Source organism: Siphateles boraxobius, unplaced genomic scaffold, assembly GCF_051911475.1.
Source record: "Siphateles boraxobius isolate OS27281-9 unplaced genomic scaffold, OSU_SipBor_1 65, whole genome shotgun sequence".
Taxonomy (NCBI): domain Eukaryota; kingdom Metazoa; phylum Chordata; class Actinopteri; order Cypriniformes; family Leuciscidae; genus Siphateles; species Siphateles boraxobius.
In genome coordinates this window covers 21993575-22280000 of record NW_027509192.1, presented here as the reverse complement: position 1 = coordinate 22280000, position 286426 = coordinate 21993575, and the positions used below count along the sequence as shown (strand labels likewise).

Here is a 286426-nt window from a genome sequence, read left to right as displayed (position 1 = left end):
ACCCCAGTGAGCAGACTGCGAAGAGGAAAGCTGTGTGAGCCGAGAGGAGCGTCCGTCAGTCGGTTAGGATGCCTCTGCTGTTCCTGGAGCGCTTCCCCTGGCCCAGCTTACACACATACACTGCCCTGAGCACTGCTCTGCTGGCTGGGACCATCCTGAGCGCCTACAGCTCGGTCAGAGACTCCTCAGACTCCTCTCATCTGTCTGGAGACTCTCACAGCGGGTCTGATGAGGAGATCAAGTTGGATCCGCTGGAGAGCTTGGGGAACATGGCCACCAGTGTGCTTGTGTATCTCATCACGGACAGCCTCTTTGTCTGGGTATGTGGGACTATCTTCAAAACACACCAGTGCTGAGTGATGATGTTTTTATTTGAAAGAAGCTGTCGTTTTCCCACAGGTGATGGTGAACACGGCGTGCTGCATCCTCATGTTGATCGCTAAAGTGATCCAGTGCATTGTGTTCGGCCCGCTGAGAGTCAGTGAGAAACAGGTATGAATCATTCCCGTCCACATCAACTGTATCAGGCAATACACACACAGCAAGTCTTTGCTGCAACGCTTATGAGGAAGACCTAAATTACAAACATCCTCGACAACTTGAGTTCTTTTGTCTGTTCCATATAGATACATAATATAGAATAAAACTATAGGTCATATCATGGTTTTACTTACTTTAAAGTGTCCATATTATGCTATTTTAAAGTTTCCTAATGCTGTTTTAGAGTCTCCTACAACAGGTTTACATGCATCAAAGGTAAAAAAAAAAAGTTTAATTTTCTCATAAAATACATTTGCACATCATCACATTTTCAATGATTCTCAAACGACTCGTCAGATGAATCAATCTCTGTAAATCCCTCCTTTCCGCAAGCTACTCTGCTCTGATCGGCCAGACAGCTCAGTATGTTGTGATTGTTTTACCGCGTACAGCGCTCGTGTCGAAAACAAAACCGCCCATTGCCATAACAATGTCAGTTCTGAGTGTCCTGAGGCTTCCTACACCATAAAATAAACACAGTAACGAACAATGACGTCGATTTTACCATATCCATGCGAGTGCGAGTCCGATGATGAAACACTGGAAGAACTAGTTATTCAACCCGAACCTCCATCACAACGACTCGATCAGGACTCAGTGTTTCTCAGTGATACAATACTCAGTTTGAGGAACATTATGAGATGTTGCAGCTGTAATTCCTGACCATCAGCATTAACAAGAGTATGTCCATCAACAAACCGATTATTGCACTTGTACTTATTTATTTACTGAGTATTTTTCTAATTTACTGTATCAATAACCGTGCATACATTAGCCGAACTCTAGCATGAATGACTGATGTCACACAAACGTTGGTAAAACAAATCTTGCTCCATGCTTAATCTTTCCTCAAAGTAGTGAGAACGACAGACCATCTGCATTAATAGACAGTTTCGGGGAATAGTGGCCCACAGCTGATCAGCAGAAGTATTTCAGTAAGACAGTAATAATGTGAGTTAACCAGTTAGCAGGAGACCTACACTATATAAAACTCAAAACTAAGTATTTTGAACACCATCTTTCGAGAGCAAGCGGTTTGCTCTGAGATTTGAGAAGCAGCCGTCAATAAAATAAAGGGAACACAGCAAAAGTTTAGGATTACACTGCTGTGGTATCATAGTAAAGATGAATTTTAACCACTGGTTCTTCACATGCTCGTCCTTGGGAAAGAAAACTGGCTTTACCTTCACATTGTAGAGCACAGCATCTTCTGGACATGATGCTATCCAGTATCCACAGGAATCAGCAGAAGTGTTCGAGGGCGTTCAAGTTTTCCCTGGTGTCTGCGCGTGCAATAACTGCGCGGCAATATGCTAATGTTTCTTCTTGACGTCACAACGAAACTGCTTACGACTCTTTTGAAAAACTATTAATTTCATTGACTCGGAGTCGACTCTTACTTTTGAAAGACAATAACTTTATATACGGTGAACTTTCAGATTTAAAACTTTGCAAGATGATTTCATTCACTTAGATCTATGTTACACACTACATGAAAGGTCATTTTCAAAAATCCATAATAGGGGCACTTTAAACAATATGTGACCCTGGATCACAAAACCAATCACTAGTCGCACGGGTATATTTGTGGCAATAGCAAACAATACCGGTACATTAAAAATTATAGATTTTTCTTTTATGCCAAAATTAAGTAAAGTTCATGTTCCATGTAGATATTTTGTAAATTTCCTACCGTAAATATATAAAACATATATTTTTTTGAGTGAATGCAGCACAATCATTAACATAAATGAACAACTTTAAAGACGATTTTCTCAATGTTTCGATTTTTTTTTTGCACCCTCAGATTCCAGATTTTAAAATAGTTGTATCTCGGCCAAATATTGTCCTATCCTAACAAACATTACATTTATTGCTTGTTTATTCAGCTTTCATGTGATGTATAAATCTCAATTTCAAATAATTGACCCATGTGACTGGTCCTGTGGTCCAGGGTCACATATCATATATCATATCACATATCAGTGACCGATGTCAAAACCAATATCTGGAGAGCTGAATGGATCTAATTTTAGTATTTACATATTCAAACAAGTTTATTATTCATAATATGGTAGTAATAAAAAAAAAATGTTGGTAGATTTTAAAAAGGGGAAGATAACTATTCAAAGCACTGGCCTAGTTATTAACTGATGACTATAAAAATGCCGTTCAAATGTTTGAGGTCAGAAATATATATATATATATATATATATATATTTTTTTTTTTTGAAAAGGGACGGTAAAGACTTTGATAATGTTGCAGAAATGTCTTTTTCAAATAAATGCTTTTCTTTTAAACTTTGTATTCATAAAATAATCTGATTCCACAATATATTCCATACAGTTTTCACAAAAAATAAAAACTGTTTTCAACATTGATAAAAAATAATAAATGTTTCTTGTGCATCATTTTATACTGATTTCTGAAGGATCATGTGACACTGAAGACTGGAGTAATGATGCTGAAAACTCACAAGAATATATTACATTTTACATTTTATTCACACAGAAAACAGTCATTTTAAATTGTAGTAATATTTCAAAGTATTACTATTTTTTGCCCTTTGTTTTTGATCAAATAAATCTAGCCTTGGTGATCATAAGAGACCTCAAAAACATAAGAAAAACGTACCTACAACTTTTGAACAGTAGTGTATGTTTTTGTAGGTTCCTGTAAATTGTAAAAGTGTGCAGGTTTATTACATGCGTTGGTGATTTCTGCATTGTTTTCTATTGTAGTTTCTGTGGTTATGTTCTGATGTCGCTCTTCTCTGTTGACCAGCATCTGAAAGATAAGTTCTGGAACTTCATCTTCTACAAGTTCATCTTCATCTTCGGCGTGCTGAACGTGCAGCGGGTGGAGGAGGTGGTGCTGTGGTGTCTGTGGTTCTCCATGCTCATCTTCCTGCATCTGATGGTGCAGCTCTGCAAAGACCGCTTCGAATACGTGAGAGAAACGTCCTCACCACATCAGCACACACTCATGTTCAGAAGGACTGGGTTATATCTATAGTAGTATATCTATAATACGTGAGAAACATCATCACCACATCAGCACACACTCATGTTCAGAAGGACTGGGTTATATCTATAGTAGTATATCTATAATATCTATAATACGTGAGAAACATCATCACCACATCAGCACACACTCATGTTCAGAAGGACTGGGTTATATCTATAGTAGTATATCTATAATATCTATAATACGTGAGAAACATCATCACCACATCAGCACACACTCATGTTCAGAAGGACTGGGTTATATCTATAGTAGTATATCTATAATATCTATAATACGTGAGAAACATCATCACCACATCAGCACACACTCATGTTCAGAAGGACTGGGTTATATCTATAGTAGTATATCTATAATATCTATAATACGTGAGAAACATCATCACCACATCAGCACACACTCATGTTCAGAAGGACTGGGTTATATCTATAGTAATATATCTATAATATCTATAATACGTGAGAAACATCACCACATCAGCACACACTCATGTTCAGAAGGACTGGGTTATATCTATAGTAGTATATCTATAATATCTATAATACGTGAGAAACATCATCACCACATCAGCACACACTCATGTTCAGAAGGACTGGGTTATATCTATAGTAGTATATCTATAATATCTATAATACGTGAGAAACATCATCACCACATCAGCACACACTCATGTTCAGAAGGACTGGGTTATATCTATAGTAGTATATCTATAATACGTGAGAAACATCATCACCACATCAGCACACACTCATGTTCAGAAGGACTGGGTTATATCTATAGTAGTATATCTATAATACGTGAGAAACATCATCACCACATCAGCACACACTCATGTTCAGAAGGACTGGGTTATATCTATAGTAGTATATCTATAATATCTATAATACGTGAGAAACATCATCACCACATCAGCACACACTCATGTTCAGAAGGACTGGGTTATATCTATAGTAATATATCTATAATATCTATAATACGTGAGAAACATCATCACCACATCAGCACACACTCATGTTCAGAAGGACTGGGTTATATCTATAGTAATATATCTATAATATCTATAATACGTGAGAAACATCATCACCACATCAGCACACACTCATGTTCAGAAGGACTGGGTTATATCTATAGTAGTATATCTATAATATCTATAATACGTGAGAAACATCATCACCACATCAGCACACACTCATGTTCAGAAGGACTGGGTTATATCTATAGTAGTATATCTATAATATCTATAATACGTGAGAAACATCATCACCACATCAGCACACACTCATGTTCAGAAGGACTGGGTTATATCTATAGTAGTATATCTATAATATCTATAATACGTGAGAAACATCATCACCACATCAGCACACACTCATGTTCAGAAGGACTGGGTTATATCTATAGTAGTATATCTATAATATCTATAATACGTGAGAAACATCATCACCACATCAGCACACACTCATGTTCAGAAGGACTGGGTTATATCTATAGTAGTATATCTATAATATCTATAATACGTGAGAAACATCATCACCACATCAGCACACACTCATGTTCAGAAGGACTGGGTTATATCTATAGTAATATATCTATAATATCTATAATACGTGAGAAACATCATCACCACATCAGCACACACTCATGTTCAGAAGGACTGGGTTATATCTATAGTAGTATATCTATAATATCTATAATACTTGAGAAACATCATCACCACATCAGCACACACTCATGTTCAGAAGGACTGGGTTATATCTATAGTAGTATATCTATAATATCTATAATACGTGAGAAACATCATCACCACATCAGCACACACTCATGTTCAGAAGGACTGGGTTATATCTATAGTAGTGCTATTAGACACATTTATTCATGTACTCCTTTACTTAACATCATTTGATCAGTTACTATTTTGATAAACATTTGCTTTAACCACCAATATAATTCAAAAGATGTTTCACTCGGAAATTGTAAGATATTTGTTGAAGAATCTGAATATAATTAATACATTTATGTATATTTTTATTGGATGTAAATATTAATTGGGTTAATTATCTACCTACCTTTCCTACTTCCTTTCTTCCTTCCTTACCTCCTTACTTTTATGTGCTAATTTACTCCCTTCCTTCCTTCCTTTCTTCTTTCCTCCCCTCTTATTTACTTTCTTCCTTGCTTCCTTTGTTTCTGTCGTTCCCTACTTTCTTCCTCATTTCCCTTCTTTTCTTGCTGCTTTCCCTCTCCTTGCTCCACTCTTCCTTCTTTCCATTCTTCATTCCTACATGTTTCATTTATTTTACACTCTTATTTACTCCCTACCTTCCTTACTTTCTTCCTTTTTCCTTCCTTCCTATTGTTTGTACTTGCATCTCTTCCACCTTCTCTCATTCCTCCACCATTCCCTACTCCCTCCACCTCTTGGTTTCTGAGTGATTGATGTATTGTGTTGCTCCTGGCAGCTGTCGTTCTCTCCCACCACCCCGATGGGCAGTCACGTGCGCGTGCTGTCTCTGCTGGTGTCTGTGCTGGCGTGCTGTGGCGGTCTCGCTGTGCTCTGCGCTGTCGTCGGGCATCTTCACGGCATGCACACTGTCGCCTTCATGGCAGCTGAGGTGAGAATACTTCACAATCCTCTGTGAAGAGTACATTCCCTCTTTTGTTTCTCCTTCTTTCCCTACATTCTGAAAGTGAGCATGACACAGAAGACGCGATGGTCCCCCCGTTATGACACATATTATATATTTCTATATATACTTTTTTTTTTTCAAACAAGGGTAAAAAAAATGTAGATTTAGCAATGATTGTAGACCTGATTTTGTCAATGGGGAATTGATTGGATGGTTTGCTATTGGTGAATCTCATGTGAGTAACAGGTTGTCCCGCCAATCGATTTGAATAAAGATTAAATATTAAAACGGCACATTAACTTTACAAAACAATAATGATGTGCAATAGTAAATACTACCAGGGCTTGACATTAAATATTTTGCTTACCAGCCACTGTGTGCTAGTGGGTTTCTATAGTTATTTAGCATTTAATAAACGTTTTCACTGGTTACAATTTTGACATCGATACCTTGAGGAAAAACTGCCATATAGATTTTTTTTTTAATATTATCTCATAATTTGGCAGCAGGTATATTAGGCTGCTGTCACTTTAAGACCTATCGCACTGATCCATTATACCGTCACACATGCGCTTTCTTTCTCAACGGTTCACTTAAAACATAACTGAATGTGTTTACGTGAATACTTGCCTAGACCAGCATTTTGACATTTTGTGTGTATTTGACCGTTTCAGCACAATAAGCAGCGAAAAATTACTAAATTTAGTACCGAGAGGCTGCTTTGTGCGCATACTTTGAGCTCAAAATCTGCAGGAATGAGTAAAATTATGCGCAATACTTGCAATCCCACGCCGAAATTCAAGCCCTGTAACCGCAACAATATTCATCCGGAGCAATTGAGTGAGGGGAGGCGGGTTTGTGTGTCACTCGCTGTCGGAGAGATCATGAGAGAGAGAAATCGCTGCTGGTATTGAGTGTCTATTCTGTGGAAAATTTGTATTGGAAGCGCTTCCAAATTTTCAGCAGAATAGACACTCAATACCAGAAGCGATTTCTCCCTCATGATATTTCAGTATCAATATGTATCGATATTTTTTTATTTTTGACGACACTACATTGCACTTAGTTTACATTTAATCAGTTTATTATTGCAGATGCCTTTTTTATAGACTACAATTAAAAAATGTATATATATAAAATTCAAGTCACCAATTTGGCTAGTAGGAGAGACTGCTGAAACGCACACACATTTGGCAGGTTGGCGGGTGTTAATAGGGATGGGAATCGAGAACCGGTTCTTCTTCAGAACCGGTGCCTAGTGAGAATCGATAAGAGAATCGATAAGGAATCGAATCGATAAGCAATATCGATAATGGAATCGGAATCGTTAAATTCTTATCAATTCCCATCCCTAGGTGTTAATGTCAAGCCCTGTTAAAATGGTCTATTTTGATATTATGATGATTTGAAGTAACCCTTGTCTCCTGTCCTGCAGTGTTTGCTGGTGACCGTACGCACAGGACACGTCATCATACGGTGTGTGTGTGTGTGTGCGCTCTGTTAAGAAAGCCATCAGCTTTGCTAAATGTCTGGTAGTAGAAGCATGACTTTGAAGGTTTCGATCTGTTATGTACAGGTACTCCATTCACCTGTGGGACCTGAACCACGAGGGCACCTGGGAGAACAAGAGCTCATACATCTACTACACTGACTTCATCATGGAGTTAGCCATCCTCTGCCTGGACCTGATGCATCACATCCATATGCTGGTGAGACCGGGTTACTGCCTGAATGAGTGATCAGTCATGTGACTGGCTCATAGTGTGATGGACTGTTATTGAAACAGTCTAACATAATGTTCACTGGTCAGTAAGAAGCTGCTTACAATTACGTTCCTGATTTCACATGTGTTTGCGGTCTGTCAGATGTCACAAACTTCCCCAAGTAAATACCAGTGGCGTACATGATTTCTTTCTCTCCTCACGTCTGTGTTTGAGAGTTTTTGAATAAATCCTAGTACCTTTATGATCATGTGTTGTTGTTGTTCACTCCCTCGCAGCTCTTCGGGAACATCTGGTTGTCCATGGCTAGTCTTGTGATCTTTATGCAGCTGCGGTATCTCTTCCACGAGGTGCAGAGAAGGATTCGCCGCCACAAAAACTACTTGCGTGTCATTGACAATATGGAATCCAGGTGAGGAGGAGCATAAAGCTTTTCAGACTTATAAAAAGATGCATTTCTACAGGCTTTGAATTATAAGCACAACATCTAAATAAAGATACTAAAGTATGGCAAAGCTTAGGGCTGCATGAGCTATCAGCATTGTGCCCTTAAAAAGAGATTTGACCTTTAAAGGGGTCCTTCGGTCCAAATGGACCCGACGCATTTAAATATATATATTTTTTAAATCATAGCTTCATCGGAATGGTCTGAAATTTGGTGACTTTTTTGGTACTTGGTATATGAACATCCAAAAAATTTGGGGACAGGATTTGTAAAAAAAATTGTCACACTCAGGACCTTTGGGTCCAAATGGACCCGGATAGGAAATCAATGGCAAATTGGCAAAAATTTGAAAATACCGAGTTTTTTTGTGCGTACAATCTACAAATCGGCCACGATCCAGAAAAAAAGTACACTACAGTGAAGGGGTGAATCTATAAAATATCAAGAGTGCAAAACAGACACACACACACACACACACACACACACACACACACACACACACACACACACACTTTTATACATAAACAAACCAATAAATTCAGATTACCTATGTGTTTTGCATTTTTAAAATGCTCAGTTTGTCCACCAGATGGAATCCATCTCATTTCAAAAATTGCTTTCATGAGGTCTAGGCTTGACTCTAAAATGAAATACAGCTTTAAAAAAAATAAAAATAAAGATTTTTTTTTAAATAATTTTCTATTGTATTCAATGGGGGGCAAACTGGGGGGAAATGGGTCATATTTATTGCATAAATATTAATTATAAATCATAAAATTCTCAAAACACCAAAAAAGAAAAGAAAAAATATTATAAAAAAACAAGTAAAAAAAAAATTATGATTTTCTTTTAATAAATATGAATCCCACCCTTCCGGCCCATTTGGACCCGAAGGTCCTGAGTGTGACTCTGAAATGAAGGACCCCAGAGGGTTAATGAGTTTGTAAAATAACTGCTTATTTACATTATACATATATACATAACTGTGCGAATCTCGCAAAACTCAAAAATCATAAAAATAATCAAATTAGATTTTGCATAAGTAAAGAAAACAAAACCTTTTTGAGGACCATTAACATTATTGTAATTGAATATATAATTATGTGTTAATATGGGTTAAAAATAATATCATCGTTTCTGCAAAAATATTAAGCAGTTTTCAACATTGATTAATATATATATATATATATTATAGTGATTTCTGAAGGATCATGTGACACTGAAGACTGGAGTAATGATGCTGAAAATTCAGCTTTGATCACAGGAATAGATTACATTTTAAAATATATTCACATAGAAAACACTTATTTCATTGTACAATATTACTGTTTTACTGTATTTGTCTGTTTCTTCTGTACTCTTCCCTGACACCTTAACCCACTCTTAAACCATATCCACCTCAATAACAGCACTAGTGTTTTGCAATATATGAACACAATAAATAGTGTTTGTGTGTATCATATGTTTGAATGTGTTATGAATCAGCCTGCCGCATTGGCTGATGTAAACCAGACCCTGTGCTGACATGAAGACGTCTCCTTGTGTGCAGGTTTGCTGTGGCAACGCCTGAAGAGCTGTTGGCTAATAACGATGATTGTGCGATCTGCTGGGATTCAATGACTACTGCACGCAAGCTGCCTTGTGGACATCTCTTCCATAAGTGAGCAAGAACCAGATGTTTCTAGCACTCTCTTCTTCTAATAGTTGAAATATTGTTAATCTGACAATGTATTGTTTGTCCAGTTCGTGTCTGCGCTCCTGGCTGGAGCAGGACACGTCCTGTCCCACGTGCCGGATGTCTCTGAACATCAGTGAAGGCGTGAGAGAGCGAGAGGAGGGCCAGAGGGAGGCGCTGGATGAGAACATGCCGGCTGGGCCAGGAACAGAGGCCCGACCACACATCAACCAGCATAATCACTTCTTCCACTTTGATGGTGAGGCCACTCTTTACATATTCATGCAGAATCCATACATTTACATTAGGGCTGGGTATTGACACAAATTTCACAATTCGATTCGATTTCGATTCACAAGCTTGCAATTCGATTTGATTTCGATTCAATATTGATTATTTTGGATATCAGGTACAATACATGGCAAATTTTCTCAAGGAAAACAAATCTCTTAACCAATGCTGTAAACTATGGGAGTCAGTTGTATCATTAAAATTGTTTCATTAGCCTACTATAGCCTAATATTAAAGGTAAAGATTTACTGATTTGTATACAAACAATTACACTTTTATTTATTTTTCTAATAATAAAGTTATATGAAATTTAAATATTTAAATGGTGGCTGTCATAAAAACTTGCCAGATTTATTCAAACATGCATTAAATATTGAAAAACATAAAATAATTATAAAATAACATAAAATGCATTTGTCATATGGTGCATATATTTAGCAAAATGCTCCTCTGTAGAGGTAATTTTTCTAGCTGACTAACGAGTTCATGGTCACTGGATATGGTTTTTCTGAGGTAAATGTGACGTTACATGACATTGTTTACAAGCTGTTTCACTGACGTCTTTCCACAGTTGAAACAATGATTGAGCGATTCCATGTGACAACAAGGATTTCGATAAGTTATACTCTATCTTTTAACACACTTTCAGATGCTCATTCATGTTTATTTCACGCTGTAACTGGTAATATTAAGGCGGAAGAGAAGATCATGTGTGCTCGGCGCTGCTGCTTCTATTGAGCTGCGCCAGGGCGATCTCACGCCACAGCGCCAAAACGGTATTTATGTTTTTGAATTTCGTAAGAAAATGGACGTAATTTGAAATCTGAGACTTTGTTTCATATCAATAGTAACAAAGCACAAAGATTATTGCGTTTATTGGATGTGATGCGCGCTACAATGTTCCATTCATTCATCAACTGAAAAAAGGATGACTAATCGATTCTTGGGATTTAAGAATCGATATCGGTTCGTAAAAATGAGAATCGATTAAAATCGAGAAATCGATATTTTTTACCCAACCCTAATTTACATTTAGAAATCACTCTTTCACATCTAGATCATATTCCTACCATTAACTTGCATAATGCCTATTTAGCACCAGGGGTGTGCAATATATATATCGTTTACGGTAATATTCTAATTGTTGTGTTAACGAAATGTGATCTGACATTGTGTCCCTCACTTTGCAAAAACAGACCCAGAGAGCGCAAGCATAACCTACGTGATGTAGTCTAGTTGGTTAGACTAGTGCGCGTGAGCATTTAGAGTGCAGGCTTGCAGTGTGTGATTTACTCTATTAAAATGCGTTTATAATGCCCCCAAAATTCAAGAAAATTTTTTATATTTATATAATTTATTATAGTTAATCAATATCCAGTGTTGTGTAACACGTTACAGTAACGCAACTACTTTTTCGGGTAAAAAGTAGTGTAACGCGCTACTACTGAAAATATGGTAACGAAATGTAGTTCCTTTTTCAATTCCGCACAACGTTACTTTTTCCAGGGACAGATTTGACTCCTCAGCTGCGCGCTTGCAATAGTCACAAGCTCAACCCGGTACGTGACAGAGGCTGGTAGCAGAGCAATCAATTCTGTGAATTACACTGTGCAAACCAAAAGTAATACTACCCACCAGATGAAGAAGGGTTGGCTCTCCACTGAACATAAAATATTCATTTTATTGTATTTTTCGTGTTCGCATTTATGAGGAAAGAAACAATGTTATGGACGTAACAGTTCTTCGGACGTGACCGCTCTGAAAGTGGCACTAAAAGACTGCTTTAAAACTTTCACAGAGACCTCAAACAGGCATTTAAAACACCACCAAATATTAAGGATTGGCATATCAAGCAAATTAATATTCGATGATTGCTCAAATCCCACACCTATATAAAATTTCTCCTTATAGGCCTATACGTGTTGTAGCCCAGTCATTAAAGAAAACGATTTCGTTTCATATTTGTTTAAATAAAATAATTTATTTTTTAATTTCATCTATGTTGATTATATGAAAAGTGAAAAGCATGAGTAAGATCATAAGACGTGCAATCGGGAGACAAATGGATTGGGCAGACATGATTTTGACCACTTCATTAAGTTTGTTTTAGTAGAAAGCCTTTCTTTAAAGTCAATTTCGTTTTGTATTAATTGTATCTTAATTTTAATCAATGTTTCATCAACCAATTGTCTGGATTTAATAAATAAGAAGTAAATATAGCAGGCAATATAATCAGGACTTCTCAGGAGCTCCGTGCCGGCGCGTGAACGGAGCTCGTCTCATAAATGAACCGAAACTCTGCGTAAGGGATGCACCCATATCACTCTTTTTTAGAATCGATCCGATCCGATAACAAAAATTCAGAGTGTCGACAGATACCGATGCCAATCCGATACCAGCGCAGTTTTTTTTTAAATCAAGTAGAATTTATATAACTGTGTGTTGAACTGATAATCACTCTTTTGTGTGTTAAACACAATCTACTTAATGCAGACAACTTCATTATAAAGAAAAACAAATCCAAAAAATATATGATCATAATCTATGACAAAAATGCTATTATAAACTTAGATTAGTGGATAATTCAGCAGTAAAATTTAGTCTAGGTAAATCATGAGTCGACAATAATTGTCTAAAATCTGAACATCTAGTGAAAAAAACAAATAAGAGACAATAAGTGTAACACTAAATGAGGAAAACGTTACACATTGCTCTTTGTATTGTTGTAAAATACATTCATGAAATACAAGATAACAAAAATCAAAAAAGATGAATTATTTTATATATAGCTATAGGCTACTATACAATTGAGACATGTTTTAAATGTATAGCACAGCTGTTTAATGAGGCAGCAACATATGATAGATAGGACAGAACAAGAAAGGCTATTAATAATCTTTCATTGCGTCACTGTATTATGATATGAAAGGCAGTGCGGCACAGATCGCTTATGCGGATCCCGAGCGCAGAATGATGCGCTTGAAGCAACACGGAGTCACAGCGCGCCGAGTCCGCATTGAAAAGCTCAAAGCACAAACGAAAGACATATTGATGCGTAGTGTATTATACAGTATCTATCTATGCAATAGTTTATTGAGCCTTTTCTTTTAACAGTTTTAAATTTCAGTTACTGTGCGCGTGAAGAACAATTATAGTGGACTCTACTCTAGTGTTGTTATCTAACAGACCCGGTAGAAAGGAACATGATTAAGTTACAGCAATAAAGTCCAGCAAGATGAAGTTGTTTTATGCGAAACCATAGAGCTTTATCTACAGATCAAGTATAGTAATAGTAACATTGAATCATCTTGGAGAGAGTTTCATCATGTTGACTGTCGTAACCGAACGCAACACGCTGTTTGAATGCTGGATGTTTACGTGATCTTGAATTTAATGACTTAAATGTTCATTTCTATCTCACATTATACTATAATGGCTTCAGAACACTTGTAATATAGTGAACGAAATCTTTATGGTGCTTTGTAATGTTTTTGTGCCTTTTGTGGGGCCTAACAATAACAACAGAATAGTATACGCACAATATCGGATTTGGATCGGCCTCGTCTGACCGATACCTGATCCGGCAAAAATGGCAGTATCGGAGCCGATACCCGATACAAATATCGGTTCGAAGCATCCCTACTCGGCGTATAAGCTACTTGCCTCAAAGATCTGAGAAATATATAGAAAGCTTGAAATATGTACTTTAAAACAAAACCATTCAAAACGAACGAAAACAGACTACTCTCTGCTAATGTAATCCGTATGAAATGTGCATTTCTCTCTGGCGTGTTCACCACTGCGAAGATCGCGAGTCAGCATCGTCAACTTTATCTTTGCAGCCGACACTGACTGACAAAGAAAACACTTGCTTATTAATAAACAATTGAAATGTCTCCTTGCTATATTTGTCAAATTCATAATCATTATTTTTTCCCGGTTCTTTGTAACGTATTTCATGAATGCGTCACCGCCGCTCAATAGTTAATATTGTTATTTGGTGTTCAGTTTATACAGGTTTTTCAAAATATTATTTAAATAAATAAAAAAAAAAATCTATCTCAAAATCTCTTTTTTTCTAGTTTTTGTTTTCTAGTTTTTCAATAAGTAGAGTTGGTAGTAGAATTTTATGTAGGCCTACACATTTAGGAACAGATATTGGGTTCTGCCCAAAGTCAAGCAACATGAAAGTAACGAGTAACGTAAAAAGTTACTTTCCAAAGGGAAAGTAACGGATTACTTTTTTAAGAAGTAACGAGTAACGAGCAAACACTACTTTTTAAAAGTAGCTTCCCCAACACTCAATATCACACGAAGAGTGACATTTTCTTTTCTCTAAATATCAACACGATTACAAATGTGATATTGCTTTTATACAACAATTCAATAAACAAGAAGTTAATATTAAGTGACTTAAATTACATTTTAGACACAATATTGTATTTTTTTATCCATTTCGCCAACGAGAATAGTTCGAAACAAAGCCACATTGAGTGAATGATTCAATGACACTCATTAAGACTGTGAAATGCTTCGTTCCTGAATGAATCGGGCATTTGAATGAATCGGTTGAATCTCAACGACTCGCTCATTTACTGTGATTAATTTCATATTTAAAGTATCTTTTTTTACTTAAAAATAACTTCGAATACCAATATTCAACATTTTATGTTTAAAGCATGAAAAACAAACTATTATTATTATTATGATAAACATTAGTTATGCATTTGTAACTGCATCTGAGCTGCATTAGACTGTAAATGCATCTGAATGTCACTTCAAAATCAGCTTCTGTTTCCTCTGCAGTGCAAAGATGAATTTTGTTGAGACTGATTTTATTTTATTTGTAACAGCCCTATTGTCGTCTTATTCTAATTGAATTCATTGATTAAATCTAAGAATTTTCACTCAAAAGATGATGCATACATTTAATTAAGTTGGATAAAAATGACTTTATAATGGTAAAATGCCCATAAAAGGTAAAAAAAAAAAATCTATTTCAATTTATTGGAAAAGATTATTTCTGTCACTGCTGTGAACTGACCATCGCACAGAATATGAAGAATATTAAAAACTTTAGGTGTCAGTCCTAAGCCTGCCAAGGTTCTAACACAATGACACTCAGTAAAATATTTTCAAATGATCGTTATTGATAACATCCCAGAAAATATTGAGATATAATTTTGTGTCAATATCGCACACCCCTATTCAGTACTGAGCAAGTTGATTCGCCCTGATGAACAACAATGGACAAAGGTTAGCCAATCATAGCAGAAGTGATTTACAAACTGAAGTCTTGTAAATAAATGTAAAAAAGGTTGTTTAAATAGATAGTGCACTCAAAAAAAAAAGTTCACTGATGAATATGGCCAATTTTTATCATATCATTGATGACTTGAAGACGTCTGAAACAAATAGCCTTCTGGTAATGAAATCATCATGTGACTGTATAAATCTCGTTCGCCCTCAGGGTCCCGCATTGCCAGCTGGCTGCCGAGTTTCTCAGTGGAGGTCATGCACACCACCAACATCCTGGGTATCGCACAGGCCAACAACTCCCAGCTCAACGCCATGGTGAGTCCGTCAGCTGGCATCCCACATGTTTTCCCACAGTCTCATCTGTTTTACACAAGTTGCCACGTTATGAACCTGCTTTTCCTTGAATTCCTCAGGCCCATCAGATCCAGGAAATGTTTCCACAAGTCCCTTATCATCTGATCCTGCAGGATTTGCAGCTCACACGTTCTGTAGAGGTCACCACTGATAACATCCTGGAGGGCCGGATACAGGTGCCTTTCCCAACACAGGTGAGGGTCACACCACTAACAGAAGAGGTGTGTTAGGGGCTGAAATGATGTGTTCAGGGTTCGTACGGGTGCTTGAAATCCTTGAAAATGCTTGAATTTTGATGTTGGTGTTTTCAAGGTTTGAAAAGTGCTTACATTTCGGATAAAATGATTGAAATGCTTGAAATTGTAACTGTTCTCTCACAACAAGTACCTATCTGACTGAATAGTTTGTTTATTAAATAAAGAAATAAACTGTAGCCCTTCAGATACAGAGCGATTTGCGCTACGCTGGCCAGAGCAAAAGTAGGCGGAGTTTCATTAGATTTCCGAGCTTGTTTGGATGCCCCGCTTCTATTGGCCGCGTGGGTAATCGTCACAGAGCGCAGTGCCAAAAGTTGAACTATTTTTAAGTTTGACGCTCGCCAATGCTGCGCTCCGCTGTGGTCGACTCGGCAACAAAACGTCCTCGCGCGGCGCATTGAAATAAATGGGTTTCATAGTGCAGCGCATTCCGCGTCCTGTCTGAAAGGGCCGTTAGGGGCTGTTTACACCTGGCCACTTTATGCGTTTTCTCAGATCGGATAGCTATCTGATTTATCAAAACGATTCCATTTACACCTGCTCACATAAATGTGTTTTCGCAAAACGGATATAAATCCAATCTTCAATTCTCGCGCTATATGCAGATTTAACGGAGTTCACATCACTGAAAGCAACAGATATGATCTGCATTTTATTGATCATCAGCTAAAATCAGCAGCAACAGCACTGGTAAGATCATCTCGTTGCTTTACTTTTATTGATGATGATTGTGTAATGAGCGTTTGCGACTTAAACGTACTTTCACTTTGATTTGCGATGCTCGTTGGCTTGATGAATAGAGCTTCTCATCTGCGGTAATGCGTGTTGCAGTAGCGCCGTCATATCTGGCTATAACATTACACATAACCTATAACACGCTCTCACATGTTTATTTTTTAGCGTTTTTGGGAGGAGTAAAATTTACATATGTGGTTTCACCAACCAGATGCATTTACACTTGTCCAGTTTCGTCTGTTAAGCGGTCCAGACCTCCTCTTGAAAGTGGTTTGAGCGATCGGATTCAAATCCGTCTCGAATGCGTTTCGGAGGGCATTTACACCGGGTCTTTTCACAATCAGATAGCTATCCCATCACAGAAAACGCATGAAGTGGTCAGATGTAAACAGCCAGTGACTGAAAGTACTTGATGTGATAATGTAATGTTAGTATTGGATGTCCGTTATGGCACGTTCATTTGTGGAATATGCAGTGAACATAGCCAAAGTTACAGCACAGTATCTGTGATGTTAATTACCCGCAAATTAGCCCAGTGCATTACAACAATCGTTGATTGCTGAACTGAAATCGTGTCAGATGGAGTGTCATACAAGTAGCCTACTGTGGTTGAGGATGGCCTTATGCAATATTTACATTGCTCTATTCCAGTAGATAAATGTATGTTTTGGCAATTACATTTTTTATTATTTTTTATCAATATAGGCTATTTATCAGGCAGGTGCTTGTGCACTGTCAGAGTCTTCTGGGTTAAAATTGAATTACAGGTTGTTGTTGCACTGTCTCAGATTTTGTTCAAACCTTGTCTATATCAAGAATGTGTCCCAAAACCAAGGCCTCTAAAATATTTCTGTTCAAATCCTGTCTTCATATTTTCAGCCCTTGAAATTTCGTCAGTTTTACAGCCTGAAAATCATATTATCTGGGAAGCAATATTTGGACATTAATATAATGAAAATTATGACTTAAATGAATTGACATTTTGAAAAATAAATCTGTGTTTTGCTTAAATGTCTGATCTTTCTGCTATTACGAAACACAATTTTGGCTGTTTATAGCATTATGTCTTTTAATGTGATAAAACACTAAATAATAATTTTGACTAGGCCTATATATTGGTATGTAATTTATGGTGGTGCAAGGTGCTGGAAAAGGCTTTAAAATGGACCTTGAAAGTGCTGGAAAAGTGCTTGAATTTGACCTTGGAAAATGTGTACGAACCCTGTGTGTTGTTTGCATTTTCGTACTTGGTCGCTCCATCAGCGCTTATTGCTGAAGGTGAAGTCGTTTCTGCACCACTAGAATGAATTTCAACAATTTTTCATTGTTTAATGGAAAAAAAAATTCAGTTAACAGAACCATATGCTCACAATGGACCTTATCTGACCTTGTGTCAAATTCGAAGAAATATACTCCAAAAATGTATCTCTTCTAAAAACCCTCCTCCACATTTACAAACGCTTTGTGAACCTCAGATTTGATAGTTAAATGTGTGTATGTTAATGAATTTGAGACATTCATACATTTTCCAGATTCTGAATAATTTTCACATTTAGCTTAATGATTGGTAATTTAATTTTGTTGTTATACATTGTTAAACTGTGTTATCAAGATGCAGTGTAATCTGTTTACCTAAAAGAACTCAAAACATATGTTTGTACTAACTACAAAACTGTACTGTTTGTAACTGTAAAAATACAGACACTTTCATGAATCTGAAAATTCCCGCCAGAACGAACAATTTACTAAAATAATTCTGTTCGGGTTTCATGAACGAAACCCAGTGCGTTGGAGCCGTTCTGCAACATGTCCTGGTTCATTCTCCTTCCAATTTCCTGTTGATCTATGCTGGCCTGTGTAGTAAAAGTGGCAATAAAACGAACAACATAACACTGCTATGTTAAGAGTGTGTTTGTCTTGCCCTGTGCCTCCTCCAGTCTGTGGAGCGCTCCCCCGTGCAGGGAAACACTGGTCCCGAGGAGCCGGCGGGGGCCAGCAGCGGTGCAGAGGGCGCTGCCCCTGAGCCGCAGGACTTCGAGGTTCGCGGGAGCCGCTTTTCCAAGTCTGCAGATGAAAGACAGAGGATGCTCATGCAGAGGAAGGAGGAGCTGCTCCTGAGAGCTCGCCGGTGAGCCCCGTTCCTCCACTCGGCTGAGCTTACACTGCTGTGCTCGAATTTGCATGAAACTGTTAAGCTGCTTTTTCACTATCTCTGACATTCACATAAGATTTGTGCGTTTCGCCCCCTAGTGACAGTCGCACAAAACTATCATATTGATCATGAAGCACCTGTTACCTTCTGCTTTTTCAGCATGATAAAATGAATGAATAATGAATTTAGTAACACACAAAACAAATGGCCACAAGTATGTTTGAAAGACAAACTTTCAGGCTTTCTAGGGCTAATAAGACTAAACAATTATACAATTACTGTTTCGGACATAATAATTCATAAACATTTTGCAGAAATAATTATTGTAGAATGTTTTAGTGGGAAAATATTGGCAATTCTCACCTGTTTAGAATACATCATATCCGGTTGGGTGGTCATATACAGTATAGCCGCACAAAAAGTTATGGTTGCCCTTTATTTGACAGTACATGCACTTTCAATGTACTTACCTGGAAAGTACTGGGTAGTATAATGGCGCTTTTCCACTGCATGGTACGGTTCGGTACGGCTCGCTTCGGCTCGCTTTAAATGGTACCACCTCTGTTGAGGTTCCAAGCGTACCGTACCAATACTACAATGTGACGTGAAAACACTGCAGATCACTGATTGGTCAGACAGACAGAATCGTCACTACCAGCGTCATTGTATTTGCGAGACATCAAACCCGCTAGATTTAAATAGCCAGTAACAGCCACCACTGTAGCACCTGTTTTAAAACTACTTGCTTGAAGAAAAAAACTTCCAAAAAAGAAATGGCTGTATCGTGGTCAGTGGACGAGAAGTGCAGACGTTCCTCTTGTTGGTTGCCGAGGAGCGGATAAACTATAACGATCAGTCATAATCCCACACACTTTGAAGCGTTACTAACTGCAGTGGAAAAGCAACCGAGCTAAAGCGAACTGAGCTGTACCGAGTCGTACCACGCAGTGGAAAAGCGAAGCGAGCCGAACCGTACCGAGCCGTACCATGCAGTGGAAAAGCGCCATTAGGTAACTACATGGGTTAAGGTTAGGTTCAGGACTAGTACCTACTTATTACAGAGTTATTGTAATTACTACTATAATTATGTAGTATGTACATCTGAAACAGGACTGTAAAATAAAGTGCTACCAAAGTTATTTATAATAACACAACTAATGATCAGTTTGGACCCGAAAACTCCGCATGTCCATATGGTCAGAACTTCTCCATTAGAAATGAATGACTTCTGGTCTGTTATTTGTCAGAGATAGTGAAAAGTCAGCTTTACAGTATGCAAACGTGCAAAAATGATAAATGGGAATGCCCCAAGGGTTTGGCTTGGGTCCGATCAAGTTTGAGTTTTTAAAGACACTGTTCTCTCTTTGTTAGACGTTATCTTCACAAAAAGCCAGATGAAGGAGATGTGTTTTCCTCTGCTGATAATGATGATGCCATGCCCTCGATGGAGGACTCGGACTCGGTGACGCTGCGGCGCAGAAGGATGGCGGCCGCTGCGGAGAGACGCATGCAGAGGCACGAGCCTTCCCCGTTTTGAGCCCTGCAGAAACATGCATGATGTGTCTGTGAGACAGCCGTGCCGTCACAGAATTTCTAGCTGATCAATGCACATTTGTGCTAGATGCAACTATACAAGTACCCATCAAACATTTCAATCAATTGTCCATTGGAATAATATAAGGTGTCCTTTTGCGCACCAGTCAAATTTTGGTAAGCGTAAAATAAAAGGCACATGTAACTTTATTCATGTGTCTGCCATAGACAGTATCATTTTAAATATCTCCGTACCTAAACAAGAGTGTGGCATCGACAGATGCTCGTTAAATAGAAGATTTCGCGAGTTTGAATTTCTTTTTACTTTTGGAATGCTGCATTTCTTAAGCATATTTGTACGATTTTAACTAAATTATGTTGCATACTAACAGTTCGACTCAGTCTAGAGCTTAAGCGTCATGCTTAATAGCATCCTGGTTGTGAATTTTGAGTTTCTTTCTTTGGCCAGCAAAGATCCACACGATTTTGCTGCTGGTTAGTGTTTGAATCGGCCTTTCGGTCGATTTGGGACAATCTTGAGAGTTTGCGCTGTCTCGTGTGCTTGCGATGCCATCCCGGCGTTTAGAGTCTCCGAGGGAAGTGGCTTGGATCCTAGTGTCTGCTCCTGTATTGTTGACACAACAAATGGCTCTGTGTGTCATAAGAGGCATTTGTTTAGTCACATGATCTTGTTTCTCTTGTCTTAGTGCTGTCATTCAAAACAGACATGCTTTATATTTAATTTATCTCACATTCTGAACTTGTGGAAATGTTTCCTTGCTCTGCTTTGTTGCTGCAGTAAAGGAGAATCTGATGGACAAAAGCATACGGCCTTCAGTCAGGGTACAGCTGTTTTTAATTCAGGGAAAGCCTGTTCAACATCTCCTATTTTCATGTTCATAAAACAGTTTTCTTTCCATGCAAATGAAATGGCGCTTCTACCCTGAGTAAGGTCCATTTGATTGGGTCATTCAACGTACACAATGGTCAATAGGTCAGTTTTGTAGCTTTGTGTTGTCAGCGTTTTATTCTGTTTGCATTTGAATGGTTTTAAAGACCTTTATTCTTTAGCATACTAATGTCTACAAATGCTTGTCTTTTACTGGCCCACGGAATTTCTGATGTATTTTCACAGGATAATTTGGCACAATCTTGCATGATTAGTTTGAAGTGAACAAGCTTTTCATGTAAATAGCATGTGACTTTTAATACACATTTGCCTTTATTTCAATAACCATAATCCCAAACATCATAACCATGGTCACTTACACATTTTATTTCATATATATATATATATATATATATATATATATATATATATATATATATATATATAGCCCATTTGTCATTCTCAAAAAAAGAAGCATGTCTTCAGAATTGTTTCTGATGTTTTACACTGTGAATCTGCTCTGTCAAATATTTTTATCGTCACATGGACGTTCTGACAAGTTGTATTTTTCTTTTCTTTTTTACCTGCCATGTAGAAGTCTTTTTCTATGCATGAAATCACTGACCGTTTGTGTTCTTATTTGTTTCCTGGTCAATTTTCCCAAAGACTCCTGGTGATTTGCTTTCCTGAAGCTGGTTATTGTGATCGTCATGACCATGTCCATATAGATTATATATGTTTTGGTTGCACAGATGCACCTTTCAACAGTATTTAAAAATAACATGTATTAATGAAATATCCACTGGACTGATTCAGATAATTATACATAATTTGGTGAAGTTTGTGCTGTTCTTGGAAACCAGAGGGAAGCATTGGATTGATTTATGTACACAATTCATTCATTTGTGCCTCAAATCTACAGTGGAATAATAATGATCTGAATTGTGTAAATACTTTTGTAATAAAGACTGTAAAATACATGTGAAATGAACCTGTACAAAATAAAAGTCACAGCTGCTTTAGAAGCTTTTACCCACATTTCCCTGTTTCCCAGTGTGTTTTCTGTTGAGTATGAATAAAACCATATATAAATGTATAAAGAAATGTAGTAGTGCTGTCAACATTAACGCATGCAATACATTTTTGTCCAGTTTAACACTAACGCTATTACCTTTTAGACAGGTAGGAATGGCACTGGTAAATATGACATTTATATAATAAATAATAATTCAAGGGTGGGGGTTTGGAGTGTCATTTTTTCGAGACATTATATAGCATCTGTTAGTATCAGTGATACTGGCCTTCATTCATAAAACTATGCCATTAAATGAGTATTTAAAATATAACTGTCTTTATGTTGTTTCTACGTTAATCTAGAGATTAACTGAAATTATTAAATTTAAAAATGTTAAAAACGTAAGTCTTTTTAATTGCGATTAATCGGAGAAAAACCGTGATTAATCTAGTTGTTTTTGGTATTCGATCGACAGCACTAAAATGCAGCTTTGCGCAAAACTGATTCAAAGCTTCCAAGCGTTGGGCTTAAGATCAAAAGGCTAAGATCGTGGAAGTGTGTCCACACTTTTGGCTAGTAGTGTATTTAAATAGATTTTAAATTGTATTTATTTTATTTAGTCATATGTGTTTATTTAAATTGCAACTTTTGCCATTTTTTCCCAGTTAAGAGCAGTGTGTAAGCGCTGTGTGTTGATTGACACTAGAGGGCGCCACAGATCCACCGGCGATCAAAATATATGACTCCACAAACTAATGTTTGCTGGACACTGGCAGAACATTTGCCGTCTTCTTGAGATACCAATGTTCTTTTACTTCATTTGATAATCTGGGAGTGAATTCAAAGGCAATTAAGAGCACACCTAATTGCAATGATCAATTGATTTGATTAAGTGTTGAGCTCCGTTCACGTATTGACTAACTCAGTCTCTAATGAAGAGTTCATTGATTAACGCTTTAGCTGCCATCGGCTCTGCTCATAAAGGAGGATTTTAGTATCATCACTCTCGAGACTCCGGGACTGTGGGACGGCTCCCTTAGAAAGTCATGTGGGTTTGGATGGAGCGACATGAAAGAGAGTAAATAATGAGGATTTCATATGGAATAGTTCACTGAAGCGAGCTCGTCCCAGCTAGTGTTTAGAGGTGTAGCAGAAACCTCTTTCATTCGCATATTTTTTATTTAGTAGGCCTATATATAATTACACAAAAAATGTATTTTCTCTATCTGCGATAAATCTATGTAGAGGTGTGTAATCAGACTGTGCTGAGTTTCTCCTTCTAGCTACACATTCCCCTGAAATTAGTCTTTCAAATCTAGTGGTCAGTTGTGTTTTAAATGCCATTAGTTACATTTGCACAATGCGTTAAATAAATGGGGTATTTGTCGTTTTTAATGCGTTAACAGTTTTAATTGTTTTGTTTGTTTTTGTTGTGTAGCCTACAATTTGATGTGCTATAGAGGACCAAACCTGCAGAAATTAAAAACGAATAAATAAATGTAATTAATAAATGAATAAATGATAATAGGAAAATAAATAAAGGAATAAACGACTTGATAAAATAATTTTTAAGAGTCATTTTTAATCAAATGTATATTTGTATTGTATTTTTCCCCCTAATTTATTATTTTATGCTTTTAAAAAAAAAAATAAGGTTCCATTTCAACAACTATGAGTCATATTGTCAGATAAAATCAAGGCATTTTAAATATTTTTTCAATGGTGGTCAGGTGTTTTATTTATGTTAAGGTTTATTAATATGCACAGAATAAACCCGTAGCTACTCATTGGAGTAGTCTATTTAAGGGGAAGTGTATTTTAATTGTGTTGGAATTGTGTTCATGAAACAGTGCATATTTAAATGAAAAAAGATAGTGTTCTGTGTTTAACTCTATTTAATTCTTCTGTCATGATTTTTAGATCAGACGACGACTGCTGAAAAATGCGTGTTTGCGTGACGTCAGACTCATCTGTCATAAAGCTTATGATGTTTGAGCTCGTTGGCGGGTTGAAATGTTTCCCCTGAGTGCTTTTACACCGGCAGAAATCAATAGCGGCTCTGCTGTCACCCTCTCAGCTCGGAGACTGCTCTTCAAGCCGGTTTGATGTGTCTCTTCAGCGCTTCTCACGGGGACTATCGAGAGCCGTCACTAAATCATGTCAGCTTTTTCTCTCTGATTTTCGCGGCTTTTCTGTCGCTTTTCCCGCGCAGTGCGGATGGGACGTGAATCAATAGCAACTTTGATTTCGCGCCATGTGAAGTACCAACTCGCAACTTTGAATGCTTCCATTACCTCAATTTAACCTTTTTAGTGCTGAAAGAATAACTTTGAGAGGCTGGTTTTTCTTCTTCTTCTTAGGTTTTAAAAGTTTTAAGAAGTCAGTTAACATCATTTTGTAGTTCAGAAATGATTGACGTTATAAGACAATATATTGTCAAATAAAATAAAAAAAACCTGCATGTTCACCCATAAATGAAATGTCATGATTTATTCAGGTCATTCCAACCATTACTATTTTCTTTCTAATGTGAAACATTATGTGTAAGGATCTATTTTCCAAATAACGACAGTGGGTGGAAGGCCCAAAAGGTCAAAATTACTCGTTTCATTATTATTCTTGTCTTGTATGAATCTTCTGCCATTTTCATGCTCAAAATGGGTGTAAAAAGACCCCAGCAGTCTCACATGCTGGAACTGATCCGTCTTTGTTCCCACCACCTTGCAGTTTATTTAGAAATCTGAAATGTCCTTTATTTTTGCAAAATGCAATCAATCTTTGGGATTGAAAAGCACCCCTGGTTTGACATCACTATAGCAAACACCACATGACCTTGCATGTCATGTGACCAATCTCAACCCAGCTAGTTTGAAAGCTAAAACTTGGGGGCTGTTTACACGACACTATTTTCAACTAAAAATGTAAAACTTTTTACACCCTCTGAAAAAAAGGTACAAAAGCTGTCACTGTGGCTGTACCTTTTCAAAAGGTAGCCTACACCTTTGTGAGTTACACCTAAAGAGTGCATGTTAGTCCCTCGAATGTACATATTGTTACCTAAACTGTACATATTAGTACCTTAAGTGTACATATTAGCACCCTTTTGAAGGGTACTGTCCCAGTGACAGCTTTTGTACCTTTTATCTGAGAGTGTATGCGTTTTGGACGTTCGTTTGTTTTTTTGAAAATGCAAACTTTTGAAATCTAGTTTCAAAGTGCACACTTTTGAAAATAGCAAATTTCTCTATTTTAAGCATATCGTTGCTTAAAATACGATAACTTCTCTGTTTTAATACGATACGATAACTTCTCCGTTTTAAGCATATCGTTGTCGTGTAAATGTACCCCTCAGAGGAAGTTATCATATGACTTTACCAAACCTGGGGTCAGTTGCCTGAACATGGCCATTATATTAAAAATGTCTTAAGAACTATACCAACTAGTAGTTAGTTAGGGTTAATCAGTCTTACTTTTTAGTATCACAATTATATCAATCTACGTTTTAATGTAACTGCCTTAAAGGTGCAGTGTGTGATTTTTAGCGACATCTAGCGGTTCGGTTGCGAGTTGCACTAAGGGCTCAGCCCACCGCTCACCCCTCCCTTTCGAAGAAGCTACGGTGCCTGAAACTGGACAAACATCGTCGTCTGAGACAGCAGAGAATAGCCAGAGCAAACCAAGAGTGTGTAACATTGTCACTGTTTCTGTACCACAGTCCATTATAAACCACATCATGGATAAAGTTTGCAAAGCCATAGTCAGGTGAGGATCAAGGGTCTTAATACGTAATATAATAATAGTAATTAGCTGATTGTCTCACAAACGTAACCAGCACATTTCTCCCCACATAGCAAACCCATAATACAGTGAGGGAGAAGAACCACATGAAACTATGCAACTATATATTTTTTCTAACAGGGTAGTAAAAGTTTAGCTGGCTAATATGAGCTGTTACTGTGGCTGAGCTGGTTAAAGCGTAAAGCCTTGTTTATACTGGACGCGTCCGCATGAGCCAAAGGTGCGTGCGGCAAAAATTACATGATTGTAACAGCGCGCGCGCCTCCGCATCCCCTAGACACCATTTACTACACACAATAGGCTTTTTTTCTCTGATTTTGAAAACTCTTCGCGATCGACAATGCTTCCAAGATCGACGGGTTGGTGATTCCTGTAACTGTTTTACGGTCAATGACAAGAGTACTAATCAGCTGTCTCAGGAACGTAACCAGCACATTTATCCCCACATAGCAAAGCCATAACACAGCGAGGGAGAAGAAGTAAGTTACATGAAACAATCCAACTACATATTTTACACCACTGACAAGGGAAAAGTCACTACTCACGGTGTTTATGGCTAGCTTCTAGCTTTCTGCGGCTTCTCTTTCAAGGTAGTGAGGAAACGCGCTCTGTAACGCTGTTTGTTCGCTGTCGGTTACTGTAGAAACATGACGTCACAATATGTCGACCTTCATAGAAGGGGATTCCCGCGCCTATGTGGATATAAATGCCTCATTCTAAGGTATTAAAAACATTACGGTTTATTAAGTTAGTTCTTTATACATCACTGAACACATAGTTATGGATGTCATATTGCATTTCTGTTAATAGATACTCAAAATTTTTACACATTGCACCTTTACAGTTATGAACAGTCTTAAAGAAAAATGTATAAGACTATAGTCTAATTTGTAAGACTATCTTAGCAGTTTATGCAACCTAAATAGCCAATTACAAATGCTGTCAGTCATTTTGTGTGTTTGGGTTTGCTGACATGTCTTTGCAGGATAGAGTTCTGGATAGAGGGCCTGTTGAAATTAGTGAAGCGGAAGTTGGCAAAATGTCAGAAAGTGCTTCAAAATTGTAATTGTTCATATTTGACTTAATTAGGAACAACACCAATATAAGGGAACAAAATCATCATGAAGGTAGACATGAACAAACTCATTCAGTTCAATTGAATTCAATTCAATTTGGGTAAACCTTGCCGATTATCTATTTTTCCTTATACTGACTGAATATGAGCATCCTCACTATGGGCCAAAGGTTAATAAAATCCTCCTTTTCCCATCCCGTTAAAATCTCCTACTCTGACTGATAACCCCCAGTCCAAACTAAGCCTCTAATCACAATATTATTAGAGAAACCCCATCTGATCAGTATATAAATCTCTCCATCCAATTACAAGATGTAATATTTCTGCAGTGGCGCTGGTAATGAGCTCTAATGCCTGAGCTTCAGTTAATCCCCCTCGGATGCAGCACAGATCACATGTTGCCTCTGTAATTAGACTGGCAGAAAATCATTATTTCATGTTTGAGGAAAGAAGTTAAAAGAGATCTAGTCCCTCTGCCACTCCTTTCTAAAATGTAAATTGCAGTTTAATGTTTTAATCTAAAGTGTTGAGTGTTTGCTTAGTACTCTAGACTGATAACCATAGACTAACAGTACAATTATTTAATATAAGTGAATGTGAAAGAGAGACTTATTTTAAGCCTGGAATTGTACACTTTAACCCCTTAAGTGTCACACATGTGTGCTCCTTTCTTAAAGAGGAACTATTATGCCCATTTACAAAGTCTTGATTTTGTTTTTGTGTCTACTGGAATAGGTTTTCATGCTTGAATGTTAAAAAAACATCTCATGTTTCCTCATATTTGACATTCTTGCAGCTCTCTTCTCTCTGTCAGTAATGCTCTCTCTATGAAGCGCCTCCTTCTCAAATCATGTGCTCTGATTGGTCGGCTGGACTGGTGTGTTGTGATTGGTCAATCGCTTTGAATGTGTTTTGGAAATGTAAAGCCCATTAACATCACTGCACTAGATCCAGGGTCAGGGTGGAAAAACAGCATCTCTTGAGCCCTGTTTAAACCTGGTATTAAGATGCGTTTTGGTTTGATCGGATCACAAGTGGACGAGGTAAACATGGTGTTTGAGCCTGTCCACTTTCGACCACTTCCAGAGGTAGTTGAAAAAACATTCGACCGAATTGCTTTCGTAGTGTAAACGCTCATGTGATCGAATGTGTTCAAACAGCCACAAAAGACTGTCTACTCTCCGCCTACTGACCTCATGTGTAAACATTATGGGAAGCGCACTAGCCAGATGGGATTTAAACTTTATCGGCTGAAGACCAAAGTTTGGTTTGAAGACGAAAACAAGCATAATGTTCTCTCTCCATTCCTGATTTCTAACACACACTCAGTGTTCAGCTGGTCTTGCGGCTCTCAGAGCAGAAACGAAAGCTGATGCTCTCTGTCTGTTCACCCATCATCCGCTTGTAAATTGCACAAGCTTATTTCATCCATAGATCTGAAAAAGTTCATACATTTACCCGCCCATAGGGCCTCCCCTCAAAGAAATCAGCACAGAAGTGGTTGAAAGTGGACAAAAGAGACGGTTTTAAAACACCAGGTGTAAACGGGTATGTGACCGTCGTCTAATTGTGTTTTGGTCGATCGGATCACATCTTAATAAACAGGGCCTTGGACATGGCGACAACACACTACTAACACAACTCAAACAGGCCCCGTCCCTTTATTTTTCGTTTCTCTTAGGTTTAAACTATTTTAATTAAGAGTATTGTGACTTATTTCTTCCCGGAAGAAAGCTCAAAACTGCAATAAAGAAAGACTGTGCTTTGTAACTTTGATCTGTGAAGACCTTTTTCAAGCTCAAACAGCAACATTACACACTAAAGAAAGTTGAAAATGTAGAAAAACATTAAAGGCCCTCTTTAATACTGTAACTGAAATGTACAAGTTAGGCCCAAAACCTTCTGGATAAAAAATACTGTGTGAGCAAATATAACAATTTTATGGGACAAAATATTCGTTAACATTGGTGCAATTAACATCCTGTTTGCTCCAGTAGTTAGAATGTACCTTTAAATGAAACCATATTGGATTTTGACATTAGTATACATGAGCTGATCAAAGCTTTTTCTAAGCGATCGTATCACTTCAGCAACAACTGGAGTTGTATGGATTGGAGCCTGATACTTTTGAACTCTATTAACTATAATTGTATGGACAAAGAAGGTAAATGCTCAGTGATGATTCAAATCTCTTCTTTTGTGTTCCCAAGAAAAAAATTTGATCATGTGATTTTGTAACATTAGGTTGAGGAAATGATGACAGAATGTTTGGGTGAACGATCCCTTAAAGCACATCCATGTCTAAACAAGAAGACTTCAATATGTTACCCTTCAGACGCTCTATAATTTGTACTGTCTCAGAAGACAGGTGCAGCATGTACTCTTGTGTTTGCATCCCAACCGAGGTCATGGTCCCCGCTCATATGGAAGTGGGTTGCGAGACCAGGTTCAATGAGCATTCCAGCGGCTTTCTCTCCCTGCAGAGGACGTAACAGATGTGGATTTACATACACCCCCAGCATCCCACTCTCTGATGAGATTATCCAAGAGTATCGAGAGAGACTCACACTAAATAGACCCCTCGAGTAGGGCCAGGGGAGCCAGGGGACAAAAGCAGAAGGGGGAAATGTCAAGCTTGCCAGACGGGAACAGGACAACAAACTGCTTTTGCCGCTGCTCAAGCTCTGTCCCTGACAAGAGGGTGGCTGGATTAGCATCTCATAAAGGCTGTGGCAATGCTGTTGGCAATTACTACAATATGAACTCTCTTTGTGCGTGTATTCAAGAAACCCTATCTCGGTTTGTAACTGTCATTATGGTCTTCTTTTTTTGTTGATTGGAAAAAGTTTTTGTTGCAGCATGCTTGCATTTTTTAGGCTAAAAGTGTCCAGGGCTGCATTTCTCAAAAACATTGTGAGATAAGTTGATCATAGAGATCATTGTTGCTAATCGTTCTACAATCTACTTAGGTTTAAACTCAGCCCAGACCAGTAAACAGCTCTTTTGTGTCAGGACATTGCTTGAGCTAATGTTATGGCTGGGCCATAAGAACATACAAATTACAATTCTGTTGGGTGCTGATGGCGACAGTAAAATGATACATTTCACCTTCAGGAAACCCTGTTGGACTGGTTAAGGGTCATGTCCCCCAGACACTGATCAAATATATCTAAAATGGCAAGAATAAGATTTTAATACTTTAAAACATTTTTAACTTGCCACATCTTGCTCAAGGTGTAAAATGCTGGAAAACTCTTAGTAGACCTATTAGTTACAATGGTGGTGTATTGGCTATAGTTAGCCATAAAGGAGATGGATCTCTGAGGGAGTTTTATACCATGCAGACTGTCAGTGAAACACAGCATGCTTTAAGTATGCGTAAAGCTTCTTTGAGAGGTCGCCATCCCCTTTAAAGCATCGCCAAGAAATTATCTAGATAAACTTGTCAACCCAGTTGATTGCCTAGTTGACCATCCTGACTCATTCTTAATTATTCCCTTGGGAGGCACAAAAACATTATTTTAATGGCAAACCCACACAAGAGGGCCACCAAACAGTCTGTAAATTCATGTTTTGGAAGCTCTCACCATCTATTGCAGTCTTTAATTATGCAGTAGGCACTGAGTGGGTGCCTGAACTTGTCATGGTCCTGTATGGCTCAAGCTTGTGATTCCTAATTAAACTGTTTGTGAGGCTTGTGTTCGAATATGAAAGCTACGACAGAGTGACCTTGTCCAAAAAGCACATGCGGGTTTCTCTTCCTCAGAGATACTTGGCCTTGACATTTTCCCACATTGTTTTGTAAGTTTTATTTGTTCCGCTATTGTGAGCTTTCTCTCGCCGAGGGCATGCCCTAAATTAATCCCTCTTCTTCTTCAAACTCTGCTTCGATATGTATCCGTGAGTTATGTCTATCTGCAGAGAGTCCAAACTCATCATCTCGAGAGGAGGTAAACGTGGCTTATAATTATGGGCTGTGTTCATTTACATGTGTTAATCACTCAGGTGATGGGCTGCTCATCCTGATACCGGCAGGTCAGGCCCCTGCAGACACAAGAGTCAAAACCCAATTATATGCATGATTAACTTTATCCTAAGCTGTTTCCCCATAGTCAAGACTCTCTCTGGATAAGAGGACAGTGTAGTGATGTGTGTATGTGCTTGTGTACTTGTATAAGGGTTGAGTGGCATATGAATTACAAGTCGTTAAAAGCCTGTTTAAATGCTCTTGAATGTTAACTTGGTCTTGACAGGTCTGACAAAGTTATATGATTGAACAGACTTTTATATTTTGATTATCTCTAAACATTACTCCATTCCAGTTTGACTCTCAAAAAATTACTTTTCTGTCAATTAATGTCATGCAGATCCAGACAGAATTCGGTTCAGTCCACCTTAAAGTTTATCATACCACAAAGGTGGTGGTTTATCAGAGAAAGTTTATTACACAAGTGACCAGCATGGCCTATTACATAAAAAAACATAGCAAAAGTTTTGCTGTATGATTACTGTATGTGAACATACAATATGTCAATAGAAAGAACAGAGCCTCTGCTTTTAACAAATTCAGTCCCAAACAGTTTAACAAGTCTGCCTCTCACCAAGAGATCTACAACTAATAAGGTTATCCCGCACCCACAAATTCAGTCCCAGGTATTTAGGTCCTTTTAACTTCAAAATGAATCATGTTTCATTGGTTACATATCCTGCATTGGTTGTATAATCCTGCGTCTCCTTCTGAAACCTGTGGCTCCATCTGCTCGTGGAGACTTATTTGTTGACCTCTATGGAGACTTGCCCACGTAACCCTTATTTACTCAATGATATCCTAGATCTCAGACATTGTTAGATGATACACCTAGTGGACTTGAAGGGCCACAGTCCTCAGTGTTCCTGAGAGGTTTAGATATCATCCAAAATACTGGATCTCCACTGTAATCCTCTGTATTGCCCATCTGCTGGACCACATCTATAAGCCATGAGGTGGAGGTTAGGGGTTTGTAATCCCACCATAACGCCAGAGGTCACCTTTTCCAAATTTCTCAAATAGTTTTTTTTAGTGTATGACCTTTAATGGTCACACATATAACTGCCCTGGCTATGCCTATCATTGTGACCCTGCTTTGTCCTCGGATCATCGTGATTCAATGTCTCTGCAACTCTTAATCCTACAGGAGTGTCTGAATCTTTACCCCAGATTTAAACCCAGTACAGGGTTCTGGTCAGTTAAGTGATGCTATATTCACAGGGAATCTTCTTGGGAAATATTGTTACAATCTGTATGCTCAAGGCACAATAAAGTCCATGTGAGCCCTCCTTTTGGCAGCTACAAGATTTTGACCGAAGAGCGATATTTTAAACAACATTTAGTGATCTGCTCTGTCTAGTCTCCTTCTTTTGTGGAAATAGAACAAAGAAATCCCCTCTGTAGTGAATTCAGTGGGAAAATGTTTTATTAATTGCCATATGCCTATTGATTCCTCTTTCAAGCCTATTCTTTTGTTCTTCCTTTCTGGTGGCAGCAGAAGGATCTGTAAGTTATGTGGAGTGTCAAAGGTGTCCTTTTGATGTAGATGACAGACCCCATGCTAAGTAACACCTGTGCCGGGTCTGGGCTTGTCTGCTCGGGTCTATTTGCATCTGATCTGCCGGACAGATCAACCCATCAGACAAAACTAATTGAGCCCAGAGAGGCATAGCGTTGGTCATCGCTTCATAGGACATTTCCAGTAGGCGACATGTGACGTAGACACAAAAGACTATTTGTTTCAGGCTTGGTGATTAATCCTCATTCTTAAATGTATTTCAATTATGTACAATAGATGCTTATTTACATTTATCTCTTTATCTTATTTTTAAAAATGCTTTTATGTAGCTTAATGGTATACTGTTCAGTAAAAAGGCACAGCTATCAGCAGGGACGCCAGCATCAGCGTGCAGCAAAAACCACAAATGTCATGTACCTTATAGTGGACCCCCTCAATGCCGCCCATGGCACTTCATACCTGCTGTGTGATCTTCAGTAGAAGAGGGTGGTATATTCACCACCCCATCGTCAGACTAGCAACATGGCACAGCTAGACGCTCAAAATGCCAGGGGTTAGAAGGTACAACACACAATACACAAAAGAGGGCCTCAAATTGAAAAGACGTAGAGGCATACATAAACCGTGACCTATCATTATTTCTCAAAGGACTGCCTTTCAGACAGACTAGAAGTGTTTCCCTGGATATACTAGCACACTTAAAAGTTTCTCCCCCTAAAATCATGATGGTTTGGACAGTAATGCCACATATTCATGATGATAGATGTCTACCTTGCCTCATTCTGAATTTATACGCTTTAAAAACTCCCATGACATTGTGACGCCTCTACTAGAACAGGTGGTACATTATTAAAAACTCCACACTTCTTTGGTTGTCTTTGATATTCCTCATCTCATCAAGGATTCACTTTTTAGATGTAAATACTAGGAGTCAAGGGAACTGTTACTAGGTAACATCCACACGCTCTCGCTGTCACTTTAAATAAAAATAAAAAAACGACAGATGTGAAAGCGGAATAAAAGGTGAGAGCTGTGAACTGTCCGGACTGTGGCAGGTGTCCACTAGCAATACAGATGGATTCAATTGGAGGCCAAATGTATAGACTATGATCAGTTGCAGCTCAAGTAGGTGGTAAACTCCCTACAAAAGTCTACATTTTTGTCATGCTCTTTACATAACAATGCAGGTCATGCATTCAGATAGAGCTGTTACACATTTAATTGTCCTTGCTAGTTAGCACCTGCTTTTATTAGAAAGCCTTTGTTTCCTTGTCTCTCAATATGATGTTTCAGAAAACCTTTAAGGGAACCTATTATCCCCCTTTTTACAAGATGTAATATAAGTTTCTAATTTCTGTATTGCTTAAACTGTCAAATAACTAGTGGTGGGCCGTTATCGGCCTTAACGTGCTGCGTTAACGCGAGACTCTTATCGGGCGATAAAAAAAATATCGCCGTTATCTATTCTCAAAGTTGGGTTGGGATCATAAAATGAATTTTTCGAATATCGTTATATTTTCGCGCAATTCCATATAGCCTATACATACTTGACGCCGCGCCTACTGTCACAGATCGCGCAGCAGGGTATTTTCCTGTCAGGGACACAAGGTGTATACTTTTACTACATGTTACGTTGGGCGACGTTCCTCTCGTTACTTTATTTTAATGCAATACGTTGTTAAATGAGTTTATTCCAAGCGCGCTGTGTCCTTTGTATGGGCATGAGCGATGCTCATTTACAAATGAATCGATCTTTTGAGTCGATTCTGTTCAAAGACTTCATCAAATAAGTTGTCAGATGATCTGTCTAAATCGGTTCGCGAATCAGTTGATCTGTACAGTTCCTCGCGCACTGAATCGTCTGAAGCGCTTTCAATCACACTCGGAGTCGAAACAGGAAGATTTAAGAGCATCCAGAGCGTTGGATGAAGTGTGAAGTGGCCGATCTACACTCTAGTCTAGTGAAAGCAAATCTGCAAATGCATCATATTTTTGCCAGCGATCAAGATATTTATTAGTTGAACATCTTCGTAAGCTGTCTGTGAATGAATGATTCCACAGGACGATACATTCGATTTCATTTCATTCAGGTAATACATTTTACAACCAAATAGATTATTACGCCACGATAGCACTAATAAAAAGTATGACATTATCCGGTTTTTGGACATACATTAATTTACATACATTGATTGAAACTAATTTGTTTAAAAATGAGGCTATTGCAGTAACAAGGCAGGTTCACATAAAATCATTATGACATATGATGACATTATTTTTTGATCTAACAAGCATTGGCGATGCAAAAACGGACTGTCGTGCGTATATATTGTTTTTCTTCTTCTTCCAATTAGCCTACTATGTTAAAAAAGGACGAAAACATGTTACTTGTTCAATTAATAAACAGTTTGTTTGATGACAAATCGCTAAAGATGAAACTGGCCTCCCTTTCTGACATTGCGTTTTTTTTTTTATTATTATTTTTTTTTTTTTACGATTTGCGATTTTTTTTTTTTTTTTTACGTAATTACGATTTTACGTCTTTTGCTCCTCGATTGTCGAATGGCATTTTTGGCAGAAATGCACATCCCTACGCGAGGCGAACTATTCACAAAGACTTACTTTTAGTCATTATTTGGGTAGCACACATATTCTGAATGCCTTCGGGAGAATTCAAATGAGCCATTTTAATCTAGATTAATCTAGATTAATTTCAATATTAATCTAGATTAATCTAGATTTAAAAAATTAATCTACGCCCACCTCTACAAATAACACAAGTTTATGTCAAAAACCCACAACGTTCACATAAGCACAGTTGGTTATATCTGTGAACGTAAACAGCAAATAAAGAAATTGCATGGTACAGTAAATTACATCTGTGTATTAAAATGAATGCAGCATAATATACAGTATCTATTGCTGTATATGCTGTAAATATGAATCAAACAACAAAAGAAAAAACAAAAAGTCACTCACTGCTCTTGACTGAATAATTTTAGTAGCTTTAATAAGGATACATTTCTTGAATGATCTGACGAGGAGATAAACATGGCGGACTGTGTACAGCTCACTCAGGGGCGGAGCTAAGCTAATGAGATAGATTCAGTCGCAGTCGTGGGCGGGGCCTAATGTGACACATTGGAGCACATTCCTGAACGGCTCGTTTTGAGACAAGTTTTACATTTATGGGGGGAAATAACAAATGGAGTGAATACTGCACACACTGTAGACACATAAATATGTTAAAAAACAATTTAAAAGGCAATTTTGTATTATAGGTCCCCTTTAATAATTCAGCTGGAAATTAAAATTCTGTCATGACTTACTCACCCTTATGTCTTTCCAAACCCTTAAGACTTTTTTTCTTCTGGGGAACACAAGAAGATAATTAGGATTTTTTTTATTTTTTATTGATGATGTTAATGATGTTAATTTTATTTGGACCATGATCACATTCAAAAATGTATTTTTTGGCTTTCACTAAGAATTTGTATCATTTCACACATCACACGTGTGTATATTTGACGTTCTATCTATATTATGTGTGATTTATAGTGCATGTTGTTCTTCTCAGTGACTGCAGGGCAAGTATGTATGAGAGGAGCGACTCGCGGGTTACTGGAAAAACAGTGGTGTGATAACATATGTCACTGCCAGATCCAGGAGAGAGATGGATTGAGGGGGAGAGGGGAGGCATCGTAGGGGGTATGTCTGTAATAATGGTGTATGTTTGTGATGTGATGTTGCCAACCAACACAGAAAAACATTCACTGCAGATTGAATCCACGTTTAGTGTGTGGATTGCTGGAGGTAAGACATCAGTCGGTAGATTAGGGGCAGTTGAGGGGGATTATTGGGGTGAAAAATGACTCTGAGAGGGTTGGCTGGCGAAGAACAGATCCTGACAGCTGTTGGTCCTCGAGCTTCTCGCAGCAGGAGATACTCACAGACATGACCACAGCTAACAACAGCCAACAGGCGGAAATATTACCCTATACACACAAACTGTGATGCACAATGCTTTAGAATATATGTGGAGCTATTACAAAATTGGGGCCAATTTTTTTTTTTACGAAACACCAAAACCGAAATTTGAGGGGGAAGGGGGGTCATACTTAGCATGTTTGGTTCGATTAAAACAAACTTTTGTGCGATTGCTCTAATAGTGCGGTTCATTTGAATAAGTGTGCCATCTGAACCCTGGTGCCACCAAACATGCGGGCCGAGACGGTTGAAAAGATGGGTCCCGAGCCGCCTCCAAACAAGTTTCTGATGCTGTTTTGTCTCCTTTACACATTTTATATGCTCTTCACGAGTTGTCAGCTTCATCATATGCACACACATACAGCGAGTGAATTTAGCCCAGCATACAGAATTGTTTTGGATGTTCGACAAGTTCCGTCACAAATGATATGTCATAAAAGCCCTTTTATAATTTTCTTTTTTGGTCCGGACCAAAAGAACCAAGAGAAGTGAACTACAAGTGTAAACACACCTTAAGTTTTAATTTAACTGAAAATACAAACCACAAATAAAGTTGTGGTGTGGTTAAATATTTGGGTAATTAAACTCAGTATGATGTACAGGGTGTAGTTAATAAACCAGCCATAGTAAAGTCCTGTGGCAATGAACTGCCTCTCGATATTTTGCCTGAACAAAATTATTATTAACTTTTTTAATACATTTTAATAAATATTAACTAAATTATTAAGTGTTTACTTTGCTCAGTTAGCGCAGTTGGCTAGCTAAAGAAACTGGTAGCAAGGCAACAATCCCGATTGGAGACGTCACTACACACATTACCAGAACGGTTGGGTCAGCCAGCCACGCTGTGAACTCCAGGCAGAGAGCGGTTTGTAATCGTGCTGTGTTGAACTAAGCCCAAGTGTAAATATAACTGGAACTTTTCTTTAGCGTTCTTAGAACGATTCAACCCAATGGAAGAAAAAGCAAAAGCAAACAACATAAAGTGCTAACCCTGCAAACATTTCTTGATTCCCAGAACGTTTGCTTTTGATTCCCAGAAACTTCTTTTTAAGGTTTGTTTTTGGTTAGCAATGCAGGAAAGTTCTCTTATAATAGAACATTAGTTTTTGGTTTGTTGAACGTTATTCTAACGTTATCGTAACATTACTCTTCATTTGCCAAAAATCATGATTAGGATATCTCCATAGAGAAATCTCATTTGGCAAAAAAGTGCTTCAACTTTAATAAATCGTTAACATATTAAAATGAATCGTTAAAACATTGGTGTATTGGACACAGTGCTTTAAAGGTTTAGCCTAAAGGTGTGCTATGAGTGAATAGTGCTTATAAACAGCTGATGAAACCGTATTCTCACTTGAAACGGAGAGGCTTGGGCCCTGAAACAGTATTGGTTATGTCACAAATTAACAAGCGGATAGCATCATGTTTGGTCATGGTGAAGTGTGTCCACACTGCTGACATATTTACCTATTGTAGCTTATCGACATTGTGTGCATGAAGTAGACACTCATAGTCAAAACTCGTCATTGGAGAAGCGCTAAAGGTTTCGGTCAATGGTTTTGGCTAAAACTATTTTGGCTAAAACGGCTTTTTTCTGGCTTCTGCTATTTTCAGTTGACTAAATGTTGGTGCATCTCTAGAAATTAAGTTATTGAAGTAAAAAGATCATATCATAGAGAGCTATTTTAAGTCAGACCAGTAAGCAACAAGCATATGAATGAGCTAAAATGTGTGTTTGCCATACCTGGTAAACACCCCATGAGGCAGTACTAACTACCTTTTTTTTCTTTCAATTTTAGACATCTACTTCTGTAGTTCTCATTCAGAGTGGCTTTCAGTGAATAAAATACAAAGCAAACGAGGAAAATGATGCCAAACACCTGTGCTGAATAAACGACTCTTCATGTCAACTAATAAGTGGCAGGAAACTAGACAAAGGAGACCAGGAAACCAATGAATACAAACTAAAGGTCCATGAAACAAGGATTGAAAAAAAATATATAATTTAAATATCCGTGACAAATGCATTATGATAAAACACTTTAGGAGTGGTTCTGAATGTCATGTTTTCAGTTGTAGGTGGCATATGTATTTTATCTAAACAAATTTTGTTACAAATATTGTATAGAACTTGTCAAATCTGATTCCTTTATTCAGTTTTTTAGGAGACCTTTCTCTCGAAGCAAAGCCAGTCTTTGAGGTTGTCAGAGGTTCGTAAGGTGACAGGGCTCCTTTCTGCAATTCCTATGTTTTCATGAATGCAGTGTCTGGCAAAGTTGTCACAAGCTGGGTAACATCATTCTGACGGCTTTCATACGCTTTTTGATTATTAATTCATTGCAGTTTCCTGCCTGGTTTGTTTGCTAAGTAGTCTCCCTAGGTGACTATAACTTGAATCAAGATGTTTGGAAAAGGCTGCCTCCATTCAATAATAATTCATCCATCTATTGCCTATAAGTAAAAAAGAAAAATTGCTATAATAAAAACAGCTTGGCTAATATTAAAATGGATGAGCCGCTGCTGGTAATACCTGCAACCTCAAATATATGTAAAACTTTTATCCGCACTATTTACTGTAAATCACCTAAAGCGCTCTCAGAATAGATAAAAATGTAATCATATATTTGTGTCTTTCCATTTGAGATGAAGGAATCCTTTCACTAGCGCAGTCTCGCTTTCCCAGCCATTATTCAACTACAAAGCAAACCATATTCATCATTGTGTTTTAATCACATCAAAAAGAAATATAGTGCTACCCCAGGGTGCTGGCAGGAAAATGGAGTCCTCCATGATGTTATTGTTTCCAGCACTGCCAAACAATCTCAAAAATTGACTTAGAATAAATGTATTTTTAATATGATAACTCAACCCTTGTGAATACAGAGGCACTCTGTCAATTGTTCTTGCTGAATGCGTTGCTTTACAGATGTAATGCGGGAGTGCTTGTGATATAGCGATATTAAACCTGCGAGCGCTGCCTTTCAAACTTTGTTCCGGCTTCCCGGATAACATTCTCTTTCCTTCAGCTTAACTAAATGCTCTAACAGATGAGATGAATGCATTAGTTTACAAAGTCACTGTGTTGCAGCAAATGCTTCGTGTGTTCCTCGCGGTGTAAAGATGCGCGCTAATCTCATCTCGGATGCACTTTTCGTGCACTTTATATTAATGTGATATCAGCTCAGTGCTGTTTAAAGAATATACCTACAGGAAATAATGTAATCAGACAGAAAAGTACATATGAACTGATTATGAGTAGAGAAGACTGGGCTATTTGTCTCACAATGGGATCTTGTCAAAATTTATCTGAGTAGCGTATCACTAAGATTTTGTCAACACCCTGTTCAAAAGTGCATAAACTAGAATTATTTTTGTGAATTCTATACTCCAGACATCATAATATCATACAATTTCAACATCCAACAAATAAGTTGGCAAAACTCAAAACATTTGAGGTAATCAGTTAAATCAATTGTTTTAAGTTAGGAAATTCAAAGGTTAAGTAAGCAGAACTGGCAGAGTTTTATTTTGTTCTTTACTTGAAGCAGAATTGAATTTTGAAGTGAATTTTTATACATCTAAATGGAGGGTAGATGATTAGCTACAGAAACATTTTTTGTTATGCTGCTTAAAAAGTCTCTTTATATCCTGATAACAATCACTAACTTAAGTGGTCTTAATGTATTTATATGTAAATATGTATCATCTGTGGAAGGCATAGGACCATAAAATGTTCATCCAATCATTGCATTCGAACCAAATTAATTATTTTGAGCGTTAGGGTTTACATTTTGGTAATATCTGCTGGGTAAAGAAGTAAACTCACTACACTTGGATATATTACAAAATTTTCAACAGAAAGGCTGAAAAGGATAAGTATTTTTCATAAATATCAGGTTGGTGCACATTTTTATTGGGGCAGATTGTCACATGTTTGATTTTTTTTCCTGCTCTGTTTCTTAATTGCTTTGTTTACATGTTTTCACTTTAAAGTGTATAATAGGCCATTTAATTTCCTTGGAATTCACACATTTACAATGACTTGTTTTTATTGTCAAGACTTACGGTATAGGGCCAAAACCAGCCCTGAACTCCCTTACATGCTTTCATTATATTGTAGACAAACTATATTTCAATTATTAACATGCTACTTTTATTCACAAGGCATTATTATGCTCAATTGAATTCACTCAACACACACAAAACAATCAGAACTGGTATTTCTACCCATTACAAACCGGGCGTATCGTTCCCTGTCTCCAGGTGTACACAATTATTCACAGTCTTTGGTGTAAATAACCAAACACACAAAGACAATGCGAGATGGCATGTCTTAATTAGCCAATCATCCGTCAGCGCAGCATTACCCGCGCGCGAGGCTCTCACTGAATGTGGCACGCGTCACGGCGGGCTCGTGTGTGGTTTGTGGCGTTACTTGCGCGCGAGGACTGCAGTTGCTCAGGGACTCCGAGGCTCCTAATGATGCTTTCAATTAAAGACGAGCCCTGAGGCTGGAGCAGCTGTCTGTTTAAAACGCCTCCTCTCTGAGCCTCCTCGGCGTGCGGGACTGCTTCAGTCAATATTATTTTAGAGACTAGGCTACCTCCCATCTATTATTAAGTAAATTGAGCCATCAGCATAACTGGCCATTTTCAACCCTAAATGAAATCTATTTGCCAAAGGCCTGGAGGACTGTCAGTGTGTAATACAATCATACAGTGGAGGGCGTGCTTGTTAGGAGAATGAATGATAATTCACCCTTAAATGGGGCTTCTCAACTGGTGCTGCTTTGGCACTCAGATTTTACTTTGGACACAATGTGACCAATATTGTATATAATACAAAAATGTCCTTAAAATCAAATAACCATAAACTGCATTCACCCAACAAAATGCAGAATTATTACATGACGTGCTGAATGGGTTCTTTTATAAATTAATACATTTTGCATTATTTGCATTTTGAGGGCTTCATGCCTTCAACGCCTAATAATTCACATAAAATGCATTGTGCTCAACACAAACCTGTTTATATGGTTGCAAGTTACTTACATTAAATATTTTACCATATTTATTTTTTGTTAATGGTTGTCGAAAAAGACACATCACCTGTTTCCATCTTCATAGCTTCATAGCTTCAACCAAATGACAGATGAATTTGCCGCAAATTGCTAATTTGATTGGAAAGTGCATCATTGACAACACATGAAAATATGAGAATCAGTCCTATGCACGATTATGGTTAAGTTGCATTTAAATTCACATTAGCATCTTTTTCCCTGCTGTTCGAGAACATATCTTACTTGGGACCCATTATTGGGCCATGACCCATCAGTTGAGAACCATTCAATGAGACATAATGATGGGGAACGAGTTTAAATAAAAATAAACATTTATCAATGCACCTCCAAAAAAAGTAAAACATTTAATAAATGCCAATCACGGTTTAACTCCAGAAGAGTTGGGTTCATCTGTTAGTATGTTCTCACTGCAGGAAAACAGTCCCTCAGACCCCATCGATCGGCTCCAAATCAATGCTTTTAAAAGCCCTACATAGCCTTTAGTTAAGAGCAAACGCGTGCATGCTTCAAAACGGCCCACCTGTATTGATTACGAGTGGATGAGCTTTTCACAGATCTTCTCTCACTCTATAAGGACTGTCACTATTGACTGATATTTATGACACACTCTTAAAATTAAACCTTCCAAAATGGGTTTTTTGCAGAGGTGCCAAAGAAGAAACATTTCCAGTGAACAGTTCTAAATAGAACCATTTATTTCTTTGTGTGAAGAACATTTCAAAAATCTAAAGAACCTTTTCCACTCTTGTGCAGTGGAAAGATTCCATGTTAAAGGTGGGAACATCAATCTCAATAAAGAACATTTATTTTCTTATGAGTCTAGGAGTATTAGAAGATATTTTCACAAGAAAATTCATCGTTGTCAGTGCAAGTCTATTTTTGGGAGCAAACATTTTTTTGTAATAAAGTTATCAGATTTTTCTTGTCATATCCCTGAACCTCTCCCCCCCCAAAGAAAAAAGGTATTTTACAAAGAAAGAGTAATTAATTTAAAACACATTACATGTTATTAAAACTAGAGATAGTCTCTGTATAAGAGCATGTTAAACAGCTGGCAATAACAGAGCTATGCGAAAAAGATATATTAGAAATAAGTGTATCAGCTGTGCGCTCAGAACCCATTTTACAGCAATTACTGGGATGTGTTGTGTTTACAGGTCTAGAAAAGAGACAGAAAGAAAACTCATCTCTAGCTGCATTAAACCCCTTGTAAAGCAATGAAACGATAAAATGACTGTTGAATGTGACATTGGTCACAAGATGATTGGATAGTTTGGATGGAGCTTCTTCAGTTACAAAGCTTTGAATTCACTGAATTGTGAAATAGCATTGCGCCACGTATAAATATACACCCTAACTTTGAATTTACTGGAGGGATTAGAGAGCTTTTCAAGTCCTTGCTGCCTCTTTTCATGGTTTTGTGTACAAAAGCGTTGTATTGGCCCTGTAAGCCCCGGGGCCTGAGTCGCTTCTCTGATGTTTGTTGATGTCGGACTGCAGGAATGGGGAATCTGTGCTAATCCTGTCATTCTTGCAAAGAGTTTACTAAATTTTGAATTTACACATTTAATACCTTTTAAAATGGTCTTTGAACATTTTTAGCCTCTCGCTCTTTCCGCATCGCAGGAAAAAAGCAACACACTTTTCATGAGAAGATGCTTTATGGAGCATAAATTTAATATCTCCTCCACTTAAGAGTACTGTCCCATAATCCCCCTGCAATAAACGTAGACTTGTGCTATTTAAATGTACAATTTATGCTGTGTTATGCCTGCAGGAGGCGACGGTTACAGTTATTGAGTGTTCTCTTTGAGTCCATGTAGTGTAGCACAGTTGAGAGCAAATCAGGAAGGCACTGCACACCATTCTGTGAAGAACAGATGATAGAATAATCCATATGGGGTCAGAATATGATGATATGAAGAATAGCTTGGCTGCAAAAAAAAAAAAAAAAAAAAAAAATTGAATCTAAATGTTCTTAAATGATATCTTCAGAGAATGTCATGATAATGGACCTGATGCCAAAACCCTGTAGTTCCTCTTCTGTTCCATAAAACACCTCACACATATCTATTTCAAAATCTCTTCATAAAATGGGTGTGATTTGTGTGTTTAAAGTTTCAAGATAACATATGCATAATTTACTAGGCACAAATTAAATACCACTGATGCATTAATATGCATTAGGAAATTTGCTTGAAAAGAGATTTTTTCCCCTCGATATGACAAGTAGATTTAGCAAAATGGCACATGATCAAAGTGTGTAATGTGCACAGATCCGTTAAAACAACAATTGAACTCATTTTAACAGCTGATTGAGATTACAAAAATCTTTTAAATTAGTAGCTTTGGCCTCTTGCACAAATATTTTACAATAGATATGTAAAGAAAAAGAATATTTCAATACCATTTCCTTTTTAAATATTAAAAAAGTTGTATGCTTTATCGGAGATTTTCATTTGTCGTTCGTCACACACTGAAAAGTCCCGTTCGGACCAGAAATAATGTAGCCTGTAATAAATAGCTAAACCAGCACTACATATTGGGCCTCCTGTGCTGAAACGTGAGATCTTTGCTCATGTCCTGAGTCAGTTTGCTGTCTCTCGCTCTGTGTAACACAGTCTGGTTAATCCCGTTCAGAAGCGTTGAGTTTGACGCGGAGCCGAACGCGCCGTAGTTCGTGAATCCCGCGTAGAACGGAGACGTGTAGTAGAAACGTGTGGGGGGGAAGGGGCACTGCGCGGGGGACCCGGCGGGCGGCGACGCGTCGGCTCTCTTATCCGAGGTAGCGATTTCAGCGAGAGACCACAGTTTGGGTTTAGGGGTCGGGTTCGCAGAATGAACGACAGATGTGGCGTTGCAGGTTTCACTGAGGGCCCTCTTGGGTTCACTCAGCTCGGTTTGGGGAGAGGAGGTCGTGGGCCCCGGGGACTCAGAGACTGTCCGATTCTCCTCTTCCTCGCAGTCGATGATGACGCTATCCGTCGCGTCGTCGCGATCTCCCGCGCGCTCGTCGCCAACTGCGATGGCATGACAAAAGGCTTGTTAGAAAGGCGCGTGCGTTAATATTACAAATAACACAAAACAACAACAGATGCCACCCCCTCCCCCCACAAATCAATCGAGTTATTAAAAATAGGTTACAATAAAAAGTATGTTTTAAATATTTTTGTGAGACTTTAAAAGGGAGGTAAAGATTTATGTGAAGGCAAAAAAACAAACAAACAAACAAAAAACATTTAGGCCTAAAACTTGTCAGGAAAAAAAGTGTCATTAAAAGCCTGCAAATCATTTTTTTAAATTTGTTTTGTATTAAAATACTGTGTTATTGTAGCTTATCTGTTATAGGCTACTATGCCTATATTAATATTCAATATGATTTATTACTAAACGAAATCGAAGAATGTGGTTTAACATACAGAGATTATTCTGTCATCGCGTGACAAGAAAAAAAAGAAAGAAGAAGAAATAAAACATGACATTTTACAGAGAACCCCTAGATCCTCATGACTGTTTGTCAAGGTCATTATTATTTTAAATATATATATTGAGATATTTTAAAGTATTAAAACGTATTATTCATGACCCACAAGTTCCAGAAGTGTATTAGGCTATTATAATTCTTGAAAATAATGATTAAGTTGCACTCATATTCATGCATGGTGCAATAATTGTATTTCCTTTTTTACTTGTTAAACCACAAAAAGATTTCACCTTGTCATATAGCTACAACCTTATTTTTCTCTGACATAAGTTCAAACATAATATTTCACTTTTTATACCAAATATAATAACAATACAACCACGCGCACATAATAATGGGGGGAAATGAACACCTGAATCTTTGGTCGTCTGTGCTGTTTCGGCTGTTTTGAGCGGTTCATCGTCTTCATCATTTTTCTCTAAATCAATACTATCCTCCTCATCTTCATCCTCACTCCTGTTCCGTGGCGTCCACGTCATTTTGTTCTCTTTCTTCAGTCTCCTGCGGGCGTTGGCGAACCAGGTGGACACCTGAGTGAGGGTCATTTTAGTGATGATGGCCAGCATGATCTTTTCGCCCTTGGTGGGATACGGGTTTTTCCTGTGTTCGCTGAGCCAGGCCTTCAGGGTGGCGGTGGCGTCGCGCGTCGCGTTCTTCCGGTACGCGGGGTCTCCGAACGGGTACGCGCCCAGGGGACCGGCGTACGGGTGATAGCCGATGGAGCCCGTCATGGCTGGAGAGGACTCATATGGGGAGCCCTGGGCAAGGAATTCATAAAGATTACAATCGAGGAGGAAAGCACAGCAGACTCTCTGTTTTCCATGATGATCTGTCGGTTTAGACTCTTCTTGTTACTGTTAAAATGTGACAGGGTGCTTCTGATATTAACCGAACGTGATGAAAATTGTATCTTAATCTCACAGAAAAGATTATATTCACACAATGATCTGAAGCATATTAATATGAAAGCTCCCCACGAAAAATAAATAAATATATATATATGCCAGTAAGCAAAACGAAATGAAAACAATTAATATTCTGAGGGATAGAATGTAGAAATTCCACAATTAATGCACACTATTCGTTAACTATATTTTGAAGGGTTTTGTTTACTGCGTTCCCAATGAAAGTTTAAAGCGCAAGAACAAATGTAAGCGAATTAAGAGTCAGTTTACTTTGATAAAGGTTAAAAAAAATTTTTGGCGTCGTCAAAAACACTTTATGGCTATATGTTTAAGTGCAGAAACAAGGTGAAATCGACCTACTAATAGTTATAATTAGCCTATAATAAAACGTTTTAACTGTATAGGCACTGGAATGCATAATCATAAAAAATAAACAACACTGATAATAAACTCCAGACTGCTGAAATATAGTCAAACATGGTGTTTATTGAAGTAAACTCACCCCGTATGAAGTGAAGGGGGCGGTGGACTCGGGACTGTACTGGAGGGAGTTGAAGAGTGCAGTGTTTGTGAAGGATGAGGACGCGTACGGGGCGAAAGCAGATCCGCTAGAGGACCGTCCCAGATCATCAGCCCGCGCTCCCGGGACCGCGCCGGGGCCGTACGGGGGACACGAGTACAGAGACAGCGAAGACTGGTACAAGTATCCCTGTGGAAACGCCATGACCAGATCACTGCCAGAGTCTCCTCACGAGCCCGAGAGCCAAGACACTCATCCTATGAGCCATCGAAGGGGAAACAAATCAAAGACGCAAAGCTGACCGAGTCCTGATATGAAGAACTTAAACGAGCAGTGAGAAGTGTCTTCGGTTACCGGTAGAAGAGTCTCGAGGTCCGCGCGCTTCCTCAAGGAGAGGGAAAGAAAAGCTCAAGCTGAGTTTTCCCCTCTCTCTCTCTCTCTCTCTCTCTCTCTCTCTCTCTCTCTCTCTCTCTCTCTCTCTCTCTCTCTGCGTTTCGTCAGTTTTAAATGTCCACTGCCTCAAGCGCAGTTTGGTTGCTATACGCATCTTTTTTCAACATCTCACTAGTATATAAAGTTAAAAACACAAGTTCAATTCAACACAGGACACATTCTTGAAGTCGTTCGCTATTAATCATTTTTAAACATCTATCTAAGAAAAGTAAACTTTCAGTTTTAGCACATGCCATAACAGGATCAAACTCAGCTTGTAAATGTTTCGGGACACTAGATAGGGTGCAGCGGGGCTAAAGATGCACCGGGGTAAAAGGCTCCTTGATTTGATTTTCCTCTAAACCACTAGATGGCACAAAAACTTCCCCAAACACCCGCTTTTCAAGATGCTGATTCTGCGCTAATTGTGATCTAATAATTTGTTGTTGTTTTTTTTAATGTAGATTTAACTAGCAAATTAAATCGCTAAAATTGACTATATTTTGAGACAGATGTCTTGTTAATGATTTTAAGTTTTGTTCAAGCTAATTAAATGAATTTCTTTTTTCCAATATTGGAAGAATCCTAAAGGTATTTTTGGGTAAAAGATGCCCTGCTGTTGGGACGAACAGTTGGGACAGACTGTTGCTGTCATGGTTAGATTCAGATGGTAGGCCTAAATATCATGTATTATAAATAATTTGGTGTCCACCTGATAATATGTATAATGAAACCATGCATCATATTTAAAAATATGATATTAATCATACGATATAATAAAATATGATTTAATGTTACTACAGTAAATCTAAATTAAATTATTAAAGGATATCATTCAATGCTTTCAGAATCGTTACTTTTTAAAATAATGTTGTTTTTGTATTTTTAAAATATATTTGTAGGCTATATTAACATTTTAATGACAATATATTTATTGAATAAAAATGAATTCTTTAATTTATCAAAATAAAGGGAAAATATTGCAATATTTGCTTAAGTGATTGTTTTGAACAAGTAGGCTATTAACTTAGAAGCTAGCGTATTTGTATCAATTGGCTACTCTGTGTCTTTTGGCCCGTGCTGGTTTCACCCAGTGTCTGTAAGATTTTTAAACAAAATAAACCACTTTTATGACTTATTTTCACAAAATCTGTTGCTCAATACATTTTTAATACAAATATATATTTTGTTCAGCAATCATACACAGGTGGTTCATTCTGCTGCGCCAACTGGTTTTGAAATCATTATTGCCTATGTGCACAGTTCAAATTAATAATAATAGTTAAAACGACGGCCTCAAATCTGTTCTGATCCATTTCCGCGCGTTCCGTCGGACTGTTCTCGGACGCGATCACTTTTCCCGTGTGAACGACATGCTTTAGCGACTTAATTATTTTCCATAGTCGTTTACATAGAAAATGGATAGCAAATGGATGATTTGTATTCTAGTTCATTTTTAGATTAAATTACATGTTTTATTCTGTAGTTTACGTATTAAACATAATTATGTGCCCAGAATCTACGTGATCGTGGTAGGCGCTGTCGTCATCATACCCCCAACAGTAACCATAACTATAGGCCACGTAGCGCATGATTGTACGGTCGGTGAGTCACAGATTTCGGTGTAAAACCGGCAATGAGAAAAAAAATGTAAGTCATATTGTGGAGTGCGCAGCGAATGTTTACACTGTGTTTACACTGACTGGAAGCAACGCAATTGAGGCACCGCGGCCAAACAACAGGCTATAGGGCTGCTAATAAACATGTAGCCTATTTTCTGAAGTTAGTTCTGTACCCTGTCGAATGCGCTCACCCTTCTAGTTATATTCGCTACGCAGTGCCGCTGTTATGAACGAATCGTCGCGCGTTCAGCTCGTCGCGTCGCGTCGCGTTCAGTAGAGGACGCAGACAGGTGAGGTAATCCTCTGAGCGCGAGATCCTCTGACATCATGCGCTCAGGAATCCCTGCACTATTAACATGACTTCCACGAACCCGACTGAGAAAGACCGGGAATGTTACGACCTCTCGACCGAAGATGGAGGATCATGATTCTCAAACAACACACGAGCGAGCTGAGACACAGCCTGCTGGAACAGGTAAAGAAGCACCTGAAAGCGCTCTTTATAGCGTGCTGGTCGGCCAGGGTATTATTATAGACATCTTCTCTTATCTAGACACCTCTCAACAAAACATAAAGGTATCGCTTGAATTCATTGAACAATGTAGCTAAACATGCAGAGAGGTGACTAATCTCATTTGCGAGCTCTATTAATAGACTCAAGCGCTTAATACAGCACTGCTCCGTGTCTGAAGTGTAGCCTATAAAGTAGGGTTTCATTAAAGTATAATTCATGCATCAAGCCCTTTATAATGCATTATGTAGTTCCATAAATAACTGTAACCACTAGACAATACCACTTGAAACTGGGTGTTGATGCATTATACTCTTTTATATAACTATGGGTAAGTATTATAATGGATAATGGTTGCAATTATTCATAAGAACATACAACTGATTATAGTGTGTATGAATGCATTCTAGTTACTTACAGGCACACACACACATACATAATCATTTAAATGCCGGATAAAGTAAGACTGAAATAGCTGTAGATCAGTTAACCTGCAAAATACTTTCTCTGTTGGAACATTTAAACATTTTATTATCCACAAATGTGTCTATTTACACTGACACTCAGCAGTTTTAATCTTGTTTTTTAATTATTATTTATTTTTTTTAATAAATTTTGATCTAGATGCCAGTTCCATGAACCAAAAAAGACCAGCTTTTGCAGTCGAGGAAAAGGTAAGCTCAACAGACACAAGAATTGACAAGATAGTTTAAAAAAAACAAAAAACAAATATGTGTTAGTGTGCAGTATGCAGTTATATGCACATTTACACTATATATAGTATTGCACAATACGCTCCTCTTTCCAACACCACAACCTCTGACTTAAGCTTGTTTTGCAGCCCCAAAGCATTCGCCAGCTGATGAACCTGTGAAGTGTTACGCTGACAGTGTTATATATGATTTACCTGCAGAGATCCATGGTTTTCTGAACTTTAAAAATAACGATTTCCTGAAAGTAAATGCACCTACATGAAATGAAACCTACAATGTAAAAAAGGCCAAGAAGGGTTAAAATATGCTTCACTTAGTAACATCCAAATTAATTGTATTATTTAAAAGTGCAAAATATGATTTAATATGATTCAAACGTACTACATCAGGTTAGACCAACAACAGTATAATGGAACAGATCAGGTAGAAATTGCTTTTTACAGTGTATAATCGTTTGCCTCGGAAGATTATACTTTTATTCAGAAGGAGTCAATAACTCCAGTGGCTATAAATTAACATTGATTGAGGATTATGGTGCATGAATAATGCTCTCCTTCCACAAACATTATCAGATTTGATGCATCAGTCAGTTTTATGGTGATATGACTTCATTAAGCAGTTGCTTTGCTCATAAAGATGGATACAGTCTGTTGAATGTTATCTTATATTTTTTTCATGGCTGTGGGTACATTTAGTGTTATCTACACTAAATAAAAATAAGTTTGTCCTAACAATGATATATAGTTGAGTTAAAAAAACAACCAAAGTGTTAAAAAGTCAACCTGTCCCTGTAGTTGTGTGAGTAATAGTGCCTGTTTTAGACAAACTTTGCTCAAGCCGTGTTATAAATATCTGTGTTCACCAATTGCTTGTTAATACTGAATTCCTTTCTCCATTCTTCAGGGAATTCCTCAGCTTACCTGAGCTTTAATACTAGCAACGATTAGCCCTGTCCTGCTTGTTTCTGTATGTTCTGGACGTTTATCCTGTAAGGTAGTTGTTGTTTGTGTCATTTCCTCTTTGTGGTGTCCTTCCTGGCCCTGGATTCTGTGGCTTTGAGCTTCGTAGTATTCAGGCGCTGTTGTGGATATCACGTATCTATAGATGGAAATGAACACTGGATTAACTAAAGTGTCCACAGCAGCTGCAGACTGGACATTGTGACACATTTGTTTCAGAGCCTTGTCAGCATGGTATAACAACGGGTCTAATTTCTCTGTTTATTGCTCACTGCTCGAATAAGCTTTACAGAACTTTAAGAACATTTTTTAAGTACTCTTTAGCTAAAATGTGTTTTTTTGTTTATTCAAGAAATGTTCCAGAGTTTAGTAGAAGTTAAGCTCGTCTGTGACCTGTGTTGGGGAAAGTTCATTTTAAAAGTAATGGTTACAATATTGTTTTTCTAACTAAAAAATGTAACTCATTCCATTACTTAGTTACTTTTTATGGAAAGTAATGCGTTACGTTAAATTTGCTTTACTTTTTATCACCTGGGCTGGGCTTGCTAATAACATAAAAAAGGACACAGGAGAAGAAAGATCAACACATTACTTCAGCAATAAAAAAAAGAAAAAGAAACAAATGTGATGCTTATCTAAGTCATTTTTGCTGATCATCAAAGACATTGGTTAATAAAGTGAGATTAAATGCATAAAGTATGTTTGTATTATTTAACATATTTAATTGTTAAAGGTTTGCGTAATATCCTGAGGTCGCATCTCACTGTTTTTATTAATTTTGAGGAATACTGAATCTGTTTTGTGCAAGTGAGATGAGTAAATGCATGTTCACATTTGGGGCCAGATTTACTAACAGCGAACCAGTGAAAAGACACGCAGTGAAAAATTAGCGCTGTAACGGCGTGGACAGGGTTATTTTTTCAGCTAATCTTATTGCATATGCATTTGTAGGAGTTTCCCTTTCTGACGCAATATTTATGAAAGGAGAATATTCAAATGAATCATGCATGCAATGTGATTTACTAAGCTTTGCGCTAGTTAATTTACTGATATTTGCGCCATTATCTAACATCCCCCAAAAAGCATGTCTTAAACCAGATGCTAATTACGCTTTGTTTGCTCATTTTGCTCTTTGTCATTATGGAAATTATCCGGCTGTGTTCTTTAATATGCGCGTTGTGAGTAGATCACACGCAGAACTTTCCACTTTTATGGAATTCCTTTTATGGAATTGCTCTGACGCTAATTTGCCCTGTTTAGTAAATCTGTCCGTTAGAACTACAATAAGCCTCATGTTTACACACAGCGCACACAACTCCTCTGTACTTGGGGACTGGAGAGCTGTCAGACGATTCATGGAAAAACAAAGTAACATGTTACTTATTTGAAAAAGTAACTCCGATATTATGTTGTAAATTTAAAAGTAATGCTCTTCTCTACTAGCTACTCAAAATAAAGTAATCTGATTACATAGGCTAACTCACATTACTTGTAAAGCTTTACCCCAATACTGTCTGTGATGAGTACTACAAAAAAATAATTTAGTTTTGTACCTCAGTTTGTAAAACAGCCACAACTGCACTTAAAATAGAAGCCTATGTGGCAAGATATTCTGGAGTGTTTAATCGCAGAAATGGGCAGCTTATATTTTTGTTAAAGTGCTTATATTAATTCTTCCATTTAAAATGTGATCTTAAATTGATCTTTTAGCAATGGGACTACTATTCTTGGCAGATGCATATCTAGTCAAGTGTTGCCTGTGTAATTCACATGGACCCCATTCTTCTTCTTTTGCGCATCAAAAGTTAAGGTCCCTTTACCCTGAGTCCGAAATTCGAGTCCGAAATTCGAGTCCGAAATTTTGCACGTTAAAAAATAAATAGCTAGCAATTTTATCACATCATTCTCATGTCAACATGAATAAGTCATGTGGTTATCCTGTGGTCATTTCCTGTTATCCCAACACTGAATCTTCAGATTAATTAGATTCCTGTCAAATTTAACAGTGAAATTACTTCATTGCACAAGTATCAGAAACATCAAATGCTTTACATTTTCTTCAGTCCAAGACAAATCAGTCATTGTCCAGACAGGGCCAAAGTACAAGCGGCCACATGCAAACATTCTTATTTAATTAACATTCTTTAACATTCTTGAATTCATTCATAGTTAATTACAAAAGGCTTGGATTACACATCCGACCATTATGTATAGGAAAACAAGTTCCTAGCCAGTTACCAATCCATGTGTAATGAATACCCATTGGACCTGACTGTTTAAATCCAACTTGAATGGGGGGACATTTTACTGAGACATTCTTGTCTAATGAAAGACATGACATGCCAGTGAAAATGGAGGCAAGAACAGCTGTGACATGTGGGAAGCATGCCGGGATATTGTAATGTGACGTCTCATTGAAGGAAGCTACAGCACTTGTCTGGTTGATTTCCAGTTTTTGGGTTCTGGCATGTGGGAAAGATCTAAAACATTTTGGATAAGGGTTTTGTTTCAGAAAAGGAATGGATGTGCAAATACAAATTGAACTATTTTTTTACAAAAAAAGTAAATAGTCACAAGCCTCAACACCAAGTGTAGCACTGAAATATAAATGGCTACCCCTGAGGTCTTAATGAACATGAACGTTCCTATAAATGACACAAAGTCCACTGGGATTTCTCTTTCCAAATGAAGTGTAGTGGAGGTTGAGTGTGGACTGAAGTCTGACAGATGAACTGTGGTTAATGGCCACTTCCAGAGAGGTCTCATCTCCACTGGGGCGTGTACATGCATCAGCAGGTGACTAAAACAGCCACTGCACTTGTCAAACTGTCACATTACTGGCTAATGAAGAGTAATCATGCCGGCGTTGAGTGAAATGTTATTCCTCAGCTAAAGGGTATTTGTGCTTGTCAACCCGTTTTAGATTAGCACAAAAAACGGCACACGATGCTGTTACGGTGACGATAACAGAAAGTTAGTGCGGTAATGTTTGTTTAATGATGGTTTGGTGTGACTTGAGCAATAAATATGCCAGAATGGGTAACAGGGTTGCATATATAGATTGAATTAAGCTAGAGTAGGTGTGTTTCCATTACAGATTTGCGCAAAACTTTTGCGATTTCTTTCTAAATGACGATGGTGCGACTAAAACGTCATTTTTTCCTCTCGTGATAATTCATTCCAAAAACCATGGCGACGGATGTTGGTGGGTTTACGTATATCCCAGCCACTGCCCTGGCCATTATAATTAATTGAAGGAGATGTGTGTTATCCAAACATTAATGGTAAGGAAAGACCCTTACACTTGGAGCGGCTGGTGTTTCTGGGTGTTTCTCCCTCATATCTGCTTCGAGGTCTTGATTGTGGCATTTCTTTGAGGTTTAGAATCTAGTATTCCTGTAATTCTTTTGTCTTTTATGAATTTAATAAAGAACTCTGTCTCGTATTCTGTACAAACATATTGTGTCATCTACATCAGGTGACCTGTAAATGCGCAAAAACTTTTTCCATTGCAGTTTCGTGAAATATTTATTTTTCAAATTGCCTGAAAAACTTTTTTGCGATTTATGAGAGTTTTTGCAAAATTTACGTGCTTCCATTGGACGTATTTTCAATTCACAATTTCAGTTTGCACAATTTTAATTGTATGGAAACTTCTCGGTTACGTATGTAACATGTCTACTGATTGGGATCACGCTAAGGGAGCCTATCATCTTCGAGTACTGTTAAAACGAGCCGATGCACATTGGCATGCGAGATCTGCATCTCACACTCCGCCCCACGGCGCAGGTATAAAAATGAAAGTGGATGCACGCACCAGTTGTTTTCAAGTCAGCGGTGGTCCAGCAATAGTGGTGACGGGACTACGTCTCTGTTCCCTCCTTCAGGGAACGAGGGTTACATACGTAACCAAGACGTTCCCTTTCATTCTCTCATGTTCGACGTAGTCGACTGATTGGGATCCCAACTAAACCGCCACTATTGCTGCCACCTTCCAGTGCCTAGACAAAAACTTTCTGATCCCCCCGCATTATTTGAGGTGGAGATGGGACAGGGCGTAGGACAGGGAAGACACTGCTGTTCCACAAGACCACTGGGAAAGCGTTCTCTTTTGTTTTAAGGAAATACGTAGGGAGGTAACATGTGGAGAATACACATATGGACTGGGCGGATACTGGGCAGTACAACATATGGAAAATCACTGGGGTGGCTCCAGCCTATAACAGGGAGGAGACTCAACCGGTCAGTGACGGCAGAGCCTGAGGGAAGACACGGGCTTGCCGCAGGGAGCCGTACCGTGGAAGAATACACATATGGGATCGCTGTAGGTATCACAACATATGGACCCATCCTAACACAGGTTCCACCAGAGCATACGAGTGAAAGGCCTGGCTTCGGACGCTCCGCCACGTCCGTAGCCGAAGGGTATGAAGGAACTCGACAGGGTTCGGCTAAAGAGGAACTCACTGGAGCAAGAATTGCGCACGTATCCAGTCCATAGGAGGGGAATGGCGCAACAAGCCAACACTTCGAACCGGGTTTACAGTGAAAACTGGCTTCATGAGAAGGGTGCCCACGGGAAGCAGCGATTTGACACGTAGGCACCAGAGATAAGTCCCAAGAGGGTATAAAGGGGGCAAAAGACGATATAGTTTCCTTGCTCCCCTCAGAAACCTGACGATCAAGTCGTGCTTCCCCATGGATTTGTATCCACTGCATCATGATGTGCAACAAATATAGAGGCAACTAACATTTTGATGGTGGAGGGAGATAGTCCTACTCAACCCATCTTGCAGGAAAGAAAGCACAATAGCAAAGAAGTGCAGAATTAATGATGTCTACGATCATGGCCCGTCCCTGAGAATGTACTCAGAGGAATGATGAGAGTCCATGCGCATGACAGGGCACATTTGCTCAACACCGAAGTGTAACGAACTGTGCTGAACTTGGGCGGACATCAGGCGAACTGAATCGTATAGCCGAGTCTGATAGTACGGAAGAGGAATAGGCACTATTCCTGTTATATTAATAGGCACATTTTTCAGGTCTCCTGACCAAACATTTTCTACAGTTTGTGAGCAGCCCTTACTTAAATGCAAAATGGATTTCTGTGAACTGTAGGCCAGTGATTTATAATATGGAAATAAACTTCATAGTGACATTTAATTAAATGGCATATCATGTAATAATTTGATTAAATTTTTGGAAGAACTGACAGATCTAAAAATGTATGTGTTCTTTTCTGTATTTTTAGGAGTCTGAGTTTTCAACACATGAATTCGCTCCATCATCTTCGCAAAGTTTAGGATCAGAGCAGCGCATTTGTGAGTTAAAACATCTCAACCGAGACGGACTAGAGCCAGACCTCGAGACCTCTGTTCCAGCACCAGCCCTGGCCTTCACAGATGAGTCCACAGCCAGTCAAAGCCACAGTCACGGGCACGATCCTACAGAACAAGAAGCTGACCAGATCCTGAAGAACGAGGGGTTTGATCAGGAAGAACTAAAACAAGATCATGAGGATCGCATTAAACAGAGAAGATGTGATCTAGAGGAAGGAACACCAGCTGTGGTGGTGACCCAACCAGATGAGGTGAGTGGAGACTTCTCAGGAACACTTAATCTTGTGTCCTTGGCCTTGTTTACACCTGGTATCAAGATGTGTTTTGGTCGATCGGATCACAAGTAGACGAGGGAGACACATTCCGTTTATACCTGGTGTTTTAAAACCGTTTCTTTTGTCCACTTTCAACCACTTCTTTCCTGATTTTTTCGAGGGGAGGGTCTATGGGCGGGTAAATGTATGGTTTTTCAGAACTATCGATCTAATGGACAAAATAAGCTCACGCAATTTACATGAACGCGACCAGAAACGACGGGAAACACTTAGAGCATCAGCTTTAGTTTCTGCTCTGAGAGCCAAAAGACCAGCCGAACACTGTGAGTGTGTGTTAGAAATCATGAATGATGAGAGAACATTGTGATTGGCACATTTTTCATCTTTAAACTAAACTTGGGTCTCAAGGCGACACAGTTTAAATCCCGTCTGACTCGAGTGCTTCCCATAATGTTCACGCATTAGGTCAGTAGGCCTATTTGAACACATTCGACCACATGAGCATTTACACTCCGAAAGCAATCTGGTCAAATGTGTTTTTAACTATCTCTGAAAGTGGTCAAAAGTGGACAAGCTCAAAACGTTTTAGACCCCGTTTACACATTTATAACATCGTTCACTTGTGATCCGATCGACCAAAAGGCATCTTAATACCAGGTGTAAACAGGGCTCTTGTCACAGTGCAATTAATCATTTAAGTACTGAGTAATATTAATTAACAGCATGCACTTATTATAGGGTTCGGGTTTGCTTTAGTTTGCTTAATTTAAAGTTATTACTGTGGTAACTACATGTAACTTGTAATAAGGTCACTGTAAAATAAAGTGTTACTGACTTTTCCATGTTTCCTCTGTGGAACACAAACGTAAATGTTTAGAAGATTGTTCAAACTGCTTTTTTACTGTCTAGCAAGATCAAGATTTTCTGTGAAAACAACTTAAATCCTATTTCTCACACAAAAATGCTATATAATAAGTTTTAGGACATAATGCACAAGTTGTAATAAATAAATGAATAAATAAAACCTTATTAAAATCACTGAGACCTTAATTTGCAATTTTAAAGAGAAAATATGTCATCACAGACATTATGCTTATATTATTACCATCCGATAACGGCACCAAAAATGTCCATTAACAACAAATTGAACAAAGGACACATGACTGTACTTAATAGATTACTTTATATTTTGTTTATTTCTGCGATTAGCATTCATATTTAGTGTGAATCTTCTGTGTTTTTCTCCTCAGTCTCTTTGTTCTGCTGTGTACAGTCGAGTCTCGCTCTCACATACAGTGTTTGTTCTTTGTGTAAATGTTATCTCTGATCATGCAGTGCTTTTTATCTCACAAATGAAACAGTTCTCATGATAAGGTCTACATTTCTTTCATTTTATGCATGCAAATTATTAATTTACTTCTTAGATGGGTGCTGGTTTTACAGCTGTGGTTGTACCAAGATTTCACTCAGACAACTGGAAGTTCATGGAATGTCGTACTTACAAGCTTTGAAAATTTTAAAAGAACAAGAAAAAATAAATAAATGTAAGTAATTTCTTCGCCACTAACAAGAACAAACCAAAAATAATAGTTATAACAGGCTTCTGAAACACTTCAGCTCTGCCCCCCGTCCTTCATTGATCAGGGAGCTAAAAGTCAAAATTAAATCAAATTCTGCTTAATTATTTTTCTTTCTTAATATCTAGTGCTATTTAAGTAGCCCAATGGAAATAAGTATTGAAAAAATATATTTTTTTTATTCTGTAAAATAAACTGAATCTGATTTTAATGCACATTCCATATCTTATTTTAAACATTAATTGTCCATATTCTTCCAAATGTTTGTCTCAAAATCCAAACATTTTAATACATTTCCACCGCCTCTCATGTCGTTCCAAACCTATGTGTGTTTCAGTGTGTTTTAGATTGGTTCTTCTGTGCTTGTGTTCTGTATCCTTGTTTTTTTCCTTATCGTTTTGGTTGTTAATTATTTCTACACCTGTTTTGTTTTCCATTGGTTACTCTCCCTATGTATTTTAACCCTTAGTTCTTTATCTTGCGATTACAATAAGTTGTAAGTGTGTAGTTATTCTGCGTTCCTGTTATTATTGTTCCTAGTGTCTGGATTTCACTGCCACAAACCCATGACAGTATGCATTTCTTTTTCTGGTGGAATATAACACAAATTATTTGAAGAACGTTGGGAACCAAACAACATTCAACCCCATTGACTTCCATTATATCTAAAACCCACTGCTCAAAATATCTTCATTCATGTTCTAAAGTCCAACTAAAGTGTCTTTAACTAATATATGTTCTAGTCCACTATGTAATTTAAATTGGTCATTTTATACAATGCACTTACTGGCCCTCATTTATCATTCTTGCGTAGAAACGGTCGTATATGTTGGCGTAAGAATATGCTTACACTCCTCTCACCGCCTGATTTATGAAGCTGTGCGTACCTTTGAAATCCAGGTGTACGCAATACCTGCCCTTGATAAATGCCGCGGCTGAAAACGATCGTCATTAGAATAACACGCCCCTATATATTCAAGTATCCGCTTCCCCCACACCCTCATTTTACGCCATGGACACACGGAAGACGGCAAAGAGGAGACACTTCTCTGGAGATCGAGACCATCACCATCATCAAAAATTATTATTAAATCAAACAACAATATTGTTGATGATAAATTCAAAGTTAATTGTATTTTTTTTCCAAAACGCTATAAATACATCAATTTTTTGTCTAAAAAAACGACAACAAAAACAACAAGAAGAGAACATGCAACATATAATCAGGGACTCATACTATAAATTAATATAAATTAAATAAGTGCAACTGCATGAAAAAAAATAAAAGCCAAACAAAATAAATAGTAAAATAAATTAAATAGTAAAAATAAAATAAATATTTCCAATGTCACGTTCCAATATTGTCCACCACATAAAACAAATAATTTAAAAATAACACACAAATACAGTCCTTAAATACAACAATGTTAAAAATACATTCAAATCATTTAGTAACACATTTAGGCTAATAGTAATTCGTGCCGAACTTGAAAAAAGTAATGATGACAATATTCAGGCCTACTATTAGGCTACGAGTTGTAGCCATTAACTAAGTGCATTTAGTTTCATATTTGTTAAAAAATAATAATGTAATTTTTTCCCCATCTATGTTGATTATGAAAAGTGAACATAGGCTAAGATAGGATGCGCAATATATCGGGAGACATGCTCAGACATGATTTTGGCCACTTAATTAAGTTTTGTTTTGTAGAAAGCCTTTCTTTAAAGTGAATTTCGTTTTGTATAAATTGTATCTTAATTTTAATATTTTTTTCATCAACCAATTGCCTAGATTAAATAAATAAGAAGCAAATAGCAGACAATATAATCATGAGTCATGACATGGAGGCGCGAGCACGGTCCCTTGCATTGCACATGAACTGGGGCGCATCTCATCACAAATTAACCGTAACTCAGTATATTACTCACAGACATGAGAAATATATCTATAAAGAAAGCTTGAAATATCTTTAAACGAAACAATTATAAACGAAAAGAAATAGGCTACTGTCTCTATAGGCGCGTTCACTACCGAGATGGTGATCATCAATTTTATCTTTGCAGATACAACACTAGTTTATTAATAGAAATAAAATACAAATTTATTTTTAAAAATGGTGTTTATCGCGTTTTGGAAAAGAGCTCCTCATATCTTTTAGTTTGTCAGTGCGTTTTGTGGTGTTAGGAATTGTTTTTCTGCGCATTTCCACACTAACTCAAAACGTGCGTACATGTACACCACCTCCTGACCTGGCGTAGGATTTGAGCGTGCCGTACGCCAACGTCCATATTGATAAATATCAAAGTCACCGTGGTTTTGGGTGTACGCCAGGTGTACGCTGGAAATTTGGTGTACGCACTTTTGATAAATGAGGGCCACTGTGTACATACAGGTTTTTACACTGAACTTATATTTAAAAAATACCTGCACGTAAATACAGCTGTAATTACACTGTTGAGTCTTCTTTTACCTTTTAACCCTTTCTTAAACCTATACCGGATCCACCTCAATAGCAGCAATTCAACATCAACACAATAAGAACATCGTATACCTAACAATTATTTTTATTATTATATAAGCACATAATAGTTAAAGACACCTAATATAAAGTGACTGACAATACGGCGAACATGACAGAATTCGTTTAATTTTCACTGATGTTATGAATCCCTCATACTTTCCAACCCCTTGACTCCGCTCTGCTAAGTATAGCCCACTTTGATCCAATCAAATCCCTAATGTATAAAATCCCACTGTTGAATTTTCAGAAATACATCTAGTTACCTAACATAATGTGCCCGTTTGGGTTTATTATTATTTTTGGTTACAGCACAAACGCACACGTGCATTGGCTCACACACACACCTGTTAGTGTAGTGCGCTGGCCTGACTGAGCAGTAATGATATCTACTTTGATGGGTGAGCTGGATGGGCTGCACACTGTAAAGTGCCCCTGGGGGAGCCAATAGATAAATCAGTTTAAGCCCTGGACCCCATTTAAAAAGGCTTTGGCAGGTTAATGTGATATCCACTCCAATACATTATACCAGCCTCTCATTCAGGTAAATAGGCACTTACTCTGGCCTGACCCACACTCTCTGCTATCCAATTGTGTTTATTTCATTAGCTCATCCGTACAGAGTTTCCAATGACACAGGATTTCAATTGATCCTGGGCTGAAAATGATGGCTGGCATCAGGTGGCTCTGATGCGTTTAGGAAATAGAAGGTGTCTGATGTGCAATGACTTATGGGTGACGCTCAAGTGCCTCTGTGGTGATGTGGATGGATTTGGATCAGGTTGGCGGGTAGGTTTCGATTTTCGTGGCATTCCTATAGGTGATTATCAACAGGGTTTGAAATTAACCCCCGCCAACCTGCCAAATGCGGGTAAAAATCAACTGTGACGGGTAACGGTGTCAAATCACTAGCCCATTTGGCGGGTTACATTTACTCACTTTGCTGGGGAAGTTCGTATAAGCCAAATCTGCGCAGATTTAGCGCAAATACTCAACTCGTGATTCATCATGATATATTAAATATATCTGGCAATACACGTGTCGCTTCGCAACAAATAACTGCATGCTTGTTCATTTGCAAGCAAAGATTAAAAAGCATTCGATTAACAGAAAATCAGTGCTTTAAGTGGGCCGGTACGCGCCGGTACTCAGTACCGCCACTTCCAAATATAGCTCTTGAGCGTACCGCCACCTCTCCGTGCGCCCAGAACGTGCTTTTAGCGTACCGGTACGCTCATTTGCACATCTGTTTTTATCATTTGGCTGCGCTGTCGCTTTTCAGAGCGCCCTTCACAATGCACGGCACGCTTCCTAATTCGTCCCACCGAGAGCAGAGACTACATTACCCATACACCCTTGAGTTTTACAAGTGAAAAGAGCATGCGTCTCTTTTGCCGCTGTCAGTTGCTACGTTTACATGGACACAATCGGAATGAAATCAATACGATTGATGAATCCGAACAAGGTGTTTACATGAATGATAAATAAAGTAATCGGGTTGATGTGCGCGTTTATATGTCACAAGTTTCAAATCGGATCTGATTTTTTGACATGCACAAACTGCACGAATATACAGAGTTCCCTTTCGTTGTCACTCCGAGTTACGTCGGATGACGACGAATGGGGTTTCGCTTAGAAAGCCTATCAACTTCGAGTATTACAAAACAAGCCAATGGCAAAGAAATGCCATGGGTCTGCGGAATTTGCATGACGTAACTCCGCCCCACCTCGTGGGTATAAAAGGAGGACGCCGGCAACAGGCAGATATGTTTTCGCTTCGGAGCCAAGTGTAATTCTTCACTCCTTAAGCTACCTCTGATTGTCAGCTTCTTACGAGACGAGCAACTCTCCAGTGTTGGTGTGACGGCGATCTCCCGGCGAGTGCACACTTCCTGCTTATCTGAGCGTGGTTTGCCAGCGAGTGTGTTCTCCGCGGGCGCTTCAGCACTGAGTTTCTCTCACAAAAAGAGCTTGCACGCGGCACGTCTTTTTAAAGATGCCTCGCCCATGCACTTCTGGTTGCGGTCGGCTGGTGTCTGACTCTGATGGACACGAGCGCTGCTTGGTGTGTTTGGGCTTTAATCACGCTAAAGCAGTGCTCGTGGATGAGTCATGTTCTCTCTGTGGGAACATGACCATCGCAACACTTAGATCGAGACTCAATGATCTCGCAAGAGTGAGAGTCCCCTCATCCACACCCCGATCTAGCGCCTCCTCGAGAGGCTCTACTTCGGCTGGTGGCCAGGGTGATCTGAGGGTGACTGTGTGGAACAAAGCGCCGACTATTCGTCCGTGCCCCGCAGCACCTTCTCCAGTGTTGCAACCCGCGAGCGTTCAGGGGATCCTCGCGGGACCGTCCTTTGAGGTCCCGCGGGTGTCCTTTGGCGCTCCAGAGGAAGATGCGATGTCAATCGCAGCATCACAAGGCGGGTCTGATTCGTCTGGAAGTGACGACTCGTCACAGCTGCCACCCTCGGGTGTGAATACGGCTGTGGCTCAGTCCGATCCAGAGATGACGGCCATGTTTTCCCAGGCGGCCGCGAGCATTGGTTTGGAGTGGAACCCTCCACCCTGTCCTGAGCGCTCGCGGCTGGACGATTGGTTTTTGGGTGCAGCTGCGGCTTCCCGTCCTCAGCCTGCCCCAATACCTTTCTTCCCGGACGTGCATGATGAAATCTCGAAGTCCTGGAAGACTCCCATGTCTTCCCGCGACCGCTCGTTGATTTCATCCGCCTTTCCTCCCCTCGATGGGGCAGCCGCCCGTGGGTACACTGGGCTCCCCCCGGTTGAGCGCTCTGTTGCGATGCAGCTGTGTCCTCACAGTGCTTCTTCTCGCGGCGAGCCTAAGCACCCATCCAAAGCCTGTAGGTTCTCGTCTACCCTAGTGGCGAAGTCCTACAGAGCGGCGGGACAGGCGGCTGCCTCTTTGCATGCCATGGCCACTCTGCAGGTCTATCAGGCCCAGATGCTAAGGGACATGCACGAGGGTAGGACGGACCCAGGGCTCTTCGATGAGCTGCGCGCCGCCACCGACCTCGCCCTCCGGGCGACGAAGGTGACCGCACGCTCCCTGGGTCTGGTGATGTCCACAGCTGTGGTCCAGGAGAGACACTTATGGCTGAACCTGGCTGACATGCGGGATGCTGAGCGCTCTCGCCTGCTCGACTCCCCCATGTCCCAGGCCGGCCTATTCGGCGGTGCGGTGGAGGACTTCGCCCAACAGTTCTCCACCGCCCAGAAACAGACTGAGGCCATCAAGCACATTCTGCCCCGACGGCCCGCTGCTGCCTCCACCCAGCCGACCGGGCAGATCCCTCAGTCTGTTCGCCGCCGAGGGCGCCCTCCTGCGGCTCCCGCCCCTCCCGCCCGGCCCAAGCAGCAGCCTCCACCCGGGCCCGGTCGCGGAGGAAGCCGTAAGAAGGCGCCCCAGCCCTCTCCAGCCCCGCCCCCCGCTAAACGCCGGGCCAAGCGGTGCTCCTGAGACGGGCTGCTCAGGGATGTTGAAGATTACTTCTCAGGAGATGGTAGCAGGACCACTCCTTCCCCCGGTGGAGGGCCGGGGGAGAATCTTTTGTTCTCCACTCCCCGCTGCTCACCCACGGGTGGGCAGCACCCTAATGTGGTTAAAGAAAGAAGTAACATTTCCATCCCTGAGCACACAGAGTTCTCGGACGACACGGTGCGCCGCCCCTGAGCCGTGCACCCCTCGTCCCCCTCTGTTCCAGAGCCGGTTGACAGTGCGCGCCGTCCCCGGACCGTGCCGCTCTCTTCCGCCTCTGTCGCCACCCCCCTGGCAGAGCAGACCCCCGTGGAACGTTCTTCCTTCCCTGGTCTCCTCTGCCAGGGCGCGGTTAATGACTGTGCCCCCACACCGGGCCGCTATGCCGTCCACGTCCGGGCCAGTCATTCCGCCCTGCTGCACCATCGGTGGGAAGTCTGTGGTCCGTATGACCCCGCTGGTACAGTTCTTGGGAGCCTGGCTAGAGCTTCCCCTCCTGTCCCGTTGGGTGGCACGGACCATCAGGCTCGGCTACGCGATTCAGTTCGCGCGGTCTCCTCCCCGCTTCTGGGGAGTCCGCTCCACTTTGGTCGGTGGCAACGCCCCTATCATGAGAGCAGAGATCGCCACCCTGCTGGCGAAGGGTGCGATCGAGACCGTCCCTCCGGCCGAGATGAGGACCGGCTTCTACAGCCCGTACTTCATTGTCCCCAAGAAAACCGGTGGGTTACGGCCAATCCTGGACCTGCGTGTGCTGAACCGTTCCCTTCACTGGCTGCCGTTCAAGATGCTCACTGCCAAACGCATTTTCGAATGTGTGCGGCCCCAGGATTGGTTTAAAGCAATCGACCTGAAGGACGCCTACTTTCATGTCTCCATTCTCCCTCGACACAGACCATTCCTTCGGTTTGCCTTCGAGGGGCAGGCATACCAGTACGCGGTTCTCCCTTTCGGGCTAGCCCTGTCTCCTCGCGTCTTCACGAAGGTCGTCGAGGCAGCCCTTGTTCCCCTTCGGGAACACGGGGTTCGCATCCTGAACTACATCGACGACTGTCTGATCCTAGCTCACTCTCGAGACCAGGTATGCGAACACAGGGACCTAGTGCTCCGGCACCTACCTCGTCTGGGCCTTCGGGTCAACTGGGAAAAGAGCAAACTTTGCCCCGTGCAGAGGATCTCTTTTCTCGGTATGGATATCGACTCGGTCGCCATGTCCGCGCAGCTTACGAGCGAGCGCGCGCAGTCACTGCTGACTTGCCTGAGACAGTTCGAGACAGTTCCACTGAAACTCTTTCAGAGGCTCCTGGGGCATATGGCATCTGCAGCCGCGGCAACGCCGCTCGGATTGCTTCATATGAGACCGCTTCAGCTTTGGCTTCGCGACCGAGTCCCGAGGTGGGCATGGCAACACGGCACCTTCCGAGTAACAGTTACTCCGTCCTGCCGTCAGAACTTCACCCCGTGGTCGGACCTCAGTTTTCTACGGGCCGGAGTGCCCCTGGAACGAGCTTCGCGGCACGTCGTTGTAACGACAGATGCCTTCTCCACGGGCTGGGGTGCCATGTGCAATGGACGTGCTGCCGCGGGCTCCTGGACAGGACCCCGCCGCCTCTGGCACATCAATTGCCTCGAGTTGCTGGCCGTACGTCTTGCTTTGCGCCGCTTCCGGGCCGTGCTCAAGAACCAACACGTACTAGTCCGTTCAGACAATACCGCCACTGTAGCGTACATCAACCATCAAGGTGGTCTACGCTCTCGCCGTATGCCGCAACTCGCCCGCCACCTCCTCATATGGAGTCAGAAGCATCTGAGGTCGCTTCATGCCATTTATATCCCTGGAGCCCTGAACTGTGCAGCCGACGAGCTCTCACGGCTTCAGCCCCTCCCGGGAGATTGGCGACTCCATCCCCAGTCGGTTCAGATTTGGGACCAGTTTGGGGACGCACAGATAGATCTGTTTGCCTCTCACGACTCGACCCATTGCGACCTGTATTATTCCCTGACCGAGGGCACGCTCGGCACGGATGCTCTGGCGCACAGCTTTTAGAGCGTCGTACTGTATATATATACAGTATCCAAATTTTGATACCGTCAAACCTCCTTCCTATTTTACCGGGGTATACGGTATTACCGTGACTAATTAAAAATTATGACATAAGGCTCAGACAGCCTCACCAAACTGTTGGCTTGTGCCTACACCGTTCAGAAACTGAATACCAGATCGGGAAAAAAAAATCAAAGCAAAAATCACGGCCAACCCGTGCACGTTGTGTCTGATCCCGGCTGACGGCATTAAATGTAATTATGAGCCGGAGGCGGAGCCCTATTTAGACTCGACTATTTTTAATACGTGGGCCGCTATAATATGGTGGCGCCAAATAATTTTTTAACCCAGGTGCTGAGGGGGTGGTAGATATAAATACTATTTATAAATGAGCAAAAATGGGACACTTAATAATATTTAATTATTTTAACTATGACAATTAAAGTATTCATTTTATTAATTAATTTAAATTAAATTAACAAGCAACAAGCAAGAAGTGCATTTGTAAATCCGGTGACACGCGTCCATTGATTTTTATTAATACAACTTTTCTGTCAGTGCTGCAAAGATTAAGTGGACGATCGCCATCTCCTAGTGAACGCGCATATATAGAGAGAAATGCAAATCATGGATTACATAATCAGAAGGTATAGGCTAGCCTTTTTCCTTTTGTTTTGAATTGTTTCGTTTAAAGAAATTGACGATTGATATCTCCGTAGTGAACGCGCCTATAGAGAGAAATCATGGATTAATCAGAGAGTATGCTGCCTATATTTCTTTTCGTTGTGAATTGTTTCTTTTAAAGAAATTGACGATTGATATCTCCGTAGTGAACGCGCCTATAGAGAGAAATGCATATCATGGATTAATCAGAGAGTATGCTGCCTATATATCTTTTCCTTTTGAATTGTTTCGTTTAGAGAAATTGACGAATCGCCATCTCCAAAGTGAACGATAGAGAGAAATGCACATCATGGATTACATAATCAGAGAGTAGGCTAGCCTATTTCTTATCGTTTTGATTAGTTTCGTTTAATGAATTTGATGATCGCCATTTCCGTATGAACGCGCATAGAGAGAAATGCACATCATAGATTAAATAATCAGCGAGCGGCCTATTTCTTTTCGTTTTGAATTGTTTCGTTTAATGAAATTTCAAGCTCTATTTAGATATAGGCCTATCTGTCATGTCTGTGAGACATACACTAAGTTTCGGTTAATTTATGATGAGATTTCAATGCAAGTGACCGCGGCGCGCCAGCGCACGATCATGTCATGATTATGTTGTCTGCTATATTTGATTGTTGTTTATTAAATCCAGGCAATTGGTTGATAAAAAAATTATTAAAATTAAGATACAATTTATACAAAAACGAAATTCACTTTAAAGAAAGGCCTTTTACAAAATGAAACTTAATTAAGTGGTCAATGTCTGACTCCCGATGCATCCCATCTTACTCGTGCTGTTCAGTTTTCATTATCAAGGTAAAAAAAATAACATTATAATATTTTAACAAATATAAACTAATGCGCTTATTTAATGAACTCGGGGCAAAATGCATCCTAGCAGCAGTGAGTGGGTGGTTGTTTCGGAGATGCGACATTAGGTTAGAGGTGTTTCCATCTCTCGCGGTCACCTTTTTTATTGCAACATTTACAAATTGCCTCGTCAGTATTTACCGCCTCTCCCTTCTCTCTCTCTCTTTCTCCTCCACACTGTCACTTGATGACAACTACATAAGCATTTTTAGGCATTGAATAAATTATATTTATATATTATATATAAGTGCCGGTAATGACGGTATTGAAACTGATACCGTTGCTATTTTAAGACCCCGCGGTATACGATATTACCGTAATACCGCCCCCAATATATATATATATATATATATATATATATATATATATATATACAGATGTAACTCGAAAAATTTGAATATTAACAGTTAATATATAACAAAATATAACAGTTTCAGTAATTAAAATTAAAAGGTGAAACTAATATATTTAGTATATATAATATACATATGCATGATTATACTTTTCAGAGGGCCAACATTTCTGTATTTAAAATCCTTTTTGTTTATTGATTTCATGTAAAATTCAAATTTTCCTGAGATTTTGTATTTGGGGTTTTCATAAGCTTATATTATAATTTTTCGAGTTTCACCTCTGTATATATATATATTTATTTATTTATAAATAGCCAAATTGGCCGGTGAGTGAAAAAGTTAATTTCAAATTCAAATTCATTTCAAACCCTGATTGTCAAGGGTTTCGATGACCGTTTACAGCCTTAATCATTGATACTGTATGTTGGCTGCACACCTAGACAGCATTTTTAGGCATTATGTCTGCCTCCCTGCCTTATACTGTACCTCATTACTGTATACTGTACCTCATTACGGTATACTGTACCTCATTACTGTATACTGTAGCTCATTATGGTATACTGTACCTCATTATTGTATACTGTACCTCATTACGTATACTGTACCTCATTACTGTATACTGTACCTCATTACGGTATACTGTACCTCATTACTGTATGCTGTACCTCATTACAGTATACTGTATCTCATTACTGTATACTGTACCTCATTACGGTACACTGCACCTCATTACTGTATACTGTACCTCATTACGGTATACTGTATCTCATTACTGTATACTGCACCTCATTACGGTATACTGCACCTCATTACTGTATACTATACCTCATTACTGTATACTGCACCTCATTATGGTGTACTGTACCTCATTACTGTATACTGTACCTCATTGCGGTATACTGTACCTCATTACTGTATACTGCTCCTCATTATGGTATACTGTACCTCATTACTGCATACTGTACAGCATTACTGTATACTGTACCTCCTTACGTATTCTGTACCTCATTACTGTATATTGTACCTCCTTACGTATACTAAACCTCATTACTGTATACTGTACCTCATTACTATATATTGTACCTCCTTACGTATACTGTAACTCATTACTGCATACAGTACCGCATTACTGTATACTGTACCTCATTGCGTATACTGCACCTCATTACTGTATACTGTACCTCATTACTGTATACTGTACTGCATTACTGTATACTGTACCTCCTTACGTATACTGTACCTCATTACGGTATACTGTACCCCATTACTGTATACTGTACCTCATTACGGTATACTGCACCTCATTACTGTATACTGCACCTCATTACTGTATACTGGACCTCATTACGGTATACTGTACCTCATTACTGTATACTGTACCTCATTACTGTATACTGTACCCCATTACTGAATACTGTACCTCATTATGGTATACTGTACCTCATTACTGCATACTGTACCTCCTTACGTATACTGTAACTCCTTACTGCATACTCTACCGCATTACTGTATACTGTACCTCAATACTGTATACTGTACCTCATTACTGTATACTGTACCTCCTTACGTATACTCTACCTCATTACTGTATACTGTACCTCATTGCTGTATACTGTACCTCATTAACGTATGCTGTACCTCATTACTGTATACCGTACATCATTACGTATACTGTACCTCATTACTGTATACTGCACCTCATTACTGTATACTGTACCTCATTACCGTATACTGTACCTCATTACTGTATACTGTGCCTCATTACTGTATACTGTACCTCATTACCATATACTGTACCTCATTACTGTATGATGTACCTCATTACTGTATACTGTACATAATTACGTATACTGCACCTCATTACTGTACACTGTACCTCATTACTGTATACTGTACCCCATTACTGTATACTGTACCCCATTACCGTATACTGTACCCCATTACCGTATACTGTACCCCATTACAATATACTGTACCTCATTACGTATACTGTACCTCATTACTGTACACTGTACATCATTACGTATACTGTAGCTCATTACTGTATACTGTACCTCATTACTGTATGCTGTACCTCATTACCGTATGCTGTACCTCATTACTGTATACTGTACCTCATTACTGTATTCTGTACCTCCTTACGTATACTCTACCTCATTACCGTATACTGTACCCCATTACCGTATGCTGTACCTCATTACTGTATACTGTACCTCATTACGGTATACTGTACCTCATTACTGTATACCGTACCTCATTACCGTATGCTGTACCTCATTACTGTATACCGTACCTCATTACTGTATACTGTACCTCATTACTGTATACTGCACATCATTACGTATACTGTACCTCATTACTGTATACTGTACCTCATTACTGTATACTGTACATCATTACGTATACTGTACATCATTACTGTATACTGTGCCCCTTACTGCATACTGTACCTCATTACCGTATACTGTACCTCATTACTGTATACTGTACCCCATTACCGTATACTGTACCTCATTACTGTATACTGTACATAATTACATATACTGCACCTCATTACAGTATTCTGTACCTCATTACCGTATACTGTACCTCATTACTGTATACTGTACCTCATTACTGTATACTGTACCTCATTACCGTATACTGTACCCCATTACCGCATACTGTACCTCATTACCGTATGCTGTACCTCATTACCGTATACTGTACCTCATTACCGTATGCTGTACCTCATTACCGTATACTGTACCTCATTACTGTATACTGTACCTCATTACCGTATACTGTTCCTCATTACCGTATGCTGTACCTCATTACCGTATACTGTACCTCATTACTGTATACTGTACCTCATTACTGTATACTGTACCTCATTAACGAATGCTGTACCTCATTACCGTATACTGTACCTCATTACCGTATGCTGTACCTCATTACTGTATACTGTACCTCATTATGGCCAAATTCAAAGTCAGCATCACATAAATCCTTTGTTCATAAGGCGATCTCACAAATTAATAGACAAACTTGCAAGTGACAACGTTCCTCATTTACTCATTCACCAGTTGGGTAAAAAATATTTAAGGAAATGTATCATCATAAGTCGAATTTTACAAAATGATTGTACCTTTTTGATATAAGTGACCTTTATAGTGATTCAAATCAGAGACATAGAAAACATCTGTCGTTTAAGTGAAACATATCGTCTGAACCCTTTTATTCCAGAACTCCATATGGGAACCCGTATGTGGAATTATAAGAGGAAAAAAATGTTCCGATGCCTTGAGGTTTTTGTGACAGGTGAGAAACTGTTCATCTGCGCGTCACTTTGCCTGCTCTGTCTGTCACTAAAAATGCAAGGCAAAACTGCTAAATAATCGCCCTGTCATAGAGATAAAAATAACGTAAAATAGTTTCCAACTCAATAATATTTGGAACAATTTGATCCTTTCACAGCTTTCCGTAGGTCTGTGTGTTTTTCTGAGTTTGACATTGCTCATTATTTTAAGTTACCGATACCATAATAAACATAAATCACACACATCTGCACTGTACCTTAGAAGTCGGTGGGCTAAACACGGGTGTGAAGCGGATCTGAAGGGGGAGGGTCCGTCAGGCCAGCGCTTTCCCAAGCTCTGAATATATATTGAATATTTGAATATTGTAGGCACTCGTTTGCATCCAAATGAGTTCTGCTTGTCTGGGTGATGGACAATTTCAACTTGACCCCTGTCTCTTTGTATGCAACCTACAGTTTACTGTCAAAAACGTCTCATTGTCTTCAGCTCATTTTTCTGCATACCTCTGGCAACCGCACATTTCTCAGTGTCTTGATAGTATGGATTTCGTCTGTAAACATTGTATTTTATACCCCAGTCACACTATCGTTTGGGTGAAGTCACCTCCGTTCTATTGTTTAAAAGCTTCATTCAGAAGCCCTTCAGGTAAAAAGATATGTGGGAAAATCTGCCTTTGTTAGAAAATCTGTTCCAAATAAGCAATCTGAGAGTCGAGACCATTCATTAGAGCACTGCAAAAAATGACTTTCTTACTCAGTATTATTGTCAGTACAAATATATAAACATTCTTAAATCAAGATATAGTGGAGAAACAAAATGACTTTGATACATTGAGTGATTTTATGCAGAAAAAGAGATGTATGCCAAAGGGGTCAGACAAATAATCTTGTTTTCCCTTTGAATCAAGTTCATTTTACTCACTCCATTGACATATTTTTTCTCTTGTTTTGTTTTTATATATATCTTTTTTTATAAACTATAAACGTCATAAACTCAAAGTGTTCTAGGGTTATACGATAGGGTTTAGTGAAAAACAAACTGAAATTTTATGTAAAATTGTATGTATTATTTAACAAAAATCCTGGCCTTGGCCATTGGCCGTCTTCAGAACACTTGAAATATACGACACGTCGCATCGGATCATTCTGTGATACTTTTGCATCTATTTTAAAGCTTGATGCTGGTTGCTAATCACTGCCATTATATGCATGAGCGCGAGTTTGACGTGTTTTTTTTTTTTTTTTCGTGGTCTGAAAAAGAAATAAGTAAATGATGACTTAATTTTCATTTTAGGGTGAAGGATCCCTTTAACATCCAGACCCAGATCCAACAGGCACAACGATGCAATGCAGTCGGTGGATTCATTTGGTGACTGCTAGTCTATGACAGGCTCTGTAACCTGCTGGTGTGTGTGTGTGTGTGTATGTGTGTGTGTGTGTGTGTGTGTTTGTGTGTGTGTGTGTGTGTGTTTGTGTGTTTGTTCAACTGAAGCCTCTTCAAATGACTTCACCAATCACTTGTGAGAGCAGAGTGTATTTGAAAGCAATTGGCTTCTCAAATGAGAAATATAAAGATACCAATATTATGCATGGAGTTATTTTGGACTCTCAGAGGGCCACTAAAGAAGTAATTCCCCTCGGATGGAGATACCCGGTAACTAATATGAATGCAAATTGGATTAAACGCCTGCATTAGTGTCTGATAAACAATTTACGTTGCCAAGTGATCAGAAGGGATGCGACGTCTCGACTCGAGCTCTCATTTTTGATAGACTGTGTGATGAAATTCACCTCTGTGTAATTTTACTTAAAGACTTAGGACTTAACATTTTCTATGAATGGTTTAGAAATGCTTTCTTCGTGGTTTATAACATTTTGTCTTTTCATGTGATATAGCAACCAAAGTTAAAGTACATTATTTATTCATAATTCATTCCATAAAACCGATAGTTCCGACTCTAAGTTCTAATGAGATGATTCACATTTAAAACCGTTGTAAAATTCCAGTAAACACATCTGTACACACACAACAGTGGAAATCTACGGTGAATGCTCCAAGTTGGTGTGTTATTACCAGAAAATACAACTTTTTCTTAAATCTATTATAAGCCATTATGATATATATATACAGCGCACTAGTTTTTGAAGCTGTTATGAATCATTCTAGTGAGATTGAATGATTGATTTACACGTATTGACATGGGTATTACAACGTAAACATGGTTTTCAAGGACACTTCCTTCCCACTTCCCGTAAACCACACATACAAGTGTGTGTGTGTGTGTGTGTGTGTGTGTGTGTGTGTGTGTGAGGGGTCTAATTAAAGGATAAGAGGCTTGTCTATGGTTTACTGAGAGGCAGCTCATTGTTTGGGCTCTTCTTGAAGCATTACATGCTAAGAGTTGTAGAATTGAGGTCTCTCACACTCCTTAGAAATGTGATTTCCTCTTTCTGTGAATGGTTCAGCATTTTTAAGATTTAATGGGATGTTATTTGAGAATAGTCAGCATATATAAGGAATTTGAGTATGTATAATGTTACTAAGTAACATTTGTCTATTGCACAGCGAGGTTTGCACCTCCTGTGAATTAGTGGATTAATAGTGTTTCGTTTATAATATTAATTGATCTATTTGTTTAGTTGACATTTGTCTTATTATTTTTATTAGTATTATTAAATTAGGTATTGCTATCGCTGCTGTTGTGTAATTTATGTGATCAGATTATTTTATTTTTGTAATTAATTAAAAAACTTCACTGCATTGATATGGAAATGAACAATGAAAGCAAATATGTGTTAAAAATGGTGAAAAACGTTAAATGACACCTAAAAAGCATTCAAATACATATACATTCAAATATTATTTTTTCCTGTTGGAATATACTTTGATATACTATGTAGACAGGTCATGTATAATTCAGTCGATTTGTAAATATCATAATAATAAACAACTATAAGTGATTGTTTGAGTTGGACATACCAAAAAAACCCCCAAAAAAACATTAAATTCACGTGTGAACGGTCCTTAATGGTCAGAGAGAGGGTGGAAACGGTCATGACGACTAAATTATGACTTCATTGGCGGAAGAGACCTTGGGTAACTTTGTAAGTGGACTTCAGGGATAACTAAATGCTGTAAAAGTGTAGAGATTTGAAAGGTTTAGGAGGATTGTGTGTCTCTGTAGGGTGTTTAGCAGTAGTCTACTGGCGGGGTGCAGGCGTCTACAGGACGTGAGCTGCTATTATGACATCCTTTCAGGTGTGATGTGAAAAGCGAGCGGTAACACACGGAACATTTCAGCGGAGCTCGAGGTAAAACTGCTCTCAATGTGCCAGACTCATGCTGCGATGTCATCGCATATTTAGCGTTGCAATTTTAAAAAGTTGAGTTTAGTAACTCGGAGGCTCACCCGGAGTCGTCGCCTGTCAGAAACGCATTCGCGTTCGCTCTCCCCTCGGCCTGTCAAGGTGTGTGAAATCACAGCGTTGTTTATTCTCTTTGATTTGTCACAGATGTATGCAGCGCAGTTGACACAAGATTCTCTTGTTATTTTACATTCAACATCCTCCCCCCAAGTTTATCTCTCCCCTGTTCTCATTTGAGCAATTCAGTTGACTCTTGGATCTTAAAATGTGTGAAGAGTCTTTAGAAGTGTAACGCTACATGATCATCAGAGATAGTCGTTATGACAGTGTTCCAGTTGTCGTTCACACCACTGTTCACTCCATGATAGTGATCAAAACCAGCAAAGTGAAGCTTTAGTTTCCTTCTCGCCAGTAAATTAATACTTGTACAAAGTTAATTAGGCCTCAGACTGAACATGTCCGCAGTGTTTTTAGAGGCTTTTTGACAGGTCTGTTAAAGGACAGCAATAAAGAAGGTGGGAGAGAAATGTTTCTTCGTAACTTTAGATGTACTTTATCTCAACGGTGTGCGTGCGGCTTGGATTAACCAAAATAGTATGAAGATGAAAAGTGTACAGGCAATAAATTTGTATGTTTTAGAGATAAATGCAGTTGCAGTGAAAAGAAACTATTACCCTTTTGTCCCTGTAATCAATGACACATTAATCAGGGCTTTAACTCGTGGGGATCCCAACACACTTTCATTTCACAAACTTTGTATAGACCTAATCCCTATACATATGAACGTGAAATTAAACGTCCCGGGTTACGTATGTAACCCTAGTTCCCCGAAGGGACGGACGCTGCGTGAAATCGCAGTGGGAACGCCCTCAGCGTGACGCGTCTGAAGCATGAATGAAATCAGTCAATGGAGAGAATGAGCGTACGGCGAGTGACGTCATCGACCAGGAAGCTATAAATATCCCCTGAGTACACAATACGCCAGCTTAAAAGTTACTGAAGCAGCGACCCAAGGGGATGCCGAGAGTATGGTAGGACACGCAGCGTCCGTCCCTTCGGGGAACTAGGGTTACATACGTAACCCGGGACGTTCCCCTTCAGGGACTACCGCTGCGTGAAATCGCAGTGGGAACGCAATACCCACATCCCCATACGACCAAATCCCCGTCGTGTGTCATTAGGAGACACAAACCGACGAGAGAACCTGAGCCCCGGGAGTGGAGCTAAGATCGAGGGAATAAAATCTAACGAAAGTGTGCGGTGAGGACCAGCCTGCCGCATCACAAACGTCCTGAAGAGAAGCTCCTGAAAGAAGAGCTGTAGAAGCAGCCATACTCCGGGTGGAATGAGCCCTTATAGCCAAAGGTGAAGGCTGATGGGCCGAACCATAAGCAAGTGGGATGGCCTCGACCACCCACTTGCTCATCCTTTTTCTAGATGCAGGACACCCTTTCTTAGGTGACCCAAACAGACGAACAGTTGTTCCGATCTCCTCCACAGGGCAGCTCTGTGGACGTAAGCATCAAAACCCAAACTGGGCACAGCAAATTAATTTTCTCCTGGTCTGACGTCAGAAAAGGCGGAGGACAGAAAACCTGCAGAACTATAGGTCTAACTGAAACAGTTGGAACCTTAGGAACATAACCTGGTCTCGGAAAGAGAAAGGCCTTAACCAACCACGAGCAAATTCCAGGCACGAGGGAGCCACCGAAAGTACTTGAATATCTCCAATTCTTTTTAGAGATGAGATAGCGATGAGAAGGATAGTCTTTAGAGTAAGAAACTTTTCCGAAACTTCCTCGATGGGCTCGAAAGGAGCAAGGGAGAGACCTTCTAAGATGATGGCCAGATCCCAAGCTGGTACCCTCGTGCGAACTGCAGGCCTCAGCCTCAAGGTGACACGAAGGAAGCGAGACATAAGTGGGTGTTTCCCGAGGGAACCTCCACTTGAAGGGGTGTGGTAAGCAGCTAAGGCCGCCACATACACCTTCAGTGTGGAGTGGGATAACCCTGTGGAGAGACGGTCCTGCAGGAAATCCAGGACTGTACCAACCGGGCAGTTAACTGGGTCCTGCTGGCGCTCTCCACACCAAGAGGTGAAAAGTTTCCACCTCGCGGCATATAACTTCCTCGTGGAGGGAGCTCAGGATCGGAGGATGGTCTCAACGACCTCAGCCGAGAGACCAGAATCTATGAGCTGGGCCCCCTCAGAGGCCAAGCCCACAGCCTCCATAGCTCTAGACGGGGGTGAAGGATCGACCCACTCGCCTGAGATCGCCGATTTCACGCAGCGGTAGTCCCTGAAGGGGAACTATAAACATGCCCAATTACTGATTGTTACTCTCAACTGGTCAAGGTCTGTTTAGTTAGGCCTGATTAGACCTCTGAGTTTGGGTCTGGATCTGTTTGGTCAACTAGCGGAAGACAGGGAGGGTGTTTGGGAAACTATAGGGGACGTTTTGCAATTCCCCAAAAATACTTTTAAGTCAAGTCAACCTCATTTATATAGCGCTTTTAACAATGTAGATTGTTTCAAAGCAGCTTTACAGAGATAAACATATAATTTAAGGTAACAGAGATCGGTTTGGTTTTATAGTGGTTCTTGAAAAATGTTTTTTCCAGCTAAAGTTAGTTTTGATTGATTCACTTCCGTCTAAATGATCATTTGTTATTAAATTAGGGGCCGCTAAGACGACACCGTTCTCTCTAAACAGACTTTAAACGTGAACCTGTGATAGACGCTGATGGCGTTCACATGCGCATTAAGAATTGATTCTATAGTTATGTGCGTTTGAATATATGTGCGCAGGTTTGTAATTCCTTACAAACCATGCCTAAACAAACTACTTGTCTTGTCTTTAAATTTTGATGCAGAATTTTATTTTATCTTATCACTTTGGGTAGGTACGCGAACCGAAAAATTCCACAACGCTTTATCTGTAGAGTGGTATAGGGATCCTCCATAGGGAGAGGCTGGTTGGCACTGCAGCACTTTATTGTCATCGGGTCCAGGCGAAAGTCCTTCGTCAGATCTGGAAACGGCCTGGATCCGGCAGGCTGCGGGAAAACCTCGGGATAAACAAAGACACTAAAATTAGCGTAGATGCCATTCTTCTTATGATGTAACGAGTACATCAGGATTTAAGGGAAGTGTTCCAAGTTTCAGCTGACCTAATCTAAGCAGCCTAATATTGAATTATAGAAGTCTATAGAGTGTTATGTGAATGCTAGGTCAAAGAGATGTGTTTTTAGTCTAGCTTTGAACTGAATGACTGTGTCTGCTTCCCGGACAATGTTAGGAAGATTGTTCCAAAGTTTTGGTGTTAAATAGGAAAAGGATCTACCGCCAGCAGTCGATTTAGATATTCTAGGTATTATCAACTGGCCAGAACTTTGAGATTGCAATAGACGTGAAGGACTATAATGCGTTAAGAGCTCGCTCAAGTACTGGGGAGCTAAACAATTTAGTGCTTTGTAAGTAATCAGCAATATTTAAAAATTTTGACGATGTTTAATAGGGAGCCAATGCAGTGTTGACAGAACCGGGCTAATATGGTCGTACTTCCTGGTTCTGGTAAGAACTCTAGCGGCTGCGTTTTGAACTAGCTGTAGTTTGTTTATTAAGCATGCAGGGCAACCACCCAGTAGAGCATTACAATAATCTAGCCTTGATGTCATGAACGCATGAACTAGTTGTTCCGCATTTGTCAATGAGAGCATATGATGTAATTTAGATATATTTTTAAGATGGAAAAATGTGGTTTTACAGACACTAGACACGTGACTTTCAAATGAAAGATTGGTATCAAAGAGCACACCCAGGTTCCTAACTGATGACGAAGACTTAACAGAGCAGCCATCAAGTGTTAGACGGTATTCTAGGTTATTAGGTGTGGAAGTTTTTTGTCCAATAATTAGAATCTCTGTTTTCTCAGAATTTAGTAGTAGGAAATTACTAGCCATCCAATTTTTGATATCAACTATGCATTCCGATAATTTTGTGAATTGGTGAGTTTCGTTAGGTTTGGAAGAAATAGAGAGCTGAGTATCATCAGCATAACAGTGAAAGCTAATTCCATGTTTCCTAATGATATCTCCTAAAGGTAGCATGTACAGAGTGAACAGCAGCGTTCCTAGTACTGAGCCTTGTGGTACGCCATACTGAACTTGTGATCGATAAGACACTAATAGAGAGATACAACCACGATCGGTTGATAAGAGCAAATCATTTGTGACTCTAATGAGAGCTGTCTCAGTGCTATGGTGCGGTCTAAATCCTGACTGGAAATCCTCGCAGATACCATTTCTTTCAAGAAAGGAACACAGTTGTGAGGATACTGCCTTTTCTAGTATCTTTGACAGAAAAGGTAGATTTGAGATCGGCCTGTAATTGACTAATTCTGTAGGATCAAGTTGCGTTTTTTTAACAAGCGGTTTAATCATAGCCAGCTTAAAGGTTTTTGGTACGTATCCTAGAGACAAAGATGAATTAATGATGTTAAGGAGAGGATCTATGACTTCTGGAAGCATCTCTTTCAGTAGTTTAGTCGGTATAGGGTCTAACATACATGTTGTCGATTTAGATGAATTAACGAGTTTGCAAAATTCTTCCTCTCCTATGGCAACAAATGAATCAAATTTTACCTCAGGTAGACTATAATGCACTCCCTGATGTGATGCTGTAGTAGACGGTTGCATAGTTATAATTTTGTCCCTAATATTATCAAAAACTTCTGGGCTTGAAGCTTTCTTTTTCTTTAGAGTAGCCACCTTTTCAAATACCTTGGATTATGTTTATTTTATTTTAATAGGGTTGAAAAATCAGCAGATCTAGCAGCTTTTAAAGCCTCTCTGCAAGCAATCGAGCTCTCCTTCCATGAAATCTGAAATACCTCTAGTTTTGTTTTCTTCCAGGTGCGCTCCATTTTTCTGGCTGCTCTCTTAAGGGCCCGGGTGTGCTCGTTGTACCACGGCGTTGGACTATTTTCTTTAATCTTCTTTAAGCGCAACGGAGCACCTGTGTCTAAAGCGCTGGAAAGGAGAGAGTTAAAAGTTTCTGTTGCAATATCAAGTTCTTCTAAGCTATCCGGGATGCTGAGACGATGAAACTGATTAGGAAGATTATTAATAAAGCAATCTTTAGTAGCCGAAGTGATAGGTCTTACATACTTGTAACATGGAGTTGGCTTTGCAGCCTTGGCTAAATGTAATTTACATGACACTAGATAATGATCTGAGATGTCGTCGCTCTGCTGCAGAATTTCAACAGCATCAACATTGATTCCATGTGATAATATTAGATCTAGAGTATGATTACGACAATGAGTAGGTCCTGACACGTGTTGTCTAACTCCAATAGAGTTAAGAATGTCTTTAAATGCCAATCCCATTGCATCTTTTCCATTATCTACATGTATATTAAAATCACCAACAATTAGGACTTTATCTGTAGTCAATACTAATTCTGATAGAAAGTCAGCAAATTCTTTGATAAAGTTTTTATGGTGCCCTGGTTGCCTGTATACAGTTGCCAGCAGAATTCTCAAACTTGATTTATTGTTTACATTATATATTTTTACATTAAGCACCAACACTTCAAAAGAAGTATATTTAAAACTAGATTTTTTAGTGGTTTTGAAAATATTACTATAAATTACAGCAACACCTCCCCCTTTGCCTTTCAGGCGAGGTTCATGCTTATAACAGTAATCATGGGGGGTGGACTCATTTAAAGTAATGTAATTGTCTGGTTTTAGCCAGGTTTCTGTCGTACACAGTACATCTAGGTTATAATCTGAAATCATATCATTAACTATGAGCGCTTTTGAAGTAAGGGATCAAATATTCAGCAACCCAAGCTTTATCGTTTGCTCATCTGTATTATATCTATTTTTTTATTTATTGAATATCAATTACATTTTTAACCTTAGATCGGTTTGGACATTTTTTGGATTTCCAAATTCGGGGAACAGACACAGTCTCTATATGATGATATCTAGGTGAAAGCGGCTCTACGTGATGGGATTTATCTGACCTTGGTGACGCGAGGCCGCTAGCAGACGGTCGGTTTAGCCAGTTTGTCTGCTTCCTGACCTGAGCCCCAGATTGTCATGTTTTGTCTCTAAGACTATGAGCCAAATTACTAGAGAGAAGAGCAGCACCATCCCAGGAGGGATGAATACCATCTCTTTTCAACAGGTCAGGTTTGCCCCAAAAACATTCTCCAATGTCTATGAATTCTATATTATTTTGCGGACACCACTTAGACAGCCAGCTATTGAGTGATGACAATCTGCTAACTATCTCATCACTCCTTCGAACAGGAAGGGGGCCAGAGCAAATTACAGTGCCTGACCTCGTACTTCCGAGTTCAAACACCTCTTTAATATTAATTTTGGTGATCTACGACTGGCGGAGTCGAACATCATTAGTGCCGACGTGAATAACAATCTTAGAGAATTTACGATTAGCATTAGCCAGCACTTTTAAATTTCCTTTGATCTCAGGCGCTCTGGCTCCCGGCAAACATGTGACTATGTTGGCTGGTGTACCTATTTTCACGTTCCGTGTAATAGAATCGCCAATTACCAGGGCACAATCAACAGAATTCTCAGTGGGTGTTTCACTGAGTGGGGCAAATCGATTTGTTGTGGTAATCGGAACGGAAGAGTGGTTTTTTGATCCGCGACTAGAGCGATCCCTCACTGTCACCCATTTGCCTGGCTGCACAGGCAATAATTCAGCCGGAACCGAATCATGTATAGAGTTCACTATGCTAGGCGCATCCAAAATAGAATCTAAAGCTCTAGCACACTTACTATCCTCAATTAAAGTTTGGATGCGTGTTTCTAATTCTGAAATCTTCTCCGTCAGCCTGACTGTTTCCTTGCATTTATCACATATAAACCCTATATTGCCGACGGGGAAGGCTATGCTAAACATGTAACATGAAGTGCAGGTGACAATAACAGGACAAGACATTACTCACCGTGTTTGTTGACTGATTCTTACTCACCTGGGCTTTTTATGAACTAGGCGTGGGCGCGCAAGAGAAAAATAAATAAATAACTGAGCGCACGGGTGGCGCGTTAACAGGCTAGCGAGTTACTAGTGTGTTGTGCTAACAATAACGGAAGCTAGCGATGTCAGGTTAATCTGAGATGTTGTCTTAGCTGTATTTAGTAGTATAAACAACTAGAAATGGTAGTAAATGATGGTTCAAAACAGAAAGAAATACAAAGCTAATACGAGGCTTAGACAGAGCTTACAGCCTCGAAGCAAACAAAACACAGCAGGCAGCTAGGCAGACAGGAGCAATCGATCAGGATCAGGATAAAGGTTTTACCATATAGAAAACTAAGCCTATTTTAGAAAAAAAAGAAAAAAAAATTTGCATACTTACCAAGGGTGCATTTATTTTAATTACAGTAATATTATGAATGTAATATTGTATAACTGTAATATTGTAAAATATTATTACAATTTAAAATCACTGTTTTTCGCTTCAATATGTTAAAATTGTAATTAATTCCTGTGATCAAAGCTAAATTTTCTTCAGTGTCACATGATCCTTCAGAAATTTTTGTGTGGAAGTATTTGAGTTTTACAAAAAAAAAAATTTTATCATTGTATCCAGACAATTTTGAAATATATTGAGGTTACATTAAAATTTGGCAGGTATGTGTTTATTTTCATGAAAATAATGTCACAGTGTTTTTTTTTTCTTCAATGTTGAACCCTCTCATAGTTACCTTAAATGTAATTTTCAAACAACTTTATTCTGGTTGCTGTCAGTGAGAGGGTTAGGCTGTTTATAGTGTAAATTGTTTAAATATGTGGCATTATTATGTAAAGATGCGGCAGTAGTGTTTCTCAAGAGTAATTACCTGAATTAAACTGATTGATGTGTCTCTTTTATTGGCTTGAGTGTGTGCTTTACTGGCGGAGGAGAGTGTTTTTAAAAACGGTTTGTGTGATGAGAGTGTTTCAGTAATGAGGTCCCATGGGACTCTCACCGGGTAATTACAGTCTCTATGAGATATTAAACTGTTTCCTGTGTCTTTTTGTTGGGCTTTAATTGCATGCAACAAGTCTTTTTCATTCTTTTCCATGGCACAAACAGATGTAAGTCGCGTTATGTCTGGAAAATAATTGTTTTATATGATAAATAGCTTCACATAAGAGAATTTTAAGAGACTTCATAGAGAGCTGAAAGATTACACATATTATTGAAATTGATCGCTGAAGTGTGTATAATCTTCGGGGACTGTGTTGATGTGTTGGGCAATCACACTGTTTTTGTACTATTCTTGTTTGAATATATAAATTTGAACACCTAAGCTGATAATTCAAAGTAGGCACCTAAGCTGTATAATTCAACGGTATTTTTAATTATTTTAATACAAATTTATTAGCTTAGGTTTACGGACCAACTATAGAGACATGGTAATGGTAAAAAAATTAAATGGGAGGACAAATTATATTTCAATGCTTTTGCCTTTTCTCACAAAACTTTTCTCTTGTGCTTGCAATTATTTTTGTGATGGAAACAATATGAGGTGAGAGTTATAACATCTTGCTTAAGACTGTAATCCTGGTTCCCTGAGAATGGAAGATACTGCATCTGATGATGATGATGCTTTGGGAATGCCTCTGCGTGATTGCGTCTGAAGCAAATGTGTAATCACTCATTGGTGGAAGGTCATCCCTTGACTCATGACTTTGTAACCAGAAAGCTATAAAGGATACCCGGACCAAACATCAACTTTTTGATTGGCTGAATTACCTCACAGGTGTGCAGGAAGTATGGCAAGTCGAAGCAGCATCTTGTTCCCTTCTCAGGGAACCAGTGTTACAGTTGTCACCGAGATTTTTCCTTTCGATGGAACCCTTGCATGATTTACAGGCCTTAGCCTCATAGCACCACGTAGGAAACAAGACACCAACCGGTTTGTCCCGAATGATTCATCACCCAAAGGTGCATGGTAAGCCGCAATGGCCACCACATAAACCTTCAGAGTGGAGGGGGACAGTCCAGCAGAAAAACAATCCTGAAAGAGCTTCAACACTGAACCAACCGGGCAGTTTATAGGGTCCAACCAGTGTGAAGTGAAGACTCTCCACTTCAAGGCGTAGAGTCTCCTCGTGGAGGGAGCTCTAGGGTTTAAGATGGTCTCAGTCGAGAGACCAGAGTACACGAGTTGGTCTCCCTCAGGGGCCAAACCCACAGTTTCCATAACTCTGGCTTGGGGGTGAAAGATCGTACCCCCAGCCTGGGAAAGGAGTTCCTCTCTGATGGGAATCTCCTAAGACATCTGTCTCACTAAGACATCTGCACGTAACCCCTGATGATGTGAAATGGGTTGCCCTTCAGGGAAATCCCATTGGTCTTCAGCCACCACTGTAATGGTCTCATCTACAGAAGCCCAAAAGAGCCATGTTGGATGCAGCTGCCATAAGTCCCAACAGTCTCTGAAACTGTTTCACAGTGATGGCTTGGTCTAGCGTGATCCTGCTTATGGCTGAAAGGACCGGCTCTTTCCGAGCAGGACACGACACCTCGATCCTGAACCACCATTTCCTTGGATTGAGCGAGGGGATCACAGGGGATCTGTCTCTAGGGTGTGTCTAGATGTCATGGTCTCCGCTGACATTCGGAGCTGTTGTGGGCGTCTCTAGGTGCAGGTCCACCATCTGGTCTGGATACACCAGATCTGGCTGACTATGGTAACCTTGGGAAAAGAATAAGACAGATAAGTGTAGGAGCCATTCCTCTTACAATGTAACATGTACATCAGATTTTATGGGAAGTGTTCCCAGTTCCGGTTGACCTACTGCAATTAATGCAGCCTATCAATTCCCAAGGGATTTGAATTCTAGAAGTATTAGTATTTCTTTCACACCATCTCATAGTAACTTGTAACATTGAAGTGTTGTGATTATGCTTATAACGCTGAGATACTGGATTTTGTAAATCTTTCATAGTGCTGCCGACATATCTGAAAGTATTTCATTTCAAATGTTACAATTTGTGGTTGGGAAAGGAAACGTGTTGCGTTAGAGTAACCTAAATTATACCATTGGTGATTTGATGAACCATGAGTTCCCTTTCGAGGGAACTCGCGATGCGTCAACGACGCTTTGGGAACGCTCCCAGCGTGAATGCGTCTGAAGCATCTATGTCAACTAGTCCAATGGAAGGAATGAATGTCACGGGCGGGTGACGTCATGACCAGGAAGTGATAAAAGAGCATCCGGTGCAAACCGGCATTAGCTTCTGTTGCCTCAGCAAGCGATCTGTGTCAAACTGTCTGTTATATTTACTGTTGTCTGTCTGATATATATATTTATGGAAACTAAACAATTGCACAAACTCTGTGTTCTCCCTGCTCGCGCTATTTAACGAGTAGGGACACACACGAGCTTTGTGTGATGTGTTTGGGAGTAGAGCATGCGGTATCAGCCTCCGAGGGGGCTGATTGCCAACATTGTGAGAAGCTTTCGCTTCGCATGCTCCGCTCCCGCCTGTCACTTTTCGAGGAAAGTGGCCGGGCTCGCAATTCTCAGGGTGACAGGTCCCGCGTCTGCCGAGGCAGCGCGGAGAATGCATTCCTGTGGATCGCGAATAGGATCTCTTTACGGGGTTGGAGACGGGTCCGCGGATCTTATCTCCTCCCTTTCCACGAGGGATCCAGTGCTCTCTCGCCGGTCTCGGAAGCCCGCGCTGCGGTCTCTTCCGCCCGGGGAGAGAGAGAAATCAATGCTTCAGTGCTCTACCTCCGAGGAGGTAGATGTGCTGGGCATTGAAAGTGACACAATCATGGGGGAAGTGAATTTGCCATCTCTTTCCCCAGCGTATGAGAAATATATATAGCCTATATATATATATATGATAGTTGATATATTATATAAAAAATAAAGTGAATATATATAAAAAAATATATATAAAAAATAATAAGCTGGTGGAAGTGTTTACTAAGGCTGTAGATAAATTAAATATTTATGGCCAGCAGAAATAAGGGGGCACTCGTCCTAAAAATAAAATAAATTAAACGAGTTCCCTTCCCTCTATTTTTCCACCTCCATCACGGGGCCTTCCATTTTTCCCGATCTGCACAGCGAGCTGTCTAGATCATGGAAAAAGCCTTACTCCTCTTGTCTTTTAGCCCCCACATTCATGTATATTCAGATATTTGGGGGTTAAGAGGGTATGGCTATGGGGCAATACCCCGGGTAGAACAGACGCTTGCGAGCTATCTGTCTCCCGGTTCAGTATCGTACCTGAAGGCGTCGGCTTCTCTCACTAAACCATTAAAGAAAACTATTTTTTAATCTAGTGGGAAAAGCATATATGGCAGTGGGTCTAGCATGGGCCTGCTTGCACACCATAGCAGTGCTACAAGCATATCAGGCTGACCTGCTGCGGTATTTGGACAGAAGTGAGGGAGTTTGGCCCGATGGGGTTTGAGAACTCCGTCGGGCCACAGATTTATCTCTCAGGGATGGCAGCCCTTGTGGTCACTGAGAGACACCTCTGGCTCAATTTGATGGGAATCATAGAGAAAGATACAAGATAATCTCTCCCTCGCTATGTCCAACCCCCTGGGGCTGCTGGGCGTGAGCAGCTCCAGCCGTCTAGTTTCTCATACACAACACAGCAGCCAAAGCCTTCAAAGCAGAAGCCGGATCCGAGGACCGTTCTTCACGCTGAGAAGGCTGCGGCTCAAAAGAAAAGGTCTGGCGTCACATACTAGATCTTCGTCTGTTGGAGTGTTTGGTGCTGGAACTCAAGTCCAAAATGCTGACACTCAAACAGATCGTGACTCAAATCAGATCCGAGGACTGGTTTGTCACGATAGATCTAAAAGACGCATACTTCCATATCTCCATCCTCCCTCAGCACAGGAGGTTCCTGAGGTTTTCTTTGGGGCAAAGAACACCAGTATCAGGCACTTCCTTTCGGTCTAGCTCTATCACCCCGCACATTCACGAAGCGTGTAGAAGCAGCTCTGGCCCCGCCAGGCTGCAGTGCATATGCATTCTGAATTGCATAGATGACTGGCTGATTCTAGCGGAATCAGAACAGTTAGCGGTTCGGCACCGAGGTGTCGTTCTCGCTCCTATGCAGATGTTGGGGTTGAGGCTCAATGCCAAGAAGAGTGTGCTTTCTCCAGTACAGAGAACCACTTTCCTTGGTGTGGTATGGGATTCAGTGACGATGCGGGCCACTCTGTCGCCCGTTCGTGTAGCTGCTATCCTAACAGCCACAAAAGAGCTGAGGCTAGGCCAGTCACGCACTGTAAAACAGTTAGAGAGACTGTTGGGTCTTGTGACAGCAGCGTCCAACGGGATAACTTTTGGCCTGCTGTACATGAGACCTTTACAGTGGTGGCTCAGGACCAGAGGGTTCTCCCCGAGGGGAAACCCACTTCGTATGACCAAGATCACGCGGCGGTGTCTCCGCACCTTGGTTATATGGAGGAAACACTGGTTCTTAACCCAGGGTCCGGTGTTGGGAGCTCTTTGCCATCGAGTTGTGATCTCGACAGATGCTTCCCTCACCGGCTGGGGAGCGGTATTGGAAGGCCGCTCAGCTCAGGGCTTGTGGAGGAGTCATCATCTCTCTTGGCACATGAATTGCCTAGAGATGATGGTCGTCTTCAATGCGTTGAGACATCTCCTCCCAGACCTGAGGGGCCATCATGTGTTGTTCTGGAACAGTGACTGTTAGGCCTCAGGGCAGCAGCGTCCAATGTGATACCCTTTGACCTGCTGTACGTGAGACCTTTACAGAGGTGGCTCAGGACCAGAGGGTTCTCCCTGAGGGGAAACCCACTCCTTACGATCAAGATCACGCGGCAGTATCCCCGCGCCTTGGTTATATTGAGGAAACTCTGGTTCTTGACCCACAGACAACACGTTGGTGGCCTCTTATTTTGGTCCCTCAAGAAATTACGCTGTCTGAGGGCAGTGTATATTCCGGGGGGGGCCAGAATATTGGAGCAGACACCCTGTCGAGGCAGGGGCTGAGGCCAGGGGACTCCACCCCGAGGCGGTGGAGCAAATATGGGAGTTTTACGGCCAGGCAGAAGTGGATTTGTTCTCGTCTCAGCATACGACGCACTGTCCACTCTGGTTATCCCTCACTCAACCAGTCCCCTCGGGGCTGGATGCTATGGTGCAGACGTGGCCGAGGCTACGTCTGTACGCATTTCCCTCCGTTGCTCTGCTCCCAGGAGTTCTGGAGTGAATCCGCCAGGATGGAATAAGCCTATTTAGTAGCACCACCCTGGCCGAGCTGAATTTGGTTTGCGGACCTAATTTTTCTCCTCGACGGACCTCCCTTGGAGGTCCCGATCAGGAGAGACCTTCTGTCTCAGGCAGGGGATGCAATATTGCACCCCCGGCAGGGGATTTGGGAACTGTGGGTTTGGCCTCTGAGGGGGCCCAACTCATAGAGAGTGGTCTCTCAACCGAGGTTGTTTAGACCATTCTAAGCTCCAGAGCTCCCGCTACGAGGAAACTATATTCACTATTTCGAGAGTTTTTCACTTCTATGGTGTTACCAGCGTCAGTGGGATCCGGTTAACTGTTCAGTAAACACAGTATTCGAGTTTCTGCAAGAACGCTTTGTATCAGGTCTATGTCCTTCCACGCTTAAGGTATAATATGTGTGGCGGCCATTGCGGCTTTCCACGCCCTGGTGGGTAGTACATTTTTGGGTCGAGACCCCCTGATCACTCGTTTCCTTCGTGGCACTTTGAGGCTGAGGCATGCAACTTGCACTAAGGTGCTGGCTTGGGACCTTGCAATAGTTCTAGAAGGCCTATCTGGGGCTCCCTTCGAGCCCTTAGATTTGGTCTCAGAGAAGTTCCTTTCTTTTAAGACTATTTTCTGCTAGCTATTTCGTCCCTATAAGAGTCAGACCTTCAGGCCCTTTCGGTCCCCACCTGCCTTGAGTGCACCGGGATGGCCAAGGCAATCTTACCCGAAACATGGATATGTTCCAAAGGTGCCTACCATTATTCCGAGGCCTATTGTGCTGCAGGTTTCTTGTCCTCCCCCATTTTTCGGACCAGGAAAAGCTGAACCTCTTGTGCCAGTGCGAGCACTGGACACTTATGTTCATCGGACTTCTCTGTCGAGAAAATCCAACCTATTGAGCATATAGATAGTCGAGACTATTCTTCTTGCTTGTGAGTCTTCTGGCCAACCATTTGGTGGTCAGGGCTCATTCCACTAGGAGTATGGCTTCTAAGCGTATTATCTGGAGTTCTCTCCAAGACGTTTGTGATGCGGCGGGCTGGTCCTCACCGCTCACATTCATGAGGTTTTACAGCTTGGACCTGGATGCTGCCCCAGGATCCCAGGTGCTTGGTGCAGTGTGACAACAGGCTGACACTCAGGCATTTGAAAGTCTGGCGTTTTGGGTATTCTCGTTCCCAAAGCGTCGTTGACGCATCGCGAGTTCCCTCGAAAGGGAACGTCTCAGGTTACGACTGTAACCATAGTTCCCTGAGAAAGGGAACGAGACGATGCGTCACCCTGCCATACTTCCTGCATCCCTGTGATCGGCTTGCTTCGGCAATTTTTGAAGCTAATGCCGGTTTGCACCGGATGCTCTTTTATCACTTCCTGGTCATGACGTCACCCGCCCGTGACATTCATTCCTTCCATTGGACTAGTTGACATAGATGCTTCAGACGCATTCACGCTGGGAGCGTTCCCAAAGCGTCGTTGACGCATCGCGAGTTCCCTTTCTCAGGGAACTATGGTTACAGTCGTAACCTGAGACGTTACTGCTTGCTAATCAGTGAGAGGTGGTTTGAATAAAATGAGAGGAAAGGTTGTTCTCATTCTAGAGAGCATTTTAATGGATAAGTCATCAATACATGTTGCTCTTTTAGACTTTTCACGATGAGAAGCAGAGACAGATCTTTTCTTCTATATTGAGACGTAAACAGAGTGTTACAGATTATCAAAAAAGAAAAGAAATGTAGGGCGGGGACTTGGTTATATCCACCGCTTTTTGGTTTTGAGATGTGAGCTTTGCACTCAAAAATGAATGCGTGCTTGCAGTCGATTGTGGAGAGGCGGGGTTTAAGCACACTACATGATTGGAGACGTCCTGCATACTTTACCATAGAAAAGAGGAACATCGAGTCATGACATTTTGATTAAAGTTGTCATGAAACGGAAATTGCAATCATCTTTTTTCTCTATTGTAATGTATTTTCAAGTGAAACAGTTTCTCGAATGAGAAAAAAATGTAGGCTGGTACTTGATTTTGTATATTGGGATTGATTGGATCATTGTGGTGATGCATGCATCATCAGAGATGTCCAATCATTTATAATAAACACTGCAATATTCCATTAAATATTCAAATATACCAGGTATAAAAAATATAAATAGATGAATCCTTCCCGATAAGATTTATAACATGAATTTTATAAAATTGGTGAATTTTCATTTTATGCTGACTTGCACCACAACTATAATGGTAGCGTCATAGAGAAACAATATCATCAGAATCACTTTCAGAGCTATTTCTGTTATTTTCTTAGTGTGAACGGGCCATTTAGTGACATAGTTTATTTGAATTGTATTTGTGTATTTCAGGTCTCATCAGACCAGGTCGAGGACATACATTTTTCTGTGAAGTATGAGGACATGGTGCACACCGATTCCAGTCGCAATGCGAGTCCCAGTGAAGGCACTGAACTCAGCAGCAGTGACCGGCTGTCCTTAAAGAGTGACACCCTTTCTCTGATCAGTGACATGGCCATCTCATGCAAAGTTAGCACTACACACACACACACACACACACACACACACACACACACACACACACACACACACACACACACACACACACACACACACACACACACACACACACACACACACACACACACACACACTGTTTTATTTATTTTAAACCAATTACCTCTACTATCCAAATAGCTTCACACTAACAACCAATGCTTCATTTGTTAATGAATAATTGGCAGATCAAAAACAGCAATTAAAAGTGTGACCAACACTGACAATACAACTTAAGTTTGTATACAATGACATCACTAAACGGTGACAGACAACTGTAAGAGCATCGTTCACAAGTTTCTGCACAGCACCGACAACAGCCTAGTGTATTATTCTGTCACTTATTCATATGGCTACATTCATTTGATCATTGATATTCTCTCACTGACGACGTTGTGGCCTTTTCCATAGCATCGATTTCTGATTCTGACTAATCTAACTCCCGTTGCTCGTGTCTCCCGCTATCCTGATTATCATTAGCAGTTAGAGTGATCTCTTTTGATCAGAAACACCATCAGCTTTACTCGTGGATATGGAAAATGAAAATATACTTTTTGACAATTTGGCGATATTAACTTATTTTTATTACAATAATCCATAAGGTATCTCCAAACTTTATGCTTTACTGCATGCAAAACAATAAGCAGCAACAATGAAAGTGATTTTGAACTTAAGAAAGCTGATAAAAAAATAAATAATAATAATAAAAAAAAAAAAAAAAAAAATATATATATATATATATATATATATATATATATATATATATATATATATATATATATATATATATATATATGCTGAGGGCCAATAGCAAAACATAACCTCCAAATACATCTCCATTCACCCGCTCTAGCTCTGTCTCTCACACACAGGCACTGATCGTTTATAAACAAATGCTGGAACGCAAAAATCCCAAATCTTAGCAACATCCTAGCAAACTCCCAGAACACCCTCGTAACTCCCTGGCAAAGTGGCAATCACCCCCAAAATTTTAAATTCTGGTGGTGTTTTTAATGGGTAAGCACATATTCTTCAGAAAATGTAAAAAATCTAGTTCTCTTCAGTGTCACTGTTTTATTTGATCAAACAGCATAGGCTCATCATTACATACTCAAGCGCATCTCTGGCCTTGGCTCATCATGTTTTCTCAGCTTGTCTTTTGTAATCCTCTTAGAGGCTCCTGCTTGCCCTGGCTCAGTGAATGTCTTAACCGTACAGTGAGTATGGTAACCCTACTGATGAGGTCAGCCCGGCCTGCCCTCCTGTGTCAGATCTTAGCACGGTTTTAGATTTGGGTTGATCCCATGGTGCTGGGTTGACACACAGCCGGTTACAGCTTTAAGCATGGTGTGTTTGTTTGTTGCCTTCTATGGTGTCATATACACTCATTAGGGGACAAGCTTGAAGGAATCTTCTGGGTTCAAGTTAAGTTCAGCTCTCTGGATAGCATGTAGCTTAATCTATAGCATTATTTTAGCATAATTTTTAGACTTATAGATTTATTTTATTACTAAATACTATTAAAGTATTTGCTTTTATTTTTACATTATTAGTTTTCATTTTAATTTTAGTTTACATTTTAGTAATTTTGCTTTTGTCATTTTTATTATTGTTTTTATTTAATATTTTTATTTTATTTCAGTTAGTTGGCAAGGTATTGTTTTATTGTCGTAGGGCAAAATCTTGAGTCTTTGATCGTCTAGGTTGACCCGTTCTGTGACGGTGAATTTTTAAGCGAACAGTGTGTGGTGTGTGTGTTAGTACACTCATAAAAACCTGTTTCCGAAATCCATCAGTCATATTAGTTTTTCAGTGCATGCCAGTCATAAGAGCAGTCACATTGTGGGAGTTTTGGGAGATTTCATCGGAGGCTAAAGGCCTGGGTATACTTTACAGTCATGGAGCGCAGGCGGCCGAGGTATAATTTTTGCAGTAAATCTTAAGCCCAATATAATCTTCGGCTGCCCGCATTCGATGACGGATGGATTTCGGAAGCAGTTTTCTATGAGTGTACACACACACACGTCATGAAGTATCATGAAGTAGATTAATGGCACTCATTAACGGCACTTTATTATACATTTTATCACACTTTATATAGTCTCTCTCTTTAAGATCACATTGTTCAATCTGTTTATTATCTTTTTTGTCTTCTAATTGCATTATCTTAAAAGATTGAAAAAAGTGTAGTGGTTTCGTTATTTTGGTTTCGTCTTTATTCTGTTTGCTAGTTAATTTCTATGGCGTCTGATCGGATTATGTTCACCTGTTGTTTATTTAGTTCTGTGTATTTAAGCCCTCAGTTTCCTCTGTTCATTGTTCAGTCTCGTTTTTGTTGTAAGTGGTTTTGTTCAATGTGTTTGATTCTTGTATTTTCCAAGTGAAGACTTTGTTATTGTATTTCCTGTGCCGTGCGATTATTACAGCCACCAGCAACTCATAACAATAGCAGGCTTTACATAGGAAAACATCTTGTAATGCGATGACATCCGCGATGACATCCCCACTAACATCCTGCTGAAAGACAATATTATGACCGCCGTGGTTGTAATCTAGGCTGAAACAACATATATTCTTCCTTTATCCTGTGATTTCATGCTTATCAAAGCCTGACCTCACTGCCACTTCTAGTAGAAAGAAGTTATGTTTTTATTTACCATTCCAGATCAATGGCCTAAACCTGCAACTCCATGAAACTGTTGGTGTCACGTAGAGCCAAGTATATTTCTCTTAACTAAAACATCTGTGTTTTGCCATGCCACCTTCAATACACATAATATGTAAGAGATAACACATTACCAAATGAGAAAATGGCCCTACTTAAATGCCTAGCCAGGAAGCCGTTGTTGCTCGCCTCTTTGAACAAGTGTAGTGAGAGGTTTTCGTGTAATTCCACTGACCTTGCACGCCGTTCTCACTTTGACAATGCCGGGGAACAGTGTGGGGCAAGAGATCTTTCTCTCACAGGCAGACGGGATGTAAATGGGAGTAAATGGGTTTTTCATTTCCAAATGCCGTCTGATAATAGAAGTGGGTGGCATGTCAGATCACACACATATGAGCCTCTGTTGGAGATAAGGCCATTTGTACAAGAGGAGTGTGTGTGTGTGTGTGTGTGTGTGTGTGTGTGTGTGTGTGTGTGTGTGTGTGTGTGTGTGTGTGTGTGTGTGTGTTATCTTCACCCCTCTATTACTGCAATTTCTACTCTGTTCTTGAAAGACTCATTTGAATTTCCTCATCATAACAGCCCTATGCTCGAACCTCAATTAATATGTTAATGTTGCTGTGCAAGCTTTTTAATTAGTATAAGATGAATCACATTGCATTTTGGGGACCTGATTATCGCTTTCAGATGCTTTGGGGATGTTATTTTGTTTTCACGTGACGCTGATGTATTTAATTTTCTAAATAGATATGGTTTATTCCAATAAGTCTTTTTCAGTAGAACCTCTTGGAAGTAAAATAATGACAAATGTTTTTGAAACAAAAAAGCTTGTTGAATTGCACTACTTGAAAAAAATATGCATTGCATTAACCCTGCTTGCATTTTTATGGGCTGAAATTTAACATGGTTGTATATTTAAGCTGTTAATATTTCAATTCAAAACATTTCACACACATTTTCATTAATAAAAAAAATCAATAATCCATATTCACCTTTCAGATTTCACTTCCAAAATATTCATTCTGTTTAAAAAAATACAACCTATAATTTTCGACAGGCAATTTTCGGTCCATTTTATTTTGCTTTACAATATTCGATATTCGCACATTTAGGATCCGTCTCTAAAGTTACATACGGCATTGCTACACATGTTTCTAACTTCAATAGCATATGAAGAGAATGACTTTTAGTCAATGACTTAACTTTTGAGGTTTTTGTAAGGTTTTGTATAGTAATTGCTTCTGACGGATTTTATAACACTCATTACAAGTGGGTTACCATGATCTTCACTTTAGGACACTGTTCCAAATGCCCAGTAATTCCTTTAGAAGGATGTAGTAACACTTGAGTCTTTACTATCCAAAACCTTATGAAAACCTCAAACGCTAACAATGACTTGAGTCATTACTAGGGAGTTATCATGCTTTTCACTTCAACATACTGTAATAAAACTTTAGCATAATTAGTAATTCCTTGTTCTGAAGGATTTGGTAATACTTGAGAAATCGTTGGGTTTTCTCGTTAAATGGGGACATTCCATTGGAATAATGATTGTAATACTGTACCAGCTGTATATTCTATCCCCTAAATGTTCCCATCACAGAAAACGTTCTGCATTCACACAGTGAATCAGTGACATGGCCATCTCATCCAATAGTATCCAGCTGCAGACCCGCAGTACCACCAGTTTCAGAACCCCAGCGCCAGAACCGGAAGTAAGGGGCGGAGCTTACGTTCTAACACCAGCGCCAGGACCCGAAGTGAGGGGCGGAGCTTACGTTCTAAACCGAGTAACGCCACCTAACGTTTTGGAGCGTAATTTGCTTAGACACGAAACGTCATTATTACACACGAAATGTCATACTTTATACTTATTATAATGATACATTAAGGTATAGTACAATAAGCATTTAAAACATTGATTTTGTGTAATATAATTCTATATAGTTATCCGTTTTATTGTATTATGAGAGTTACTTCCTGATCGTGAAAATAAAGCTTGAAACTTATGGTCATTTTATATAAAATATACTTTATTTCACAAGAACATGTGCAGCATGCATTTTTCTTTATGTAAAATAATGTCAAAAATCTAAAAAGAGAGAGAAAATCCGGCATTGTTTTAAAAGAAACCATAAAAATGTACCGTACTTCAAATAATAGCCGAGTCCCAAATAGACGATTGTCTCTTTACAAGCCTGGTGTGGCTGCAGGTCTGGGTAAATATAAGTCCGGTCTCAAATAGAGGTCGGGTCTGTTTTTTAGTTTCAGGTTGTATTAAATCTTCTAAAACCCGTCAGATCGTCCGCTTTTTGGCGGAATAGAATGACTGCTGCGCATGACAGGGCGCTTAACGAGCAGAGAGAGAGAGAGCCCCGGCCGCGCGCGCGCACTCTTACGTCTTCAAACAACACGAGCACTGTCTTGCTCTTTATTTGTCACATACCAGTTATAGTTCATACAACGAGCAGTGACTCACTGTGTAATAAAAACATACCCTAAATATTATTTAAAAGGTGCAACAATTTTTAATATTTTTAAATACTTGCAAAAATAACCATGCTTGTGTCATTGTAAATAATTCCGCCCCTCCCTCACTTCCGGTTCTGGCGCTGGGGTTCTGAAACTGGTGGTGCTGCGGGTCTGCAGCTGGATATATCTCATCTCATGCAAAGTTAGCACTACACACACACACACACACACACACACACACACACACACACACACACACACACACACACACACACACACACACACACACACACACACACACACACACACACACACACACACACACACACACATTCATATCCCTTTATTGGCTTCCCTTCTATCCATCCTCCCATCTTTCTCCCTCCCCCATTCCTCTGTCTGTATTTGTCCACTGCTATTATTTCCATCTCAGTAATCTGTTGAAGTACATTTAGTTTTCCGAGCAAGTTATTGAATCATAAGTGTGATTTTAACAGAGTAATTAAAGTTTAATGTGGCCCTGATGAGCTAATCCTTCAGGAAATGTTGTGATATTAAATTATTTATGACTAGAGGGTCTCTGTACCATATGTAAATCATTTAGATATGTAAATGGCCCGCTAAATCTCATAGATTATGAATAAAAATGTACTATTCCCATGTTTAGCTTTGGGCTTTTAATCATGGAATTACTTTTCTTTTTGTTCATGCCTGAAGACATATTAATCATATGCTATAGAAACACTGTACAAGGTAAGCCACCTTGTATTATATGTGTATACAGTTCAAAAGCCAAAATAAGTACCAGTTTTATATTTTGTGTGTTGACATTGACACTGCACTCTTAGGCCTGCCTAAAACATAGTCTACACAGATACTGTCACGATTAGCCACGCACTTCCTGGGTTTACTTGGACTACATTTCCCATCATACACCTCCCTGGACTGATTACACCAAACACCATACACCTTCACTGCACTGATTGCACACACACCTGCACTTTATTTACACACACATAAAAGCCACTTCACACACCACTTCTCTGCGAAGTCTTGATCTGCCCCGGCCATCATTCCTCGACCCTTTGCCTGTCTACCTGGTTTGTCTCAGCCTTGCCTTCTTTGTTCTGTTTGCTACTGTTTGACCCTGCCTGTTTTGACCATTCTAATAAATGCTGCGAAATGGATTTTCTATCGTCAAAATGAAAACTGTCTCATGTTTTCCGTTAAAGCTGAGTTTACAGTACGTTCCGGAAAGTATTCATAGCGCTTCACTTTTTCCACTTTTTTTTGTTATGTTACAGCCTTATTCCAAAATGGATTAAATTCATTATTTTCCTCAAAATTCTACAAACAATGCTCCAAAATGACAACATGAAATACTTTTGATTGATCTTTGCAAATTTATTTTAAAAAATCACCACATGTACATATATATTCACAGCCTTTGCTCAATACTTTGTAGAAGCACCTTTGCCACCAATTACAGCCTCAAGTGTTTTTGAGTTTGACGCTACAAGCTTGGCACACCTATTTTTGGGCAGTTTCTCCCATTCTTCTTTGCAGGACCTCTCAATCGCTCCATTAGGTTGGATGGGGAGTGTCAGTGCACAGCCATTTTCAAATCTCTCCAGAGATGTCCAATCGGGTTGAAGTCTGGGCTCTGGCTGGGCCACTTAAGGACATTCACAGAGGTTTCTCGTAGCCACTCCTTTGTTATCTTGGCTGTGTCGTTGTCCAGTTGGAAGATGAACCGTCGCCCCAGTCTGAGGCCCAGAGCGCTCTGGAGCAGGTTTTCATCAAGGATGTTTCTGTACATTGCTGCATTAATCTTTCCCTCAATCCTGAATAATCCTGAACATCCCCACAGCGTGATGCTGCCACCACCATGCTTCACTGTAGGGGTGGGATTGGCCAGGTGATGAGCGGTCCCTGGATTCCTCCAGACATGACGCTTGCCATTCAGGCTGAAGGAATACAACTTTGTCAAATGTTTAATTTAGTTTCATATATAAACTGAGAAAGTTCTGTAACTTGAATTTAGCATTAAGCTGTGGAGCACGAAACTCCTGTCTTATTCTGTGTCTCTATATACAGCTGTCAGACGGGTTTTCTTTCTATTGTAAGTTAAATGAAACATGTTAATGAAACTCTTGGAGACTCTCGCTAAGCTTTTGTCTTAGCAAGAGAGAGTCCTGTCACTACTGTTCTGGAGTCTCAGGGTTTGAATAAGTTTTTCCCTCTATCTTTTAATACAGGTTACTAAACTGGTATACAAGTTTCCACCATCACAATGTAATCCCTACCTCTTATAATGTATATATATTACAATGTTTGACTCAAGAAGTTAGACTTGATTGAAATGACTACAGCGAACAATAAAGAACTTATACCTCAACAATCTCCTGGTCTGCAACTCTATCTTTTCTACACTTGAGAAGAAAAAGTTCACAACAAGGCCAAAGAGTTCAATCTTTGTTTCATCAGACCAGATGATTTTGTTTCTCATGGTCTGAGAGTCCTTCAGGAGCCTTTTGGCAAACACCAGGCGGGCTGTCATGTGCCTTTCACTGAGGAGTGGCTTCCGTCAGGCCCCTCTACCATACAGGCCTGATCGCTGCGGCGCTGCAGAGATGGTTGTTCTTCTGGCAGGCTCTCTTCTCTCAACAGGGAAACGCTGGAGCTCTGTCAGAGTGACCATTGGGTTCTTGGTCTCCTCCCTGACTCGCTGACTTCTCCCCCGGTCGCTCAGTTTGGCCGGGCGGCCGACTCTAGGAAGAGTCCTGGTGGATCCAAACCTCTTCCATTTATGGATGATGGAGGCCGCTGTGCTCATTGGGACCTTCAATGCTGCAGAATTTCTGTACCCTTCCCCAGATCTATGCATCGATTCAATCGTGTATTGGAGGTCTACAGACAATTCCTTGTACTTCATGGCTTGGTTTGTGCTCTGACATCCAATAAACTGAATTTACCACAGTTTGACTACAATCAAGTTGTAGAAACATCTAAAGGATTGCCTGTGGAAACAGGACGCACCTGAGCTCAATTTTGAGTGTCATGGCAAAGGCGGTGAATACTTGTTTACATGTAATTATTATTCAAACTAAATATTATTCAAAGATTTCAAACAAACTTCTTTCATGTTGTCATTTTGGAGCATTGTTTGTAGCAATTTGAGGAAAATCCATTTAGGAATAAGGCTGTAACATAACAAATGTGAAAAAATGTAAGCGCTGTGAATACTTTCCGGATGCACTGTATGTTTATGATTACTAAGCAATGTAGTATCAAGGTGTATTAATGTATGTATGGTCACAAGTGTGTTTATTGGCATTTTACAGTAAATTCGCATGTGGTTCATCTAATACATTCTCTCAACAATTTCTTACAAACTTGATTTGTTGCATCTTCGTATGAATTTGTACATCCCCGTTTGTGCATTTTTCATATGATCTGCTCTCACCCCAACGGGGAGCAGGTTTAGGGATGGGGTTGGGCATGAAGCTTCATGCTTAATTCATTTATACAAATCATACATTTTCTTATGAATTACATCAAATGATCTTGTGTGGACTTGCAATTTTCATAAAATAGCTATTTTTTTCTCATGACATTAAATTCTGATGGGATGAGCCCAACTCAGAGTCAGAAATTCAAAGTTCTGTCATGACAATGTAGATGGCTCAGTCTGATTGGTCCTTAACTCAATCTGCATGCAGTCACATCATTTTCAGTAGGGCACAGCTGATTGGTTCCTGCTGGATCAGTAGCCAGTGAGCTCGCTGCTCAACCTTTAAATACTGGTCAGCATTTGCTGTAGCAGTTTCAATGCACTTTCAGAAACTCTCCACCTTCCCCAGCTCCACCTGTGCAGATCTGCTACGGGTAATTCATGTATGATATTGTACAGCAGCAGCACGTCTTACTTGCTCACAGCAATGTGTCGTGTATGTATGGGCAGTATCAAGTCCCTTACTTGATCTGCAGCAGCAATAACAGCCAGAACAAACATATCAAGATTGCCATATCCATCACCAGACCAAACACTCAGAGTTGTCATGACAGAACTATCCTTTTTAGAAGTGCACCTCATACAAACTAAATTAAGATAAACATTTAAAAGAAAAAAAAAAACTATGAATATTGAAAGAGACATTGCTTTCACTTTTACCATTTTTTTTTCTCAAATGAAGTGGAGTCTGTTTTAAATTCATCGAGGACTCTTCTGCCTGACAGTACAGCGGTGTGAAACTGCAGGCCTTTCTAGCTGTCAGAACCCCACATTTCACTGCTGTTTGACAGGAGAAAGAGAGATAGACTGTTTGTTTGTGTGGAAAAAGAGAGAAAGACTTTGTGCTAAAGTATGGCCATTTTGTTCATGGGTATATGCACATTATTTATTGAGAGTTTTTATTATTAATCTGTTGATCTAATTCTCTTACATCCTATAGGAAATGGAGGTATGGATAGATGTGAAATGTATAAATAAAAAACACTTTATATTAGGTGTCTCTTTAACTATGTACTTACATTCATACTAAAATGTTTGAAACAAAGCACTTATTGTGCTGATGTTGTAAACAGAAGACATGTGGTTAGTCATATATTAACTATTAAAATAATAAAAACTATTAACTGTTCAAATCTCTAACATTGAGTATGTACAATAGCATTAGTGTTATTTTACTAACAAACATAAATGTTTGAGTCTTTGTCATAGTGATATTGAATATAATATTGAATACTGAATAAAGAAACTTATTTGTGTGTTTGAGAGAGTGAAATCCCTTGTTTCCACTATCCTCCTGTGACTGCTCATCTGCCATTTAACACATTTCCTGTAGCATCTGAATGTCCATCATAACATAAGGAGGCAGCACATAATGAGACAGAGAGATGAGCACTTGAGTGGCATCATATAAGTTGTATAAGCATGGAACTATATTTACCATTTTTCAGCCTGAAGTCCACTTATAATGTTAGTCAAGGTTCCTCTACCAAACACAGTAACAATTTAATGTTTCATGCCTATTTTCCACCCTGACCTTTACAATCAAACAGATTGTTTTTGGCACTGTATCTTTAAAATGTAAATGTGGATGGTCGTATGAGCACATGGTTTTGATGTCATAATCATGAATATTTCATAATGAGTTATTTCTTACAGTTTACTTTCACTAGATGCACTAAATGGACATTACTGTATGGCACAAAGTACTGTACATCTATATTATTACAATCAAATGAAAAAAAATTGTCTGGCCCATTTAAAGATATTAAATTGATTCTTAGTAATATAGTTTTTCTTAGTTAACTGTAATTTCTTAATATAATTAACTGTGTTTTTATGTGTTGTTCAGAGTGAAGAACAGGGTGGACCTGAGGAAGACACTAGGAGTATCACAGCATCTTCAGTTATGGTCTGTCAATCTCTTCCATCTTTAAAAAACAAATTAATTAAAATAAAATAATGTAATATATATAAAATGTACATCTAGTTCAGTCATAAACTCTAGATGGTACAGGTTGATAGGTCCTTTGCATGCAATTTGCAAACAATCACACTAATACCACATGACACAAGCTGATTGGCTTCTGCTAATTCTACAGCCAATGAGGTTATTTTCTCAAAATTTGAATAGTCGGTTCAGTGTCCGTTGTAAGCTGGTCATTGCTATTCTGAAACTGTCCATCAGATCCATCTGTATAGATCTGCTATTGGATACTTTTATGTCTATTTATTCAGCAGTAGCAAATCTTAAATGCTCACCTTAGCCTGTCTGTGTATCTATTAGCAGTAGCAAGTCCAACAAAAGCAGGAGCAGTGTAGCAGATCTAGTCCGCCATGACCATAAATGTTTATTTATTTATTTAGACAGCTCCATAAATATTAATTATTTAGTAGACACTTTTATCCAACAGTAAAATACAAATGACAAAGAGTATATGTATGTAGAATCATCAAATGTGGTTGTTACACGTATTGCATCATGCTGTATTTTATATAACGCTGCAGGAACTGCTATTATCATAAATCAATAAACCATACCACACAGTGTTTGGAGGAGAGGATTGAGTTCTATTTCAGGCAATTTTGCACATTTCTCAAATCATTTCCTGGCAGAGTATAGAAACAGTCTTCTCCCAGAACCGCATGCAGGCGTTTGAAGGACAGCCCCCTCAGTGAATGCTTGGGTTTTTTAATTATCGTAGAGGTGACACCTCTTCCCCGAGCATCTCTCACCTGAGCTGTAAACAGGGCTGTGAACTTTGCCGTCAGCGGCACGACCCTGAGTGTCATTGATGAAGGGAAAAGCTCATTAATACACACTCAGCGAGAGACAACACAACACGGCCAACAGAGAAACCCTTAAATTTCCCATATAGCTAATTTCCGTTGTGTTTTTACAGCACTTCAGAAAGATAGTGTTTTATGTTAATGTTAGTTAATTTTTATGTTAATGTTAGTGAGTATGACAATCTTACAGAAATGTCAGACATGATATTATTGATTGCTGTACTGTTATTTCCACATTTGTGATGCTATTATGTGTTTACACATTCAAAAATTCTGGCGAGCACAACCTAGGACATGAGGACCTGGGACCTGGTGTTCAAGTCAAGGTCTCGAGTCTAGGTCGTAGAACCTCACAAATGTGTGCAAACCAGCCCACAGCACAACACATTTTTAGGGATATCCCTGACAACAAGGCTTTGGAAGCCACCATACTTCTAGTCAAGTCAAGTCACCTTCATTTATAAAGCGCTTTTAACAGTATGGATTGTTTCAAAGCAGCTTTACAGTTATAATAGAAATGACCGTAACAGATTGTTAAGGCTTTACCACAGCTATAGAATAAAGTTATTGTCTAGCAAAAGTTAGTTTTGATTGATTAATTTCCGTTCTGAAGATCATTAGTTATTAACTTAGGGGCCGCTAACACTACACCGTTCTAACAGTGAGGCGAGCAGGACGAGGCCGAGGGCCGTGAGAGAGTAGAGCGCAGTCTCGTCGGTACCCCCCGGCCTGCAGGGGGCGATGGGGGTATATGGCGAGCAGGACAAGGTCGAGGCCCGTGAGAGAGCGGCACGAAGCCGGTGGCGTGATTACTGATTAGTGCCAACTGCGCAACAAACTGGTCTCGTATCTCTCATGGAGGAGCGGAAGCATAAAAGGAGAAGCAACGACAGTGGAGATCGAGAGAGGAACAGGCCTGAACCTTTCTTTTGTTTCGATTATGTGACAGCAGTCGTCCTTGGGGGCTACTGCCTTTTACTTTCATTTTGTATTTGTTTATATTATTATTAAGTTGTTGGTATGTTCGCCGGTTCCCGCCTCCTTCTTCCCACAACATCTAACCTTGTTACAAACAGAAAAACCCTTAACGCGCTCTGGCCGCCCATCCACATAAAACATTGCCTGGTGTCTCGAGAACGCACTCCCTGAAATAGGTTCGAAGGTGCAAACGATTATCTGTTATCTCTGCGCAAACCTCAAAAACGCAAACCCGTGAAAACGCAGACAGCGCACATGCACATCACGTGTTCAGTTGATTGGTATGCACGTTTGAATACATATGTGCGCAGGCGTCTGGCTTACAAATTTATAATACAGAATTTTTGTCGCGTCTGCGTAGCCACGCGAACCGGAATCATCCCAACAACGTTTTATCTGTACAGAGGTAAAGGGAAGGGAAGGAGGTCTTCACAGGGGAGAGACTAGTTGACACTTCAGGACTGCATTGTCGTTGTGTCTAGGCGCTGGTCCTTCACCAGATCTGGATATGGCCTGGATCCGGCGGACTGCCTCGGGATAAACAGAGAGACTAATATTAGCGTAGACGCCATCCTCCTTATGATGTACCAAGTACATCAGGATTTATGGGATGTGTTCCCGGTTCCGACTGATCTAAACTATGCAGCCTAACATTGAATTATAGAAGTCTATAATGTGTTATGTGTATGCTAGGCCAAAGAGATGTGTTTTTAGTCTAGATTTGAACTGACAGACTGTGTCTGCTTCCCGGACAATGTTAGAAAGATTGTTCCAAAGTTTTGGTGCTAAGTAGGAAAAGGATCTACCGCCAGCAGTCAATTTTGATATTCTAGGTATAATCTACTGGCCGGAATTTTGAGATCGCAATAGACGTGAAGGACTATAATGCGTTGAGCTCGCTCACGTACTGGGGAGCTAAACAATTTAGTGCTTTGTAAGTAATCAGCAATATTTTAAAATGTATACGATGCTTAATATGGAGCCAATGCAGTGTTGACAGAACCGGGCTAATATGGTCATACTTCCTGGTTCTGGTAAGAACTCTAGCTGTTTTGTTTTGGACCAGCTGTAGTTTGTTCCCCTTCAGGGACTACCGCTGCGTGAAATCGCAGTGGGAACGCCCTCAGCGTGACGCGTCTGAAGCATGAATGAAATCAGTCAATGGAGAGAATGAGCGTACGGCGAGTGACGTCATCGACCAGGAAGCTATAAATATCCCCTGAGTACACAACACGCCAGCTTTTAGTTACTTCAGCAGCTCTGTGTGTGTCTGAATCTGTCGATTGTGTTTGTCTGTTTTGTCAGGATTTTTCACTATATATATTTTATATAAAAAAACCAATATGAGCGAGCAGTATAAGAAGTGTGTTCCCCCCTGTACTCGGCACATCACGGGTGGGGATTCACACGAGCTAAGTGTGGCTTGTTTGGGAGTGCAGCAATGCCCAGTCGGCTCTCGAGGGAGTCGATTGTCAGCATTGCGAGCGTTTTCCCTTGAGAACTCTGCGCTCGCGGCGATCGCTCTTCGAGGAGAGTGATTTGCTGCGAGCTCCCCGAGGCTCGGGTCCCGCTTCTGTTGAGGCAGAGCGGCGGCGCTTGTCTTGGGGCTCGCAGATTGATCTCGCTGGCGACGTTGAGACGGGCTCCGCCCTATCTCAGCTATCTCCGACGAGATCTAGTGCCTCTCACCCGGCTCTGGAAGCACGCGCTGCGGCGGTTACTTCTGCCCGGGTGGAGGCACATGATGATGTTGAATTGAGATTTTCCAGTTCTGAGGAGCTGGATGTCGAAAGTTTATTATCAGAGAAAACTAGTTTATCACATTATACTGCAAATGAAGAAGGTTTGATGGATGTATTATCTCGGGCTGTTGAAAAGCTAAAAAATAAAAATAAAAAAAATAACAGTATCGAGTGGCCAGCTGATAGACAGGTTTCTAGAATTAAAAGCAATCTAGATGATAGATTTCTGTCTGCACGACCTCAACCTTCTAGCCGGTGCTTAGCGTTCTTCCCAGATCTTCATGCTGAGGTTTCAAAGACCTGGGTTAGACCGGTTTCAAGCAGAATTTACACAAATCAGTCCAATGCTTATGGTAACATTGTTGGTGCTAAATCTGCTGGTTATGTGACGATACTGTAGGCGGAGGAGACGCTTGCGAGCTATCTCTCTCCTGCTTCATCGTCTTCACTTAAAGCACCGGCTCTTCCACCAAAAAATAAATAAATAAATAAATAAATATATATACCTCTGTGCTGGTGGGGAAGGCTTACTCGGTGGCTCGGCAGGCGGCTGCATGTTTGCATACAATGACTTTTATGCAGGCTTTTCAGGCCGACCTGCTCAAAGGAAATCTGAGGGGGGTCCCCGCCGAGAGAGACTTGCGTTCACCTCCCTTAAGGGTGCCCTGTCTCTCCCGGCGCCCTCAGGGGCCCGTCCTACTAACCCTGCCGAAACAGGGCGTAGAAGGGTCTGGCGAGTGCTTTCCCGAGGGACGCTCGCCGCCTCTAAGGAGGGTTCTAGTGTGTTCAGACCAGTCGTTCCCTGCCGGTGCGCCGTTACAGGGCACTGTGTCTGTCACGCAGAATGTTCAACCAGAGCAAAGTCTTTCGTCGAGTTCGTCTTCAAAAAGAGCACAGCAGAAGCGGAGTGTCACGTCTCGTGCCCCCCTGCAGAGAAACTGGAGGGACGAGGCGGGGTGCTCTCCGGCGCGGCCTTCTCGGGGCAGGACTGATCTGAGGACAGTCATTGTCGCCAGAAAGGCCGCGTCGAAAAAGTCCTGATGGGCTGAACGTCAGGACTCTGAGGGTGGTCCCCATCGGGAAAAACTTGAGTTCACCGCACAAAAACACGGTGCCCTGTCTTTCTCGATGCCCTCAGGGGTCTGTTCTACTAACCCTGCCTATACAGGGCGTAGAGAGACTCGGCGAGCGATTTCCCGAGGGACGCTCGCCCCCTCCAAGGAGGGTTGTGGAGTGCTCAGACCAGCTGTTTCCTGCCAGTATGTTACAGGGCGCTGTGTCTGTCACTCGGGATGTTCATCCGGAGGCCAGCCTCGAGAGGCTGGTTCCCTTAGTAGAGTTCCTGGCGGAATGGGTCCCCCACCCAGCAGGGAGTTAGGATACTACTTCATCGAAAAAAAAAAAAATCCTGACGTGCTGAACGTCAGGGTTCTCTGAGGGTGGTCCCTATCGTGAAAGACCTGAGTTCACTGCACAAGAACACGGTGCCCTGTCTTTTCCGATGCCCTCAGTGGTCTGCTCTACTAACCCTGCCTTCACAGGGCGTAGAGAGACTCGGCGAGCGATTTCCCGAGGGACGCTCGCCCCCTCCGAGGAGGGTTGTGGAGTGCCCAGACCAGCTGTTCCCTGCCAGTACGTTACAGGGCGCTGTGTCTGTCACTGGGGATGTTCAAATCAGATCCGAGGACTGGTTTGTCATGATAGATCTAAAGGACGTTTACTTCCATGTATCTATCCTCCCTCAACACAGGAAGTTCCTGAGGTTCGCTTTCAGGGGCGAAGCGTACCAATATCGGGTTCTTCCGTTCGGCCTAGCACTGTCACCCCGAACATTCACGAAGTGTACGGATGCTGCTATAGCCCCGCTGAGGTTACAGGGCATCCGCTTTCTGTACTATATGGACGATTGCTTGATTCTAGCTCAATCGGAACAACAGGCGGTTCGGCACCGAGATGTCGTTCTTGCTCATATCAAGTGACTGGGGCTGAGGCTCAACGCCAAAAAGAGTGTTCTTTCTCCATTACAGAGAACCACTTTTCTAGGTGTAGTGTGGGATTCAACGACGATGCAGGCTCGATTGTCACCTGCTCGTATTGCTTTGATTCTCGCTGCAGTAGATCAGGTCAAGCTAGGCCAGTCATCCACTGTAAAACAGTTCCAGAGACTGCTAGGTCTCATGGCAGCTGCGTCCAACGTGATACCTCTTGGCCTCTTGCACATGAGACTGTTACAGTGGTGGCTCAGGACCAAGGGATTCTCCCCGAGGGGAAATCCGCTTCGCATGATCGTGAGTTTGCGACGGTGTCATCACGCCCTGATCATGTGGAAAGATCCTTGGTTTCTGTCCCAAGGCCCTGTGTTAGGAGCTCCTTGTCGTCGCGTTATGCTAATGACAGATGCCTCTCTCACGGGTGGGCTCAGGGTCTGTGGGAGGACCATCATCGTCTGTGGCACTTAAACTGCCTAGAGATGTTGGCGGTGTTTCAGGCTCTGAAACACTTCCTCCCAGACCTAAGGGGCCACCATGTTCTTGTCCAGACAGACAACACATCGGTGGTTTCTTATATCAACCATCAGGGGGGTTTGCATTCTCGCCCGCTTTACAAACTGGCACGTCAGATCCTTCTATGGTCCCAGGGGAAAATTCTTTCTCTGAGAGCTTTTATCTCCCGGGGTATTTAAATCAGGGGGCAGACATCCTGTTAAGACAGGGGCCGAGGCCCGGGGAATGGAGTCTTCACCCCGAGGTGGTGGAACTCCTATGGAAACATTTCGGTCTTGCCGAGGTAGACCTATTTGCTTCTCGAGAAACATCACACTGCCCGCTGTGGTTCTCTCTCAGCCATCCAGCCCCGCTGGGGTTGGATGCGATGGTACATCCGTGGCCGAGGTCACGCTTGTACGCTTTTCCCCCGATCGCTCTGCTCCCAGGAGTTCTGGAGAGGGTTCGCCGGGACGGGCTCAGTCTCCTGCTAATAGCCCCGTTCTGGTCGGCCGGGTATGGTTTGCGGACCTAGTGTCTCTCCTCAACGGCTCTCCCCTAGAGATACCGATCAGGAGAGATCTGCTCTCTCAGGCGAGTGGGTCGATCCTTCACCCCCGTCTAGAGCTATGGAGGCTGTGGGCTTGGCCTCTGAGGGGGCCCAGCTCATAGATTCTGGTCTCTCGGCTGAGGTCGTTGAGACCATCCTCCGATCCAGAGCTCCCTCCACGAGGAAGTTATATGCCGCGAGGTGGAAACTTTTCACCTCTTGGTGTGGAGAGCGCCAGCAGGACCCAGTTAACTGCCCAGTTGGTACAGTCCTGGATTTCCTGCAGGACCGTCTCTCCACAGGGTTATCCCACTCCACACTGAAGGTGTATGTGGCGGCCTTAGCTGCTTACCACACCCCTTCAAGTGGAGGTTCCCTCGGGAAACACCCGCTTATGTCTCGCTTCCTTCGTGTCACCTTGAGGCTGAGGCCTGCAGTTCGCACAAGGGTACCAGCTTGGGATCTGGCCGTCATCTTAGAAGGTCTCTCCCTTGCTCCTTTCGAGCCCATCGAGGAAGTTTCGGAAAAGTTTCTTACTCTAAAGACTATCCTTCTTCTCGCTATCTCATCTCTAAAAAGAATTGGAGATATTCAAGCACTTTCGGTGGCTCCCTCGTGCCTGGAATTTGCTCCTGGTTGGTTAAGGCCTTTCTCTTTCCGAGACCAGGTTATGTTCCTAAGGTTCCAACTGTTTCAGTTAGACCTATAGTTCTGCAGGTTTTCTGTCCTCCGCCTTTTCTGACGTCAGACCAGGAGAAAATTAATTTGCTGTGCCCAGTTTGGGTTTTGATGCTTACGTCCACAGAGCTGCCCTGTGGAGGAGATCGGAACAAATGTTCGTCTGTTTGGGTCACCTAAGAAAGGGTGTCCTGCATCTAGAGAAAGGATGAGCAAGTGGGTGGTCGAGGCCATCCCACTTGCTTATGGTTCGGCCCATCAGCCTTCACTTTGGCTGTAAGGGCTCATTCCACCCGGAGTATGGCTGCTTCTACAGCTCTTCTTTCAGGAGCTTCTCTTCAGGACGTTTGTGATGCGGCAGGCTGGTCCTCACCGCACACTTTCGTTAGATTTTATTCCCTCGATTAGCTTAGCCTCCACTCCCGGGGCTCAGGTTCTCTCGTCGGTTTGTGTCTCCTAATGACACACGACGGGGATTTGGTCGTATGGGGATGTGGGTATTGCGTTCCCACTGCGATTTCACGCAGCGGTAGTCCCTGAAGGGGAACGTCCCGGGTTACGTATGTAACCCTAGTTCCCCGAAGGGACGGACGCTGCGTGTCCTGCCATACTCTCGGCATCCCCTTGGGTCGCTGCTTCAGTAACTTTTAAGCTGGCGTGTTGTGTACTCAGGGGATATTTATAGCTTCCTGGTCGATGACGTCACTCGCCGTACGCTCATTCTCTCCATTGACTGATTTCATTCATGCTTCAGACGCGTCACGCTGAGGGCGTTCCCACTGCGATTTCACGCAGCGTCCGTCCCTTCGGGGAACTAGGGTTACATACGTAACCCGGGACGTTTATTAAGCGTGCAGGGCAACCACCCATAATAGCAATACAATAATCTAGCTTTAATGTCATGAACGCTTAAACTAATTGTTCTGCATTTTTCATTGAGAACATATTACGTAATTTAGATATATTTTTAAGATGAAAACATGCGGTTTTAGAGAAACTAGACACGTGACTTTCATATGAAAGATTGGTATCAAAGAGTATCATTGAAAGATTGGTATCAACTGCTAGTTGAATGAGGTCTGACAGCCATAGGTGAAGTCTGTCTACAATCCTCTTATGCAAGAGAAATAGCTTTGATTATCCACTTGCTCTTTCTTTGCTTGGTTGCTGTGGTTTATTGTCTAGGTGACCCAAAGCACTTGAACAATTGATCATAGTTTTGCCACAGGGCAGTTTTTTTGACATAAACATCCAATGCCCTGACTGGGCAAGTTTAGCTTCTCCTGGTATGGCATCCAAAAGGGAGGACATCAAAAGGCCAGATCTATAGTGATTAGATTGCATCACATTAGTGGGGACCCCAGTCTAGGGTGTAGAAAATAGGCATGTGCCTGAAGCCTAAATCCGAATTTGGAAAAGATTCGATGTAAGACAGTGAGAACAATTGAATAAGAATAATAATTAAAAAAAAAACAGAAAATGACTAATGCATTCTATGAAGCCCATTAGGTTTGCTGCAGTAGTCGGTTACATCACAGTACATCAGATTGAACTTATTACATGAAGATAATAAGGAAAGAAGACTGACAGGATCTGAGGATTTGGTGCGCAACAGATCCTGACCGTCATTGACAAATATCTTATCTAGTAAAATGTGTGGTAAATACCACCGTTCCCTATACACAGAGTATATGTGATGGCGAATTTGAAAGTGAAAAGTGAGTGCGCATTTAAAACCGAGCAGCTCCCTGTTATCCACAAATTATATACGATATAATTACCCAACTATATAATTGCGAGAGAACGCAAAAACATTTAAATATATTTTTTCCTCCCTTTAGAGGCTCAGTAGAATGCATAATTTCCCTTACGAACATAGTATTTGGCTTCAGGCACATCACTAATAGAAAAGCTTTCCCCATGCCAAGTGCAAACTCCAAACACGAAGGGGCAAATGACAGGCCCTAAAGGTCTCCTAGGCCCTGTCCCAAATGGTACACTTCATATGCACTTTCGGTCTTCTGGACTTACAAATGTCTCTGTTAAGTCCATGAGACTGTAGGGTGTCCCATATGTCATTTTAGGTTTCAGAGGGGTGATGCGAGCTCAGCAGCAGACTTCTTCCCGACAGTCAAAGCGGCGTTACATCACGAAACTGCAGACTCGTAGGAAGACTGTGAGTGGTTAGGGTGCCATTTGGGATAGGGCCTTATTCTCTTTAGAGACGTAATAACCAGCAGGAAAAAAAACAGTTCCCTTTCGTTGTCACTCCGAGTTACGTCGGATGACGACGAATGGGGTTTCGCTTAGAAAGCCTATCAACTTCGAGTATTACAAAACGAGCCAATGGCAAAGAAATGCCATGGGTCTGCGGAATTTACATAGCGTAACTCCGCACCACCTTGTGGGTATAAAAGGAGGACGCCGCAACATGCAGATATGTTTTTCGCTTCGGAGCCAAGTGTAATTCTTCACTCCCTAAGCTATCTCTGATTGTCAGCATCTTACGAGACGAGCAACTCTCCAGTGTTGGTGTGACGGCGATCTCCCTGCGAGTGCACACTTCCTGCCTATCTGAGCGTGGTTTGCCAGTGAGTGTGTTCTCCGCGGGTGCTTCAGCACTGAGTTTCTCTCACAAAAAGATTTTTAAAGGTCTTTTTAAAGATGCCTCGCCCGTGCACCTCTGGTTGCGGTCGGCTTGTGTCTGACTCTGATGGGCACGAGCGCTGTCTAGTGTGTTTGGGCATTAATCACACTAGAGCAGCGCTCGTGGATGAGCAATGTTCTCTCTGTGGGAACATGACCATCGCAACACTTAGATCCAGACTCAATGATCTCGCAAGAGTGAGAGTCCCCTCATCCACACCCGATCTATCGCCTCCTCGAGAGGCTGTACTTCGGCTGGTGGCCAGGGTGATCTGAGGGTGACTGTGTGGAACAAAGCGCCGACTATTTGTCCATGCCCCACAGTACCTTCACCAGTGTTGCCATCCGCGAGCGTTCAGGGGATTCCCGCAGGACCGTCGTTTGATGTCGATGTTTGATTGCGATGCAGCTGTGTCCTCAGAGTGCTTCTTCTCGCGGCGAGCCTAAGCACCCATCCAAAGCCTGTAGGTTTTCGTCTACCCTAGTGGCTAAGTCCTACAGAGCGACGGGACAGGCGGCTGCCTCTTTGCATGCCATGGCCACCCTGCAGGTCTACCAGGCCCAGATGCTCAGGGACATGCACGAGGGGGGGACGGACCCAGGGCTCTTTGATGAGCTGCGCGCCGCCACCGACCTCGCCCTCCGGGCGACGAAGGTGACCACACGCTCCCTGGGTCTGGTGATGTCCACGGCTGTGGTCCAGGAGAGACATCTGTGGCTGAACTTGGCTGACATGCGGGATGCTGAGCGGTCCCGTCTGCTCGACACACCCATGTCCCAGGTCGGCCTATTCGGCGGTGCGGTGGAGGATTTCGCCCAACAGTTCTCCACCGCCCAGAAACAGACTGAGGCTATTAAACATATTCTGCCCCGACGGCCCGCTGCTGCCTCCACCCAGCCGACCGGGCAGAACCCTCATACCAGTACGCGGTTCTCCCTTTCGGGCTAGCCCTGTCTCCTCGCGTCTTCACGAAGGACGTTGAGGCAGCCCTTGTTCCGCTTCGGGAACACGGGTTTCGCATCCTGAACTATATCAGCGACTGGCTGATCCTAGCTCACTCTCGAGACCAGGTTTGCGAACACAGGTACCTAGTGGTCCGGCACATAGCTCGACTGGGCCTTCGGGTCAACTGGGAAAAGAGCAAACTTTGCCCCGTGCAGAGGATCTCATTTCTCGGTATGGATATCGACTCGGTCGCCATCTCCGCGCAGCTTACGAGCGAGCGCGCGCAGTCACTGCTGACTTGCCTGAGACAGTTCGAGGGCAAGAGTGCGGTTCCACTTAAACTTTTTCAGAGGCTCCTGGGGCATATGGCATCTGCAGCCACGGCAACGGCACTCGGATTGCTTCATATGAGACCGCTTCGGCTTCGCGACCGAGTCCCGAGGTGGACATGGCAACACGGCACCCTCCGAGTACCAGTTACTCCGACCTGCCGTTAGACCTTCACCCCGTGGTCGAACCTCAGTTTTCTACGGGCCGGAGTGCCCCTGGAACGAGCTTCGCGGCATGTTGTTGTAACGACAGATGCCTCCTCCATGGGATTGGGTGCCACGTGCAATGGACGTGCTGCCGCGGGCTCCTGGACAGGACCCCGATGCCTGTGGCACGTCAATTGCCTCGAGTTGCTGGCTGTACGTCTTGCTTTGCGCCGCTTCCGGCCCGTGCTCAAGAACCAACACGTACTAGTCCGTTCAGACAATACCGCCACTGTAGCGTACATCAACCATCAAGGTGGTCTACGCTCTCGCCGTATGTCGCAACTCGCCCGCCACCTCCTCATTTGGAGTCAGAAGCATCTGAGGTCGCTTCATGCCATTTATATCCCCGAAGCCCTGAACTGTTCAGCCGACGAGCTCTTACGGCTTCAGCCCTCCCGGGAGATTGGCGACTCCATCCCCAGTCGGTTCAGCTGATTAGGGACCAGTTCGGGGACGCACAGATAGATCTGTTTGCCTCTCACGACTTGACCCATTGCGCCCTGTTTTATTCCCTGACCGAGGGCACGCTCGGCATGGATGCACTGGCACACAGCTGGCCGCGGGGCCGCAAATATGCGTTTCCCCCAGTGAGCCTTCTTGCGCAGACCCTACGCAAGGTCAGGGAGGACGAGGAGCAGGTCATTCTGGTCTCGCCGTACTGGCCCGCCCGGACCTGGTTCTTCGAACTAGTACTCCTCGCGACAGCACCTCCTTGGCAGATTCCCCTGAGGAAGGACCTCCTTTCTCAGGGACGGGGCACTCTATGGCACCCTCGTCCCGATCTTTGAAACCTCCATGTGTGGCTCCTGGGCGGGACGAGGCAAGTTTGAGTACCCTACCACCAGCGGTGGTGGCTACCATCACTTCCGCTAAAGCGCCGTCCACGAGACACGTCTATGCGTTGAAGTGGAACCTCTTCGCCAACTGTTGCTCTTCTCACCGAGAAGACCCCCGGAGATGTTCGATTAGTGTCGTGCTTTCCTTCCTTCAAGAAGGGTTGGAGCGAAGGCTGTCTCCCTCCACCCTGAAAGTCTATGTTGCCGCTATTGCCGCACTCCATGACCCGGTCGAAGGTAAGTCTGTTGGGAAGCACGACCTGATCGTCAGGTTCCTGAGAGGAGCGAGGAGACTGAATCCTCCTCGCCCTCCTCTCGTTCCCTCTTGGGACCTCTCAGTGGTTCAAACTGCCCTGCAGAGTGCTCCCTTTGAGCCTTTGCAATCAGTGGAGCTTAAGTTCCTGTCAATGAAGACAGTGCTCTTGGTTGCATTGGCATCCATCAAGAGGGTAGGGGAACTGCACGGATTCTCCGTTGACGAAGCGTGCCTGGAATTTGGGCCGGCTTACTCTCACGTGATCCTGAGACCCCGGCTCGGATTTGTGCCCAAGGTTCCTACCACTCCCTTCCGGGACCAGGTGGTGAACCTGCAAGCGCTGCCCCTGGAGGAGGCAGACCCAGCCTTGGCACTGCTCTGTCCAGTACGCGCTCTCCGCGCCTATGTAGACAGGACGCAGTGTTTCAGGACCTCAGACCAGCTCTTTGTCTGTTATGGTAGGAAGCTGAAGGGAAAGGCTCTCTCCAAGCACAGGTTGTCTAACTGGATAGTGGACGCCATTGCTTTGGCATACCAGCAGCAAGGTCGACCGTGCCCCCTTGGTGTGACTGCCCACTCCACCCGGAGTGTGGCGTCCTCTTGGGCTCTAGCGCATGGCGCCTCGCTAACAGACATCTGCAGAGCTGCAGGCTGGGCCACACCGAACACATTCGCCAGATTCTACAATCTCCGAGTGGAGCCAGTGTCCTCTCATGTACTCGCTTCAACCAGCTAGTACTGGACCCGCTCAGGTGTCTTCGCTTGCTCGCCATTCCACTCAGCGGACTGGATACGTGTGATATTCTCCTCAGGTGAGCTTTTCCGAAAGCCCTGAGCTACTCCAGCACTCCTGACGTCGGCGCCAGTGTCTATTGCCTGCGCGTCGGCTAGGTGCCTCCCGTGTGCATGGTCCCTCCTCCAAGCGACCCCCACATGTGTATTTCCACTATAAGCCTCTCTGAGCATGTGTCTTTCCCTTGGCAAGCCACCTTGCCACCCCCTGGGGTTGAAATATTCCACCTGCGGCTGGACACCCCAGTGTTCTCCATATGCATCCCTCCGGGTCATATGTGTATTCTCTAAGTCCCCCCCTCTGGGTTGGCAATAATTGCATATTTCCTCTAAGCTATGGGATATGCTCCCCAGTGTACCTTTGGTATTCCTGTGCTAAATAGCAGTCCTTCATCCGTGTTAGTCTCACGACAGCGATCCCAGATTTACGCAGGGCACCGGAAGACAGCCGAGAAGGTGGCGTGATTGGACTGGTAACCCCATTCGTCGTCATCCGACATAACTCGGAGTGACAACGAAAGGGAATGTCTCGGTTACGTCTGCCTGCCACTTTCCGCTGTACCGCAGGGATCGCCTGAGCTCAGTCTTGGCTCCTCAGCGAAGAAACATATCTGCATGTTGCGGCCTCCTCCTTTTATACCCACGAGGTGGAGCGGAATTACGCTATGCAAATTCCGCAGACCCATGGCATTTCTTTGCCATTGGTTTGTTTTGTAATACTCGAAGTTGATAGGCTTTCTAAGCGAACCCCCATTCGTCGTCATCCGAAGTAACATCTCCGTTCCCTTCTCAGGGAACGAGGGTTACATACGTAACCGAGACATTTTCAAGGTTAGAAATTTCTCTGCAACAATTTCAATGGGTTCAAAGGTGAAAACTCCTAACTTCAAGGCTTGCAGTTTTCCTCGTGGAGGGATAACTACAGTTAAGTATGGTCTTAACAACCACAGTTGAGAGACCAGAGTTTAAGAGATGGGCACCCTCAGAGGCTAAACGCACAGTTTCCACAATTCTGGGTGGGGGCGTAAATTTGTGCTCAATGCCTCAGACAGAAGGTCCCTCCTGATGTAAATCTCCCACAGAGAGCCATTGAGGAAAGAAGTCAGGTCCAAAAACCATAGTCGGGCCGGATAGAAAGAGGCTACTCATATTTGATTGAACCCTATCTGGAACTCCCAGGAGCAGAGAGATCGGGGGAAAGATGTAAAGATGCAGCCATGGCAACGTCTGTACTATGGCATCCAACCCTAGTTAGGGCTGGATCCCAGATAGCACACTTCTATTTGATGTGATATTTACATCTGGAAGACATATTTTTAAGAGTGTTTGCTCATCTGCAATACGTCTATAGGACATTTCCTGTCAGATGTCAAATAGACGTTTAGAAGATGTCAGTTTAACATGCATTCTAAATCATTACATCTTGAAGACATCTTCTAAACGTCTATTTTACATCTGACAGGAAACGTCCTATAGACGTATTGCAGATGAGCAAACACTCTTAAAAATACGTCTTCCAGATGTAAATATCACATCAAATAGAAGTGTGCTATCTGGGATGTGTGAGGGAGTTTGGCCACTTCCCCCTGGCCAAACTCCCTCCAAATCATCTTCACCACCTCGGGGTGGAGTCTCCATTCCCCGGGCCTCAGCCCCTGCTTTCACAGAATGTCTGCTCCCTGATTCATGTTCTCTTGGGTTGTACACTGGCCTAAGTGAGAGCAGTTTGCCCTGTGCCCACTGGAGGACCTGGTATGCCAATTTGCTAATGGGGCATGAGCACAGACCCCCTTGTTGATTTATGCAAGTGACCACAAATGTGTTGTCTGTCCTGTCCTTTGAGGTCTTTAAGGAAATGTTTCAAAGCAGTTTCCAGGCAGTTTATGTGCCATGAGAAATTATGACCCTCTAGAATCACTCCCCAGCCTGTGAGGGCTGTCATAAGCACTCCCCCGTCAGGCAAAAGCGTATTGCGATGACAAGGCACCCCAAACACACAACCCTGGGACAAGAACTATGGCTTCGTCCACATCACCATGGTTCGAAGTCACTTGCGCGTAACCTTGATCATGCAAAACGGGTTGTCCCTCGGGGGAAAACCTCTTGGTCCTGAGCCACAACTGCAAAGGTCTCATGTATAGCAGGCCAAAAAGTGTCACATTGAATGCAGCTGTCATCAGACCTAACAGTCTTTAAAATTGTTTGACAGTGGACTAGCTTTATCTTGTTTAGGGCTGAAAAGATCGATTCAATATGTGCAGGTGACAGACGTGCTGATTGATTTGCTCTGATTGAGCCAAAATCAATCAATCATTGATATAGGTCAGTATGCGAATGCCCTGAAGTCGCAACGGAGCCAGAGCTGCATCCACGCTTTCTGTGAAGTTACGGGTGACAAGACTGGATGGAAAGGAAGATGGTAAGAAATACTGGTAAGCTTTGCCCACAAAAAGCGCCCCAGAGGATCTTCCTGTGTTAAGAAAGGATGGATATATGGAAGCCTGCATCCTTGAGATCTATCATAAAAAAACATTCCTTGGATCTGATATGAGTCACGATTAGTTTCAAAGTTAATATCTTGAACTTGAATGTTTTCAACATGCGATTCAGCTGACACAGATCTAGAATTGGACGTAACCCCCCATCCTTTTTCGGAATGATAAAGAACCAGGTGTAGAACCCGGAATTTTCCCCGGGAGGAGGAACAAATTCTTTGGGTGCATTCCCCAAAAGAGCTATGACTTATTGTTCCATTACCATAGCTTGCCTGGGATCTACCAGTGTGGGCAGGATCCTGTTGAACCGAGGCGGATGAGAACCAAACTAAATTCTGTAGCCTCTTTCTATAGTCTGCAGGTCTTGGAGTAGGACTCTTGGAGTAGTCAGCTTGTCACCCTGAAGTGGAAGACCGGCAGGGAACAACTGAACTGGCTTCTCTAAAGCCCTCCTCGGAGGGGGCGAATCTCCCAGTGCGGCAACATCTTCAGGCGGACACTGAGACCTGAACTCACTGGAAACCGCAGTGTCCCTGAAGCACCAGAGGTGGCGGGGTTGGCAGAACGGTCCCCTGAGGGCAGGAAAAGCAGGCAACGTATGATGACTATAAAAGCCACTACCCTGGAGGGGCCTCCCCTCAGAGTCCTGACACCACTTGCGTCAGGATCTCTTAGCCAAAGCCTTTTTGGAAATAATGACGATATGCTCTACCCCTTGAAGGCTTTGTGTGAGAGTGATGCCCCGACCCCCTTTTTTGGGGGGATGGCGGGTTCAGGGCTATGGAGGCGACACTCTGTTTCTGATGCATCCTATACGAGAAGCTCATAGATGGCAGGGACTGCTCCCTCCCAGCAGCCCCTGAGACCTGAGCTCGGCGAGGGAGATACCTCTGGAATGCCACCGCTTGTTCTTCTTTGCCTCCTGAAACCTCTTGAGACTAAAGTGACAGCTTCATCAAAAAGGCCCAGATAGATTTAACCAAAGATGCCCCTCCGTGGCCACCAGGGCTGCTCAAGATCGACCGATGACTGTGGCTGTCTCCTTGGTGGCCTGGAGAGACAAATCTGTTGCCCGGGTGTTGTACTTTAATAGTGTCTGGCCCCGCCCCCTCACTTTCATCCAAGTCTCTTAGCAGATCAGCCTGATATGCTTGCAAGATGGACATAGTATGAAGACATGCACCAGCCTGACCTGCTGCTGCATACTCTTTACCCACCAAGGCCAATAATGCTCCGCATTTCTTTTTTACTTTTATATTTAAGATCATGTTGGTTTGACATCACATGAAGGTGAGTAAAATAGGACTGAATTTTAATTTTTTGGGGAACTTTGAAGTCCAAAGTATACCTTGCTGTTTACTCGTACTCTAATGTATGCTTACAGTACATGTGATGTAAGTTTCATCATCAGCATTATACGTTTACTGTACTTGCACAGCCAAAAGGTGGTCCAAAAGGTGGCAACACGGTCTGGGCCATTGTTTCACGGTCGAAAGAGCAACAAAAGAAACAGAACTACAACAACGACAAACTACTAGCGACAACAATAGTGAGTGCTTTTGTGAGTGGGTTCAAAGATGCATGCAACTTTATTTTATAAGAATGGAAAGTTTTCATTGGTCACAACAGTGCAGAGAAATGCAGACAATGGAAAAGGATGAAACTTTCTAGTTTGCATGAGTCGACTGCTTGTGTTCACACAAGCTATCAAATGGAGTATACTTAGAAAGGCTATGCATTAAGTTTTATACATACGCTAAGTATTTCTGTCAAAAGGAAGTGTACTTTGAGCTTGAGTTAATGGGCAGATCTCTGTCTTCAGGCTTTCATCATCAGGCAATACAGAAAATCAAATACAGAGCATTTACGATTTATGCCCATGAATTTTGAGACCACATAATAAACTACTCCATAAACTTGCTTCTGGGAGCATTTCTTTTAAAATAGATGTCAGAAGGCAACAGAGCCATAAACAACCAAAGACATTAATTTCAGAATAAACGAGGGGAGTTTGTCTCTTGTAAACTTTCATTTTAACTTTGCTGTAAACTTTATTGGCCGGGTACCAACTGGCCTGCCAATTACGGCTCCTTTCTCTTGTTAATTTTATGTTGGGGTGATAAATTCTCAGCAGGGCTCAAGTCCTGACCTCAACCTTACCTACTTCGTTCATGAAGAAAACCCATAAGTACACCCTGTTTGAGGCAGCAGATTGTTGAAGCCATCGCAAAATACGTCACAGAGAACCAATTTGTTTATGTGGTCTTAAGTTTTTTAATGGTGTAGATACACCCACACTATGCTTCTTTATTGAATATGTAAGAAACAAGGAATTGCTGGCAAAAAATAGATAGTTTCTAATCTTCTAGTTTAGCTAAACTAAGGTAATGAATCAGTAGCTAAATTACATCACTTAGTGTATGTAACATAAGCTACAGCATGTTTCTCCTCCATCCCTGGTGTCCACACAAAGGGCACAAAACTTGCTGATATGGTATCTGCTCTCCCGGCGAGCGGGACACTGACCCAGCTGTCTCATTCTGTCAATGCTAACAGAGTGAGCGTCCCAGCTCGGTCATTTCAACGTTAGCATTCACTGTCGGAACAGGACCTTCAGTGAGATCACGCTGGGATGAGTTCACCAGGCCATTGGGTTTGGTGTGCCAGCACGGTACTTCCCATGTTCAAGAGTAGACCTGACTCACCTCCAGCTCACTTGTGATTTAGCATATTGTTATTGTTAGCACAAAATATTGCATTTTTTAAACAACCCACATAAAGGTGAACTAAAACATTTGCATTTCATGCAGAACATGCACATAATGTTAAATGGCTTGAACCTTTGCTCTAGTCTTGATGTCAAAACATAAATATGTGCACAAGACATGGGCATGTTGAATAATGTAGGGTTTTGTTGACCTTATTAATGACCGTTACTTGTAAAAATACACTATTTAAGAGATTAACATGCAGTTATCTGCTGATGCATGTTAACAGTTAAAGGTTTCTGATATTATGGAAATCTTTTACTTTGCAAATTCACAGTTGTTAAACTGAAAACCAGGTCAAATTGACATATCATTGGTGCGTGGCGATGATGTAATAGGTAGGTGTGGGTCTCAGGCTCCACATTCTTTGACATGGAAATCTTCTCCAATCCATTTCTCAGTTCAGTTCTCCAGTCACTGATATATCTTAAAATATATCACTGCCATTGTTTTGTCTCAAGATACAGATCAGTAATGTTTTTCTTCTAAGGCACGTTTATAAAAGCTTCTTAAATGTGCCTAATTGGACAAAGTGCTAATCCTGGCTAAATCTAAGCCCTGTCTGTGAAACCAGGCCTTAAAGTGATCAGAAGAGGAGGCTTTTGCTTGTTCAAGCATTCACTCCCTGAAAGGATATCAATGTTTAATATGGAATAGTTTATAACTTCAAATTGCATAAAATTATGGTGCTAACAAGAAGGATGCATAATGTGGAGGGACATCTTTTAAATCCTTGTTAATAATAAATGATCAATAAACTGCAAGTGTTGTCATTGGGCGAAATTCTTAGTGAATTCCCCTCTTCATGTTCTAGATTGGATAGGCATAAATTATAAACATATTTATGAAATATTATTGCATTTAATGGCTGTTTTAACATGGTTTTCCAGTAATAATGGCCTCTTTGAAACTTGAGGCATGTAAACCTGAACAAGTTGCTGAAGAAAAAAAACTAAATAAACACCTGGAGCGTGAAGACGTAGCTCTGACATGTGATCTGTCTGAGAGCGAGACTTCTGAGCTTTCATGTGTCCGTAAGGGCTGAGGTAGACAGGCAGTCTTAGAGAGATATCTCGCAATGTCCATCACTGCAGCAGTTTGTCTTCATCAATCATCTCGCTGTTTGTTGACCATAGCAACAGGATGTCACAGTTATTTTTATAGATCTTGTTATTGGGGTCTGCCCTCTCATAGTAGGAGTTTCCTCAGCACAAGGCATCATGGGATGTGTATCTGAGTGTGCTTGTGACGTATTTGCAGGGACCATCTTTGTTCTCTCTTGGCTTGAGTTTCCAGCAATTAATATGATCAAATAAGTAAGTCATAGCATTTTGAGAATGTTAAATAGTCCTATGATGGCCTTTAGTGCACAGCATTTTGATGGCACACTTTAGATTGTGGCGTATCTGGTTGCTTTCTAATGAGCTGTCTTTAATTAGCAGCTTATGTTATCTGGCATTGGGTGTTGCTAGCAAACAAATGAATGGAGCTCACATCAGTGTTTTCTCGTCTGGAGACGCAGCTGAAGTTTAAGAGTCAAGGTCACGCAGACCCCTCGCCTTCATCTGTCAGCTCCTTTTGATCTGCAGACGCTTTCCTCCGTCTTTCTGCACGCTCTGCCTTTAACGCGGGGTCAGAGGTCACAGTGGGGCAAGGCCACAGGATCCTAGCCTCTGCCAAAAACCTCCTTTTCCTCTTCTAGTTTTCCTTTCTTTCTTTCTTTGTTTCTAATATAACCCTGTGAAGTATTTGTTTTTTTAGGGTTCAGATCTATATTCCTTTTATCAGTTACATATGTCAATGTACACGCTCGGCCACTCGCTCTAATCGGCAGCCCCTCAGTTGCCATGTTGAATTAATGTTTTGAACAGAAATGCAATAATGTCAGGACCTTCACGGTGGGGGCTTCAATTTGTCATATCATAAACAGGTGCTAAACAGAAGGATTAGTGGTTTTGCGATCCACGGTCTTCCCTCGGATCCTGTTATCTGAGTATAGGATCCCTGACGCGTCCTGTCAGATTGAACAACGGGGCCCTTGTGCTGGCCACGGGCGTCAGCAGGGCCCCAGACTTGGTCACAGGTCATTGATCAGTGTGACAAGAAACTCTGTCTGGTTCTGTTTAGAGGGAGGCTGCCTGGAACCGGCCTTAGATTAGAAATGGAGAAAGGTCAAAACTAGAAGGAGTATTATAACAGACTTTAAATTCTGTATTATACATTTTTAAGGCCAGACAAGTGGTTTGTTGAGGGTTGATTTGTGAAGAAGGACTACACGCCTGCGCACATATTCAAACGCGCATACCTATCGACTAAACACGTGATGCGCATGTGCATTGTGTGCGCCGTCTGCGTTTTCGCGGGTTTGCGTTTTTGAGGCTTTTTCTGTTAAAACGGTGTCGTTTAAGCGGCCCCTAAGTTAATAACTAATGATCTTCACAACGGAAGTGAATCAATCAAAACTAACTTTAGCTGGACAATAACTTTATTCTAGAGCTGTGGTAAAGCCTAAACAATCTGTTACAGTAATTTCTATTATCACTGTAACCCCCATATCACTGTAAAGTGGCTTTGAAACAATCCATACTGTTAAAAGTGCTTTATAAATGAAGGTGACTTGAGTTGACTATTTTTTAAACTAATATTTAGGAACTTTCCATTTCGTCCCAATTGTATGCCATTTTATAGTACAAAGATTCTGAGAAGTGTATTATTAGCACTTAAAAATTCCAACAAGAAAAAAGTGTCCTTCAAATACCTGTATGATATACTTATTTAGTCAGGGTGAAGAAAAGTTTGGACTCGTCATGCACTCAACTGTCTCAGCTTTTCCTCACAAGCAGAAGGAGCGGGGCCATCAGACTCTGATGGTGGAGGATAAAATAACCTTATAAAATGCATACAATAGATATAATGCATAGTTTAAGTGGACAGGGTATAGTACATCATTTGGGACACAACTATTGTCTGTGAATTAATGTGCAATTATAAACATTTTAAATAGCAGTGTGCTGCATTGTTAACATGAATTCAGCGAGCGATGTCCAGTTTTTTAGAAGTAGGAGACTGCGAGGTAAGTTCTTTAATAAACAGGCTGTGTTTAATAAGCTATCTACAAGGAAAATATAATAAAGAAAAATAGTTATTTACAAGCAATAATTATTTATTTCTGCTTGACCAAATGGTACTCAAACCAATCAATTAATCTTAACTACCAAAAAAGGCATAGTATGTGAATAACACAGATTACTAGATTTCTTCAATAATTTAAGACATTAAGTAAAGTAAACTAAAAAGTGTTAGTTAGAGTCAATGTTGGATTTTACAGCGTGTTAACTAATTTTCTCAGTCTTTATGTCTTGTTTCCATATCTTGTTTGCAGTCCCTGTTTCCCCGGATACAGATGGAGCCCATCGAGAGGGAGTGGCTGCGGTGTGCGGCGCTGGGAAACGCTACGACCCTGTTCCTGCTTCTGCAACAGGACCCCACACTCCTCTCCAAAAAGGTGAGTCTGCACCATTGCGTTTTACTTGTAAAAATGCAAATGTTTCCATAATGTAACTAAAAATCATGATTTAATATTCTGTGCATGGTGCCAGTACTACCATTTCCTGATGACCAGTAATTTGTGTAGCAACTGGAGGGTTGCAGCGGTTGTGTTTCCTCTATTGTAAGGGTCAAGCTAATTAGGATGAGGATTACGTTACTGCATAGAACCAGAGAGTGTCTCTTTTGAAGATTTAGGGCAGGATGAAAAGACTCAGACAGGAACGGATTGTTGTTTGACCAGGAGCGTTTTGCTGCCTGATAGTGTTAGGGGAACAGAGCGGGTCTTCTTTAAAGGTGAAGAAAAAAGAAAAGAAAACACACTGACGACTTCCAGATATTGTTTGTCCCCTGGATGCAAGCGCAGCCTGTACTGGCTTAACTTCAGAAGCCTTTGGCCCCAAGGCTGTGTATTCTGCCACTTACACACACTTCCGAAACAAGGGAGATGGCTGGACACAGAAAATGGAGAAGGGGGAAAAGAAGGAAGGTGGTAGACTTGTGTCTGGTTGTAAATCATCACATATGTGCCTGGCAGCAGCAACGGTTTCGCGGCTCTACGGGAGGGAGGCCCAAAGCAGCAGCACTTATTAAATTTCCATGAAGTTTAGTGAATTTACGCGGCGGAGAGGATGACAGGGAACGGCTGGCGCTGCTAGATGCTTGCAGCGTGCTGTAGAGCAACTGACAAGAACATTTACCACCTCCGTAACTACTGCTAATGCTAATAGATTCTGATTTTACTCTACTTTTACCAGATATTAATGGATCATTCACAGAAAATGGTGTCATTTGTGACCTGAAAATGTATTGGGAAAAAATGTATTACTTTGAAACAGTTGCTCTTGAACTTAACAAAAAAATGCATAAATAGTGTTACTAAACTGCAGTCTAACGCAGTTAACGTTAACGCACTACATTATTTCAATTAATTTTCAACTAATTTTAGCATTTATTTACTTGAATAAATAACGGAGTAAATTCTGGTAGTATCACTCAGTTTGTATAAATCACACAACGGAAAAAAAAAAATATATTATTATTAATATAATTATTTTCAAAAGACATTTTGTCGACCTTGTTAAATTTAAAATGCTCAGGGTTGAAGATCAGTGCAAAAATATCTAATTAGCTAAAAATTATCATCCACATTACAATCAATATTCTTGTCCTTAGGGCCATACAAATATTTTTAATAAACCACTGTTTTTTGTTTTCTTATAACAGGGTTGACTATTGAGCATTGTGTAGTGAATGTCAGATACATAATTCGCCTTCGTTTTTTCAAGCGCAGTTCTATACTGTTGGTTGTAAACGCAGCACTTTGTTCTTCATGACTGTTCAGGGATCGCGGTCCCTTTAAATGCTCTGAATGCATGCTCACGTGGGACGCTTGTCAGCGCCATTTGCTTTTTGTGTGTTTACGTTCTATAAATAAATGACACGCGCATTCGTGTGCTCAAAGTGAGATGTTGTCTCTTGCAATGTACTGCAATTTCCACACTGGTGACCCCAACATTAGTCTGCTGGACGTATCCAGAGACACGACCATGACCACGAACGCTGTCACCCTCAAACTCCCCGAATTTTGGGAATCGTCGGCATCTGCATGGTTCGCCCAGACTGAAGCGCAGTTTGCGTTGCGCGAGATCAACGCGGATACAACGAAATACTACTACGTTGTGTCGGCTCTCGGAAATTCAACAGCATCCAGAGTGGTGAGCCTTATTACAAATCCTCCGGAAAATGAGAAGTATGCAGCACTCAAAGCCCACCTGTTGAAAACGTTTGAACTGTCGGACACTGAGAGAGCCAGCAGGCTTTTCTCACTTCAAGGACTGGGTTACAGCAAACCGTCCGAGGTCATGGACCGTATGCTGGATCTTTTGGGCGAACACAGACCGGATTTTCTATTCATCCAGCTTTTCCTGTGTCAGCTACCTTCCCAAGTGAGAGCTGCATTAGCCAAGACAACAATCACTGACTTTCGGAGACTGGCTGAAGAGGGTGATAAATTTTTCCTGGCGAGTCAAGGACATTGTGCGGCCGCGTTTATTCCCCTGCACATCGCTTCGGTGATGAGGGACGATTCCACACTCACCACTGCAACCACTTCTCGTCGGCAGCAGTCTTCTGGCCCCCAACAGCTTTCAGGCTTGTGTTTCTACCATGCAAAGTTTGGAAGTAAGGCTACCAAATGCCGTTCGCCATGCAGTTTCGGCGGTTCGGGAAACGCCAGGGCCGGCGCTCAATAGTGGCCATGAGTGTCGGCCGCGTAGGCAGGCTGCTTTTCATCCGTGACAGCATCTCCGGACGCCGTTTTCTGTGCGACACGGGAACACAGAGGAGCGTCCTGCCTGCATCCCATTTGGACATGGTGTCCGACAGCCACGGCCCCCCTATGCAAGCTGCCAATGGTAGCCCCATCCGCACATATGGAACGAGGTACGTCGAATTGTGTTTCGAAGGACAGCAGTTTGGCTGGGATTTTGTTACAGCAAAGTTTGCCGTCCCCCTCCTCGGTACTGATTTTTTGTGTGCACATGGATTGTTGGTAGATGTTAAGAACCGCCGTCTGTTTGACGCCATCACATTTTGTTCGTATACGTGCACACTCAGCGAGGCCGACTCCATACAACTGTCTAGCATGCTCTTAGCTTCTGATGATTTCCACCGTCTACTTGCCAGTTTCCCAGCCCTCACTCAGCCTACTTTCTCTGCATCTGCCGTGAAGCATGGTGTGGAGCACCATCTCGCCACTACTGGTCCACCCGTCTACGCACGTGCTCGGCGCCTTGACTCGACCACCCCTCCATATCGTCCTCAAACCGGGTGGCGGCTGGTTACCGTGTGGCGACTCCCGGCGGCTTAATGAGGCAACGACACCCGACCGATACCCTGTCCCGAACATACAGGATTTTTCAGCACACTTGGCTGGCAAGGTGATTTTTTCCAAGCTGGACCTCCTCCGGGGATACCATCAGGTGCCAGTACACCTACTGGACATTCCCAAAATGGCAGTGATCACGCCGTTTGCTCTGTTTGAGTTCCTGCGCATGCCGTACAGCCTTAAAAAAGCCGCCCAATCTTTTCAGCGCCTCATGGACTCTGTTTTGCTGGACCTGACTTTCCTTTTTGTGTACTTGGATGACATCCTGGTAGCGAGCACGTCCAAGTCTCAGCACCTGGCACACCTCCAAACCCTTTTTGAGCGGCTTAGCCAACATGGATTGTTGTCAGCCCCGCCAAGTGCCAGTTCGGTGTCTTCACCATCGACTTCCTGGGACACATAGTCACTAAGGACGGGTCAGTCCCTTTCCCATCAAAGGTGGAGGAAGTAACACAGTTCCCAAGCCCACACACTGTCAAATCCCTGCAGGAGTTCCTTGGCATGGTGAATTTTTAACACCGCTTCATCCCTCGAGCCGCTCAGCTCATGCGGCCCTTGCACGAGGTCTTCAAAGGTAAACCCAAGCAGGATGTGGACTGGACTGATGGCAGGGACAAGGCTTTTGCTGCCACTAAGGCTTGCACACCCTTCTCCTACAGTCCCCATCGCCATCGCCTCGGACGCCTCGGACTACGCCGTCGGTGCTGTCTACGATTAGTGGGAAGCCGGGGCCTGGCAGTTGCTGGCTTTCTTTAGCCGTCAGCTGCGCCCCTGTGAGCGGAAGTACAGCACTTTCGATCGGGAGCTGCTGGGTCTCTACCTCGCCATCAGACACTTTCGTTCAATGCTGGAAGGCCGACACTTTGCTGCTTTTGTGGACCACAAGTCACTAACTTTTGCCATGGCCAAAGTGGCTGAGCCGTGGTCCGCCTGCCAGCAACGGCATCTGTCCTAAATTTCAGAGTTTACCACGGACTTGCAGCACGTTGCCGGTAAGAACAACCGCGTGGCGGACTGCCTATCACGGGCTGTGGCAGGGGCAGTACATCTTGGTTTGGATTACGACCGGCAAATGGGGGCAAATCAGTCCACAGACCCGGACGTGCAACTCCTGAAGACCTTGAATACAGGGGCACTGCGCTCCTGTGTAAATTCTCCTCAGGTAGTCCTCGGCCGGTCGTTCCCTCGGGATGGAGACGACAAGTTTTTGATGCCATCCATTGTCTCTCCCACCCAGGTTCGAAGGCGTCACAGAGACTGGTTGCAGCAAAGTCTGTTTGGCTCGGCCTCAAGAAGGATGTTAGGGACTGGGCTAACACCTGTGTTGAGTGCCACGGGCCAAAGTACTCTCTGCCCTCCTCTCACGGTTTCACATATCTGTTAACTATGGTTGACAGGACCACCCGCTGGCATGAGGCTGTGCCACTGACGTCAGTTACGTCCGTCGAGATGAAACAGGCATTTATTGGCACCTGGGTTGCCCGTTTCGGCACCCCTTTGTATATATCCTCTGACCGAGGCGCGCAGTTTACGTCTGAGCTGTGGGACGCTGTCGCACAGAGCCTCGGAGTGAAACTCCACTGCACGTCCGCATATCATCCGCAGGCTAACGGACTCTGTGAACATTTTCATTGGTCGATGAAGGCTGCCCTGCGTGCCAGCCTCAAAGACAGCAACTGGGTCGACAAGCTCCCGTGGGTGATGCAGGGCATCAGGACTGCGCCAAAGGAGGACCCTCAGTCCTCATCCGCGGAGCTTGTTTATGGCCAGCCATTGCTGGTGCCAGGGGATTTTGTCCCTAGCACCACGGTTCCCTGGTCTGCTACTCTCCAGCGGTCTACTCTACTGGACAATGCGAGGCTTTTCGCACCTGTCCCTACTTCCTGTCACGGCCTCCCTCAGTCGCACATCCCCGCTGGTCTTCAGATGGCTGACTATTTTTTCATTCGCCACCATGCCCACAGGGGACCGCTACGCCCGCCCTACGAGGGCCCATTCCGGGTACTGGAGATGGGGAACAAACATTTTGTGGTGCACAGGGGCAGCAAACCGGAACGACTCTCCATTGACCGTCTTAAACCGGCTCACTTGGACATAGCTAGGCCTATTGACCTGGCTCAGCCCCCACGACGCGGACGGCCTCCTGCTCTGCCCCCACCCCTTGCTCCCCTCCCTCCCAAGCCTCCCACACTCCATGCCTCACACCTGTGTTATGACAGGACACAGGCTGCAGTGGGGTCTCCTCAACCTCCGGCACAGCGCAGCCATTGTGGCCGACTGATACGTCCACCTCCACGTTGACCGTTTGGTTCTTCTTCTGATATGGTGAATTCTGGGGGGACGTGTGTAGTGAATGTCAGATACATAATTCACCTTTGTTGTCAAGCGTTGAACTACACTGTTGGTTGTAAACGCAGCACTTTGTTCTTCATGACTGTTCAGGGATCGCGGTCCCTTTAAATGCTCTGAATGCATGCTCACGTGGGACGCTTGTCAGCGCCATTTGCTTTTTGTGTGTTTACGTTCTATAAATAAATGACACACACACATTTGTGTGCTCAAAGTGAGAAGTTGTCTCTTGCAATTTACTGCAATTTCCACAATTGAATATAAATACTGAGTTTGACAAGGCCAATATACTGTAAGTGTGTAATGAAAAACTAAACTAATTGACACTTGTTTGAACCGTGAGGTTAAAAAAAACATGTGACTCATTTAAATACACTGTAAATATGATCAAAATCTCAAAGAATTATTTTTAAAGTTATAAATACACCACATAATGGGGCTGAGATCGACATGCAAGGACAAAAAAAACACTTCCTTTTCTTGAAAATAAAATACATGATGTATACATGAGTATTAGAAATATTTTTTTGGGAGCAAAAACTAAATTTTACTGTAAATTTACTGAATGCCTGGAAAATTACTTATGCCTGGTTGCATAAAGCACCTTAATTGTAATGGTGTGGCAAAGGGTGTTGCAAAAAATAGCCCTTAAGCGTTTCTTTAGGTGAAACGTCATACACCCTAAGAATTTCCCTTAAATATATATTTTTCCTGAAGTAATATCTTAAAGAAATGATAAGTGTTGCATAAAGCCCCTTAACAGTCATTTTCCTAAGTATAACATAAGGTTTGGAAAACTTCACCTTAAGTGTTACACGGACCGAGCAGGTTCAATACAAGTCTTCTTACGAGACGCGATCGGCCACTTTATATTATAAACAAATAAAAAAATTTGCAGTTTTTTCACAACCCATAAAGCACATTTTATATGGTTAACGGAAGCTTTAAAACATGTGTGCGTCACACGCAAGAACAAACCTCATTGGTTTTTGCACTTGCACGCACGTTTGAGCTTCCGAAACAGCCTGAATCATGGATTACTTTTATGTCTTTCAATAAATTGACAGAAATGATGAGCGAATATTTAAAATATCTTTATTTGTTTCTAAATATGAATGAAAGTCTTATTGGTTTAGACTGACATTAGGGTGAGTATAATGACAGAATTTTCAATTTCTAATAAAATATCAATTTGAGTTTCTGTCTCGTCTGTTCCTTCTCTTTCATATTTGGTTCCTTTTCGAAAGGGAACTCGCACTGCGTCGATTTGATGCTATGAGTAATGCCTTCGCATGAATCGGTGTCTGAAATGCTTATCTAATCACAGCAATCCTATTGGCCGGTGACAGCTCTGACCTATGACATCACTACTAGTGCGACCCAGAAGTGTACAAGGGGAGCCTGGAGAACATGTCAACAACTTTTTCGTCTTCAGGTACTGTCTTGTTTGTACACTTCAGCTTGAAACTTCCAAAAAGGTAATCATGGCTTGTGAAAAACGCTTCAGGAAGTGTGTGCATAGATATTTGATACTTGATGACACGCAACTTTGCGTTTATTGCGTTTATTGTTTGTGCTCAGACCATGCACGATCAGTTCCTGAGGGATCTGCTTGTGCCATTATGAGTTCCCTTTCGAGGTGCTGCGGCCCCGCTTGGCCATCTTCGATGATGATGATCATGCTGGCGTTCCCCGTGCGGCACATATCATGGGGTTCGCAAATGGATCTGACAGCGGATCCTGAGACGGCTGAGGCACTTTCTCAGGAATCCTCTGCCAGTTCCGATGTTCTCCCACCTCGTGCGGAAGCCCGCTCAGCGGCTTCCTCCTCCCAAAGGGATTTTAGAGATGACTTGCCACTCTATGCCCCCTCATATGAGGAGCTGGTAGAGGTTGTTTCTCGTGCCGTGAACCGTTTAAACATCAGTTGGCCACGTGAAAGCCAGGAAGCGCAGACAGTTAGCGAGTTGGACGAGTGCTTCCTGCAGCACAGAGAGCAACCTCATCGCCGGGGTCTACCATTTTTTCCCGGAACAAGCCACACACCTCATGGTTGTCCAACCCCCCTGTTTTAGATCACAGCAACATCTTTTGGGCGAGAGAAAATATTTATGGGATGATTATCGGGTGGAAGAGCCATTGGGTAGTTATTTATCCCCTACGCTGCGTCATCCCTGAAGACCCCGGTGCTGCCCACCTAACCCTGCTGCGATGCATCTGATTTGGTGGGCAGGGCTTATATGGCTGCGGGTCGGGCTGGTGCTAGTCTGCACTTGATGGCCGTTCCATGACGGCTATGGTGGTCTTGGAGAGGCATCTATGGTTGAATCTGTCAGGCATCAAGGAGAAAGACAGGGCTTTCCTCCTTGATGCCCCGATTTTGCCTTCTGGCCTGTTCGACGACGTGGGATAAATACAGTCGTCGACAGGTTTCAGGAGGCGAAAAAGCAGTCTGGAGCCTTCAAGGAGTATCTCCCTCGCCGCTCGAGATCCAAGAAGTCTGCCCTGACCAATCTACAAGTTCCTCAGCATATAGACAAACCTGAGGGCCGTCCTGCAGGCGAAAAAGGCTTCGGGAAAGAGATCCTAGCAAACGTAGGATCTCTTCAGGCTCCCCAACCCGTGGCGGAGCGATCAAGGTCGTCTCCTCCGTGGAGCCCACAGGAAATCGATGTCGGCTTCCCGCCGTCAACTGCGCTTCGGGACGCATTGGTTCCCAGCGAACGCACGCTGCACTGTTTGCCCCACCCCAAGTGACCCAAAGAGGGAGTGTTTTATCTTTGACTTTTTGTAACAGCCATTATTTGGCATGCTCTCCCCTCAGCATGGTGGCGTTGGTATATCATTCCCCATAGCGTTAAATCTCGTGAAACTTGAAACGTGAAACTTATTGACTGATTGTCAGCAATCAAATTTTATAATGGCAAAACCTGGGTCGCTGTCGTGAAACACTTAACGGTTTCCATTACCTAAGAGAACCGTTTAAGGGATTATATGCAACACCCTTAAGTCATTCACTTAGCTGAGGGGAAATCACGTCTCATACTTAAGGGAAAAATTTAAGGTGCTTGCAACCGGGCGAAGATATTTATGGGCCATTCTCAGAGATATGTGCCATTTGTGTACATTTAAAAAAACAATAAGTCTAACTACTAAGTCTAACTTTACTAACCCTAAGTATAACTCGAAATCACAACATTATTTCAACTCTGTTACATTAAGTTTGGCAGTTATATACTTAGAATTTGAATAAAGTAAATTCTGTTAGTATCACTCAGTTTTGGTGTGCCTGTTATAAATCACACATTTAAAAATAAAATATCATTGACAATAAAATGAATTGGACATTTCACACATTAAACAGAGTTAAATCTATAGGAATTTTATAGCATGTTAATTATATCAGTAGCAAATCATGGCCCACAAATGGCATTTTTTTCTGCAAATGTCCCTTTTCATAAAAGCTGTTTAAAATTGTGTTTTTCCTCAAGATATCAACAAAAATCAAAACATTGCTTATTGTTCTTTCCACTTGTTTTCAAAGTCAAGTGGATTTCACAATCTTTAGTTGCATCTTCCATATCTCTTGGTTAGGGTTGATGCGGTCCAGCGGGATTCTGTTTCAGTTCAGTGCAAGTTTGTGCACCTGCTCCCACCAGAGAGGACACTTTAAATCATATGTCCACGAGCATGCATGAGCTGATAACAGCAAAATGTTCTTTTGTGTAAGTGATGCTAACTTAGACAACAACGGGACATTTCCAAAGAGCACGCAAGATTTTCTTCTGTACCCAACAATACATTTTTCAAACAAGGAACTGGTTCAAATGCATCTTCATTGTCTTTGAAGATAAGATGGGACATTCTCATCAGATTGGACTTCAGATGTGGCAGTCAAAGATGGACATTTTCAGTGGACCTTTTTGCTCATCCAGTCCCCCCAGGTCAACAGTAATGGCCAATGCTCTTAACCAGGATCAGATAAAAGCGATAGTGTTGATGGGATAGACTGCATCTTATGTGGCCATCACGATTGAGAGACAAAAACTCATAGGAAAGGTTAATCTCAGGCCCTTATCAATCAATTACATTTGGCTTTGTGGAATTAATGGCATGGCTAGAATTGCTTGGCAGAATTGAAAAGGGTTTGTGGGCTGAACTTGGCATTGGTGTCTCTAGGGGAAATGAAGCTCTTTGTGTTTGAAGCATCACAGCCGAATGGTTCAAACCCCTCTCATAGACGCAGATACTGAGCAAGATAACAGCTTTTCAAATTAATTAGTGCCTCCTCGTTCCCAATCAAATGGTTACCTTGAGTCCCTTGTGAATCTTTGCAGGAAACGCCACTCTATTGAATTGCAATGTGTGACTTTGTGCGATACATCCTTTGACCATGTTTGATTTATGCGTCTGTGATGTCTTCAATCTCATTACATTCATTTCCTACTTCTTTTCACGTCTGCAGGACTTTGTCACCGTAAGTACGACTCTACCTATACCCCTTCATCCCCGTCCCCTTCGCTTCTACGTCATGCCACTAGAAAGAAGTCATGCAAACCAATTCATCTGTGTATCCCTCTTTTCCTGTCATTTTTAGTTTTACTCTGTCTATCTGTTGTCTGTAATTATGCTCAAGTGTTGTTTCAGGAAGATCATCAATTGTAATGAGAGGCTGAAATAAAAATGGCAAAACTTTCAACTAAACTACAAATTTCAGTAGCATGACAGTAATTATTTTCAGAACAGAGTAGATATTCCAGTATTCAAAACAGAGTAGGTATTCCAAAGTAGTGGGGTAACATGACAAAATTGTATTGGGAATGCAGTTGTATGGTCAAGTGAATGCCTAAAATATCCACCCACATATGCCCAGATATTTATAATTTTCAGCTCCAAATAATTCGCTTAAATAGTTGATCTGGGGTGTGTTTCCCATACAACGACATAATTCGCTGCCTAAATACCATAGTACATTGCATCGTTGAAGAAATCAACTAGCTAGTCACAACTGTTTTCCGAAACCGTATTGTCACAAATTTGTCTTTAAAACACGTTGGTTAATGATGTCATGCAGGTGGTGGAGTGAGAACTTCTTTTAATTAATCTTCTTGTGATCTAATAAATGCCAGATTTTTGCCAGATATGGTATCTGAGGACTAATTCTAATTATTTTAATAAAATAAATTTAAATCTTAAATTTACATTTAAATCTTAAAATCTTAAATTTAAATCGGCGCTTTAAATCTCTTGACAAAGATGTAATGTTCGTTGGATATGGTTTCGGGAAACACCAACTCGTTGAACTATGCTGATAACGACAGAACTTGCAACCATAGTTGGCTATCTATGCTTTCGGGAAACGCAACCCTGATCTCACACAATTTTGTTTAGTATTTTTACGAAGTTGCAATTTAATACAAATTTGTTCAATGTGTAAACATACAATTTGTGATAAATACATTTAAACATGAAGTAAGCCTGAATCTAACCCTCAGTGGGGCGTGAGTAGGTTGTGAAAAAACGTACAAATGACATTGAAAGAATTCATAGGAATTTGCCACCAAATTGCCAAACCGTATAATAGTTAGGAAGTGTCATGCAACTGTGTTGAAAATAGTTCATTTAAATGAACCGGTTTATATATCAAAAACAAATTCACAGAGTCTCATTGATCCATGTGTGGAATTTGATATCTTCTTCTTTGGGGGGTGTTTGCATGAATGATATGTGAATGGTATGTATGAGTAGAGATGCCCACTGGTCAGTTGCATCCATCGCAATGCTGTTGTTTACTAGAATATGACACCAGGGAAATCAGATTTGCAAACAATAACATCCAAGGGCTTGCTAATCTTCTTAAGTGAAGTTAATGAAGGGGGGTGGAAATGAGAAGGGGGTGTCCGTAGCCAGGTTGGACACTGATCCTAGGGCGATCGAATAACAAGGGAAGATGAGACCAGGATCTGGGGATTAAGCTGAGGAGATCCCAGAGGAATCAAATGAGAGTTTAGCCTTTTTAGACTCACAATTTCTCAACTTAGAGCCAACAACCCCCAAAACTTCAAAAAAGGCGAGGCTTTGAAATGGGAGTAGGTGTCCATAATCCCCTCTGTGGATGCTAATCTATGTACCTAGATTTGGTCCTTCCCTTAGCCTGAGCTTCACAACAATGCTCCTCTCCTCTTGGGCTGCTCAACTTTAGCCTTGTGATGTGTTGATGAAGGTGGAATGGATTAGTTGAGTAGCTGTTCTCTTTAGAGTAGTTCTTTCATTAGATCTCATTAGCTCTCTTGACTAGAATGTAAAGAAAACTTGCTTAGAGTCCATTGTACAGTATTGCATTAGCATCAGAACAATGTTTGATCCATGTTGTCTTCAATCACTTCAATGACCTCACTGGATTTCCAGGGGGTAAGTATGCTCTCTAAGAGTTGTTTTTGGCTATATATCAAGTTTATTAGTAGTGTTTGCTAAGCCAAGCCTTCCCATAGTAAAGGAGTGACCTTAGTTATATCTAGGGACCAGATAATTACAGAGACTTTCGGGTGGGCTCTTTTGACTTAGGTCAACCGCACAGATTACTCTAGTAACCACATAGCAACATGGCAAAAACTTCTTAGAACACCTTAGTAACCACATAGAGACCACCCGCAAAACCCAAACACAGGGTCAAACTTTGCCAAGGACCCCCAAATATGATGATCTCCTTGCTAAGAAAAACCATTCGTTTAATATTGGGGCAGATATTAAAAAAAGTCTTACTGTTAAAATACATTTAGGTTTTTTTTCCCTCTCACCTTTTCCACAATTTGAAAAAACATTATTGTTGCGATATTTGGATGCACATATTCTTTATCTATTTTTCTTATGCTCTTTTATATTTCAAACAAACAGAATGGATTTCATTCTCACAGCACTGACAAACAGAAATTCTATGTGCATATATCCCTGCTTTTCATTGATCTTTATTAATTCAAGTTACATTAAAAGGGTTTGTCCACATTTTCAAGAGCACACAATCAAATAATGAGAAGAAGTCAGTGTTACTATATGAAAACATGGTCATGGTGGTTTACACCTTTAGGCATCTTCATGCTGGAGTTCAGCACTCTTGTTCAACATTAATAATTGCAATGATGAGGTATTTAATTCATGCTAATGTGTGTTTCTGGTATGCAAATCTCTCTATACGCACAGGCAGCGGAATGATCATTGTGTGTAATTATAGTGTAATGACACGGCAATTATTAGTTTAACAAACAGGCAGCGCTCCAGCCGCCTCAAGGCGGACATGGACCTCTCCGCAGCTCTCAGCCAATAGGAATGGAGGATTGAGCTACTGTGGTATAAAAGGATTAAACTCATGCTTAAGTTTTAGGATAAGGAAGGCTCTTTACATTTTTTCATTGGCCTTTTGTGTGTTTACAAAACAATTTCACAGTGTTGCAGCGTAAATGTGGTTGAAATTTAACAGTTTTGTGAGGTGAGAGGGTAAATAATGTAAAATATAATCTACATTAAAAAGTCAGAAATGTTCACTTTACTTCTAAATTCTCAGCTCATGATTTGTGAGAGCCGACAGAGGACTTGTTCTCATCTGTGTTTTTGATGGAAAAGACCTAACTGAACTGTCTTTCTGTTTACTACACTGTAAAAAGTGATCAGTTGACTTAACTTAAAAAGTGAGGAAACCCGTTGCCTTAAAATTATTAAGTAAATAAACTTGCAATTAATAAAAAATAAGTTATGTGATCTTGACAATTCAGAGTTCCACTGACAAGTAAAAGTTACTGAAACAAAAGATGTGTTGTGATCACTTTTTATTTTAAGTTGGACTAAGCTAAATTTATTTAATTGCAATCACTTAAAAATGTTAATCTACTTAACTTAAAACTAACAGGTTTATCTGAGTTCTGTCTACTTAAATTGAGGAAACCCATTACCTTACAAAAATAAGTAACCAAAATGTATTGTATATGTGTACTAATAATTCACTTGTGACTAATGTGATTCTTTTAAAGTCTACACACAAATTATGAAGGTTAAATACTCCAAGGCACTCATGTGTTGTAGTAAAGAGCGTTTAATTAACTGGGTTAAATCATTAAAAAATAATTTAAAGTTTAGATCGTCCTGGTTGCGTATGCCTGCCCAGTGGATCAGGGGCGGTCTCTGCAGTGCAGTCGCACCAGGGACAAGGCCCAAGAGGATAAAGAGGGACGCAAGGATTTACAAGACCTTGCTCCTCAGGAACCTGACGATCAGAACGTGCTTCTGCACACTTCTGCAACACGATGAGCATCGTTTAAACACCGAGGCAACATCATTTTGAGGGTGAAGGAAAACAGCCTACTCCAACCCATTTTGCAGGAAAGAGAGCACTGAAGTGATCGAGACCTTCCACTTCTAAAGGCGTAAGCACGCTACCCATTTCTAGGAGGTGCTCGCAGAAGTGATGGTAACTATCACATGTCCCTGTGATAGCCACCTGAACCTCCGCGTTCAGATGTAAGACCGCCCGGAATCTCCGGGGGAAGAACGCGGGTGCCATCGTGCCCCGTCCCTGAAAGAGTTTTCAGGGGAAGTCAGGAAGACTGTCGATAGGAACCAGGTCTAGTTGGGCCAATAAGGGGCAACTATGAAGACCTGTTCCTCTCCTGACTTGGCACGTAGGTGCAAGCGACGGGCGCAAAAAGACAGGAGCATTGCTCAACACAACATGTGAAGATCACTGGGCTTCAGGAGCATTTTCTGCTCAGCACTTGAGTGTGATAAGTTCACTGAGCTTCAGGAGCATTCCTGTTCAACACCTGAGTGTGATAAACACACTGAGCTTCAGGAGCATTTCTGCTCAACACTTGAGTGCGAGTTCAGCACTGCGTGTGATGAATTCACTGAGCTACAGGAGCATTTCTGCTCAACACCTGAGTGTGATGAACTCACTGAGATACAGGAGCATTGCTGCTCAACACCTGAGTGCGATGAACTTCACTTAGTTTCAGGAGCATTTCTGCTCAACATGAAGTGTGATGAATTCACTGACTTGAGCAGGCGTAAGGCGACCATGAGTCGCAGTCGCTTTTAGAAGGCTCACTGGGGTTAAACGCATTTCTGCGGGCCCCTGGGGCAGTCGGATTATTGTCCAAGGGTAGTCCGCTCGGTTTGTACAAACACTGGCAGGAAGACGAAACCGGAGGGGCAACTGAGCGGCCCCGGAATGGTCATGACCCAGCTGGACCCAGGGGATGGAGTCTCCACTTGCCCTGGCTATAACTGTCGTGAGGCTCGATGGCGGCACGATTGAGTAGAGCGGGAAGAGTGGAACAAAGCGTCCTCAGAAGCTTCTGACTCCAAGGAGGAGGTGACGGGTGAGTTGTGACATGCAAGGGAAGCTTGCGCAACGGTCGCAATGTCTAACAACTCGAGGCACGAATGCCCGTGCAGTCGAGGGGAGCCCAGGCCCCCGTTAAAACACGCCCTTTGTACATGGCCCCTCTGTTGAAGAGGGTTTGGCAGCAGACCGGGATGAACTATAGTCACACAGGGTGAGCTGCTCTGCCACGGTCACCTCGGGACTCGATCGTGAAGCTAGCGCTGAAGTGGTCACATATGGAGGAAGCCAATGGCTGCAACTACCATATAACCCAGGAGCCTCTGAAAGTTCTTTCAGTGGGACCCTTTCTCACTTCAAACACCAGCTGAACACATCCTCATTGGAGAGACGTGTTAGACCGAGTCCATCTCCAAAACTGAAAAAGAGATACTCAGCCCGTGGGCGAGATTACTCTCTTCCAGTTGACCTGAAGACCCAACGGGCTCTGGAGCACTCGAAGGGAAGGACACTGTACTGGTACTCCACCCTTACACGCAACCCACAGGATGGCCTGCGGTGTGGAAGGTAGAGATCTGTTTTTAAGCACATGTCTTTCAGGTCGGAGCTGCAGACCAATCTTGGGCCAAGATGGTCACGACCCACCACCTAGTAGCACGAAGAACGAGTTTACAACTGGCCTTCGTACCGGCTGGAGGAGCGGCTATATCAAATCCTTCGCCAGCAGGATAAGATAAGCGCGCACAAGTCAGGAGCACTGCTCAACACTCGGTGTGATGAATATCACTGAATTTTCAGGAGCACGTCTGCTCAACACCTAATGTGATGATTATCACTGACTTGAGCGGGGTAGCCGAGCCTGAGGTGGGGCAGCAAAGTAGAGAGAGTGGTGTTAGTGTGCTGTGCAACACTTACCTGTCTCCACTAGCGGCAGGGGGCGCGTGAGAAGGCGGATGACCGGGTCCTCGAACGCACCAACCTGGTTGCTGGCGACCAAGGGGGAGCTGAGGGGTGTAAGGCTATACAGGGTCACACCCGCCAGACTGGCCCTCTTGGGACCCAGGAACAGATGAAATTGCTCTCTCTTTGAAGTGTGGGTACCGCTTGCTCCGCTTTTTTTTTTTTTTTTAGGGAGACAGCGGCGGAACAGACACACACACAAACAAAGGCTCCACCCGGCCCTCACCCGGGGGGAGGGAGGGATCGTGCCACTCCAAGAGCATCTCATCCATTCCTGGGCGGCCCGCTCCGGAAAGCTTCCGCTGTCGCTTGCCACCTGGCTTGGCAGCGCCCGGAGCGGGCTGGGCGTCTCTACTGCGGCCGGCTCCATGCTGAGGCCTGGGTGGAGGCTGCTGCAGAGGGCCAGCAGGAGCGGCGGCCGGGGAACGCCCACGGCGACGAGCAGGCGGAGGAGCTGCCATCGGCGGCGGGTGGAGGCAGCAGCTGGCCACCGGGGCAGGATGTGCCGGATGACCTCCGTCTGCGCTTGAGCGGCAGAGAACTGTTGGATGCAGTTCTCCACCGCTCCGCCGACCAACCCAACCTGGGAAATTGGGGAGACCAGGAACCGAACCTTGTCCGCATCCGCCATAGCAACCAGGCTGAGCCAACGAAGGCGCTACTGGACCACCAAGGTGGACATCGCCAGACCAATCACGCACGCTACGACACTCATGCCCCGGAGGGTGAGGCCGGATGCAGTGCGGTGCTCACCTATGAGCGCAAGGTCTGGATTACCCTCGTGCATGCCATGGGTGCCCTAGCCTGCAGCAACGCCATGGCACGCAAGAGGAAGCGGCTTGCCCACAGGCTTTGTAAGCTCTGCCCGTCGGAACGGACGAAAACTCACAGGCCTTAGGGGGGAGACGAGGATCCCCCCAAAAGGCAGCGGCTGCCGGACACAGGTGCACCTGTGTCGACAGACAGCTCCAATGGAGGTACATCTCGCAACCCTTCACCGTTCCTCCATCAAGGGTAATGAGGGGGAAAAGCTATTCAGGCAGTTTCTGGCAGAGAAAGATGCTGTTCACCACCTGATAAGCTCTCCATGCATTTCGGGAAAGAAAGGCACTGGGGCGGCGAGCTGAGAACCAGCGCGGCCCGCCTCAAGATACCAAACTCCAGATTCCAACCGAGACTGAACGGGACACGGTGGAGGTTCCACTCGAGCCCGGCAGCCTCGGCGGCCCGTTTCAGCATAGCTGATATTTCTGGATCCGGCTTGGGCAACATTGAACTCCCGGAGGGAGACAATGCAGCCGAGTCATCCTCTCTAGAAGTCAGCTCACCCTCCGATGCTGCAATCGGCGTCCTGTCCTCCAGGGGAGCCCCGAGTGAAACCGCTGGCCCACCCATTACAGATGGACCAGCAGACAACACAGGAGGCTCCAGTGGTTGCAGTGGAAGGGAGGAGTGAGGAGCCCACAGGGAATGGTTACCGGGCGGGACATCCAACACTATCCTCCGGTCACCCATTTCACACAGCACCCGAGGGTGGGGCATGGTTATGGGGACTCGCTCTCCGCGAACGAAGGCGAGTCTCGCCCTCAACACTGCGACAGTCATGTTCCCACAGTGAAAACATGAGCTGTCCACAAAAGCTGTCTCAGCGTGCTGTAAGCCCAAACACATGACACAACAGTTGTGACCATCAGAGAGAGACAGGGAACGACCGCACCCAGAAACGCACGGGCGGAATGACATCTTGAAAAAGACGCAAACGCACCCGTGTTGCTCTTTCAGAAAATAGGACCGTCACCACTGCCGGAGCACACAGGGGAATGACCGCGGCAACACTGAACAGAGAACTGAAACAGTGAAGCACTCACTTTTCCGCCCTCTAACCAGCCATCAACACACACAAACTTTTAGAAATTTGTTGCTGTTAAAACAACAGTTGAGAGCTCAAAGCTCGCGATCACCGCTGCACTCGCGCTGTAGAACACCAGCACTGGGAGAGTCTTCCTGAAGAACACCGACACACTCGCTTGTTGTAGACAACAGCACTCTCAGAGACATCAAACGATCGTCTCCGAAGCGAAAGGCAACTAGTGCGTGCATCCACTTCCGTATTTATACCCGCACCGCGGGGAAGGAGTGTGTGATGCGAATCACGCACGCCAATTACATTGGCTCGTTCAATAGTACTCGAAGAGGATAGGCTCTCTAGCGAGATCCCCATTCAGTCGACCGTCGACTACGTCTGACGTTATCGACTGAAAGGGAACTAGGTGTTTCGGTCTTTAAGGCAGCATCTTTACCGAAATTGAAGTTTTTACACACTCATAAAAATAAAGCTCCTATTTCAAAATGCATATTGACTTCAATAGAATTTAGTCTTAGCATGTTTCTAAGCTAAAGACTTGATACACAAATACACAAAATATAATACATAACACACACAAATATTGAGTAAAATATTACAAACACATTTCGGTACTGCTTCGTTGGCTGTCTTGGGTTGGGTTTTCCCACAGAACTTGTCTCAGTGCTTTCTGGGATTTTAGGCATTCAAAACTGTGTCATATCCATTGTGAAAAAGAAGTGCCCTCAAGTATTGAATGCACACTAAATGTACTTAAAATCTTAAAAGTATATATTTTAAAAAACTACTCGGAGATAATATAATATTAATAAAATAACAGGGCACTTAAGTGTTCTTAAAGACTTCCATGACTATGAGCCACAGTTTTTGCACTTGACCACTCGTCTACTTACATGACGTACTGTATCTCTGGAGTTTGGCCAAAATATTCAAGTGGGTGTGAAGACTGCAAGTGTTTTCGAGATTTTTTCTATAACCGATGGGTCACACTTAGCCCCTGTTTACACGAGAACGCTCACGGGTGAAAACATAAAAATATTTTATCAGATGTGCCTTTCGTTTACACGGCGACGGCGTTTTTGGGCCTTAAAACTCATAAAAGTGAAACCACCCTCCAGACTGGAAATCTTAAAAACGCTCCACTGTCGCTTTCCCGTCCAAATGGTAAAAACGCATATCTGCTCACTGGCTCTCGTCTGGTACGCGTTTAAATCACAGGCATGCGCCAGTACAGGAAAATAACAACCAACATGTCGGATTATTTCCATACGTCGGACCTTCAAGTTGCCCTAGCAGCTCTGATAAACATACAAGAGTCTTTTTTTGCTGTTCGCTTCACCATGTTTTGATTTCGCGCTACTAGGGAGAGAAGTAGAAGGAAGGTTGTACGCAGGCGCGCAACTTGGTCTCAGTGCTTCACATTGTCACCTAGCCGCCTGGAGTGCATACTACATCGTATTTCACACACTTTTGCGTCACCATATGCACGCAGATTTCCCCCCATTAACACTCGTCTAAACGCAGAATAAAAAGTGATAACGCAACGCCACTTTTGCGTTTTCTCTTCAGATCGTTTCCGTGTAAACATAGGCTTAATAACTGGGAGATTGTGGTGCTTCTTTTTTAAAACATTTTACAAAGCACAATCTTTGCACCAATAAAATATGCAACACTTTATGTTTTACAAACAAATGATATGTAACATCTAATTAATTTACATTACACTGAAAAGGTTTCCTAGTTATGAAACGTGATGAATGACGAATATACTCTTTGCCACAAAGACCTCTCCGAAGCGTTATTAGAGATAGTATGGATTTAGTGTGTGTTAATGTACTGCGCTGTGGCATTTTACACACCTGGGACAGTCTTGAACACTTACTTCCTGCCGCGTGTCCACGAGTGAGGGTATTTGGACAGGCCCTTTGTTTCTTAACACACTTAAATAGACTTGCAAAATGGCACTTTTTAAAAGTCAAATTAAAACATAGGTTTATACAAACGTTATTATTTATACATCGTTTTTTTTTAAGTATATAATTTCTGGAATAATACCTTAAAGTATGAGAAACTTATTTTTTACTAGGAAATTTGAGTTTGGTGTTAAATTCTGCATTTTGCTATGCTAACATTATGCTACTTATTTGAAGACTGTTCAGTGGATGATTTAAAAATAATGAATAAAACATTTTTTATAATTTATTTTATATTTATATATTTTATATTTATATATATTTATAAACCACTTTTCTCTTGCATTATCTGCCATCTTCGATTGTGCTTTTAATGTGCATTCTGGGATTGCTTTTTCCACAAAGACGTGGCGATATTTGCGATGCCGTCTTAGAATTTTCTTAGAAGGCACCACAGTTTTCATCATGAGATGCTGCCTTAAAATCCTGCTTTCACAGGCATTTTACTGGGTTTTGGAACAAACCATTGGTCTTCTTATTCAGTCGTTCTTGTCGGTCTCGACTCAAAAATCATTTGCTGGTCTCTTCTAGAATGGTTGCCGTCAATAGTGAAAAACTATGCGAAATGCAAATAATAAAATGCGACTAGCTATATTATTTTGCATAGGATAGAAAAAATAAAAAGGGTTGTAAATTGGAGAAAACTCCTATATGTTATCAATCAATTATAACTAAATCTTCATTTATGCATGTACAAAATGTGAATCTTCCTATTTAGTCTACATTACATCAATAAATGGCTGGTAATATAAAAAAGCACATTTTGTTTTGCTTTTCTTTTATACAATAAACCATCTTTATATTGTGTTGGGTCTCCACTTGATGGTTATTGTAATATCTGGGTCCTAAAGCAAAACCCTTTGAGAACAACCCCTTCAATTCCCTTTCTATTCTATCTGAAATTGAAAATATTCAAAGCTTTCAGTATTATCAAACCTCAAATTTGAGTGATAAGGTCATAAAAGATTTGTGTGTGTGTGTGTGTGAGTGTGTGTGTGTGCGTTTGTGTGTCACTGCTCTCCCTGTGCAATAATTCAGTGTTGTCCCAGCAGTCATTGTAAGAGCCTGTTAATGTTGCTCTTTTGTGTGGGGCTATGGCCGTTTTTAAACAGCTCCATATGGTGACAAGCATCAGGCTTTGAGTGAGAGTGTGTGTGTGAGGGTCTGCTCTCACCCTCTCCATTGAGCCCGACCACAGAGGAGCACTATAAGCTGTCCTTTCACACCGCCAATAAAAGACAGAGCCTCCATCTGGCACACACTAAACCTCTCTCTCTCTCACACACACACACACACACACACACACACACACACACACACACACACACACACACACACACACACACACACACACACACACACACACACACACACACACACACACACACACACACACACACACACACACACACACACACACACACACACACACACACACACACACACACACACACACACACACACACACACACACAGACGGGTTTTGCCCCACACATTAGAATTACCCTGCTTCTTATGCTCGGCTTGATCAAATTGCGGGATTACAAATCCTTTTGTTATAGAGTTTTTATGTATGTATTTTTATTTTATTTTATTTTATTTCTGATGTAGTTGATAAACACGTGGATTTGACATATTCAGACCCTTTTATTATTAATTATTATTCAGGGGTTTTTTTTCTCTGTTTTGTTTGAAAAGCTGTATTTAATTCATCGTTTTTTAAATACAGAAAGCACATTTTCATATCCATACGTTTTTACCACATTTTATTGCCCACCAACTGTAAATAACTTTGAAAAGTAACAATGCTCTCCACAAGTCTCATGCTTTAATGTATCATTCATGTGCGTAGAAAAGAAGTGCAGTGCGATTCAGAAATGAATTTTAGCACGTTGGTTAGTTTATTCAAATGTCTTAGCAATCACCTCATTGTATCTGTGTGTCATATCCCTTGTGGAAAAGAAATGCCTTTAATTGTACTGATTGTGCACTTGTAGTGTCTTAAAATCTTAAATGTAAATAAAAAAACTGTACATGCAGATATTAATAATATAAAAGGTCACTTAAGTGCATTTAAAGAGAGTACACCTTCATGACTGTTTCACACTTAAGATGAAATAATGTCAAATTGAAGTTTGACTATAAAATACATTTTAAATCATTATGTTTAATAATCTTTTGTCATGCTTTAAACACTTATTATGATGTGTTGACAAACATACTAAAGCAAACTTGATTATCATTTTTTTACATTTTTATAATTGTAGTGTGTTTTTCGATATTACATTTAAAGTTAATACATTACACACTATTGGATGAGAACTAAGCTGGACGACGACATTGTTTTCTGCAGAACTGCTTTATAGATGAAATGAACTCATTTAATAATTGCTGATCTTTACAGCAGAACTGAATCAAATGACTTCAGCTGAATAAAGACAGTTTTCTTTTAGAGCTGCTGTACTGCAGATTTGAATTCTGATTGAATCGTTGAATCATTATTTTCCTGTTTATCTGCTTTAAAACAATCTGTATTGTATGAAGCACTATAGAAAAAAAGGTGTCTTGACGACATTAAAATGTGTAATTACAAATATATTTTAACACAAAAGTTTCAAATAGATATTGCATCGAAGTATATTTTAATTTACCATTAATGCTTGTCTGTACACTTTAACCATTTTTTAAAGACAACAGAAGTGCTTTTAAAATGACATATAAAGATGTACCTAAGTCCTATTAAAGGGGGTCTAAAAAGCACTTTAATGTCCAACTAACTGCATTTAATATAAATTTAAGCTATAACAGATTAACATTTATTGACAATTAACGTGCAATTAAGTGTCTGAAAACATTACATGCAGTTTGCACTTAAGTATATTCTCTTCGAGTACTGTATATTATTTCTGTAATTAGTACTTTATGTACAGCACAAAAATGAAGTTTCTGTCATTAATTACTCGCCTTAATGTCATTCCAAACCTACAAATGAAGATATTTTTGATGAAGTCCAAGAGCTTTCTGTCCCTCCATAGACAGCAATTTAATTACCACTTTCAAGGTCCAGAAAAGTAGTAAAGACATCGTTAAAATAGTCCAGGTGTCTCCAGTGGTTCAACCTGAATGTTATGAAGCGACGAGAAAACTTTTTGTGCACAAAACTCCCCCAAAAATAGTGACTTTATTCAACCGCTTCTTGCTATTGGCCAGCTCCTGCGTCAGCATCACGTGACCAGTGTCTATTTAGCCAATAATGAGCCAGTGTTCTGCTGTAGAACCAGGAAGTGCTGCACTGCAGTCACTACGTTAACAGCAGAGAATGACGTGGAAGAGAAGAGATTGTTGAATAAAGTCGTTGTTTGGGGAGTTTCAAACTAAAAGTATTCTCATCGCTTCATAACATTAAGGTCACATGGTCACACTATTTTAATGATGTCTTTACTACCTTTCTGGGCCCTGAAAGTGGTAATCAAATTGCTGTCTATGGAGTGACAGAAAGTTCTCGGAGTTCATCAAAAATATCCTAATGCGTGTTCCGAAGATGAACGAAGGTCTTACGGGTTTGGAACGACATGAGGGCGAGTAATTTGGGTGAACTATCTCTTTAAAGTGCACTTCATTCCACAAGGGACTGCCCTGCTATATAGGCATTTGAATGTGATGTTTAAAGGGGTCATATGGCGGTACACTATTTTGTGTACGTTATTATGTTAGAAAAACAGTATTGGGTTGACGGTAGTAGGTTAAAAAAGGTAATTATTTTACACAAACCGTACATTATTGTTGTTCCTCCATGCCCTGCCTTTCTGAAACGCTGAAAACGCATTCTGAAAAACGTGGTGTGCTCTGATTGGCCAGCAATTCAGTGCATTGTGATTGGCCCATTGTGAAAGGTCACGCCCCTCACCATATTTGGAACATCAGCTCCCAAAGCAATAATAACAGGTGATAATGTCGGTACTACAGATATCAATTCGAGCCTGAATCTGATCCGGAAAATGCAGATGACCAAAGCTGATCGATCCAGTGCGACTGGAGCAGAACGTATCAGACTGGTAAGGTTTTATTTAATTGGGGACATAATTACTGATTATAATGACTTATACTGTCTTTATACGTGTCACGTTACGGGTGTGAGAACACTATGTAAACATAAAACCATGTCTGCATTTGTGATCGTAGAAACGACAAAGCGCTACTCTATACGGCTAAAAACTCGCGTTTGAACAGTCAGTAGCAAATTCTGAAGATATGAAAACACACTTACTTTACATACACTTGTGTCTGTGAGTCAGAAGCGCCAGACTGTACTTGCAAAGATCGAATTGCTCCACTTTCTAGAATCAGCCTTTTTGCACAGCCGGCCTTGTACTCTCTGGAAACAGTCCTCAGGAAAATGCGCCGCACACAATCAAATATTGTGGTTTTACTGTTCTCACTGTTTTCTATTTGGAAGGCCAAACAAATTAGTTTAATTTCTCGACGAAATTTCTCACAGCGACAAATGTGCGAAATTTCTCCATGACATGACGGCACTAACAGTTCTGCCATTTATCTTTGCGTAAACATTTGGGCGGAGTTATGCGTACACACACTGACGTAGAGATGTGGAGGCGTGTGTGAACGAAGCGTTTTAGGAAGGTGTGGCTGAGCCTTAACCTTTACAAAGAATATCTCTTTGGGCTTGAGACTTTGAACCTTGTAACTCTGCAGATCTTATACATGCACAAAAAGCGACATAACACACTAAGGAAAAAGGAAAACAAGAAATCACATCATGACCCCTTTAATGCTTCAATAGGTAATGCTAAGATGTTAGCTGCACTAGGTGTTCATTTCCTGTAGGCTGTTCAGTGGATATTGTTTTATTGCATATTGTTTACTAAATGATCCTAGACTTGGGCAGATTGTTGCTCTTCAGGACGGGGCACAGATTGGCCGGAGACCATTTCTCAACGGATTGTATGTGTGTGAATAAAGCGGGGGTCTGTGCGCCCAGCGAGGCTCTGTAAGAGACGGCTTATGGGGTCAAGGTGGGCTGCCAGCTCTTGCGTGACAAGATACATAGGGCTTTTTGATTCGCTCTTTGGCAGATTACAGGTTGCTATAGTTTCTCTAATGCTCAAATCAAGCATTCAGCTAATCGGCTCAGAATAGGTTAAAGGCTGGTGGCGATTTGGAAGAGATAAAACTTGGTGACAGAAAAATGGGGAGGAGAGTTGGACAAAAGCATGGCTGCTCCGGCTTTGATGTGTCCCTGCGAGGGAATGTGGACGGAGACTGGAGAAACACTGAGCTTTTGGCCAAACACGCCGATGTGAAGGAACACAATGGCGACTATGGAGAGCAACAAGGCCCAAAAGAGCTGTGTTATCCTATTACTGATGTTGTTTTCTTGCTTTCTTTCTCTGTCTGGCTCCGGGAATCTCCGACACACGCAATGAATAAAAAAATAACACTTGGAACTCTTCACTCGGACCTGAAGTTTGTAAGTATCCTGTTTAGTAAGTATAGTGTCTGTTTTCATGCTTTATTCAATATTCTGTGCAATCTAGGGGAGAAATCATCTTTTTTAACATTTCTCATTTCATTTCATTTCAACTTTATGTACAAAAATAAAACTAAAATAAAAATTTACAAAAACTATTTAGTCCTAGCAAAAAACAAATGAATGCAAATGACAAAAACACAACAAAATTACTAACTTTAACAAAAATGTAAATGACAACTGAAAATATCCAAATTAAACTATATGTGACCCTGGATCTCAAAACCAGTCACTAGTCGCACGGGTATATTTGTGGCAATAGCAAACAATACATTGTATGGGTCAAAATTATATATTTTTCTTTTATGCCAAAAATCATTAGGACATTAAGTAAAGATCATGTTCCTTGAAGATATTTTGTAAATTTCCTTATCATGAACTTTAAAGGTGATTTTCTCAATGTTTCGATTTTTTGCACCCTCAGATTCCAGATTTTCAAATAGTTGTATCTCGGCCAAATATTGTCCTATCCTAACAAACATTACATTTATTGCTTGTTTATTCAGCTTTCATGTGATGTATAAATCTCGATTTCAAACAATTGACCCATGTGACTTATTTTGTGGTCCAGGGTCACATATAGTATCTCAATAATACTAAAATAAAATTTATTTTGGCTAAATCTGCAGCCCTGTTGCTCACCCTGGTGTGTTTTTTATCTAAATAAATAAATAAAATACATTAAAAATAATAACAATGATTAATAATAAAAAATACATAAATCAATAAATCATGTATAATCACAAAAAAGAAAGAAAATTATACTTCAGATCATCAGCATTATGAAGCTCTAAATGTGAGATGGTGATATGGATTGCGGTTCTGCTGGGACGCAGGCGTCCTTGGGTTTGGCCTCAGTGAGCTAGCATTGCGCTGAATTAGCTGCTATGCTAATGACTCGGCCCTGTTCTCATTCATTCATTCATATGGACCCAAATCTGCTTCTGCAAATTATCCCAAACACAGCTTTGATAGGTGCGGCATGAACGGCTTCAGATACAGTGACCAGTTTTGATATTTGGAGTTTTAAGGCACACTTAAAGTAGCAGTCCGTAATTTTATTTTCGTTAAAACTTTATATAATAAATATAAATCTTGTTTTTGTCTTATCCTAAATCACTACAGTACACCAATAAGTGTTTATATTGGTGCTATTTTAGGCTGGTTTGTGTCTGTACCACTGTGGAGTAGCACAGTACCTGCGTGACTAGTTCTGGTGGAAGAGTGACCCCTGACCCCTGACCCAACCCATTGACAAGCTTAGAGGAAAGAGCAAAACAAAACACCGGTCACAAATTTGTAAGGATAAATGTGTGAGGATCTTGAGTTTGATCCACGAGAGGAGTCGACTCTCACCTAAGCTTACGCTACTCCTACATCATGTGGGGGTCAGAGGTCATGTGTCATGCGTCGGGTCAGAGGTCACTATTTGTCTTACGAAAATGCATGGCTTTGCTTCAGAAGGATCTATGGATGTGTTTTTAGGGCTTAAAAAATGATATCATTAACTCCCATTATAAAGCTCGGAAGAGCCAGGATATTTTTTAGGCTGAAAGAAGAAAGTCATACACACCTAGGATAGCTAAGAGTGAGTAAATAATGGGATCATTTTAGGGTGAACTAACCCAGGTGGGAAGTAGGACATTTCCTATTGGTATATTCTCCTGTGATGCGTATGTTTAGAAATGATTTACGTTACAAATGTTTGTTAACAGAACTGCTGAGACGCTCCACGTATGTAAATGATAACAATGCAACACTTCACTATGAAACACAAAGCGCATCAGACCTATCGGCATTTACTGTGAACGAAGTCGATCTGAGGCACTGGAAGAAACACCTAACCTGCACGCATGTAAATAATTCAAGTGCACTTCACTTTGAAACCCGGAACGCATGTATTTATTTAATAAAATAGTCGCAGTGTTTGTGATTTCACAATAGCACTGTGCTATTAGGATTTTAATATAGGGCTTTATATTGAAATTATATTATGATATATTATGTTTTTAATATATCGTGCAGCCTTAGAAAATGGTCTGATAATGTGGCTCATGGATTCTCGTTTGTGGAATGGGACACTTCCGGTAATCTTTTTTATAATTAAGCCCTCAAATTTAATTGAGGAATCATGACAGCCCTAAAAAAATTATACTATACTCTTGTGGATTTTACATTTTTTTTAAATAATAATAATAATTTTGTCTAAATCTGCATCATGCTCAATCTTGTGTTTTTTTTAAATAAATCAATAAATATATATTATTTATGTTATTATTATACTTTTATTATGGTTGTACTTTTTATTAAAAATAATCCCTTATAAAACAATAAATGATATGTAGTGTCTCAAATATACAAACCAAAATTAAAGCTGTTATTCCTGAAAATTCCATATCTCCCAAACTGACTACACAGTTCACGCGGCTCACAAACACTCGCACCAGGATACAGAGAAGAGTTGCAGTAAATAACTTAAAATCTGTTTTTCCCCTTGTTTTTTGTTCTATAAAAAAATTGTAGCCTAAAGGTTTGAATTCATAATGACAGAATATTCTTTTAAAAGAAATCAGCACCTCAGCCAATCATATGAAGGAAAGCATGCTCGGTCAGTATGATGTGTAAATGCACGCGTGAGCTCAGAGCTTACGGCAGCGCGGGAGCTCATTAAGCCCAGGTGGGACGTGTATCCTGAACGCATCACATGTGTGACTGACAGCTGGTGTGTTGCAGACGGCGCTCCACTGGGCGGTCAAGCAGGGCTGCGAGGAGACGGTGGACATGATGGTGCGCTCCGGAGCGGACGTCAACCAGAGAGCGGTGAGAGCTGACAGGAGCCGGTGTCCCTACTGACACACTCGCATTTACACCTCTGCAGGGCCACACACACCACAACACACACCGCTCTCACCGAGAAATTAACACCCTCTCACGCCAGCGGTCTGTGCTCTTATGAGCCGCTCTGGTTGCCGCTATAATGTGTGTGTTTGTGTATAATTAAACCATATTTCTCTTTGATACGAGCCCTTAGGTCACACACTTCCCCACACACGTATTCCTGCTTTACTGTAGCTTGATGTGGATAATCAGCGGTTTTCTTCTTCTTCTGCTTATCAAACACAAGGTTAAGAGGCTGTTTGTTTAGCTCAGAATTGAAGTTGAATGTATAACCTCCCTCTCTCTTTGCATAGACATGACCGCATGTTTATTTATTCTGGATATCCAACAGTCCAGCAGAGAAAGCTGTGGCCTCACCCCCGCTTCATGCATATTATAATTCACTGTATCTTATCTCGTCACATTGTGGGTTGGAGAAGTGCAACACTGACAGGATCTTTGTGCCTCTGGCAGCCCCCCGTCCCGTCCCGTCCCGTCCCGACCCCCAACCTTTATTTGTAGCTCTATTATTATCACGCACAGCATCATGGTCCCTCTCAGAGGTTATTTCAGTTCAGATCCTGGTGCAGTTTCGAGAGTCCAATTCAACCCGCTGCAAATTGGCCGTTTATGTAAGTGTGAAAACCCAAGAATGTTTGGATAGTCAATGACAAAAAAAGATCAAAGAAAAAGCTTTCAAGTTCTTAAAATACGATCTTTGTATTCATGTTGGTTTTTACATAAAAAAAAGATATTTATACCCTTCACAACAATGGTTTTGATGTAATAACTATAAAACTGAAAGTCGTCTAATCAATAAAAAAATACAATTACGCGTGAATGTACACATCCTAATTATTAATATGAATTGTTATTATTATTATTTCATGGTTAAAATTGTTCATTTAATATTTATTTGTAAATATGTCAAATAAATTTATATTAAAAAAAATCATATATAGGTTATATATCTTTTTTCCTCCACTATACGCTTTCTCATTGTTGCCATTACAGCACCTAGATATTTCTATTCAAAATATCAATTCAGAAATCGAAAACATGTTCATTATAGTAGATGTGTAATAAAAGCATATATGGAAATATTTAAAAATAAACAAAAGAAAAAAGTCTAGTTATAAAATCAGTGGAGTGAAAGAGTTTACTTAATGTTTTCTCTCATTTTTTTACCACTTTAATCTCTCCTCCCTCCGTCTCATTGAAGATAATGTTTAAAGCCTTGACAGGCACAGTCAAGCACACACACACTTCTTATTGCCTTCATAATTACATAATTAACTTTTGCTCTCTAATCGTTATGGGGCTAATGGTGCTCTTCAAGTGCAGTCTCCTCTGGGCAGAAATGGAATAAAAAAATCAATAATCCATGAGCGCCGTCAGGGTCTGGATACGCCTCACTATGAGTCACAAACGCATGAGGAGGAGATTTCTTTTTTCTTTCTGTTTTACTTTCACTTCACCTCTTTTGATGGACTTTTTTATGTTTCATCATGATGTAGTTTTAACTTGCAATGACAGTCTGTGTTTGTTTGTGTGTGTGTGTGTGTGAGAGAGAGAGAGAGAGAGAGAGAGAGAGAGAGAGAGAGAGAGAGAGAGAGAGAGAGAGAGAGAGAGAGATGAGTGCTGCTTTTTTAGTGCCCTTATTATGCTATTTTAAAGGTACCTAATTTGGTTTGGAACAGGTTTACATGCATCAAAGGTAAAAAAGAACAACAAAAAACACTTTAATATTCTCATATTATACATTGCAGCATCACCTAATTTCTCAAAGAGTCGGAAAATGGTTTGTTCGAAAATTCTGTCTCTAAAGTCTCTACTCTGATTGAACAGTCGGCCAGTGATTGATTTACTGTTATAATTGGTCAGATGACTCAGTCTGTTGTGATTGGTCTACTCTGCTCTGATTGGTCAGATGACTCAGTCTGTTGTGTTTGGTCTACTCTGCTCTGATTGGTCAGATGACCCAGTCTGTTGTGGTTGGTCTACTCTGCTCTGATTGGTCAGATGACCCAGTCTGTTGTGGTTGGTCTACTCTGCTCTGATTGGTCAGATGACCCAGTCTGTTGTGGTTGGTCTAGTCCAGTGGTTTTCAAACCCTGGGTTGCGACCCTCGGGTGGGTCGCGAGAATTAAAAATTGGGTCGCCAGTGATTTTAATAAAAAAAAAAAAAATCCGTTTTCTAATAATATTAATATGATTAATAATAGCTTTGATTAGAAGTACACTAAAAAACCACTCAAATTCATGCAAAATAAATAATCCACATGTCACCTGACTGGTTGACCGACCTAACAGTTACTCTTAGCCCTAGGCAACACCAAAACACTACGACCGCTGTTAGGGGGGCCCCAAGCAGGCGCCTACCTATGCCTCTATGTTAAGACCGCCACTGCTGGCGATTCCAGTTCCGAGGAATTGGTATCGTTAGTGTTTTGTTTAAAAAAAAAAAAAGAGAACAAAACAAATAAAGATATTAAGAAAAAGACAGATGTTTGAGTTTTTAATAAATGAATAAATAAGTCAGCTCATAACTCTGTTGAATAAAGAGGAGCTTTAAAAGGAGGTTTATCTAGTGCTGTTGCTAGTTAAATATTTCTGGCCAGCTGAACATCATGAGAGTGAAAAAGAGAGTTTATTAGATGAAATACAGGTCCTTTTCAAAAAATTAGCATATTGTGATAAAGTTCATTATTTTCCATAATGTAATGATAAAAATTAAACTTTCATATATTATAGAATCATTGCACACCAACTGAAACATTTCAGGTCTTTTATTGTTTTAATACTGATGATTTTGGCTCATGAAAACCCAAAATTCCTATCACAAAAAATGAGCATATTTCATCTGACCAATAAAATAAGTGCTTTTAATTTAAAAAAAGTCAACCTTCAAATAATTATGTTCAGTTATGCACTCAATACTTGGTCGGGAATCCTTTTGCAGAAATGACTGCTTCAATGCGGCGTGGCATGGAGGGAATCAGCCTGTGGCACTGCTGAGGTGTTATGGAGGCCCAGGATGCTTCGATAGCGGCCTTAAGCTCATCCAGAGTGTTGTGTCTTGCGTCTCTCAACTTTCTCTTCACAATATCCCACAGATTCTCTATGGGGTTCAGGTCAGGAGAGTTGGCAGGCCAATTGAGCACAGTAATACCATGGTCAGTAAACCATTTACCAGTGGTTTTGGCACTGTGAGCAGGTGCCAGGTCGTGCTGAAAAATTAAATCTTCATCTCCATAAAAGCTTTTCAGCAGATGGAAGCATGAAGTGCTCCAAAATCTCCTGATAGCTAGCTGCATTGACCCTGCCCTTGATAAAACACAGTGGACCAACACCAGCAGCTGACATGGCAACCCAGACCATCACTGACTGTGGGTACTTGACACTGGACTTCAGGCATTTTAGCATTTCCTTCTCCCCAGTCTTCCTCCAGACTCTGGCACCTTGATTTCTGAATGACATGCAAAATTTGCTTTCATCTGAAAAAAGTACTTTGGACCACTGAGCAACAGTCCAGTGCTGCTTCTCTGTAGCCCAGGTCAGGCGCTTCTCCCGCGGTTTCTGGTTCAAAAGTGGCTTGACCTGGGGAATGCGGCACCTGTAGCCCATTTCCTGCACACGCACGGTGGCTCTACTCCATGTTTCTACATGTTTCTACTCCAGACTCAGTCCACTGCTTCCGCAGGTCCCCCAAGGTCTGGAATCGGTCCTTCTCCACAATCTTCCTCAGGGTCCGGTCACCTCTTCTCGTTGTGCAGCATTTTTTGCCACACGTTTTCCTTCCCACAGACTTCCCACGGAGGTGCCTTGATACAGCACTCTGGAAACAGCCTATATGTTCAGAAATTTCTTGTGTCTTACCCTCTTGCTTGAGGATGTCAATGATGGCCTTCTGGACAGCAGTCAGGTCGGCAGTCTTACGCATGATTGCGGTTTTGAGTAATGACACAGGCTGGGAGTTTTTAAAAGCCTCAGGAATCTTTTGCAGGTGTTTAGAGTTAATTAGTTGATTCAGATGATTAGGTTAATAGCTCGTTTAGAGACCCTTTTCATGATATGCTAATTTTTTGAGATAGGAATTTTGGGTTTTCATGAGCTGTATGCCAAAATCATCAGTATTAAAACAATACAAGACCTGACATTTTTCAGTTGGTGTGCAATGAATCTAAAATATATGAAAGTTGATTTTTTATCATTACATTATGGAAAATAATGAACTTTATCCTAATATGCAAATTTTTTGAGAAGGACCTGTATATCTAAAAACAGAAAAACTCTGTATCTCAGCCTCCTAGTCGGGGACTGCCGTTTTTCCCCTATCTCCACACCACACTGAGGTGTCGAGATCGTGGAATAAGCCGGTTTCTATTTTATGTGTTTAATGCCAAAACGTCTAACTATAGTAATGCTATGGGTATTAAGTATTATGGTATGACAGTGCCTCGGGTTAAAGAGACGCTTGCTAGCTTTCTCTCTCCCGAGTCGGTGTCATCATTTTTAACCCCGACGTTACCCACCAGCCATCTTAAATAAATAAAGAACATTTTTATTAGGCAGCGCTGGTAGGTGAATTATAAAGACATGGATGAATGTGGGGTTGTCAGCACTGACGCTATTCGAGAATTGCGTCGTGCAAAAACAGATAAACTATACTGGGGAGGGACGGTTTCGAGAAATCCTTTCTCCTCTTCGTCCTATGGGGGGCGACTCTCTGAGGAGGGAGCACGGCCAGTTCGGTTGTTTTCCTGCTGGTGGCCACGGAGTGATATATATATATATATATATATACGTTTTTCTGATTTAAAAATAAAGAAAAATAAGATAAAATTATGTCTGTTCTTCTGGACGCTCCGAATTTCAAAAAACTAAGAAATAAACCATTCAGCGGCGTTCCAGAGGTTTCTTCCTCACCAATCTAATGTTCCTGAGACTGCTGGGCGGAGCAGTCTCGGTCTACTAAGCTCCACGCAGCACAGAGTGGAAAACGAGCATCGCCATTTGGATCCTCCACAATCGAGGGGGACTTGGGTGGCGGTAGCAGTCTAGCCAGTTAGAGATATGCAAGATCTGAGGACTATTTTATCTCTAAAAAAAGCTTGGACAAATAGGAAGCCCTGACGCCGAGGCTATCAGGCTTCCAAAGGGTGGTCCCCTCCGGGGTAGGGATGGTTTTTGAGAAATCGTTTCTCCTCGGCGCCCTCTGGGGTGTGACTCTCTGAGGAGGGTCGCAGCACTGGCAGTTCGGTTGTTCCCTGCCGGTTGGCCGTTCAGGGCACCGAGGTGTCAGCGTCCCCATACGATCCTCCGAGGAGGGTCGTAGGAACTAAGTTATTTAGAGGTAGGCAAGATCTGAGGACTGTCGTCATCTCTAATAAATCTTAGACAGGAAGTCCTGTCTTAAAAATGAGGCTATCAGGCTTCTGAGGGCTCCTCCGGGGCAGGGACGGTTTTGAATAATCGTTTCTCCTCGGCGCCCTCTGGGGTGCGACTCTCTGAGGAGGGTCGTAGCGCTGCCAGTTCGGTTGTTCCCTGCCGGTTCGCCGTTCAGGGCACCGAGGTGTCAGCGTCCCCATACGATCCTCCGAGGAGGGTCGCAGAACGGTCAGTTCGGTTGTTCCCTCCCGGTTCGCCGCTTCAGGGCACCGTAATGACTGTTCAACCAAATCCAGAGGCCAGTCTTGAGAGATTGGTTCCCCCATTAGAATTTCTGGCAGCGTGGAAACTACTGCCACATATTTCTCGGTGGGTCCTGCACACTATAGAAAAGGGTTCAGAATTCGGTTCTTGTCCGCCCAGATTTCTAGGGGTCCTCCCCACTGTGGTGGACCCCGAGCAGGCTTTGGTTATGGAGCAGGAAGTACTGACACTTCTGCAAAAGGAGCTGTAGAAGGGGTTCCTCCTCCCGGCAGACAGTCAGGGTTTTACTGGCATTACTTCATTGTTCCAAAAGAGGATGAGGGGTTGCGTCCTACTCTAGACCTGCGTCAATTAAACAGCAGGTTTCAGTATCTTAAGTTCAAAGTATGCTTACGCTAAATATGATTGTGTCACAGACTCAGTCCGAGGACTGGTTTGTCACAATAGACTTAAAGGACGCTTACTTATCTATCCATCCTCATCACAGGAGATTCCTGAGGTTTGCTTTCAGGGGCGAAGCATACCAGTATCGGGTTCTTCCTTTCGGCCTAGGTTATCACCCCGCACCTTTTACAATATGCGTGGATGCAGCTCTGGCTCCTCTGAGATTCCAGGGCATTCGCGTATTAAATTATATCGACGATTGGTTGATTTTAGCTCAGTCCGAGCTTTTGGCAGTTCAACATCGAGATGTCGTTCTGTCCCACATAAGGGGGTTGGGGTTGCGGCTCAACACCAAGAAGAGTGTACTCCTCCCAGCTCAGAGGATCACTTTTCTAGGTGTTTTATGGGATTCGACAACAATGCAAGCACGTCTGTCTCCTGCACGTATTTCTGCGATTCTCACAGCCGTAAAGAATGTAAAACTAGGTCAGTCACTCATTGCAAAACAGTCTCTGAGACTGTTGGTGCTCATAGTGTCTGTAAAACCGCATTTTTCCATCTTAAAAATATATCTAAATTATGTCATATGCTCTCACTGACAAATGCGGAAAACTAGTTCATGCGTTCATGACATCAAGGCTAGATTATTGTAATGCTCTACTGGGTGGTTTCCCTGCACGCTTAATAAACAAACTACAGCTAGTTCAAAATGCAGCCGCTAGAGTTCTTACCAGAACCAGGAAGTACGACCATATTAGCCCGGTTCTGTCAACACTGCATTGGCTCCCTATTAAACATCGTATACATTTTAAAATATTGCTGATTACTTACAAAGCACTAAATGGTTTAGCTCCCCAGTACTTGAGCGAGCGCTTTACGCATTATAGTCCTTCTCGTCCATTGCGATCTCAAAGTTCTGGCCAGTTGATAATACCTAGAATGTCTAAATCGACTGCTGGCGGTAGATCCTTTTCCTATTTAGCACCAAAACTTTGGAACAATCTGCCTAACATTGTCCGGGAAGCAGACACAGTCTGTCAGTTCAAAGCTAGACTAAAAACACATCTCTTTGACCTAGCATTCACATAACACTCTATAGACTTCTATAATTCAATATTAGGCTGCTTAGATTAGGTCAGCCGGAACTGGGAAAACACTTCCCTTAAATCCTGATGCACTCGTTACACCATAAGAAGAATGGCATCTACGCTTATTTTAGTGTCTTTGTTTATCCCGAGGTTTTCCCACAGCCTGCTGGATCCAGGCCGTTTCCAGATCTGACGAAGGACTTTCGCCTGGACCTGAGTGATAAGATAAAATACAATTCTGCATCAAAATTTATAGACAAGACAAGTAGTTTGTTTAGGCATGGTTTGTAAGGAATTACAAACCTGCGCGCATATATTCAAACTCACATAACTATAGAATCAATTCTTAATGCGCATGTGAACGCCATCAGCGTCAATCACAGGTTCACGTTTAAAGTCTGTTTAGAGAGAACGGTGTCGTCTTAGCGGCCCCTAATTTAATAACAAATGATCATTTAGACGGAAGTGAATCAATCAAAACTAACTTTAGCTTGAAAAAACATTTTTCAAGAACCACTATAAAACCAAACCAATCTCTGTTACCTTAAATTATATGTTTATCTCTGTAAAGCTGCTTTGAAACAATCTACATTGTTAAAAGCACTATATAAATGATGACTTGACTTGATAGTAGTTGCGTCCAACGTAGTTACTTTTGGCCTTCTATAGATGATACCCCTGCAGTGGTGGCTCGGGACCAAGGGGTTTTCTCCGAGGGGAAATCCGTTTTCGCATGATCAAGGTCACGCGGCTATGCCTTCGTGCCTCGGTCATGTGGAAGAACCTTCTTCCTTCGGCTTCTTGTCGACACATAATGCTATCTCCTGGGGCTAGGTTGCTTGCTTCTTAGTGTGCGCAAGGACTTCACACAGAACGGGCATTTGTCTTTATGGCGTAGTGGGTATGGGGTTCCCACCGCGTCTCAACGCAGCTCGAGTTCCCTTGAAAGGGAACGTCTCAGGTTACGTATGTAACCCTGGTTCCCTGAGAGGGAACGAGACGCTGCGTTTTCCTGCCATACTTCCTGCATGCCCTGATCGACTTGCTTCAGGCTTTTTCAGAAGCTGTCGCGTTCTGTTTTCAGGTGTGCTTTATAGCTTCTTGGTCTATGACCTCACCCGCCTATGACGTCTAGCTCTTCCACTGGACTGATTATACACGTTCTTCACGACGCAATCACGCAGAGCGTTCCCACCGCGTCTCAACGCAGCGTTTTGTTGATATGCAGCCATTTTATTTTTTTCCCATGAGATGATGAAAATATTCGGTACCGTGACATTAGTAGCCCGTAATGAATTTATTTTATGCTGAATAAGCAGGCCCACCCTTCTCATTAATATATAAACACGCTCTCGTTCGCTCCATCCGCAACACACACACGTTCGCTCCATCGGCAGCAACATACAAACACTCGTCGTTCCTTCCGCAACACACTCTCGTTTGCTCCATGTCAGCAACACACACATTTCAGATCAATATATTTGTTTTCCTTAAAATTGTAATTAACACTAACTGTATTCTCATTTGATTTATAAATATGTTTGCTTTTAAACTGTGTGTGATTTTTGTTGGGTGACAGGTGTAAGTTAAGTTTGATAAGAGTTTACAGTTTGACAAAAGCACAATGTTGTGTTTTATTGCGATTGTACACAAATATAAATAAGCGCTTTGCAGTTTGAATGATGTTCTGTATGAACAAAGTGAATGTGAAAAGGATGATTTTTTCCTGTCGATATTGCAACGCAAGTGAAGTTGCTACAAAGCCTATAATAAAGAATAGTTTACCATCAAATACATCGCGAATGTTGAAACATTTTGATTCTACTGAGAGAGTTACGTGAGCATAAGGCCCCTTACTTTTACTTTCGCTTTAAATTATTTAGTTTTGGCTTGTTTAGTTATTTTATTTTTTTTAATTCTTGTTCTGTTCTGAATATTACATTTAAAGAGTTTGTTGTGGAATATGTTTTGTGTTTTTTTTAAGCATGCAGCAAACTATAGGCTATCAATTGGTTAAAATTCCTGTATGTAGGCCTATAGCTTGATCAAATTATTTCAGAATAGACTTTGCGTTGTAATCGCGTCAAGGATCAGAAAGTGCACGTGCATCATCAAAAGTGGTTAAAAAAAGTGCTGAGCTGATTTTTTTTCTGCGCACAAACATATGGGTCACATCAAAAAAAAAAGGAAAAAAAAGGGTCCCTCTTGAAAAAGTTTGAAAACCACTGGTCTACTCTGCTCTGATTGGTCAGATGACCCAGTCTGTTGTGATTGGTCTACTCTGCTCTGATTGGTCAGATGACCCAGTCTGTTGTGATTGGTCTACTCTGCTCTGATTGGTCAGATGACCCAGTCTGTTGTGATTGGACGACCCCATACAGCGCGTGTCATTATCACAGCCAATATCATATCTGAATTTCAGCTCCGGATCTTCCTCATCACTTGATACACAGTGATACGAACAGTAACGATGGTGTCACTTGTAATGTCTGAATTAAAGCCAGAGTCTCATTCTTTTGAAATGCATGTAAAGTGGATTAACCAAACTCTTCCAGGCCTCAGCGACAACCACAGTGTTTGAGGGTCAAAGACGTTGTGCACGAATAGCCAATAAAATAGGCTGGCAAATTATGCATTGTTATGTAGGTATGTAACAGGAAGTGAGACTAGAATTATTGACGACTCATGTCAGTAGTTCATAATAAATACTTTATTTTAGGAGACAATAACTTTTAACAATAACAATTGGTTTTGCAGACCTTTTACATTCACAGACAGCTGCATGAAAGGTAATATCTGAAAAAGCATAATATGCCCTTTTTAAAACCCTTTTGAAGTTAATTCCTTATATGAGCATTTACAGGGGTATGGTCAATTTTATATATCTATAAAAAAATTTAAATAATTTTAATAAGTTGATGTATAATTTCACTGTCTCCTTTTTTTTCTTTTGCATTTCCGATGCCTTCACCTGGTTTTCTAGCATGTAAGTGTACACCTCATTTTATCCAGTTTCACATAATCAGAAAACGCAAGTTCTAATAAGCATTAAAAAAGATTCTGAGATTGCCTTCTTTGTGAAGAATACATGCAATGTTCACATTAAATCTGGCCTAAACATGATATCATAGAAGGTAGTGTAATGTTGTGTTTAGAAGTAAATCCATGATGCTTTAAAATGTTGTAGGCAGCTCAATGGGTTTTGAAACAGAGCTGTAGACTTAGATTTATGCTCTTTATATGAAGGAAATATTTCCAAAGCCAAATTGCCCATCAGTGTGAAATTAGGTTCTTGACCCATCTTGTGCTATGTACTATATGCTTATTCTGTTTCTCTAATCTTCTCTGGCTGTTTCTGGCAAATGGGAGCCCACTCTGGGTCTTAATGACAGCCTTCTTTCTTCATTCTTTCTACAGGGGGTGAGTTTGATTTCAATACACCTGTGAAATGAAGCAGGATTTAGAAGAAATATGCTTTAGATTCTGAGTGCAGTCATTGGCTGTCCACTTATCAGAGGATTGTGGGACTGGTAAGAGCTGGCACACTACTGAGGATCAAATCCCCTTTTCCTTGCCGAGCACTGAACAAATAGGTTTTATTAAACATTCAAAATGCAGATAGAATGAGATTAAGTTACAAACCTTGGAAGTAATGGTGCTTTAATACTGTAGTCATTCGGGGTAGTACAGGAAGTTCAATGCATTTCAGAAGTTGAATATGAAAATGTTCATCTTTTCATTTTGTGAAGCTCATCTCTATTACTGTTTACACAGTTTAAATGTTCTAAATGACATACTATATATACATACACAGGCATAAAACTCATAGTGTTTTATAAAAGGATTTAGTATAAATACTTCACATAGAAAACACAAATATGATTCCTGGATAAAAAAACAATTATTGATCAGAATTAGCAGACCTCCTTAAACCTTATAATGCAAAACATCTTTCTTTTTTGCATTAAAGCATAACATGAAGTCATATAAATAAAATAGAGTTGAGAATGCGTCTAGAAATGTGATTCATTATGCTACTGTTAGTATACTTGCCACTGTATACTATGAAGTGAAGTAAAGTAGCCTAGAACAGTGTATAAGAGTAGGAATGCAGTGCCTTGTGAAAAAGAAGTTCACGTTAGCATACTTTTAAAAAAAGTACTTAAAACAGAAATAATATGGATACTTTAAAAGAATATACTTAAGAATCAAAGGAATGTAATGTTTTTGGACACTTAAATGTATGTTCATTGTGAATAAATGAAAATTCAATAAATTTATAAATTTTATATGAATATTCAATTTATAAATGAAAATATGAAACACAATCAGCTGAACATTAGAAAGCGTTTTTGGACCCACTTATGTAGAATTTATATGTCTTTATATGTAATTTTATAATTACTCTTATTGTCTTTGAAATAGGGTTGGACATATGGAAACTTTGGTTTGGTTTGACATTATTACCGAGTGTGCAAAGAGTACTTAAGTGTGTTTAGAAACATGAAAGTGGACTCACTTGAAGTACAATTGTTTATTTAATTAATATTAAACTATTAATAACTACAAGTACACATTTAATACAATTGAGCACACTTCTTTTTCACAAGCATTATGATTCAGCCGACAAAACTTTGACTAATGTTCTCACAAGGGTCTCTCAAAGTTATGAACAAACATTCTGCCAGTAACGCTACTAAAATATTTGTTCAAAATTATCTGGCCTTCAATAATGTTGTCAAAATGTTTGCACAAATGTTTGTTATATATAAAATACTTGTTTTATAATGTTTCAAAAGTAACTTTCCCATATAGTTTGCAAAATTATCACATGGAATGTTCCCTTAACATTCATATAACAAATAAAGTTTTAAAAACATTTAGTAAACTGGACGTTTTGAACATTCAGAGAACATTCAGAAATAACGTTTTCATAACATAATAGGAACAGTAGCAAACTGTTCTTGGAAGATATTTGTTGTTAGCTGGGATCGCACACATCCGTGTTCTGTGTTAATGTGGCTCTGTCAGTCAGTCTCGTTAAAAACATTCTCAGTGTCTTGCCTTGATCTCCATTGGCTTCTTTGACACCCTGGACAGTCTCTCCAGGGCCTTTATTTATACTGAAGCTGATGTGAAACAGAGCACATGAAAGTGTCTGTGACCTTTCCAAAAATGTCAGTGCTAGGACTAGTGTAGTAATGAGGAGTGGAGCAGAGGGAAGTCTACTTTAACCTTTAAGGGCAGCAGAACTACATGATGATAGTACTGTGCTCTTAGCAACATGGCTACGCTATGCTACACGCTACACACAGCAATTCTGGACTGATTCCTGGCTACATTACCTGGAGAAAAGATTGATGTGTACACCCCTTTACTGACCCTTAACTTTAAGGACTACCCATGATTCAGTCTCAGAACCGGTACGTTTCTCGACTTAAGTAATGTTCCAGCACTGTCTGTTCTTTACATAGGCTACCTCATAAGTGGCTGATTTGGAACAATCTACATAGGCAACAACTAGTCACATTAAACAAATAGTGCTCTTCACGAGAAGTTAAAGGACGACTCAATTCTGTTCGTTCCAGCAGAGTTTAGCTTCTTGCTAAGCTAACAGGTGTGTTTACATGCACTATATTCCATCAGTGTGAATGAATCCAATCCGGTTTCAGATTCTGAATTCTGTTTATTTGATCTTTAAACTTCGCATGCCGATTCAAATATTAATTTACATGTGCTTTACACATATTCCAAACAAATCTTCAGCGAATGCACAGTCGTCATGTTGAGAGATTTTTGAATTTGATTGAGAAAATAGATTTAAGCATTTACATGGCAGGGTTTTTTTTCTATTGATTGGAATATTTAAAGTTGAAACCACTCCATTCAATCGACATTTTATTCAGATCGAGCTCAATTAGATTAAGATGTCTGAATGACCCACAAATCAGATTACAAACAGATTATTTGATTGAAATGTAGCCAATGCGATACTCTAATAAGCATAAAAATACATACAGCATGCATACAACTATTGATTAAAGCATTTCATTTTTATTAAATTATAAAAAAAATGTATTGATACTTTTCAGTTTTGAAATAACTAGGTATATTTATTATACTTCATTATAGTGAATTATACTATAATTATTTAGTTTTAAAAATTCACATGATTTATTTGTACTTTTATTTATAACCGAATTTATTTTTTTGCATATTAAATAATAAAAGAAGATTGCTAGTTCCTTGGCATGTAATCCATTTTTTGGATGTGCAGAAAATTCATTTTAAGTATTGAGTTTTTCGGAAGGACTTTTATTTACTTTGCGAGTTTATAAAGTTTCAAGCTGTTACGTGCATTTTCCTAAATTATTATCCATTTTGGTGTTTGGTTAATGTTCATTATTGTCAAATATTATTGCTCTTGCCACTTTTTTTCCCCTCTAATCACATGGCCCATTAGTGTTGTGAGCAAGGAAATGGTAAGTGTAAAACAAACGGACACCAAAGAGATATCAGGGATAGATGGAGTCAACATGAAACATCCGTTTGCAGAAGTGTCTTTGGATGATAAACTCCCCGTGGAGCGTTAATGTGCCGTCATCCACACTAATCACCGCTTGAGCTCAGATCAGCACTAAACTGCAGTCATATTTCATACATCCATCATCCTCTCGTGTCGTCTTCACTAGCACACTATCTTACTTGTAGAAAAGTAAACCCCATCAGGGCTTCAGCTGTTAAAAACTGCGGTGTGTGACTGACGGTATCCTAGAGAGGGTTAGTCCCGTGTTAATGTGCGGGATGTACTGTAGCGATCGTCTCAGCGGGTCTCGCTGTCTGGTTACCTGCATAAATGTGAAACGTGTACTGGACACAGTGGTGTGTGAAATGACGTCCTGCTGTTTTTAATAGCCTATCACAATCGAGTGACAGACACAACAGGAGAACAAGAAGTGCTGTCATATTACCGTCCTCCCAAACTAATGATATTTAGATATTTGTGTGTGTGTAAGATGCATACAAATGGACATTTCAGGCCTTAATTCGACCAAGTTCACATTATGTGTGTGTGTGTGTGTGTGTGTGTGTGTGTGTGTGTGTGTGTGTGTGTGTGAGTGTGTGTGTGTGTGTGTGTGTGTGTGTGTGTGTGTGTGTATGTGTGTGTGTGTGTGTGTGTGTGTGTGTGTGTGTGTGTGTGTGTGTGTGTGTGTGTGTGTGTGTGTGTGTGTGTGTGTGTGTGTGTTTGCAGGGCTACACACCGCTCCACCTGGCTTCTCTGCACGGACATGGCAAAATCATCCATCTCCTTATCAATAACTACAGTAAGGTCACTTTATTCTGGATTAAATACATCTTAAACGCATACCTCTGGTCTTTAGTGACCCAGGACGCCATTCACTATTCTCCACCTCATTTATATATTTTTTAAAGGTAGACATCAACCTTAGTATTCCTCGATCAATTCATTATAAACAATATAATACGAAAAAAATATAAAACAATGCCTGTTTTCCCATTCATCTTTTGTAAAAACAACCCAAGGTGTGTAACAGTGTAACTACACAATGATCCACAATGATGAAGTGACGTTTCACTCATAGTTACCGCAGGCATTTGATATTTGATCCTGGAACAACATTTTTGTATGAAAATTTTGTCCTAATCATATCCCTACCCCTAAATCTAACCCTACATGCATAATTTATTCCTAAAGTCAGAGGAAAATGATGGGTGAATAACACTAATGTAGAAGCACCTAACCCTGGATGAAGCTTGACACACTTGACATAAACTGTTAACTTGTCCCTCAAATCTGATTGATTGATTGGAAATAAAGAAACTCTGAAGACCACAAGGTCAAAAAATCACTTAAGATATCAGATAATGTGACCAGTTTTTGAAATGACAAGGTCAGTTAAGGTTATGAAATGTCATGTGGTCTAACCTCCAAAAACACTTAATGATAATAATGAACAATAATTAATGATATATATTTAAAAAAAATGACCTGATTTTTATAATGAAAATGTATGTGTTTTTTATTTATTTAATTATTAATTCACCCATTCATTATGAAAAATTACCACTACACTATCTGTGTGATGTCATTAACGACAGATCTATATTGTTGAAACAACTATTTATTCTGATTTTGGGAAACAGTAACTTGTTAACTTCTCCAAAGATGCATCATACTATTGCATGGTTAGGAGAAACACCCCTCGATGTAGCCTGAGACCTGCAGACACGGATTTTAAAACCACCCACGTTAAAACAATGCTCCACAGTGAAACAATGTAATGTGAAGAACAAAGGGGAAGATTAAAAGAAGCATCACAATAAGGAATTTCAAAGCAAAGAGAAAAATAAGTATCACAAAAGAATTTCCCATTAGTATACAGTATAATGTTCCTTAACGCTGTCCCCTACAAAAAGAAAATCCAGCTCACACATATAATCAATGATGCTGAGCTGAAGTTACTGTGCAGTCACAACTGATAATTGGTTTTTAGGGGAGAAAATGGCAGTGATGGCCTTCATACTGTGAGCTAACACTAGCTCTCGCTAATGAAGCTAACTAGGGTGTGTGTCAATAGAGTAATTCAAAAGAAGAGTCCCTTGAGATCTTGGACAGCGTACACACATATATGTGTAGGGGGGTCTTGTTTGTTAAATCCCCTAACAGAGAATAGATGCCCATATGTTGTGTGTTCGGTGTCCACTCGGCCCTTTTGTGTTTGTAATTCACTAAAACACATATGGTCCAGGTCAATATTAGCTCCCACCTCCTCTGTACAAACCACTGAGTTTCCATATGGTGTGTGGAAATGGATACTCCATGGTTTCCCTTCACCACCTACAGCTCACTTGGACCCTACACTGAGAGAGATAGAGAGGATTGTCCTTCATTTTCTCATTTTTTTCAAGTATCACGAATGTTCAGCCAATTTGTAAATTGCTCTCTTCACAAAATGACATCACAGATCAGCAGTCTAGTGAAGTTTAGGTCAGTGATCCTCAATTGGTTTGGAAATTTCACAATGGGCACATTATATCCAGATGTACTCCTTATGAATAAATAAATATAATGATATTTATGGATACTTGAATACACCTTTTCTATTATGAATGAACATGTTTTTATTTTATTTATTTATTTTGTGGTATAAAGTAAAAAATGTTGAGGTGCTAGTATGGAAGCTTGTTTCCGCCACTGAATAAAAAATAAAAAAAGGTAATTGTGACTTTTTATCTCACAATTTTTTGCAATTGCGAGTTTATATCTTACAAATCAAACTTTTTTTCTCTCGCAATTCTGACTTTTTTCTCGCAATAGTGAGTTATAAAGTCCAATTCTGAGGGGGGAAAAAAGACTGGAAAAGACTTTTCTCAGAATTGTAAGAAACTCCGAGTTACGTCGGATGACGACGATTGGGGTTTTGCTTAGAAAGCCTATCGACTTTGAGTATACAAAACGAGCAAATGGCAAAGAAATGCCATGGGTCTGCGGAATTTGCATAGTGTATCTCCGCCTTACCTCGTGGGTATAAAAGGAGGACGGTGGCAACATGCAGATATGTTTTTCGCTTCGGATCCAAGAGTATCTCTTCACACCACAGCTATATCTGACTTCACTCTTCAAGGCGAGCCTCCCTCCGGTGTTTGTGTGAAGGCGATCTGCAGCGAGTTCACATTGCCTGCTGTTGATCTGCCAGTGAGTGTTTTTCTCCCTGCTCGCTTCAACATCGCAGAGTTTTTTCTCATCTCACAAAAGAGCTCCCACGCGGCACGTCTTTTTAAAGATGGCTCGCCCGTGCATTTCTGGTTGCGGTTGACTCATTTCCGATTTTGATGGGCACATTCTCTGCTCTGCGTGCTTGGGCTTGATCGTGCTAGAGCAGCGTTCTCCCCGTGGGAACGTGATCATCGCGTCATTACGGTCGAGACTCAATGATCTTGTTAGAGAGAGAGTCCCCTCATCCACACCCCGATCTAACGCTCTCCACGTGAGGTGCTAGTTCGGCTGGTGGCCAGAGTGACCTGAGGGTGTTGGTGTGAAACAAAGGTGCCGACTATCCGTCCATGCCCCACGCCCCCCTCTTCATTGACGCAATTCTTGAGCCCATCTTCGGTCCCCCTGCGGGTTTCCTTTGACGTTCCAGAATTGGATCTGTTGTCCATCGCAGCATCACAGGGTGGGCAGAATCTTCAGGAAGTGAAGATTTGACAGTGCTGCCACTTTCGGGTGTGCATATGGCATTTGTCGAGTCAGATCCTGAGATGACCATGCTTTCCCGGGCCGCTGCGGGAATCAGACTAGAGTGGAACCTTCCACCCTGTCTGAGCGCTCGCTGCTGGACGAATGGTTTTTGTGATGACACTGTCGGCGTCCACCCCAATACCTTTCTTCCCGGATGTGCATCAGGAGATCTCGAAATCCTTGAAGACCCCCGTGTCTTCCAGCGATCCCTCGTTGATCTCTTCCGCCCTTCCTCCCCTCGACGGGGGTGCACTGGGGTCCCCCGGTTGAACGCTCTGTTGTGATGCTACTGTGTCCTCAGAGTGCTTCTTCTTGGCACGATCCTAAGCTTCCGTCCGAAGCCGAAGTTGTGGCGAAATTCTGTAGCGCCACAGGACAGGCAGTCGCCTCACTGCATTCTATGGCCATTCTGCTGGTCTACCAGACCCAGATGCTCATGGACATGCACGAGGGCGGGACTGACCCAGGGCTCTATAATGAGCTGTGCGCCGCCACTGACCTTGCTCTCCGAGCGACGAAAGTGGCCGTACACGCCCTGGGTCAGGTGATGCCCACCATTCTGGCTGAACCTGTCCGATGTGCAGGATGTCAGGTAGACCCGTCTGCTCGACACCCCCAAATTCCAGGTCGGCCTCTTCGGCGGTGCGGTTGAGGGCTTTGCCCAACATTTCTCAACCGCCCATGAGCAGACTGAGGCTTACTCTGCCGACAGCCCCGCCGTCCGCTCACATCCCTCAATCTGCCCACCGCCGAAGGCGCCCTCCCGTGGCTCCCACCCCGCCCTTTCAACCGGGCTGGCTCTGGAAGCCACAGGGGACGCCACAGCCCTCTCCAGTCCCGGCCCCCGCTATACGCCGGATTAAGCGGCACTCTTGAGACGGTTTGCTCAGAGATGGGACTCGGCTCTTTCCAGGAGCAGGTAGCAGGGCCACTCCTTTCCCCGGTGGAGGGCCAGAGAAGAATCCTTATTCTCAGAAAGAACTGACTCTCCCATCTCTGAGTACACAGAGTTCTCGGACGACACGGTGCACTCCCCTCGAGCCATGCACCCCTCGTCCCCCTCTGTCTCAGAGCCAGATGACAGTGCGTGCCGTCCCCGGACCATACCGCTCCCAACCCTCCCTGTCGTCAGACCCCTGGCAGAGCAGGCCCCTGTGGAACGCTGGTCCTTCCCTGGCCTCCTCTGTCAGGGTGCGGTTTTGACCGTGCCCCCACACCGGGCCGCTATGCCGTCCACGTCCGGGCCAGTCATGCCGCTTCCCTGCACCACCGAGGGGACGTCTGTGGCTCGCATGACTCTGCTGGCACAGTTCTTGGGAGCCTGGCTAGAGCTTCCCAATATGTTCCGCTGGGTCGCGCGAACCATTGGCTCGGCTATGCGAATCAGTTCGCACGGTCTCCTCCCTGCTTCAGGGGAGTCCGCTCCACTATGGTCGGTGGCCATGCCCCTATCATGAGAGCGGAGGTTGCTACCCTACTGGCGAAGGGTACGATCGAGACTGTCCCTCCAGCCGAAATGAGGTCTGGGTTTTACAGCCCCTACCTCATTGTCCTGGAGAATCCGGTGGGTTATGGCCAATCCTGGACCTGCGCATCTGAACTGCCCCCTTCACAGGCTGCCGTTCAAGAAGCTCCTGGCCAAACGCATTTCCGAATGTGTGCAGCCACAGGATTGGTTTGCAGCGATCGACCTGAAGGACGCCCACTTTTATGTCTCCGTTCTCCTTCGACTCAGACCGTACCTACGGTTTACTGTCAGGGGGCGCGCATATCAGTTCGCTGTTTTCCCATTCGGGCTAGCCCTGTCTCCTCGCGCCTTCACAAAGGTTGTCGAGGCAGCCCTTGTTCCTCCATGGGAACACGGGGTTCGCATCCGGGGTTCGCATCTCGGCGACTGGCTATCACTCTCGAAACCAGGTTTGCGAACACAGGGACCCAGTGCTCCGGCACCTAGCTCGTCTTGGCCTTCGGGTCAACTAGGTAAAGAGTAAACTGACTCGGTCACCTTCTCCACTCAGCCACTGCTGACTTAACTGAGACAAGCGCAAGAGGGCAGTTCAACTGAAGTTGTTTCAGAGGCTCCTGGGGCATATGGCGTCCATAGCCGCAACACCGCCGCTCGGATTGCTCATATGAGACCGCTTCAGTTTTGGCTTTGTGACCGAGTCCCGGGGTGGATATGGCAACACGGCGTGCTCTGAGTACCAGTTACTCCGACCTGCCGTCAGACCTTCACCCCGTGGTCGAACCTCAGTTTCTACGGGCTACTGCCCCTGGGACGAGCTTCCAGGCATGCTGTTTCTCAACACATGCCTCCACCACGGGCTGGGGCGCCATGCGCAATGGACATGCTGCCGCCAGCTCCTGGACAGGACCTAGCGCCCTTAGCATGTCTATTGCCTTGAGTTGCTGGCAGTATGCCTTGTTCTGCACCGCTCTTGCGTTGCTCAAGGTCAACGCGTACTAGCCCACTCTGACATAAGTGTACATCAACCATCAGGGTGGTCTGCGCTCCCGCCGTATGTCGCAACTCGCCTGCCACCTCCTCTTATGGAGTCAGAAGCATCTGAGTTCGCTTCGAGACGTTTTTCCTGGAGCCCTGAACTGTGGAGCCTACGAGCTCCCACAGCTTCAGCCCCTCCCTGGAGAATGGTGACTCCATCCCCAGTCGGTTCAGCTGGTTTGGGACCAGTTCAGGGACGCACAAATCTGTTTGTCTCCCACGACTCGACCCATTGCGCTCTGTTTTACTCCCTGTCTGAGGGCACGCTCGGCACGGACGGACTGGCGCACAGCTGGCCGCGGGGCCCCGCAAGTAAGCGTTTTCCCCCAGTGAGCCATCTGGCAATGACCTTTGCGAGATCAGGGAGGACGAGGAGCAGGTCATTCTGGTCACGCCGCACTGGCCCGCCTGGACCTGGTTCTCCGAACTAGTACTCCTCGCGACAGCACCTCCCTGGCCATTCCTATGAGTTAGGAACTCCTTTCTCAGGGATGGGGCACCCTCTGGCACCCTTGTCCCAATCTTGGAGCCTCCACACACGGCTCCTGGACGGGATAAGGCAGGTTTGAGTACCCTACCACCAGCGGTGGTGGCTACCTTCACTTCCGCTAGGCATCGTCCATTAGACACGCCTATGCTTGAAGTGGAACCTCTTCGATCAACTGGTGCTTTTCTCACTGAGAAGACCCCCGGAGATGTTCGATCAGTGTCGTGCTTTCCTTCCTTCAAGAAGGGTTGGAGCGTAGGCTGTCTCCCTCCATCCTCTAAGTATACGTTGCCGCCATTGCCGCACACCGTGATACGGTAGAAGTTAAGTCTGTTGGAAAGCACGACCTGATCGTCAGGTTACTGAGAGGAGCGAGGAGACTGAATCCTCCTCGCCCTCCTCTCGTTCCCTCTTGGGACCTCTCAGTGGTTCTAACTGCCCTGCAGAGTGCTCCCTTTGAGCCTTTGCTATCATTGGAGCTATAAGTATAAGCAGGCCTAACTACATTATATACCCAGAGCAGCTTCAAAGAGCCTCAAAGAGAGCCTACAACTCAGTATATTTTTTATAAAAGCAGTAGCCAAGGAGGCTCAAATGTAGCCTAACAACTTGTAAACACTGCCTACTAGAAAATCTGGAGCCTCACAGGAAAATTCTCATAACGAGAAGCCTAACAACACTCCAAACCTAAGCAATAGCTAAGAGGGCTCAGAGAGCCCAAAAGTAGCTTCCAGAAAAGGCTTGATGGAGCTCAAAAGAGTGGAGGCTAAACCCCAGGATGGAGAACCACGTTTTACGCACTGGCTTCCTACACAAGGGTCTCACTCCCCTCTAGGGTTTCCTAAAGGCAGTGGCCAAGGAGGCTCAAAAGCCTGACAACTCAGCACCACTGCGTGGTGAAGCTCTGCGGACGGAGGCCTCAAAATGACAACTCTCTAAAACGAGAGGAGGCCTAGCAACGTCCTAAGACAAAACGCCACTCATAGCTAGAGGGCTTAACATGCTCCATAGAAAGCAGTAGCTAAGGAGGCTCACTGAGAGTCCACTATTTTGTAAACTGACAACGCATTCACAACCAGCTTCCTTTTGAAAGCAGTGGCCAACAAGGCTTGGAAAGAACCCAAACAGAGCACTACTGCCTGCCAAGCTCTGGGGACGGAGACCTGAATTTGTCTATCGGCGTGCTACGCTCAGAACAGCTTACCAAGGAGGCTTCGCAAATCCTAACTCGGACCTGCTATTCAGGCGGAGCTCTAGGGAGCGGAGGCCTGAAAGAGTGACTTTCTATAAAGAGAGAAGGCCTAACAATACTCCGCTAATGTAAAGTCAGTAGTCGATGAGGCAATCTAGCCTGACCTAACAACCTAGCATACTGCCTAGCTGATCTCTGCGGACAGCATGATGACATCCATCAGGAGAGAGTCAAGGCCAGGTGGAACAATTTGTGATCGCATCGCGAAAAGTGCACATTTAACCCCCTTGAGAGTCAAGCGCAGTAGTTCACGTGTCAGATTCTATCACTTTGAAAGAATCACATGAGAACAGACACGAATGCAGTGCTATGAGTGCCTTAAACTCTCTCGAGAGCTGAACACACTTGTGCGAACACTAACTACTTCTCTCAGTAGAAAGAAGAAAGGATAAAAGCTCCTTGCCTGTCTCAGGTAGTCAGTCTCGTGAATGCATCATACCTAGCGCATACAGCTTCTTTAAGAGAAGACAGCATTCCACACAAATGTGCATCCCTATTGTTAAAATATTATACTGTATTTATAAAAGAAAAGTCATGTGAATCATGCCGAAATCAGCCAAAAATAAAAAGGTTTGTTGAAGTCTTGTAAATTTCCTGATAACTTTGCAAAGCTTGACAAGGCAAGTTTAGTTCTGATTATAAAATGTCATGTGGTAAAATAATTATATTAATTAATAATTCATATATGAAAAAATATGTTTAATGGTTGGATGGTTGGTTGGTTGGTTAAATTATTAGAAATAATGGTTATTCACATGTATGTGAATGACATGTAAGATATTCACATGTATTGATGACGAAATCAAATAAATATTACTTTTTATTTGATAGTTAATAGTTACACCACATTGTGTGATACATTTACATTTTACATTGCAGACACAAAAATGAATATTGTGTACATCGAGGCTTTTACATAGTACTTATATTTAAAAAAATACCTGCATGTAATTACAGCTGTAATTAATTTCTGTAAATACATCTATAATTAACTGTATAACTGTTAAGATTTAATTTTTCCACCTTAACCCACCATTAAACCTACTCATACCACCAAACCTGTCCTAACCTTACCTGTATCACACCTCAATAGCAGCACAGGTGTTTTGCAATACAAAATCAATTCAAGTACATTGTACCTAACAATTATTATTATTATTATTATTCATGTAAGTACTGTACATAGTTGTAACGATGCAGTTGAAACAGGAGGAAGCAGGATCCACGTGCAGCAGTAGTCTTTTATTAAATAAACTCAAAACTTGACAAATTCAGACTCAGACTAGGGAACAGGTCTTGGGAACGTACAACATCAAGAACTCACAAAGACTGAACAAGACACAGGGCTTAAATACACAGGCGAACAAACTAAACAAGATAACAAGGGGGCGTGGTTAATCAGAGACACCTGGGAATACTAATAAACAAGAAAAACTAAAGGACTACAAAACATGGCACAGAACAGGAAATGACAAAAGTGCACACAAGACTAGGGGAACCAAGACAGGAATCATGACAATAGTAGTTGAAGACATCTAATATTAAGTATGAACAAAAATTGTATGAAAGTTTCTCAAAATCATGTCAAATGGCTATGAATGAGTACATTTCTAAGAATTTGGCACATGTATTTTAAACAAAATTTTTAAAGGATTTGTTTTCCATTTCTTTATCTTGAACACTCTAATTAATTTGTTTCTTTATCTCGAACTCTCTTGTTTGTCATTGATCCATCTGCCTTTTCCCAAGTGACAGATGGATTTATCTTTGACTGGATGGCCTTTGACGTGACATCAACAACAAAAGATATGGAAAGTGTTTTCCTATTTATTGATCTATTTGATCCTTTTTAAGAGTTGCGTTATTTTTCCTAGCTGTCAGCAAGAACAAGACCTGCCATTGACACACACTGATTCAGAAGTGTGAAGTTAGACAGATTTGATGGCCTGGAGATAAAAAAGCAGTCCAGACAGACATGTGTCAAGAACAGACAAAACCTCCGGCAGACACTCTTATGAACAGACTTGATTCTTTCACCAAAACACTAAGGCGTTTTACTCGTTAAGCATGGTATATAACGTTTTTCACAGAAACAGCTGATTTAAAGGGACAGTATTCAGTTCAAATTTTAGTTGTGTCATCAACTTTGTAAACACGTATTATAAAATGGTATGGCCTATACACACAGCCTGTTTATCGAGTGTCAGACAGTGTCACTGGTCAGAATGATGAGATCTCTAGTGCCAGACCTTCATCTGGGAACCTCCAAAGCAGTGAGCCATGCCTGGCCAAGCTGGCCGTTCATACCCCTCACCAGGTGACCAGACTGTCTGTCCACACTCACATCTATTGTTTACAGCATCTTGATGCAGTCGACTGACTCTCCATCTAAGTTTATCCACTATATTTTGTAACGTAAATGATCTATTTTCTGTGAATATGCAAGACTTCAGATTCATTAGCTGCTGTAGGGAAAGAACTGGAATAACAAAGGGCAGATGTTTGTCATATCAAGCAGCAGAAAGAGTTTTGTACAGTACAGCTAAAATAACAGGAAGTCAAGACACCTTCATTTATATAGCGCTTTTAACAATATAGATTGTTTCAAAGCAGCTTTACAGTGATAAAGTGGATGACTACAGAGGCCAGACACATTCAGTTACTAATGGCTGATCTGCTCTAACGTTAAACATCGGGTGGATACAGATGATATAAAGATGATCCATCAATTCACTGCAACAATTTACACAAGAATGAATGTTCAAACAATTGACACAGACATTTGTTCTGCTCAGAGTATTATTGATTATCACCATATGTTTATTTAATGTTCATTTTATTATTACAAATTAATGTAACATCTCAATTGTATTTGATTTCTTATGGTGGGAATATAGACAGAAATCAAATGTTTAGGTTTTTGGAAAAAAACGTCCGACTCATGATCTTAAAAAGACGGGTATTTTATGTAATCTTTGATAAAAACTTAAATATTATTCTTCATGGTAAAAAAAAAGTGGTAAAAATGGTAAAATGTTCTTGGTACAAAATGACACCATAACTGTAATCGTTGTAATTTGTGAATAATAATAATAAATATTATACAATTTATTTCACCGTTTGGAATATCAGTTTTATAAATCCATTAAATTAAATTAATTGTAATTAAATTATTTATTTATTTATTTTTAAATGATGATGCATTTTCCTATGTTTGGATTGAAAGTCTGGGTCTAGGACAAGGGTATAAAAATAAAACCTATATAAAATGTATTAGAAAAATAAATGATGAAGGCATGGTACAAAATTCCCAAGACCCAATTGTTTAAATATGTTAGTCTTCCTAAAATTCACGTAATGCACATATGAAACACCCACCATGGTATTACCATCTGATTCCTTACTGCACATTAATATGACCAGAGTATTTTTATGTATCAGCGGATTGAAGTCATTTGAAGTGTTGAAAGCAGCATCTCTCTGCTACACTAATGATTTCTATAGCACTCCGGGTGAATAATGCTTTATCTTATCATAGCGAGATCTGTGCGAGTGGTTAGGGAACTGTAGATAGTTTAACGTAGTTACAAACTGACTGCTTGCAGTGCCTTAAGCAATATAGTTGAACACAGTTATAGGATTACTGCTTTGCGCCTGGAAACATAAGCCTCTCTTAGCGGCGCACAGCTTAAGACCCCCGCGTAACTCTATTAAAGCACATAGAATTTCTCCAGACACAACCATAATCATATAACTCGGTTAAACAGCTCGCCGTTGCTTCAGACATATTCCTGACTGGATTGTTGAAAATCAGAGTTAATGTCCCGCTCTTTATTGAAACTGCAGTTTTATTAGTTTATTGCTATCAATTCATGCCCGTTGCTGATATTTAGGCACTGCGGGAGCTGCACTGTGTGGATACGACATTATAGATCCTGTGTTTTTGTTGGTCAACTTTCCAATCGTCAGTGTTTGAGCTGACAGAATACTTGAACAAGTGTTGATGTTGAAGATCGTCCAGCATCCATAATAGTGAACATGGTGTAAAACATACACACCGCTTTAGGAGCTAATATATAATTTAATAACATTTGTATTGGGGGTTAGAGAGTTCATAGATCTGATAGTGATGTAGGTTTAGCTTGTTGAGCAGAGAAGCAGAGGTCATGTCTCCGAGGTCAGTAAAGTCAGACAAACTTCCTCTAAAACCACAATCCAGCACAGTCTGGTTATAGACTAAAAAATCGCTTTGGGTGAACTTTACAAATACTGCCAAGAAATGTCTAAGTCATATCTCTCATCATTTATTGAAAATAAAAAAACGATTTTAATTCATTGTTCTTTTATATGCTTGATTCTAATTGGTCAGTTGCTGCTAGGTCAAATACTAAACAATATAATTTGTAACTCATTTTCTACAGTACATAGCTGTGCTAGTTTAATGTCTCTCAATCAGGGTTTTTAAAGTTCACTTAAAATAAAACTATAAAAATGACAAAACACAACTAATGGAAAATATTAATAAAAAGTATTATAGTACTGGCAGGATTACACTTTGATTCGGTTTCCTTTCATTGTGCTTTAGGACACGTTTACACAACAACATTGTACAAAAAACAGACCCGTTTTTCCTTTGCAAGATTCCCGTACAGAAGAAAACGTTGTCAAAACGACCCCTATTCACATGAATCCGCAAAAACGACTAAAAATGTTGTATTCTGCTGCCAGGCCAGTAGTTGGCGATGTCACTTTGTAAAGAAACACTACACGGCTATAGACTGAACATGTGAATAACGCCACCGTTAGCACAAATTCACGTTTTGTTTTTGAGATGATAACGGTATTGTATTCAAAAAGTGGAATTTAAAAACCTGTTTTCAAGAGTTTGCGTTTTCAGGTTCCCAAAACGCCGTTGTTGTTTAAATTAACAGCCGAAATGCATAAAGAGTTTTACGTTTTTAGTTGAAAATGGTGTGTAAACGGTCCCTTAGTTTGGTTTTTCATGATTTGTGTTTGTTTAACGTTTCTTATCATGCCCTAGTTTGTTTCCATGGTTTCTGATTAGTACTTCATCTGTTCTCAGTTCTGTTCATTATCTCCCTCATGTATTAAAGTCCCCAGTTCTCTGTTTTGTGTTAATGTGACGTAGCAGCATGTTGTATATTGGTTAGTGTTTGATCTTCCTAGTTCCTGTATTCTCCCGAGTAATTCTGAATTTAAATGAAAGACTTTTTCAGTGAATCTCATTCATCATGTTTTCTGACCAGCAGTTCGTGACAAGTATCTTAATGATACTAAAATAACACCTCTTACATCACCTCACAGCCTTTTTTTGTCCCCAATAATTCAAATAATTTACACTCAAATCAATATTTCATGTCCATTCATTTATTTATTTCCTAAGGAACCATGTAATAAGCGGGATAATGTATGGTCAGCTGGATATTGTACAATTAGTTGGTAATTATTGCTTAATTATCATTTACATATGGACAAAATTATCACTTATATATATATATATATATAGCTCGCATTAGAGTCATGAGAATTTATGCTTAATTACTAAATAAATAAATAAATAAATAAATAATCTTAATGGTCCTAATAGGCTTTATTTTATGAATGAATGAATGAATGAATGAATGAATGAATGAAGGAATGAATGAGGCATTTATATAGCGCTTTTCATATCTACTACAGTACACCCAAAGCGCTTAACAATCATGTCGGGGTCTCTCCTCAACCACCACCACTGGTTATTTACAAATAATTATGTACAAATAATTTTGTTATTTTTACTTTGGAGAGAAATATGACCCAGACCCTTCATGAGAATCACCCTATTGTGTGATACTAAATCAATATTTGCTATTATAGTAAATACTCATAATCATTATATTAGAGTTATAAAGCCTAATAACCGTTTGATTTCAAAGTCGTGCAAAATATGCAACTTTAAATGCTGTTAACAAAGCTTAGACGACTAAAAAGAGCTGGTCAAAGAAACTTGTCATTCACACAGATTCATTTGTCAGGCAAAGCACTGATCTCTAAAGCTGACTCTTTAGCAATAGAATATGTTATTTATGAAAAGCGCCTTCATTTCAAAAAGGCATAACAGGCTGTTGACACTCTACATAAAAATAGGAGTTGTTGACCTTTAGCGCTATCGCCCCATTTCTGCCCTATTCTCGCTTTCCCTCTCTTTATGTTGCCTTGCCTCCTTTCAAATGCACAATCCTCACCTCTTCTTTTCACTGTTATCTCATATAATTACCCAACCCACTTCTCTCCGAGTCCCTGGAGGCCCCAAGCTGCTCTAAAGGCCACTCAGTGTGTCCAGGCACGAAGGGATTCAGATCAGCGTTCAGTCTCTCAGTATTCAGCCTGTAATTAACCACAGCGGTATTCCAGCAGGCCCCAGACCAGCCCGAGTCCATATGGCTCTACAAGGCCAGAGTGATTATCACTGTGCTACAGAGAAAGAGAGGGGATGAGCCGATTGAAACGAGAGTGGTTGTCCGTATTATTTTTAACGACTCTCCGATGGCAGAGATGACGGTGCATTTGTTATTTTTAAGCAGCAGTACCCTAACCTTGACCTCCCACTCACAAACTCACACCTCTGTTTATGTGTTATAAAAAAGTCTTTAATGAGAGTGTTTGTGTGCCATGAGTTAGAGAGAAGGAAAACAAAATCATATTTTATTTATAGCTTCACAAAACAGTCAGTATTGACAGTGAGACAACTGCATTTCAGTCAAGTCAGCTTTATTTCTATAGCACTTTATACAAAACCAATTTTTTTCAAAGCAGCTTGACAGTAATAAACAGGAAAATAACAATCATTAGCTGTGTTTCCATACAAAGTTGCAAATGTGACTGCGAATAAAGCAGTGTTTCCATCCCATGTGTTCAAGAAAACAAAACCATCCGTTGGAAATTGGTGCAAAATATTTGTAATATGTAAGTAAAATGTAAGTTGTGCAATCAGGGAATTCACTGTGGCGCTTTTTTCTTAAATCATAAATACTTCTGTGTCAGACGAAACAATAAACGCTCATGTTCTCTTGTGTTCGGATGCTGGTGTTTGTGAACGCAATCATGTGTGACACTTCTGGAGGGAAATACACCAAATGATTCTGATGAAAGACTGCGCCTCAGGCATTTCAGAATGACTAAACCAACATTTAAGATGCTGCGATGCGATTGGTCCGCTGGTTAGTCCAGTTATCCAATCACATCCTCTGCTGAGGCAAAGCCGCATGTTTTTTCCCCTTGCATATCGAGGAATTTATTTGATAAATGTGTTTCTATCTATCTCTTCTTATCGAGCAAAAAATGGATATCATCGCAATTAAGCGCAAACTTTTTTTTGCGCATCTTGGTGTTTCCATCTAGCATTTTTTATGTATATCCCAAAATGCACATAGGTGGATGGAAACAGCTATCGATGCAAACTTAATAAAATTTGTGCCAAGTTCAAATTCAGCTATAAGCAGTTTTACAGAAGACAATAGTGTCATCATTCAGCTTGAATTAAGTTAAATGTTGATTCAGTTCAGTTCAATAACAGTGTCAATGTTGTTGTCAATTATGAAACAATCAAATAAGCTATAAAGAAGCTCTGGTGTCATCATTGTTCAAGTTTTGTTTTTGCCCGATAGTTTCAGTCCATTGAAATCAATAATTTCACTTTTTAATTTTTAAACCTCAACTAAGCAAACCAGAGGCGACAGTGGCAAGGAACCCAAACTCCCCATGAAGGGCCAGTTCTCATCTAGTCAAATGAACCAACACGCTGTGATATAAAACATTTGGTCACATTCACTGTTGTTCAGCATTTTTTATTTATTTATTGTGTGACCTAAATCCAGTCATTTCAATAGGGATCTACGCAATCTGGGGATGTCATATAAGGTTTACAGATTTTGAAACGAATTGGTCATCATGTTGAAAGGTACTCTTACCGAATTATTTTCAGGACGTTTTGTTCCATTGACGTTCTGCATTTTTGTAAGTTAATTGGGAGTGAAGCTTTTCAGCATAACTAACTTAGCATAAAGCATAAAAGTAGTTCATATCCCAGACAACAACATAGTGTCCGCCCAGATCCGGCCCACATCTGGTACGTGTGGATGCTGACACTATGTTGAGTCTGGGATGTCTTCTAAAGCCATGTGATAGCTTTTTGTGAGGACCAGGCTGAAATTTAATTTAGTACTCTCTGAAAATCATGCCCATCACCATACTTATTTTTGTGTGTTAACTGTGCCTTTAAAAGAACTGTTATGCCTTGAATGTCTGTGTGTGTTGTTTGTATATTTATGGAAGTGCAGCACAGTGTAACAGGTATCATACTGACATGGTGTGAAAAGAGTTATTAATAACACGAAGTTTATTTTGAAAGTGTTGCTGTATGATCGGAAACAGCTTTTTCTCTCTGCAGATGCTAAAGTCAATATAAGGGACTACCATGGGAAGATGGCAGCTCATTACTGGAATGGCAGCAAGGATCTTTTTACAGAACACAGATCTCATTCTGGTACGTAAAAGTTCTAGTTACTTTTCAATGTATCACATTTGCAGATTTGTGTTTATAACAATGACTAACAAAATCATTTAGTGTATTGTGTCAACAATGTTGTGCTCTGTTGGTTGTTTGAGGTGATTGACAGCTGTTTTCCTCCACTCAGCGGGCAGCTTGTCGAGGGGGAGGCGGGTTCAGTGCTACACACAGCTGTCTGCCCTCCTGTCTCGCTCTCATAGTAACAGGATCACCAATGCAGAGGCGTCTGGCCGTCCACTAGAGCCCACTCCCTTAAACCGGTCATCCTCATCCTGATACCCACATCCCACATTAACCACGGCTCAGTATTTGTGTGGAAAACTATTATCTACATGCTTTGATATGACCTCTTACAATATTGAATAAAATAATACAATGTCACCGTTTAAAGGAAAATACATTTGCTGTCATCATTATCACTTATGTCATTCAGCTTGTATGCTTTATATATATATATGTATATATATATATATATATATATATATATATATATATATATATATATATATATATATATATATATATATATATATATGTGTGTGTATTTAGGGTGATATATGATATATACACTCACCTAAAGGATTATTAGGAACAAGTCAAGTCAAGTCATCCTCATTTATATAGTGCTTTTAACAATGTAGATTGTTTCAAAGCAGCTTTACAGAGATAAACATATAATTTAAGGTAACAGAGATTGGTTTAATTTTATAGTGGTTCTTGAAAAATGTTTTTTCCAGCTAAAGTTAGTTTTGATTGATTCACTTCCGTCATTGGTTATTAAATTAGGGGCCGCTAAGACGACACCGTTCTCTCTAAACAGACTTTAAACGTGAACCTGTGATAGACGCTGATGGCGTTCACATGCACATTAAGAATTGATTCTATTGTTATGTGTGTTTGAATATATGTGCGCAGGTTTGTAATTCCTTACAAACCATGCCTAAACAAACTACTTGTCTTGTCTATAAATTTTGATGCAGAATTTTTATTTTATCTTATCACTTTGGGTAGGTATGTGAACCGAAAAATTCCACAACGCTTTATCTGTAGAGTGGTATAGGGATCCTCCATAGGGAGAGGCTAGTTGGCACTTCAGCACTGCATTGTCATCAGGTCCAGGCGAAAGTCCTTCGTCAGATCTGGAAAACGGCCTGAATCCGGCAGGCTGCGGGAAAACCTCGGGAAAAACAAAGACACTAAAATTAGCGTAGATGCCATTCTTCTTATGATGTAACGAGTACATCAGGATTTAAGGGAAGTGTTCCAAGTTTCAGCTGACCTAATCTATGCAGCCTAATATTGAATTATAGAAGTCTATAGAGTGTTATGTGAATGCTAGGTCAAAGAGATGTGTTTTTAGTCTAGCTTTGAACTGACAGACTGTGTCTGCTTCCCTGACAATGTTAGGAAGATTGTTCCAAAGTTTTGGTACTAAATAGGAAAAGGATCTACCGCCAGCAGTCGATTTAGATATTCTAGGTATTATCAACTGGCCAGAACTTTGAGATCGCAATAGACGTGAAGGACTATAATGCGTTAAGAGCTCGCTCAAGTACTGGGGAGCTAAACCATTTAGTGCTTTGTAAGTAATCAGCAATATTTTAAAATGTATACGATGTTTAATAGGGAGCCAATGCAGTGTTGACAGAACCGGGCTAATATGGTCGTACTTCCTGGTTCTGGTAAGAACTCTAGCGGGTGCGTTTTAAACTAGCTGTAGTTTGTTTATTAAGCGTGCAGGGCAACCACCCAGTAGAGCATTACAATAATCTAGCCTTGATGTCATGAACGTATGAACTAGTTGTTCCGCATTTGTCGATAAGAGCATATGACGTAATTTAGATATATTTTTAAGATGGAAAAATGCGGTTTTACAGACACTAGACACGTGACTTTCAAATGAAAGATTGGTATCAAAGAGCACACCCAGGTTCCTAACTGACGACGAAGACTTAACAGAGCAGCCATCAAGTGTTAGACGGTATTCTAGGTTATTACGTGTGGAAGTTTTTTGTCCAATAATTAGAATCTCTGTTTTTTCAGAATTTAGTAGTAGGAAATTACTAGTCATCCAATTTTTTATATCAACTATGCATTCCGATAATTTTGTGAATTGGTGAGTTTCGTAAGGTTTGGAAGAAATATAGAGCTGAGTATCATCAGTATAACAGTGAAAGTTAATTCCATGTTTCCTAATGATATCTCCTAAAGGTAGCCATACTAAATACTGTGTTTGACCCCCTTTCGCCTTCAGAACTGCCTTAATTCTGCGTGGCATTGATTCAACAAGGTGCTGAAAACATTCTTTAGAAATGTTGGCCCATATTGATAGGATAGCATCTTGCAGTTGATGGAGATTTGTGGGATGCACATCCAGGGCACGAAGCTCCCGTTCCACCACATCCCAAAGATGCTCTATTGGGTTGAGATCTGGTGACCAATTTGAACCAATTTGACCAAAAAAAAACAATTTGAAATGATTCGAGCTTTGTGACATGGTGCATTATCCTGCTGGAAGTAGCCATCAGAGGATGGGTACATGGTGGCCATAAAGGGATGGACATGGTCAGAAACAATGCTCAGGCAGGCCGAGGCATTTAAACGATGCCCAATTGGCACTAAGGGGCCTAAAGTGTGCCAAGAAAACATCCCCCACACCATTACACCAACACCACCAGCCTGCACAGTGGTAACAAGGCATGATGGATCCATGTTCTCATTCTGTTTACGCCAAATTCTGACTCTACCATCTGAATGTCTCAACAGAAATCAAGATTCATCAGACCAGGCAACATTTTTCCAGTCTTCAACTGTCCAATTTTGGTGAGCTCTTGCAATTTGTAGCCTCTTTTTCCTATTTGTAGTTGAGATGAGTGGTACCCGGTGGGGTCTTCTGCTGTTGTAGCCCATCCGCCTCAAGGTTGTGCGTGTTGTGGCTTCACAAATGCTTTGCTGCATACCTTGGTTGTAACGAGTGGTTAGTTCAGTCAAAGTTGCTCTTCTATCAGCTTCAATCAGTCGGCCCATTCTCCTCTGACCTCTAGCATCAACAAGGCATTTTCGCCCACAGGACTGCCGCTTACTATATGTTGTTCAATTTTCACACCATTCTTTGTAAACCCTACAAATGGTTGTGCGTAAAAATCCCAGTAGCCTAACTGAGCAGATTGTGAATACTCAGACCGGCCCGTCTGGCACCAACAACCATGCCACGCTCAAAATTGCTTACATCACCTTTCTTTCCCATTTTGACATTCAGTTTGGAGTTCAGGAGATTGTCTTGACCAGGACCATACCCCTAAATGCATTGAAGCAACTTCCATGTGATTAGTTGATTAGATAATTGCATTAATGAGAAATTGAACAGGTGTTCCTAATAATCCTTTAGGTGAGTGTATATATAGGGTGAATCCAGGTTGATTGGGACACATTTTCTAACCTATATATTTAAGGTTTAAAGGGTTCAGAAGACTTCTAAGTGAAAAAGAAGAGCACTTAATTGTAGTGTACTTCAAATCATAATACTTGAAGTAGTAAAAATACTTGCAGATAATGCAGATAATATTATTAATGAAATAAAAGTCACTTAAGTGCACTAAAGCGAGTACACTTTCATGACTGTTTCTTAACACACTTAAGTACACTTTTAAATGCTCTTATGTCAATGTAATAATGTAATAAGTAGATTTTAAATCATTATGCTTTAATAATCTATTGTCAAGTGTGTTTATTTTAATGTGTTTATTTTAACTAAAATAAGGCACATGTAAAGTATTTGATTTTAATTTGAACTGTAGTGTGTTATTTGATATTAAATTACTTATGTGTAAATTAATATATTTGAAATGTACAAAATTGCAAATTCATCATTACAAATGAGTAATTACAAATGTATTTAAATGCAGGATGAAACAACAAAATATTTCAATGCACTCGCATGGGTAAGCATAAAAAAGCTTTTAAAGGTAGTGTAGGCAAATTTCGGAGAGCCTAGCAATAGCAAATTAGCTTTGAAAGCATTCGATCTCACCCTCGCTTCAGAACGTCTCCAAAGCCACGCCTCCTTCAAAACACATGAACGCTCACATGGCGTGAACACAGCATGAGCTGTTTGCTTTAGTTAAGAAGGAACTGTAAAAGGCAGCTGCTGTTTCGTTTGTGGTGCTCGGTGACTGTCTGTCTACAACTCTGCATAGCACAATGTGTGATGTCTGTGGTGCCACTAGGTCAGCAGCAGGGTCGTCAGCTGGAGGCCGCCGTTCAGTGATGTTTCGACCCCTATACCAGTACATTTCCCGGCAAGGGGACAGTGGCATATAGTGCCCCCTGCAGCTACCTTTGCAGGGTTGTTGGCCCCCAAACGTTGTGTTTCCTCCGGAGCCACAGCCAGCAGCTTGCTTTCTCAGCCTCCTCTCCCAGCTCCTTTATAGCTTTCCACAGGTTTGACCCCACCACTCCTGCGCCATGGAGCAGTTGGGCTGCTGTTTTTCCCACAAACCCCGGCACCCTTCACTGGGTAGTGCCTGGCTCTCCAGCCCACCTCTTGGCACTCCGCTGCTAGCTCGGAGTACTTGGGCTGCTGTCATGCCCAATCTCTCTTGGAAAAACCAACTGCTTACTGAGGTCTGCCAACGACTGCCACTCTTTGCCGGGTGTGAGCATGGTGTTCCTCTTCTGAGTAGAAAGTCGGAGCATGCTACCAGAATTGACAAACCCTGCCAGGAAAGGCTTTGCTGCTGCTAGTGTGTGATTTGCTGCTACCCTTCAGGTCTCCAGAACCTCTGTCAGCTTGGCTAGGACTTGATCATGGTGCCACCTGAAGCGTCCCTGGGCCAGCGCCACTTTGCACCCTGATAAGATATGCTGGAGGCTTACAGACCCCACAGGGGACAGCCTAACTCATCTCCAAACCACTGGGTGAGGTTCCCGGGGGCATGGGTGGGTGTCATAGGTTGCCCTTAACAGGAAGCTGAGCCTGGATTGTGGAGTCCTCCAGATGTATACCCAGGTGATGTGCCTATTCACAGTCACGTCCCATCGCGTCCAGGCTCCTTTGACTGTCCTGGGATATTGCCTTTACGTGAAAGCGCTACTTGTCCAACCTGGTAACTTTATCCACCACCATGGTCTTCTGCTGCCTCTTGGTGGCTTTAGACCAGAGCTGCTGAGGTGCTCCCCAGCTAAGGCCAGCTAGACTGGTCTGGACTAACCCCATCACCTCTTAACGTTGCTGGAGATAGCATGGCTCTACTTTACCTTGCATCTTCCATTTAGGGCCTGTGCGGATGGGGACTTTCGCACTCCATATAAGTGGGTCCGCTGAGTCCTTTAGCTCCAATACAAGGCGTACCTTTTCTTGCTTGTACCCTAGGCTGATGGATTTGATGTGGAGCTCCAGCATTTTCCGGCCGAAGAGACCTGCGTCCGAAAAGCAGTGGGGCAAGCCCAACCACTTTCGAATATAGCTATTGGCGAGGCTGTCCATCCTGCTAACCTCAGATATGGGAATTTCACAGACATTTACAGGCCATAGTACGCGTTGATATAGCGTGTGCTGGTAGCACCACACTTTGTGCTCCCCAGGCAGGTGGCTTCGCTCAATTCTAACCATGCACTCTGCAAGTTGTTGCCTGGTTAGCTTCCCCATCTGACTACCTGCCTGGCCCCTCTGAGGATTACCTCGAAGGCTGAAACAAATAGGATGGGGACGATGGCACACCCCATGGCAATCCCACATTCCAGCTGTTACCATCCTGTCATGAAATCCTCCAGAGTGAAGCACATGTGGAGGTTGCTGAAGTATCCGTTGATGATGTTCTGCACACCACCTGGGACACACACACACACACACATACATACATATATATATATATATATATATATATATATATATATATATATATATATATATATATATATATATATATATATATATATTTATATATATATATACACTATATATATAGGTGATGCTCAAAACATTTATTATTATATAGACTTATTACATACAAAGTGAGATATTTCAAGCCTTTATTTTATATAATTTCGATGATTATGGCTTACAGCTTATGAAAACCCCAGATTCAAAATCTCAGAAAATTAGAATATTGTGAAAAGGTTCAGTATTGTAGGCTCAAAGTGTGACACTCTAATCAGCTAGTTAATCCAAAACACTTACAAAGTGTTCTGGAGCCTTTGATTGGTCTCTCCGTGTGGTTTAGTGGAATTCACAATCATGGGGAAGACAGCTGACCTGACTGTTGTGTAGAAAACCATCATTGACACACTCCACAAGGAGGGAAAGCCTCAATTGCAAAAGAAGTTGGATGTTCTCAAAGTGCTGTTTCAAGGCACATTAATAGAAAGTTAAGTGGAAGGGAAAAGTGAGGAAGAAAAAGGTGCACAAGCAGCAGGAATGACCGTAGCCTGGAGAGGATTGTCAGGAAAAGGCCATTTAAATGTGTGGCGGAGCTTCACAAGGAGTGGACTGAGGCTGGAGTTACTGCATCAAGAGCCACCACACACAGACGGATCCTGGACATGGGCTTCAAATGTTGTACCCAAGTACTGAGTACATATGCATTATTGCACTTTTCAGAGGGCCGACATAATATTCTAATTTTTGGAGATTTTGAATTTGGGGTTTTCATAAGCTGTAAGCCATAATCATCGAAATAATATCAAATAAAGGCTTGGCATATCTCACTTTCCATGTAATGAGTCTATATAATATATTAGTTTCACATTTTAAGTTGAACTACTGAAATAAAATAACTTTTGCCCGATATTCTAATTTTTCGAGTTTCACCTGTGTATATATATATATATAGTACAACCAGCATAAGAAAAAAATGTTTCTGGAACAAAATGCCCACCCTGCCTTGAATAAACTGGGCTAAATCATTAAAACATTGAAAGCATTGATTAATGCATTTCAGCTTGACCTCTTCAGGATGCAAATACCTGACATACAAAGTTAATAGAAATAACATAAAACATATTTTAGAATGCTTGTCAGTACATTTGGCAGTACATATTTATTAGTACTTACAAAACACATATTAATGCCTTATTCTGCATGACTTTATTCTACTTTCCTAATCCTACCCAATACCTAAACTTAACAATTACCTTACTAACTATTAATAAGCAGTAATTAGTTTAATGAGGGTTTAATGAGGCAAAAGTTGTAGGTAATAGTTAGTCAATAGTGAGAATTGGACCCTAATCTAAAGTGTGATCATTTGACACATACAAGGTAAGAAGTCGGTGACAAACATATACAATACAGAAGAGAGAAAGAGCACAATAATAAATCAAAAACAACGAAATATAACGCAGCCCAACACAGTCATCGACAAAGTGGTGTATGAAGCCACACGAGATCCTTTCTGTGACGCAAGTATAGATTGTGGCATTCCGGTAGTATCAGTATAGATCTATTTAAGGTAAACATAATAAACATCCCAACAATTACAACAACAACAACAACAATATTTTAATATTAGGTGTGATAATATCAATGATAACATTCACAATGATAATATTCATGACAATAATAGTAGCATTAGCTCTAGTGACTTGCAACTATAGTAACCATATTACTAAAAACAATATATGAAAAAAAAATCAATATATATTATATTTTATTTATAAAATATAAATGTTTATATAATTTTTTATAAATTAGATATTTACAAAATATAAATTTATAAAATATAATTTTTATAAATTTACATTTTATTTATATTGAAGTATTTGGAGATCGATTCGATTACGCCATTCGCAGTGCTTCATAGGAGTGGGCGGAGCTAAAGAGCTCTTTTGGTGCAATCTGCTTGCTGCGACTCTGATTGGTGGAATTTTCTGAACAGCATCTGGGTAATGTAGTCACCACAAATCCTACTTTTAAACATATTTTTATTTTAAAGAAGCTGCAATGGAAAACGGAGCGAAAAGCAAGCCGAGTCGAGGCGAGCCGAGGCGAGTCGAGCCGAGTCGAGCTGGTACTGGTAATGGAAAAGCGTCATAAGTGTTACTTTTTTTTCCACCAGAGGATTCTATTCATGGTTGTAGTTTTTTTTTTTCTTTAATTACTTAATATAACTCTTTGTGTGTATGAATAATTAATGAAACCGTTTAATGAATTGTTAATTTTTTTTACTTATTACTTTAATAGAAAGATGCATGTCACTTTATTTTTTGATAGATTGTCTATTGTTAATAGCGATGTATGGAGCACAAATCAGCTTTCTGTAAACCAATACCACAAATTTACATGACCAACTGAACCTGATGCAAAATCTGCTTGTAAACTTTAATATCAAACTCAAATAATTATTTTAAAATTCATTGGCTGTTTGCAATAAAATACTTATAGTAACACTAATGGAATTGTTGTCAAACTGCTCTGAGACCTGAAGGTCTCCTAACATTGTTAGAGAAGTCCAGGAGGAAGGTGGAATGGAGGTAGACCAGGGGGCGAGATGGAGGACCAGGTCCATGTAGAGGAAGACTGGAGACTGAGGCAGAGCAGGTGACGACCAAGGCGGTGCAGGCAGAGCTGGTGGCCAGTGCGGCGCAGACTGGACCGTAAGGGCTGAAAATCCCCAAGGCGGGGCAGAAGACCACTTTAGCAGAGTAGACTGGCTTGAAGACCCCCACGGCAGATCTGGTAGAACTAGAGCCCAACACGGCTGATCAGGCAAAACTGAAACACAAAGCCCAGAGAGGTTAGCGTTGTCCACAGGGGCCATGTCAACCTCTGTGGTCGCATCAATACAAGACAGCCAGTTCAGATACTACCTCTGCAGTCGTGTCGAGGCAAACAGGAAGTTCATAGGTCACGAGGCTGGACTCTGGGACAGGAGCAAACTCTGGAGTGGACTCTTGAACTGGAGCACAGTGGACGGCCCAAACACACCAAATGGTCATTGCAGTGATGGGGAGTACAGAACACAAGGGGACACAAGCGCAGGCGGCAGCAGGCTTTAGACCACTGAGGCCAGTTGGCTCGATGGCGCTGTTCCAGGGATGCGGTCTGCACGCACCGACATCAGCGGTGTCCTCCTAGCTGGATGGCAGTCTCACTCGCCAAGGAACTACCTTAATGGCTTCATGTGCGCCATTTATATCGACCCGAAACTCTGGTGTGGCAACCGTGGCGGCTGGAGACTCGGGTGTGGCGGCCATCTTGTGAACAGGCTCTGGTATGATAACCACAAAACTGGGAGGCACTAAAAACACAGCGCTAGCGACCATTAAAACTGGTCATGCTGGTGACTGTTGGGCTAAGCTCAGTGGCCATCGGAACCAGGATACAAGTCTCAGGGATGCAATACCACAAGACATGCAAGATCTAGTGAGGAGTGATTGATAAACTGGCTTTATATAGGGTGAGAAAATGAGACTAATGAGACACAGCTGAAAACAATAATGGAATATGAGTCAGGGCAAAGGATGATGGGAAATGAAGCATTTGATGGAATGGCAAAAGTCTGTGATGGAGTGCCCCCTGGTGGCTCTCAAAGGCACTCCAGCTGGAGATTGTGACAGGAATGTGTACTGCAAACAAATTAAAAATATAGTTCTGAAAAGTATTTCAAACAGTCTTTTGCTCCATTAGCTACATACAGTATTAGATTGTCCAAAAATGGGTGTTGTGCAGTTTTGTGTACAAATAGTCTTAACTCTTGCTAGTCTGTTGAAATATTGAATAAACTGAAGTTCTGAAAGAGAGATTATGTTGCTTTTGCTACAAGTGAAAACAAACACCAAAAAAAAAACAAAAAAAAATCCCCTGATCTGATACTTGAACTGAAATTACAAACCTTCGCCAAACATCATTGCTGTTAATATTGCATTTACCTGTCAGAAATACCAAAACTGTCTTCCCCCTTTCTCTTTATATACACCCCAATTAACACAACACCTAGAGGAACACAACATGGCGTAATGCCTCTGTCCGGGTTGTAGTTTCTCAGGCCTTTGTCTTTTTTTGGACACTAGCTGCAGTATTTCTCACTATCAGACCAACTCTTGCAGTCGAGGTCCAGCTAGTGGATGTCATGTGAGAAAGCTATGTGTGTGTAGCTGCCACTCAGAACGGTCCAAAGGTTTGCTTGAGTGATGCACAGCTATGAAAACTCTCTCTGGAACGAGAAAATGGCAGAAATTAGTGAGTGTGGTAAAATTTATTTTGTAGAAATGTGTTGGCTAAAGACAGAAGTCTAACAGGCTTTAGTAATGTATGCAGTCCGGAGTTCCTGCTCTGGTGTGACATTCCCAGATCCGCTCGGGAGAACTTGGCGGCATGTCCTGTGTGTACATTCATTATGTCTCTGAATGGCACTGAGGATTCAATTATAAATGTAAAAAATTCTGTGCAAGAGGATTGAACCTCCCTTTTGAACCAATTAATTTTCATCTGGTGAATACAAAAATAATATCACAAAATAACATTATGCTAACACTGCTTGTGACATCATCACATCAGTTGCTGTCGTCGAGGTTTGGAATTAGCATCTGGTGTCAGAATGTGTCCTAAGGTGTTCAGATGTAGAAAAGACAGCAGACAATGTTTAGAAAAGGTAAAGGAATATCTTTTCGGCTGGAACTGCTTAAAATAGAACTGAGGCGATGCGTTTCCTGTTTCATTATTGACAATGGCAATGTTCTCTAATGACCATAATTTAAAACAGCAATTTTTATATTTCATCACCATTCTCAGTGAAAAGAAGTTCAATTTAACATACTTTGAACTTATTACGAAAATAATATACTTTTAAAAGTACAATTAAATAAAATTATAATTTAAATTTATAGTTGATGTATTCATAGTTTAAATTAAATTCAATACAAATGACCTAACTTTGTTTATTTTTTCTTTAAAATAGATCTTTAATGAAAAGATCTTTATGAAATGTTATTCTATTTGAAATAGGGTAAAAGTGTACTGTTGACACATTTATGGTGCAACTAACATAAACAATGTAATTTCTATTGAAACTTGTATGTCATGTATTTAAATATATTTTTAATTAAACATTTGCAATGAAGTTATGATTTAGTATATTTGAAGTAAATTAATTTTAAATTATAATCAAGAACTTTACATGTGCTCTAGACAACATTAAAATAAGTGCACTTCTTTGAAGCACAAGAAAAGATTATTAAAACAATGATTTTAAATGTGCTTTAAAGTAAAAATTTTATTTGACAAAACAAAGTGGACTTTTAAAAGTGTTCTTAAGTGTGTTAAGAGAGTAAAAGGGTACTATCTCTTTACAATGGACACTTTAGTGCCCTTTCGATTGATTATCTATAATCTGGGAGTAATTTTTTAATTATGCTTTTAAGATTTGAGATACACTATAAGTGCACATTGGACTCGGTGCACAAGATGATGCTTGTGAGCGTCGCCGATGTGAGTGTGTGCATGATTACTTCCGCTCATACTCTTCCAGTCTTAGCAACGTTCACATTTACTGCAAAGAAACTTATATATGAAACTTGACATGATATAATGAATGTTTTTTGAATTTAAAGAGAAGGTGGTGGTCTATCACAGACGAAAGAAAATGGTTTTTCAGAGACATCATGGCCGCCATGCAAGGGCCCCGTCATGTCATGGCCCCACGCCAGAGTTCACTGACATCATGGATGTTTCCCTTTGATATTGTTTGGAGAGGGTCTATATGCCCGTTCTGGTTTTGTATCGTGTTTAAAGGGGACATATCATGAAAATCTGACTTTTTCCGTGTTTAAGTGAAAACCCAGTAACTTTGTTTTGATAAGTCTTTTTCTGCAAGCATGTAAACAAATAAGCTGATCAGAGTTCGCTCTTCATACTGACATAGGAAGGGGATCTTATTATAATATTACCGCCGCTTAATCTGCATGTTTCCACCCACGGCGCCGCCATTTGGTTTACACAAGCGACAACAGTGTAACCAGTTCTAACGCAATGGCAAAAGTTCCAGCAAAGCATGCAAACTGTTCTATTGCACAAACGAGCACTGAACACTATTTGACCAAAAAATCTCACAGCTGTCTTATAAAGACCTCAGGGAACTTGTCTAAAAGTTAAACATTGATGGTAAATGCAAGTCAATGAGTGTGAATAATTGCAACTCCACAACAACTACATAAATGTATCCACTTACCATTCAGAAACGTCCAGGTGAAGTCTAAAAGTTGAACCTATTCCTGAGTCTCTATGTGACTGTACGTTCACACCGCCGCCGGCGAGAGCGGCAAAATTCGCTCTCGCCACCCTGCCAGCGACGCCGTGGAAAGATTCGTGGACGCTCTGATGCTCTGACGTAGATCGAACGCGTGGTCATTTTTACAACTGTATTTAAAGGGGCCACAAAGCAAACAAGCATGTCGATTTTTATTTTTGCAGAAAATTGACAATTATAGTGACATGTTTGCTAATGAAATAAACAAACTAAAAGCCATTTGTGTGGTGTGGCTTTTGTGTTCATGGTTAAGTGCTATTATAATTTGCATTCCGGCTGAAAAACAAGCGTTCTAGCGCGAAAATATTGCCTATAAATACTAGTGTTGCGCGCCTTATCAAATTCAAATGATCAACCTCCTCAATTTTGCTTGGGAACTAATGTGGTCGGAACCAAAGTTTACAGGACTGCGTTCTCTGGACTCCTCTCAAACGGAGCACTTCTATATTCCGATTGGTTGCCGCCGGTTGCCGCCGAACCGCGTCATTGCTTATTACCATAAAGTTGACCTGACTTCAACTCTCCTCGCCGCTCTCACCTTCCAAGACGCGCCGTGCCGCTCTCGCCGGAGCTCGCCGCCGGCTCTCATTGACAATGAATGACTTCCGGCCACTTTGACGCTCTCGTCGGCGGCGGTGTGAACGCACAGTAAGGCTGCACTCCGCTACTGATGCAATGATTGAGATTGTTGTTATTGTATCTGAAGCTCGTGTAAAGGCAGGGACACACCAAGCCGACGCCGACGAACTAGCGCCGATGAAAGCCGACTGTGTTGTCGCCTCTCGTCGGGGTAAAAAGCTGCACTTGAACACACCGAGAGAACTACAGCCGACTGTCAGCTAGAAGGCGCGCTCTGCGCCTGCGTGTAAATGAGACAACTGTCTATTTCTGCAGATATATTAGTCTATATTCGTCATTCAAAAAAGGAAACCGACGCTGCAGGCTGCAGATACACATACTGTAAACAAAGCAGTGCGTGCTTACCGTTTTGAATATCAATCCTGCAGAACACTTTCTTTATTCCACTCCGCTCATGTTAATATTAAAATATTCGCCAAGGAACACTCAGGTAAGATGACGATCATGACATAACATAAGAACAGCCTTCTATCTGTACCGTTTTGACTTCTTTGCTCGCTGTTTTGCTTTTATTCTCGTGCACTGACTCTTTCACTAAGCTGAACAGCCAATCAGAGTTCTCTCTTTCCCAGACGGCCCGACGCCGATTCAACATGTCGAATCGGCCGAAACAAAGCCGACGAGGTCCAATTTCAGCCGAAGGTGCGGAACACACTGAGGAAACTTAGTCGGCGGACGCACAAAAACTGCCCGACGGCCGGCCGTCGGCTTGGTGTGTTCCTGCCTTAAAGGATCGTCTCTCTTCTGAACGGAGGCGGGGAGCAGCAGCTCATATGCATTTAAAGGGACATACACAAAAATGGCAAAAAGTTTTTGCTCACACCCACAAAGGGGCAAATTTGACAAGCTATAATAAATGATCTGGGTGGTATTCTGAGCTGAAATTTCAGACACATTCTGGGGATACCATAGATTTATATTACTTCTTGTGAAAAGGGGCACAATATTGGTTCTTTTGGTCATGTGTTTCTCAGTTCCTTTTCTCATTGTTTCATCTTCTTGATTGATTTTTGGTGTGTCTTATTTAGTGATTAGTCCTTGTGTATTTAACCCCACTTGTTTGCCTAGTTACCTTGTTGTGTATTGTCGGTGTAACCTAATGTTTGGTGGGTCTATTATAGTCAAGTCTTTGTTTTGTTTTTTTGGTTCACTTTGGATTATCTTCAATAAAGCTGCACATGCGTTCGTCAATCTTGCCTTCAGTTGACTGATTTTTACATGCATAATGTCTTTCCTTGTTTTTACATAAATTGTTTTGCTACATTTTATTTGAAAATTTAGTGATATTTACAGTAGGCATACTTGGTTGGGGAATAAGACATTGTGTATGTGTATGCACCATGACTCCAAGTCAATTTTCTCTTTGTGGATTGTAAAGTCTATTTCAGTCATTCATCTGACTCAAACATGTGTGATATAACAGATTCTATAAACAACTATATAAGATCATCTTCGGCTTTCTCCGCTCTCAGCACTGGCGCCAGACGAAGCCTGAAGTGTAAATGCAAACACTTGCTATCGGAAATATGTACAACATGGCGGCCATACGTACCTATCCCAATTCAATTAATCACTTATTTTTTTCACAACAAGAGTTTTAACAAGAGTTTAACACATCATCTGTGGTGAATTTACTTAGGAGCCATGGCCCCTGTGAGGTCCTTTGTGTCAATTAAAAGATCAGGAATGCTAGGAGGTCAAGTATCTACCACTCCATTTTCCAGCAATAACATTCCCTCACACCTCAAGCTGTTTGTTTAGGTCAAGATTCAGATCCTGCATCTGTGCCACCTCTGGCAAAGTACACAGGCAAAGAGGCTCTTGGGTAATCCTTAAAAAGAAATGGAAACACACACACACACACACACACCCACACACACACACACACACACACACAGTGTGTGTGCCGACACCTTTTATCTGAAGCAAACTTTACATGTAAAGACATGTAAAGTTAAAATCCAAATAAATAAATGACCAAATAATGACCCTTAGATGCACTGGATTGTAAGGTGGTGTCTCACAAAATCAGCATTAAACTAATTAAGCATAAGAACCATGTCATGTCTGTCACATTTAATGTCCATAATGATGGTATAGTATTATTTTGGTATTTTGATGGTGCCCTTTAGACATTCTGTTGAATATAAGTAACTTTGCACCTACATGTCAAAAAACTGTCGATAGAGTATCAGTATAATATTAGTAGACTAGTAGGGTTAGGGTTAGAAGAATAAGTTGACATGTATTTGCAATGTTACATATAAGTCTACAGAATATTTAAAGAGAACCATCAAAATAAGGTGAAATCATTTTTTCCACCCTTCAGAACATAATATCAAAGTCTCATTAAATCAAGATCACGTGGAGGCCGTAATGTTGCAGAAAGCTTTCTCTAGTCATGGAAGTACAGCTTTTATTGATTAAAATGGGGAAAGAAAGGAATCTACAACATTCAAATTGTTTCAATATCCCAAATCAAAAAAAAAAATCTTTACTGTAATTGGCAAATATTCAAGAGATCCACACATTTCAATTGGAATCTATGTGATCGTGAATTTGGTTTGAGGGTGAACAGAAAGCGTCCAGTGTGAGCTGTGCTTCATACATCGCCACACTACTGATAAAAGAGAAAACTGACCTTTTTTGCCCTCAATTTAGCTGGAATTTCGCTATATGATTGCATACTAATAAAATGAATGTATAAGCAAAAATTTTTTTTGAGCAAGTAAATAGGGACAATTTTGTCAAAAATTTGGGCAAAATAATGACTTTTTATAATGCAAGAGAAAAGCCCTTTAAAGTTCTCTCGCGGTGCGAGCAGTTTCATTCACACACCAACCCCCCATCGCTTTCTTTCTCTCTAAAGTTACACACTTTCTTTGTGTCATCAGACAGACATCAATAACGGATTCAGTTTTGGTGTCCAATTTCATGTCTGGCGCGTTGTGCGTCACTAAGAGTCTGTTTTTATCACCAAATCCTCTGTGGAGCCGAGAGGACAGCGACAATGGAGTCATCCAGGTTAACTTTTCTTTTGTGTTCCCGTCTGCAAAGCACAACACAATACATGACTATATATCAGGGCTTAACCTGTCAGAGCCCTCCTTCTGTCCCTGCGACACGGCAAAGATGGATCACCCCTGGCCAGAGAAAAGATCTGCTGCTGCTCAATGGCAGCTGGATTGTTTTACAGGACAATTAGGCCTGGCCTTTGTTCGGATAATTACAGTGGATTTGAAGCAGACCAGCCCCTTTCAGGTCACGAGGACAACCTTGACACAGTCATTACAGGAACGCCCAGTGATGATCTGACGCTTAGATCAAGAACTGCAAGTCTTTTAATCCAACATGTGGCGCTGCAGAATGTTTCCTCAAGCACCGAGATAAGAGTGAATCTCACAAAAAATTTCCGGTCACAGGTAAATAAATAAACAAACAAACAAATATATAAATACTGTCTGGCCAGGTTCATTTATTCATAAATCATACAATTTTATAATTGTAAATCATTTGTATTCATTATATTTAAAAAAAATGTATAACACAATATGAAAATATAAAACGAGCAATCGTGTATTCAAGTTTAATCGTTAAATCGTCATCAAACTCAAATACTACAGTTATCTAAAAATATTTACAACTTAAATAATATATAATTTTTTCGTATAAAAGTAATGATGAGTTTATTTTACTTTATTTTATTATTATTTATGAAAGCTGAGGGAGGAAATGTTACAATAAAGAAATCTAAACCTGCTTCTTTTAAGTATAATATACTGTACATATGTATTCATTCTTCTGGCTTTGGGGTGAAATGTGATCCAGACATTTTTTAGAGTCACTAAAGTAACTACACTGTAAAAAAAATATTTTCGAAAAAGTTGTACTTTAAACAAAGTATTTTCTTGTAAAACACACTCCAATAATCTATTTCAGTTTTTCTACTTCAATGATTCACATTTAATTCAATGTTACTGGGCATTTCTATGTAATTGTTTATGAAATGTATCATTTTTGAGTGAAAATTGTTTCAAAGTAAATCCTACACATTTTTTCCAGTGTCTAGAAAGTGCATTTTAAATCTGTGTAATCTTATTGTAATGTAATTAATAATTAAATTTTTGCGATCTGTTAAATGTCTTGTATTGCATTTTTTTGTATTACCCACCGTTTTCGTTTAGCGCATAAAAAAAAATGTATTGTAAAAAATAAATAATATAATCTCCTGAAAATACCAAATAAAATTACAAACAAAATATTTTTAATATCTCCAATGTGCTAGATAGAGAGTAAAGCAGACCCGCTTTTCGGATGTTTCCAAAAAGATCTCAATAATTAATGTCTGATCATTAAAGAAATCTTTCAGGGCTGCGTTTTTCAATAACACCGTAAGCTTAAGTGGATCGTAGAAGCATTGGCACCAGTGATCTCTCAGCTCATGATGCTTTCACTTATGGACATGCAATCATTTACAAATAATATGTCATAAAGTCAATTTTCATCAAAAGAAAAGGTCTCCACAGTAACCAGGAAACTGTTATTGTCATTAGTAGCGAACAAACATAGTATAAAAAACTTCAGACCCACACAAAAGAATAAAAGCAAGAGTTTATCAATTCAAAGAGTCATATTCTACCTGAGTCATGCCATCAATAAGCACTTAATCCTCCGTCTGTCAAGCAAACCCAAGCCACTCGAGACTGACAAACATATCTCAAGTCCTTCTGTATGTTTGAGCCGAGCCTTGTTTGGGTGGTGTACCTAACTACACCAACAGCATTATCACACATCTCCAAACACATACGATAAGTCATAATTACCTCTACTTTGAAGCTCTATCAAAGGCCCAAGCAGGTGAGTCAACATTGTTATTCCTCTATAATATAGATATTAGCGGTGTGAACATGATCAATGATTGATCTAGGCTTTGTAGTGCTTGCAGCACTGACTCACAAGAGTAACATAACACCAGCACACTCCATATTTACCTGCACATCAGATAAAGCAGACGGAAAGTGTAAATTGTATGTGGGAGTGTTGCCCTAGATTTGCAGGTGTGCTTTTGTACAAGAACGCAGAGAAAATCACACAACGTGTAATTAAAATCCAATTCTCCCTGTGTATGTGGTTTGCAGAAGCAGGCATGGTAAGGTAAGTATCACTTTTACTAATGCTCATACCCCTTGCCCTTCTTTCAACTTGCCCCAATTACATTACAATTCAAATCATGTGGTTGTTGAAGATAGTTGTGCTATCACTTGATCAGACTCAACTTCATCAAATGGCCCTAGCCACCACATACGTCCTGGAAACTACACAGAACACCCTAATTGAAACACATTAATTCACCCAAAAAATGAAAATTCTGTCATTAATTCCTCAACCTCAAGTTGTTCAAAACCCATAAGACTTTCGTTCATCTTCAGAAATGGAGATCTTTTTGATGAAACCCCCCCAAAAAACACGCATGCATCGTGGTGCTCTAGTGAACGCTCGTCGGAGATTAATATTTTGTAAATAAATCTGTAAATTCATGTTTTTTTGCATAGTTGCGTAGACTGTCAATGTAGGGTAATAAATCTCTCAGATTTCATCAAAAAGATCATTTGTGAAGATGAACGAAAGTCTTATGGGTTTGGAACGACTTGAGGGTGAGGAATTAATGACAGAATTTTCATTTTTGGGTGAATTAATGTGTTTCAATTAGGGTGTTCTGTGGGTAGGTTTAGGAGTAGGGTTAGTTTAAGGGGACAGAATACATACAGTTTATACAGTATAAAAACCATTACATCTATGGAGAGTCCCCACAAAGATAGCGAACCAGACATCTGTGTGTGTAAGTGTGCACAGATAAATCTTTTGTAACAAATAGTGCAATGTTCCATAAATTTTTTTTTTTTTTTTAATTTGATGCTGATTTTAACATTTGGTTACGATCCACAACATACAATCGTAATTACATACAAAGTGGCACCAACGCCAAAAATTCTCACACAGAATGTTCCTTTCTGATAAAAAACTTGATGGGTCAAAGCTGATCGGTAATTAATTCCTCTGGCCTTTATCAAAGAGATTAATCAGATCTACATAATAAAACTTCACATAGGCTGATAACACTATTTTTGATTAATGTGTATAGATGAAGTGATATCTTCTCTAGGTTCATTTAATTGATTTTTTTCAAAGAGGTGAGAGACGAGTAGCGAGAGAGTGTGGAAACAGATACTGCCTCTGTCAGCTCATAATGGTAAAAACAAAGCTGTTTCATTGTGATTAATATGTCGTTTTGGGTGCAGGGGCAGAGGTTAGACCCTTTGCACCACAGCTAGTTTTTCAAGCCCACCTGGTGCAGGGCTTAGAACCAGTGAAAGAGAGAGAGATGCATGAAAGGGAAACTGGAAGAGCGAGGGCCAATACACATACTTGAACACATTTGATTCGTGCTGATTGGAGTGTAGTTATGTAGTTGCAACCCTGTTGTATCAATTACACCCATGCTAAATGACTTGTTTCGCTCTGAAAATGTTTGTTTTCTGGCTGGTGCAGATGTGGGAGTGAATTTGATGATAAGCAAGAACAATATGCCTCACAGGCAGCTGTACAGAGAGATCATATTCTTCTGGACAGAAAAACACAAAGAGAGAAAAGAGAAAAGAACATGGAAAGGTGGAGAAGAGTGAAATATGGATCCTTGTGGAAAAGAAGTCTGCTTAATTGAACTGAATGTGCACTTGTAGTGTATCCTTCAAATATTAAAAGTATATTGTAGGGGAATTACAGTTAAACCACATAAAGAGACCAGTATGCTCAATGAAGACCAGGTGTCAAAGTTGAAGTTCAATCAGTTGACAGAGATTTACTCAAGACAAAGCTCTTCACACTTCAAAGACCATAGAAAATGTGTAAGAGGATCCAGCCTCAAACTGACTAAGGATACATAAACACTAGTACTTACAGTCATATGGAAAATCAGTTGATGTCATTCCTACAGGTTCAATATAAAGCAGCAGCATCCGAACATGGTATACCAACCCGATCTCACGGCAATACGTACGTATTTTACCTCGCGGCTAATTCGTATGAATTCATACGACCTCACTCGTACGAATTCGTACGATTTTTGTTAAATCATACATATTTTACAAGTTGCCAAATTCATATAAATTCATACGAATGACCTACCCCTGACCCCACCCCTAAACCTACCTGTCCCTGGGGTTTAGACAAATCGTTCAAACTTGTATGAATTAGGCACCTCATACTCACTCGTACGAATTTGTATGAATTGGTAGTGAGATAGTGTTGGGTGTTCTGTTCTTTACACCAATGAGACACTATCTTTGACACACTTTGTCCTATATACACGTAAGAAACTTGTAAGGGTCAAGGGTGAGTCATAACTTCCGTAAGGACTTTTCTCATCTGGGATGCTGTTGAACTCTCCTGGACACTATTCCTATGGCATGGTCACATGCCTCTAATAATAATTGTATAAAGCATAGGCTGAGTTTTTTTCCGGACTGGAACAGAACATGAAAACTACATCCATACTGAGCACTGATATAAACTTCTACACATGATTCACTGTCATAGTTTAACATATAGTGACAAATTGTGGTTTAAATCCTAAAAAGAATATAAAAGATATACTACGGCATTTACAAGTACAATGCTACAAGTACCATTACTGAACCAATGGTACTGCCACTTTTTTGTTGGAAAAGTCTCCTAAGGAATGGTGATTTCTCAGTCTTGGGTTGTCTTTTGACTTTGAATCTACTGTGCAGTGAACAAAATTCAAGTTCGCAACACTTTTAAAATTATAAGCGCAACACTTTTGTTTTTGCCCCCTTTTTTCATGAGCTGAAATCAAAGATCTAAGAAGGCCAATACACAAAATGCCAATTTCTCTCAAATATTATTAACAAATCTGTCTAAATCTTTGTTAGCGAGCACTTTTCCTTTGCCGAGATAATCCATCCACCTCACAGGTGTGGCATATCAAGATGCTGATTAGACGGCATGAGTATTGCACAGGTGTGCCTTAGGCTGGCCACAATAAAAGGCCAATCTAAAATGTGCAGTTTTATCACACAGCACAATGCCACAGATGTCGCAAGTTTTGAGGGAGTGTGCAATTGGCATGCTGACTGCAGTAATGTCCACCAGAGCCGTTGCCCGTGATTTGACTGTTCATTTCTCTTCCATAAGTCTTCTCCAAAGGCGTTTCAGATAATTTGGCAGTACATCCAACCAGCCTCACAACCAGAGACCACGTGTAACCACACCAGGCCAGGACCTCCACATCCAGCATCTTCACCTCCAAGATCCTCTGAGACCAGCCACCCGGACCGCTGCTGCAACAATTGGTTTGCATAACCAAAGAATTTCTGCACAAACTGTCAGGAACTGTCTCAGGGAAGCTCATCTGCATGCTCGTCGTCCTCATCGGGGTCTCGACCCGTCGTCATAACCGACTTGAGTGGGCAAATGCTCACATTCGATGGCGCCTGGCACTTTGGAGAGGTGTTGTCTTCTCGGATGAATCCCAGTTTTCACTGTACAGGGCAGATGGCAGACAGCGTGTATGGCGCCGTGTGGGTGAGATATTCGCTGATGTCAACGTTGTGGATCGAGTGACCCATGGTGGCGGTGGGGTTATGGTATGGGCAGGTGTATGTTACCATGACCATCACCTCATGTTGCAGCATGATAATGCACGGCCCCATGTTGCCAGGATCTGTACACAATTCCTGGAAGCTGAGAACATCCCAGTTCTTGCATGGCCAGCAAACTCACCGGACATGTCACCCATTGAGCATGTTTGGGATGCTTTGGATCGGCGTATACGACAGCGTGTTCCAGGTCCTGCTAATATCCAGCAACTTTGCACAGCCATTGAAGAGGAGTGGACCAACATTCCATCCAAATAGGCCTTTTGTGTACACACAAAACGTATTTGATCTTTGATTTAAGCTCATGAAAAATGGGAGCAAAAACAAAAGTGTTGCGTTTATAATTTAGTTCAGTGTATTTAGAATCATGCATATAGTTGAGTCATCACTGTGGACAAAGCAATCAGCAAGTATTATTAATAAAATAATTAAATAACGTTTTTCTGAAATATACAATATACTATAATGCTGCTTGAATCATAATCTAAATGAATTACTAAATTTAAACTAAATTTAAACTAAAATTAAAATTTAAACATCACTGTGGCTGGACTGTGACGCTATTTTCTTCTGGAAACAAACTTTGTTGCATTAACAAAACATCATACGATAAACATCGTATACATTCTAAAATTATGCTGATTACTTACGAAGCACTAAATGGTTTAGCTCCCCAGTACTTGAGCGAGCTCTTAACGCATTATAGTCCTTCACGTCTATTACGATCTCAAAGTTCTGGCCAGTTGATAATACCTAGAATGTCTAAATCGACTGCTGGCGGTAGATCCTTTTCCTATTTAGCACCAAAACTTTGGAACAATCTTCCTAACATTGTCCGGGAAGCAGACACAGTCTGTCAGTTCAAAGCTAGACTAAAAACACATCTCTTTGACCTAGCATTCACATAACACTCTATAGACTTCTATAATTCAATATTAGGCTGCTTAGATTAGGTCAGCCGGAACTGGGAACACTTCCCTCAAATCCTGATGTACTCGTTACATCATAAGAAGAATGGCATCTACGCTAATTTTAGTGTCTTTGTTTATCCCGAGGTTTTCCCGCAGCCTGCCGGATCCAGGCCGTTTCCAGATCTGACGAAGGACTTTCGCCTGGACCCGATGACAATGCAGTGCTGAAGTGCCAACTAGCCTCTCCCTATGGAGGATCCCTATACCACTCTTCAGATAAAGCGTTGTGGAATTTTTCGGTTCGTGTACCTACCCAAAGTGATAAGATAAAATAAAAATTCTGCATCAAAATTTATAGACAAGACAAGTAGTTTGTTTAGGCATGGTTTGTAAGGAATTACAAACCTGCGCACATATATTCAAACGCACATAACTATAGAATCAATTCTTAATGTGCAAGTGAACGCCATCAGCGTCTATCACAGGTTCACGTTTAAAGTCTGTTTAGAGAGAACGGTGTCGTCTTAGCGGCCCCTAATCTAATAACAAATGATCATTTAGACGGAAGTGAATCAATCAAAACTAACTTTAGCTGGAAAAAACATTTTTCAAGAACCACTATAAAACCAAACCAATCTCTGTTACCTTAAATTATATGTTTATCTCTGTAAAGCTGCTTTGAAACAATCTACATTGTTAAAAGCGCTATATAAAATGAGGATGACTTGACTTGACTTGACATTATTTTCCTCTTTTCACTGTAAAGCTGCTTTGAAACAATCTGTATTGTAAAAAGTGCTATATAAATAAAGGTGACTTGACTTGACTTGAAAATTCTTACCCTGCAGAGAGAAGCAATAATGTGTTTGTGTCTTTTTTCAGTTCATTATGCCAATGTCTTCTAGCCTCCACGAACTGAAGGTCAGGCCTGCATTGGTTTCATTCATTTGTGCTTTGACAATGGCCTCATGAGAAGGGCCGTTATGTCTTTCTTCATTCACAGGGCACTTTCTCCAAACCCCAAACAGCTTTACAACCTTTAATGATCATCAATTACTGGCCCATTTTGCCTATCAAGCAACTCTTAGCCACAAAGCAGACTAAAAATTAACTCTATTGAGGAGCCCTGAGTGTAATTGGCTACCTGAATGCCCCGGCACAAAAGACTAGTGGGGACGGCTACTTAGCCAAATGAGCTGAATACTGTTTATGGGCTCTTAAATACACTTCTCACTGGCAGCACAACAATGCATTGACCTCTCAACTTTAGCATGACCTCTCTCAGTCTGTGTTAACTTCAAACCCTGAGCGTCCCCTCCCACAGCTGGGAGTTGTTATGATAGCCAATAAAAAGACAGCCAGCCAATGAAGGCCCAGCCTACGGGCCCCTCAGAACAGTCTGTAAGAAAACATAGAATGGACCAGAGGCGTTAACTCATTAACAGCCTTTGTTGTGCCAAAATGGGTATCATGCAGGCTCTTGGTGAATGGGAAATGGGCTAATGACCTGAAAAGCGACTTCAAAAGGCGTTACAAACCAGATGAATGCATCCTTCCATTACAGAGTCACCATTTCAATAAAGCAGTTGCTCTAAGAATGTTGACGTCTTTCAAACCGTTTAATATGATAATTCTCTTTTGCTAAAGAGAGTAAATGTGAGTTTGAATGGACATTGTGCTTTGAGAGGTTTGGGTATTGAGTTTTAACCTTGTTCTTTTTTCTCTATATAGCTCTTTATTAGCTTGACCAACTATTAAGAAAGCAAATGTATAGATTTCTCTTTCACTTGCATATGAGAAACATGATGTTTCTCAAGCCAGAAGTCTGAAATTGTTTAGTATCCAGTGACCCAAAGCCATCCTGAACCACTCACTGTCTCCCAGATTCTCAAATAATTTTCAAAATGCTTAGGCATTATGTTAGTGTTGATTGAACAGCAAAGTGGTATTACTTGTTCTTTCAACTTGTAATGGGTCCATTGAGTTATTTTTCTTTGTTTAACACACACACATACGCACGCACGCACGCACACACACACACACACACACACACACACACACACACACACACACACACACACACACACACACACACACACACACACATATATATATATATATAGATATATATAGATATATATATTCCAAAAAATCAACAGCTGTCAAACCATATGGATGTAAAAATGGCCATTTGCACCCACAGCTGAATGGTGAAGCAGAATTAGTCACAGTCTACTCTGTAGCTCTTCTGTAGTCATTAGGCTAATGGCAGCAGCAGATGATGCTGTGGAGGAGGTAGGACACCATATAGTCTGGGTAGAGGCGTGAAGCCCTTTTCTGACCCTCTGTGGGTGGGTATGAGCCACTGGAGCAAGAACCCCCCCCAAGTACCATCCAAATGAGGAACCCTGAGGGTGTTTGTGTGCATCTTGTACCCTATGCAGGGGGTCTTGGGTTTCTCATGTTAGTGAAGGACTCAACATTGGGTTAAGTCACTTTCTGGAAACCAGTAATGGGAAACTAGATAGAGTGGGGGTACCTATTGGACTCACAGCCAATAGGAGAGCCTTTCCTTTACCCTGAGTGGGCGGACAGCATGATGCAGTTGGGTGCCTTCATGTAAATCCCGACCCCCGGGACTTTTGGGGCAACAAGGTTTGAGCATAACAATTGAGACGGCCTGTCAAAAGAATGGCTTTTGCATGTATAGTGTGCGTGTAGGTGTGTGAATCTGGTTGACTGTATGTTCAGGAGAAAGGGCTTTTTTTGAGGAACACTGTTGGGAAGCCTCAGCTGTCACATGTTTGGACGTCCCGTAGTGCTGGGCTGCTCCCATCTCGGCTGGAACTTTGATGAATGGATCAGCTTGCTGATTTAGCCCCGGGTCAAATGTAGAGTGATTAGTACAGCACAGCTGAGAACTACCTGCACCACACGCACCCTGCTCCTCCAATTCTTTATGCTTCGAATCAGTGAAACAAAACACAGTGCCAGGAAACACTTTCAACTTTTCACTGGGAACACACCGAGCCTATAACACAGACAGTGTGGGTAATTACAGGGTGCATAAAGTTGAGCGTGTTTGCCGCAAGGTTTCGCCATGGGCTGTTAGCTCACAGGAGACCATCTTGATTTAATCCCGCCCCTCCACAGTCACGCCTCTCCATCTTCATAATCTCCAACTAGTCCATGCTGCCATGCTGTTCTGAGCCTTAGGCCAAGGCCCAACGCTGTGTTTCCTCCCCCTTGTTGTCTTTTTAAGGGGCAACAAAAGAGCCGTTCTCTAATCACAACCCTCCCACTTCAATTTGAGCACCCTGGGTAACAGGCCATCGATACACACTCAGTGTGGGCACCTGTGCTCCAAAACACAATTTATGTACACCGCCGCTGGCGAGACAGGACCAATTCAAAGGACGGCTCTGTTAGTCTCAGTCTCTCCCGCCGTGCCCACGCTGACCGGAGGAGGTGGTTTGAACAACAGAAAAAAAACACTCTTGATAAGGGATGAGGTATCGCTGTCATAGCGACTCTTTAGCTTAAGGGCAAAAACACAAGCCCGACATCTCACTAATCAGCTTTAATTTGTCCAACCTGGGACCGCAGAGGGTTAGACAGATTCCGTACTTGAGTGAGACTGCTGAGAGGAGGTGACAAGACTCATGTGTGTGTGTGATGTTACCAGGCATATGAGTTACATCCTGTCCGGTGACTGAAAACCTAAAAAAGTATTTGGCATTGAACTAAAAGACTGACTGTTAAACATTAGTTTAGAAGTCTTGTCTACTGCAAATAACGTTGTCATATAGGCTACTATTATAGGATCAAAGCACATAAATATATTTAAGCCTAACTTAAGCGCATATTACATATATTTAAAAATATATTAAGAATATTAAAAATAACTACATTGATTAATAATTTAAGATAATGACTAATTAAGACTAAATAATATACAGTTTACTAAATATTTAATACTGACCTCCTCTGTACTTCTATAAGAAACTACATTGAGAATTTATGATATCCAGAGTTGATCCAGCAAAACGATGCAAATTAAGTGTCATTGATCTGAAGTAATGTGCTGCGGCATGAAGACTAAAAATGAAAAATCCATCATTTGCATCAGATTCATCGCAGATGTAATATTGAAATTTGATCCGAGTGGAAATATGTCAAGCAGATTTACACAGTAACAGTGACATACACGGCCATGCACACACTGTCAGTTACAGTCCTCCGTCATTCATTTCTAACACAATATAATTGCAATAACAAATCCTCAAAGGATTTAATAAACTGTAGAACTCAGAGACAAGTCTTTGTGTGGTAAGTAGACACAGGATATGGGCAGGATTCCACTGTGGCATTGAAAATCTGATACGTACCAACTCTTTTTAGTCGCATATCTTCTTCCATACTTGACTACGTGCAGGCTTTTATTCAGTAAGTATGCTGTCAAGAAATAGATTGTAACAAAAGTATTTTTAAAGTTTCTGATATTCTAGACGTTGAAGAACATCTTGAGCTTAACCAATGGGGGTGCACTTCGGGAGGTCATATAATAGAAGTTCATTTGATGATTAGCTCTATCTGAGACTCCTTCTGGAGCCATAATGAAGGAGACGAACCAACGCCTTTGAAGATTTTACCTTTTCCAGGCAAAGAGGGGCGGCTGAGATCTGGCCACATGGGCATCTGGTCCGGGGGACTGCTCAGGTTTGGGTTACCATAGCACTACTGAGGTTCATCTAAACTGCGGGAGGCCAAGAGTAAATCTCCTTTGAATTCAATTAAGCCTTTGTTTTTCTGAAATGGTAGCTATAGCGCAGTGAATATATTCACTCAAATTCTCTAAGAGGGCGGATTATTTTATGACTGTGGTTTCATGATGCAACATTTTAAACCAAATTTCTGTACTGGTTAAGCACAGTGAAGTATGACTTGTTATTCTTCTTAAAAAGTGAGATTTCTCTGTTGGATTTAAACCCAGCAGAAATGTGATGGTAGTATAGTCCTCTCAGTGCTCCACAGCTCTTTTTGCTGCCACTTTCAAAAGAACCTCTCCCTTTCTATCTCTCTTTTAATAGGATTAGACCGCCTTGACTCTCAATAGCCACAGATCCTCACATTTGGCCCACCAAATGGGGGTGCTGCTAGAGACGGACCTTTCACACAGATCAGAGATTGGTTTTCTAGTTTAGGAGAGCTTAGATTAGAAATTGGATTAGAGTGACAATTGTTGCCGATGAATGTGGAATTGGTTAGTTAAATCAGAAAACATTTGGAGTACTATAGCTATCTCTTAACACGCTAATACAAATGCCTGTTTTATTCATGGTACCAGAATCTATCTCAGGTAATGTGATATCAAGTGTACAGCACTTAATACAGATGTAAATGTGGTACAAAATATTTTGTGATCTGATTCCTCAAACCTTTTTTGATGTGAGTATCACATTTGTAGCGCAAACGTATCCTGATGCTAGAACGACGGCGATCACTATCAGTGATAGGAGAACCCATATATATGACAAGAGAAGAGGACCACACACCGAACCCTGTGGCACCCCAGTTTTAAAGCTTTGTTGACAATGTATGTATGACAAAAAATTATGTAGAACAACAACAAAAAAATCTTTAATGTAAAAATGAAAAAGCCCACATATGCATTTGCATTAAACCATCAATATGTAGTTCAAAAATTATAGCAATTGATATATGTTCATGAAATCAGAAACTCTTTTGTCAAAATCAGATCAGTGGTCACGAGAGTGGCATTGTATGTTAAGACCACTTCTGATTGGATCCCCTGAGACAGATATCTTAGGTTTAGATGGCATAACCACACAGACCATTCACTGTCACGGCTGATATTTGCACAAAGTTGAAAAGTTGTCAATCTCACAATTCCCTTCCATGAACTTGCATAGCTTGGCTCCCATAGGAATGAATGAAAGGCCCAGTCTAAGTGGATGATTTGTGGCCAGAATAAGCAGCAAAGCTGATGGTGAAAAGTCTGGCTTTATAAAATTAATACTAGGTGTAAATAGAAACTCTGATCTTTATCCTGATCAAATTTATTCCTTTGTAGCCTTCACTGACAATCACATCGCCTGCCAGGATGAAAGATATGTGTAAATCTCATTTCAGTCTGACTAAAACTTAGGGAAAGAAAAACCTGGAAACAGTAATAGAGATTACTGTGTGAAATGGCTGCCTTATTTACCACTGCTATAGAGTTAGTCTACTGTAATACAAGTGATGATTTCATAATAGACCATGACTATTAACAGTTTACAGTTACCTTGGAATGTTTATAGTACATATTTAATGAGAACATGAACTACAAAGATCAGTGACTCAAAGCAAATAAAAGGAAATCATGCCACTGCTTTTCCTCATTGCAGTTTTACACATCAATGTATTTGAGAGCCGTTTCCCTTTCAGAAATAGAGGGAAGTTGGGTCAAGGAGGTCTCTCTGTGATGTGCTAAAAACACAAACAGGGTTTGCTGTTCTCAGTTGACCCTCAGACCAAAGCACCTGGCTCAGACAAGCCCAGCTCACATTCCTGGAGTGACTGCTCATTTAACTGGCTGTGATCTCTCCCGCTGCAGTTCTAGGTCTACTTTTTCTCTGTTATCTTTTCTTCTTTTGTCTCTTCATCAGTCTTGGGAAAGCTAGGCTACTTTTAAAATTTCAACTTTTCAAGCCACACAATGCTCATAAATAGCTAGCTACACCACAATATATGCTGAGGCTAAGGAGGTCTATAATACCTACAGAAAGCATACCCATTCAGTCAAACTTTGATCATTTTATTGAAGCACACATTCAGTTTTTAAGTATCTGTAAATGCTATAAACAACAGAAATAGCAACAAAAAACATTAAAATCTTTTCTTGTTTCTTGACAATTTTGACACCTTTTTTCTGGATCATGTTTTCTACCTCATTAACCAAATTAATTCAAACTGATTTGAATTGAAATTGAAAAGTCATTTTTGATTAATTTATGAATGTTGCACAACCCTGGCATCTGGATCATGTGAATTTCAATCTTTGGTTTGTTGCAAAAATGTTTCCAATCTGATGTTATTATAAATACAATGTTGAGCAGATGTTTTTGCAATGTTTGGGGTTGAAAATGTTCAGTGCTCACTGCAGTCCAGCTCCCTCTCTCTGCCTTTCTGGACCTTTAGTTTGACCTAGTCCAGCTCCAGCTCTTTGGATCTAACGGGTAGAGCTTGACCTAAGTTATTTTTAGTGATAGGGTAATGGGTAATGGGTTAGGGTGTGGCTGGACATTCAAGCTACATCAATTGTCTCTGCAGTGATAGCCTCTCAAAATGCACTCTTTTATTCACACTTTTATCTCAATATTCTCAGGACATACATTTTAACAGTCTATGCAATTCTCTGTGAAATTAACCCTTGACCTTGACCTTGCTAGCATCATGCTATCTCAGTTAAGCTACAGGAACACCAGATGACAGATGCACTTTGCAGATGATGCATACTTTCAGAGAGCTCCTACTAAGGTATTGGTATGTGTACTTAGTGGGTGGTGGCCACCATTATGGCCTCAACTAAATCAGTATAAACAGGAGTTGTGCACTAATTTGCTTAGTAAATGTTTAGCACACTTTTTTTTAACCATGTTGACTTATCTATAAAATATATAAATATATATATATAAATATTATAAATAAAAATGTATAAAACATTTTCAGGAAACACCATATCATATATTGAACTTTATCACAAATTAAAATATTTGATTTAAATATAGCGTTAGAATATTATAAATATAACTGTTGTATAAATACAGAACCAATACATTCTATTTTGTATATCATGAACTGCATTTACGAATGATGTGTACTAGTGCCCCACTAGTGTGTTTAAATCCTGTATTCATAACAAAACACCTTAAAGATGATGACTTTACTTCATGGATGACCTTACTTCATGAACTATTGATCAATCAATCCAGTTTGATGCAAAAACAAACAGACAAACAAACAAAAAAACATCAAATTAGGGACACAGATACACAGATCTCCCACAGATCCAGATTCCCCTCCGACTGGCCATCTCCATAACCGAGACCCTAGTCACCACATCCTTATCTGCACTGCACGAAATTACCATACCAATGCCGGCTGTTTAAGCGATGATACATTAACGCTGCACTGAAAAAAGAAAGTGGACTGCAAGCCCCGAGCATGGATTTCTCTCAACCCAAATCACCGTGATGCATTCAAGAGGCGGCTTGTCATAATGGATCCGAGCCTGGCTGCTAATGGTTATTTAATACACCCATCTCCGCGTTCCACTCCTTTTGCATACTGAGCACACAGCGAAGGCCCTAAACCCTCTTTAACACTTATTCAAGATGACAGGAAAAATGAAAGCGTTTGTCCTCTCAATGGAAAAAGTAATCACGGCTACATTATCCACCCGCTCGGCCCTATCATGCTAAAGCAGGGGACAAATGTCACAGAGATGTATTTAAACACTGATGGAGCACCACTGCGTGAATCCTGCCACAGGGCTGATTAATAAGAATAAATAAATATAAAATCCTCAATTTGTATGTAAATGCGCTGGAGAGAGGGGCAGGCGAATCCATATCAGTAGCTAGAGCTAGTTGAATCTACAGACCAATCGTCATGAAGTGAAGTGTAAAATGGTAATTGTGGCCATTCGTCCGTTGTGCGAGTAAAACATTATGAGATTCTTAGAAGCGTGTTAGCTAGACTCTACATGACAGGGGAGGCATTGCGTTAGCATACAAAAAGGACCAGCTAATCAGCTCATAGCGTGGGTAAAGAGGTGCATGAAGACAGATGATAGCTCTTTTCCACAATCTAAGCTCTCTTGCTTTCTAGTGACTACGCAGTTGCTGTCGAAGGCAGAATTCTAACTGAAATGAACCTCATAAGTGATTTGGAACTCAACGCACCGCAGTTACAAACAGACATCCGACATAAGGCATGAATACACTGAACAACATTTAAAATCTGAAGAGAATGGGCCCTATTTTAATGATCTAAGCTCATGGTCTAGTGCATGGTGCAAGTGCACTTAGGGTGTGTCCGAATCCACTTTTGCTAGTTTAATGATGGGAAAAATGTACGGTGCTCCCGGCGCATGGTCTAAAGGGGTTGTCCCTATGCTCTTAATGCGTAATGGGTGTGTTTTGGGTGTAATGTGCAATAAAGCAATCAAAGTGTCATCTACCATTCCCTTTAAAAGTCAGTTGCGCTCACGCCATGGCGGATTCGCTATTTACATGACGGAATTTGCAAGCGGAAAAACTGAACGCTTCTCCAGAGAGGAAACATAATCTACGGGTCAAAGTGTACGCGCGCTGTGGGACCCGCCTATAGGCGCTCTTACTAACGTGCTCTTTAAAATAAAATAAAAATATTTGACTATTGACTTTAGGCCAGGTTTTTGTTGGTTAATGGCGAAGTCATTTTTGCAGAGTCTTTTGCAGTTCCCTCAAAATAGCAACGCACCAACAATGCACCTGAACACACCTCGTTTTCAGACCAGCAGCCGATGGGCGCACAAATTAAACATTAAAACATTTTGTGGTGGTTTTCATATCTTAACTGGTCTCCCCCCCTGGCCAAACTTGTTTTCAGCAGGTTAACGCTACGTCTTCACTCTCTGTCCACACTGGTGTTTTCCAACGTTTTCCTAAAGTTTCTCATCCACACTGAAACGTCAGAAAATGGTAAATTCACCTTACAGCACATGCGTAAAGCCTCATAAAAGCTCACTGAGATGACAAGACATAATCAAGTTACACCGTTATCATGCAATTCTTCTGGGAGGATCATTTTATTTCGCAAAATATCTCAGCATTCACTGTTGCGTCCAGGTCGCACTCTGTCACCATTATATGTTTGGTCTAAAACGCTAAAACTGCTCTCATGTTTTGCTGCATGATAGTAAATGCAAGTGAATTTTCTGTCATCTTTGCAGGACTGTGATATGAAGAGTGTGCAAAGTAACATATTTTAGCAACTGTGTGAAAATTAATAGCACATAACAGGCACAATACTAGTTTAAACATGAATATCTATGGGTTCATTATGTGTCACATGACTAAACTTACATCATCATTTTTAAATACCGCCGTTTTCACAGTCCAATCTAGAAAAAACAGCGTTTTCAAATCTATCCATCTTGGAGAGTGTTTTCAAAAAGCTTAGTTTTCATTGCTAAAAGTCTCAGTGTGGACGAAAGGCCAAAACGGTGAGAAACTAATTTGCTTTCAAACTAAAACGTATTAGTGTTGACAAGGCCTAAGCTGAACTGCGGTCATCAGCCAACGAATGCCCAAAACCCCACTAGAACCAACAAATCTGACCAGCGAGACAAGTGGAAACCAGCCGGGCAGTCAGTTAAAAACAGCAAACTTTCAGCTGGTTTTCCCTCCAGGGACTGTTTTTATCCATAGTTTTTGGTATTATAATAAGTATGTTTATTACACGACTCTGTGAAATCCTGAGCGGTGTGTTATTCCCTGATAATAACCGGTAAATACTGATAATAGGCTCATCCGGGTTACTGAAGTCAGCGCTATACGCTTGCTAGGAACGGGTTTTCTTTGTGGAAGTTTTGGTGAGCTGATAAAATATTAAAACTCAAATCAATATTTTGTGCACAATTACTTAATTATGCCATCCGGTATCGCAGACTTGCTCTCTTGTTTCATGCCGTTTTGTACACTGTAATGGATTATAAGATAACAAACCGGTACGCTTTTAAATCAGTTTAATCTATAATCAATATCTCTTTTTTCAAAATGATGTACATGGTGAAAAAACGTGTCTTAAGTGGCATGACTGTACTGTATCCCTTAAATGTCTGTCTAGTTTGAACTTTCCGCTTGCTAGAAACTGCTTTCTCCGCGGAAGCTTTGCGTTTCAAGAGCTGATAAGATATTTCAACTCAAGTCAAGTAGCCGTGTAATAAGCAGGAAGAACCGGCTGGATGTATGTTATCTCTTACTTATTATCAACATATTTCCTTACCTTGTCCACCATCTTAAAATTTTTTTTTTTTACACTGAGCTCACGAAGGATGCATGCAATTCTATCCAAAAAAATAAGGTATTGTTTTTGTAAAAACCTTCCTATCGGGATTGTATGCTAGGTAGGCAGCCTACTAGGCTCAGACTTCTGATAGACAGTCTTTGCTAATTTCCATGGCTTTGTTTCTATGTCAATGAGGACATATTCTTGTGTTTTAGGTAAAAAGATCCCAGTAGGCCACAAATTGTGATGCACTTTTGACCTTTGAATCGAGGGCAAAGCTCTAAACACTCACAAAGACGAATTTTAGAGAAGTAAGAAAGCGAGAAAAAAAGGATTTGGGTGCTAAATTTATGAGCATAATGCTTTTGGACAGAAGTCATTCAGGTATGTTTATCTTTGGCTTCTCTGTAAATAAGAGCGCTTTGTGTTAAATTGGATTTTGCAGATGACACTGGCGGGTATAATGTATCTGCTCAAGTGCAGCTCTCAGGAGAAACTTATCAAGATCTCTCGCATCACGCCCAGAAACACCCTCATGCAGAGTATCGCTGTTAAATAAAACCAGCATTTAAATATTAATAGTTGTGGTTTGTTGGGTAGTGAGCCTGATCTGAAGACTGCAGCATGAATGAATATTAATCATTATTGAGCGCTCACACTTATTCATATTCTAATGTATTTATGCTAATACTTCCTCCTCACTGTGTATGTGTTTATGAGAGTTTGAGAGAAGATGTATAGTCTATATCAGTGTAAAATGGAAAATTTCTAGAGTTTTCAAGCATAATTTAACATTAATAATCGATTTAGCGAACCTTGTGGTGCGTGATGTCTGCATGTTGATATTATTATATATTAGATTTCAAAGAATAGATATACTGAATATGAGTCAAAGGAATATTCCAGGTTCAATAAAACTTGAGCTCCATCAACAACATCTGTATCCTGACAATTACCACAAAAAACAATTGAACTCAAGCCTTACAATGGAAGTCTACAGTGAATGGAGTGTTTAAAAGCAGAAATGAAAAGCTTTTCTTTTGGTTAAAATGCGTATATTAATTGTTCCACTCAAGAATATGAGATGTTTGAGCTGTCCTGCTGTCTAAATCCTTTTTCAAATATAAGACTTCATCTCTTCATCCACGTCTGTTTCTTTTATTTGTACATATTTCGTGCAAAAAAATTTACTGGCTTAACATAGCTGTTACTGGTTTACTAGCTTTACATGGTCATGACAAGAGATGATATAATATTGGTTATAATAGAGAGATTTTATCGCAGTAGTCTGATGTTAACATGTATGTGAGTGAGTATTTTAACTTTTAGCTCAATGTAATGCTTGCACTAAAGGGTTTTTATTGTAAATGCAAAGGTTTTTGTTTATAAATAAAGTTTTTTTTTTTTTACATTGATGGTTCCATGAAGAACCTTTAACATTCATGGAACCTTTCCATTCCACAAAAGGTTCTTAATTAAATTGTTCATATGAAGCTCATTATTAAAATTTTCAAAATGGTTCTGTTAAGAACCATTCAATGTAAGGTTCTTTGGAAAACCAAAAATGGCATCGCTGCGAAAACCCCCTTTTAAAACGATTATATTTAAGAGCAATTTTACAGATTGAGGGATGAGCTGAAATGATTTACTGTGATAAACGACAGCATGTCACATATGCTTTACATAGAGCACAACTTGTATCGAACCTATAAAAAAGGAACTGTAACATACAAACACAAAAGCATTTTTAGATGAAATTAGCTGTTAAGAACTCTCTGTCCAACATAACCTGCCCCGAGGAGCCCTTACGATCAGCCGGATTCGAGATAACTTCACTTGAAAACTCTATTTCATGAAAACTCGCTCGATCCCATCAAAGTACGCCGCCGTGATATTTTCCCACGAACTAACGGATGGCCAGCACTGATAGCAGCCAATCCATTACTGTCAGCCGTGGGGCGAGAGTCATTAATTACTCTACTCTCTCCATCACGGCCACACACACACACACACACACACACACACACACACACACACACACACGCACACACACACACACGGGAAGCCCAGGTGTGAGGGACAGTCCTGATTATCCTGTCCACAGATTGGAAAAGATTAATCTTCCCCTCGTAGAAATAACAGAGCACCGAGGTCCTTTCATTTCAGATTGTAATCATTCTCTTAAAATAATAATTGCCTTTTTCCTCCCCGGCATGTTTTACATTACAATGCGTGTTCGGTGTCTATTGAGGTGGATGTCGTATTGTGTCGGGTTCTTTGAAAGGGCTGGACTGGTGTGGCCGTTTGCGGTGATTAGTGATTGTAATGTTTTAATATTCAAATGACAATATCTTCGTGGCTTTGCTAAAGCAAGCATCTCTCTTGCTCCTACTTGGGTTGGTGGTTTAAACAAAAGTATTAGGCCAAAAACATACAAGTATGTGGAAACAAAAGTTCTGGGGTGCGTTTCCCAAAGGCACTGTTAGCCAACTGGTTCCATCGTTACCAACAAAACTCAATGATTCAGTGTTTCCGAAACTAGTTTCATCAACTATGTGTGCATGCGTATCTGCTCTGAGCTGCGTTTCTCAAAAGCTTTGGAGCTGAAGTTGATCGTAGAGACCATTGTTGGCTTACAACGCTTTTGAGAAACGCAGCCCTGCTCATTCATAAAATACACTTACGATCAGATTTGATCTTAAATACCATGGATTTTATATTGAACCGATGAATTGGCGATGGGAGACCTTCTGAGAAAACCAGGTTGCTGCTGGAAGAGGTTTTAGTGAGGCCAGTAGGGGGTGCTCACCCTGTGGTCTGTGTGGGTCCTAACGCCCCAGTGTAGTGATGGGGACACTATACTGTCAATTGAGCACTGTCCTTCGGATTCCTAATCATCCCCATGTATATATATACCAATTGGCTTCATCACTCTGTCTCCTCTCCACCGTTAAGCTGTTGTGTGGTGGGCGTTCTGGCGCAATATGGCTGCCGTCGCATCATCCAGGTGGATGCTGCACATTGGTGGTGGTTGAGGAGATTCCCCCTTCTATGTGAAGCGCTTTGAGTGTCCAGAAAAGCGCTATATAAATGTGATGAATTAAATTAACAGCAGTTGTGGCTCCATCACATGCATGATGACGTCATCAACAATAGTTCTTTGCTTTTGAGCCGATGTGGTTCGAATGATGGATGTGGGAATGAGGGGCCATTTACACAACACTATTTTCAACTATAAAAGCAGAAAACTTTTTATGCATTTTGACCGATCATTTACACGACAGCGTCGTTTTGGGGACCTGAAAATCCAAACTTTTGAAAACGGGTTTAAAAGTGCACATTTTTTGAAAACGATACCATTATGATCTCAAAAACACGAATTTGTGAAAACGGTGACATCATGCATCATGCGTATTACATGCTACGTCTATAGGCTCATTCATTTTTCTTTAAACAGTGACTGCCAACTACTGGCCCGGCATGAATAATATTTTCCACTGCATGGTACGGCTCGGTACGGCTCAGTACGGTTCGGCTTGGTGCGGCACGGTTCGGCTCGCTTCGCTTTTCCACTGCGTGGTACGACTCGGCGCGGCACGGCACGGTTCTCTTCAGCTCGGTTGCTTTTCCACTGCAGTTAGTAACGCTTCAAAGTGGGTGGGATTATGACTGATCGTTAAAGTTTACCCGCTCCTCGGCAACCAACAAGAGGAACGTCTGCGCTTCTCGTCCACTGACCACGATTCAGCCATTTCATTTTTGGAAGTTTTTTTTCTTCAAGCAAGTAGTTTTAAAACAGGTGCTACAGCAGTGGCTGTTACTGGCTATTTAAATCTAGCGGGTTTGATGTCTCGCAAAATACAATGAAGCTGGTAGTGACGATTCTGTGTGTCTGACCAATCAGTGATCTGCAGTGTTTTCACGTCACATTTTAGTATCGGTACGGTATGCTTGGAACCTCAAACCTCTTGGAAAGCGAGCCGAAGCGAGCCGTACCGTACCGTGCCATGGAGTGGAAAAGTGCCACAAGTGAGCCGTACCGAGCCGGACCGTACCATACCATGCAGTGGAAAAGCGCCATAATACAGAATTTTTAGTTGTATTCAAGGATCCGTGTAATTGGGATTGTTTTGACAATGTTGTCGTCTGAAGGCGGAAAATGCTTTTACGCTTTTGGTATATCGTTGTCGTGCAAACGTACCCAAAGTTACTGCGGTTTCAGGAAACAGTCGCGACTAGTTAATAGTTATTAGTTATTTTTTCCAACAAAGCATTAAACTATGGTGCACTCAAAATAAAAGTTCACACACTTAAAAATAAAGGTCCTTTATTGGCATTGATGGTTCCATAAAGAACCCCTTTAAGAACCTTTATTTTGAAGAGTGTATTTACGTCGCAGTACAAGAAAAGCACCCCTGATCAATTTATGGCGGAACAATTCAGCATGCAAGTGAAACAGTCAACATATTTATGGCTTGCTACCTGAATAATAGGGGCTTTCGACCTGGGTAGTTAAATGCCGTAAACATTAGCTTTCTGTTTATTTATGTTGTTTTCCATGTTCATGGAGTTGGTTCATATATGTAAACTGTGTTTACACAGCTTATAAAAAATTAAGGAGGAGCTAGTTTAATTCCCCCAAAAGCCGTTCCTACTAAAACCTTTCCCAGTTCTTGCGTTGCTAACATACCAAAAACCAAGTACTTCCACCAGTTAAAGGAACTATGAAAACTTTCCTCTGGTGCGAAAGCCTCTAATTTCACATCCAGTTTACTGCCAAAAACATTTAGAGGCGACTCTGGGTACTGAAGTTTGTCATGACCACAATAAGTGAAGTGTTAGCATTCACCTTTGCGTAGATTATATTTTTTGACTTCTAACTTGTTCTAACCGTTTTGCTACAACCATTAATGATACCTTAAAGTAGGAGAGGTGTGCTGTTACATTTCTAAGACACCAGTCTTGTGGTTTTCTCGCATGGATGATAAAAAAGGCACAACATAATTCCATAGATTTACATTGAAGGAGGGATTTGAACCATATCTGAAGACCAGAACATCATAGAGATTTTGGAGTGCTCTTTTCACTCACCATCACCAACATCTTAGGAAGTACTTGACAACCACTCAAAAAACAGGAAAAAGCAGGAAACCGCCATATGCGAAATCGTCTCAGGTTACTATTGTAACCATAGTTCCCTGAGAACAGGGAACGAGACGATGCGTCCATCGACGCCATGGGAACGCCCCCAGCGTGACAGCTTCTGAAGCATCTATGTCAACTAGTCCAATGGAAAGAATGAGCGTCACGGGCGGGTGACGTCATGAACAGGATATGATAAAAGCACATCCGGTGCAAACCGGCATTAGCTTCGAAAATTGCCGAAGCAAGCCGATCACAGGGATGCAGGAAGTATGGCAGGGTGACGCATCGTCTCGTTCCCTGTTCTCAGGGAACTATGGTTACAATAGTAACCTGAGACGTTCCCTTACGAAGGGAACTCAACAATGCGTCCATCGACGCCATGGGAACGAGAATACCCAAAGCGCCAGAATTCCAAGTACCTGAGTGTCAGTCTGTTGTAACTAAGCACCTGAGAACCTGGGGCAGCATCCAGGTCTAAACTGTAAAATCTAACGAATGTGAGCGGAGAGGACCAGCCCGCCGCATCACAGACGTCCCGAAGAGAAACCCCATATAGTAAGGCTTTAGAAGCCGCCATACTCCTAGTAGAGTGAGCTCGGACCACCAAAGGACACGGCTGGTCCGAGTACTCGTATGCAAGTGAAATAGCCTCAACTATCCACCTACTGACCGTCTGTTTAGAAGCAGGAAGACCCTTCTTAGGTGATCCAAAGCAAATCAGTAATTGGTCGGACTTCCTAAATGAAGATTTCCGATGCACATAAGTGTTCAGTGCTCGCACTGGACACAAGACGTTCAGTCTTTCCTGGTCCGCAGATGCAAAAGGAGGAGGACAGAAAGCCTGCAGCACAATAGGCCTCGGAGTCGAGGTCGGCACCTTAGGGACGTATCCCTGTTTTGGATATAAGAATGCCTTGACCATCCCCGGTGCAAACTCAAGGGAAGTGGGGGAAACCGAAAGGGCCTGAAGGTCTCCAACTCTCTTAAGGGACGAAATAGCTAGCAGAAAGATAGTCTTAAAGGTAAGAAACTTATCTGAAACCGAATCTAAGGGCTCGAATGGAGCCCTAGACAGGCCTTCTAGTACTATAGCAAGATCCCAAGCTGGCACCCTAGTGCGAGTTGCAGGCCTCAGCCTCAAAGTGCCACGAAGGAAACGTGTAACCAGGGGGTCTCGACCCAACGATGTACCCCCCACCAGGGCGTGGTAGGCCGCAATGGCTGCCACGTAGACTTTGAGCGTGGAAAGACATAGGCCTGACGTAAAGCGCTCCTGCAGGAACTCGAGTACTGTGTTCACAGAACAGTTAACTGGATCCCACTGATGTCGGTGACACCATAAAGAGAAAACTCTCCATTTAAGCGCATATTGTTTCCTAGTAGCTGGGGCTCTGGAGCTTAGAATGGTCTCAGCAGCCTCGGCTGAAAGACCACTCTCTATGAGTTGGGCCCCCTCAGAGGCCAAACCCACAGGTTCCAAATCTCTGGTCGAGGGTAAAATATTGTGCCCCCGGCCTGAGACAGAAGGTCTCTCCTGATCGGGATCTCGAAGGGAGGACCGTCTAGGAGATGGATCAGGTCCGAAAACCAGATCCGACATGGCCAGCGTGGTGCTACTAGCAGTAGGCTTATTCCATACCGGCGGACTCGCTCCAGAACTCCTGGGAGCAGAGCAACAGGGGGAAAGGCGTACAGACGTAGCCTGTAGCCTCGTAGCCTCGGCCACGTCTGCACCATAGCATCCAGCCCCAGGCTGGGTGAGTAAGGGAGAACCACAGAGGACAGTGCGTCGTATTTTGAGACGCAAACAGATCCACTTCTGCTTGGCCGTAAAACTCCCAGATTTTCTCCACCACCTCGGGGTGGAGTCTCAAGTCCCTTGGCCTCAGCTCCTGCCTCGACAGGATGTCTGCTCCTATATTCTGGACCCCAGGGATATACACTGCCCTCAGAGAGAGTACCTACCCCAGAGTCCACAGGAGGATCTGGTGCGCCAGTTTGCAAAGCGGACGAGAACGCAGGCCCCCCTGACGGTTCAGATAAGAGACCACTGATGTGTTGTCTGTTCGTACAAGCACATGATGGCCCCTCAGGTCTGGGAGGAACTGCCTCAACGCATTGAAGACAGCCATCATCTCCAGGCAATTTATGTGCCATGAGAGATGATGACTCTTCCACAGACCCTGAACCGAGCGGCCTTCCATTACCGCTCCCCAGCCGGTGAGGGAAGCATCTGTCGAGATAGTAACTCGATGGCAAAGAGCTCCCAACACCGGACCCTGGGTTAAGAACCAGTGCTTCCTCCATATAACTAAGGCACGAAGGCAACGCCGCGTGACCCTGATCATACGAAGTGGGTTTCCCCTCGGGGAGAACCCTCTGGTCCTGAGCCACCACTGTAAAGGCCTCATGTACAGCAGGCCAAAAGGTATCACGTTGGACGCTGCTGCCAAAAGACCCAACAGTTTCTCGAAATGTTTTACAGTGCGTGACTGGCCTAGCTTCAGCTCTTTTGTGGCTGACAGGATAGCAGCTACACGAACGGGCGATAGGGTGGCCCGCATCGTCACTGAATCCCATACCACACCAAGGAAAGTGGTTCTCTGTACTGGAGAAAGCACACTCTTCTTGGCATTGAGCCTCAACCCCAACATCTGCATATGAGCGAGAACGACACCTCGGTGCCGAATCGCCAACTGCTCTGATTCCGCTAGAATCAGCCAGTCGTCGATGTAGTTCAGAATACATATGCCCTGAAGCCTGAGAGGGGCTAAAGCTGCATCCACGCATTTCGTGAACGTGCGGGGTGATAAAGCTAGACCGAAAGGAAGAACCCGATATTGGTATTCTTTGCCCCCGAAAGAAAACCTTAGGAACTTCCTGTGCTGAGGGAGGATGGAGATATGGAAGTAGGCGTCCTTCAGATCTATCGTGACAAACCAGTCCTCGGATCTGATTTGAGTCACGATCTGTTTGAGTGTCAGCATCTTGAACTTCAGTTTCTGAACTGACCGATTTAACAGACGAAGATCTAAAATAGGACGCAACCCTCCATCCTTTTTTGGAACAATGAAATAACGGCTGTAAAAACCCGACTCTCGGTCGGGTGAGTACACCTGTTCTATAGCTTTTTTCGCTAACAGGGCCTTTACCTCTTGCTCCATTACCAGAGCCTGCTCGGGATGCACCACTGTGGGCAACACCCCGTTGTAACGAGGAGGACGAGAACCAAACTGGATTCTGTATCCTTTCTCTACAATCTGCAGGACCCAACGAGAAATATTCGGCTGAAGCTTCCACGCTGCCCGAAAATTTACTAAGGGAACCAGCCTCTCTAACAATAAATAGACAGAGACAGTATAACACAGATCGCTTCCTGAGGCAACAGAAGCTAATGCCGGTTTGCACCGGATGTGCTTTTATCATATCCTGGTCATGACGTCACACGCCCGTGACGCTCATTCTTTCCATTGGACTAGTTGACATAGATGCTTCAGACGCAGTCACGCTGGGGGCGTTCCCATGGCGTCGATGGACGCATCGTTGAGTTCCCTTCGTAAGGGAACTATAAATACCTATTAATATATGTATGTAGTTGACATGAAAACTCCTTCCAGGAATATAGTATGATCGAGACAGTAATCAGAGAGAGGAGTGTGGAGAGCAGATCTCTCAGGAAGGTGTAGCTTCAGAGAAACACAGGAACACACGTGATCGTAACAGCATGCTGTGGGATTTACCCGTTTGCTATAACAAATCTCACTAGTGTCCTAAAATCACACTCTCTCCCACGGCTAATTTACAGCACACACACTTTTACATGAACACACACTCACACAAGACAAGGAACTGTAGTGCAATTGACAGTGTAAATAAATGTATGCATAAACATGTATAGTGGAAGGTGAAATATGAGGAATATAGTGATGCTTGGTTTAGTAAACAATGTTAACATTCACAGAATCACAGACTATTTGATAATATTTTTTTGGCACCTTTTGCTGTGAACTCATGAAGGATTTAACCCTTTAAAACACATGCATTTTTGCAAGCTGCCCCTGAGGGACGGGAAACATGGAGTGATTTCTGAATATAGAAGAGAGATGAGGGGGTCTGTCATGTTGAGTGACACATAAAGCTTCTGAATACTAAATGATATTCTTGCATATCTGCACTGGACTGTGGACAATGTCAGTGTTATACACTGGCAGTGAAGTCACATAGGGACTTCATTTAATAGTGCAGGGAAGAAAACAAACTGACAAAACCAAGAAATGGGACTTTTTTTATTATGCAGGAGTGTTCTCAATTACCTTTCTTTTTAGTATTAGCAATGTTTTCAATGAGGAGAAATAAAAACATACAAAAACTAGACTATATGGTTGATTTGTGAGTATATATTAATGTGATTAGCACTGACATTTTGGTCTTGAAACTTGATTTCAGAAGTAACATTTCATGTTGAGTAAAGGTTGTGATCTCTTGACTTTGCCAACGTTGCTCTGAAACATGACGGAAGGAGAAGTTGCTCTTTGCTGTTCAGTTAATCAGTTCGTTTTTAAAGAATAATTCTGCAGCTCTTTTCCATTTGACAGTTCATATGAAACGATCTGTCAAGCTCCAGAAAGAGCCGACATTTAACAGACTGAAATTTGAGAGCTTTGGCAGAAGGGAAGAATTTCAGTGAGTATTATTTTAATAGTATTATAGTATTTATTAATACTGTCAATTATCCAACTATTCATGTTTATATTTTTCTTTTTTTCTTTCTTTTTTAGTAATTTTGTTATGTGCTTTTGTTATTTTTAGTAGTTCCTCTATCTATCTATCTATCTATCTATCTATTTATACAGTATATTTTTTTAATAATTACAGTACTTCAACTTTTTATTACATTTCTAATGCTCATTCTATTTTCATTTAATACTCTATATTGTTCATATTTTATTAAAATTAACAAAAAAATGGATTCAGTTTTAGTTAACAATATCAGCACTGTGAAAAAACACTTAAAGTTTTGCCTGATCTTCACACAAAGGTATGATATGACTTTACACAGCTTAAAGAGTTAGTTCACCCAAAATGAAAATTCTGTCATCATTTATTCACCTTCATGTCGTTCCAAACCCGTAAGACATTCGTTCATCTTCAGAACACAAATGAAGACATTTTTAATGAAATCTGAGAGCAAAGCAACTACCATTTTCACACTTCAAAAAGTTCATAAAGAGATTGTAAAACTAATCCATATGAGCGAGTTTGGGTCAAATTTTCTGAAGAGACTCGATCACTGTATATGAGGAACAGACTGAATTTAGGCTTTTATTCGTATAAACATTGATCAGCGAACATGCCTGAGCTTCCGTTTACCACAACTGATGTGTGAGTGGATGAATGTTTACAACAATCTGAGTCCCCATTCACTTTCACTGTAGGGAAAAGAGCAGCTTGGTCATTCTGCTAAACTGATCATGTTGTGATCTACGGAAGAAGGATAATCATTAAGATTTGAAACATCATTTTTTACTATTCATTCAGTTTCCAGTGTCATCAAGGATGAAGAGGTATTACTTAAGATGTTGAACAAGGAAGCAAGGCAATTAATATCGTCATAAGAAGCGTTCACAAAGATCTCTGCTCTCTCTGAGCTCGTGTCAAAGGCTCTGAGTCGCCGCAGACATTTACACAACTGTGACGATGAAGAAAGGGTAAAAAAAAAACCCGTCTCCATTCAAGTCTGATCCAAAGAGCTTACAACTGTAATTAAATCATTAAATTCTTGTCCATGCTTGACAGAGCAGAGAGAAATTAACTTCCCCACCAACCTCATTTTCTATTTGAACATGAAATAATGATTTTCTGCCAGTCTAATTACAGAGGCAACATCTGATCTGTGCTGCATCCGAGGGGGATTAACTGAAGCTCAGGCATTAGAGCTCATTACCAGCGCCACTGCAGAAATATTACATCTTGTAATTGGATGGAGAGATTTATATACTGATCCGGGACCCGTTTTTTGGAATATTGCAATTACAAGCTTCATTGGTCAGCTGCTTATCTAAACTTCGCAGGAAAACAAACTGTGCGCGCGTGCATTACATTAACCTGTGACCCTCGACACGGCGCGCGACGCTCCTGTTAGTATTCTGGGAAATGTGTTTTCGCTGCTGTCTCTTCAGAGTGGCGGAGCGCAGTGGATCTATTACTTAAGAATAACTGGCTGTGAAGTCATCCATTTGACTGCCATAAGGACTCCGTTTCTCCCGGCTAAACGCCCTATTGATTCCTCGAGATTCCAGCTATTTGCCTGCTGAAATAAAGCAGGTGCTAAAGGAGCACGAGATGGCAGGGTAGGATGTTCAGATAATTTGTAAACACTATTTCCTTTTCATTACCGCCCGACCAACTCGCTCCAGCGCGTGCAAATCATGGACGACAGATCCGCGCGCTGCGTCTATCGCGCTATAGCCTAACGAAGGCCTGCGGTTATGAACTCCTTATATATATATATATACTGACTGCCCACCACAGCTCTATAGGGATCAATGTTGCTGTAATACAGCTTGATATAAGATCTCGAAATCCACCGTTGACTTGGTGCATTAGGAGCAACTTAAACTCCTGAGAGTTTTGATTTTATTGTCATTGTCCTTTCCAAACACTCTAAGAATGCTGGGTTGTTTCAAGCCATGTTAGGATCACATTTGGACAAACCCAACCGTTGGTCTAATTTTTTTTTTTTTTTTTAACAAACCCAATTGTTGGTTGTCCATGACACAAACATGGGTTGAAACAACCCAGCATTTTTTAGAGTGAAGGTTTATTCAGTGGAAATGTAGCCAAATCAATATTTCTTCAAGACATAGGCTATAATCATTTTGGTTCTTAGGTTTGGTAGATGGATAAAAAGAAAGAAACTTAAAAAAAAAAAGCTTTTCTCTTTGTTTCGTTGGACTGAATATTATATCTCTTGTTTTAAGAGCTTTGGTAAAAAAACATGTTATTACAATTAGTTTACAGCTATATTGATCCACCAAAGCCTAATGCAAAATCAATATGGATCTTTATTTCAGTGAAATTCACATAACACAAAAAATCACACAGCGTCTCTTGTTGTCTCCCGATTTAACAGAAGTGTAACATTTGCAATTATTCTTTAGTTTGTAATTCAGCAATTGAGCATACACCTGTTCTTTTACTCTTTGTATAAACTGTGGGAAACATTACAGTCACGCGTTTTCAAATCGAGTGAAAATGGATCAGAAAAGCTTAAACAGAATTCAATTTAATGTCTTCTCTTATTATCTAATTTCCCTGAGTTTTAAATCTACAAATCTTTTGTTTTATTCTTTGTTAATTTAAGCACATGTCGATAAATAGTGATATGATCGTTTGCTTCGCCGGATAAAAACTCTTTTTAAAGCGGATTAGTTTCTGTGAAATAAGATTTATGATATTATTCATAATAACTCGATGATGGAGATATAATCTCAGCACTGTTTTCCGAGGACAATAAAGCATCAATATGCCTCTTCAGGATTTATTTAAGCTTTTCCTGGAATTTCAATATTGTATCTCTTGTTTCTCTGATTTAGTCTTAATGTTGACAGAAAACTCTTGTTTAATCCATCGCATTTTGCAGAAATATTTAGTTTTTTATAATGACGAATAACAAGCTCTTGTTTTAATTTTTTTTTTACTGTAGCTTTAATTAATTCTTATATTGCCAGATGTTTTTTTAGTATTATTTGTATAGGTCTAGGCCTATATATATATCACATTTTACTGTCATAATAAATTAGTCAAGCTGTTTTATAATTGTTGTAAAAAATTACACACGTAGGCTAAATGTTTGTCTTGTTTCTGTTACAATAGCCTATAGCTATGGATCAGGTTTATAATATCCAGTTATGTGTGAATAAATGCTTATATGATTAAAGGGTAATAAGAAATAAAGTCGGAATTGATCGGACTACGAAAGACACAGTGTGAGGGAGAGACAGAAAGTGAGAGAGACAGAAAGTGAGAGAGAGAGAGAGAGAGAGAGAGAGAGAGAGAGAGAGAGAGAGAGAGAGAGAGAGAGAGAGAGAGAGAGAGAGAGAGAGAGAGAGAGAGATTTCTGGGATGGGAGGGGCCTGTGAGACACTAGAAATGTCAATCACACGAGTGTTGTGAACAATCCCACTCGATCTGAATGTGACCTCAGTCCACCTCAGACTGGAGAGAGCTTTAACTCTCCCCGAGACTCTCCGCGAGGTTCCTCTGAATCCTCCGTGTCAAGGCGAGATCCGTGACTCTCTCCATCGCCCAGCATCAGCATGTCTCTCCCGCAGCTCGGCTATAAGTACATCAGACCGCTCTACTCCACGGAGCGGCACGCGTCGGTCGGCGGTCGCGTCGCGGATCTCAACGCGTCGGGCTCGCTCTCCAGCGTCCTCTCCAGCATGTATGGAGCTCCGTTCGCCAACGCGCAGGGATACAGCGCGTTCCTGCCCTATTCCAGCGACCTCTCCATAATCAACCAGCTGGTGAGTGCATGCAGAAGAAACCTTTGAGTCAGGGAACATAATAATCATTTGGATTTGCAAGCATCTTTAAGGTTGAAAATATTGTTCGCATTTTATCTTATCCGATGACTAAAGCCTATACCCGCACTAAATAGTCTTCAATTAAAGTTTATGTGTAGCTATATAGCACCAAAAACAAACTTTTCTAATTATCTAGTTATTTATTTCACATCCAAGAATTGATTATTTAAAGAACACATTATTAAAATATGCTAAAAGTTTTATTTTCTCCAAAAAACAAAACAAAACAACAACAACGATAAGTTCAATACACGATCCCTAGAGATATATACAGCCTTAAAATGTTCTTGATAAGAAAGCGGCTATTTTTAAGAAAATACGGATGTCTTAAAATTGGAAAATGTTGCTACCATATGACATATAATTACTAAAACCGTATAGGTTAGCTACTTTAAAAACAAAACAAAAGAAACGGTGTAGATTTAAGTAAAAATGTTTTTATAACGAAGAGAACATTTGTGACGTTCCACAAATTACGTTTTCGTTTGTTATCTATACAAATTAATACGTATTGTACGAGTTAAGTGCGTAATGTTTTTTTATTCTACCTGAAGATTATATCATGTAACATCGATGTTTTTTTAAATATCCAAAGGCAATTCAAGAACCCTTAAGAACACCGAAAATGCACTTCTTCGTGTAGTTTTAAATGTTAACCTGATCAAAATGCTTAAAACGATTCTTTAATTTTACTGAATACATTAAAGTTAAATAGCAAAAGTTATTCCATGTAAATAAAAAATAAAAAACGAATAAAGGAAACAATATATTTCCATTTTGCAGTGTAAGATGCTAAAACAAAACACTGGATAATTCTTTATTCTTCAAGATAGTTTAAATTTTTTTTAGGGTTATTCATGTTTTGCATCCAAATATTTTTTTTTTTTTACAAATATAGAAGAAAATAAGCAAGCATTTTTTTCCCTCTCAGAACCACAAATGCTCACATCTGCTTTTGTCTCTGTCTAAGGGCTCCCAGTACGAGTTTAAAGAAAGTCCTGGGATTCAGCACGCAGGGTTTCCTCACGCACACTTCTACCCATACGGACACCAGTATCAGTTTGGTGACCCGTCCCGACCCAAGAACGCCACCCGTGAGAGCACCAGCACCCTGAAGGCCTGGCTCAGCGAACACAGGAAAAACCCGTATCCCACCAAGGGCGAAAAGATCATGCTGGCCATCATCACTAAAATGACCCTCACTCAGGTGTCCACCTGGTTCGCCAACGCCCGGAGGAGACTGAAGAAAGAGAACAAAATGACTTGGGTTCCCAAAACAAGGACCGACGAGGAAGGAAATGTGTATACGAGTGACAACGAGGACGGAGACAAGCGGGACGAGGACGAGGAAATAGACCTGGAGAACATTGACACGGAAAACATCGAAGACAAGCAGGATTGTGATTATCAGGAGGATGAAAAGTCGGTGTCTAAAGCCTCTGACAGGACTGATTCTGATGCGTCTGAGGAATATGATGATGCGGGAGCTGAAAAGACTTTTATGAGCAGTGTTATGAAAGACACGAACTCAGACGAGGGAGAGGAGGAGCGAATCAAAAAGAGTCCGGCAGCACAAGAGCCCTCGGCTCATGCGAGTCCGCCTCAGAAGCCGAAGATCTGGTCTCTGGCTGAAACCGCAACCACACCGGACAGTCCCAAAAAGCCCTCGCGGGTTCAGAGGAACTGTGATGCTCACACAGGCAGGAATCCTCTCCACGTTCAAAACTGGACCAAAATGGCCTTTTCGGCCCATCAGATGGCTTTAACCAGCCATTACCTCGGACTTAAACACCAGAACACACACACACACATGAAGCATGGAGACCAGAGGACTCACAACCTATAAAACAAATCACTCTTTTATTACTATTATTTATTTGTTTTATTTTTCACCTTCCTAATGGGAGTGCAACACAAACTATGGTTATCATTGAGCAGAGATATATCCAATTTCTACATAAAGGATGCCCGGAATTTATAAAAGATTACAGCTGTCTATTAGCTCTTCAAATAATGAGATTATATTAGAATATATTTTATATTGTTGACTTGTAAACATACATTCCATTGTGTTTAATTTGTTAGAATCATTTGATCAGTCCTGTGTTTTTATCCATAGGGTGCTCAGTTTTGTCTCACACTACCGTTGAATTTAGACCTATTTTTAAAAACAGCAAATTTATCTAAATGAATAGATTGTACAATTACAGAATTAGTTATTGAGATTCATAATAAATCATGGAGGAAATAGTGCCTATATAGGAATTTTAAAACTCCTCTAATCATGTCATGTCTTAAAACACACACACACACACACACACACGCACGCACACACACACACGGCTTTGTCCACATGAATTATGATTTGAGTAAGTGTTACATCATCTTATTTTATTAAGGATTCGCAATAAAATTAAACCAGACTTTACGCTTATCTTTAAGAAGTGATTTAACAATATGAATGATCTTTTACATTTTCATTTGTTTTGTTTGTTTGTTTTCCCAAATGCCTTGGATCTTAAAAACATGTTTGTCACATTGCATTTTATATGTCATGTTTTGTCTGAATATTTTAAATGGGGTAAAACAAAATTAATATTTCCAATGTTTTGTAAATGAAATGACAATGTACCTACTTGAAATAATATTGTACAAAGACATATATTTTGAATATTAAATTGAAATCACAATTGTCATAATGAATTTATTATTTCTTCTATTCAATCTTTTTCAAAAGACATTTGAATTAAATATTATAGAAATGAGATGAGAATTAAAAACATAATGCAAATGAAAGAAAGGTTAGTTGCTTATATTATTCATACTCACATTTTAATTAACCTGAACCATAAACTGCACCAAAATAGGAAAGAATTAGAATAGAATTACATATATTTAGAATAGTAATATTTTAAAAACATGGTGGTTGTCCAGGGCCTAGATCTCAATCTCCTCTGAGGTCACATTGATTGACAGACAGAAAACAATTGTTGTCAAGCTGCACTTGAGATGACTGAAGTTTTTCTTGAGGTTGTCATGTTGCTGGTTCAGGATCGTCACGTGTTGTCTTTGCTTTAGAGCGCCATCTGCAGGCAGTCAAACTATCCCAGTTTAAAACTTCACATGTTCTGCCTTCTGCTATGGTTCGGCTCATTAGATCATAAACGTAGACCAAATATTGTGTCACAATTACTATTCGTCATACTTCAACAAACCCTTTACCCCCAGTACGTAGGCTAACATGTAAATTGTGCTTCAGACATACATGATACAACACCTCATTTCTTATGTCTTGTTGAGGAAAACTGTGCTATTACTTGAGTAAATGATAAAATGCGGTGAAATATCTAGACACCAGGATATCATAGAAACTAGGTTTTAAAAAATCCATCTGAAATCTACCCACAATACCCTAGAAACCACCTAGCAACACTCTTGCAACCCCCCACAACACCCTAGCAACGTGGCAAACACCACTCACAATTTCTTCAAGCAATGTAAAAGATCTAGTTTGCTAACAAGAGCTCGGTTGTAGATTAAAACGATACACTAACCGTTACAGGTGAATTGTTTTGGATACTGATTCAACGTATTTGCATTTCACTTGTCTTGCTGTTTGCAGATCTGTATCTGTAATTAAACTGACAAAGATCGTGATAGTAGTTCAGAGTAAGTTTAATGAGAGTTATTGTATCTGAACATAGGAGGCATGTTAAAGGTTAACCCTTTAGCGATTGTCTGTGTGTGTCTAGAGGACAGCCGGCACCGAGAGGGAGGTGGCACAGATTTCATGCCTGCGTCTGACGGAGGCTTCTGATGGGAACGCTTTCACGGCACACAAAGGACCGTCGTCTGGATTGGGGGAGAAGGAGGACACACTGAGGTCTCTCCCCATTCAGATGAACATTCCTCACCCTTTTCCCACAAGGTCTTGTCAGAGGGGTTACAGAACAATTATGGTAATATATTGTTTTCTTGAGTAAGTATTAAAGCAAGTGAAGAGTGTTTACGTTCCACTCTGTAGTCATTTCAAACCTTTATATCTCGCTAGGCCTGTTTTTGCGACAATCTTGTGGGCCCTTTAGTAATGTCAGGTGTTACAATTAAGGTTAAATCTGTAACTGAATGGACTAAAGTTTAGTTTCATGGAAGTCCTTACCTACGAAGTGGAAGTAACCACAAAAAATTGACCACATAGAACATGCTAGCAAATGCATAGCATGCTAACATCCACTTGGAAGACGCTAACAACCGCACAGTATGCTAACCATTGATATCTATACACAGAAACCTCATTCGACTGCTCCAGATACATCAGTGTGCCCACCATCTTGGAACAGTCAACATTTCAGATGCTGTAGTCAACAAACAAAAAGTCCTATTAAAATCATCTACTGAAGGCTATTGCAGATGTAGATATTCATACAGTACATGTGAATAACTGCGGTTGCAGATGCACAGTCAACTTGCTCTCAAGCGCTCACGGACCGGCCATTTGACCAATCCAATATGGCTGACAGCTTACATAGCATCGAAACAGTCTCTAAAGAGGCATCTACGTATACATATCTATGATGCTAACAACCATTCAGAACATGCTAGCAACCGCATAGCATGCTAACAACCAATCAGAACATGCTAGCAACTGCATAACGTTCTAGCAGCCACAACATGTTAACAATCACACAGAACACGCTAATGTAGCCCCTCAAGTTCGAACCACCCGCTCTAAGCAGGACTCGAACCCAGGCCCGTCCACATGGGAGGCGGGCGCTCTAACAAGGAGGCTAAAGACCACAGCTTATAGCGTCAGTCTTGAGAATAGGCGAGTCAGGTTTACACACACAGCTCTCATTGGCCTACGTCTGTTACACTAGCAACCGCATAACCTGCAAACATCCACTCAGCAACCCCAACATACTAACAACCACTCTGAACATGTTAGCAACCGCAACATGCTAACAACCACTCAGCAACCGCAACATGCTAACAACCACTCTGAACACGTTAACAACCGCATAATGCTAACAACCACTCCGAATATGCTGGCAACCATAACGTTAAAAATTGCTCAGAACATGCTAGCAACCGCAAACGTTAACAATCACTCAGAACACGCTAGCAACCGCAAAACATGCTAACCACCCAGATAACACGTATGTCTCCAAGACGTCTGTTCAAGAGTGCTTCATCTTGAAAGCATGTTGTACAGATACACGTCTTTAAAAATATACATTTTATACAAAATCATAAACACCTTAAGACCAATTCACACTTCACCGACAGACCCCGATAATCACCAGGTTACAGTACGTCACTTATCAGACATTCCACAACGACTAAACATGTTCAGTCTGCGAAAACTGTCCATTTGCAGTGTGATTTGGCCTTTAAAGAAATTTTCTAAATGTCTTTTAACATCTGACAGTAAACGTTTTAGAGAAGTATTGCAGATGAATAAACACTATATATCAGGGCGCATAGCATGCTAACCAAGCAACCGCATAGCAATCTAATAACCACTCTGAACATGCTAGCAACTGAACAGCCTGATAACAACCACTCAGAGCAGAAAAACATCCTGACAACAGCCCTCAAAGCTCAAGTGTTAAGAACCACTCTCATGTCTTTAAATCTAGTTCTTATCATTGTCCTTGACAGATTTTAAGTGAATAGATGTCACCGTCTAAAGGCTATAATTCATCTAGTTTGGAAGCACCTGTTGTACCTGATCAGCTGATTCTGTAATGCATGATGTTATAGCCCTGAAAACAACTGCCCTGAATGTTCTCACAGCTCTAACATATCATCACTCTGGACCAAAATGTAGACCCGCTGTGCGAAGTAATAAGACACAACTTGACCGTCATCTGAGAAAATGTGCTAACATGGCGGCGCTAGTTTCAACATGATGGCTACCGGCCAAAGCGAGGGATGTGCGAGTGAATGAGTCATGCTGTGATAAATCTTCAATCCTTAAAGTCAATCTTCAAACAAACTTCATATGAGTTTGTTGGATAGTTTTATTTTGTGTTGCACTATTGCCTGAGGATTATATCATGTTCATCAGGTTTTTTGTAAACCCAAAACCTTCCCATAAGGTTTCGTTGAAAAGGCTTTGTTGTCGAAGATAAGCCAGTACTCCTTTTGTCTAAATGTTAAAACTTTAAGAGTGTAAAAACCTTAAAGTACAAGAATGTTAAGTTAAATACATAAAAAATACACAGTAAACATTGCTTGCATATTAAAGTCCCCCTGAGGTGAAAATCAAGTTTTTAATGTTGTTTATATGTCTATGTGGTGTTTTTAATATGCTCTAAGACAAACCATGTGTAAATTCATAAGTCGACAGCATTGCTGAGTATTTTCTGCTTAAAACTGCAGTGAACCAAAGACAGTCTCAAAAACACGCTTTGAAATCGCTGGTATTTCTGACGTCACAAACTACCTTGTAACCAATCAGATCAACGTGTGATCGTCAAGGAGTGGATCTCTGAGTGAGTGAGTGAGTGGAGGCGGGGCTCATTTGCATATTCATTGCACCGCGTATACTAAATGAGGCAAGGGCGTAGTTACAGTCATGATATTTAAATGCATGAAGATTTTTTTCAAGGAGAAAACGTTTAAATATGTGGTGATCAAAGATGTGTTTTAATTTTTATTGACTACAGAGGGACTTTAAATTTCAATATATTTCAATTTTATTTAAATAGATAGTAATGGTTTTACCTTACTGCTGTATGATTAGGGTGAAAATGTATATTTAAAAAGTCAATGCATGCATACTTTTACTGTAAATTATTATTTCAATAGTTTAAGGCCTTCTTTATTAAAAACTTCTTTATTACGTTAAAATCTTGGGTGAAAATTGATATTTTTCATTATTTTATAATGATGTTAGATTTAACAATTTATGCAACACTGTGAAGTTTCTGCATGCTTAATATTAATATTAACATAAATAACTGTTTTTTTATCTACTGTAATTAAAAGGAAAGTTTTTTCTTTTAGAGACCTTTTTATTCTTTCTAATCCCCAAGACCCACAGTATTGTCTAATTGTCTATCTATATCTCCATTCATGAACTATGATGCACCAGGGCCCACCTAAAACAGCCACCCACCACCACCATCACCACCATCATCATCATCATCATCATCATCATCATCATCATCATCATCATCATCATCATCATCCTCATCATCATCCTCATCCTCATCCTCATCAGAGCGCTGGAATATCCACACACAACTCTTTGTGGAAACTCCCATGACCTTGAGAAATGTGTGAGACCTAAGATCACTCTCTGATTAAATAATCAAACATCCACAACAGGACTTCCGCACTGGGCCGCTCTCCCACAGGACCATGGGAAATCGCATGGCTAATACAATTTTACAGGTGGATTCACAGGAAGATTGGAACGTAATTACCAGTATTAAAATGTCGACCTCCAAGAATTCCCTGGAGTCTCGCTCACCATGTCTTCAGGATGGACTTGTTATGTGTTTTATTGAAAGAAAATATACAGTTGTTGGAATCTGGGTTTTGGTATAAACATATCTTACACGGACGAACAGATGATCGTTTTAAAATAGAGGAAAGCAAACAGTGCTTGGGAAGTGGGGTCAAACGGTTAAATCCACATCCAAAATGATTAAATGGCTTGAAATCATGTTTTCGACAGTTATCCACAGTGACATTGCCGTTTCCATGGCTTTCATTGTAAATCTTTATCAAACAACTCCCATAACTGACCGGGTATAAATTAGTGTATCTTCAACTTTGACACTTTCCTGTCCCAGGGGTTGATTTTTATTAAAACTAACAGTATTTGTATTTCCTTTTCTAATATAAAGGTCGCATTAAACCATCTTGGAAATGTTCACCATGCTTTCAAAATACATTCTTAACTACTTTTAAAACACATTTTATGGTTTCTTGTTTTTATTGTTATATCTTTGTCCCAAACATTGTCAATCTTAAATGATAAAAAATACTTTATTTAAAGGTGTCATTTTTACAGTGTAATTAAATACTGAGTCATATTAAATAACATGTATTTACTATAGGGTGAGGGGTTAATTGCATGTAAGTATGCATAATTTACTGTTATTACTACAGTAACATGTAACAAGGACACTGTAAATTATAGTGTTAACCGAAAATAATAAAAAATATTGGTAACACTTTACTAAACATTAGTTAACTACAATAGTTAACATACACTAACAACGAAAAATACTTAATCTTAATTAATGTTCATTTTAACATTTACTAATCCATTATTAAAATCAAAAGCCATATCTGGTAACCTGAGCTGACATGAACTAACAATGAACAGTTATTTGTATTAACTAACATTAACAAATATCAGTAAACACTGTATCAAATGTATTTATCATCGTTAGGCAATGTTAAATTACCTAAAGTTAAAGGTATTCTAGGCAATTGCGGAGTGGTTAGCAATAGCATGCTAGCTTTGAAAGCATGAGATCCCACCCTCCCTTCAGAGCGTCTCTAGTCAAGTCAAGTCAAGGCATCCTCATTTATATAGCGCTTTTAACAATGTAGATTGTTTCAAAGCAGCTTTACAGAGATAAAGATATAATAAATATCTTTAAAGCTACGCCTCCTCCAAAACACATAATCATGCACTGCAGAGACGCTGTTGAATTCCTCATGTCTCAAAGCACATACCATTGCAATATGCTGAGTGCTGCAACATGAACAGCGTCATGGGTTGCCGTCTCTACATTACAGTTATGAGATGCGTGTAAGCAGCATAAGCTCAATGTTCTGGTTCAGGAGGAACTGTAAAATGCAGCTGCTGTTGGTTTGTGACGCTCTGTGACTGACGTCTGTTTAAAGGTACAATATGCAGGATTTTTCGCCACCAGGGGTAGCTAAACTCTTACAATAACAAAGGCGTATAATGATGACGTGTATTCCGCATTAAGCGTAAGTATGGATCTTGTCGTCAAGCTGATGGATCTTTTATAGATGAGTGACTACATTGATGTTTTTAACATGACTGTGGTGTGAAGCAGGGCGTGATTGCTAGACGTATACCAGCGTCACACGGAACGCGAGTCCCGCGGATATAAAGGAATAAGGACATTTCATTCTACCGAACTACACGCAAGTGCTGAATTAAAACTCACACAGGTCAGTTTATTAGACGAATTAAACTTGAGGTAACGCAGCGCTGTATCACTTGCTCTAACAGTTACACTATCACACTATACAGCATTTGAGTGTGTTGAATGTTGTTAGTAAGGTTGTTTGTTGGCTGTATGAGACTAACTAAGCTTAGAATAACATACAGATCATATTCTAACATTTCATCACGTTGAACTAAATAACATTGATTAGTTTTATGTACATTCTCTCTGTCAAGTCGAAGTTAGTCGCGGACGTGGAGCTCTCGGCATCTCGAAAGATGCTGATCTTCATTTTAGTCCGTTTTTTGTCTCAAAGTCTGCTTGCCATGTTCCATAATGTTTGAACAAAACAACAACAGCGTGAGCGTCTAGCTAGGCATAACGGGCATAACCCAGTTGTTCACGTCTGTCGCCAAGGTTACTATGGCAGTGCGAGGTCAAACCTGGCGGAAACCGAGGCTAACACGGATATGACGTCATTGACTGGCGACTCCTCACCCCTGCTCACACGTCCCGTTTCCTTGGTTAAAATCACAATTTTCTCACGATTTACAAATAGTTGGAAATATTTGGGATATTGTAAGTAATCCACTAAACAAAATATATATCATTGGCCTAGTGGTTTTTGGATATTTTACAGCGAAATTCTTACATATTGTACGTTTAACTCTACAGTCTTACTGAACACACTGATGACGTGTGATGTCTGTGCGAGCAGGTTTGCGGAGGTATGGAAATACATGTGTCGACAGGCAGGTAAGACATCCAATCATTACATCCGGATCAAATGCAATGATTGGATGAAAAATGTTTTGGTCCTGAGACTTACAATATATCCATGCACTTTAATATTTAGACATCTTCTGTTATTGATTGCTATCAGGATCTGAAGAGAGTTTCATTCAGAATAACTAAAAGTGTTTATGAAAACCCTATGTTTAACTTATAGGACTTTATTGTAATTTATTACCAAAATATTCATTATTACAGGTTTAAAACTGTGCTGACTTAAACAAAAGTGAAATAAGTTGTTCTAATGTCTTGGACAGGGCCTGTGTTTCAGTAACCCACACAACTGATTTCATTTGCTTTTGTCACAGGCAAATATATATTGGCCTATTTGAGGAATATGATCATCAGTAAAATGAATTAAATCTGAAACCTGGCAGTCGCTCCTTTCACCAGCCTGTTTAAATAGCAGCGGGATGAGAAGAACACATCTCTCCCAGTGACCAGCACATGTGTCCTTCTCTGGGCTGAGGTGAGGTGTGGTGACCGCTGGAAAATCAGCTCTGCTTCCTTCGCTTTGCCAGATCACACACACTCTCTAATGAAACACGTGCCAGTGTGCTCAGCTCTCACACAGAGACACACACACACACGCACGCACGCACGCACACACACAAACATTAAGTTATTTACAATACAGTATAATGGATGACACAAAATGTTATCATGGCCTTTAATCTTTAAATCTAAAGTTGTAATTAGACATAAATAAGAGAAGGGATTGGTTCATATTTTACAAACAATCAAACAAAAAAGTAAATAAATGGATTTTGAATTGTAGCATTTTTGTCATGACAATTAGGCAAATTTTCACCTGAAATACAAATAACCTTTTCTTTTTCGTCTTTTTTGAAGTTTCGTCACAGTTCTGAAGACTGGAGTAATGATGCTGGAAAATCAGCTTTAATCACAGGAATAAATTACATTGTCAGTTATTTTAAAATGCTATAATATTTCACAATATTACTGTTTTTACTGTATTTTACTGTTTTTACTGTATATTTATCATATAAAGGCAGCCTTGGTGGGCATCAGGACTTAAAAAAAACTTAAAATCGTAATTATTCCAATATTTAAACAATTTACAAATATCTTACCTACTATAGCCTCTACATATTGCTGGAATAGGAGAACGTTTTGTAACAACCATAATTTTTTAACACCTCAGCTTTTAACGGTATATATTGTATCAGTATATTACAGTCTTGAAAACTAAAGGGATACGTGTTTTAGCATTTTTTTCTTTTTAATTTCGAGATGAAATATGCCAACACCTGATTTCCTCATACGTCAGATAAGAGAGCACACAATTATTTCTTTTCAGCAGAGCTATAGAGAGACAGATTTTCTTTGGTTAAGACATCTGAAAGACTGTTTAAAATATCCGTTCCCTTCCCCTGCCCCAGACGTCAGTATAGGTAAGAGTTTGACTGACAGCTTGAAGCTGAAGAGAGAGCTCTATACTTGACTTGTGTTAGACTAGGTTAGAACAGAGAGTAAAAACGCTTTCATCTCTAGACAGAGACTTGGTGTTACTGTAGTTTAGACCGGTTTTGTTCTTTGAGCAAAATTCCCCATTCGAACACACCCAATCGCACCGTATTGAGGAATTTTACTCAGAAATGTGTTAACACACCATCAAAATCAGTTCACTATATTGGTATGAAACTATAAGCATTGTTAGAAATGAGTACTACAACAGTAAGCTGAGAAAAGTCACGGCAGAGCAACAAGCAATTCCTCGTGCTCGGAGTCAAAGTTTGTTCATATGGATTGACATTTACTTCAGTCACAGAAGTACACATGTAAAACCAAGGGCAGCTAAACAAAAGCATCAGCTAGAAGATCTGGACAGGAGACGAGAAACCTCCACAGACTCCGAGAGGAGCACACACCCCTCAGGCTATGCTTTAGCCAGTCCTACGGCTGCAGAACTGCGTCTCTACACACGTCAATTAAACATGAAGACTTTCCAGAACTTCCTTTCACTAGATTCTCTGTATTAGGAAATCACACTTTGAATGATCAAAAACACTCTGTTTGCTCAAACGTGAAAGGACTCCATTTGGTTTCCTTTGGAAAGATTTGAAAAATGTTTGAATAAAATAGAATTGTCACATGTCTGTCCTGTCTTGTGATGCAGATGGGTGTTTTGTTATTTTGAGCCATGTGCTCTTGTCATTGTTTGATCCCTCCCCCTTGTTATCTGATTATTGGTTTAATTGCTCCACCTGTCTGTCTCGTTACCCTCCTTTGTTTTCCTCCCTATTTAGTCTTCCTGTGTTTGCTGTCCTGTGCTCGTTCGTTGTATTTGTTACGCGTGTTGTATTCTGTGCCTGTTCCTGCCTTGCCTTGTCTGTTTTCGGATTTAGATTTGGTTTGTTTATTTTATGTTCTGTCTTATTAAAATACCTCTTCTCTGCACCTGAATCCACAGAATTATTCCCGGTCCCACCGTGACAGAACGAACGAGCCTCATGTGGATTCAGCGGAGCGAACTTTGTCCGGCTGAGAGAGAGAATGGGATCTCTCTTTTTAAATATTTCTCTCTGTGTGCCCAGAGGAATGAGGAGAGGAGGCTGGAGCCAGTGTCTGTTCCAGGGCCGGAGCCAGTGTCTGTTCCAGGGCCGGAGCCAGTGTCTGTTCCAGGGCCGGAGCCAGTGTCTGTTCCAGGGCCGGAGCCAGTGTCTGTTCCAGGGGCAGTAGGGCAGCAGAGTCTTCCTCACTGGTCTCTCCTGGAATGGGATCATCGTTGTTGAGTCGTTCCAGCGTTGGGATTCCGTCTATGGTTTTTATCAACCGCGAGTCTGCACAGATCCGTCAGAAGGGACGGAGAAGGAGAACGTCACGTCTGCCCAGTCAGAGACTTTTCACGTTCTGGCTGCCCAGTCGGAGATTGTACACGTCCCGTCTGCCCAGTCAGAGACTGTTCATGTCCCGTCTGCCCAGTCAGAGACTGTTCACATTCCATTTGCCCAGCCAGAGACTGTTCACGTCCCGTCTGCCCAGCCAGAGACTCTTCACATTCCGTCTGCCCAGCCAGAGACTGTTCACGTTCCGTCTGCCCAGTCAGAGATTGTTCACGTCACGTCTGCCCAGTCAGAGACTGTTCACGTCACGTCTGCCCAGTGAGAGACTGTTCACTTCAAGTCTGTCCAGTCAGAGACGGCTCACGTCCCGTCTGTCCAGTTTGGGACAGAGCAAGAGATGCCCATTCGCGTGGCTGCCAAGGCTATGCTGTACTATCTGTGGCGTCTGGCTCGGATCCTGGACATGCCGGTGGATGCTCCGGGGCCGAAGGCAGAGCCAGTTTCTGCTGTTCCTGAGCCGCAGCCAGTGTCTGCTGTCCCTGAGCCGGAGTCTGCTGTTCCAGAGCCGGAGCCAGTGTCTGCTGTTCCAGAGCCGGAGGCAGAGCCAATGCCCGTTCCAGAGCCGGAGGCAGAGCCAGTGCCCGTTCCAGAGCCGGAGGCAGAGCCAGTGCCCGTTCCAGAGCCGGAGGCAGTGTCTGCTGTTCCAGAGCCGGAGGCAGAGCCAGTGCCCGTTCCAGAGCCGGAGGCAGAGCCAGTGCCCGTTCCAGAGCCGGAGGCAGTGTCTGCTGTTCCAGAGCCGGAGGCAGAGCCAGTGCCCGTTCCAGAGCCGGAGGCAGAGCCAGTGCCCGTTCCAGAGCCGGAGGCAGAGCCAGTGCCCGTTCCAGAGCCGGAGGCAGAGCCAGTGCCCGTTCCAGAGCCGGAGGCAGAGCCAGTGCCCGTTCCAGAGCCGGAGGCAGAGCCAGTACCCGTTCCAGAGCCGGAGGCAGAGCCAGTGCCGTCTCCCTTCATGGACCTGGACTATCTGGAGCGTCTGGGTCGGATCCTGGACATGTCCGTGTCTGCTGTTCCAGGGCCGTAGCCAGTGTCTGTTCCAGGGCCGGAGCCAGTGTCTGTTCCAGGGCCGGAGCCAGTGTCTGTTCCAGGGCCGGAGCCAGTGTCTGTTCCAGGGCCGGAGCCAGTGTCTGTTCCAGGGCCGGAGCCAGTGTCTGTTCCAGGGGCAGTAGGGCAGCAGAGTCTTCCTCACTGGTCTCTCCTGGAATGGGATCATCGTTGTTGAGTCGTTCCAGCGTTGGGATTCCGTCTATGGTTTTTATCAACCGCGAGTCTGCACAGATCCGTCAGAAGGGACGGAGAAGGAGAACGTCACGTCTGCCCAGTCAGAGACTTTTCACGTTCTGGCTGCCCAGTCGGAGATTGTACACGTCCCGTCTGCCCAGTCAGAGACTGTTCATGTCCCGTCTGCCCAGTCAGAGACTGTTCACATTCCATTTGCCCAGCCAGAGACTGTTCACGTCCCGTCTGCCCAGCCAGAGACTCTTCACATTCCGTCTGCCCAGCCAGAGACTGTTCACGTTCCGTCTGCCCAGTCAGAGATTGTTCACGTCACGTCTGCCCAGTCAGAGACTGTTCACGTCACGTCTGCCCAGTGAGAGACTGTTCACTTCAAGTCTGTCCAGTCAGAGACGGCTCACGTCCCGTCTGTCCAGTTTGGGACAGAGCAAGAGATGCCCATTCGCGTGGCTGCCAAGGCTATGCTGTACTATCTGTGGCGTCTGGCTCGGATCCTGGACATGCCGGTGGATGCTCCGGGGCCGAAGGCAGAGCCAGTTTCTGCTGTTCCTGAGCCGCAGCCAGTGTCTGCTGTCCCTGAGCCGGAGTCTGCTGTTCCAGAGCCGGAGCCAGTGTCTGCTGTTCCAGAGCCGGAGGCAGAGCCAATGCCCGTTCCAGAGCCGGAGGCAGAGCCAGTGCCCGTTCCAGAGCCGGAGGCAGAGCCAGTGCCCGTTCCAGAGCCGGAGGCAGTGTCTGCTGTTCCAGAGCCGGAGGCAGAGCCAGTGCCCGTTCCAGAGCCGGAGGCAGAGCCAGTGCCCGTTCCAGAGCCGGAGGCAGTGTCTGCTGTTCCAGAGCCGGAGGCAGAGCCAGTGCCCGTTCCAGAGCCGGAGGCAGAGCCAGTGCCCGTTCCAGAGCCGGAGGCAGAGCCAGTGCCCGTTCCAGAGCCGGAGGCAGAGCCAGTGCCCGTTCCAGAGCCGGAGGCAGTGTCTGCTGTTCCAGAGCCGGAGGCAGAGCCAGTGCCCGTTCCAGAGCCGGAGGCAGAGCCAGTGCCCGTTCCAGAGCCGGAGCCAGTGTCTGCTGTTCCAGAGCCGGAGGCAGAGCCAATGCCCGTTCCAGAGCCGGAGGCAGAGCCAGTGCCCGTTCCAGAGCCGGAGGCAGAGCCAGTGCCCGTTCCAGAGCCGGAGGCAGTGTCTGCTGTTCCAGAGCCGGAGGCAGAGCCAGTGCCCGTTCCAGAGCCGGAGGCAGAGCCAGTGCCCGTTCCAGAGCCGGAGGCAGTGTCTGCTGTTTCAGAGCCGGAGGCAGAGCCAGTGCCCGTTCCAGAGCCGGAGGCAGAGCCAGTGCCCGTTCCAGAGCCGGAGGCAGAGCCAGTGCCCGTTCCAGAGCCGGAGGCAGAGCCAGTACCCGTTCCAGAGCCGGAGGCAGAGCCAGTACCCGTTCCAGAGCCGGAGGCAGAGCCAGTGCCGTCTCCCTTCATGGACCTGGACTATCTGGAGCGTCTGGGTCGGATCCTGGACATGTCCGTGTCTGCTGTTCCAGGGCCGTAGCCAGTGTCTGTTCCAGGGCCGTAGCCAGTGTCTGTTCCAGGGCCGGAGCCAGTGTCTGTTCCAGGGCCGGAGCCAGTGTCTGTTCCAGGGCCGGAGCCAGTGTCTGTTCCAGGGCCGGAGCCAGTGTCTGTTCCAGGGCCGGAGCCAGTGTCTGAAACAGGGCCGGAGCCAGTGTCTGCTGTTCCAGAGCCGGAGCCAGTGTCTGCTGTTCCAGAGCCCGAGCCAGTGTCTGCTGTTCCAGAGCCCGAGCCAGTGTCTGCTGTTCCAGAGCCGGAGCCAGTGTCTGCTGTTCCAGAGCCGGAGCCAGTGTCTGCTGTTCCAGAGCCAGAGCCAGTGTCTGCTGTTCCAGAGCCGGAGCCAGTGTCTGCTGTTCCAGAGCCGGAGCTAGTGTCTGCTTTTCCAGAGCCGGAGCCAGTGTCTGCTGTTCCAGAGCCGGAGCCAGTGTCTGCTGTTCCAGAGCCGGAGCCAGTGTCTGCTGTTCCAGCTGTTCTGCTGTGTTTGTTCCTGTGTTTGTGTCTGTTCTCGTGGATGTTACAGTTCTTATGGCTGTTCCTGAGCCGGTGTCTGTTCCTGAGCCGGTGTGTGTTCCTGAGCCGGTGTCTGTTCCTGAGCCGGTGTCTGTTCCTGAGCCGGTGTCTGTTCCTGAGCCGGTGTCTGTTCCTGAGCCGGTGTCTGGTCCTGAGCCGGTGTCTGGTCCTGAGCCGGTGTCTGGTCCTGAGCCGGTGTCTGTACCTGAGAGGGCATCACCGCCTTGGCCGCCCGAGGGGTCTGGTCCGCCCTGGCCGCCCGAGGGGTCTTCACCGCCCTAGCCGCCTGAGGGGTCTTCACCGCCCTGGCCGCCGGACCCAGTGTCTGCTGTTCCAGAGCCGGAGGCAGAGCCAGTGCCTGTTCCAGAGCCGGAGGCAGAGCCAAGGCCTGTTCCAGAGCTGAAGCCAATGTCTGTTCCAGAGCCAGAGGCAGAGCCAGTGCCTGTTCCAGAGCTGGAGCCAATGTCTGTTCCAAAGCCAGAGCCTGTTCCAGTGCCAGAGCCAGTGTTTGTTCCTGTGTTTGTGTCTGTTCTTGTGGATGTTACAGTTCTTATGGCTGTTCCTGAGCCGGTGTCTGTTCCTGAGCCGGTGTCTGTTCCTGAGCCGGTGTCTGTTCCTGAGCCGGTGTCTGTTCCTGAGCCGGAGTCTGGTCCTGAGCCGGTGTCTGGTCCTGAGCCGGTGTCTGGTCCTGAGCCGGTGTCTGGTCCTGAGAGGGCATCACCGCCTTGGCCGCCCGAGGGGTCTGCTCCGCCCTGGCCGCCAGAGGGGTCTTCACCGCCCTGGCCGCCCGAGGGATCTTCACCGCCCTGGCCGCCCGACGGGTTTTCACCGCCCTGGCCGCCCGATGGACTCTGTGTTTCGCCCTGGCCGCCCGATGGACTCTGTGTTTCGCCCTGGCCGCCCGATGGACTGTGTTTTGCCCTGGTCTGTTCCTCCCGTGCCGTCCTGGTCTGTCCCTCCCGTCAAAGGCAAGTAAGGCAAAGAAGGAAAAGGTTTGTTTGGTTTGGAAAGAAATTGAAAGGAAAGGAAAATAAAAGAAGGAAGGAAAAGATGTGTAAAGTTTTTTTTAAAGGAAATGAAAAGAAAGGAAAGGAAATGAAAGGAAAGATGGAAAATATCTGTAAATGTTTTTTTTAAGGAAAGGAAAGGACAAAAAGATGTGTAAGGTTTTTTTTAAAGGAAATTAATGGAAAGGAGGAAAAGATGTGTAAAGGTTTTTTAAAGGAAATGAAAGGAAAAGAAAGGAAAAGAAAGGAAAGGACAGGAAAGGAAAGGAAAGGAAAGGAAAGGAAAGGAAAGGAAAGGAAAGGAAAGGAAAGGAAAGGAAAGGAAAGGAAAGGAAAGAATGAAACTATCTGTAAATATTTTTTTAAAGGAAAGGAAATGAAAATAAATTAAATGAAATTAAATGAAATAAAAAATTAAATTAAATGAAAGGAAAGGAAAATAAAGGAAAGGAAAGGAAATGAAAGGAATAATGTGTTCTGAGGGTCAAGCAAGCAAATGTTTCCAGGTAAAATCCAACATGCTAAAGAATTAAAATATCTCTGTTGATACATCATCATCTGGGAAAACAGATGTAATCTCGTCTCCGGGGCACTCTCTCTCTCACTCCGAGGAGACAGCAGTACTTACGCAGAGTCCAGGATGTGTTTTATTTATTTCCTGAACTCGGGGGCAGGTGTTTGTCAGGTGAATGAGAAGAGAGGTATTGAAGTGTATGAAATATTCAGCAAAACAGTAATGATTCCCCTGGACGAAGCAGAGGAAGGTGGAAGAGCAAAAACTAAGGCTGGAAAACAAGAGAGGGGAAATACAAAGACATCCCATGCTCTTTTTTCCAGAGGAAAAGACTGACAAAAGAGCCAAAGTGCCAGATAGATTCCTTTCAAATCCATCTATGGCTTTCTCCAGTGACATCAAAGCACACATGCTTATGATTCAGGACTGTTGAGAGCGCAGCACAGGCTCATACATGTGAAAATCATCTCTCAGGGACAGTCAAAAACTCTGGACATCTTCAGTCACTTTCATATTTATGAATATGAAGTACAAATGCAGTTTGGCAGATTGTACTTGATAGATTGCACAATAACTCGAGGTTCACAAGAGAACGACATAGAGAGAGCGCGTTTATGCCTTCTTTAAATAAAGTCTATCCCATCATGCACTTCTAAAAGCAAACAACCTCTACACATCTTTATTAATTTGTAGATCCTTACTCATAGACCAAGGAAATAGTTTATCCAAATAAAGCTAACATAAATAAATAAAAAAAGGTATTGAATGTCACAGTGGGAGAAGATGTTATTTTGTCTCATGTTTAATTGTCTGTATTATATTTCTGTTTGGATCAGTCAGTCAAATATAATTGATTGAATTCTATTACATGTGGCCCCTAAACAATATAAACTAATGATGCTTTAAAATGGAAATTTTGGCCAATACTGATAGCAGGTACTTAATTTTGTTTATGACAGATTACCAATATGATCGGCAACATTATCAATCTGTATTGTCTGTTTTATTAAGAAAACATTCACTATAAAGCTATATATTATAATGAATCAAGTGACTTTATTTATACTTTTAAAAGTTGGCACAGAAAGAGAGTACTGCACCGTAAAAACAAATGTGTTCAGTTTACTTAATTCAGTTGTGTAAACGCGTTGCCTTAATTTAATTAAGTAAGCATAACTTAATTACAGCAAGTTCTTCTTACTTAATCTATTTAAGCTTTGTCAACTTAATTCTATCTGTGATCTGAAGAAGTGTACTCCCAGAGTGCATGAATAAATCAATTGCTTTGTTTTATCATTTTTGGCTATATTTTACCATTAAAATTTTATTTGCTATCGTTATTGGGGTTATACTGACAAGAGACAGCAAATAAAATTATAATGGTCTAATTAATTAAATTAATTTTAAAAATCTTGTTACCCTTGTTGTGGTTTGCATGCTGAATGTTGAAGTTTGTGTGTGACTCACACACATATAGAGGGATTATATCAACCCAATTAAACGTTTATGCCATAAATGTTAGCAATAAAATGTTAGAAAATCATTATTAAACATGAAATATAGTTAAGTTATACATCATTAATACATTCATTAAGAATATGGAAATAATTTAAGTATATATATATATATATATATATATATATATATATATATATATATATATATATATATATAATATTTATTACTTCACTTCCTTTGAAATCAAATGTCTGTGATTTCATGTTGCATCACTGCATCATTTGGAAGAGGATCACAATAATATAAATGAAGTTCCAAGTGCCCAACCAAAGGGAACACTAATCACAATAATGGTGAGCAATTTTAGGAAATCAACATGAATTTATGAAGTTAACTTATGTGACGTTCTCTCAAAATGTTTAGTTGTGTTGACAATAACATTCAAGATGACTGGAAAATGAGCGTATGCAACTAAGAAGAACGATGACTGCAGAAGTGGAAGAAATGAGTGAAAAGTCTATTAAGAATTGCCCCGCATCAAAAACCATTTGCCCCGCCTGTTTTTTTTTTTTTTTTTTTGCTTTGGCAAAATGGAACTCAAACCAGGCAAGTAATGTTTACTAGGGTTTACTGATTAATGAAGGCATAGCATGCAAACAGTACAGATTACTAAATTGTTGTAAGTAAACAATTAAATAGTGGTCGTCTCTAATTTTGCTGATCTTGGAACCCTGCCCCCTTGATTTATACAATTGTTTTCTTTCTATCTATCTATCTATCTATCTATCTATCTATCTATCTATCTATCTATCTATCTATCTATCTATCTATCTATCTATCTATCTATCTATCTATCTAGCTATCTTTCTTAATTTCTGTCTGTCTGTCTGTCTGTCTGTCTGTCTGTCTATCTATTTTGCTTGAACATATTGCTAACAGTACATAAAAACAGCATCTAAACGAACAAGTTACTAGTTAGTTATTCCCACATTTGCAAAGATATGCAAAGTCACTGATTTTCCACGAAACCGAAGCAAACATATGACTGAACAGAGTCTTTGAGACAAAGAGAAATGCGCCATGACTCTCAACCTTGCCATTATCGTCTGCAGCTCCAAAATATTGACAGCTGAAATGACTGAGAGCTCACTGAACCTTTAAACCCAAGTAGCGGACCATTGACTTTTACAACGAGCCAAATCACACTCAAGCACAGCAGTGGGAATGTGTCCAGATCTTAACCTGGTTGAATTATGACCTGACAAAGCTTCAATCACCTGCCAATAAAACCGGCCGGCGATGGAGTTGGATTACAGGTGCTGATGTGTAGCACATTTATCTGTTTTTAACTGACACTAGAAGAAACACAGCCTCAGGCACCTCGCCGTAGGAAGAGAAGGCGATGAACCGAACCGAGAGGGTCAACAGTCATTACCTACTGAACGGACACAAATGTGTTGAGATTATAGATGTGTTTTGGTGCTCTGAAGATGAATTTACACAAAGTCTATGAGAACAAAACATCCAAGTAAAGATATGTCCTTCACAATTGCACATACGCAGAAAAAAGAGGAATAGCTGAATGCAGTACACCGTTAAGAAAACACTGTGCAAACATAACTATGAAATAACGGTCGAAACGGTCTATTGGCAGACATAGACTTTAGACAAAATATGTATGAACATAATTAAATGAATTTATAATTAATCTTTTGACCACCAGTGTACACTGGAGGTCAAAAGTTTGAAATAATTAAGATGTTTTTAAAGTTTTTGAAAGAAGTCTCACAAAGGTGAACATGTGCAGTTGTTGCTTTAAGGAGGTATTTCTATCTGATTCTACCCATAAAATCTTTGTTGTAACCTAATGCAACCAGGTTTATGTCACATAAAACAAGGGAATGCTGTTTTAACTTAATTGATTACAATGTACAATAAAGCTCATGATGGACCTTGGACACCTGCGCACTACGACTGCTCCACACAGATAGAGGGCAGTGTAGAGTCGTGCCTCGCGACTTTATTACGTTGTATTATGTATGGAAAAGCGCATACTCTCTTTCTCCCGCTCAAACGCACACACTCGCGTGTTATCAGCGCTGCTCTGACGATTTTATAAGTAAAACAGTTTAATAACTTAAAAGCGACATGAATTTCTCCCTAGCGAGGTACATAAACGTACAGTAACACTGTTACGCTGCTGCCAAACACTGTTGAGAGACCAACAGAATGAGGTTCTTGATCCTCAAATCAGTGATTTCTGAAAGATCATGTGACACTGAAGACTGGAGTAATGATACTGAAAATTCAGCTTTGATCACAGTAATAAATGTCGAGTTTCCATGTTTTATGCAACGCTATCTCACGACCAATTCGTACGAGTGAGTATGATTTGTCTAAACCTCAGTGATGGGCAGGTTTAGGGGCCAGGTTTAATTGGCCACCTAGTAAAATATGTACGAATTGCCCTGAGATCGGGTTGGTTTTATGTGGACTTTCCATTGATATAACAATTTTTGTCATATACATACATATATATATATATATATATATATATATATATATATATATATATATATATATATATATATATATATATATATATATGTAATTACTCAGAGGCTGCATATACAACTCTTTGAGAACATAGGTTTTACGCCCTGCACAGAGCTAAAACACACTACCTGACCTCATAGCATGTGACACGGAGGAGAACGGAGGGAAATCACAGGATGCAAAAGATACAAAGCGACAGAAAATCATTACAGACGTTGGTGGTGTGAATATTTGATGAAAAGGGATTTGACATGCTAAGGGTGGATGGGCGAAAACAACCTCTCATATTAGAGAAGGTGAAATACGGTCTCAAAAGACCTCGTCCAATCACAGCGGGGGTCTCTGACTGCGCATGCAATCCAATACTGATCATTTTATCATAACAACAGCAAACTACCAACATACTTACAAAACTGAAAGAACTTTTCAGATATGTTGTTCAACGCAAACATTCGTATAGAAGAAATAAGGTACTGCTATAGCCATGGCCATATTGACAATATAGAACAGCTTTTTTGCTTTTAAAAATAGTTGATTATTAATACACAATATTGTTAATTATTAATACGCAAATTTTTAATAATGTGTATCCTTTTCTCAGATGTTAAAATATGTTCTCCTATATCCCAGCTTAATATGTATCGTTGTTAGAAAATACGGTTCTCTCGATTTGTTTTCTAGTTTGTTTATTTGTTTGTTTATTTATTTATTAATGTAATTGCCTTTGGTGACACTAATGTTATAATTTACAATTAAATCCACTAAAATATTAAAAGAAGGGTCGTAGTTATGCCTGCATACGTATTACTAACATTGATTTACTATTATAGTTTTTTCTAATCTTTTGAATTTTATATATTGTTATATTTTCTGTTTTCATTTTAATTTTAGTTAAACTTTTAGTAATTTAATTGCATTTTTGTTAATTTTATTATTTTTTAATGTCTATAAAGTTTTTAGTTTTTATTAATTTTAGTTTTATTTAGTCTTTCTTATTTTAGCACTTAATGTAAACATGAAATGTTGCCTTGGCAACTAACTGGAATTAATGTTTTTTCATATTTTATTTTATTTCAGTTATGGTTTATAGTTTTAGTAAATGATAATAAACCTGATTCGCAAACAATATAGCAAATTTTGTATAAATGCGCATGTGCTGGAATTACACTTCATCTATGAAAAGCAACAAACACTAATGACAATAATACGAATTGATAGTAACGATATACACCCTAAAAATGCTGGGTAACTTGTTTCAACCCATGTTTGGGTCAAATATGGACTAACCGAACTATTGTTAAACTTTTGAATTACATTGTTAAATAAAGCTGTTGAGTTTGTCCATATTCGGCCCAAACATGGGTTGTAACAAGTTACTCATAATTTCTTAGAGTGCACAAACATTTGTATATTTTATCTTTTTATGTTGACCAATCAGCATCCAGAACCTTCTGTGAAACTACACTCTTAAAAATGCTGTGTTTAAACCCATGTTTTGGTCAAATATGGAAAAACCCTACCACCGTGTTTAAACATTTCAGTAACACTTTATTTCAAGGTGACATATTTGCTACATGTATAGTATTAAAAGTTAATTGTGCAAAATTACAAGTAACTAACCCTAAACCAAACCCAAGTTCTAACCGTAACTCTATAGTAAGTACATTCATTAACTCAGTATTTATTAAGTAAGTACAATGTAACTACGTCACCTTCAAATACAGTGTAACTAAAATTTAATTAAAGCATTTAAACCAACGGTTGGGTTTGTCCATATTTGACCCAAACAACCCAGTGATGTCTTTTTTATATGCACATGTCAGATTGATTGTCTGAACACAGGTATAATTCTCCATTTGTCATGCGCTTATTATAGAAGTCAATGGGCAATATTGCATTTGCCGAGGCCTTATAGCAGTCAGTCTCTGACAGCCTCTGATAGGACGGTTTCCTGCGCGGGAAACAACAGCACCGGGAGCTCGCTGCTCCTTAATGACTTCAAAACTCTGCCAAGACAAAAACATCTTAAACAGGGGAGAAAAATATGACAGCACAAGACAGGACGGTGCGCCTGGCAGTCGTCTTCGGGTCTGCGGTGACTGATGCTCTGTCACTCATACAAACGACTGCCATCATCGCCCAAGTCCCAGCGAGCCGCATTTCCTTCTTTATCTAATAGAAAGTAATGACACGTACAGCCTGCCAGGCCTCTTTGGCAGCCGTCGGGCCCTCTGGGGAGACATTTTGCATCTCTCGTCGCAATAAGAATAAACGCATAGGGGAGTCTATTTGGCTGAGTGTGATGGCTAGCTCTTCACTTATCGTGGCTCAATAAATCTCCAAGAGATGCGCGCGGTTATCGCATCACGGCAGAGCCCACGCCACGCTAGCCCACATGACTGACGGCGCCGCGCATCAGCACAAATTATTTATCAGAGAGGAGGGAGGGGAGGGGTGATGTGATTTAGCCAGACAAGAAATAAAGGAAATCGAAAAATAAAAGAATTACGGAAATGGGGAAATGAAAGGCGGGAGAACGAGGCGAAACAAATGAAGACTGTCGACTGGCATACGACCCAGAAAATAAGTGGGAAAATTAAAAACTTGTCGAGTTCAAAGCTTTTGAGTGGCACAATTGGTGCTTCCTGTAAACATAACTTTTATTGACTATAATGAGTTTAATATCATGGTAACACTTTACAATAAGGTTACAACCATGCCAGTTAACATGAACTTACATTGAAAGATACTTCTAAAGCATTTAATAACTTAGTTTCATGTACATTTTCAACATAATACAAGACTAAAATCAAAAGTTGTTTTGATCTGTTAATATTATTTAATGGACCTTAGCTCTCTTGAAATAACAGTGAAGAGTTGTATTTGTATTAACTAATGTTAGCAAAGATAAATAATACATTGAACTAAAGGGAACTTTTTGAAAACTGTTGCCAATGTCAGTACATTTCTTAGCTTAAAATTACAATAACAATAGGCTATATCAGTGGTTCCCAACCTTTTTTTGTCTGAGACCCCCTTTTTTCTTAGAAAATATTTTAGGGCTCCTCTTCACATTTAATGATATTGTTGCTCTTGTAAGCTTGCAGCAAGGATGACAAATTCTTTTGTTTTTAAACAAACAGTATGTTTATTACTATAACCAAACATGTTTATGCAGAAATAATAGCGTATAATATTGAAAATACTATAACAAAAACATCAGTAGGCCATTTGTAATTTAAAAACGTAAGCCTAGGAGTAGCCTATTAATATGCCCTATTTGAAATGCAATAGCAAAAATATCAGTGTTCACACTGGTGTGTAGGGAAAAAATAATTAATATAGGCTATTACAAAATGCATTTATTAACAGAATAATGCGCCTTGCGGAAGAACATTGTAGCCGGAGCTACTTCTCTCTTTTTATGTCTATGACGAGTCACGCAGGCACTGGGCTACACCAGCAGTACATCCCGAACCAGTATAAAATAGTCCCAATATAAACACTTATTATAGGTGTACCATACTGACTCAGTCAAGATAAGACAAAAATACGGTTTGGAAAATGGATTCATGAAGTACTCGCTCATTATATAAATGTAGTAAATTTTGAACATAAAAAAAAAGTTCCCTTTCGTCCTGGGAACTCCGACGTGTCGTCGGGGGAGTTCCCTGACGAATTGGGATCACGCTAGGGAGACCAATTGCCTTCGAGTGAATTAAAACGAGCCAATGAAAATTGGCATGCAAGATTTGCATTCCGCGACCCGCCTACCAGCGCGGGTATAAAAGGCGGAAGTAAACATTGCGCAATGCTTTTAGCTTCGGAGCCGACCGATTGTGTCCTCTCTGAGTGAGTGAGCTTTAAGATTGTATTTTTCTTACTGCTACGAGTCTGCTGTTTCGGGAGGGGATCTCTCTGTGTTGGTGAGATGGCGTTTCAGCGACCGCGCGGTTCCTGTCTGCCGGCTGCGTCTATATGCTGTTAATTCAAAAGCTGTTTTCACAGCTGGTAAACGGTTGAGTGCGCACAGCGGGCTTGCAGTTTCCCCGCTGTGTTGCCGCGTTGGGTCCCTGTGTGCTTCAGCACGATAGAGAGAGTACTTTCTTCCTGAAAGAGCGACACGAGTGAAGATCGCGTCCTTTTCAGGATGACGTTTCACTCGTGTGTTTCTGGATGCGATCGTTCCCTGTCCTTATTTGACGGCCACGTTCATTGTTTCACATGCCTAATCCGTGTGTGAGACTACGTTCGTGGGTGGTTCATGTTCTCTCAGGGGTGCATGACCACGTCGGCACGTTGTTCGTCTCCCCTTTCTCGTAAAGGCTTGAGCCGCTCACCGTGCCGTGTGCCGTCGAGCGCCGGCTGACAGCGCGGGTTGTCACGGCAACCCAGCGCGCGTCATTCGGCGCTCAAGATGCGTGGTCAAGATCAAGACTCGCGTGCCTCTATGAGGTGAGTCCCTTTGCTTATTTCCCGATCTAGTTTCTCTTCTGGTGCACCAGAGGAGGGCTACTTTGGCGAATAACATTGGTGATCTGAGGGTTTCAGTGAGCACGAACCACTCACTCCTCTAGCGCATCGCAAACATGCTGAGACTGTGTTCGTGGGTGGTTTATGCTTTCTTATGAGAGCATGACCACGTCGGCACGTTGTTCGCCTTGCCTGAAGGCTTGAGCGCCCAGCGTGCCGTGTGTCATCGAAGCGATGGCCACGTTCACTATCTTGCATGCCTGGTTGACGGCCACGATCACTGTTTCACATGCCTAATCAGTGTGTTGAGACTTCGTTCGTGGGTGGTTCATGTTCTCTCAGGAGTGCATGACCACGTCGGCGTGCTGCTCGTCTCCCCTTTCTCGTAAAGGCTTGAGCCGCTCAGCGTGCCGTGTGCCGTCGAGGCTTTCGGATGGGATTCTGGTCCTTCTCATGAGGGACCAAGCATTTCATTCGGGGCCCCAGGGAGGACAGATGTCGATCGCTACATCGGAGAGAGGGCTGTTATACTCTGAAAATGATGCTGAGTTCCTACTATAATGTCGTGTTCTCGTGCTGAAGATTCAGACTTAACAGCCACACTTTCCTGGGCTGTTCTAAAGCGCCTGGATGTGTGTGAAGAATTTTGGCAGTATGGAAGCGTTTTGGTGCCAATATGGCAAGCCAAACATGCCTAAATCTGCAGAAGTTTTTCCTCTCTCACTACCACTGCACGTGCGTAGTTCTAACTCGGGGTTGAGCTGTGCTTAGTGACTGACCGTGATTAGTCACAGCGCTGGCCCTCGGTTAGACGATGTCCACACTGGTGGTCCAGAAGCACCTCAAAACCAGCCCGCTCGGAGTTTGTTTTTCCCAAGGGAAGGGAAGCAACCCTGAGAGGAGCGACCCAGAGTATGTGACGATCTGCTCTTTGGGAGTGCGTGTCATCACCACTCCTTCCCCCGGGGGAGGGCCGGGTGGAGAATTTAGTTTCTGTTCCGCCGCTGGTTATCCAGTAATCAGCGGTACCCAAAGTTTGAGCAGTCCACTTCCTCTGAGTCGTTCACGGGCCCCAGCGCTCAGATGGCAGTGAGGGCTACGGCCTTGTCACTCTCGTCTCTCGCTGGGTGAGGGGATACCAGGACTCGATGCCCCCGGGCCTCGTCCCTCGTTTCCCCTCACGGTCGAGACTGGCAGTATAATAAGACCAGTTTCCTCCGTCCGAGAGGGTCAGAATGGCAGTGCGTGCCGCCCCCGAGCTGCACCACTCCCGTTCCCCTCTCCCCAGCTTGCAGATAGCAGTGACGCAGCCTCAGCTGCGTCGCTCCGGTCTGCAGCTGTGCCCGGAGGCGCAGAGACCAGCATACGAGGAGTCAGGGCCTCGTTCCTCGTCTCTCCCCCTCCCCTCGCCACCGGGCAGTCCGCAGCAGAACGCCCACGAGCCTTCTCTGCCGTCTGCCCCTCGGTGGAAGCAGGTTGGTGTCAGGCGCACCCAGACCCCCGCTCTCGGTCGCTACAACGCCACCAGAGCCGGGTCCCTGTCTTCCACCTCGCTGCCCCTCCGCGGGTACGCCGGTGGTTCGGGTGGGTTCACTGGGACGGTATCTGGAAGCCTGGCTAGAAGCGCTTCCGGGTCCGTCCCGATGGCTCATCCGCACCATCCGGTTCGGCTATGCAATTCAGTTTGCACGCCGGCCTCCCAAGTTCAGGGGCGTCCACTTTACCCATGTGCGGTCGGTGGACGCCCCTGTCTTGCGGAAAGAGATCGATGTCCTGCTGGCGAAGGACGCGATCGAGCCGGTCCCTCCTGCCGAGATGAGGTCCGGGTTTTACAGCCCCTACTTCATTGTACCCAAGAAAGGCGGTGGGTTACGGCCAATCCTGGACCTGCGGGTCTTGAATCGGGCCCTGCACAAACTCCCGTTCAAGATGCTCACGCAGAAGCGCATTTTCGAATGCATCCGTCCCCAGGATTGGTTTGCAGCGATCGACCTGAAGGACGCGTACTTTCACGTCTCGATTCTCCTTCGACACAGACCATTTCTTCGGTTTGCTTTCGAGGGTCGGGCGTATCAGTACAAAGTCCTACCCTTCGGGCTGGCCCTGTCACCCCGCGTCTTCACGAAAGTCGCGGAGGCGGCCTTTGTTCCCATGAGAGAACAAGGCGTTCGCATCCTCAACTACCTCGACGACTGGCTCATTTTAGCTCACTCGCGAGATGTGTTGTGCGATCACAGGGACATGGTGCTTCGGCACCTCAGCCGGTTGGGTCTTCAGGTCAACTGGGACAAGAGCAAACTCTGCCCCGTGCAGAGGATCTCTTATCTCGGTATGGAGCTGGACTCGGTCGCCCGGACTGCGCGCCTCACGGAGGAACGCGTCCAGTCAGTGCTCACCTGCCTCAGGTCTTTTCGAGGCAGGACAGCGGTTCCACTGAAACAATTTCAGAGGCTCCTGGGGCATATGGCAGCCGCAGCCGCAGTAACGCCGCTCGGCCTGTTACATATGAGACCGCTTCAGCGCTGGCTTCACGATCGAGTCCCGAGGTGGGCGTGGCACAGCGGCACGTTCCGGGTCAAAGTGACCCCGCACTGTCGCCAAACCTTCTCCCCGTGGTCGGATCCTGCGTTTCTACGGGCCGGAGTGCCCTTAGTCCAGGTTTCCAGGCATGCTGTGGTTTTCACAGATGCCTCTGCCACCGGATGGGGGGCCACGTACAACGGGCATGCAGTTTCAGGTCTGTGGACGGGGCCTCAACTGCATTGGCATATCAACTGCCTAGAGTTGCAAGCAGTACGCTTAGCCTTGCGTCGCCTCAAAGGGGTTCTCAGACACAAGCACGTACTGGTCCGTACGGACAGCACTGCGACCGTTGCGTACATCAACCATCAAGGTGGTCTACGCTCCTGTCGTATGTCGCGACTCGCCTCCCACCTCCTCCTATGGAGTCAGAAGCATCTGAGGTCGCTTCGTGCCATTCACATTCCAGGGGAGCTCAACCGTGTGGCAGACGAGCTCTCACGGCTGCCTCCCCTGCCAGGAGAATGGCGACTCCATCCCCAGTCGGTCCAGCTGATTTGGAGTGTCTTCGGAGTCGCACAGGTAGACCTGTTTGCCTCTCCGGACACGACCCATTGCCAGTGGTTTTATTCCCTGTCCGAGGGGACCCTCGGCACGGACGCCCTGGCTCACAGCTGGCCCCGGGACCTGCGCAAGTATGCGTTTCCCCCAGTGAGCCTTCTTGCACAGACTCTGTGCAAGGTCAGGGAGGACGAGCAGCAGGTCCTTCTTGTGGCGCCGTATTGGCCCACCAGGACTTGGTTCACCGAATTCATGCTCCTCGCGACAGCCCCTCCTTGGCCGATTCCTCTGAGGAAGGACCTTCTTTCTCAGAGACGGGGCACTCTATGGCACCCGCGTCCAGACCTCTGGAAACTCCATGTCTGGTCCCTGGATGGGACGCGGAGGTTCTAGGTGGTCTGCCACAGGCAGTGGTAGACACCATCACTTCTGCTAGAGCCCCCTCTACGAGGCGCCTCTATGCGTTGAAGTGGAACCTGTTCGTCGTTTGGTGTTTCTCCCGTCAGGAGGACCCCCGAACTTGCCCGATCGGAGTCGTGCTTTCCTTCCTGCAAGATGGGTTGGAGCGAAGGCTGTCTCCCTCCACCCTCAAAGTGTATGTCGCCGCAATAGCCGCGCATCACGATGCACTGGAAGGTAAGTCCTTGGGGAAGCACGACCTGGTCATCAGATTCCTTAAGGGTGCCAGGAGGTTAAATCCACCTCGTGTTTTGCACTCGGTACCCTCTTGGGACCTTGCTCTGGTACTTAGAGCTCTTCAAAGTCCTCCCTTTGAGCCTTTGCTGACGGTAGAGCTTAATATCCTGTCCATTAAGACAGCGCTCCTGTTGGCATTGGCCTCTTTCAAGAGGGTCGGGGATCTGCAGGCTTTTTCGGTCGACGAATCGTGCCTAGAGTTCGGGCCAGGCCTTTCTCACGTTGTGTTGAGACCCCGGCTCGGATATGTGCCCAAGGTTCCTACCACTCCCTTCGTGGACCAGGTAGTGAACCTGCAAGCGCTGCCCCAGGAGGAGGCAGACCCAGCCCTAGCTTTTCTCTGTCCTGTCCGCACCCTGCGGGTTTATATTGACAGAACGCAAAGCTTCAGAACCTCAGATCAGCTCTTTGTCTGTTACGGAGGCCGGCAGAAGGGGAAGGCCGTCTCCAAGCAGAGGTTAGCCCACTGGTTAGTGGATGCTATCACCCGAGCATATGAGTCTCTGGGTGAGCCTTGTCCTCCCAGGTTGCGCGCTCACTCCTCTAGAGGTGCTGCCGCTTCCTGGGCTTTGGCTCAAGGCGCCTCGCTGACAGACATCTGTAGAGCTGCGGGCTGGGCGACACCGAACACGTTCGCTAGGTTCTATAGCCTTCGTGTGGAACCTGTTTCCTCCCGAGTTCTGGCTACGGCCAGTGGGTCGAGGGAATAAGTTGTGTCGGCTTGCTACGCCACTCCGCCTCGAACAGCGGATACGTGCTTTCTTGCTCCGTATGGCGCCCTACGTTGGTGAGCCTCGTGAGTTCCTCCTTCACCCCTCCGGTGCTGGGCGTGGCGGACCGCCCGGCGCCAGGTCTGCTACCTCTAGTGAGGAGTTGTTAGTAGACTGGGTGCTCCAGTGATCTCTACTGTGAACCATCATGCCACGTGCAGTTTAGCCGTGTCTTCCCCTTGACGGACTCGTTCGTCATCCCTGTTGAGTGCGCTCCCATTTCCCTTGGATTGGGACCACCTCAGGGACTGCCATATGTTTCACTACCCCATTGGGCTAGTACATATGTGTATTCCTGGTCAGTCAGGCTGGGCCTTCCGCAGCTTTCCCCCTCTCTTGGGGAACGCTTTCCCAGTGTTATCCAATGTCCACTGTGCGGGTCTTGCGGAACAGCAGTGTGGTTCCCGTGCTAGCTCCCGCAACTTATTTCAAGAAACTGCTGCAGGGTAGCTTAGCCGGGCGCTGGAAGGGGCCAGCACCATGGCGCTTTATTAGGGATCCCAATTCGTCAGGGAACTCCCCCGACGACACGTCGGAGTTCCCAGGACGAAAGGGAACGTCTCGGTTACGTATGTAACCCTCGTTCCCTGAGTACAGGGAACGGAGACGTGTCGTCCCTTCGCCATGTCGCTGTACCTTCGCGGAGGACTGGACACCGTTCGGCTCCTCAGCGAAAAGCATTGCGCAATGTTTACTTCCGCCTTTTATACCCGCGCTGGTAGGCGGGTCGCGGAATGCAAATCTTGCATGCCAATTTTCATTGGCTCGTTTTAATTCACTCGAAGGCAATTGGTCTCCCTAGCGTGATCCCAATTCGTCAGGGAACTCCCCCGACGACACGTCTCCGTTCCCTGTACTCAGGGAACGAGGGTTACATACGTAACCGAGACGTTATAGACTGCTGCTTTAATTCTCACTGTACAACACTTTTCAAAATATGACGCGACTCCCCCAAAGAGCTCGCTGAGGCCCCCTTGGGGGCCGAGACCCCCCTGTTGGGAACTGCTGGGCTATATAACTTCAAAATAAGTGACAGACAGATATATATATATATATATATATATCAGCCAGGTAGATGAATCAATAACTATGTAAGAGGCCAGTTCGCCTAGTCACATTTCCTGTTTTTATTCATTTATTATATATTTTTTTATTATTATTATAATTATTTTTTTATTATTATTATTTTATTTTATTAATTGTATTTTACTTTACTTTACTTTACTTTACTTTACTTTACTTTAGCGACAGCGACAAACCAATCACTCCTTTAGACTGGCTGCCTGCACATTCATTCACTGAGCTCGCGGCTGCTGCAATTTGCGCTCTCTTCACGACTTTACTTTACTTTACTTTACAATGGCAAGCACTGAATAAAGGTCCTAGTTCATATAATTTTCACAAACTGTGTTATGGAGTTATACTGCTTTTTGTTTTCAACTGAACAATCGGTATCGTCAGATTTATGTTCAGTTTTGTGGACTTTTAGTTTGAATTGTTTCCCTGTGTTCTGTTTCTGTTTTACTCATTTCCCGCTCTTCAGTTGTTGCCATGGTTTCTGAATAGTCCCTCACCTGTGTCCTGTTAATGATCTCGTTTCACCTGTTTATCAGCCTGTGCATTGGTTCAGTTTTGTCAGTCCTCGTCTGTGTGAAGGCTGGGTTTGTCTTCGCTCCTGTGCCTCATAGCCAGTGTTTTGTATTTTTTGATTATGTTTAGTTAATAAAGACTGCTTCAATTAAGATCCTGCCTCAACTGTCCTCTGCTGCAACCTGACTGTGACAGGTATGATGTTAAACAAACATTGTGATTATATCCCTCACAGCCTCATTTTTCATTTCTGTCAAAAAAAACCTTTTCATAGGGTTTACCTAGGGTGACCATGAGATTGGCTGAAATTTGGGACAGGGGTGGGGGATGGGGGTGTGTGTAGTCTAATATGTATTCATTGTTCATTGCCGAAGTATTTTTTGGCACACAGTGCCAAAAAGCGACAGCGACAAACCAATCACTCTTTTAGACTGGCTGCCTGCACATTCATTCACTGAGCTCGCGGCTGCTGCAATTTGCGCTCTCTTCACGACTCAACCTCCACGGACAGCTTTTAATCTTTTATCAGACAATAACTACTCGGGACCATCAGAGCCGGATTCGGGACAACAGCTTAGATTTCGGGACTTCTGGTCATCCTAGGTTTACCGGGTTTCTCAGAAGCGTAAGTCGTCATAGTTGGGTAAACTTCTATAGCGGTGAATGGGAGACTACGCAAGTTGTGCATAGGGAACCACCAGGGGGCGCCTTGTCTCAAAGATGATTTAATGACTAGGATTTTAGTTTCGGTTTTGATTTTGGCTTTAAATGATTATGAAAACACGATGCCACATTCCATTAATTTTCTTTAAAGCAGTGTGCTGTCTCTCTAACTAACATCCACATCAGTCTAATCATGTAACATGACCTTCGTAATATACTGTCTCCAGCTGGACGTGCTCGATATAAAAAAAAAAAATGGTTAAAGTATATTAAGCTATGAGAGAGACGTTGTTCCCCAGGAGGGTTTCTGTGCGCGCAATCCGAAATGGAGCGAAACACTGACAGCTATATAGGCTACTTCAGGCTTCGGTTCACGCTTACACGGGCAAATACACAAAAAATATGTCAACATGCCCATCTTGGCGAGTTTTCACTTAAACGCAGTCTTTATGGCTTTATGGCGTATTGAACATAAAGAGTTGGGAAAGTAATCAAATTCTTGTCAGTTTGTTAGATCTGTGCATTCGGTCTTAAAGTGACAGCAGCCTCATAAACCTGCGGCTGTCGGAGTCATTCATGTTAATCAGACAACGAGAGAAAACGAGAGAATCACTGCTCTGCAATGAATAACATTAGCAACTTTAATAAGAATCAATGTATATTTAATTCATATAGTGAAGATATTTAATTTCTCCATATATAGTATGCTACTATTATTGTTATTATTATTAGGCTAAATTGTTTATTTCATTTGTATCTTTTTTTCTATTGTATTTGTCCTATTTTTTGTAAAGAATATATATATATATATATATATATATATATATATATATATATATATATATATATATATATATATATATATATATATATATATATATATATATATATATATATATATATATATGGCATCACTGACTGTTTCAACTCACTGTTGTTCGATGACAGTGTAACTCCTCTGAAAGAACAGATTATGGGATGGGGGTCTTTTTGGCTGTTTTATGAAGGCATTGACAGCACTTACTAAGTTTTGATTTGGACCCCAGAAGTCTCAGACCGGCCCTGACAGCAAACATAATTTTGTGTTTGCATTTGCTCTAAAAGCAAAAGCAAAAAATCCACAATCCATGACTTTCAAAAAGAGGGAGTAAAATAAAGAGATTGAGTTAGTCAGAAAAGAGAAAGATGTTGAATTCGCCGAAACCCTTTTAATTTGTCATTCACTAACAAGCTAATATAGGTGTTATACTTATACGTGTTATAAATGTGCTTCTTTTTTTTCTTTTTTTATGAAAAACTTTACTTGTGATGTTGAGAACTGTGGAAACGCGTCATAATCCGTGAAAAGGGTCCATTAAATATGGTGCTTCTCTGACTAAGGCCTGTACTTTAACATTTACTTCAAGTTTGCAGCAATTCTGTGTACTTTTTTTGCATTCATAAATATATATTTTTTTTTCATTATTTTTAATGGATAGTTCTGACCGTAGATTCTGAATGGGCTAAACAGCCTACATTAAGCTAATGAACCATATTTTCTGGTATAAATATTCTTTATTAATTTTAAGAGATGCCATTTACTGAATGTAACTTCGTTGATCATTGGTGACTTTTGTAATATTTATACTTTTGCTCTTTTATAAAAGCAATAAACCACAAAATTCACCAAAATTTCATCACTCAACTTTTACCCTTTAGCCTACATCAAATTGCAGCCATTAGTCGAAGTAAATATTATTGTGTCAACTGTAGAGAGTTATCGTCTATGGATATTCTTCATGCTTTTTCAGGTTTCATTATTTCTGTTGGTACCAGTCCTCATTTGAGCTGGTTACACTACAAATGTGTGCTTAACAAACCCACACAAGCTTCCCACGAGCCCCGAATACTGTAACAGCTCTCTCATTACGCGAGCACGTCCTCCACTGCTGTCACCTCATGACCCGACGCCTCAACACGGTGCTAGCAGGACCGCGGCGCGGATATATTTAGGGAAGAGCCGTGTAAATATAATCAGCGCTGTCACACACCTTCCTTCATAGCCGGTCTTTAAGACGCATTGATCATTATCCCCCGTCAAATACGGCGTGGCGTTTAACGTCGGCAGCGGAAAGATAATAAGGCTAACAGAGATGAATAATTGATGTGTTTGCCGCAACACAAGTCGCTTTCTTATCATTATTGTTGAGTCTTAAGAAGTGAGTCTGGTAGTACTCAAGGAAAAAAAACACACCGGAGCGGTTCATTATATGCATACGAGTGCACTGGAAAAAAAGAAGCTGTCACTTTACACTAATGAAATTTTTCCGTTTGTTTGTTTTCCTCTGACGACACGCCTCAAATGTCATGTCCAGCCAAGCAGAAGTCCCTCATTAAGAGCGCTAATTAACTCAACAGCTGACAGGACCGCCATGCTAACCCAACTTAAGCTAGCGGCACGGCGCTAGGAGATGCTAATAAATCAACGGCTGACAGACACAAAGGGAAGCAGATGAAAAAGAGAAACAAGTGGTGTGAAATGCGGTTATCGGTGAATATGGTAGGGGCAGGGGGAAATGATACGGAGATCTCATCTTAATGCACTCTTATTGGCTGAGATGAGCCGGCGTTTCGCACGCTGTGTGTCCGCGGTTTGAGCGAGAGAGAGAGAAGAGGGAGAGGAAATTACCTGGTACTGTGACCTTTTTCTAGTTCTCAATCTAATGATGAATACTAGACTGGTGCATCATGGCAGATTATCCCAGTGGGGGCCCGTAAGCCTTTGGCTTGATTTATGACATATTTATCCTCCTCTATCTAAGGGACGTGTCACTCTGATGGAGAGGAAGGGGGCTGGCGTGCACAACTGACAGGAGGAGAATTATGTGTCCATAATTGTCAATCATCGCTGAATATGAGCCACGACCCCTTCCGCTTTCATAAAGTTGTGGTAGAAACGATGTGGGCTTCTAATGCCACTCAGAGAGGAATAATATTCACATCATTCTTTCCAGGGCGGGAAAAGCCCGGAGGCGACGGAAGGCCCGGCACACTGACATTAGGACTTTGTATATACCTGCAAACGCCTCATTTCTCATACTCTTAAACGGGATGATGATATTAGATCGGTCATCATTTGTGCTGCTGGTCTGAAAGCTAATAAAAGCATTAGTCAGTCTGGTTGCTTCTACTGGCCCACAGGAGGTACAGTAAAAACCGAATCAGCCGTGGACGGGTCAGGAAGAGTACAGTGTGTGTTTACACAGGCGCAAAATATGTGACCTTCACGCACGACCTTAGGAATCACTTTGTAAGCAATTACAGTTTGTTTATCCGCTCGACCTTAATCGTTATGACTGAACGGAATTAAAGGGTCAATGACGTATGAGGATGTCCAAGATGATGAAAACGCCAAATCTGTTGAGTATGAATGGTATTAATATTGGCTTAACCTACTGTTTAAAAGAGGTTTTAGTCCGTTTTCATGTTTTAGGTAATGAATATCAACTGGTGTAACCATTACATCTAATGTATAGGTTTAAAAAAAATCAAACAATCAAAGATAGATGGATGGATACACGAAATTGTTGGCAATGTCACTATTCATGCCAATAGACTAAACCTGTAATACTCATGCACATGACGTCACTGTTTTTAAAAATGTGTGGTTTTGTCATTTACACAGAGACAATAATGATATTGTTTTCGAAAATGTGCACTTTTACACCCATTTTCAAAACTTTGCATTTTCAGGCCCCTAAAACGCCATTGTTCAGTAAACAAACGGCCTAACGTGTTTTCCGATTTTAGTTGAAAACCCTTAAAGCCCCTTAATTTAATTAATATAGAAATAGAATTTTATGATCTGAATTTGTATTTTCCTAAATGCTGTTTGATAGAGATTGCATTGATTGAGTGAAGTGTGCTTGTTCAGTCCAATCTCCTGAAGAGACTGAAAGACAGTGAGTGGATTCCTCATCTCTCGATGCACTCAAGCAGAAAACTCATTAAACTACATCAGTCCCTTCATCAAAGCAATATGAAATGCAAGTCAAAAACTGATAGTCCTTATCAAACCAGCATAAAGCATCAATGTTTCTTTTCTTTAGGCTAATTTTAGAAAACTAGGGGTTTTTCACAAATTATCTCTACAAAATGTCAAATGTTCTCTTAAAAGACCAGGAGAATCAAATCAAAACCATAAGCAAAGTTTATGAGTTGTTTTATAAATAAAAAAAAAAAAAAAAAAATATATATATATATATATATATAAAACTTAAATTACATTTCTAATTAAACTTCTATATCATGTATTTAAATATATTTGTAATTACACATTTGTAATGAGTACATTTAAAATATATTAACTTTACATGTAAGTTTAAATAACAGATTGCAGTTACAATCATAATGAAGTTTACAAATGCTTTATTATGCATTATTTATTATGTACTTCAAAGCACGGCAAAAGTTTAAAACATGATTTAAATGTACTTTAAAATAAAATTCTGACATTGTTACAAACTGCACGTTTTAAAGTGTACTTAACTGTCTTAAGAAACGGTCATGAACTCTTTAAGTCTTTAACTCTTTGAGAACTCTCTAAAGTGTTTTCTCTTTAAGTAACTTTTATTTAATTAATATTATATATCTGCAAGATTAGGTCAATTTTTTATATTAGATAAAAATATATACTTTTAAGTAAACTACAAGTGCACATTCCATACATTTAATGTAAGTGTATTTGATTTTCATCAAAGTAGAATTTTTTTAACCTATTTTACAAGAAACAATTATAATTTAAAGACAGTAATGTCACACCCCTCCAAAACAAGCTTCATGATTTTAAGTATCAAATGGTTTAGCATGAGTCACATGCCTTCGTTTAATACTAAGGGTCAAGGGTTTTATCAGCAGTGATAATGATTCTTGCCTTGTTAAGCTGAAGTATCAGAGGTGTGTGTTTGTTGTGTGTTGGAGGGGTTTATACTGACACATGGTGCTAAAACACAAATAACCAGACAGATGCCTAGCGCCTCCAAGAGCCTCTCTACCACACATCTCCATTTTTACACATCACAGCGAGAGAGAGAGAGAGAGAGAGAGAGAGAGAGAGAGAGAGAGAGAGAGAGAGAGAGAGAGAGAGAGAGAAAGCTGTGTGTGCTTTTCCGTAATTGAAGAGAGATTACATGGTCTTTCAACCATGTAGTTGGTCATCACAACCCATTAACCATTTATATTAGATGCTGCTCCATGGTGTCAACAGTCATTTAGAGTACAGCTGAGGTTCAAAAAGAAAAAAAGTGTTTTTTTATAATTGCAACATAGACGATTTAGAGGAATTTTTTTCACTGATATGGTTTTATTCAAGTTGTCCCCTAGGCAAGGCGCAAGAAATGGAAGTGAAATCACAAACCCTAATTATTTCAAGCTGTCTGCAGTAAAATAATTGTTGTCATAGGCCAGAAAAAGGTTTAATTTTCTTAATATTCGAATGCACTAAAATAATTTGCAAATGCTGATATACTTTACCCCACATCTACTGCATATTTTTGTATTTTTACCAGTCAGAGGCAGCTGTACATGATAACGCTTTTTCTAAAAACATGGTCGTATGACAATCATTGTGCACAGTTTGTTAGATGTAGGGGGTGACATTTCTTACCCTACTCCTTTTTCCAATTTCACAATTTCCAATTGAAGCCAAAAACACATAGCAATACATGTGAGGTGAAACACTATGCTAATGCCGATGAACACATTTCTGTTTTTGCAATACAAAAACATTTACCTTTGTAAAAAAGCTATTTTGAGGTGCATACTGTAGATTCTGTAGTAGACATACTTGACTTGACTCGACTCTATAACACTCAATTGAAATGAACACTCAATTGAGAATCTAATCGAATCCTTTACCCAAGTCATTAACGATATTACCTGCCATCATCTCCAAGTACAGTAATTTAGCATGCACTTTCACATAATTTAAACGCATCAAGTGTGTGGTGCCATACGGCTCTTGAAACACATGCAACAAGAATCAATGTAAATCAGTCGCCCCAAGTCATTATTAACACTATCAGAAAGCACTAATTAAGTTACTCTACTCTAATGCTAAAAACCAAGAGGCCAAAGTACTGTAATCATGTTTCAGGCAAAGCAGTGTTCACCTCTCCGCAGCTTATTTTCCCAGTCTGAGTTAATCGATTGGAGACGTTAGCTAAGGTCAAGATGGGCTCTTCTTCGTTTCCCAAACTCAGTGATCCTGAGTCAGTGTGCTAATGAGCTCATATTACACAGTGATCAATGCCATTGGATTCTCATTGGGGAAGAATCAAACCTCATTCAATAACGGTGAGTGTCTGACCTCAGTTGGATGGATGTAATAGCCATAATTTCAATAAAAGAGTAAAGGCTGGTGTTTTGCAAACTCTTGACGTGTAATATCAAAAGGTCAAAAGGGTTATCCAGTGAAAGTGGAATATAGAGAACAGAGCGCCCCAGTAGGGTCACACAAGTACAAAATCCCATTCCGTTTCTCTAGCGTTCTCTGTTTTCTAGCGTTAAAGTATAAACCTATCGAAACAGACCTACTTTGAGCTCCAAAATTGTTTAAGTGATGAAATATGCTTCTGTACTCTGTCATTCGTAATATTTCATGATGAGATTAATCTCTGGGCTGGTTGGTTTGGTTAATGGGTTACTTGAAAAATATGAAAACCTATGGGTCTAAAAAACTGTGACGGCACATTAAACACTGGGGTCATCCGGCTGGAATGACAGGCAGAGGTGATTATCATCTACATGTATAGGAAAAGCAACATGTCTTTATGACTGGGCCCAGTTAAGTTGAGAAAAGGAGAGGACCAAGCACCGAACCCTGAGGCACGCCAGTGATTAGTTGCTCTCTTACACACCTCTCCTCTCCAAGAAACCTTGTATGCGATGCCATGTAAACCAAAGCTAATAGTTAATGTTGTGGAAATAAGAAAAATATTTGTCCCATTGTGTGGTTGAAATGAGTTTGGTGTTTGTTAGTCCTGTTGGTGTTTTCGAACACAGGTCATCCAATCAGAATTTAGAGTTCATTTGGTGTCGTTTAATTTCATAAAAAGATTTTATTTGTTGAACTTTTATAGCAGAGCTGCCCCATTTCATGATTCAGATAGTATATTATGCTGTTGGATCTAGATAATTACACTATGCAGATGTGTATAAAGGTTCATAATCATCAGGTAAGGTAATGGGGAGCCATTTTATTACTCTATTAAGTCCCTCTCCAGTGGGGCTCCTTAAATTCACTAATTAACTCACTAACTTCACTATAATTACAGTGTTTACAGCCCCTGCTGCACTTCTGTATTAACACATTAACCAACGTCATAGCATAAGTCGCTTGTCATAATGTATCCTTTTTCTATTATTCACATTTTAATCAAAAGGCTTAAAAATCTCTCTTCAGGAGTGTTGTTTTACAAAGGTATTAGTTGCCAAATGCTCTTTACCCTACATCGATAGTTTATAATATATAAAAGTGAAAAAAAAAAAAAACAGATCAGTCCATATGAACTGATATAACCCATATATTCCAAGTCGTCTGAAGCCATAAAATAACTTTGTATAAGGAACACACTAGAATGTTCATATGAATGAATCAAAGATTCTTCTAAATTATCGTTTAGTGCTCCACAGAAAAACAGCACGAGGATGGCTGAAACCCATAGTTTTAATTTTGGAACTATCCTGACCAAACATCTATTTTTTATTATATTTTTATTTTTTAATTATTTTATTTTATTTTATTTTATTTTATTTTATTTTTTATTTTTTTTGTTATATTGAGCAATTAACAGCATGTAGCTTCTATTCACGTTCTCTGACAGCCCCCTTTTTCTGAGTGTCTCAGATATAAGAGGATTCAAAAAGTTTAAATGCCTCCATCATTATTCTCTCATTGTTTAACACCCTTTAATAACTGCCTTCTTTTTACCCACTCAAACAGCTGTCATAATATCTTTAAACATGAAGATGGGGCAGATGTATGACAGCAGTTCAGACACATCACTTTGAGTGTTTCGTATCAAAGCGGGAAATGTAAATGACGATCAGATGGCTTATGTGACGTTAAAGACTTCACATGAAGACTGAAATGTGTCTTGACAAATTTAAGAAATCGACTTTGTATGACAGCACATTCAGATCTATATTTAGTGTAGTGATTTTCAGTGTTAACTGTAATGTCTATTGTGTTAGAAAGAGTAATGACAATGTGACTATATAGCTTTATTAATACGTAGTTAAGCATTAAAGTGCATTTGACAAAATTGTTTAAAAAAAAGGAATTTTGTTTCATGAAGAAAGTGCAGAAAATTATATATTTTATGGTGTATTTTGGTGTGAGATTAAATGTGGTGAATTATTTTTATATTTGTTTGCATGAGATATCCTAAGATATGAGATCTGTGAGTGTCAATGGTGTAAAATCTTATAGCCATGTCAATTATATTTTTGATCACAATAGGATTACTGTGTTTTGTTTTGTTTAATAAAGAAATGACTGCTGCACTTAAAGGGATACTTCACCCAAAAATGAAAATCAGCCCATGATTTACTCACCCTGAAGCTATCCTAGGTGTACGTATATGACATTCTTCTTTCAGACGAATACAATCTGAGTTATATTAAAAAATGTCCTGGCTCTTCCAAGCTTGTTAATGAGAGTAAATGGCTGTTTGACCTTGGAACTCCATTAAAGTGCATGTATCCATGATAAAAGTGCTCGACACGGACCTGCCGGGGTTAATAAAGGACTTTCTGAAGTGAAGCGATGCTTTCGTGTAAAAAAAAATCCATATTTAAAACTTTATCGACTAAAATAACTTGCTTCCGGCACACGGCCGTACGCATTGATTTACGCCAAAAGAGTAACCCTTAAACTTGACACACAACACCCCCGTTTTCAAGCTCCCAAAATGCCATTGTCATGTAAATGAATGGCCAAAAGTCATTCAACGTTATCCATTTTTATTTGAAAACAGTGTCATGTAAATGGCCTCTTAGTGTTATCACTTGTGACTGAGGAAATTTAGCATGTTACAATTACCCCCAAACTGTGCCTCCAAACATCAGATATTCATGCTATGCAAACATGCCATATTTCCCTAAAATCATATGCTCATTTGGAACTGTTAAAGTGTCTGTTAATGACTTTGGCATGCCTGTGCGGGCAGATTAAGGAAGCTCACAGGAAGTGTCTTTGACCCAATATTTAAAATGTGTTGGATTTGGCCAAACTGACAGCCCAGTGTCCCGACAGCATCAAACGCACCGAGCCCAGCGAGAGGACAGTCTGTTCACTGACTCCTAATTACAGTCCATCTGACGCCCCTCTCCTCTGCCAATAACAACACAACCAGAGATTCACTTCACTGAACACAATTCATAAAAGAAATTCATTATGCTATAAGCAAGGCAATTAGCAAAACTAAGGAGGCAGCCATTTTGTTTAATTCATGTTTGTTTGTTTTTTCACTGAATGGTAACAAACGCATTACAATTAGTGGCTACTATTAGAATTTACCTTTGTAAATTCAGTAAATAGATGACTCGATTAATTTGTAATAGGTTTAAATATACTGTTAGTCGACAAATGAAACATCTGAGAGTGTGAAAGGGAGTTTATTTTGTAAGTCCAGGGCCGAAAGTGTCCACTCTGAAGGGTCACATCGCTTCCTAATCGCATTATTGTTTGGGATTCAAATTGAATTCTGCAGACACATGTAGTGTAAAGCTGTGGATGAAGCCTGCCTGCGAGCGGTTGTGAGAACACGGCTGTGAAATTCCACACTGGACCAGCATTCTGTGTCAAATCCGGGTTGATTAAAAGTGGTTAGCGGAGGCTGTTCACAGCTAAGACCTCAGTAATTAAAGAATAACAGCGTGCTGCATTCTGTGACAGCGGATGATACCATGTGTTCGGCAGGAGCGAGACACATTTATACGTTTGCTGCTGACTGGATCAAGAGCTCATTAGACCGACGGAGGTGTTTTACTGTAATCGGGGGATGACTAGTACAACTGCACTACAACGCCAACTTAAGTCCGTTTAAATAAATCAGTTCTGCCATGTATATTTAGGCCTGTGTGATTACATTTCAACAGCTGACTATTCAGTTTGGGATGTACAGTGGCCCCCCTGTTTGGACACTCATGACACTTTACTCACACAGGTGTCCTGCAGAGTAGCCACAGGTGTATTCATCGTGGTAATTAGTTATTATATGTTTCAAAATGACAAAGTTTCGTCTCACTTGGTGAGATATTTTCTCTAATGCAATGACATTCACACAGCTTTGTGGCTGTAGCTAAAGTTTTAGCCACATATATGTTGTGAAAAAGTACTGTACACTTTAGCAAACTTTTTTTAAAGCACTTATTATGGAAGTAACAGATACTTTAAAGTAAAACTTTGATTGTTACAGAGTGCACTTTTTAAAAGCGTTTACTTAAAGGGTCAGTTTACCCAAAAATAATTGTTTTGTCATTAATTTCTCACACTCATGTCGTTTCAAACCTGTAAGACCTTCGTACATCCTTAGAACACAAACTAAGATATTTTTGATGAAATCTGAGAGGTTTCTGACCTCACATAGGCAGCAATATTATAACCCTTCATAACATTAAGGTTAAACCGCTGGAGTCACATGGACTATTTTACGATGTCTTTACTATCTTTCTGGGCTTTGAAAGTTGCAATGACGTTGCTGCCTATGTGGGGTCAGAAACCTCTCAGATTTCATCAAAAATATCTTAATTTGTGTTCCGAAGATGAACAAAAGTCTTATGGGTTTGGAACTACATGAAGGTGAGTAAATAATGACATAATTTAATTTTTTTGGGTGAACTAAACATAGTCATGAAAAAGTATTCTCTCTTTAAGGGCACTTAAGCTGTCTTTTATTTGTATTATCTACAACTACAGTTTATTAAATATATTTTTAATATTTGAAGTACAGCTTCAATACAATTAAGCAATTTTTTTCACAAGGGTGTTCTAAAAGTTGATAAAAAATAACATTAATCAGGTTTGATTTTTTATTTTAAATCTTAAATAGAAAACAAATGAACATACATAATTGTGCAATTTATACCTTGTTTGTCAAAGATACAAATGTTTTTTGTGGAATCCACTGGGCTCAAACATATGAGGAACGTCACGTGTTACGCATGGGGCCTCTGGGCGACTGCAGGTCTACGTTTAGCAATGTCTTGAAGATTAGACATTAATGAGACACTGTTTGGAATAAATTTAAACTTAACCCTGACTTTCATGTACGATTATTGCCTCAAAACGCAATTGTTTTCTAATATTTTCTAAATTCATTGCAAATTTGAGCAGTGACCTCAGAGAGAAGCAAAATGCAAACAGGAACATAGCCACAGAGAACAGTTTGACTGATTATAATCATGAAACACTGGGTAATTACTTCAGCGTGTCTGATCCCTCTCTGAATTGAAGAGCCCTCAGAGAGCCAGCATTCATCTCCAGACGACATGTATTGGTGTAAAATTAACGATGTTCGAAGCAGTGTCCTGGCAGGAGTGAAAGTGCTGCCACAATTAGCCTTAACGCTGGGATAACAGCACGCCAAATGGTGCCGTCAGCCCGCCGTTTAATTGCCTTGGCACTGCTGCCACATATAATCACCTGTCATTACTAACAGAGACTGCATCTGTTTATGCGTCTGTCCACGGTGCCAAAATGTGCCAGTCTTATGGAGGAGATGGCTTTCGCTAAGACCCAGACACAGAAGGTCATTCGCCAAATCAGACTTCACACATGGGTATATTATAGACAGTGTTTACTGAGAGAGAATTTACCCTGTTGGGACAAACAAGAGTCTGAAATGCCAAGATTTTACGTAATTAGGCCAGTGGATTTCATAAGGACCATCTTCAATGGTTGGTTTTATTATCTTAAAAGCTCAAAGATATTCATAACCCGCACTCTTATCTAAAACATTCAATAAGAATTTTCCAAAAAAATCCACTCCAACCCCTCATAAAAAGAGGAAGACAGTAAGAAATAGTCGTGTCAGCTCTGTTCCAGCCCGTTCTCCGGTGTGACAGGCCGTTCTGCCCACTATCAAAGGCTCACACTCCCTCTCCTCTGATCTGCAGCAGCACTAATTGACAGATTGAGGGATGGAAGAGGGTGTTCACACCTGACGAGACGAGCCGCGCGCACACCTCAGTGTCCGTCTGTGGCCGCGGCGAGAGGACGAGCACCGTGCTGATGTATGACTGCGGACGGGCGGCACAGCTGTTGAGAGAGAGAGAGAGAGAGAGAGAGAAAGAATGTTTGGATAAACAAAAGAATGAAAGAAAGAATAAATGAAAGAACAAATGAAATGAAAAAAATGTCAAATTAAGCAAAATACAAAGATAAAGAAAAGAAAGAAACAATAGAAAATCAATAAAGAAACCAGAAAACAAAAAAATGCAAAACAAATAAAGTTGTTGTTTTTGGGTTTTATTGCGCACAAAAAGTTTTCTCGCCGCTTCATCACATTAAGGTTAAACCGCTGGAGTCACATGGACTATTTTGACGATGTCTTTACTACTTTTCTGGAACTTGAAAGTTGCAATGATGTTGCTGCCTATGTGGGGTCAGAAACCTCTCGGATTTCAGTATCTTCATTTGTGTTCCGAAGATGAACGAAGGTCTTACGGGTTTGTATATATTTTTTGAAATATAGAACAAACAAAAGAAAAAATCATCAAACATTCTAACGCATTCTCATCCTTTGGCGTCATATGTGACACCATATGACAAAACGGCGAAATACTACGCACATGGCACCCTTTATCGTCAATATAACACGCACTGTGATGGGTAGGTTTAGGTGTGGGGTAGGGTCTGCGTCTTATATTCACGCTAAAGGATGCCAGTCAACTTTATGACGCCTTGGGTTCGCGTGTTATATTCACGCTAAAGGGTGCCATGTGCGTAGTATTTCGCCGTTTTGTCATATGGCGTCACATATGCCGCCAAAGGATGAGAACGGGCTCAACATTCTGTAATAACTAATGGAAGAATTAGCAAAATACTGACGGAAAGACCTTAAGTGCATATAAATAAACAAAAGAACAAACAAAAACCTATAAGAACAAACAAAAGAAACAAAAAATATAGAAAAGATTAAAAAGAAAAAATCAAGGCTGTGTCCAAAATCACCCCCTTATATCCTTAAATAGGACTCTATTTCAGAGAACATCCATTTGTAGTGCTGTCCGACACCTGGACGTTATCGATTGCACTCATTCAATCCCACAATGCACTGTAATAAAGAGTGTAGAATCGATGTAGAGAATACCCATAATGCACTGTGAGAATCGCGCGCCGAATGAATTCCCGCATCTGACTAGAAGATGGCACCGCTGCTGAATCCTTCGTCCATCCGTTTTCCAAACCACTGATTCAATGGCCATGTTTACATGCACACCTTTTGTTTCAATCGTACTGAATTCATTCCGATTGATGAATTTAAACGTAGTGTTTACATGAACATTAAATAAAGTGATCGGGTTGATGTGCGCATTTATATGTCACAAGCTTCAAATCAGAAATTATTTTTTGACAAATATACAGAGTTTCCTGCTTTTTTTCGAAAAATAACTAGAATAATAACTAGACCATTGGTTCTTTATTTAACAGCAGACTTAATATCCATCTCTGGTCATAATATGGAAACAAGGACTGGTGGGCCGTTGTCCTGCTCCACTTCACAGACGCAGTGAAAAGAGAATTTTAGAATGACGGGACACTCATTCATATGATACTTTTGTTCAACAAGAAGAACAGTTCGTTCAGCGCGTCACACGTCATTACGCTATTTCTACGTCATTGCACATGCGCATGTCACGGTGCGTGGAATAAATCCGTGGATTCAAGTGCAGAGTAGAAGTATTTAATAAAGACCAAAACATAAAATAAAAAAAATAAAACTACAACGTACAAACTTAATCCAGAACAAACAAGGCAGGGCAGGAACAGAACTCAACACGACGAATACACGTAACAAATACAACGAACGAGCACAGGACAGCAAACAAAGGAAGACTAAATAGGAAGGCAAATAAGGCGGGTAACGAGGATAACAGGTGGGACAAATAAACCAATAATCAGATAACAAGGGAGAGGGACCAGACAATAACAAGAGCACATGGCCCAACATAACAAAACACTCATGTGCATAACCAAGACAGGACAGACATGTGACACTACCCCCTCCCTACGGAGAGGCTACCAGACGCTCCATAAAACCGGGGCGGGAGCGCTAGGAAACACCAGTGCGGGACGGGAGGGCCAGACCAGGGCGGGACGGGAGGGACAGACCAGGGCGGGACGGGAGGGACAGACCAGGGCGGGACGGGAGGGACAGACCAGGGCGGGACGGGAGGGACAGACCAGGGCGGGACGGGAGGGACAGACAGACCAGGGCGGGACGGGAGGGACAGACCAGAACACGACGAATACACGTAACAAATACAACGAACGAGCACAGGACAGCAAACAAAGGAAGACTAAATAGGAAGGCAAAAAAGGCGGGTAACGAGGATAACAGGTGGGACAAATAAACCAATAATCAGATAACAAGGGAGAGGGACCAGACAATAACAAGAGCACATGGCCCAACATAACAAAACACTCATGTTCATAACCAAGACAGGACAGACATGTGACAGCGCAGTTTCGGTTTTCAATCTGAACAAGTGTTTAAATGTTCTCTCGATTGGATTGGAAAAGGAATAAACCACCCCTTTCAATCCGATGGAAATTTCATTTGTATCAAGCTCAATCGAATCGATTAAGGTGTTTACATGAAGGCTTTTCACAGGTCTCTCATGTGTCACGCAATGAGCGTGACAGTCACTCATTTCGGTCTTTTGTCACGTTCTCCCGCCACACATTGTATTTCTCACGCTGAAAAACTATTTGTAATATATTTAATATGCCGCAGCGCCCAAACTCTGGCCACCCCGCTCTCACAGTGGAACCGGCAGGAATCAAGTGTGTCTCGTTCGTCGAGCTACACAATAGCCAATCAGAAAATAGCACTATTGTATCTGGGTAAGATTTAACGGAACAACCAATGACAAAAATTTATCTTCAAGTGGAGTATATTAGTGGAGTAATGTAGGGAATAGTGAGTGAGGGTATAGGGGGCGATTTCGAACACAGCCAGGGAACAATAGAGACTGAACGAGATATGAACAAGACACAGGCGCAACACATGAGAGCAAATCAATCACTATGGCAACATATGAACAGAGACATGAAACTGAACTGGGAGCAGAGCAAAACTAACTCAAAGTCCAACTGAAACACATTATAATAAACAAACAAAACAAATAATGAAAGAACAGAGAAAACTAATGAAAAAAGATTCAATGAAAAGATGAACAAACAAAAGAAAGAAATCCCCCGTCATTTCTGTTTAAATCAAGTCACTATGATTCAATGATGCAAACAGAATTCAATTCTCCTGTAAAACAGCTCTAAAAAGTAAGTTCAGTGTTGATTCAGTTCAGTTCAATAACCGTGTAAAGTTCATCAAATATGAAATGAGTTCAATTCATCTATAAAGCAGGTCTGGAGAAAACAGTGATGTCCTCGTCCAGCTCAGTTCAACTCTCATCCGATAGTGTCAGTGCAGTCAAATCAATAATAGTGCTGAATATAAAGTGTCCCCAAAATTAAGTGCCAAAAGAGACAGTTCTCTCCACTGTTTGCATCTTTAAAAAATGTCAACAGGTAATATGATACCCAGCTAACATTATTTTGTTCCAGTGTTTCCCTTAGTTTGGACTGATCTCAGGAGATATATTTCTTTAAAGATTTCCATTAGACAATTCTCTCTCATAGCGGGTTCACACACTTTCACATGAACCACTTTTTGTGCCCAACAAACAGACATGTGATCTTACGCAGAAGCTTTGTGTTAGAGTATGATATGGCACAAAGAGAGAACTAAAGCTGGCACTGATCGCCTCACACACACACACACACACACACACACACACACACACACACACACACACACACACACACACACACACACACACACACACACACACAACACACACACACACACACTCAAGCTGATGAAAGGAAGAGGTCTTGACCACAAAGCACGCTTTAAGTAAATTAATAGAGTAGGACAGGCTGAAGATTGCCTCAGTGGCTCTCTGCCCAGTGCTACAATAATAGCCAGTGTGTGTGTGTGTGTGTGTGTGTGTGTGTGTGTGTGTGTGTGTGTGTGTGTGTGTGTGTGTGTGTGTGTGTGTGTGTGTGTGTGTGTGTTTGCTCTGTGTCAGAGAGCAGTAGCAGGATGTGACAGGCCCCCCTCGGCCCTCAGGTTTGACCCTCCACCCAGCGCTGCTCCTCCACAATGCGAACGCTGACAGGACCAGCTGTGGTGTGCGGCCGAGATTGATGAAATTTTCATAACTGTTTCCCTCGAGTTCTCCTTCACCTTCAGGATAATTTATGACCCGCTCTCCAGCCTCCAAGAGACAATATGCTTGCCTTGAAATTAACTGTAACAGTCTTGTAGGTGGTAATTAACAGCGGTTCATGGAGCGAAGATGCCAGCCGTAGCGCCAACTGCATCAGCATGAATAATTGATGGCGTTTCCAGGGGAAATTAAGAGCTCCTAACATTATTGTTTCCACACACATGTCCACTTTGGTTAAAGTCAAACCGTGCTCGCTGAAACCGGTAAAATTCCATCTGCGGTCCCATGACAGAGTGTGCCTGGTTACGACACGCTGATGTGGCTCACAGATGTTGCTCATGGGTTGTGGGATTGGCTACACACAAACTGCGTGGGGCGCCGGACTGTAAATGGATGATCATGTGTGGTCATATTTTTGCCGTTTAAACATATTTACATTAATTATTCTTCTTCTCCCAAGCTATTACTATGAAATGTATTGAAGAGTTAAGTTTGTTGAAGTACGGCCCAGCGGTTAGCATGTGTGCTCGTGCCAGCTGTGGCGCTCGCGTGGGAGACCAGGGTTCAAGTCCTGCCCACTACATGCCCTCAATCATTTCCTCTTCCACTCTTCACATCCCATGGTCTCGCTAGTAAAGATGTGCATCTACTTACCAAATATGATGCACAATGCTTGATGTTTAGTTTCTTTTTGGACAATTTTTTGGTGAAGAAAAACCAATAATAATGAACAGGCCAAATATTTCCTGAAACGTTTTTGTTTTTTAAACCTCAATATGGACTCAATATGTCTATTGTGGACAAATCACTTGTGGATGAGTCACAGTCTGGCCGATTAAAACAGCACACTTGCTTGAGGGAGACTGTTTAAATGTTGTTGCAGATATAACTTTGATTCCATTATTCTACAACAATAACAATTTGTTTCACAAACATTGCATTTGGGTCTGCTTTTGTTTTTGAAGTAAAAAATGTTTTTGACATTATATTAACTGTTGACAATGTTTAGAAGAAAAATTTTTGTTGCATGAAATTAACATGAAACAACTAGTTAACAACTAAAATGTAACATTTTGCGAAGTTTAGTGTGATACGTCCCATAATTCAAAAATGTTATTACATAGATGTTTTGGTTGCATTTTTTTATGACAGATTTAACAGTATTTATAGATATGAATATTAAATAAAAATGCTTTTAAATTCAGAGAAGAACTAGACAGGTGGTGCTGGGGTGGAGGAGGGCCAAAGACACTTTTCATAGTATTGAAGTCGAGCAGGGGTGTGTTTCCCGTACAATTACATAACTTGCTGCTTAACTAACATAGTAAGATGCATCATTAGAGAAACTGACGAGCCAGTTGCAACTGTTTCCCAAAGCCAGAGTATCATTGGTTCAACAATATAGGACTGTCATTAATGATGTCACACGCAAGTTATGGAGTAATTTATAGTAACTTATGTTAATTGATCAATTCATGCCATATTATCATGCAAATAAATAAGCAGGAAAGAGAGCTCGATTGGCTGCGCTGCCGCCTTGGAAGAACCAATCAGTTTTTTGGAAGAGTTCTGTGAGTGAACTATGCAGTTAATATGCTATCCTAAGATCGCGAGTGTTTAGGGTGCCATTTGGTACAGGGCCCGAAGTTTTCAAACTTCATACATAACCTAACTGTAACTAAAATTAAAAAAATAGTAAAATGTGTTTTACTGGCCACCATTTACAGAACAGTTTTTAAACAGCTTATTATCTCATGGATGAAATCATTTGAAAAATACTGTTACACCAGTTTGATACTAGCGGGGCAACAAATAAAAAATTCAAACATGTGAATAAAAGCCTAAATTCAATCTATTCATCATATAAAGCGATCGAGTCTCTTCAGAAAAAAATTGGACTAACCTGGGCCGGGTTTCCCGATAATGATGTATCTTAGCTCTTAAGAGCGCTCTCTACTGGCTCGTTTCCACTGAGCAGTACGGTACGGTACAGTACGGTTCGGGTCGGGTCGGGTCAGTAAACCATGATCCAGCTAGCGTTTCCACCGCCAACAGTACCCTACTTGATAGGCGTGGTGTTTGCCGGAAAGAAGCGATCAACGTGATTTTCACGCGAAGAAGAAAGCGACAAAGTAAACACCAGTGGATGGCATACAGCAGATCTTGTCCTTGCTTCTCGTCATGTTTGTCACAAGAAGACAAGCGCCGACATTAGGCATTTCTCAAGTATACCAAGTATGTAAAGTTCTCAGCAGAAGGACTCCCGAGGACGCGAGTCCGGTAATTCACCACATGACAGCGCGTTCTTGAAAGCGTCACTCAGCTCGCTCTGCATACATTTTAGGCAACAATAAAACGAAATATGTTATAAAACACCACTCTGCCTCTTTTCGTTTTCATTTAAATAAATTTTAAACATTATAGGCACACAAATGTGGTTCAGGCAATGTATAGACCTGATTATATACATGTTTAACGTTAGCCTATTTATAACAAAACGAAATATAAAACACAACCCTGCATCTTTTCGTTTAAATTTAAAAAAATATTAAACATATTCCAGGCAATATGTGCATTTGTACAAATGTTGCAATAAACAACATTACAGTGATAATCTTGTAATAAAAAATGACAAAACTCAACCCTATTTCTTTTTGTTAAATTTCAGTTCTATCAATAATAGCCATTATAAAAGTATAAGTAAAAGGTAACGTTACAAGAAGCTATACAATAAGAAATAAAGCAAACAATTCAGTCAAATATACAAATTCAGCGCTAGTCTAACGTTAATTTGCAACGGAAAAGTTATAGCCTAAATATATGAAACTTCACTTAACCCTCAGCCAAAACGATTGGCCAGGGAACGAATTATCGATTCACGAGACCAAAGATCACCCGTTAGATATACACAAGACGAATTACCACTAGCTGCTACAGAGTCAGCGGCAAACGTCAGAACGACTAGCCGAGGAAAGGCTGTTCCAGGTGGGGAACATGAGCGCCGAGCGCCCGGTGATCGCCTGGAATGGATCAAATTATCATAAATCATTATAAATAAACCGCAGATTTGAGCTTTATACAACTACATTCTCGCCTCAAAAACTCTTAAAACTACATTTCGTGAAAGAATAACCGTAGTATTATATTCCAACTGTATATTAAAAAATGGCGCTTCTTATGTTGCCATTCCCCTCGCGCAAGTGACGATCTCTGTCAACCAATCAGCGTTTTGCAGTGAGTCTAGCTCCACCCTTTAGTACCGTACCACTGTGCTAGGTACCCCAACGGAAGGGTACCCAAAAAGTGGTACGGTACGGTTCGGCTTTTTGGTACCATTCACAACTTTTGACAGTGGAAACGCAAATAATTGCGTACCGTACCGAACTGTACCGTACCGTACCGCTCAGTGGAAACGAGCCATAAGTGCAAGGTTACGAACCCTCGCCGCAATTCCACGTGCGTTTCCCAAAACTGCACTTGAACTTACGTTCTACGTGCTACTTAAGCGTAGCTGTCCATTCGCGAAGTGCTGAAATATAACCTTATATGGAATCGTATTCTGAACGTTTAGAGGAGATAGAGGGAAACAAAGATTTTATTTTTTACAGATTTAAAGGACACCGTACAAATAAGGAAAAACAAAACATCTGGAAGGACATTGTCACATTGCAAACTAACTGCAACCGTGTTCAAAGATCAGGGAAGGAGGTCCGCAAGAAATGCCCAATACATGGCTGGTTTTCGTGCACGTCAGCAAGTCATTGACAGATTTTTTTGAATTCATCCCTATTTTGCCCGGTCTTTAAAGCATATTTCCCAGATTACTTATTTTATGATTTTTTGTTTTTTGTTCATTCGTTTAATTTAGATGTGTATTTCTATTTTTTTCTTTCCTTTTTAATTATTTCATTTATTCATTTAAACAAAACACGAGTACAACAAAGTGTACAATAAAGTACAATCAAAACCTGTATATCATACTTACGTTGCAGTGTAATCTATTAAATCTAGATAAAAGTGTAATCTGCCGATTGTCCTGCAGATGACCTCATAAATCTGTCTTCTTACGATACACTTGGGGATGTACGATTACTCCAGAGCACTCGTAGTTCTACGAAGATTTTCAAGTGCTACTTAAAGGGTCACTTCACCCATTTGCATTAAGGTTTGTATTGTTAGAAACCCAGTCATATATTATAATGATGGTGGAATTTTGCTTGTTTTTTTTCTGAGATGGGAGAAAAAAGGATTTAAGTGTTTTACTTCCGTCCTATCGTGACGTAAATATCGTCATTTTGCGTCACGATAGGACGGAAGATAAATTTCATTGCATATTAAGAAAACTACAGCCTTTAGCTCATTATTATTCAAGGGCGTGGGACCCACTCACCCCACCGGCCTATTACAGATCAGTGGGTGGGACTAAACCTGAAGAAACTAAACTATTAATCCACCATCTTGCTTGGAAGACAGCAAGCTAAGCTAACAAGCGTTCAAGGAGTTAGATTTACCATAATACCTGAATTTACGACACACGATATGGAAGACGAGGATTTTGAAAATCTTTTGCTCGAAACTGATGTTCGTGGCTATTTATACGAGCCACAATATAGCGAAGAGCAGCTGAGGCTGATGGAGGAACAAGAGGTGGCGGCGTCGGCTGCGGCAGCGGCCGCCGCAGGAGACCAGCCCGGCGCAGACGAGAAGCCCGGGCTTGCTCGCGCTGTAGCGAATTGGTGGTGCTCGTGCTGTAACTGTGCGCCTATGGACACCGAGCTAGAGTCTGTCTGCTGCAAAGAATCTCTAAAATGCCAATTCCTTCTAGACGAAATGTCAGAGGCAGACACGGACATGGAGTGTTGTGTTGTGAACCATCCGAGTTTCGCACCGCATATGGACAGAGGCGTCCTAGATACTCTCCTACTCTCTCGGTAGGGCATGAAAACTTACTTTTGGACCTTTGCTTGAGGTGACTGAACATCCCGGTACCATACAATAGTTCACCATTTCAAAATAAATAGTAAGAAGGAATAAATCAAGAATGAGATCGCAAATGATTTTCAAACTCAAGTGGTAACTTTAGCTAGCGTAATAAATTCTCGTATAGGCAGGTCACGCACAGGCGGTGTTCTGGATTAGTGGGAGTGGCTTCTGGAGCTGTTCAAACGCGTTGCATTGTGGGAAATGTGGTTTACCAAACTAATGCCCTATAAAGTTACTTTCTGTCATAACTCGGTCAAAAAGGCACCAAATTTGAATACATATATGACCCACTTTCAATGAAGATCAAGGTTCCCAGGGGTGAAATGCTCCTTTAAGTTACGATGCTTTTGGGAAACAGACCATAATATTAAGATCAGTCGTACGATCGTTTTTACGATCAACTTAGGCTTACGATGCTTTTGGGAAACGCAGCCCTGCCCAATTCATATGGATTACTTTTTTCCAATCACTTTATTAACTTTTTGAAGTGTCAAAGTGGTAGTTGCTTAGTTGTCGATGAAGGGACAGAAATCTCTCAGATTTCAACAAAAATATCTTCATTTGTGTTCTGAAGATGAATGAAAGTGTTAAGGGTTTGGAACGACACGCAGGTGAATAAATGATGAGAGAATTTTCTTTTTTGGGTGAACTAACCCTTTAAAATGAAGTGTGTAATTTCTTCACCATTAGCATCACCAAGTAAAATTACAAAAACAATGATTTTTTCCCACAATTTTCCGACCACTCTTGTCTTCCATTGGCCAGTCGAACAGACCGTTCCGCCCCACACTGCGCCATTGGTTGAGTCACTGTTGTTGTGTTGGGCTGGTCGGGATGCTCAAACAAACAGCAACATACTGCATATGGAGCTGGTAAAGGAAAAAGTATTTTACTTTAATAAAATTGCACAGCATTAAACTTCATAGTAAGAATAAGGAATCTAGTTTGTGATGGGCACAGCAAAAAAACAAGAGAGCAGGATTCAGGAAATATAAAGAGCGCATGTGCTCGCGAGATGCACTAGAGATGGTGGAGCAGATGGGTGTTGACTCCCTCTTCATTTATCAAATATGGCCCACCAGTGCTTCTCAGTGCTCTCATCTCCTGCCCCCCCCCCCCCCCCCCCCCGCCTGCCCTAAAGCCCCTCATCGTTTAGTTCAAATGCCCATTATCATGTAATAGCCTTTCTTAAATAACCCCCCACCGCTGCTCCTGCAGATCGATCGCCAGCGCTGCTGATGACCACCATCTTTAACTCGGGTAATTCAGAGCTTTATGTTGGCGGGTCAATGTGGGGTCATTTCCTGGGTGGGTGTGGAGGTGTCAACCAGGGTCAGGAGTCAAAGGTCACACACACAAGTCTTCATGGTGCGAGTGGGACATAGTGAAAGGTGCTGTCACTAGACCAAACAAAGACACAAAGTCTGTCGCAAGGGTCGGGATCCGTATCTCAGATTTCAGTTCCTCCACTTTCATAAGTAGAAATAAATGAGAGACTAGTGTATGAATAGCACGATCAGAATTTTAACTCAATCATAATGGCACACTTAAACTGTGTTAGACCCAAATCCTATCTTAATGCAACTGATTATTCTAAAGTTTAGGCAAAAAGCAACAAAAGTGTGAATTTTAGACTCGCTAAACAAATGGATTTGTTGAAGGATGTTTTAAACTTCAGCAAGAACATTTCTATGTTGTAGTATGTGACCCTTCTTTGAACCACATATCCCATTCAAACATGTTTGAACCATTCGCAAAAAGGCTGTTGACAGGCTTTGAGAACCACTTACACACACTCACACAAAACAGACCCTGAATCGCTCTTAAGATATTCTCTGTCAACACCGGCCTCTTCAGACAGTGTGTTTATGGACAGATGATAATACCTGTCTTCTGGTGTAGACAAATAAATGCAACTTTGTGACTCCAAGTCTGGGTTCAGAGAGCGGCCATTCAAACAAACCTAGCTTTCATCAGTGCAGTCTACATAAAGGGAAACAAAGCATTTACTGGTCCAAAAATTATTATTATTTGTTTTTTTTTCCACTATAAAGAACCATGTGCAATGAAAAGATTCCATGGATGTTAAAGTTTCTTAATGGAACCATCAATGCTAATAAAGAACATTTATTTCTGAAAAAGGGGGAAAAAATGGAAAAAGAACGACATGGCAGAGTTAAACATTAGATTGAGTTAATGGAAATTTCAATGTAGAAGGTTATGTAAATTAGAATTGTTCATGTATTATTAATGAACATGAATTAAAAATAAATAACAGCTCATTTTTAAATTACCGTTAAGCGAGATTAATAAATGCTGTAAGAACTATTGTGGTATTAGTTCATAATACGCATTGAATAATGTTAACAAATTTAACCTTATTGTAAATGTTACCTATAAAATACAAAAGATATAAGCGTCACACAGATATAAGTTTATCTGTTAACATCTAACATCTAGGAAATTAATAATTAATAAAAATATACAAAATTCTACCATAAGTAAAAAAGAAATCAAAAATTGTCCTATGTACAACATTTTGTGCAAAAATAATGTGCAAATTCTTCCAAAGTAAACAAAATGTTTGTCGTTGTCATCTTCAATATGACATTAATATGTTACGACTTGCTTCACCTGTTTCTGCCTTTTCACAAATTCCAACACCTTCCTCTATTCTGGTAATAACAGATCTACGTTTTGTCATCCAATAATTTCCTAATGGATTAAATCAAGTCCCGTTCCACATTTTGTCTAATTGAATTTCTAGTTTCATTCAAAAGTACATCAGAATCCAGAAATACAAAGGGTTGTGAATGGTGTTTCACATTGACTTCAACAGTAGGGCATTACAAGAATGTCCACCAACAGCAGACGCTCAACGCTCCATCTATGTCAAAGTGTGCCGGACACATTGAAAGCATTATATGAGGTGTAAAACATTGAGAAACATGCCTGTGAATGCTGAAGGAGGCACAGACAATAGTGGCTCTCGGGGGTCGATCATCAACAGACTGGCGCAGTAAAACATCTTGTTCCTGCCCCCTACTTGAAATGCCAGTGAGGAATGGACGTCTCTTTGTCCACTTCTGTAGATCTTCACTGAACCAACTGTTGCCCTTACGCTTTGCCATATGCTGCCTATACAGCAACTCTGTTCTCTTCTTTTAAAATCTGTTCCGAATTCAATCCAACAAGCTTTAGTGATGTTGAGTGAATGAAGTTTATAGAGCCTTTTCTTGAGAATCACAAAGGACGGCGATTTGAGATTCCAGAAGTTTGTTGTCATTGGACACTAAC

The 286426-nt window shown here is 41.3% G+C and overlaps 4 protein-coding genes across 9 annotated transcripts in view; 3 read left to right on the top strand and 1 right to left on the bottom strand.

The window, feature by feature from the left end:
- The window catches only part of amfra (autocrine motility factor receptor a), a 23164-nt gene extending 623 nt beyond the window's left edge, over window positions 1-22541 (top strand). For both annotated transcript variants that reach the window (XM_077211483.1, XM_077211484.1), the window contains exons 2-14: window positions 1-320; window positions 400-492; window positions 3326-3490; window positions 6025-6177; window positions 7628-7668; window positions 7769-7901; window positions 8192-8325; window positions 9908-10018; window positions 10102-10292; window positions 15795-15898; window positions 15997-16131; window positions 18867-19057; window positions 20453-22541. The exon at window positions 1-320 is cut by the window's left edge. In XM_077211483.1, the coding sequence (XP_077067598.1) occupies window positions 69-320; window positions 400-492; window positions 3326-3490; window positions 6025-6177; window positions 7628-7668; window positions 7769-7901; window positions 8192-8325; window positions 9908-10018; window positions 10102-10292; window positions 15795-15898; window positions 15997-16131; window positions 18867-19057; window positions 20453-20618 (1869 nt within the window). In that variant the 5' untranslated portion in view covers window positions 1-68 and the 3' untranslated portion in view covers window positions 20619-22541. The remainder of the gene's footprint in view (window positions 321-399; window positions 493-3325; window positions 3491-6024; window positions 6178-7627; window positions 7669-7768; window positions 7902-8191; window positions 8326-9907; window positions 10019-10101; window positions 10293-15794; window positions 15899-15996; window positions 16132-18866; window positions 19058-20452) is intronic.
- A 21108-nt stretch (window positions 22542-43649) lies between these two features.
- irx5b (iroquois homeobox 5b) lies at window positions 43650-47620 on the bottom strand. The gene is made up of 3 exons (XM_077211505.1): window positions 46899-47620; window positions 45844-46249; window positions 43650-45027 (listed from the first exon to the last, which is right to left on the bottom strand). Exons 1-3 carry the CDS (start codon window positions 47118-47120, stop codon window positions 44543-44545), a joined length of 1113 nt encoding a protein of 370 aa, XP_077067620.1. The 5' UTR covers window positions 47121-47620; the 3' UTR covers window positions 43650-44542.
- Window positions 47621-49261: 1641 nt separating this feature from the next.
- On the top strand, window positions 49262-181870 carry LOC143721223 (uncharacterized). 5 transcript variants are annotated; one of them, XM_077211500.1, is made up of 9 exons: window positions 49262-49445; window positions 56408-56746; window positions 90587-90763; window positions 101291-101350; window positions 123317-123439; window positions 151129-151215; window positions 165652-165724; window positions 181355-181450; window positions 181602-181870. In XM_077211500.1, exons 1-9 carry the CDS (start codon window positions 49362-49364, stop codon window positions 181748-181750), a joined length of 1188 nt encoding a protein of 395 aa, XP_077067615.1. In that variant the 5' UTR covers window positions 49262-49361; the 3' UTR covers window positions 181751-181870. The 5 variants fall into 5 exon arrangements, with proteins under 5 accessions (XP_077067615.1, XP_077067614.1, XP_077067619.1 ...); XM_077211499.1 differs by having other exon boundaries at window positions 123317-123457; XM_077211501.1 differs by lacking the exon at window positions 49262-49445 and adding an exon at window positions 50110-50155.
- Window positions 181871-228347: 46477 nt separating this feature from the next.
- irx3b (iroquois homeobox 3b) lies at window positions 228348-230725 on the top strand. The gene is made up of 2 exons (XM_077211506.1): window positions 228348-228675; window positions 229706-230725. Exons 1-2 carry the CDS (start codon window positions 228466-228468, stop codon window positions 230579-230581), a joined length of 1086 nt encoding a protein of 361 aa, XP_077067621.1. The 5' UTR covers window positions 228348-228465; the 3' UTR covers window positions 230582-230725.
- Window positions 230726-286426: the final 55701 nt, after the last annotated feature.

Excerpts from the sequence above, each read along its gene's own strand:
- irx3b (XM_077211506.1), top strand. The coding sequence starts at position 228,466 with ATGTCTCTCCCGCAGCTCGGCTATAAGTACATCAGACCGCTCTACTCC. Across the intron at positions 228,676-229,705 it reads TCTCCATAATCAACCAGCTG|GGCTCCCAGTACGAGTTTAA; the intron begins GTGAGTGCATGC and ends TCTCTGTCTAAG.
- irx5b (XM_077211505.1), bottom strand. The coding sequence starts at position 47,120 with ATGGCGTTTCCACAGGGATACTTGTACCAGTCTTCGCTGTCTCTGTAC. Across the intron at positions 46,250-46,898 it reads CCCCCTTCACTTCATACGGG|GGCTCCCCATATGAGTCCTC; the intron begins GTGAGTTTACTT and ends TTCCTTGCCCAG. Across the intron at positions 45,028-45,843 it reads ACAGACGACCAAAGATTCAG|TTGGCGACGAGCGCGCGGGA; the intron begins GTGTTCATTTCC and ends ATGCCATCGCAG.
- LOC143721223 (XM_077211499.1), top strand. The coding sequence starts at position 49,362 with ATGTTACGACCTCTCGACCGAAGATGGAGGATCATGATTCTCAAACAA. Across the intron at positions 90,764-101,290 it reads ACATGGCCATCTCATGCAAA|AGTGAAGAACAGGGTGGACC; the intron begins GTTAGCACTACA and ends TGTGTTGTTCAG. Across the intron at positions 101,351-123,316 it reads TCACAGCATCTTCAGTTATG|TCCCTGTTTCCCCGGATACA; the intron begins GTCTGTCAATCT and ends TCTTGTTTGCAG.